At 44.3% G+C, this 288,358-nt stretch overlaps 1 protein-coding gene and 1 long non-coding RNA gene across 3 annotated transcripts in view; one reads left to right on the top strand and one right to left on the bottom strand.

Annotated features, from left to right (window-relative positions):
* Positions 1-20,821, top strand: part of EPAS1 (endothelial PAS domain protein 1) — a 349,065-nt gene extending 328,244 nt beyond the window's left edge. For both annotated transcript variants that reach the window (XM_078649670.1, XM_078649671.1), the window contains 4 exons: positions 6,982-7,105; positions 8,540-8,657; positions 13,463-13,621; positions 17,998-20,821. In XM_078649670.1, coding sequence (XP_078505796.1) covers positions 6,982-7,105; positions 8,540-8,657; positions 13,463-13,621; positions 17,998-18,149 — 553 coding nt within the window. In that variant the 3' untranslated portion in view covers positions 18,150-20,821. The remainder of the gene's footprint in view (positions 1-6,981; positions 7,106-8,539; positions 8,658-13,462; positions 13,622-17,997) is intronic.
* A 70,005-nt stretch (positions 20,822-90,826) lies between these two features.
* On the bottom strand, positions 90,827-282,058 carry LOC144761895 (uncharacterized). Its single transcript, XR_013595937.1, has 3 exons — positions 281,964-282,058; positions 142,711-142,769; positions 90,827-91,137 (listed from the first exon to the last, which is right to left on the bottom strand). It is a non-coding gene; the product is annotated as an uncharacterized LOC144761895 (long non-coding RNA).
* Between the last annotated feature and the right edge of the window lie 6,300 nt (positions 282,059-288,358).

The raw sequence follows: 288,358 nt of genomic DNA, 5'->3' as shown, positions 1-288,358 counted from the left end.
TATAATGTTTGATGTAGTGAAGGGAACTTAGGTGATATAAAATGCATTGCTGCTTGTTTGAAGAGGCATGAACGTTTAGAAAGATTAGGATATTTTTCATATCGGTATAAGTATATAGTCCTACATGGCCATCAAGTATTCTGGAGTCATCATAAGGGGAGAGGTAGAGTGGTTTATAAATGTCTCCAGAACACCAAGATGGAATTACAGGAACATATTCCACTTGTTATACCCTATGTATTGTAGTATTACCTCGCAATATTTCACCTCGGTGGTCATTACATCACAGTTATCACATCACATGAGTTTTTACATCGCAGATCTTTACTTAACAGTACTTTACGCAGGGGGCGCCTTTACTTTGTAGGTGCGTTGATAAGTATACATCTTCACCAATACACGCACGCACATATACATGCACATAAATATATAATTATATATATATATATATATATATGTATATATATATAAATATACATGCATATATATGTACACATAACCATATCTACAAATGTATGTTATATATGTATACATGTATATGTGCATAAATATACATATTTATATTTTACATATATGTATGCACTTATGTGTATATATATTCAGTTATATATTTGATTACAGTTAATAAATATTAAACTAGAATTAATTTAATGTTAAATATGATTTATTATTACTGAGAAATACTTTGTATTATATTTAACTAGAGTTCTCTTTTTAAACATTTTATCATTATAATCATATCCCCGAACCATAAGTCTGTTCTGTCCCCATACACTACCCACCCATGAACCCTTCAAACCTCTTAGAACCCCTATACACTACCCACCCACGAAACCTAAAAAACCCTTTCTTAACAAATTGACTACCTACCCCTGAACCCCCTACTACCTGTATTAACTACCCATCCTCGAATCACTGAAGCATAAGAAACCAAAACTGGTCTTATACACTACCCATCACGGAACCCTAAAACCCCTTACTACCCATATACATGACTACCCCTGAACCATAAGCCCCCTTATTACTACAATACACTATCCACCCCTGAACCTCAAAAAGCCTTACTATCCCTACATTCTATCCATCCTTAAACCCTAAAAACGTCCTGATCCCTAAAAACCCTTTACTACCCCTGTACACTACTCACCCCTGAAGCCTAAAAAACCCTTACTCCCTCATGCACTACCCTACCCATCTTTGAACCCTACCCTTACCACCCACAAAAACAAACCTTAAATATAAAATATAAAATACCTGTATTTTTACTGTCTTTTATAAATGTATTTAAAACATTTTATTAATCTATACTTATAACGAATATCAACCTTTTTAATACACTAATTTGTTAAATTAATATACAATTTTTAAATAAAAAATATTTATTGAATATATTACTTAAATTAATATTTATAATAATTTAAAAATAAATTTAAATCCTCCTTTCCTCATCATTATATATGTATAAATAGTTATGGTACACAACAACATCTGCCTATATCCACACATGTCACGCGCACCCCAATGTATAGAATTTCAATCATGTTTCTTTAATCTTCAACAAAAACACTGTTAACATTTCTGCAGTCAAGCCTGCTTTCTCACAAGTAATTTTAGAATGGAATGGTCAAATAATCCCCAAATCACAAGATTATTTTATACGAATGCATCTGATCAATAATCCCATTTTTACAGTGGGTGTACTATTTATCAGTAAACTAGCCTCTAGAGTGACACATGTCCCTTGCTGATGTATGTGTATGGTAGTGCTTTGTGACAGTTAAATATGTTCATTGATACTTGACTCCACAGTGATGGCTTAGCATAGTTCTGTTTTATGACATACTGACCAGTTTCCTTTGAGGGAGAGGACGAAGTGAGACATCCAGAGCTGTTGACTCGGGGGCCCGAATCCGGGTTTGAGTCTTGGCTTCAGCTCAACATTCTGGGCAAATCACGTAATCTCCCTATGCCCATGGACAGGGCCGGATTCCCTCATGGGTGATAAGCTACGCTATATAAATCTACATATTTAAATTTAATGTAGACAACTCTGTTTTGTGATGAATGACTGTAGTAGTAAATTGAAATAAATTCAACTGTTCACTAAGAGTTTTCTCTAGACAATGGCTCACAGACACATCTCCTGCTCACAACTTTCTCCAGGATGAAGAATAATTTTACTAGTAGGGGACTTAGGTTTACCTAATGTAGACATGACTTTGGTTGGCCAGAGAGGGCTAAAGTGGCATCAATTGCTGCCTTTGGTTGAACGCATTGCGGATTGCCAACATCCAGGCCTTATGATTGTGCACTGTGGTGGCAATGACCTAGGCAAAATTACTGGGTAGGGCTGGAAATCCTAATAAAGGATACATTTGTTAAACTAATGACACTTTTTTCACCCACATACTTCCTTGGTGTTCTTCAAATATTTGCCAAAGACACAAGTGGCAGTGGTCATTCCAATTTTGTCCGCAGATATAGAAAACCAGGAAACATGTCAATAAAGTGGTTTCTACATTTCTCCCGGACCACAGCATGGGTTCTATATACCATAACAATTTACGCTTTGACATGGACGGAATATATTGAAAATACTTAGTCCATTTCACAGGCACAGGCAACAGGCTGTTCCTCAAAAACGTAACCAACTGCATCCTGTTGTATGTGTAGTTATCCTCTATGCACCATAAGCACAAATGCTGTTTTCAGAACCAACCCTTTTCCAAACTACTGGTTCTGTTAGTTTTCAAATTCTTTTTTCTAAATTCTCACTCTGATTCAGGGATCCGCTGCAGATCCTCAACCAAATAAGGGGTCTGCTGGCTATGTTACATGTGGATCCACAACTGATCCGCGTATCCATTCCCAGCCAAAAGCACACATTCAATACAAAACAACAACACATTTAATACTGACATATCCTATTGCAATTCATATAACTGTATCACTGCCTGTGTGTAGGTGTGTAAGTAGATGTGTAAGTAACTGTGGGTGTGTGAGTGTGTGTGTTAGTGGCTATGTGGGTGTGTCACGGCGTGAGAGTGGCTGTGTGGGGGCGTAAGATGGTGTGTCAGTACTTTTGATGTATGGGTGTGTCAATTGGTATGTAAGTGGGTGTGTGAGTCTGTGAATTGGTGTCTCAGTGGCTGTATGAGCGTGTGAATTGGATTGTGAGTGCATATATGGATCTGTGAGTGGGTGTGTGAGTAGTTCTCTGGGTCTGTGAGTGGATGTATCAGTGATGGTATGAGTGTGTGGCAGGGTGTGTGAGTGTGTTTGAGTAATTGTGTGGGGATGTGTGAGTGTGTGTGAGTGGGTGTTTTTTAATTGAGTCTGGATCTGTGTACTTATGGAGTCACATAGGGCGGTAGGGCATGGGTGTGTGAGTGAGTGCATGAGAGTCCATGAAGGTTTGAGAGTGTGTGAGTTATACTCTGAGTGGATGTATCAGTAACAGTATGGGGGTGTGTGTGAGTGACTGTATGGGTGTGTGAGTGGGTGTATGGATGTTTAAGTGTGTGTGAGTGGTTGTGTGGGCCTGTGAGTGGTTCTCTATCTCTGAGTGGATGTATCAGTGACCGTATGGATGTGTGAGTGGGTGTAGTGATGTGTGAGTGGGTGTGTGTGTGAGTGGCTGTGTGAGTAAGTCTGTGTGTGGGTGTATGAGTGCTTCTGTGGGTCTGAGTGGATATTATCAGTGGCTGTATCGGTGTTTGAGAGACTGTATGGGTGTGTGAGTGGTTGTGTGGGGGTGTGAGAGAGTGTGTGAGTGGGTTTGTGAATGGGTGTATGTTTTTATTCAGGTCTGGATCCACGGAAACTGCCGCAGATTCACCCGGGGGCACAGCGGTGGATCCACGGATCCTCGCACGCCCCCCAAATAATACGTTTGCCCAATTTCTTCCCTATGGGGGTCACTCACAGACCCTTCCATCCGTCCCATGTGGTTAGGAATGGGATACCTCTAACCAGACCCATTCTATCAGTTTTAAGTTGAATTTTTCTTACACAGGAACTGAGTCCCGATGCACAAAATGGCAGCTCCAACTTTCCTCTCAGTTTGCAGCCAGCCAATCACGGCATTGCTGTTGACGCGTGGATCTGCTTATCTAGAAATACATAAATCTTTTTTCCTTATTAACTCCAACACTACTGAACAGATTTACAGCAAATTATAAAAAGCACTCTTTCTGGACCAAGATTTCACTTTCTGCGAATTTGGTGTAATTCCGCTCAGTGGGTTCGGGCCATAGTCGTGTCTAAAATCCCTATCAGAAATTGCATGAGGAAAAAGCGTTTGGCACCACTCCCGCCCCCTTTTTCTCAGCCCCCACTTGTTGAATTCATCAAACGGTGCAAAAGTTATTGGCAAAACAAAAAAAGTTTCCGATGGAAACTGCCAATAAGCAATATCCTGTAAACATATACACACATATACATTTACTATATACATACATATACATTTACTATACACATATAAAGATGGTATCAAAAGATGGTGACACATATAAGTTCACAATGCTAACATGCCTGACGCATGCTGCACATTATTGGGCACTCACTTTTTATAGTTGTACTGATTCCATTGTTCTGCTTGGGCAGAAACCTGATTTATAGGAATGCAGGAGATGGGAGTGGTCAGAGAAAGCTTGCACTTGTTTGGTTACACCCCCTTCCATGAATTTGTCAAAAAGCAGCAAGTTTGAGAATCATCTATGCAACTCAAAGGAACCTAACAGAGATGTTGTGGGCAAACCTTTTAGGATTGACACTTTCTGCTCCTGTGAACACTAGTAGATAGAGGTTGATTTGGAACATTGACTATTTCCCAAGAGGTAAATGAAGAAAAGTATGTCATTGGTTTAAAGATAACATGTTTGAGCAGTGTGTGAAATTAACAGCTGTACAATTCTTGTCACAATAGTAGGAAGAGCTGGTTGTGACGGAGCTATGCCTTGTTGTATAATATCAACCAATTAGACAAACAACATAGCCAACCCATTGCCAAGGAACAAGGAAGTAATCATGCAAATTTTGTGGGATTGAATAAAGTACAGAGTTCTTAAAGGACCACAGGCTGTTTCTGTATGTCATCTGAAGTGGTTGAAATAAGTTGTTCCTGGAAGGTTTTCTTATTAGTACAAATGGATATTTAATACTTTCTAGCCTTCCTATGGTGAGCTAGTCTGCCCACAGGCAGTAATGATTACATCTTTTTTTCTAGATTTAGAGTATATTTTCCTATTTGTTCTTATTGTTTGGTGTGTGAATTGAATGAGATCTAAAATGAACTAGTATTGAAGTTTGTGAAATCTTAGATGTGTTCTGGAGACTAAGGCCCCCATTAGGATGGCGTCCGGGCAATGCCCGCCCGCCACCCTTACGGAAAACGTGACCGCCCGCCTTAATGGTGGGGGTCCCGATGTGTGCATTAGGATGCGCCCGCCACAGTGGCGGGCGCATCCCCCATTTTTAACATTGTGGGCGCACCGCCCGCCACAATGTTAAAAATGTATGCGTGCATTTGCATAAACAAAGCGGCAGGCACCGCGCGGTGCCTGCCGCTTTGTTTATGCAAATGCTGGGGGGTACCACAGGTACTCCCCGTGGGCACCCCCCAACCCCTCCTTCACTCTGGGGGCCCACAGAGGGCCCCCAGAGTGAAGACCGCATGCCTTTCTGTGGCGGCATTGCCGCCACGGAAAGGCATCTGAATTGGCCCATCATAATATGGCTGGTGGTGTCTATTTGACACCGCCACCATATTAATCCTTTTCCACCCCGGCCGCAAGGCGACCGGGGCGGAAAAGCGGTGGACGGTCTTTCCGTCCGCCGCGGTCCCCCCGCCATACTAATATGGCGGGGGGCATTTGGGAGTGGATGTCAGGCGGATTGCCCCCACCAGGCCGGCGGTGGCTACCGCCAGCCTGGCGGGGGCAACCTGTCCGACATCCTAATGGGCCCCTAAGTGTTGATGTTAAGGAGTGGAAGGAGCTCCACATATCCAATTACAAGCTTTGTTTCATAATCCTGCAGTGGTCCAAGTTTTCAGCTTGGTAGTGAGGAGATCAGATAATATTACAGTGTTCACCTACATTGTCTGTTCTAGTTTAAAGAGAGGAAATCTTTGACATCGGGGATTTGGTCTGAAGAAAGTAAAATGTAGACCGTGATCTAGATTTTGTGTACAGACTGACACTGATTTAGTTAAATCTTGACAATAGGTATATGGGAAGCAAAATAGATAGAGTAGTTTACGCAAGTGATTAAGTATTAGCAAATTATGAGGTGCTTAACTAAATAAGCAAAAGTGGGGTCAGAACATCTGCCATACCATTAGCACTTGAGGAGACAAGTAAAGGGGATTTCTAAACAACAATTACAGTGGTGAAAGAGGCTGGTGTTAAAGAACATGTCACTGCTAAGGTGCTTGTTATGAGTACGTCTATAAAATAATATGCTAAGAATACTAAGCGTCATTACATCAGCTTTTAAGGGCAATTACAAAGTTGACATCTGGAATAAAGAATAACACTAGGAAACTGGAGTTCCCACATTATTTGTGCATGAATTTACATAATTTCAGCCACTGGTATCCTATACCTTATTATGAAATGGCTCATTTCTACCCAAATCCAAATTAAGAGGCCGCTTGTAATGAGGGCCCAAGACATTGTTTGAGGCCAAAGGTTAATGGGTACGGGCATGAGCCTGTAAACGGGAGGTGTACATCAGAACAAACCTCCCGCCCCCACCCTGGAAGATTGTTGATAGAAAAATAGAGAGAAAATATAGCAAAGGGAAAAGAGTGCAATTGAATAGGTATGCAGCATTAAGTCAATAAACTAGGCTTCCTGTGGGTTCTAGATGTTGAGAAATGTTAAGTGATCCTAAGGTACATAAATGTCAAGGTAAGTGTGTAATGATTTTACCGGACATTACTGATTACTCATGAAGAAATCTTTTTCCCATTGGCAGGTCCTTGGAAAGCTTTGGACAACGAGGCAAAGATGTAAGCCCTGAAATGACTGCCTTTTCTAACAATTTAAAAAGGAAGCGGCAATTGGAATATGGAGATCCACCATTCCAGCAATTCTGTGTGGTAATTATTTTGTCTTTAGTTTCAGTCTCTATTTTCCAAAACAGTGTACCAACCACTACCTTGTCTGTACAAAATAACAATGCATTGCTTGCTCATATGCCCATGTCAGCAATTCTCCCTCCTGCTGCAATATTAGGCTCTCACATGTCATACAAACCAGGAATGGTTCAAATAAAACCGCAAACGTAAAACCCATATTGGAAATCACAAGAATAACCGCAATGTCCATAACTAATAGTGTTATTACGCACAAAGACGTATAAATGTTGCATACATACTGAGCTTAGAAAAGTAAAATGCATTATATCTCGCCTTATTTCTTTGCTAAAGTGTACAGGGACACATAGGGCGTAACTTTGTTTCTTTGAGGATGGGTATGGACATGATTTCTGGCTGTATTTAGCTGGGAGTGAAAGTAGGCATTAGGCCTCTGGTGCTCTACTGCAGCAAGCACCCCGTCGCCTTGCGCTCGTGTTGCAACTCACCACTGGATATGTGAGGGCACCACTGCATGTATACCGGTCACCCCGGGGTGCACTTGGGAGGGTTTGCGAAAAACAGCTGGAATCTGGGTCCTCACACACTAAGAACTTCTGCAACCCAAATCCTTCTGATCCTGGATCTACTCCAGCACTGGTTGAAAATAGCCTTATCATTATTGTTATATTATGGAGAAATATGGCTGTTTGTGTTAAGCACTCAGTGCTAAGCATCTTTATCTTTTGTGGCCTGCACTCCATCTCAGGCTTTCACTTTTCTGAGGCTCCTTGGTAGAGGGCTTAATCGAATTGGATGATGGTAATAATTATTATTTACAACTCTTATAAAGGTATAGTAATTATTAGCAAAATGCTCGTGAAATATACCGGTGCTACTGCTCAACATTTATAGATTTCCTGTGTTAAGATGGGAACACAGAAGGAGGTGTCTAGACATGCTATTCAGTCCTTCACCTTCTTGACCAACTTACATTTTCTTACACTCTGAAACAGTTATCGCAATTATTAAAACTGATTCTTTATTGGGTTTTTAAAAGGATATACAAACAATCACCAGGTAGTTGATTCAATTAGGAAAGCACCATAAGTCGTTCCCACCCACAGATGCATGGCATATATGAACCAATGAAATGTTTGCATGTCGCGCACTGGATGACCTCATAGTAGATATCGTTTGTGGCATTAGATCAAAGCACAATTTGTATTAGCTGTATGACACAACTTTTGGGGGCGGAATTACATCCTTTGTGAGTTCTATTGATAATGTTGCCCTAATAGACAATTTAGAGCCTTGAAGGAGATCTTTCATTTAATAGATAGCTTTCCCACCGCCCCCAGATCTTTACCAAAATTTGTAAAGACAATATCATATAAATTAGACACTGATTAATTAAAACCTAAATGCTTAAATATTGTAACTAAAATTGTTTTCCAGGGAGGCTCATCAGACTGCAGCGCTTCTCAATTATTATGGAAAAGGATGAAGTCTCTGAAACCGGAACAGCCTTCTTTGATGACACAAAGGAAGTCCCTCAGTACAAGTGTCCTTACTGGTGAGCTACTGCAGCAACAGAAATATTTCAAGGATTATATCAGTACCTTGTACAGCAAATACTAACATCAGACTTAATGTATGCAACACAGAGTTTCATTTTACCATCTATAACCAACAATAACCACTAGATTAACCCCTAACCTTGGGTCTTGGAGTAGCGTGCTACTCGCCGTAAGGAGCTTCAACACCTTGTCGGGGTAGTAAGCGCTATATAAATCCAATTCCAAATACAATCTACATTTTTTTTAATCATATGTTGTTTCTTTTTAGGATGTGTTTTCTGTCATGTCAGCAAACCTATAGGAAGAGGGTGGTGATAACGTTTATTTCAAAATAAAATTAAGTGCAATGGGGGCAGTCGTGCAGATCTTCGCATCCTAAAGGAGCTCTACCGAACACAACCTATTTTTATATAAATCAAGTTGCACACGTACACTAGTAGAACATAAGCTCTTAACTACTGACTCGTCTGTGGGACTGTTGTACCCAATATTGCCAGCACCGTTTCTTCCCTGAGGCAAGTTTTCACCAGAGGGGACAGGGACGCCGGTGGCGGGCCAGAGGAAGAGTAGAGTTGCCGCCTCTAGACTTTACCTTACCTGTGACTTGCTGGCTGCCTCAGAGATTCCCTTGTTAAAGCGGGGATGTGCTAGGACTGCCATGAAAACTGCCCTGGCCTGGTAAGCTGCCTCCTCCTACTTGTGTGAGCTACTCTCTGTTCCATGTGGCAGCAGTAACAAAAAAACGATCAGCATCCACTATTTTCAATTAGCTTCAATAATGCATCAAAATTAAAAAAAAGCTATTACAATGCTGATTAAGTCCCAACAGGTATTCCAAATTACATTTGATAAATCGCAATCAAATTCATGGAGACATTTTTGTTAATTCTGAAAGTCTTTATTCTTTTCAAAAATTGATCGTCTAAAAGTAGCCAACACGTTTCGTCCCGTCTTGGGACTTCTTCAGGGCTTATTTTTAGTTGGCTAATTTCCTTAAATCTGATGCATGTTATCTTCTCTATATTTCAAGTTAAAATATGTTGGTCTTAGTAGTATAAATATTAGTCATCGATCCTTGCTTACAATCTGATTAATCAAAAATGTGTTCTGGCCCATGTCGGCCACCACACCGAGTCAGTCTTCACGCGCAGTCCCTTCGGAATGTGGGGACTGCATGTGAAGGCTGACTATGCATGTTTATTAACTAACTATTCGGTGCGGTGGCCGACATAGGCCAGAACACCTTTTTGCACTAATATTCAGAAAAAATGTTAAATAAATGGGCAAACATTTATTTGGAGGTTAAATGACATTATGAAGTAACTACAGTGGTGTCCTGCTGCACTTAACTTTAGTTAACCTGCTAACAAATACTTGCACGTTGATTGAACATTTTTTAGACCTCCTTACACAATCCCTTATCCACCCAAACCCCCTACGCCACCCTGCTGGCATCCGTACAGCCCTTGGTCACACCACGGACCATACTTTGTGGTCCCTGAGCAAATGTTTGCCAGTACCTATGCACTAAGGTAACTACATGGTGCGAAAACACTGGCACAAGTAACCTCTACACTGGGCCTTGGCTGCTGTTTGTTCATAATTTACTTGTGAGTGAAACTCCGTGGGGAATATTGCACCTGTTTTGCAAGCATTAATACTTTTGGCATACTACTTTGCATATACATGCTAATCTCCCACATGAGGGAATCTTCACTCGTCTTCTCGTTTTCACTATTGATTGCAGCCACGTTAAAACCAGCTCCTGAGTCTGAATGACTGTTTGGGGTGTTGCAGGTCCACAAAGCAGCACAATCATTATGTCTGTCTTTTACTGGCTTAAAAGGGATGCAGCAAAGGGAAGGGAGGAAGTTGCAAACATAAATGGCAGCTACCCAAGACTTTCAAAAGATAGTTGTTAGGCAAAGGGAAATTAAATTAAATGTATGATGGCTGCAGGCAGAAAATGCCCAACAGTTTTGCAGTGCATGCACACTTTAACCAGCCTTCACCTTAGCGAGTTATGAGTATTGTGTCATGACTCAGGCCCACACGTTTTGACTTTAACAAGTTTAAGTGTTTACGTTCCTCTCCCCAGGTATGTTGTAAAGTTTATATTTCAATTTTTAGTATACTAAAGACTCCTGTCTCTGATATGCACAGGTTACATGGCAGCATAGAAGGAAAAGGGCTTAGCGATCCCAAAAGTTAATATATTTAACTATGTTTTACTTGTTTGGCGGAACTAATAGCATGTATTGCCATCTCCAATGTATGGCATTATTAATTGGACCAACGTGACTCTAAGCAATCTGTTGCAACTACCAAATGAAGAAGTAAAAATAGCTTGATGAAAAATGGTCTATGTGCGCCATATTAATGTCCTGCAACAATTTGTGTAAGGTCCATGCGGCCTAAAATGATTTATTTTTGATTTTTGGCATCTGTGTATGTTCTGGTCCAGTCCGCTAAGATCACAAAGTAAAGTCGGATATTTACACCAATTGTGAACTTTACATTTATGCTAGAAATTCTGATACATTTTTTAAGACACTACCCTGCAGCCTCTAAAGACTACCGAACTGCTCAAAATGTAGATACACCTAAAGAATTGAGTGTTTAAGTATAGATTCCGAGTCATTTTGAGAGTGTGATACAACCTGCAACATTTTTGAGAATGCCAATAACGTGCAAGCATGTGAGTGTCACCATTTTCTGATCGTGTTCTCGTCATAGAAAGGCTTCTTCCAGACCCTCGTGAGAAAAAAAAAAACACATACACAGTTCTGCCATGGTGAAAGAATATTTGGTGTGAGTAAACCTTTTTATGAGGCCAACCATTTTTTTTATTTTGCCCAAAAAAATGCGGAAGTTACGCTTTTGGTGGACAAATATGTTTCAAAATCTGGCTTATATATCCATTAGTTATGCATAACATAACTGCATTGACTACAATGAAACAAAAAACCTGTGCACACACATAGAATTAAACATATAATATGTCAGTTTGTAAATCAACAAGAAACGAGCAGTTGACGCCTGTTGGTCTCGTTGCTTTAATACTCGTACTAGACAGCGCCAGCCGACACGTGTTTCGTCTGAGTATAATACACTCTGACTCTTCAGGGCTTAATTTAATTAGAAGCAAAAGGATCAATCCCCCTCAACCGGTGATAATTCCAACCCGGTTAGGGTGTCAGTAGATTGTCGCATAGTAGATGAAGAATAAAAGCATCAATCCGCTGTGGCGGTGTGCTTAATGAAAATTCGCCGTAATCAAGTTTGGTACAGACGTAGAAAAAGTATCAGGTGAACGATAATTCAAGCTCTCTTCGCTGCAAAGTATTACAATATTTAAGGCTCCTCGGTAACAGCGTGCCGGTCTACCCGACAATAATTCCGGCGTCCTCGGTGATGGCGGTAGTGTTTGTGCCCTCATACACAGAACCCTTTCCTTTGGCATCAAAAAATACATTGACTACAATGTCTGTCAGTGTTAATGTATTGTAGCTTTGAAATGCGCCATCGACTTGTGAACACACCAATTTAAAGGCCTGGTACAGCGAGGTAGCATTTTCTGTTGCTTATAAAACATTTTGTGTTGAATTTATCCAGTCTCCCAGTATCTAAATAAATAAACTGACCTAGTGTGTCCCAGAGGAAAAGTCTTCATGCAAGAGGACTATCCAAGGACAGCTAATCTGGACTGAGTCACTTTTTAGGTCGAGCCTATCGTTGCAGCGCATGCGTTGCTCGCTCTGCGAGGCTTGCTGTAGTAGAGTATAGTGTAGAAGTGGAGGGGAAGCCCCGCTCATATTTTTCATTGGCTGGTGGCATTGTCCTTGGTGAATGCTGGCTTTGGATTGATAGTGAGGCTTCTTAGTCCCTCCTTGTTACCTCCTTGTCTCCTTTTCTGACTGCTCATCAGGACTGGATCTTTTACTTGCGGCATTGCGGCATTGCACTGCCTCCTTCAATAGTCGGTAGGCACTATTTTTTTTTCATTCGGCTAAACAAGCGGCAGCTTGTTGTGACAGTCACTTGGCTGAAGAAACAATGTCTTGCCGCCTCCCATCGGCCTAGTCCCTCCGGACAACCAACGACCCCGTCCGGCACAAAAAGGGCCCGATCTCACCTCATACGAGCCCCGGCAGAGCTCACAAAGCCCTTCATTATTTCAAAGCCAATGAATGCAACAAAATTACTTAATAATAGCAAAAGTTATTCAAGCGCCTGGAGGCGCCACTTCAGGTGTGCACTACATTTCCATAATGACGGCTGTATGACTAGCCGGCTCATTTTTTGACACACCCTTAAGTTCCCCACCGAGCCTGCATCGTGCAACTAGAGCCGGGTTAATATACAGGAAAGTACCTGCGGATGTGCTGCAAGGAGACGAGGTGGTACATCTGGAGTTCAGTCACAAAACATCATCTCTGAATAGTTTTTGTCGAGCCCCAGGCTTGTCACTAACAGTTTCCAGAAGTAAGGCATGCTCGCCCTTATTTATACCAACTACTTTCTCCTGATTGTCTGCAGTGTATTTAGTTTGCGGGAGTGGGGTTAAGGTAGTAAATGTATCTTGGAATTCTGAAACCTGCATACATATGGGAAGTGTACGCCTTTAAATTATCTGATTCTTCAAAAATCTGAACATTTGAAAAAATTGAAGATGGACTCTACTTTGTAACAATTGTGCCCAGTGCAGTTAATGTTTATATTTGGTTAAAGTTAAATGTAATTACAAGATGATTGCTCTACAAATCCCTTTTTATAATCAAATGTCTTGTTTATATTTTAGATGAGTATGCCTGTGACAGACAGAGAAGACTAGGTCAAATGCAGGAGCAACAGCACACTCCTGGAAATCAAACAAGTTGTCAGAAAGCAGCATTCTCCAATTCACCCTTCAACACAAACTGTCCAGACTTTCACGTTTCACCATCACACAAAATGAATGGTACGTTTTACCCTAAGTTTGGGTCTTTCCAAGAAAAGAATTGCAAAGAAACAACAAAATACAATATTGCGATTTGAAAATATGATCGTTGCTTGGCATTCTTTTTGGATGCAGTGATCATTTTCCTTGTAACCCGCCAACATTGCTGTATCTCCGTTAGCTCCTACCCAGGCACTTTTAAAGTGCATTGCTCTACTGTTTCTGCCATGCTTGGAATTACGGAGGCAATGCAGGTCATTTCAATACAGTTCACTTCAATATGGTAACACTTTGTAGGTAATAGATTTTATTTTTTAAGAGTTTCTAGATCTTCACAAATGTGTTGCATCCGTTTTACATTATGATTAAGAGTGTCTGAGCCTCCGTTGCAGTTGCATTCAGGTAAACGCTCTACTGTCATTTCTGCCTGCACTGGGCTTTCCTACTGCCCGGTATGGGGTTGGTACTCCTTTTTATGCCTTATGAAGTGTGATCTTGTAAGGCAAACTCCTTTTTTTGGATTTCATCATATATGACCTAGTGTACAAGAAAGTATATTGCGTTCTACACTAGATACAAGTAATATTATTAGTAGTCCTCATCTGATTTTGCTTTCCAGTACTTGATCACCAGTTGCCGTTTTTCAGGGTTCTCCACTGCGACTAAATATTCTGCTAGTCCGCTGTAGCGATTTGTTTTACTTTGTGACTATATCATTGTACATTTGTTCATCGTATTCTACTGACAGGGTCAGGAAGTGTGATTCTGGGTTTTACTTGCAGCTGTGGTAATTGTGTGTCTCAGTTATGTGTGTGTGCGTGTGTGTGTGTGTGTGCGCGTGTGTGTGTGTGTGTGTGTGTGTGTGTGTGTGAGAGAGAGAGAGAGAGAGCGAGAAAGGTCATCTCGCTCAGTAAGTGATGTAGTGGACTCATTTTCCAGATTTGTAGGAATTTGAATTGAAAAGAGTTGCTTTTGTGTTACTGGAAAGGTCTTAGGTTATTGACTGTTGGATAATTGTGTTCCTCAGATATTCCTGTGGACTTTCAGTTGCTCTTCACAGAATATACTCCAAAAAATGGTTCACCTGGAATTCATGTTTATGAACTTTGTAGATAGGCAAATAAACATAATCTAAGCATACAATAATGTAATAAAATCACTAATACACTACATCTTTATGTGTGCTTTTAATAAAACCAGAAATGTTCAGTAAAAGTATAGTATAGCAAGCCTAGTAAAAGTAATTTCTAGACCACATAGAAATTGTACTAATGTCACATGGAGAGTGAAATAAGCGGATACGCCCACAAATGAATGCTGTGTCCTAAGTTGAAAAAACTCATGGAAGTGAACAAGTGATACATTTATGTGCAGGCAATAGCTTTAAGTATTTATTTGTACATGCACACATATGCAAATCAATGAAAATGACAAATTCTTCCACGCCAGTGATAATTAGTGTGCTTTGGTGTCAACAGCATTTCGAACTGTATAGAAATGCCAAAACTCTTTCAAAGCTCCCATATGGCTACACATGAGTCTAGAGTGTATTAGTGGGTTTACTGCATTAATTGTATGCTTAGAATGTATTTCTTTGCCTGTCTACAAAGCTTGTATACATGAATTCAAGGTGAACCATTGTTTTGAGTATATACTGAATGCCCAGATTCTGCTGTCTAATGGCTGCTCCTGTCACATATACTTATATTGTTTACAGAATAGCAGTACATAGTTTTTGTCCTGCTGTGTACAGAATTGGCATGTTTGGATATGATGTTGTGAGGCCCTTGTTTTGTTCTATGTTATTTTACATAATTTTGTTTTCCTCGTAGGCCATGGTGGCTCCTATAGTTCTACTGCTCCTTCTTCACGAGTGTAACGACTCTTCTTACTTCTTGTTTACAGCTGATTTCCTTGGGTTGTAACTTCCCGTCTAAGACTGTTAGGTGTCACAACTTATTGTCTCCCAGGACAGGTCTGTTTGTCCTCGACAGATGTTATTTTGTCTGTGTGGTCTGGCTCTGTTGTTGCTATGGATTGCATGCTTCGGGATTTCTGCCAACTTCTCCTTTGTTTGGTGCGTTGTTCAGGCTGTGGTCTGTTCACTTTCCAACAGATAACACAATCCTTCAATGGTTAGCTTTGCACCTCTCCTTATTTTGTGGACCTAGTGAGTTGTTTTTCTTCATTTTTTTATTTGGCATTGTGTTAATTAAAGCGTACCTTAATTCCCTGCCTCACTCCGGAGTGGGACATGCTGTAAGGTCCACTGCATTTAATCCTCTCTTCATATTGTGTTTCCCCTCACATCTTAGCTCTTTTTCAGTTGATGTGTTAAGATTCTAGTTTCCTATTGTTCATTTGCTCTTTAGTGTTTTATGTTTTTCTGCTGTAAGAATAACAGATGCGTAAGGACATTTAGCTGACCAGGGAAGAGAGGTTGGTTAGTACCTTATGCCGAATGTTCAGATGGTCCCTTTCTGCCTTTTTGTGCTGACCGTAAGTGTTACCTAGTGTTTGACTTTTTATTTAAGGAATATAAAAGGCTGTGGTTTTCTTGTTAGTTTTATGTTATTATTGGATTTATAATGCCTTTGTAGATTGACTGCATGGGCATTTCATTTTGGGCTTTAAAGATATCCATTGTGTTTGCAATCAAATTTCCAGAATGGTTTCTCAGCTTGTTGTTTTTTTTTTCCTATGAGGCCCTGATAGCAAGTTGGAGCAAAGGAAGGTGCTATATTTACCATATGTAGTACAACTCATGACCCCAGGTTTGGGTGTTTACCAGTTGTGGTGAAACCGCCATACTCTCTTTTGAACAAGAAAATGAGACCTAACATACAGAATTGTTTTTTAACACACCAAATTCCTTATGTTTTGACTTTTTCCAGGCTTTTTACCCAACCAATTCTGCACAACAGCACACACACAAACTCCTGGCCAAAAGGAAGATAAAACCCTGTGAAAATGCAACTTCTAATCAATGAACAAACACATGCTGTGATGAAATCTGGCTGGATTAAAAAAACACTGAGCGACTTAATAGTGTATCAACATTACATCAGTTATTTCTATGCAAGCACTAAATTTGTCCTTTGGCACAGTGGGCCAGATGTACGTACATTGGATTTGGTAAAAGTAGTCTCAATTTGCACAGTAACTTTAAGCGTATCCAATGGTATTTTACAAACCAACCAATGTACTAGCAGGTCGGTTCACAAAATACTGGATCGCATGGGTCGCAATTCAACCTACCTCATGAATAATAATAAGGGTTGCGAGCCACTACTATTCACTGCCATCAAAGGGATGGTGGCCTACTGAGGTCAGTAGCCCAACATGTCTGTGATTGCTTTTAAATAAAGCACTTTTTAATGAAGCCTGTTTTTCTTAAAGAAAGACAAAATACATTTACAAAAGAAAAAACTGAAAAGTTTGTAAAACAATTTTTAAAGATTTGGCATGATCCCATCAACCACTAACTACTCCTAAGAAATGTTTTAGGACAATTCACAAAGGGAAACAAATCCCCTGGGCACCCTTTCCCCGTTGCAAATGAGTAACCAACTCATTTGAGGTGTCAGTAAAATATTAATATTTTGCAACCTCATTACAGTCACAAAATATTAATATGGAATAAGGAATCACTGTTTGAAAGGGGACACTTTAAACATGGCCCTTTCAATTAGTGATTCCTTATGATTTCCTAAATCATTGTAGCAATTTGGTAACATGTTCCACTTACAATAGTATTAAGGAATGGAATGCCCTTCCGCTCCCTCTCAGGAAGTCCTCCTCCTTGCTTGAGTTCAGGAAACTGCTCAAAACATGGCTTTTTAGAAATTAGTTATTTTGACCCATTTTTCCTTGGAGACCGTGAGCGCCTAGACACCTCCAGGTTGTAGTGCGCATAATAAATTGTTATAATATAACAGAATTGCTAAACAGGTTCAGTACATTGGAAAAATCACATTTTCTAGTTGCTAACCTTGTGATTTACCAAGTTACAGGGTTTGTGACATGAAAATGCGTTAGTACATATATTACTACATGTGTAACATAAGTACATTATCAGAGCTAAATAGCTAGTAATACAATTGCAATTTATAACATTTAATATCAAATTAGGTTCATATTGGGGCCAAACACGTGGCACATAATGCTTGCACAGTATAATATGTACATTACCTGTACTGAAAATAAGACTTTTAAAATGTAATTTTGGTATTTCTTGGCCACAGTGCATTTGCTCTGTAGAATGTTTGTGAAGACGTTTTTGTGTACGTCTTGATGTCTATTGTGAAATGTGTGTGGTAGATTATAATAAAAGTGTTTTATTTCAAAGAGAACCAACATAAAAATGTGTTTTTCATGCTAACTTTTTTTCATTGTAGACGTGACAAGTCGCCTGCTGGGCCCATCTTTTGAACAATTTTTGCTCCCTGAGTTGACCAGATATGACTGTGAGGTTAATGTCCCTGTCCTTGGCAGCTCTACACTTCTGCAAGGAGGAGACTTGCTCAGAGCTCTTGACCAAGCTACCTGAACGTGCCTGCAATAGAGCAACACCTGTTACTGTTCAAACTACACCAAGTTTGAAATATATTTTTGCAAGTAGAAAATGTACTGATACACTTTTTCAAGCTGTACTTACCAGTTGAACGCGTCCACAATACCACATAGTGGCCTTCTGAAATTACTCACTTTATTCATATTGAAAAAAACATATTTGTTTTATCTACTGTATATTTTCTTTATTTTAATAAAAAAAAGCTATTGAGAAAGTTTATATGATTTATGTGCTTGCCCCATTGTTGCTTTTCACATTCTAAAGAAATATTAATATTGATGTCAGCAAAATCTGTGGTGTGTGTGCTTAGGAGGAAGAAGCTGTCTTCATGACTGAAAATACTTGTTTTATAGCCAAAAGTTGAAAAACTAACATTATTGAAAGCTCACCACACATTTTACTGGGCAGCTGCATTCATATACTCAGTATCACTCTTCACCTTTCATGTTTTCATTGTCTTTGATAGGCCCAATATTGTTGATGTATTTTTTGTACCACACTGGCCTCCTCCACTTTGCGCATTTCCTTGCATCTGTTGCAAAAATGTGAATGGTGAACCACAACATATGTGGCCACCTTTGAAAGTTGCACACTGTAGTATTTTCTGTCTTTGTCTGGGCGACTCTTTTGATATAGGAAACATATGGAGCTTTTTCAATTTAGATTTAGGATAGGATATGCACTGATCTTATATTGGTACTTTCTTATATCAAGATCGTGGCATATTGAAGTCCTGGTAACCTGTACTCTTTTAAAGAGCCATTTGTTTACTTCTGATAGTATTTGGTGTGTGTATCCTATATTATAGAGTTCTATTTCCAAAGGCCAGTACTAGCTTTGCTAACTGTCAATGGTGAGGGGGTTTTACTGCATTGTTCCTTAACGTAAACAGCACATTATTCATGAAGCTAAATCGGTGGGGTATTCTCTGTTCAAAAATGCCTGTTCTGTTTTGCACTTTGACAAAAATATGCCAATTAGGTGTATCATAGTTAGCTTGTTCTCAGCTTACTTCCCTCTTGAGGAATGGGAACACATGTATGCAAACCACATATTGAACTCATCATGTAGCTGACATTGCGTTGATAGACTTCACCCTAGGGAAATATCTTTGTACAATTATCAGTTTCCATGTATTTCCTATGTACTCTGTTGTCAATTGGATGTTCCTTGTTAACTTTGTATGTTGCAGCTATTTTGTTGCTAGCTCTTCAGGTGCAAATATATAGCGTATATAATTTATTACAATATTTTAGAAACAAAAACTTAATTTTTAAAACCCAAAAGTAAAATCTATTTAGGATCAGATAGAGTAATGGAAATTATGAAATTATATGGTCAATGTTACTAATTCAGATTGTATTTTTTTTTATTGTATAAGCCTTGAAATGAGGTGGAAAGGTCAGGACAGAAGGATCACTGTCAATAAAGCCTCTCTTGTGAGGACCTAGTACGAAAAAGGTCATGATGTATAATCGAATTCAATGTCCCTTTTTGGAAGGGAGTTTCTGTTTGTGGATGCACCCTTTCTTGTCCTTCTACAGAATCATTACTCTTCTTGGACATACGTCTTGGCGTCCAGTGAGTATGTCTTTGTAATGTATCTAGCGGTCTTGTAGCAGTACATTTTTTTAGGGCTTAATATTCTCTAGGGCTTAAAAGGCATGTTTATGTCTGGAATGTCATTAAGCTTTTCGATGATACCGAGGCTGTGCGGGTGGCCAAAGAATAAGTCCCAGGCTCCTGATTTTTGTAAAGATGAGCTGCCAAACCAATACTTTAAAACTGAAAATGGAGCAGATAAAGATCTAATGACTGATACATTCTCGAAAAGCCTACCAAGATGACATTTACAGCTTGGATTACTAAAAACTCTTCATTGGACAAATTCCAATATCATGCCTGCTACCCTGAACTCCTTTAGGAGGTTCAACATCTCAGCTATAAGCCTTATATCTATTCCATAAATATCATTACCTAGGTTAGATTCTGCCAGGGCATTAGTGATGGAGCGTGCACCATTAAGCAGTGCAGCAAAGAAGATATTGCACTCTGAGATAACACGGCTGGAGGTATTTGTCACCAATCACACCTGATGCCCAGGTTGTGAAAGTAGACTTAGCAATAAGCTATTGTTCAGCTAGTTTGATTCCATTAATATAGAGCTAAAGAACTGCTAATATGCCTGTACTATAAATCCATAGTGCATTCACAATATTGAAGAATTAGAAGTAAATACGCGGTGAACCTTAAGGTATTTTGTACCGAAAAGTGTTCATGTATTTGGAACAGACCCTGGGTAAGTGAAAAAATTGTGTGATGCTTGGTACAACGGCCATAGTAGACTTGGAGTGGTCGATGTTGGCTTGTGCACTTGAAGGGTTAATGACACTAGTTCTCTGACTTCTTTGTTTCTGTTTGTATAGTTTCAGTACTAAGGGTGCTATACCTTTTCGGTTTACTAAACTATCTGAAGATATTCCAATGCTTTGTTTTTTAATTAAGCATAATATCTGGCAAAACTATTTCCTAAACTATCATATGTCTGAATTCTTACTGAATGTATTATAACTGTTTTAAAACTTTCAGTTGATAAGGACATGTATTTTGACACTGATACCTTATTAAAATATACTGATCTTACATTCCATTTGGCTCCTTTGTGATGTCATTAAATGTAAAGCAAATAATATGTATTAAATTATTTGTAGAAAAAATGTTTGCATTGATATTCCATAGTGTGATGTAAAATCATAAATGGCTATGCTAAAGTTCAATTTTGAAGACCGCGTTGTTGCAGACTTGAAAGACAAATGCTTAAAAGGCAAGCATACATTATATAGTTAGTAAGTCATACTGAAGTTAGTTTTGCTAGCACTGTCGATAGTGTATATGTCATTAAACTCTGACATTGGGGAGATAACATCCTTACTGCAGAAGCAAATATACACACTGAAGCTAAAGTATTCCACATAAAGGATGTGAGTCTGAAGCACCAATTTTATGGCTATTTAAATGTTGTTTTAATGCATGCAATCTCTGGCCACCCTCAATGAGGAAATCCTTTCTATTTAGGTATAATATACAAGAGGGTCTAGAGACTGAAGGTAATTAAGGCAGTGTTCTATGGTAGATCTATCAGCCAGTGTTCTATAGTAGATCTTCCAGGAATGAATCAGTCTTCATACATCATCTTGCTAGCCTTTGGAAGACCACTAATTACCTAAACAGATTTCACAAAAGAATGAGTCCTTATACCCAACCAGTGAGGTATCACTTTTGAAGGTCCCTGGAACGTGGCAGTTAATTAATGAAATGATGCACAACCACACTCCAATGACATAATTACCTTCATATAGGTCTGAATGGTCATGTATTTGATGTCCCTCTCGTGGCATTGGCAAGATTTCATAATCTACACTTGCAGTGTGGATAAGTCATAGTGCCTACTCGATGTGAGAGGACAGCCATAACAGCTGAATTCCGGGGCCACATCCTGTAGCTCTGAGACAGGAAATTGGTTTGTGAGTCTACACTGGATAGCAGGAAAGAGTGTAGATCTCCATCTGGAAGACACATTTTGTGGTCAGCTGGACCAGAAGTGTGCTCAGAGGCTTGCCAGTGATCATGTTCAAGCAGAGTGGAGGAAGCCCTGCATTGATAGGCGTGCACACCCCTTGGACTACTACAGTTGTGGCACGAGATTCTCTGGAACAGTCTCAAAAAACCAAACAACAGGGAGAAAGAAGCTTCAGTCAGGTAAAAGTAAGACCAGACCACATACTGGTATGGTTCCAAGTCAGGACTGTGGTGGCACTAAGAGAGACCGAATAGAGTGGCATTGGCTTAATTAGGAGCACTGTGGGTCCTGTTTCATTTTACAGTGTTTTCATGAGCACTTAGGAACATAGATGTATTGGGGCACAGTAAGTAGCTGCTGGGGACCACATTTGATTATATGAATGTGAGCACGTATCTACCCCATTTGGCCTTACAGGGGAGATTCTGCATAAAGAAATCTCAAAACATGGTGAAAATCAGGAGATACATCAACTAGATAAATTGGATACCATTAGGCAAGAAGAAAGCATTGTGAAGAGTTGAGATAAAGTAGGCAACCTTCTTAATAACCCTAAATTATAATAAAAGTGACTAGACAAAAGTCATGTGTGGACATAATGTAGCAGCTGTACCCACTAGAACCCCAATAGAAGCTGCTTATCATTGATACTGTACTTATTAATTATGGAGAACATTGAGCACCAAAGTAGAGGCTTTATTTGTATGAGGACATTAGGTAGTGGAAGAGGCACAAATCAGTCCTGCCTCATCTATCAACTTTAGGTTTTATCCCATGCCGAAGATAATGAGGGCTGAGTTATGAGCGGACATTACTCCCATTCACAATGTGCTTGCCACATGATGTATAGATTGTGGTGGATCATAAACAAAAACTCCTCCTGATTTTGACAACAAGACTTATAATGCTATCCTATCCAAGGCAGAGATTGCACAAGTCGGAAAATCAGTCTAGGCGTGGGTTACCAAATTTACAACTTAATCAATTGCAGATCAGTATTGACATGAACAAATATTGCAAACACAAAGTTAAAAATTTCATTCATTTATTAAAAACTTTTTGTTAAAAACACTAATACATTGTATCATATGTATTCTACAGACAATTCTATGCACATTACTATAAAATGTTTTTCAACTCTATTAAAAACCAATTCCTTAATACTGCTACTAAGCGTTGTTGCATAAATCTCAATATACATCAAATTTCTCAAACATACAGAGCTAACTATCTCATTCCATCACTGTACAACTTGTTTATTACACATAGAGAACAAACTGTCGACGCGGCATTTCGGTGCCTCACACAATCTTGCACCTTCTTCAGGACTTGTTCATTAACATGGTATCCAGGTATATATTTCCTTCCTGGCACTCCCTTGTCACTTTTCGGAGTGGGTTGACTGGGAGCTTACTGTTCACTGCTCTTCTCACACAATTAAATTGTTGGTTAGTGCAAGAACCTGCTTTTAAACTTGAATTCCACCTTCTTATTTCTTTTAAATATGGAAACAAGGGCCACTATATTGCAGTTTTTGCGGATTGCCTGCCAATTGTTTAAAGTAGCTGAATTGCACGGCGTCTTCCTGCTCCACGTGTCTTCTGAGAGATTGTGGTGGAACCATGCATGATATTGCTATTGTGTTCTTTTGAAAAACAAACATCCCTGGTATAACAAGGCCTCCCAGCATGAGCATTAGCAGTAAAACCGGGAACTACTGGAGAGGCTGGGGGAAAACAAATAGGAGGAGTGCATGGGTCCTATGCAAATAAGTCGCCGGGGAATAGTTTAGTGTAACCCCAACTAGCATACAACTACCATATATAGCAAGTGCTGCGGAACTCATATCCTGGATACACTAGAGGCCTGGCTGTGATCTAAAATAACTCATCAGAAAGGCAGTCATGTTGGGTGAAGACAACCCCCCACAGGCACACTGAGGATTTAAAGCAACTATAAATAAGGCATCATACAGTTGAAACAAATAGAGAAAGAATACTAAATAAAATAATGACAAAAGAAAAAACAATATGTCAATAGATAACAAAAATAGGCAAAGTAGGAACATTATGCCCAGCCATCAAAAGAAAAGAACGTGAAGAGAGATGCACATGAGAAAAATGTATTTTTGATACGAAGCAGCAGTTAAAGAAACAAACGTGCAACAGTCAAAGGGCAACTCATTTGTGCTTGGTGCATAAAACAACCACCTTTCTTGATTATCCAGATGGAACTATGTGGTACTACTGTATGAAACAGCAGATAGGGGGATCCTGGAAATGAAGCATGGGGAAAAAGTTGACGAGCAAAAGGAAAAGACGTTAGTGTTGAAAGGAGTGTATTTGTGTAATGGGGAGGTGGTATGTAAAATATGGAGAAGGAAGGAGATCGACATACATCTGAAGAAGGGTGCTAAAAGTTGGGCTGCCTCTGCAATGAACCAACGATGGGAGGATGAAAATGGAAAACAAAAAACATGAATAGGAAGGAGAGTTGATGAGGGAACAGACAAATTACAAACATGAAGCATAAAAGGAAAACACACATAATAGTGTAGTTGAAGTATAAGATATAGACACATATTCACTGAAATAAAAAAAGTTAAAGTAACATTATAGATAGGTGTTATACAATACAGATATCTGTGTTTGTTGAAAGAAAATCTCAGAAATTCACTGAAAAAAATGTCTAAAGTAATGCTATATGTCAGTGACAATATTAACATTTTGAACTAAAAATAAATACAGAAATTCTTCAGTTTTAGTTAGCGGAACTATCTATACTTTGCGCGTCTGCCATGCACTACTTATGACCTCACATATTACATCACTCATGATATGTCACTGCTTATGACCTCACATATTACATCACTCATGATATGTTTTATGACATAAATTATGACATAACTGATGACATCTCAAGTGACATACATGACATCACTGATGACATCAATCTTCTTTCGTACATGTGGCTCTATAATCTAGTGTGGCATTGGAGACCTGAAAGTAAGTACAAAATAGCTCATAATAATATGAAGCATCATTAAAGCCATCACAGATGCAACTCCCTCAGGTGTATCAAGCATGTGTTATGTGCAACATTGACCCTATACCATTTTTAGAAAGTTTCGTGGAGATTCGTCAAACGAGGCCAAAGTTATTGGCAACACAAAAACACTATATATATATATATATATATATATATATATATATATATATATATATATATATATATATATATATATATATATATATAACCTACTGGCGGTCACCAGTAGGTATATATAGTTAGGATTGTTTTCCATAGGGAAATCGCAACATTCTATTGGGAATAACTTTGGCGCCGGTTGAGGGATCTGCCTGTAATTTTCCTTAACTTTGCCTCGCTCCGCTCCTTCCCTGAAAGTTTCGGGGGGATTCGTTAAGCGGGGGCCGAGATAAAATGGTGGTCCCAAAACGTGTTTTCCCCATGTTAATTTCCATAGGGCGGTTGGACTCACTTTTAGCCCGAATGGCTGAATGGTTTCCCACCAAACTTGGCAAAATTGTAGGGACTGGTAGCCCAATGTGCCTTTGCTATGTCTCAAGATATGTGCTCCAGTGGATTTTGAGTAATTTAGGTTAAAAAAAATATATATATCTATAGCAGCTTACCCGTGAGCTTACCCGTACGCTTACGGTACGCTTACCGTACGCGTACCGTATGCGCACCTACGCGTACCTCTAGTGCGTGAGCTGCATTCTGATTGGCTGCCAATGTCTGTCAACACTCCAAAACAGAAACTGTTGGCAGCCATCTTGTGCCTCGGTAGACTGAGGCACAGGAAAGCAGAAATACAAACGTGTAGAACTCAAAAAGGGGGCAGGGTAGAAGCATCCTGACCCCCTAGGCCTGCTTAGGGGGTCCCACAAGGACCCCCAAGGCCCCAAAAAAAAAAAAAAACTATTCGGAAAGTCGCGGGGTACGCTTACGGTGCGCGCACCGTACGCGCACGGTACGCGTACTCGTAAGGTGCGCGTACCTCATATTTTTTAACAGAAGAAAATAAGATTTGTGGCGTTGTAGAAACACCCTGGCCCCCCTAGGGCTGTTCAGGTGGTCCCACAAGGATATTAACATATATAAACATTATCCGCTAATAGAATTAGCATTTAAAAAACCTTGCGAGTTCACTAAAAAAAACAAAGGTTTCAGGCCTTATATAGTTAGGAATTAGCATTTAAAAAACCTTTGAAATTCACTGAAAAAACCATAGGTTTCACACCAGTTATAGTTAGGAATTAGCATTTAAAAAATCTATGAAATTCACTGAAAAAACCATGTGGTTTCACACCAGTTATAGTTAGGAATTAGCATTTTAAAAACCTATTAAATTCACTGAAAAAACCATAGGTTTGACACCAGTTATAGTTAGCTGAACATTTTACTCATACACACACACACCCCCCACACACACACACACACCCACACACACACCCCTCACACACACCCCCCACACATACCTCACACACCCACACCTCCACCCACACCCAAACACCCCACACACCCACACCTTACACACCCACACCCCCACCTACACCCACACACCCCACACACCCCCACCCACACACACCTCACTCCCCCCCCACACACACACACCTCACAGACACACCCCACACATCCCCCACACACACCTCACCCCCCCACACACACACACCTCTGACACACCCCCCCACACACACACACACCACACACACACCTCACACACACACCCACACACCCACACACACACTCCTCACACACACCCACACACACACTCCTCACACCCACACTCCTCACACACACACTCCTCACACACACACCCACACACACCCACACACACACACACCCACACATCCTACACACACACACACCCCACACACATACCCCCCCACACACACATACCCCCCCACACACACACCCCACACCCACCCCTCCACACACACACACCACACACACACACACTCGTTATTTATTTTTATTTTTTTGAGGGGGTGCGCGCTCTGGTACACGTATCGGTACACGTACCGGTATGCGTACCCTGGAGAAAAAAAGAAAGAGAGTTTTTTAAAAATGTAGCATTTTTATATAAATTGGAGGTACCACACGACTTTTTAAAAAAAATATATATTTTTTTTTTGCCTTGGGGGTCCTTGTGGGACCCCCTGAGCAGGCCTAGGTGGTCAGGGTGCTTCTACTCTGGCCCCTTTGTGAGTTTCACACCTTTGTTTCACTGCTTTCTTGTGCCTTGGTTCTAACAAGGCACAAGATGGCTGCCAACACTTCCTGGTTTTGAGTGTTGACAGACAGTGGCAGCCAATCAGCATGCCTTCCCGAGAAAGCTGCATGCTCATTGGCTGTCAACACTTCTAACCAGGAAGTGTTGTCATCCATCTTGGGTCTTAGTAGACTGAGGCACAAGAAAGCAGAAAAATAAACGTGTAGAACACAAAAAGGGGGCAGGGTAGAAACACCCTGACCCCTTAGGGCTGCTCAGGTTGTCCCACTAGGATATTAATATATTTAAACGTTATCCGCTAATAGAATTAGCATTAAAAAAAACTTTGAAATTCACTGAAAAAACCATAGGTTTCAGGCCTTATATAGTTAGGAATTAGCATTTAAAAAACCTTTGAAATTTACTGAAAAACCATAGGTTTCAGGCCTTATATAGTTAGGAATTAGCATTTAAAAAACCTTGCGAATTCACTGAAAAAAACATAGGTTTCAGGCCTTATATAGTTAGGAATTAGCATTTAAAAAACCTTTGAAATTCACTGAAAAAACCATAGGTTTCAGGCCTTATATAGTTAGGAATTAGCATTTAGAAAAACCTTGCAAATTCACTGAAAAAACCATAGGTTTCAGACCTTATATAGTTAGGAATTGGCATTTAAAAAACCTTGCAAATTCACTGAAAAAACCATAGGTTTCAGGCCTTATATAGTTAGGAATTAGCATTTCAAAACCTTTGAATTTCACTGAAAAAACCATAGGTTTCAGGCCTTATATAGTTAGGAATTAGCATTTAAAAAACCTTGCGAATTCACTGAAAAAAACATAGGTTTCAGGCCTTATATAGTTAGGAATAAGCATTTAAAAAACCTTTGAAATTCCCTGAAAAAACCATAGGTTTCAGGCCTTATATAGTTAGGAATTAGCATTTAAAAAAACCTTGCAAATTCACTGAAAAAAAACATAGGTTTCAGGCCTTATATAGTTAGGAATTGGCATTTGAAAAACCTTGCAAATTCACTGAAAAAACCATAGGTTTCAGGAGTTATATAGTTAGGAATTAGCTTTTACAAAACCTTTGAAATTCACTCAAAAAACTATAAGTTTTAGTGGTGCTATAGTTAGCTGGACATTTTACTCATACAAAACCATTGAAATTGCTCCTATATAGTTAGTTGTACTAACTATATTTCGCGCACCCGCAATCCACTGCTGATGATGTCACATATTAGATCATTCATGACATGGTCAGTGACATCACTGATGACATCTCAAATGACATCACTGATGACATCATCCACGTGACAATCACAAACACCTTTTCATACACTATTACAATTTTTCATCACTCTTTGTGAAATACAGAGTATCATATTTAAATCCATGGCGGATAGGGACCTGCAGTACGATGGAGCGGTCAGCATACTACATTGGTTCCCACACACACCCAAAAATAAAATATCGAGCAAATTCATTGACATGGGCCTAATCTTAGCTAAAAGGGAGTTGACCAAGGGATGGAAATCAAAAACGGGACAAACGCACCAGAGATGGCTGAACGAATTTCTAAAATGGGCGGCGGGCGAGAGTACGGTCAGGTACCAACTAGCCCGTTGTAGATTGGATGAGAGAGCCCAGGAGGCAGCGATGGCATGGGAAATGTTTGTGCAGGCACTGCGAGATAGTTCAGTGGAGGAGGAAGGGGAGGTGGAACCTGAGGACCCAACTGGGATTGCCGCGGTGCCGGTACCCTCACCAGACACACACACCCAGTAAACATTAAAATGCTTCTGTCCACCACCACAGGTTCGTGCTACTCAGAGCTAGGCGAAGGCGAAGACACTGAGGGGAGGAGGGGGGAGGGTAAGTTCAGGGGTACAAAACTGATGAAGCTGGAGGAATATTGCTTGGTGATAGAGGGGGATGGGGAGAATAAGTTGAAAAGCAGATAGCAGATTGCCTCATACGAGGACTATATATGGTAGAAAATGTAACATGCACCGAGAACACAATTGACGCCACACGGCCTTCGGAATGTGGGCTGAATGGCTGTGTATACTGAACAGGTGCGGGGATAAGAGGAAGAGAAATCTGCACTGATACGATCCCGTAATGTTAAATGTACTGTGCATCTAGTTCTGCAATAAAAAACGTTTAAAAAAAAATCATATTTAAATCCATTGTCACAGCAATACAAGTATCTAAAAATCCACTCAGTGATTCATAGATGTATACACACATCTAATCACTTACCTATGGATTCACTCATACATGCTGTCAATGAACAATAGAACACTATCAAAAATACTTATACATCTATATCGACATTAAACAACAGCACGCATCCTATTCACATATGAAGTCATCCTACTCACTTATGCAAACAATGGATCATACTTACATATTTACTTAGCAAAACACTTATACAAACACCACTTCTTCTATTCATTTAGATATTAAGTCATACTTAGTGAATTATAAAATCATTATTACAAGTATACAGTTATCCATACAGTCACTCACACAATCATTGTGTCTTACGTATACTTATTTATATACAAAAACTGACACATACACTGCCTTTTATTTTTCTAGTTTGTTGGACCTGTACCTTTGAGAAATATATTTGCTCATCACCACACCCATAAAGAGATTCCCTCACCCAAACTGTTAGAACATGTAGTTTTAACTTCATATATCTACTGAATCAACTATTCACACATCTTTGGACAGTCACACACCCCCCACCGAACCACACACACTTTCACACTCCCATACAAATACTCAGTTAACTAATCAATAACTAATATAGACTTTCACATAGCTAGTAACCAACTGTAGAATCAGTTTACACAACAACTGACAAAGTGATACAGATATTCACACAGTTTAGTCACTATCCACTATATTTAGTGAGACATTATAAATTGGTCAAGTAAACAGTCAATTACACTGCTACTAAATCCTCCATCCAAATATTTATTTATATATATCCACTCATTCTTCAATGCAAATTGCTATATATATAATGCATATTTAAATAACGAAGCAAACCACATTCACTGGATGATGTCATCAGTGATGTCATCAGTGATGTCACTGACCATGTCATGAATGATCTAATATGTGACATCATCAGCAGTGGATTGCGGGTGCGCGAAATATAGTTAGTACAACTAAGTATATAGGAGCAATTTCAATGGTTTTGTATGAGTACAATGTCCAGCTAACTATAACACCACTAAAACTTATAGTTTTTTGAGTGAATTTCAAAGGTTTTGTAAAAGCTAATTCCTTACTATATAACTCCTGAAACCTATGGTTTTTTCAGTGAATATATATATATATATATATATATATATATATATATATATATATATCCACACAAGATTCAAATTGATGGCACTCCACACGGGGAATTTTTCAACAGCATTTATTTAAATGGCTGTGATGACCTACGCGTTTCGAACATTTCGTTCTTGATCACGGTAGCATTCTAAACAGCGAGTCCTTTTTCACTTTTACATTATATACACATTTTTTTAAACAATGCATTGTGGGTCTTGTAGTTAAATTATCAACATTTAACTATATTTCAATCACAATCTTTTAAGTACCTTTTTGAAATGTCAATTATACTGTCAATGTTAGTCATTGGTGTGATTTGTTGTCATAATTTGAGGACTAAGTGCCTTTAAATTACCCTTGCATGTTATGCTAATGTTATTGAGTGGTGTTTGATTGTGAAGCTAAGTTCCAGCACTATGTGGCAAGGCGGTGCACTGTTCATCCTATATGTGTATTTATATTTACAGTGTTCTACCGTGAGTGCTCTCACTATCAATAATATAACTGCTGTAAATCTACTAATCGGATGACACGTCAGTGTTTCTGGGGCTGAGTGCCCTTGCCACCGCTTTGGATTGCCATTCATTAGCTGGGATTGTGTTTGCTATGTAGAGTTTTGTTCATAATTAAATGAGGAAAAAACATAGTTCATTTGAAGAAACATGCATCAGTTGTCGCTTGTCAAGTTTTTACATCAGACCGAATTATAAATGTACATGAAGTTCCGCATCTGAGTTGAGTCCCATTGGTTGTGTAGTTTTGAATTTCATAATTAATTAATTTTGACTCAAGTCTTCTTAGTTGCGATTTCCTATCTCCCCCACGTTCATTGACAGGTCCCGTTGGTGGCACCAGCCTGTGAGCGCTCCCCCTGCGACGAGGCAAGTTGCAAGTTCATTTAAACACACAGGGGAGAGCCCAACGCCAAAACTGACCTTTTGATTCAGCCGAGCCGAGCGACGTGATAGTGCAGGAAAGCGGATGTCAATCCATCGCGAGGTGGCGAAAGCACAGAATCAAAGGCTGCAAACAGAAAGACGAAGAGGAAGAAAAACACCCCTCCGCCCGACTGGTAGAGCGCCGACGTGCTGGGTCGGAGGACACTGACACGGCCGGGAGTCTCCCAGGTAAGATTAATCTTGGGTGAAGGGAACACGTCTGCAAAGGCGTTGTAGCGAGGCGGAAATAAGTGAAATGGTTATTGATAACCTGAACAATACATTTTGAAATCCAGCAGAACGTACTGGGTAAACCCGCCTCACTCGGGGAAACACACAAAGGCTGTGAATGTATGAGGATTTCAAAAGCAAACAAAACATTCCTCTGAATTCTGAACGAACGGACCTAATCACTGTTTAAAAATAAAAGTGAAGCGAGACTTGTGTTGCTATTTGACGTTCGTTGAAACACGTCAATAACAGACAAAATCAACATAAACAATTGAAGACACAAGCATTAATATGGAGGAAAGGAACGCCAAGAGGGCATCAAAAGCTGAAAGCATGTTTAAAAAAGCCCCTCCTGGAACCAAACGTGGGGAAACAGCAACTAAAGCTGCAACAGCAACACCTACAAATGCGAAGCAACTATTTATAAAACTAGAAAAATTACTGCGCAAAGAAATATCGCGCTCATGGGAGATCATCACATTAGAAAATACATTGAGTGTGAAATGGTCCCAAGAGGATTAAGGATTTTTACATTACCCAATCACCCAGACACACGACCGGAAATGCTGGAAGAATGGGGAAAGAACAACATGGCATGCTCCAAGAACATGCTATTCATTATAATAAAATATGCTCGCATTGATGTCAGCGAATTACACGCAGCCATTGCTGATATTGAAAAAGCAATATCAGATTTACAGGAAGACCCAGAAACTGTCAGGAAGATGAGGGCGGATATGGAGAAAAATTTGGACAAGCATGAGGATGAAGTCCAAATGAGGAAACAACGCAAGTTTAGAAGGGATGAAGACGATTATGAATACGGCACAATCTTTACATTTGCCAAGAAGTATGATGTGTACAAAAAACAGTGGAAACAGCCAGCAACAGCAACAGGAACAAACAATAACTCCACCACTGAAGAGGAATCAGACTGGAGCGAGGAAGATCAACGTCGGCGACAACTAAGTGATCACAGGTTTAATTTTTTAGACGAGCTTCAAATGCTCAATATGGAGCAATTAGCACCAAAATCAACATCACAAAGAGGAAGATCCAACCGGACACGAGGAAGAGGGAGAGGATACTTTCCGTCAAGAAAACAAGGCGCAAAACCAGGAGAGGTCGCAAACCAAAGTGGCGGATACCATCTGAGGAACAGAACGATAGTGAAAAAATGAAATCAAAGAACAAGGACCTCAGAAAGAACCAGAAACCGCCCGAGTTGGTAATAAATCTATCAAGATACACCCTTACAAAGAGTGAAAATGATCTACTCAATAAGGGCTTAACCTTTTGCCCGGAAATACATCCAGAAATCACGGACACAAAAATTGACCTGTATAAATATATAAGGAAACTGAAGTTGAAGAAACATTTTAAAAACACCCCAAACCTCCAGCCAATCCACAAGGAAATAAAGAGGGAGATAGTCAAGAACTCTTCCGCATACAGGAAATTCCACAACTCCGCACTGCATATGACCTGGCGAATGAGACCACCAGTACTCAAATTGGAAACACTCAAATTCTGGAGGAAATGTCAGTAACTACAAATAAAGCAGGAAGAACCACCTTCAAACCACCATCCAAATTTTGTCCCATCCTGCACCCGGGAAACAAAATAGACATATATCATGACCTGGTACTAGGGGAGATTGACAAGATGACAAATACAAGCCACAAAGGAATGGAAAATCTTAATAAAAGGAACGACTGGCTATACAATCACTCAAATCAAATAACAGTATTGAAATCAAACCCGCCGACAAAGGGGGAAATATTGTCATCCAAGAGAAAACGGATTACATTAATGAGGCAATGAGACAATTAGAAGACACATCCAAATACACCATGCTGGACAGGAATCCAACAAAAGAACTCATAATCGATCTAAGAAACAAACTGGAAATTTGGAAAAGGGCTGGATTAATTACCGAACATGAAAGAAAATACCTGATGGTAGAAAATCCGATTGTGCCAACCATATACTTTCTCCCAAAAGTAGACAAGACACTTAACAAACCACCAGGGCGGCCAATAATTTCCAGCTGTGGAAGCCTATATGAGAATGTGTCAACATATGTAGACAGCTTCATCGCCCCCATAGTACCCACATTAACATCCTTCATCAAGGACACAGGGGACTTCCTGCGAATCCTATCTAACATAGAATGGCAACCCAATTACTTGTTAATAACAATTGATGTTGTATCGCTATACACCTCCATAGACCATGAAATAGGTCTCAAGGCACTACAGTACTTTTTGCAACAGAGACCAGTCAACCTCTACGAACATTCGAAGATGATTATACAGATGATAACACTCTGTCTGTACAACAACATCTTTATCTTCAACAAGAAACTATATGCACAACGCTGCGGAACTGCTATGGGAGTTTCTTTCTCCCCAAGCTACGCTAATCTCATGATGGGGTGGTGGGAGAGGTGTGTAGCTTGGGGAGAGGAAAACCACCAACACATGGCCAAAGTAGCCATATGGCTCCGTTTCATAGACGACCTCTTCTTACTTGGGAAAGGGACTGAACAAGAATTCAAAAACTTTTTTGAAATTCTAAACACCAATGAAGTGGGCTTAAAATTCACCTACAATATCAGCCCAAGAGAAATTGATTTCTTGGACACCAAAGTCTATGTGAAAAACAACAAACTGGAGACAACAGTTCATCGCAAAAAAACAGCAACTAATAGTCTCCTGCATGGACGAAGCTTTCATCCAACTAGCTTGAAGAAAAGTATCCCGTATGGCGAATTACTAAGGATGAAGAGGAACTGCTCCGAAGTGAGCGAAATGGAGCGCAAATTTGAAGACACGAAAATTCGTTTTCAACAGAGAGGATACAAAAGGATTGATATCAAAAGAGGAGAAATGGCAGCCAGGAGTAAAAACAGACTTGAAATGTTAACACCATGTAACAAAACTACACTTGGAAAAAGGAAACATCCGAATGATGATAAAACAATAAATTCAAGTGAATCAACAGAAGAACAGCCAAGAATGATAATCAAATATACAAAGGAGAGCTTCAAAATAAGAAAAATCATGACAAAGTATTGGCACATACTAGAAAAAGACATAGACATTGGAAATGAAATAGGACATGTACCAATGATCACATACAAAAGAGCACCAAACTTATCAGATCATTTGGTACACAGCCACTTCGAATTACGAAAAGATAAAGACTGGCTAGAATCCAAACAAACAGGATTCACAAAATGTCTAGTATGTAAAGCCTGCAAAATTGGGAAAAATCTAAAAAATCTGCTGGAACCATCAGGGAGAAAATTTGAAATAAAACAACAAATTACCTGTGAAACCTCTTTTGTAGTATATCTTCTCCAATGCCAATGCGGCAAAAGATATATTGGGAGCACCACATGCCCTCTAAAAAAACGTATCCTTGAGCACACAAGGGCAATACAGAAAAAGGACACTACCTATGCGATGGAGTAGCATATGATCAGCCATCCAGGATTCACATGGACAAACATGACATATTCAGGCCTGGCTGCAATACCTGTCAATGAACGTGGGGGAGATAGGAAATCGCAACTAAGAAGACTGGAGTCAAAATTAATTATGAAATTCAAAACTACACAACCAATGGGACTCAACTCAGATGCGGAACTTCATGTACATTTATAATTCGGTCTGATGTAAAAACTTGACCAGCGACAACTGATGCATGTTTCTTCAAATGAACTATGTTTTTTCCTCATTTAATTATGAACAAAACTCTACATAGCAAACACAATCCCAGCTAATGAATGGCAATCCAAAGCGGTGGCAAGGGCACTCAGCCCCAGAAACACTGACGTGTCATCCGATTAGTAGATTTACAGCAGTTATATTATTGATAGTGAGAGCACTCACGGTAGAACACTGTAAATATAAATACACATATAGGATGAACAGTGCACCGCCTTGCCACATAGTGCTGGAACTTAGCTTCACAATCACACACCACTCAATAACATTAGCATAACATGCAAGGGTAATTTAAAGGCACTTAGTCCTCAAATTATGACAACAAATCACACCAATGACTAACATTGACAGTATAATTGACATTTCAAAAAGGTACTTAAAAGATTGTGATTGAAATATAGTTAAATGTTGATAATTTAACTACAAGACCCACAATGCATTGTTTAAAAAAATGTGTATATAATGTAAAAGTGAAAAAGGACTCGCTGTTTAGAATGCTACCGTGATCAAGAACGAAATGTTCGAAACGCGTAGGTCATCACAGCCATTTAAATAAATGCTGTTGAAAAATTCCCCGTGTGGAGTGCCATCAATTTGAATCTTGTGTGGATATTATACGGGACACTGCCTTGGTCCAGTTGGTGGCACCAGCCTGTGAGCGCTTCCCCTGCGACGAGGCAAGTTGCAAGTTCATATATATATAGATATATATATATATATATTACCTACTGGCGGTCGCCAGTAGGTAGTTATAGTTAGGACCTAGTTTCCATAGGAAATCCGCAACATTCTATTGGGAATAACTTTGGCGCCGCTGGATGAATTTTCGCAAATTTCTCAAATTAGATGGCCCGCTCCGCTCCTTTCCTGAAAGTTTGGGGGGGATTCGTTAAGCGGGGGCCGATATAAAAGGGGGGTCCCAAAACATGTTTTCCCCATGTTAATTTCCATAGGGCGTTTGGACTCACTTTTAGCCCGAACGGCTGAATGGATTCCCACGAAACTTGGCAAAATTGTAGGGACTGGTAGCCCGATGTGCCTTTGCTATGTCTCAACCCCTTGCACAATCGAAAGACCGAAAATCTACCCTGTAGACTGTACAAAAATAAGTAGTCCAGGTCTTGATTTTGTATAAATTTAGGTTCTCTGATGTGCACACGCAAACGACTAAGAAATAATGTCTGTGTTTGTCTCTCCTTTGTTTGTTTAAATTGTTTTAAAACTGAATTGATTTTCCTGTACATTACAAATTGTGTTTTGAATTTAACCTGTTTTTGATTTAAATGTAATTATGATGCTCAGAAATGTGTAATATATGTTTTTTTAAATGTGGACACATGGTGTGTCATTGGTTTTAATTCTGTACATGTACTCAAAATTTACACTGTGTTTTATAAGAAAATAAAAATTATACTTTTTTAGTAAACTATCCTTTCATGTGGATGCACTTAAATGTGTAGAATTTAGTAGTCCAGGTCGGGGAACCAGAACACCCCCATTTTTAATTAATGCCAAGGGAAAACCCCTTTTTCTACTGTCAAGATGTGTGCTCCAGAGGATTTTGAGTAATTTAGGTTAAAAAAATATATATATATCTACAAGCGCGCCCCGGTACGCGCACCGGGGAGCGCACCCGGCGCGTAACGCGAGTTCGCGCGCGGAAAGCTGATTGGCTCTCGGGTGTCTGTCAACATTCCAAACAGTCCGGAGCAGCCGCCATCTTGTGTCTCGGTAGGTTGAACAAAGGCATTTAGATCTCGCAGCACAGAGCTTACAGGCGCGCTCGCAGGGCAATTTGCAGCGTTTATCGCGCTTTTTTAAAGAGCATCTTTTTTAATATTTTAAATTTACTTTTCATGTCCCTGACATATAGCGCTTACCGCACATAAAAGGTTACAGGCACGCTGTTGGGAGCGGAACACACTTAGACCCTCAAACACACTCGTTTATTTTCACCGCCATCTTGGGTGAGGCAGGGAGTCATTGCGGCGCCATTTCGGCCAGCGCCCTAGCCTCCCAGCCAGGACTTCACGCCCCTATTTAAGGCGAGTATTCCTGCTCGACCGGCCTTGAACAAAGGCATTTAGATCTCGCAGCACAGAGCTTACAGGCGCGCTCGCAGGGCAATTTGCAGCGTTTATCGCGCTTTTTTAAAGAGCATCTTTTTTAATATTTTAAATTTACTTTTCATGTCCCTGACATATAGCGCTTACCGCACATAAAAGGTTACAGGCACCGCTGTTGGGAGCGGAACACACTTAGACCCTCAAACACACTTGTGTATTTTCACCGCCATCTTGGGTGAGGCAGGGAGTCATTGCGGCGCCATTTCGGCCAGCGCCCTAGCCTCTCAGCCAGGACTTCACGCCCCTATTTAAGGCGAGTATTCCTGCTCGACCGGCCTTGAACAAAGGCATTTAGATCTCGCAGCACAGAGCTTACAGGCGCGCTCGCAGGGCAATTTGCAGCGTTTATCGCGCTTTTTTAAAGAGCATCTTTTTTAATATTTTAAATTTACTTTTCATGTCCCTGACATATAGCGCTTACCGCACATAAAAGGTTACAGGCACCGCTGTTGGGAGCGGAACACACTTAGACCCTCAAACACACTCGTGTATTTTCACCGCCATCTTGGGTGAGGCAGGGAGTCATTGCGGCGCCATTTCAGCCAGCGCCCTAGCCTCTCAGCCAGGACTTCACGCCCCTATTTAAACCTTACTATGACGACGCGCAGCGGAGACGCGCAGCGGAGTCGCCGGACTCACGCCGGAGTCCTGCCCGTCTGGGCTCGTCCGGACTCAGACGGGCCTGGGGCCTGGCATTATGCCTAACATACTTCCACTGCGTTGCACTTACTCTCGGGAGGAGCTACTTGTACTGCGTACCCTGCCCTCTGAAAACCATTCTGTCACCGACAATGGTTTCCTCTCATCATCCCCACGAGGAATGGACGCATCAGCTCCTCCTCAGTCAGGTAAAAACACCCTGCTGTGGGGCCTGCTTAATTGCAGATCACTTCCGCGTCATGCAGTGGAACTTAACTTTCTCATTCAAGACCAGGAACTGGATATCCTGTTTCTGTCAGAAACTTGGATTACTTCCAGTTCTGACACTGACATCGTGCTAGCCCTCCCGCCAGGCTTTCTCATGTTTCATTTGGATAGACCTGAGGGGCGAGGCGGTGGTCTTGCTATCCTTTATAGAGAAAATTATGTATGTAGGGCCTGGAAGGGACTTGTCGCTGACTGTGAGAGTTGCCATTTCTCACTACAGATATCTCCTACCGTGACACTGGCAGGTCTGCTGATCTATCGGCCTCCTGGCGGTGTGGGCAACTTTGTAAGTTCTGTGATGGAAACAGTAACACTGCTGGCCGCATCTACATCTAATTTCATTGTGTTAGGGGATCTGAATTTGCACTTCAATGACATCGCAGACACAAATGCTACAGATCTCAAAGGCGATTTGACTGCATGTGAGCTCCATTTAATCAACACAGGAGCCACCCATGAGAAGGGTCACCTACTGGACCCAGTCTTTTCCAACATCCCCCGGCTCAAGGCCAGACCAGCCTTTCCTCTTCCATGGTCAGACCACTCTTTAGTTTCGGTGGAATGGCAAGTCAAACTGCCTTCAACACCGACACATCAAGCGTTTGTGGTGGACCGAGCCTGGTCCAGACTATCGATCAGTGACTGGTCCCACAAACTGGCAAACTTACGACCTCCATCTGAGTCAGACCCGATTAAAGGAGATGCTGACCTCAACAGATGGCTGAGTGCCTCGCTTGATGCTCTCATCCCTATGAAAACTATACAGAAGAGGGAGAAAAGAATTGGCTCCGCTCCTTGGTTTACGGCTGAGCTCCGCCTGCTTAAAAAGGATGCAAAAAACTTGAGAGGGCTTGGAGGAAGAAATTTGATGCTACTAAGCGGAAGGACTACTGGGTAGCGATGAGATGCTACAAAGCAGCCCTCCGCTTAGCGAAAGCTCAATTTTTTGAGGAACGAATACGACTTGCATCAAACTCGTCCAGGGAAACTTTCAAGGTGGTGCAAGAACTTCTTAAAGTTCCTGAACCGGCAGCCACCCACGATCTTCAGAAGTGCAAGGAGCTGGCCAGCTTCTTCCACACTAAAATTGTGAAGATACCTAATTCCCTACCCCAGGTTACAAGACCTCAAGGGACCCAAGAAGAGTGCTCCTCTATTCGGTTGAAGGAGCGACTCATCTCCCTGGACACGTTTGGCCCAGTTTCAGAAGCTGAAACTCTAAAAGCCATAGTCTCTATAAAAAGTGGCTCCCCTATGGATCCGGTTCCCTTCAAAATTCTAAAGCAAGTAGCAACCTCTATTGTTGGGCCCATTACGGACCTGATGAATGCTTCTTTCTCCCAGGGTCTGGTGCCACCTAGCTGGAAAACAGCTGTGGTTAAGGCACTGTTAAAAAAATCTAATCTTGACACGGCGGAGCTGGCCAACTATAGGCCTATTTCCCTGTTGCCAGGCCTCAGCAAAATTGCTGAGAAGCTTGCAAATCACCAATTGTCCAACTTCTTAGAGTCGAATGGTCTGCTCCGAGACTCGCAGACCGGTTTTCGTCCTGGCCAAGGTACTGATACAGCCCTCCTGGCAGTCGTTGAAGAATCCAGACGCATCTTAGACTCGGGAGGATCAGTGGCAGTGATCCTCCTGGATCTGAGTGCTGCGTTTGACACCGTGAACCATCGGGTGTTGATCCAACGACTGTCAGAGGCGGGTGTGGCAGGGGCCGCCCTGAAGTGGCTTAGTTCATTTCTCGACGGTCGGTCATACCAGGTCTGGGAAGGCAGCAACAAGACTACATCCATCTCTCTCCAGTGGGGTGTGCCACAGGGCTCCTCCCTGAGCCCGACATTATTTAATGTCTACATGGCCCCCCTGGAGGACGTGGTGGCCCCTTATAACATCAAGATCATCAGCTACGCTGATGACACTCAGCTGGTGGTCGCCCTTCCTCAACTTGTAGATAACCCTGATTTGCTGCACTCATGCCTGGTGGACGTCCACACCTGGATGGGCGGTTCAGCTCTTAAGCTGAACGGCTCTAAGACAGAGATCATGTTGCTAGGGAACAAAGCTCCCCCAACATGCTGGCCGAGCTGTATGGGTGATCTCCCCACCATGAAAGAGGAGATTAAGAGCTTGGGAGTCTGGCTGGAACAAGATCTCTCCTTCAGAACTCAAGCCAAAAAAACTGCAGGAGTGTGTTTTGCCCTGCTGCGGGCCGCTCGTAAAATCTTCCCGCTTCTTCCTCTTCCATCGAGGAAGCTGCTGATTCAGGGTCTTATAACATCTCGCCTTGACTATAGTAATGGTCTTTTCCTGGGTGCCCCTGAATCTACCCTTAGCAAATTACAGCAGGTCCAAAATGCGGCGGCCAGATTACTCATGGGCATCCCCAGAACCGAATCAGCTAGACCCGCCCTTAAGGCCCTGCACTGGTTACCGGTGCGGGAGAGAGTAAAGTTCAAGGCACTCTGCATCGCCCACAAAATTCTTCAGGGTAACGGACCATCTATCCTAAGAAATTTGGCAGTGCCTTACAAAGCGAACAGAGCGCTGAGGTCCGATCAGAAATATCTGCTCCGTGTCCCGAGAGTAAAAAGATCACGCACGGGCGGGAGACGATTTTCTGTGCACACAGCAACGCTTTGGAACTCTCTGCCCCTAAAACTTCATGCCGAGACCTGCACTTTGCGCTTTCGAAAAGGTCTGAAAACATACCTGTTTCCTGCGTGAGTTGACCTAACCATCTCATTGTTTTAACTGTCGATGCTCTGTTTAAAGCGCCGGGATGCCCCAGGGTAGCTGTGCGCTATATAAAATTTTAATAATAATAATAATAAGAGGTGGCAAAAACAAAGGGGGAAATGACCATATCGGGCAGGATAGACCCCCCTGACCCCCTAGGTTTGATGTGGGGGCCATAAAAGGGCCCCGCGGGGCAAAAAAATAAATTAAAAAAATCGATTTTCGCGGGGGGAGCGCCCGGTACGCGCACCGGGGAGCGTACCAGGGAGCGTACCAAGGGGAAAAACCCAGTGAAACAGTAAAATAATAATTTAAAGTGCTTAGAGGTAGGGTAGCTTTGCATAGAGTTGTTGTGTTGTGTGGGTGATTTAAGTACCAGCATGTAGGTACCAATACAGAGTCTTAAATTCAATGTACACCGTCTCCTCTGTAGATAATTTGCATGTTGTTACAGAAGTTATTGTGGTATATGGAATCCATACCATAGTCTGTCAGGAAAGTAGAAACAACATGGAGGCAGGAGATGAAAAAGAGATGTCAAATACACATTAGAGATAATATAGTGGGAGAAAGGAAGTAACTATGAGCAAAATTACTATGTAACACAAAAAAGTTGCACAGTATACTATAAGTCTCACTTGGTACTATTTCATGAATTACATATAAAAAATAATAATGTCTCAAACAATTTTTAATTATTAAATAAAAATGTATTGCTGTGATTTTTCAAAACTTAAAAGAACTTCCAACATTATATCGTCAGGAATGTCCTCATTTTGAGTCCAAGATTACATTTGTTCCACACAATTAACTAACTCTTCGTCCAGAGACTGATCCATAAAGTCAGTCTTCCTCAGGATTGTTCTCCAGAACAATTTCGAAAGAAATATGAATTTTGTTTGGTTCTCCTTCAATTTTCTTGCTGTAAATTGCATTAAAAATAAATATATCAGTAGAGTTAGGGCAGTGTTGGGTTTAAGTTTAGACAGGTACTTCTGAGTTTTTAACAGTGAAGTTATCTTTGGGCAGTGTATGGTATCAGGCAGGAAGTAGAAATATCAAAAAAGTGTATGTGAAGAAGCCTAAGTAATTTCATAATTATACCAGAGAAGCCTAACTCAATCTATAACTATAACAGAGAAGCCTATCTCAATCTATAACTATAACAGAGGGACAGTAAAGAACTATCAGAAAAAGTTTTTACAAATTAACTTAAAGTGCCCCTTACAAATTAACAACTTACCTTATTAAAAGGTGATGAAGATAAATGGAGAAAATTCTTTAAAGATGTACCCCAGGTAGTTGTAGTCAAAATGGCCGTGTTTCCCTCTCATTTTTCATTTATATTCATGTACATAACCAATCAAATGTCAGGAAAAAAAAGTAGAAAATGAAAGTAAAATTTTAATTGGTTGTAAATTCTAACACTTCATATGTGTTTTTGTCATGTAATTTACCTCAGGATATTTAGACAGTGCTACAGCTCAAATGGCTCAATGGAATTCCACCTAATTTGGGAAAATGGTAGGGACTGGTATGTAGTAGGGCCTATTCTATATTTGGTGAAAGTCTCTCCAGTGGTTTTTATGTAAATTAACTTTTAAAATTTTTGGGGAGCGCTTACCGGTGCGCGCCCCGGTACGCGTACCGGCAGCGCAACGGGAGTCCTCCATCTTGTGTTTCGGTAGATTTGAGACACAAGATGGAGGACAAACAATGTTGGGAATGGGTAAAAGGGGGCACGGTAGACACCCCCTGACCCCCTAGGTTTTCTGAGGGGGGCTTAGGAGGCCCATATAGGCGGGGAATTTTTTTTATAATTTTTCGCGGGGGAGCGCCCGGTACTCGTACCGGGGAGCATACCGGGGAGCGTACTTTGGTGAAAAACAGTGAAAAAAGTTAAAGTAAAGTAATCATTTTGAGTGATGAGAGGTAGGGTAGCCCTGAAAAGAGCTTTTGGGTTCTGTGGCTGATTTAGGTACCTACAAGTAGGGTCCAATGCACAGTCTTAAATTCAGGAGGAATATTCTATTCCCCTCATCTGAGAAGTGCACACCATCTCCTCTGTAGATATCTTGCATGTTGTAACGCAAGTTATTGTTGTATATTGAACCCATTCCATAGTCTCTCATGTAAGCAGAAACAGATTTATTGTTTATATATATATATATATATATATATAAGTGCCTTCTCTCTTCCTCCTCTTCCTCCTCCTCCTCCTCTTCTTCTTGACCACCAATGTGATGTTCTGGTGGTCCTTGTGGTGGAGGTGGTGGTGGGGCAGATGCTCCAGCTGCTGACAGTACTGTAGCCATATCTGTAAGAAAAAAGCAGGTCTTCCTCACTCAAAGAACAAAGTGAGAATGAGGAAAAAAGGTGGGGGCTTTCATCATTTGGAAAACAAAACTGTTCTGAACCAATGAAAAGTGTTATTTTCAAGTCACATGATCCGGGCTTTCATCATTTGGAAACCAAAACTGATCTGAACCAATGAAAAGTGTTATTTTCAGGTCACATGAGCCGACGCGCTTACGCTACGCGCCCCGGTGCCTTCCCGGGGGCGCGCCCAGTGGCGCTTACGTTGCGCGATCGTATGCGCTCGGGCGCTTCCGGAAGCGCTTATGCCGTGCGTAGTTCGCGGCAATAGCGCTAACGGGACGCTCCCCGGTACGCCACCGTGGTGCGCCAAAACACTGCGCTTACCCGTGCGTTCACCGGTACGCGCACCGGGAGCGCACCAAGGCAAAAAAAAAAAAGGGGGAAAAATATACATTAAAAAAGTATTATATAAATATACAATATAGGATTTATTATAAAAAATATTATATATCATAGCTATAGAAATTAGCTATTAAAAAACCTATGAACTTCACTGAAAAAAACAAAGGTTTGAGGCCCTATATAGAGTTAGGAATTAGCATTTACAAAACCTATGAAATTCACTGAAAAAAACATAGGTTTCACACCAGTTATAGTTAGGAATTAGCATTTAAAAAACCTAAGAAAATTCACTGAAAAAACCATAGGTTTCACACCAGTTATAGTTAGGAATTAGCATTTAAAAAACCTATTAAATTCACTGAAAAAACCATAGGTTTCACACCAGTTATAGTTAGCTGGAAATTTTACTCGCATAAAACCAATGAAATTCCCACGTTATAGTTAGTTGGACTCACTATAACTTGCGCGTGCAATGCACTGCTGATGACGTCACATATTACATCACTCATGACATGGTCAGTGACATCACTCATGACATCACTGATGACACCATCCTTGTGACAGAGTGACAGACCTCCTTTCACTGTAATGTAACCCTTGAAACACATATTCAAAAATAGAAACTAACATTTTCAAAAAAATGAAGATACCCATACCAGTTACAACAACCAATTCAATAATTCCACCATCTATATACACATCCACTCATTGACCAACAGTTCTATATAGTCACTCATACATATACTCACTCATCATATGTAGTGATACACCTATACATCCTGTTACACACCGACAGTCATCCAAAAGATACTCTCACACATACTCACACATGCAAATAAACTATTAAACATCCATTTATTTGCATATACAGCTTTACACACACTACCACTTTACTTCTAAGGAAACTTACACATATGTACTCTCTTAAACAATCACTTATAGAAACACATACTTATTTAAACAGGAACTCTTACAATCTCTTACTCTCACATATACTCACTTATATACATCAATATTCACATATACTAGATTAAAACATAGGTAGTTACTGATAAAGACACTAGTGAGACAGTCATTCACTCACTAACACACACACATACACACTCATTCACCCATACAGTCCTGCACATATGCTGTCTTCAAAACACATACAAACAGAGAGTCAGTGATTCATGCATCTACCACCAAACCATACAGACACTCATACTGATATTAAAAAAACATCTAAAACCCATATACATACACATGTAGCTACTCACCAACCCATGCAGCCACTTATACACAAAGTGAAACACTAATACATATATTTTAATATTTAAACATTACTCACTAATATATGTATTCACTAAGATACACTTAATAAGCCAGTTAACCAATCAATTTTTTTTTTTTAAATCCATGTAAACACTTATTTAAACATTTATTCTTCCATCAACTTTTACATATACATATATAACACATATTTATTTTTCAGAAAGACACACATTCACTGGATGGTGTCATCAGTGATGTCATGAGTGATGTCACTGACCATGTCATGAGTGATGTAATATGTGACGTCATCAGCAGTGCATTGCACGCGCAAGTTATAGTGAGTCCAACTAACTATAACGTGGGAATTTCATTGGTTTTATGCGAGTAAAATTTCCGGCTAACTATAACTGGTGTGAAACCTATGGTTTTTTCAGTGAATTTAATAGGTTTTTTAAATGTTAATTCCTAACTATAACTGGTGTGAAACCTATGGTTTTTCAGTGAATATATATATATATATATATATATATATATATATATATATATATATATATATATATATCTCTCCAGTCCACAGGTAGCCCCAAAGAGAGACGCCATCCAGTGAGTGAAATATGGCATTCATTTATTGCGGGCAGCAACTTGCAGGTAAGGACACTGGCGGTTACATCAAACTTTATGCCAGGCGCGTTTCGGGAACAGCGTTCCCTTCTTTAATGGCGAAGTTTCCTTTGTTGCAAACGCTGTATCCTGCACACTTTAAGGTCCCAAAGACCTGTCCCAGTGGGTGGAGCCAATCCCTTGGCCTTCTGGTCATGGTAGTTATTGTTATTGTTAAGGTTTTTGTAGAGCGCGCAGTAACCCTGGGGCATCCCGGCGCTAGAACCTGGTAGTCATGAGGGAGAAGTAACGGGAGGGGAGGGGGGGATCAGGGGAACAGATGGGTTTTTAATGCTTTCCTGAATTGGAGGAGAATTGGTTCGGTTCTCAGTTTCCGGGGGAGACTGTTCCAGAGTTTTGCCGTGTTCACTGAGAAGCGGCGGCCTCCAGTTCGGGCTTTCTTGACTTTATGGACGGTGATGAGGTTTTCATGGTTTGACCGGAGTGCTCTGGTGGCTTTATAGGGGATGATACAGTCTTTGAGAATGGGGGGTCCTTTATTGTGGAGAGTTTTATGTGCCAGGCAGAGGGCCTTGAACACTACCCTTTCTCTGATTGGTAGCCAGTGGAGCTGTTTCAGGGCTGGCTTGGCCGAGGATCTGGCCGGGGTGTTGGTCAGAAGTCGGGCGGCCACGTTCTGGATTCTCTGAAGGGTGTTGAGTGTGGCTTCCGGTGCTCCCAGATAGATTGCGTTGCTGTAGTCGAGCCGGGATAAAATAAGGCCCTGAATCAGCAGTTTTTGGGAGGTGAAGGGAAGTAAGGGAAGCACCTTCCTGCATGCCCTGAGGAGTCCAAAGCATGTACCGGCCACTTTTTTTGCCTGGACTCTAAAGGAGAGATCTTTTTCAATCCAAACCCCCAGACTTTTGACTTCATCTTTGGGGGTAGGGGGGGTGCCCAGACAGGTGGGCCATAGGTTGGGCGGCAGGGAGGGCCCTTTTTGTCCGAGCAGCAGGATTTCGGTCTTAGACCCATTAAGTTTTAGTGCCGAGGAGTTCATCCAGTCGTGGATTTCCGTGAGACACCCGTGTAGATTGGAGGGTTCTTGGTGCGGGTGTGAGAGGGTCACCACCAACTGGGTGTCATCGGCGTAGTTGATAATCGTCACCCCAAATGGAGTGACCACCTCCTCCAGTGGGGACATGTAAACGTTAACGTAGTGCAGGGGCTGTGACCTTCGGTGAGGAAAGGTTTGCACAAAGTCAATAAAAGAATAAAACCACAGTGGGTCGATGTAAACACAGCGCCTCACAAGCCGTCCCTCTTAGCAGTCGGCTTCACTGCACCCCTGTTGTACTAATGAAACTCACTTGGTTCCATCGTGGGCCGCTTCCCTCACGGTAGGCATCTCTTGCGGCTGGGCTCAGCTGCTCAAAATACAGTCTAAAGGTAGCCCCAAAGAGGGACGCCATCCAGTGCGTGAAATATTGCATTAATTTATTGCTGGCAGCAACTTGCAGGTTAGGACACTGGCGGTTACATCAAACTTTATGCCAGACGCGTTTCGGGTACAGCCTTCCCTTCTTCAATGGCGAAGTCTCCTTTGTTGCAAATACTGTATCCTGCATGCTTAAGTTCCCAAAGACCTGCCCCACTGGGTGGAGCCAATCCCTTGGCCTTCTGGTCATGGTAGTGCAGGGGCTGTGACCTTCTGTGAGGAAAGGTTTGCACAAAGTCAATAAAAGAATAAAACCACAGTGGGTCGATGTAAATGCAGCACCTCACAAACCATCCCTCTTAGCAGTCAGCAGCACCGCACCCCCGTTGTACTGATGAAACTCACTTGGATCCATCATGGGCCCGCTTCCCTCGCGGTGGGCGTCTCTCGTGGCTGGCCTAAGCCGCTCAAAATCCAGTCCAAAGGTAGCCCCAAAGAGAGACACAATCCAGTGCATGAAATATTGCATTCATTTATTGCTGGCAGCAACTTGCAGGTAAGGACACTGGAGGTTACATCAAACTTTATGCAAGACGCGTTTTGGGAACAGCGTTCCCTTCTTCAATGGCGAAGTCTCCTTTGTTGCAAACACTGTATCCTGAACGCTTTAAGTTCCCAAAGACCTGCCCCAGTGGGCAGAGCCACTCCCTTGGCCTTCTGCTCATGGTAGTGCAGGGGCTATATATATATATATATATATATATATATATATATATATATATATATATATATTACCTACTGGCGGTCGCCAGTAGGTATATATAGTTAGGATTTTTTCTCTATGGGATTTTTGAAAATTCTATGTCTAATAACTTTGGCGTTTGTGGACGGAATTGGCTGAAATTTTCAGGAAAATTGCACATTTTGTTTCTGAGCAGCCCTTGAAAATTTGGGGGGGGTTTGTCAAGGGGGGGCCGAGAAAAAAGGGGGGTCCCAAAACGTGTTTTTAACATTGAGTTTTCCATAGGGCGGTTGGCCTCACTTTTAGCCCGAACGGCTGAATGGATTTGCACGAAACTTGGCAAAATTGTAGGGACTGGTAGCCCGATGTGCCTTTTGTAGGTCTCAATATATGTGCTCCAGTGGATTTTGAGAAATTAACGTTTAAAAAAAGATATATATCTGTAACAGCGGACCGGGCAGCGTCCCAGGACGCGTACTTTTCGCGCAACGGAGCTTTGTGAAGCGAAGCTGATTGGTTCTCTGGCGTCTGTCAACATTCCAAAAAGTCCGTAGCGGCCGCCATCTTGTCTCTCGGTAGGATCGAGAGACAAGAGGAGGCCAAAACAAAGGGGGAAATAACCATAAGGGGGCATAGTAGATCCTCGCTGACCCCCTAGGTTTGATGTGGAGGTTTTAAAAGGGCCCCGCGGGGCAAAAAAAAAAATAATAATAATAAAACAGCTGAATGGATTTGCACGAAACTTGGCAAAATATTAGGGACTGGTAGCCCGATGTGCCTTTGCTAGGTCTCAATATATGTGCTCCAGTGGATTTTGAGAAATTAACGTTCAAAAAAAGATATATATCTGTAACAGCGCTCCGCTTCGCGTAACGGAGGTTTGCGAAGCTGATTGGTCATTCTGTCACTGGGCTATAGTTGGGCTACATCTGGCTGATATTTGGGCTACATTTGTTTTTTTGTGTGTCTGGCGGCCATCTTTGGGCTACATTGGGCTACATTGGGCTTCATTGGGCTACATTGGGCTACATTTGGGCTCCAACATATATATAGGCCAATGTAGCCCAATATATATTTTTCAAAGTTAATTTTCGTAAAAACCACTGGAGCATATATCTTGAGACATAGCAAAGGCACATCGGGCTACCAGTCCCTACAATTTTGCCAAGTTTCGTGGAAATCCATTCAGCCGTTCGAGCTAAAAGTGAGTCCAACCGCCCTATGGAAATGAAGGAAATGAATGGGTAATTTGTAATTAGCAAATAGCTAATCGCAAACTAGGAATGGTAAAGAATCGCTATTTATTCCTTAAAGTTCGCTATTTAGGAAATGCAAAAAACTTTGATGATACATATGGCGGTTCATCTCTAACAAGATAAGAAGCATAGGGATACATTTATGATGACTGGCGCATCACCAGGGATGTGTTAGTCATTCTGTGCCGCTGTTCCGTCACCTATGGTGTGCTGCATTTACAATGCGGCGCATCATGGGGCAAAAACAGCACAGATGCGTGATGTATCTGTGCCGTAAAGGTGGCGCATTGCTGGAGTTGTATCGCAAGTGTGATGAAGCTCCAGCAAGGGTCGGGGGTGCCCCTGTCGCAGGGTTTCTGTTCTCACACAGAACTGTGGACAGAGGATTGGAACCTCGGCGAATTAGGGTGTCCCAAAACTCACGTTAGTAATCAAAAACTCCTTAGCAAGCTAGGTACAGTGTCACATTGGATATAACAAACTCTCAATGTTTAGACAATCCAGAATATGAACTTATAGTACCTCAGGATACGTGGAACTCATGAACAGTCGGTCGTTATATATTTCTTAGAAACCAGAACATGGAGTTAAGAAGAACACATGTGTATTTGAAATGTTTATTTACTAATGCCGTCTTCTCAGGCGTAGTATCTTAGATAATACAAGTACACATATTATCAGTAGCAAAATTACCAGCATAGTTACTAGTACATAAAAAGCGAATGGTGATAGTATGTTAACATGCTGTAAATGAATAAGAGTTAGCAACACTTATAAGCAGCCGCGGGCCGTGGAGGGAGTTACGGTGAGGCAGGGAGGCGGGGAGGGGGAGAAGCAGGGTGGAGAATACAAGTACACATATTATCAGTAGCAAAATTACCAGCATAGTTACTAGTACATAAAAAGCGAATGGTGACAGTATGTTAACATGCTGTAAATGAATAAGAGTTAGCAACACTTATAAGCAGCCGCGGGCCGTGGAGGGAGTTACGGTGGGGCAGGGAGGCGGGGAGGGGGAGGGGCAGGGTAGAGAGGGCTCCACCCTGCTTCTCCCCCTCCCTGCCTCACCGTAACTCCCTCCACGGCCCGCGGCTGCTTATATCTCACCCTCCCTAATACACATATTATATTATTTGCTAAGAAGGTCTCTTTGTGTTGGTTTAGGGCGTGCCCATACTTTAGTGTCTTAGATGTGAAGGAATCACATCAGCATACACCAGCTCTCTCTTCATGTGAACCGCATCCACTGTTGTGTATGTGTGTTCGGCAAAGCAATATAAAACCCGCCTCATGCCCAGAATTGGCAGAAGTTGCACTTATGTTATGAGTATGAAGTCGTGGAGATCAGACCTCATAACAATTCTGTATCGTGTTGTTCTTGAAACTTTAGCACTCGCTGTACAGATATAGTTTAACAAGCAAAGCAGATAGTAGAGCAATAACATATTATTCTCATGTAAACCACGATGAACTACTAGGTGGAAAGCTAAAGCAACAACTAAGTGTCGTGTGCAGAAGTTGCAAAAAAGGAAAAATGGCGTTTAAACCGGTAATGAGCCCATGCTAACTTAACACGGTGTAAAGATATCCAGGACCTAGATGACACCTCCCCATGATCCGGAAACGAACTGAATAAGATAATAGAAGTGCCATCTCATGAGAGCAGATTGCAAGTTTATATGTGGACGGTCCGCAAGGTAAAGCATTAAAAACTAGGAAAATTTAATGCTAAAGAAAAATAAAACAGCCAAGTACTTTATCGAGTCTTAAGCCAATAGGCAAGGTAAATAATAAAAACTTGACAAATAAGTCAATGAATTGTCAATGAAATGCTAGTACTCAGCATATCAAACATGAAAAAGGTCTATGACATAACTGTGTATGCAAAATAAGCTGCAACAGCCTCCAATAGGAAGTCACCGTCTTCATCCGAAAACAGTTCAGCCATCCAATTTAAAAGCGGAAAAGAACATACGTGCTCTCCCAGCACCGGATCCTCTATCACCATCAGAGGACAGCTCGGTGGGTTTTCAAGAAAGCTCTGTTCCAAGAAAGACTGTGCTGCCGCCAATAAATTCCAGGGACCAATTAGTCCATGCATCAATGCCACAGCCATAATCCTTTCGCCAGGACAAACCAACTCGTGAGTAATGATAGGAGTCATCAGCTGATTAAAGTCGACGTCAGGAGAAACCGGTCCGCAGAGACACAAATCAATGGCCCAATCGAAATCACAGGTCAGGCAGTGAAATACAGGCTGGACACAGGTGAAGTAGGAGAATCGAAAAGATAATCCATATGCCGTGCTTAATATCGCCAACGGCATTGTGCCATAATATTCTAGCATGCGATTGCGGAACAGTGTCAGCAGCTGCAGGGTGGGAGGTTGCATAGGAGGGACATCCATATTTAAAAATGTAAAAAAGCACAAGAGCGTCCGCTGGTAATGCAAGTAAAAATGCCAATCCACGAAGCAGAGTGGAGAAAATAGAATGAAAGAAAGCAGGGATGACTCCAAAGATGTTCTCAAATGAAGTCACGAGACCACTGGTAACAACTTTAAAAAAGTGCGCCAGGGCCTTTGTGGAGGATGCGTTAAAGATAGTCCGAACCATCTTGCTGAAATTGAAAGGCAAATCTGAATTGAAAAGGGTCTGCACCTCTGTACGGGTGTTCGCTATGTGAAGCACGAAAGTTTCACGGGCCGAACTCAAGGCCACCTCTCTCTGAGACAAAAGAGCTCTTATTCTTGCCATGCCGTTGAAATCTCTCCCAAGGTTGGTATTTGTGGCCAGATTGAAAACTCCCTATGTTCATGTGTGGGAGAAAATAGAACATTTCTGCAGCAAATAACCCGTTCACTTACTGTTACGATAAAAGGAATACTTTTAATTAACTCAGAACAATCTTCATTATTGAGCATCAAATAACTACCATTTTCCAACAACTTGAACGTGGGGATGATAGCAGGAACTGGCGTGCCTTGCAACACGCAAGCCATATTTGGTCGGTGTTTGTTGCATGAACCGTGTAACTGTATGTGCCTACACATTAGTGAATGATCTGGCGTCTCAGTGCATTCCTCTCCATTCAGATAAACTTCTTGATCATCTTTGAAACATCTTTATGTGTATGGAAGCGACCAGACCTCATGAAGAAAAGCACTATCTAAAGGTTCATAACGACCTATTGGTATATATTTCATACAATTTGAAAACTTATATAAAGCAAAAGGCAGCGTTATTAAACCGTGGATAAGGCACGTTGCCAAAAAACCCGCAATCCTCTGCTGATGATGTCACTGAGCATGTCATGAATGATGTAATATGTGACATCATCAGCAGTGGATTACGGGTAATAGTATCTCTAGTTTACTCCCCTATAGCTGTCTTTCTTTTAACATAAGTGTCTGTTTCCTTCCCTTATACTTACTGTTTTTGGTTCGCTTCCGGTTCGCGTACCGGCGAGCGAACTGGGAAGCGAACTAAGAGAAATAGAGGTTGGCACAGTTCCAAATATTGTACCAATTTTTTAATAACGGGGAGGTAGTTCTGAAAAGAACTTTTTTTTATTGTTTTTGTTGTTTTATATTTTTTTTATTATTTTTCAGAACATTTTTTTACTTTTTTGAATTTTTCTGAACAGTTTTATATTTTTTGGGGTTTTTCTTGGAGGGGGCAATGAAAACGATTCATTGTAAAGGGCTCAACAGGAGCAACAAAACAAAAAAAAAGTATTTATTATTTTGGGCGTTTCGTACAAACTTGCATATGATAGTCAATAGCTCTGTTGATCAGAGTGATGCTTCTTTCTCCGTAGCAAATGAATCCATCGCAAAATACGCAGATGTGTTTTACTTCACCAAATCTCATTTGTATATTTGGCACCATCTCCCTGCCCTCTGGTCCCGTTACTTCCGGTACAACAGATCTTCTGGCCATAATAGGGAGATTATCTAGGTCGTTCCGAAACTGTGCAGCACTGTAGTTGTTAGGATGCCACCTAGTCATATGGCGATGCATTGTGTAGTTTCCGAAACTGTATTTTTTGTCGGTCCCTCTGGACAGTCTATCTTGACATATAAGGCAAGTTACGTATCTTGCATTTACTTTTTTCTGACCTTTGGGAATTTTAAAAAATTGCCAAATGAAGTTTTCTTTCCGGTGAGACGTCCTGGGTTCCTCAGGCAAAAACTGCCTCTCTTCCTGCTCTTCCTCGTCTTCCTCTTCTTCCTCTTCTTGCTGAATTATAACTTGAGCAGGTGGTCCACTCTTCCTTGGATGTGGTGGAGGTGGTGGGGAAGCACCAGCTGAAGCTACTAAAGAAGCCATTGCTCAGTGATCACAAAGGGTCTTTCTCTCACAATGATGAAAGTCAGAGTGAGGAAAGAAGGAGGGATTTTCATCATTTAGGAAAAACAAGAGTTCTCAACCAATCAAAAGTGTTCATTTTAGATTATATGACCTAGTCTTACATCATTAGGAAACCAAAAGTGAAATGAACCAATGAAAAGTGTTATTACCAAGTCACATGACTTGCTGTGTTTACTTTAAGCGCTTTGCAGGGCCTCCCGGTTTGCTTCCAGAAACCTGCGCTTTGCGACTCGCTTCGCGTACCAGTTCGCTAACGTAGCACGTCATATGACGTATCACGCGACAACGCGAAACGTCATGCGGACGGGAGGTGTCACGATGTTGTTTTCTAACGCGGCACTTGCGGTAAAGAAACGTTTACCGGCTCGCGGTCTATTTCGCGGCATCAAGGTCAGCTAACGGGAAGCTTCCCGATTCGCGAAGCGGGAACGAAGAAAAAAAAATATTTTAAAAAAAAAAAATTATTCATAAACATATAAAATATATTTTTGGATTTAAAGAAGAATACATTTTACAGCTACAGATATTAGCTGTTAAAAAACCAATGAAATTCACTGAAAAAACCATAGGTTATAGACCATATATAGTTAGGAATTAGCATTTACAAAACCTTGAAAATTCACTGAAAAAACCATAGGTTATAGACCATATATAGTTAGGAATTAGCATTTAGAAAACCTTATTTTACTCACACAAAACCATTGAAATTCCATATATAGTTAGTTGCACTAACTATATATCGCGCACCCGCAATCCACTGCTGATGATGTCACATATTACATCATTCATGACATGGTCAGTGACATCACTGATGACATCACTGATGACATCTCAAATGACATCACTGATGACATCACTGATGACATCTCAAATGACATCACTGATGACATCATGACACACCAATACCAGTTACTACATACGCACTCACTGATTCCTACGTCTACACACACATTCACTCATTCACCCATACAATAACTCATACATACAGTCACTTATTATTACAACACTATCATATGCACTCATACACCTATGCAGACAGTCACACACTGCCACTCATCCATGGAGTTACTCACACACCAAGTCAGTCCTGTAAAGAATCAATCACACTTCCATTTCTTCATCTATACAGTTAAACACAGAACACCATACTTCAGTGACATCACTGATGACATCACTAATGACATCTGAAATGACATCACTGATGACATCATGACACACCAATACCAGTTACTACATACGCACTCACTGATTCGTACGTCTACACACACATTCACTCATTCACCCGTACAATTACTCATACATACAGTCAGTTATTATTAGAACACTATCATATGCACTCATACACCTAGTCAGTCCTGTGAAGAATCAATCACACTTCGATTTCCTCATCTATAGTTAAACACAGAACACCATACTTTTCACACATATACTAACACATACTTACTCTCTTATACAATCACTGATACAAGTACACATTGATATGCACAGTCACACACCTCCCAGCCAGCCACACACACACTCAGTCTTCCATACATCCAGTCATTCTTCAATATGTAAAACGTATTTAAACTTTACAAAAACACACAGACACTAGATGATGTCATCAGTGATGTCATTTGAGATGTCATCAGTGATGTCATCAGTGATGTCACTGACCATGTCATGAATGATGTAATATGTGACATCATCAGCAGTGGATTGCGGGTGCGCGATATATAGTTAGTGCAACTAACTATATATGGAATTTCAATGGTTTTGTGTGAGTAAAATAAGGTTTTCTAAATGCTAATTCCTAACTATATATGGTCTATAACCTATGGTTTTTTCAGTGAATATATATATATTCACTGAAAAAACCATAGGTTAGAGACCATATATAGTTAGGAATTAGCATTTAAAAAACCTTGAAAATTCACTGAAAAAACCATAGGTTATAGACCATATATAGTTAGGAATTAGCATTTAAAAAACCTTATTTTACTCACACAAAACCATTGAAATTCCATATATAGTTAGTTGCACTAACTATATATCGCGCACCCGCAATCCACTGCTGATGATGTCACATATTACATCATTCATGACATGGTCAGTGACATCACTGATGACATCACTGATGACATCTCAAATGACATCACTGATGACAACATCCAGTGACTGTATGTTTCTGTAAAGTTAAAATATGTCTTACATATTGAAGAATGAGTGGATGTATAAGTGTCTGGATGAAGGATTTAGTAGGTGCATGACTGACTGTATAAGTGAGTGATTAAATGTGTCTCACTGAGTGCATGGGTTAGTGACTAAACTGTTTTAAATTGTGCATCATTGTGTCTGTTGTTCTGTAATCTGATGCATGTGTTGATCATTAGCTATATGACTAACTCTATGGGTTATTGATTGCTTGCCCAAGTATTTGTATGGGAGACTGAGTGTGTGTGTGGGTGTCTGGGAGGTGTATGACTCTGTGCATAGATGTGTGAGCAGTTGATTCACTAGATTTATGGGTTCAAAAGTGCATGTGGAAACAGCTGTATGGGCGGTTGACTGTGTGCATGAGTGTATTGGTGAGTGAATGGATATCTCAGTGCTACATGTCAAAGTAAGTACATATGTAAAACACAGTACATGTGAGAGTTGACATATATAAATAACTGTGCATAAGAGCCAGTGAATGTGTGAGTGGCTGTATGGATCATTGTGAACTTGTATCAGGGATTGTATAACAGAGTAAATATGTGTTAGTATATGTTTTAATAAGTAAGGTGTGTATAACTATATAGTTGAGGAAATGGAGGTGTGATTGATTCTTTGCAAGACTGACTAGGTGTGTGAGTAACTCCATGGATGAGTGACAGTCTGTGAATGTCTGTTTACACTGAGTGTATCTAAGGTTATATTAGAGTCTGAAGAGGTTCATCGTATCATCACATGAATGATGTCATCAGTGATGTGATCAGTAATGTCAAATGAGATGTCATCAGTGATGTCATCAGTGATGTCATTTGAGATGTCATCAGTGATGTCATCAGTGATGTCACTGACCATGTCATGAATGATGTAATATGTGACATCATCAGCAGTGGATTGCGGGTGCGCGATATATAGTTAGTGCAACTAACTATATATGGAATTTCAATGGTTTTGTGTGAGTAAAATAAGGTTTTTTAAATGCTAATTCCTAACTATATATGGTCTATAACCTATGGTTTTTTCAGTGAATTTTCAAGGTTTTTTAAATGCTAATTCCTAACTATATATGGTCTCTAACCTATGGTTTTTTCAGTGAATTTCAATGGTTTTTTAATAGCAAATATCATAAGCTGTCGAATGTCAAGTACGTGGTAAGTAAAAACATTTTCGTGTTTATGCACACTGATCTGCTTTGAATGCTGCCCCCCCTCATTTCTATTAGGAGTACTCTCTCTTTGCAGATAGTGAAGGGTAGTTAACGCAGGCCTTTGCCCCCGTTGTAATCCGTCGTGCCTGCTTCTCTCTCCATTTGATTGATTGTTATCCAAGCATTTACTGTTTTAGAATTGGTTCTCTTTGGTTCATTCTCTATTTACAAACAAGCACAGAGTCGCAATACTCTGTTTAGTCTTTGCAGATAGTGAAAAATCGTGTAAAAAAACAAAAGGGATCGAGCAAAATCAGTAGGCCACTAATGGGATCTCTTTTTGACCTCGCTAAAATAGAAACATTAGGAACAACCCCTCATGAGAAATACGAAACTAGTGAGATGAACTGAACTCCACACCATGATGGCTGCAAGACAGCTCGGCTCCGCCACCCACCCCGCCCAAAATAACGATAAACTCTATGCAAATATTACAAATATATACAACACACCAGCAAAGTAACAGGGTAAAACATTTTATTAAATAACTATTTACATAACTATTTTATACTTTTTGTTGCCCGATCCGGATAGCTCAATCGATCGAGCATGAAACTCATGCACTCTGATAGTTCAAAGTTTTGAGGAGTGCTTGTTAGACTGTTTGAAGCTTATTTGCACCTGCTACAGCTTCACTATTCTCAATGTAAGTGGGGGCTGTTTGAGGACGTGACTGCATTTGAAAACAATGTGATGCGGTGCCTCCCTGAAACGCTTGACGGAGGCCCCCGAGGGACGGTGTGATGGCGCGGACTCGGAGGGGGCGCTTGGCTCCGGCCCCCTCCCCAAGTCGTGTTGCCCTGGTGTGGCCTGAGATCGCCCCCGACATAGGTGGCCGGCTCCCGGGGTTAAGCGGAACTTTTTGCCTTTTGGTGACTCTTCCATTCTGGACCTTGTCCCACAATCCGTTTGACCTGAAGACACGCTGTAGTGGGGCGCCCCTTTACCGTTTCAGTTGCCATTCCGCCCGCTTTTGCTACACTGTGCCTCTTCCGCTATTCAGCTGTTTACCGCCCGCTCTTGCGACTACAGTGTTTCGCTCACCATGTAGTTGAGTTGCTCCCGCTCTTGCGGTGCAGCGATAGGCGGCTGCCACAGGACTCTCAAAATGGCGGCCGGCTCTTCAGATTTGGGCGTGGTCCACTAAAATGGCCCTGCGACACCTTGGAACTCGGACGCTTGTCTGCTAGGGCTTGGGCTCCATTCTCGAAAGCATCCCCTCAGCCTTGAAGATTCTACAAAAGTCTTGGGGGCTCCCGACTCCCGCAGGCTTCTGGTGGGGAGCGGCTGCCATGATTGCTCGTGGAATGGCCACGACGGAGCTACGAGATGGTGGTGCTCTCATGCTGACGCCAGCTTCAGTCTGAAACATCCAGAAACACTGTAGACTACCAATTCGATCAGTTTCGGTAGCGCCCCAATGTGACCCGGTAGAGAAGAACTTGCCCTCCCCTCTTTGACTGATGGTTCTTGTTGCCTGTCCCTTCTGTTGTCATTTAACAGAACTATTTAGCCTGCTGAAAGGGGTTGTGTTCCGACCGCTGGTTGGTGGAGACATTTTGACTATATTCTGGACCTTCGTTGTCGCGTAATGCGTCATATGACACGCCGCGTTAGCGCATCCGGAAGTGCTCCGATGCGCGAAGCGCAGCTTCCCGGAAGCGATCCGGGGCGCGGCGCGCAGCGCGTAACGTAAGCATAACAGGTCATGTGACTTGTTAATAAAACTTTTCATTGGTTCATTTTACTTTTCTTATTCTAATGATGAAAGGCTTGGTCATATGACCTAAAAATTACACTTTTTATTACTTTCGAACCTTATTTTTTCTTAAACATATATGTTATAATGTTCCAGGCTAATGTACTTTCCCGGAAAATTTACAACTGTCCTGCAAGTAAAATATATTCCTTTTTCGAGAAAAAGGGCGTTTCTTCGTCCCATGACGGAGCCGTTGAGCAAAAGAGGCTCGCCCTGCTGTCTTAGTCGCCGATACGCCTGAATATCAGATTCTTATCGATCACTTTATGTTGCAGGAGTAGAAAACACAACAGCCCTTGACCATTTATCTTTACTGCGTACCTGCGTATTATACCTTTTACCCTTCATGTAATTGGACTGCTTTATTTCACTTGCCTTTTACTGATTCGAAAACAGTGACTATTATTAAAAACTTTACCAATGTAAATACTACTACCATGTTTTCTTTTAAAAACCTTTATTGTGAAAATGTCAGTATACAAATACGGGCCTATAACCACGTGGGCCGGCCACGGAGCAAACTGTAATCGTATATGATGAGGAGACATTTACACTGTAGAGGAACGTAACGGGCGGGCCATTAGGTTGCAAGAACTAAGGTGTCTAACAGTTGCGGAATCGGTGGACGTACATTTTATAATTAAAAAACGACAGGGCCAGTTACAATAAAATTATCTAGATATACATTTGCGGGCAAGTACCATGGGTGACGTTAATTCGAACTTTCCATAGTACAGTAATCAATAACACATCAGAACTTAATATCAATAGGGATGTCGAAATATTCAATCAATTCTCGTCCCCGCCCGCCATGTGCTTCAAAACTGCATACGTATCTCGTGATATCAAGGTTGTGCAACCAGTACACAACAAGGAGTTACGAGTCCCATTTATTCCGGCGCCATTTTGGGCGAGGACGGGCAGGTCCAGGATATAGTCAAAATGTCTCCACCAACCATCGACTATGATGATGTTCATATGCTGTATTTATTAGAGTAACACTCATCTGTCCACATGAAATTTATTTGCCACAATTACCATAACTATATTTTTTTTCGGTTCCTCTGGAGAGTACATCGTGGCAGATGAGGCAGGTAACGTACCGGGCATTTACCTTTTTTGCATGTAGAGGAAAGGAAATAAAATTCGAGCGTCCGAGTTCTAAGGTGTCCCAGGGCCATTTTAGTGGACCAGGCCCAAATCCAAAGAACAGGCCGCCATTTTGAGAGTCCTGTTGCAGCCGCCTGTCGCTGTAGCAGCAAGAGCGGGCTAAACTCAGCTAGACGGCGCTCCATTGAAGTAACATAGACTTGCTGAGGATCTTTCATATTTTCAACACACACCAGTGCGGCAACTTGCTAGACACCACCTCGGTGCCATCCTGATCTCGGCGCCCCACTGCAGATGAAGTGCCTCCACATGGAGGGAGAGACTCGTTTGCGCCGCCTCCCCCCTGCTTCTCAGAACTCTGAACTATGACACCACCTCGGTGCCATCCGGATCTTGGCGCCTTGTGCTGGTTCCGGCCTATTCACACATCGGTCCGCTACTGACGCCGCCTCATCTTGGGGGCGACGCACAGCATCACATTGCTTTCCAATGCAGTCAGATCCTCAAACAGCCCCCACTGACTGACGCGAACTCACAGGCCAACGGGGCGCCCCACGCCGACTTTCGGCGCAGCATTGTAGGATGGCCACACCAGTGCGGCAACTTGCTGGACACCACCTCGGTGCCATCCGGATCTTTGCGCGTGGTGCTGCCTTCGGCCTATTCGCACATTGGTCCGCTACTGACGCCGCCTCATCTTGGGGGCGACGCACAGCATCACATTGCTTTCCAATGCAGTCAGATCCTCAAACAGCCCTCACTGACTGACGCAAACTCACAGGCCAACGGGGCGCCCCACGCCGACTTTTGGCGCAGCATTGTAGGATGGCCACACCAGTGCGGCAACTTGCTGGACACCACCTCGGTGCCATCCGGATCTTGGCGCGTTGTGCTGCCTTCGGCCTATTCGCACATCGGTCCGCTACTGACGCCGCCTCACGTGCCAACGGATTTTCTACGCTTTTTTTAGCCCTATGCCGCATAACAGGTCATGTGACTTGTTTATAAAACTTTTCATTGGTTCATTTTACTTTTGGTTTCCTAATGATGGAAGGCTTGATCATATGACCTAAAAATACACTTTTCATTGGATTAAAACATTTTTTTTTCCCAAACGATGAAAGCCCCAACTTGTTTCTGGATGTTTCAGACTGAAGCTGGCGTCAGCATGAAAGCACCACCATCTCGTGGCTCCGTCGTGGTCATTCCGCGAGCAATCATGGCAGCCGCTCCCCACCGGAAGCCTGCAGGAGTCGGTGGCCCCCATGACTTTTGTAGAATCTTCAAGGCTGAGGGGACGCTTTCGAGAATGGGGTCCAAGACCTAGTAGACAAGCGTCCGAGTTCCAAAGTGTCCCAGGGCCATTTCAGTGGACCAGGCCCAAAAACGAAAGAGCCTGCCGCCATTTTGAGAGTCCTGTGGCAGCCGCCTATCGCTGCACCGCAAGAGTGGGCGCAACTCAGCTGAATGGCGGATTTTGGCACAGTGTACCAAAAGCGGGCGGAATGGCAACTGAAACGGTAAAGGGGCGCCCCACTACAGCAGACGAGCCTCCACCTGGGGAGGCCCGTTCACGCCGCCTCACCCCCCCCCCGGGGCGCCCCACGCCGTTATTCGGAGCAGCATTGTAGGATACCAAAACCAGTGCGGCAACTTGCTGGACACCACCTCGGTGCCATCCGGATCTTTGCGCGTTGTGCTGCTTTCGGCCTATTCGCACATTGGTCCGCTACTGACGCCGCCTCATCTTGGGGGCGACGCACAGCATCACATTGCTTTCCAATGCAGTCAGATCCTCAAACAGCCCCCACTGACTGACGCAAACTCACAGGCCAACGGGGCGCCCCACGCCGACTTTCGGCGCAGCATTGTAGGATGGCCACACCAGTGCGGCAACTTGCTGGACACCACCTCGGTGCCATCCGGATCTTGGCGCGTTGTGCTGCCTTCGGCCTATTCGCACATCGGTCCGCTACTGACGCCGCCTTATCTTGGGGGCGACGCACAGCATCACATTGCTTTCCAATGCAGTCAGATCCTCAAACAGCCCCCACTGACTGACGCGAACTCACAGGCCAACGGGGCGCCCCACGCCGACTTTCGGCGCAGCATTGTAGGATGGCCACACCAGTGCGGCAACTTGCTGGACACCACCTCGGTGCCATCCGGATCTTGGCGCGTTGTGCTGCCTTCGGCCTATTCGCACATCGGTCCGCTACTGACGCCGCCTCACGTGCCAACGGATTTTCTACGCTTTTTATAGCCCTATGCCGCATAACAGGTCATGTGACTTGTTTATAAAACTTTTCATTGGTTCATTTTACTTTTGGTTTCCTAATGATGGAAGGCTTGATCATATGACCTAAAAATACACTTTTCATTGGATTAAAACATTTTTTTTTCCCAAACGATGAAAGCCCCACCTTGTTTCTGGATGTTTCAGACTGAAGCTGGCGTCAGCATGAAAGCACCACCATCTCGTGGCTCCGTCGTGGTCATTCCGCGAGCAATCATGGCAGCCGCTCCCCACCGGAAGCCTGCAGGAGTCGGTGGCCCCCATGACTTTTGTAGAATCTTCAAGGCTGAGGGGACGCTTTCGAGAATGGGGTCCAAGACCTAGTAGACAAGCGTCCGAGTTCCAAAGTGTCCCAGGGCCATTTCAGTGGACCAGGCCCAAAAAGGAAAGAGCATGCCACCATTTTGAGAGTCCTGTGGCAGCCGCCTATCGCTGCACCGCAAGAGTGGGCGCAACTCAGCTGAATGGCGGATTTTGGCACAGTGTACCAAAAGCGGGCGGAATGGCAACTGAAACGGTAAAGGGGCGCCCCACTACAGCAGACGAGCCTCCACCTGGGGAGGCCCGTTCACGCCGCCTCACCCCCCCCCCCCCCCGGGGCGCCCCACGCCGTTATTCGGAGCAGCATTGTAGGATACCAAAACCAGTGCGGCAACTTACTGGACATCACCTGGGTGCCATCCACATCTCAGCGCGTTCTGCTGCCTTGGGACTATTCGCACAACAGACCGCTACTGACGAGGCCTCCCCCGGGACGCCCCACGGAATGGCAACTGAAACGGTAAAGGGGCGCCCCACTACAGCAGACGAGCCTCCACCTGGGGAGGCCCGTTCACGCCGCCTCACCCCCCCCCGGGGCGCCCCACGCCGTTATTCGGAGCAGCATTGTAGGATACCAAAACCAGTGCGGCAACTTACTGGACATCACCTGGGTGCCATCCACACCTATGCGCGTTCTGCTGCCTTGGGACTATTCGCACAACAGACCGCTACTGACGAGGCCTCCCCCCGCACCCCCGGGGACGCCCCATGCCGTTTTTCGGAGGATACCAAAAACCAGTGCGGCACCCAGGTAACATCACCTGGGTGCCGTCCAGAACTCAGCACGTTGTGCTGCCTTGGGACTATTCGCACAAAACACAGCTACTGACCATTGTTGCTTCTTATTTTTAAAAAATGTTTAAATGTATTTACTGTTTTTGTTGCGTTGTATATATTTATAAGTTATTAAAGTTTTATAATCCTACTACTTTGTTGGAGTGCTATATATTTTTAATGTGACACATAATTGTAAAAACTTTGATGTACAAAGAGGCATCCCTGGAATCTTCCGCTTCAGGCTCGGTCCCCTCCCCAATCACAATACAGGATGGTTTTCAGATAGTAGGAACGCGTGTGGTGTGACGGATCTCATCGGGTGGGGTCCTTGATCTACTGTAACTCCTTTGAAGAGGGGTGATTCTTTACAGCTGGGGCCATAAACTACATCTGCATGGCTAGGTGATAGCCTGGGACCGGCCTGGACAATCGGACACAGAGGAAGAGGAGTGTCAGAGGGTGCGGTAGTGAATAGGGCGAAAGGGAGGTGTCGGGCGGGCACAGGGTGTGATTCTCAAGGAAGAGCAGCGCAGATGGGGGGAGGTTTATTGCCCATGCATAAGACAGAGAGCGGGGGTGACCAGTGCCTGGGGGAGATGCTTGCGAGGGTGGGGACCCATGCTAAGGATCGACAGCGTGCAGAGAGTGGGTCTGGTCAAGGCATCTAAAATGGCTGCCGTGCACGACAAAAGTGTGGCATTTGAAAAAAGGCAAGATGGCGCAGACAATGTTTATCAACACTTCCTGATTTCCTTCGAATTGAACGTTAACAGACGTTATCTCTCCCACACTACCGGTCCCCCTGGGCTTAAACGCCGAGATGGTAGGGACTGCATCCCGTGGAGATAGGCCGAGACGTCACTCAGCAAAAAAAAAAAAAAAAAGTCTATAAACATACAATAAGTTAAAAGTCAATCATTCTTGTTTCCTTGTAGTACGCTCCCCAGTCCGCTTTCCGTTACGCGTACCGGGCGCACCCCACGATAAAAAACGATTTTAAAAAAAAAATAAAATTTTGCCCCGCGTCCACAAACGCCAAAGTTATTAGACATAGAATTTTCAAAAATCCCATAGAGAAAAAATCCTAACTATATATACCTACTGGCGACCGCCAGTAGGTAATATATATATATATATATACATACACACACACACGTATGTCTGTTATTCTTTCAATATGTATGTGTGTGTATATAGCAAACTATCACATATACGCATATATATTTATCATTGTTTTAGTTTGAAACCATAACAATTATGTTTAAATATATTTACATTAAATGTTTAGTAGATATGTAAAGTTTTTTAAATTGATACAAAACATAACTTAATTTAATTTAGTCATTAAGAATTAAATATTAAAATGTCAGTTAGGATTTTTTCAATATGGACAATTTGATTAAAAATAATATTGATACATTAATATATTTTCCTTGTTTAATCACTATATAATTTGATCCGTTTGTATGCGGTTACATTTTATTTTATTTAGGTGTAGGTGAATAATAATTATTTAAAATTAATGTTCATTCTTTATTTTATCTTAAAATATTTGTATTATTTGTTTTAACATTTAATAAACTTCATTATTATTCCCCATAAGTTACCAAAGGGAGCTTTCCAACCCTGTGGTGGTGATGGGCGCCTTTGTGGAAAGTTAGTAATAGTAACATTACACTCGTGAATTCTGTCTTAGATCTCTCCATAGTCTCATTTCAGGGTTGGAGACATAATTATGCATGTAGGTGCAAATTACACTCTGAAATAACAAAATATTGTACACATGCCTAAGCACAAGAGTAGATACATACATGACTAAATCTACATGTACAAATTTTGATTTGTGAATCAGACCATGAGGACTCAGATACCAACAGAAGCAGGCCCCACGTTATATAACTGAGAGAAATCTCACATTGATCAAATACACACATCCACCAACCAAAAGTCAACCAAGAAAAATAGAGCAGATTATCATATGCAAATCTCTGGAATGCACTCAGCTCAGTCTTTAGATCTGAATCCAATCACCTCTGAGTCAGAAAGCCCTAAAACAGAATGATTCGGGTAAGCCTTTTACTACAACTTGCATTTCAGAACATGAATGTGCTTAGAAACAGAGAGAGAACGCTCAGTAATTTAACTGGAAGAAAAAATCCACACTGCCCCTCTTCCTTAGGGAACAGCATGAGGCTCCCAACGTCCTGCTGAGTTAAACTGGCCTGGTCATTTGCAGCTCCCTACTGGAAACTGCATCCATCCAAAAATATAATGCAAGTGTGGACCTACTGAAACCTAAGAAAACAGATTGCAGAGTTGCAGTAAACAAACTACAATCAAATTGCCATCCATACAACCCCACCACCAACCAGCAAATGTACATTTCAAGTGGCCTTGCCACTTACAGCAGCCATTACTCTGACTTCTGAAACTAAGCCACAAGCCATGGAGTAGAGCCCTATCAAATTAAGGTATTAAATGCTGTCTTAAAAAATTGTGCAGCCAGATGCTACTAAGCCTTCGATCAGTTTGAATGGAACTTTGAACTCTGACAGATCAGTACAATACAGACTACTCCAAAAGTAAATAAATGTCCTGCTTATTATTTACCAAATGGGATGCTGTGGCCTGATTCACAGAGAAGTAATAAATTGTGCAGTTTATAATGTACCCCTATGATTTGGAGACTGGTAGTTGCCAAAAATAACATGATGAAAACCACAAGAATGCTACACAACTTGGAAGGCCCCAGGCACCACTGGCATGTGGAATGGTGACACAAGCTATGTGAGGGTAGAACATTTGTGCCAGAAAGTATAAGCATTTTATATTATAATGTATTTTTTAAACCAATACCCCTCAGGTTTCTAAAAGTTAAATTGAATAGACCATTGTCTATCATTATAATTGTAAGGAAGCAGAGTGTCAGGCTATAAGGGTGAGAGAACATAGTCTTGATGCAAAATGGAGCTAACCACCCACAAGGGCAAACCAACCTGACCCTTAAAGATAAGGTGGAGGGTGTCAGAATACTTGACTCATGCTTGGTAGCTCGCTTCAAGCAGCAAGACCTTGAGAAGTAAAAATGTTCCTCTCCCTTGGTAACTCTAAAAGTAGGCTAAACATGCCCTAGGAAAAAAAGAGAAAGCCTTTTTAAAAAAACGGGCAAAAAGAAGCTGGCCAATCATAATTTAGTGACCCCAACTGTTAACTCATTACATCCGACTCCAGGGATACCGTGTTGGGTTACCAATATGGTCGCTGACCTACAGGCATGCTTGGAGCAGACCATTGTCACCCACATCAAACCCCTGGTGTCAAAACTGGATAGATTAGCTTCTATCCTTAATAATAGGGTGGTAGGGACAACAAAGCCTGCAAATCCCCTGGGAAATCCACCACCTTCCGTATGCGTTGGTATACCTAAAAACTTCCCTAGTGCTAGTGCACCTCCAGCAAAAAACCCTGTAATACAGAATAAAAGTCCAGGAACCCTAACAACTATTAATAGCAAGTACATGTTGCGCTCCCCCCCCCCATCAAACTACTAGAATACATTCTCAAACTCACCAGCCAGTGGGGAATCCTACTCTCAACATTGATAAACCTAGACTGATGCACAAGGAGGGGGAAATTGCGGGTAAAACTAGTCCACCAACAACTAGGAGCGCTCCATTCAAAACTGCTCCTCGTCAATTGCCAACTATTAATTTGCCCCCAGAAGCTTTACCATATGTGGTCGCCCTCACAGGAGTTCCGGCTCTAGGTGAGGGGAAAAGAGAAAATGAGACCGATTTAAAAAATAAGTGCATCCAGTGGCTGAACATAAATAGACCCCTACCCCCAAATGTTTCAGGGGAGATATTGGCGGTTAGAAGAATTGAGTGGATTGGGAGGGGCCCAAAAACAGTGTCAGGAGATGTTGTAACAATACATTTTAAGGACACCTCTGCTGTGGACCATATTTGCAACGCTCCCCCTTGTAGACCTAGTTCTCAAATATACCCGCTACACTTGTCTTATTTTTACCCTATTCCCAACCTGAGATCGACCCACCCCAAGAGGGTGTACCACAACAGGGGTCTCTACTCTCCTTCTAACAGAATGCAACACCGGCAGACATTCGGGGAGGGCATATTTCCACACACACCCACATACCCACTGCAAGCTCACTGGCACAGGTTTACTGTGTTGGAGGAGGTAGATTGACTCACATCGAAGGAAAATACCTCACCACATATTAGTAATGGAAAGCCCATGGGAGGTGTATTATCGAATAAAAATGTTCTACCCGCCACCATTAGAGATGACTCAATTCCTAATACTTTGATGATGGAGGGGAACAGAGAAGAGGGGAGCCTGGATCGTTGTCTAGTAAATGGAGTGGGGGACTCACAAGGCCGAGATAAGATAGTGGAAGGATGCTTAAAAATCCTTTCCTGGAATATAGCTGGGATAAAAAATAAGTTGCTCTTGCCGGAGTGATCCTCCTTCATGTCTGCTCACGATATCTGCTTGATGCAGGAAACCTGGGCCCTGGAGGAGTGCGCTAGTCCGGGCTTTGCAACTTATGACATCCCGGCAGTAGTTAGGGGCCGAGGCCGCCCTTCGGGCCGGCTATCAATATGGATAGGCACACACTTGGGTATCCAGGCTACCCAAATGCAAACAAATTCCCTGGATGTCCAATGTGTACTATTAACGCCCCAAAACAAACCCCGAGTAGCCATTATAAACATCTACTCAAGGCCAACTAAGAATGGCCAGGAATCGTGCACAATTAAAGCACTTGATCTTTTCATCCAGACACTTGATCCCACTATTGCGATAATCATTGGTGGTGATTTTAATTGCCAGTTCGAGCCCCTGTGTAGCCCTGAGATGTGCGAAGAGGATGAAGTTGATTCGCTCTGGCGCATCCCCGCCCCTAAGATTACCCCGGTCAGGGCTTGGACTTTGTTGATACTCCAAATAAAATCTTTCTCCCTTGCAACATCTCTGCGGGCGTGCAATGGGAGGTTGGATCCCAACTGTCCAGGGCTATCTACGTATAATCGGACTAACAATTCCTCCATCATTGATTATCTCATGATGGAAGCTAAACACTGGGATAGACTCAAAGAGTTCAGGGTTGTACCAAGGCATGACAGTGACCACAACGCCCTGGTCTTAACCCTAAGCCCGGGTCTTTTGGCTTAACTAACCCTGACCCTAATCCCGCCACGGTGTTTATACCCCTTACAGTAACCAACAATAGGAGAAGGATCAAATGGCCCCATTGTGTAAACTCCCCCACCCTGCTTCCAGATCGCTATCCCGCACATAAGTGAGATGGGTGATTTGATTTCTCACTGGCAGGCTATAGAAATTCATAGGCAGTTAGCTGTGACACTAGGGGATGTATTCTACCCAGTAGGTGGAAACAAACAGCAAAAGTCTAGGACCCACCCCTGGTTTGATCATACCTGCAAGAAAGCAAAGAGGGACCTCCTTGCAGCAATCAAAACCAAAGACACTGTAAAAATCCGGGCATCTAGATTGCAGTATAAGAAGGAACTCACCAGGGGTAAGAGGGAGTGGGAGGAATCGAAGTGGGAAGACCTGAGACATGCGCTTCTCCCAAAGGATGCTAAGACATGCTGGGCCATAGTCACTTCTGGGGTGAAGGAAGGAGGAGAGGCTGTACTACCGAACATTGCACCCTCAGTATGGGAGGCACACTTCAAGGCACTTTACGCAACCCCAGAGTTTGGCGCCCAAGAATCCCAACGTCGGGACAAGATGCCAGAAGTAGACATGGCCCCCCGGATTTCCCCGGTCCTAGACCCCCCCACGAGCATGGACTGGCGGGGGGCTCGGGATACCGGCCGGGTTTGCTGGACGTTCAGGAGACGATTCCTACTGAAAGCCTTGAGAGCATTTCTCTCAAGGAAGTGGAATCTGCTATTCAAAGACTGCTCCCAGGCCTTGACAAGCTCCCAGGCGATCTCTTTCGCTCCCAGCCTAAAATTTGGGCACCTTACCTGGTAGTCCTTTTTAATGCAGTTCTCCGGGGCCCTGTGTTACCGGAGACCTGGCTGGGAGCGGAGATCGTCCCAATTTTTAAGAAGGGTTGCCCGCTAGTTCCATCTAACTACAGGCCCATTAGTCTTCTAGATACCACCCAGAAACTAATGGGCCGGATACTATTGGACAGACTATTGGGTTGGATGGAGGAACACGAAACATTGACCACCCTCCAAGCCGTATTTAGAACGGGCATCTCGACCTTGGACCAAATCTTTCAGCTGCAGGTCCTATTTTGGAAAACTGCAAGAGTAGAGGGTGGCAGTCTCTACCTTGTTTTCGTGGACCTGCGGGCCGCTTTCGATTTGGTGCCTAGGGAGAGATTATGGCTGGTGTTGGAAGAACTAGGTCTCCCGTCCTACCTATTAGATGTCCTAATTAGATTACATACAGGGAACTATGCACAGGTGAGGTGTGGGAGGAACGGAGAACTCTCGGCCCGTTTTCCTGTAACCAGGGGCGTACGCCAGGGCTGCGTCCTGGCCCCTACACTTTTCAGCCTCTACATTAACGGTCTGGTAGAAGCACTTAATGGTGTCAGGGACAGTGATGCCCCCCGGTTGGCCACTGGCCGGGTGCCCGCTCTGATGTTCGCGGATGACACTTTGTTGCTGTCCCGAACGTCAACCGGCATCCAGCGGGTTTTGGACGGGTTTGTAACCTTCTGTGCCTCGAGGGGATTGGAGATAAACTTGGAGAAAACCAAGTTTATGATCTTCAATCCCCCGAGGCACACCCGCCCGAACCCTGTATTGAGTGATATTGCACTCGAACCGGTAAAAACTTTCGTCTACCTAGGGGTTACGCTGACCGAACACTTCGACTGGGGCCACCAAGTATTTAAATCTTCCTTGAGACTCTCGCAGATTTTGGGGGGTATTGGTAAATTTCACAGAACCTCTCAATTTAAACCAGTTGCCCCTGTTGTCGAGATTTACTGTACCCAAGTCAGGTCAGCAGCTATGTATGGTGCAGAACTTTGGGGACATACGAACATACAGAGTCTACTAAAGGTTGAGCAGGCCTTCATGCGTAGTCTGGTGGGCCTACCCCAAAGCACCCCTCTCATACCATTGCGGCTGGATATGGGCCTGGAGTCTATCAAAGAATTGGTGGCCGCACGACCACTGCTCTACTGGAGAAGGCTCTGGTCTGTATCAGAGCTCGCAGCCTATAGAGTAGAATTCGCTGCGGTCTGGAGCCTGATAAAGAATAAAAACATACCCTGGTTATCCCATATTAAAGCTTTCTTCTACCAAGTTGGCTTACCTCAATTATGGGACACCCCCGAGGAAAGTTGCCCGAGGATCCAGAGGTCAGAGTTGTTGGCTTCTGTGAGATATCACAACTTTAAATTACTACATTGTTCGACAACTTTGGGCAGGTTATCCACCAAGTTTTTGTTGATGAAAATTGAATCCAAGAAAGAGGAATTTTTGGATTTAGTTCAGCCCCCACTTGCAAGGAAATTATATACTCAACTGAGACATGGCTCCCTGCCTATCAGGGCACTAACTTCTAAATGGGCCAATTCGAATGAGGGCAGTTGCCCTGCTTGCAACAATGGCAGAGAGGACATTGCGCATTTTATGTTCTTCTGCCCGGCATATAGTAGAATTCGGAAATGTTGGTTGATGCCGTTGTGTAGAAATTTGGGACTTAGACAATGTACACAGGCCTGTAGAGTTTTACCATTTGATACTTCCCCCCTTATTGTTTTTTCTGTTTCCCGTTTCCTGTATGGTATGTGGCGTAGAAGAACTGTTTTTGTTAATAGGAATTAATTGCCCCCTTCTTTTGATAACTCACTGTTTAATAATTTTTTTGAATTGCTTATATTTATGTATTTTATCATTGTGCTTGTACATATTTTATCTGCACTTTTATGGTCAATGACCGAAATAAAGTTATCAAAGTAAAAGTAAAAATGTATATTAGATATAGAGTATATACATAAACAACTTCATAGTTTCAATGCACTGTAACTACAAAGACACACATTTCTGAAGATCAATGTCATATATTGGAATAGAATAAGATTCAGGGAATTAAGTGTAGACAAAAGCAAACACTGCTCCATAGGCAAGCATGGGAAAAAGGTATTCAGTTCTATTCTTTTGAAAATTGAAAGTCTTCTAGTCATATAAGATGATCAAACAGCACAGCAGCCTTGAAAGTCCCCAAAACAATTCTCTGAATCATGGGAAGGTGCCACTGCCTTGCCCTTTTCAACGAGAGATGGTAAGTTACTGTCGACCATCTAGTGAGAGATTTTTAGAACTCCAGATTTCTTCTGTAGTTCTGGTTGGAATGTCATCATGAAGATAAACTCAAATCTGCCTGACTGGATAGAAGTGTTACAAGTTAAACTCACTCACAGTTGTCCCCGTAGGCATGCCCTAGAGGACCCCTCCCAATCTGTCAGCAGCCCTTCATGAGGAGGGCTGGCTCATCAACAAGTATGAGGTGAGTATGACACCAGACAAATGTGTGTGCCATTGGATTGCCCTACTACTCACCTCAGGTAGAATATACTATATATTTCATAACTATCATAAAGGTATTTGGGAATTGGAATCTAATTCGTCGTTTCAGCCCAGAGTGTCTATATGGTGCAACTTTTGTTTTGATTGCATTTTCCAATCACAAGTTACTAATCAAAACTCATGGTAAGTTGTACATAGCAGAGGATACATTCTGCTTCAGCAAATTGCAGAAAAACATGAACTCTAACATCACATGCTATGTTTTAGAAGTAGAATACACAAACACATTCTCCATTACTATTGTTTTAGGTCTTGCTTAGACAGCACTTGCTCTGTCTCTTCGAGACATACTGTATTCAAGTATGGATTTAAAGCTCCTACCACTTCCTGCTGATCTTTTTAGTTGGCTCCAGTCACTGTCCTTTGTAAAAATGTGGCTTTACATTGGTCAATAGACTTACTACTCCCTCCTTAGTACCGCCTAGTCTCATCTTGTAACCTCCCATAAGAACACCCCCTGTTGCATGTGTTGTTACTCAGTAGGCTTTAATTACAGCCTCCGAGCACTATTTTGTTAAATTGTTTTGCTGGCAGGACACACCCTCTCGCACGCTTCAGCTGATATAATGGCGGCCGTGCCTTTGGATTGTTATTTGCAGTGCCGATTGAGGCCATATGTTTTAATTTATTTCCTATTTATTAACTTTTTTTGTTTTGAGGCGCCCCATTTCACACTTTCATTTTAATAGTGGCTGCATCCCTTTCTTTAGATGCGGCCTCTCTAAAGAAAGGTGTGTGGCTGCTGTTAGAGTGAAAGTTCAAAATGGGGAGCTTTTACAAAAAAAAAGGATTTGTTTGTCAACTTGAGATACAAATGCTTTTTTGGGGTAAAAGCACTCCAACCTGCACTTTCACTTTAATGGCGGCCAGACCCCTTTCTTTATACAAGACACGTCTATTGAAAGGGGCGTGCTCTTCTAAAGAAAGGGGCACGGCCACCATTAAAGTGAAAGCGCGGCATGGGGCACTTTTACAAACAAGCATTTGCAATGCAAAAAGGCTCACATTTGACAATGTCTTTTATTAATCTGTTTGGAAAACCAACACATAAATAAAAGGCATTGTTATTCATAATGCCAATAGCTTAAACTCTCGCAAATGTGAGATCTATTGTATTTCAAATGCTTGTCTTATATGTACTCTGTGCAGGGAACTTACAGACAGACACACTTTATCATCATGATTGTTATGGGAATTTAGATTTATATGTGCTCACCAGGCCACACCCTTTATAGTTCTTCCCTGAAAAAGAAAGAACAGGTGAAGTAATCATTATTGATACTTTGGTAAGTCACCTATAATTTTGTACAAACCTTTTTTGCATTTTTACCTTGGAGAACCTATTTATCATGCATTGCCTAATTCTGGGGACATTTCCTTCCCCATTCCCGCCCGCAAAATAATTTACTCTTGCCCTTGACTTAAGTAAACAGCCCATTGTTTCCAGGGTAAGAATGGGTCATAGAATTGTCTGTGAATACCCAAAATCTCTTACGATTTTTGTACCAGATGTTTAATGAAATGCCCAAGCTTCACCCCCGTAATTGAATATTTTCATGGGTAATATTGCACCTTTGTGGGGTTTTGGATTTGCAAGTGCAAGTTCACCTTACTTACATTCCTTGCACTCAGAAATGCAATATTTTGTGCATGTAAATTGTGCTTAACCGTGCAAATCGATATGTGAGTGAGGTCTTAAAGCTTCAACAGAATCCAGTTTGAGAAAAGCAATGCAAATCTTAGATTTCTTTTACCTGTACTGCTTATCTGTGTTCAAAATTAATTGAAGGATAGTTGAAGGGTAACAGCAGAATTTAGCAAAAACAAAGCCATTCACCTTCCTGTCTTACCTCCTGCTGCTCACGTCTCTTCCTCACTTTTCCCACCCAATCTTCCCTGGGGCTGTGTAGGCCAGATGCTGATTGCTGACTTATAAAGCAAGGTCTCACAAAGGACTCAAGAAATGGGAGGGAAACCAAAGCTTTTAAAATCGCATATATTTGTAAATGGCATCCACAGCAGTCCTCTCCGGAGGAGAGTTCCACCTCAGAACAGTGGAGCCAAAGATGAGAAAAAATAGAAGGGTCTTGGAAGTGGATATTTTTTGTAATTCTTTGGAGTCACTGGATGAGTTTTGGATGTGGCTTAGAGAGACAAAAAGATCACTCCAAGTTTATTTTCTGCTGTGGAAGGGAGTGTGGGTAAGCGCTTGTCCAACATCCTCTCTCAGACAAAGGACTCAGCCACTTTAGTGAAAATCCTTGGTTAAGAACGTGCCTGACATACGATTGTGGAGATAATTATATCTCCAGATCTATCCTTAACTCTGCCACTAAAAGGCTTTCATCGGAGCACAAGGAACCAAGTCTTTTATTGACCACCAATGACACAGAAGTTCTGTTCAATCAAATTGAGCTTGATTACCCCATGTAACTTCTATCCTGTGGCTGGACAGTGCAGTAGGTTTGGAGGTAGAGAGAACAATAGGCACTTGGAGAAAGGGGACTTCCTGCAATTGAACATTTGTATTGCTTCTCCTTGTGAACCTATTGTCCAGTGTCTGAAGAATGAAGAAGGCCATGCCAACAAAATGTGTTAGTGTTGGTGCTGCTGCATAGAAACCCTACGAAATATCTGCAACTAGATATTTTTTCTGTGGACCGGAACTGGAGTTGGTGGGTGACTTTGTGTAACTTGAACCCTAAAGTGATATGAAATGAGCCTTTACTGAACGTTTGGGGACATTTGAATTTCTAGCAAAGCAGTTGTATTTATGTATTGTCTGGTCGAGGTGCCATTCCTGGTGGAAAAGAGAGAGCTCTTAGTACATACTTTTTAGTGGTCTTTCTCTTGGATGCTTTTGATGGTGAAGTTCAGGCTATGATGAGCAACAAAAAGAGAGAGGCCCCTTCACAACCAAGGGGCTAGTGTCATAAATACAAGAGAACAATATGAATTACCATAGACCTAAACGTAAAAACCCTTAAAGGATGTAAACTGTGCAAACAATTTCCCACACAAAAGGCCAAATATACAAAATGTTGTTGGGGCCGATTCACAGAACTAATCTGAGATAAAATCCTAAAATTACTACTTTTGGTATTCACTGAAGGCATTTAGTAGTAGTAAAGTAATGACTCCTAACTTTACTCGTACTAAACTGAGATCAAATCCTAAACTTACTACTTTTGGTGTTCACAGAAGGAATTTAGTAGTAGTAAAGACTTTACTACTACTAAATGCCTTTTGTGAATACCGAACGTTGTACAGTTAGGATTTTGTCTCAGTTTAGTAGTAGTAACGTTAGGAGTCCTTACTTTACTACTACTTAATGCCTTCTGTGAATACCAAAAGTAGTAAGTTTAGGATTTTATCTCAGATTAGTTCTGTGAATCAGCCCCAATTTGTTTAGATTTAATAATACATAGTTTTATATATTTGTCCTTCTGTGTGGAAAGTTTTTGCACAGTTTAAATCCATTTGGGTGTTTTAGTATAAGCCTAGGGGAATGCTGGTTGTTCTCTTGTCTTTGTGACCCCGATCTCCTTTGTTTGTGAAGGGATCGCTCTCTTTCTGCTTCTCATTTCAGTGTACAGCCTTTGTTCTATCTTGGACACATTAAAGACTTTTGGATTTAGCGAAGATCAGTTCAATAAGATTATTAATAGGAACTCCAACGTGACAATTATGGTCACTTGGAATTCAGAACGTACTGATCTATATGGATTCATCATTCAATGACGTTTAATAGAGGGTGCCTTTAAATCAAATTACGTTTTATGTATTTGTAATTCTGATGAATTATCTGTGATTGTATGATATATTTTTATTGTACTTGTCATAATTTGTTGTGTTTAGATTTAATAAATTATACATTGTGGTACATTTGTCCTTTTTGTGGGAAGATTTTGAACAGTTTACATCCTTTGGGTTTTTGAAGTTGAGACCTTTGGAAATTCTTGAAGTTCAGACCCTGAAAGGAAAAACCTAGCCCTGTGGAGCCCTTCTCTGTAAAAGCTTCCAGCTATGTCCCAGGTACGATTTCAACCTCCAGAATTGTTCTACATAAAAAGATACATTTTATGACTAGAAAGAACCACCCAATTTCTCCCAACAGAGTTTCATCGTAGATCAGATGTGAAGGGTGTGTAAGCTTTTGTCTCCCTCACCACATAGAATGGCACTGGATTTAACTTTCCAATGATTTTTTTACTTTTTGGATTTTTTTTGCAATAACTTTTAGTCAATACCTATTCTTCATTATTGTATTGTTGCTCTTAGTGATTGTGTCTCTTTTCCACTAACTTGTTTAATATTGTTATTTTTTCCTTTTTTAACTGTATTGCATTTGTGCTGTGCCAGAGGCATCTCCTTCTTAGTAAAGCTTCGCTGCTTGCATTAAGCAAGAACAGAATGGCATGTATTCCTTACAGAATCCAGTTCCCTTTTTAATCAGGTTGTTTTGGTTTTGTGGTAGCTCAGTGATAGCACATATCAAAACAGTGGTTGTTCTCCTGAATACTTAGATTTCAGTTTCCAGCGTTGTTGAGTGTCACTGTGGGTGCAGCATTTGGCAAACCGCAGTAAAGACATAACAGTTTTAAGCACAGTAGGAGTCATATTTGTAATTTATGTTTGAATCACATTTGATTTTTGAGGTGATCAGCTTTTGATATTTGTTGGGATCATTGACATGCTTTTTTTTAGCTATGTAACCAGGTCTGTTACCAGGTATGCCAGCAGTGAGTATAAATGCATTACATCTGGAAATCTGAGCAGGAAACAAAGAAGACAGAGAAGGAGAAATCCCTCAGAGCTTGGGAGGAAACAAGAAAAGCAATGATAACTCAGCTTAAGGAAAAAGTAAAGCAACATAAACCTGAGATTCCATACAGGAACCTGAGGTACCATGCAGGTCCATGAATAAATTGGTCTATTAAGCACCAGAGCAGTAAAATTGTATGTTGTGTTCCAATCGTTAGGTAGAGTTGTAGAGCAGTACAGAGAATTATAAAATGAATGTTATTAACTGTGCTCTCGGTATGTTAGTAGTTGAAACACCATAGGCACAAAATGTATAAGAAACGTCATACCTTTATTTAGTATACTCATTACAACTAGGAAAAATATCCATAATTAAACAATAGCAAACCTGTAAAAATCTATATGCATGCATGCAAAGATGTTGTCTAACTACGTGGAGAGATGGGTGTATTTTCAGTCATATGATGTATGATGTGCCTTTGTCTGCCTAGTGGAAGTGTGTACTCGCTTATCCACTTTGTCAGGGCACTTGAATTGTTAATGAAATTCCTGGTATAAGGGATTGATCATTTCATTTCTGATACAAAGTGAAACTTGGCTCCTGCAAAAGAGAGAGATTGATTGTAAATGGAACTCAGATATGTGTCATTGCATGGTATGACTCAGATGACACAAACACCACACTGTAGCAAACTTAAGCCCAGATTTCTTATGATTTTGTGTTGGAAGTTGCATTACTTTTGTTGCGCTGACATAAAATCATTTAGGGCATTTACTAAGCCGCACAAAACTACTTTAAATGGCTTTGCGTCAGCTAGTAAATGCTAAATACCGCCAGGCAACACATAGGGCTGCCTTGCATTACTTTGGGTTTTCAGGATTTTTTATGGGTGGAGCATGGCAATTCCTTTTATGCACCCATGTATTTTGATATAAATCCTGATTTACAAAGACTTGTACACCTGGGTTTCCAACAAAATGGTGTGCCTCCTCACAGAGGAGCAGCGAGGAGAAATATCTTTATTTCTCCTTGTTACTTTCTCTTTCCATGTATGCTGCATTCTACACCAGGTATGCCTAAAAACGGAAACAAGATTGTATATTGAGGACAATGGCTCAAACTGCCGCTCTAGGCCAAAATGTTTTGTGCCTTACTGTTTAGCCCTTTCGGGTCTGGGGCATTCTTCAGGGTCAAGGATCCTTAAATTTCTCAAATGGCCTAGGCCCCAGAATTGTAGTGCTTACAACTAATAAAGACCCACGTCCGTTCTACCTAAGTGAGGATGTTACTGTCATATTCATTAAAGTATGTGAACTTATATTTTGCTTTTTAATACTCCCTTGTGGGGTAGTTGGACAACGTTCCCAAAATCAAAATGTGGATGTTGACCACTGGCTCTGTGCAACAAATGATGTCCATAATGATGATAACAGAACACATCGACCTAATTAGCAAAATTAAGATATTGATCCTCTGATTCAAAAACAGTATTATACTCTAGTTCAGAAAGCATAGAATTTACAGTGTCAACATCCCAAACATCCAAATGTAACCCTGGTACTATAACCTCACCCACAGAAAATTCGAACACATATGGTATCTGCAGGATCGCCGCAGGGCCGAATATATCGAAAGGTACCTTATCCCAAACACTTTCATCAGTCACTGGAATGGCTGAAATGTTTACAAGGGACAAGTCTCTTTTAAGTTTATGCAATGAAGAATGGGGGCCAGCACCCCGTTGACCAGTTCTGTAGCAGAACATTCCGGGCGGTAATGGCCATTGATTAACAAGAAAAAAGAGTCACAAATTAAATCCACGTGAATAGAAAAACCAAGGAGAGTATGATCCATACATAGATCCAAGGCGGGACCAGATAACTGTGTTTTAACCATAGAATAAAAACACAAATCCATGCTGGAGGTGGGTGAGAAACAGAAGAACTGTTTGAAGAAAAATCATCTTGATCCTTATAGTACTGGGAGGTACTCAGCTGGAAACAGGAGGCTGTGACTGAGCAGTAAGACTCAAAGTATTCAATTTAGAAGGAATCACCAGTGGTGGCTCTATATAAAAGACATCCATTGTTAAGTTGTTAGTGGTGGACTCACCCCCCCCCCCCCAGCCGGGCATTATCCTCATCAGGGGTGCTCATGGGCTGCAAAGGAAAGTCTTGTGAAAAGGTATGGATACTCTGTGGCCTACTATTGAGAATCAACCACATGGTGTAGTTTGACATGTTCAATGGAGTTAAAACCTTTGTCTTTATATCCTGGAAGTGGTGGCAAAATCACAGCGCAGGTACATTTACTGCCAAAGACTAGAACTGGAGCACGGTACGTCCTTTTCGATGGCGGTCTTTCCCCAAACCAGATCTCCAACTTTCAGTGCTGGAAGTTGATCTTCAATACTTGAAGAGAGAGATGGAGGCAACTATCTGTGATATTGAGTGTCACTGAACTTTTGTAGGTCCTGTAAGACAGCACAATGGTTATCAACATCAAAGGATGGGGATGCTGCCACAATGTCTGGACCGTCATGGTCTAGAACATACATCTTGATGCTAAAAAGCTCTTCATATGGAGTGCGCCCACCCAGAGATCCTTTGGGGAGGTTATTTAAGGCTCATCAAACCCCATAGAAATGGTTCAACTAACCCCTCCCTGCATCTAATACCCTCACTGTCAAGGACTCCTTTAAGTCACGGTTCGCTCTTTCCACAACACAATTGCCATCTAGTCTTTATGGTGAAGAATAATTCCCTTGTACACCCATGGACTTCCTTGAATCACGGTATGCTTTGGAAGCATAAGCTGGACCTTGGTCTGAGTGGAATGCACAGCAGGCATAAGTTCCGATGAAGACCTGCAAGTCTTTAATAACAGTGCAAGTGTCAGACGAGTGCTGTGCCCAAACCCAGTGGAATCTAGAGCAAGAATCTACTGCACCCAAAATAAATTTGAATGCAGTATCTGAAATCAGTCGACCACAATGACCCTTATAAATGCAGCCAAAAGGTTTATTAGAAATAAATAGATGTTATTGTGGTGGACGAGACACTGTAGAATTTTAAATCTGTTATCAGATGTCACAACAAAAACATATTTTCTAGTTTGTGGGTATAAACCCTGCCACCAATAACTTCTCTGTTAGAAAAAATAGTGGCAGCAAGTCCAGCATGCGCAGAAGCTACACCTCCATGTGCGGCTACAATCAGATCATGTCTGTGTTGGGTATCGCTTGATCACCAACACCTGGAATAGTGACAAAAGGAACATTCTGGTAATTTAAATAAGAATATTTAGAAGGAAAGCCATTCGGTAAAGAGGTGGCATTTTTAAAAGCATTTATGGCAGCCAAAATATTATTGTCAACGCGTGTTTTAGAGCAAGTTACTGCTGCAATCCTAGCTGTTGTTACTGCAGATTTGGCTGCTTCATCAGCCTGAGAATTCCCTACAGTTTGTGCTCCCACACGTTGATGACTCAATGTATACATGTGTACAACATGAGTTTGTGGCAATCTATCCTTGAGATCTGCCACTTTAACCCAAAGCAGTATATGCTTGATTGGGCTACCTTTGAAATCTTTTAAGTCATTTTGTTGCCAAAAATTTAAATTATCATTAAAGGATTCTACACAATAATACGAATCATACACAATAAGCATGGAGAATCAAGGATTCATACTTTCAAGTGCAAGAAGTAAAGCCGTCAATTCAGCCAACTGCGCAACTTAGTCTCTGATAGACTGTGTGAGAGTCGTTTGGGGGTGAAAACATCATCTGATATAGTGTCAATGACGATGGCTTATGCAGAAGAATACTGCAGTTTAGAACATATGGAAGGCTGAGCTGACCCGTCAGTATAAATGATAAATTAATATTGGTCAAAAAGATGAACCGAAGGCCAAGGATGAACATGTTCATATTGCAAAAATTCTTGTGTTTGAAAAGGAGAGTCAATGACAAAGTCTACATCCAGGGCTGTTAAGGACGTAGCCCATTGTTTCCAACTAGGATAGAGGGCTTTTGTGTTCGGAAGGCTGGCTTTGGTGACAGCCTCTTAGGCTGCCACTGGGAAAACAACAATAATGTGTTTTCCCTGAGCAAGTGGCCATTCTTTAGGGATGGCCATTTGCACAGCAGTCAGAATGTTTTCAGTAGAAGCTAAATGCATTTCTGTAGTGGAATATAAATGTGATTTATATGCTATAGCTACAGTTCACCTTCACTAAAGGTGACATATGTAAATCCAATTGCACCTGGCAAAACGCGGATGACTAAATTTGTGTTATTGACACACGTATGTAAGTGCCGTGTTTCAAGTAAGTCAGATTGTAAAGATATGATGGTGTCAGTGTGTTCTAACGTCCACCAGGAAGCAGAAAATGGTGTATTAAGGCATAAAGTGGTTTAATACGTTATGCATAATCAGGTATGCATGTTCTGCCAAAATTCTAAAAACCCGACAGGGACTGCAATTTCTATAATGTGTTTGGAGGTTGTAATTATGCACATTTCTCCACAATATGAGGGGCAATGCTCTTTCCCTCATTCATTAGTTCATATCCTAAGAAAAAGACACTCAGAAACACTGTTTAATTTATTAAGTTAAACTTGTAGCCAAGTTCAGCAAATCACAATATTATTTTTTTATTTGATATCTTGTAAAGCGCATGAATCACCCCACTGGGGTATCTCCGCGCTGGTGAAAGTGGAAGAGTAAATGTGTGTTTTTTAGAACAGGAAGGTCTTCAGATTCTTTCTAAAGCTAAGGTAGTTGTGATTGAGTCGAAGTGTCTCAGGGAGCTGATTCCACATTTTTGGCCCTATGTGGGAGAAGGCTTTCCCACCCCACTTTGTTTTCTTAAAGCGGGGGATTACCAGCAGGCCTTTACCTTCCGACCGTAGCCTTCGTGCAGGGGCATAGGTGATCAGTTTGTTGGCTAAGTATGTTGGGCCAAGTTGGTGGAGGCCTTTGAAAACAAGGTAGCATATTTTTAAAAGAATTCGCTTGCGAATGGGGAGCCAATGAAGTTTATGCAGGAGGGGAGTGGAAGGGGAACGGCGAGGGGAGTTGGCTACCAGGCGGGCTGCTGTATTTTGGACCAACTGCAGGGACTGTAACGCGGAATCTTTGGCAGAAATGAGGAGGGCATTGCTAAAGTCTAGTCGACTGAGTACTAAAGCCTGTATCAAAGTTTTACGAGTGGAAAGGGGAAGAAAATGGAAGACTTTCCGCTGAAGACTTAGGGCGTGGAAGCAAGCGTGTTTAGTTGATGTTATGTGCTCATCCATGTTTAGCTTGTTATCTACTAATACCCCTAAGTTCTTTACCACTGCTTTGGGGGTTGGCTCTATTCCCAGTTCTTGCGGCCACCAGCTCGGGGACCAGTTGGTACTTGTCTCAGTAAATAGCATGATCTCCGTTTTGCTTGTGTTAAGCTGGAGAAAATTCTGAGTCATCCAGGCCGTGATCTTGAGCATGCCCTCGGAGAAGATTTCTTGGATGTTGGGCGCATCAATATCATAGGCCAGGAGGAGTTGTGTATCGTCTGCGTAGGAGACCAGGATAAACCCGATCTTCCTAAGCAGAGATGCCAGTAGGGCAATATAAATATTGAAAAGGGTGGGGCTGAGCCAGGAGCCAGGTGCGATCCACTCTTGCCAGGTGAGGGTTCACATCATCGTCCATCAGGTAGATGTCATTTACGTAGGACAGAGCCATCAGGGTCAATTTCATGAAGAATCAATCGTGCTGCAAAACCCCCTGGGCTGATTTTATAGCCCATTGGAAGTCGCACATAGTGCTTTGAAAGCCTAGGGCACTAAAGGCGGACAAGTCACGAATCTCAGGAGCCAAATTGTGACCCATTGGAAACGCTCAAAGTGGTTTATATTTTATACAGACTTTGTTATTGATAAGAGCCGTACTGTGGGTGTTTGCACTGCAAATATGAGTGTATGACTATCCAAATGTCTCTAGTCTTAGACAATGAGATAGGAATGATCAGGTTGCAGAACAGGAAAAAGAGGATTATTAATTTGAGATACACAGGGTTTACTTACTCCCTGATACTCCTGTTGGGAAAGCATTTCTTTAACGGGTTCTTTAGCATCCTGTTGATTAGGATAGTGTGGTTGTACGTGAGGTGTGGATCATATAGGAATAACATAAGGGGAATCCTTATCTAAACAAGTATGGTTACAATAAAGAGCAGGAGCTCATTAAGATGCATAAGCCTGCTTGACTTCGTCAGGGATGAGGTGTGAGAAAGAAGGGAGAATGACATCCATCCTCATCCCCGGGGCATGCAAGAACAAAATGTGGGGGCTAATCGATCTCCACCAAGAGAATGTCATAAGGCTTAGTAATTTCTCCCAGAATATTGCTTTAATGGTGCTTTTAACTTCACCTTCAATTTGAACATAAAGTAATAAAGTCTGTCCGGAGTGGTTTTGCGGCTGTCCGCAATTTCAATCGTAATAAATGTATAAGTTGCTTTTGCCACCAGAAATTGGTAGAGATGCTGGCGTACTATGGTAACTTCTGCCATGCTGTTGAGGAGATTCATCGCCCTAGTCCTGTTCAGGCATATGTGGCATATTTTGCAGTTAAATCTGCAACTTTCTTTTTCTGAAAAGTGCGATTATATGGAGGAGGTGGATCCTTTTTCTTTATCTTCCTGTCAGATGAGTGTTGTGTCTCTCTTGTTGGTTTCACATACTCTACTTGTCTGCCGTTAGATCACCCTCCTCTGTCGTACTGTTGGTCAGACGAGTCCTGAAAAGAATGAGGGGGATGGGGATCAGCAATCTGATACCTATCAGGGGTCTTGGTTTTAGTGTGATCATGAAAATCATATTGTCTTTCAGAGGACTCCTGGGGTGGAGAACCTCCACGCTGTTTACCTTTCTGTTATTGTTTAGATTTATCCCATGGTTTCACAGAAAACTCACGGGTAGGTCTGGCATCTTTGTTAGAGCTACGCTTGCCAAGTGGTGGTATGGAAGGTTTTGTTTCCAAACAATTATTGCCAGTAGCAATTATGACAGGCAACTTGCGTCCATGGTTGGCTACTGCCACCGCGGCCCGTCGCTGGAGTAGAGCCAAAGATGCTGCTTCTCTCTTAACTTTGAAATTAATAATTTTGAAGATAAGGCAAAATTACCCTCAAGTTTCATCCCCAAATCTAGGGCAGGTCCTGCCTCATGTTCATTCTGTATTTGTTTGAGGATGTTCAGTAGAACAGCCATCGAGGAAGTGCCATGAAAAAGAATGTAAACAGTGGCAAAAATAGTAATCTGTTAGAGTGTGAACCAATTCAGTGGGTAAGCACATGGTGAGAATTCTGTGCTTGTTTTGTGGTCCCATAAGGGGAAACAGCTTCAGGTTGATCTATTTTTTGGGCTACCGAAATGGAACCAATTCACAATTTGTGGGTCATTGAATTGAATGAACAATTAGAGGGCTAATGGCAGGCGCTGCAGGCAACTGGGCTTGCACTTGCAGACCAATTCAAGCTGGACCAGCTAGCAAAGTATGTGAAATACACTAAGTGAGTCGTCTATATAGGACGACAAGAATATTATACAAAGTACGAGTTTGAACCAAATTCAAACTACCTAAGCCTGGATATGGGGTATAACCTGCTAGTGCCGGCCACGAGGACCCTTCGTTACTATGGGGGCAGTCCAAGTGCATAGGGAAGGGCGCAATTAAATTAAGTCTGGTGTTCCCAAACAGTAAAAGGAATTTCAACAAATGGATTTGGTAGATATGCTGCAGGTGCCTGGGATGTTGTGTATTCATGAAAGGCAATATCATTAGTGTCCACAGCCAGATATGTGACCCAAGAATAAAAACTTCAAAACGGAACACTGCTTTCGCTTCTCCAACGAAAATCACAGGCGGTCCCACTAAGGGGACTCCATGTTGAATCAAATGTTGAGTTACCACTGGATGGCTGTTAACAGCAATAGCAATGGGTTACGCCATAACTAATTAGAAGCACAAACAGGGTGTAAACCGTTTAATATTCAAGCTTGTATTAACCAACAGAACTAGATGTTCCCTTAAAACTGTGGAGGATAAATCCCTAACACCATGGACGTCTCAGATAAAAGGTGCAAGGGTTTTGTAGACAAGCACAAGCACTACTCAGCATTCCTGCAAGTAAGCACCTGTCCAAAACGTTGGCTGAACCATATTTGCAGGGATTCTGCTCACAAACACAACTATGCTTGGGGCCATAGAACATCAGCATGTAGGTACTGAGTCTCTATACTACCTCTGTATCTATGAACCTGAGTCTGACTAGCTATAGTGCCTCACTTGCCTTCCTAACCTTCCAGAGAGACAAGTGAATTGGCTCGCCAGAACACAAGCCTTTCAACCATCTCAGGGATCGCGGTCACAGTACACACACTTTCACTGTCTCACTTATACTCGTCCACAATAAGATAAACAAGAGACATGAAGGAAGTTTAAAATATATATTTAAACTATCATGCTCTAAGATGCAGTATTTGCACCACAGTTAAAAGACAAATGCATAGCAAAAATAACAAACCATATACCATAAAAAGCCCTGTCATGTTATAAGACTGATTGGCCTAAATCCTCACCCCTTCTAGTGAAGCTGAATGATTATATATGAATGATCTCTGGGATTAGTGGCAGACCCCGTATCTTAGCATACATAGATGGACGTCCTACATTTTAGCTGTCATAGCAACCTTGTGTCAGAACCCTCGCTAAGTGTGTTTGCTTAAATTTTTTTTATTTTTTATTTCTTTATTGGAGTTTTATAACATGTTCAGACAGAAAGCATCAGAAATCTTCAAATACATGTCTCCTCAACGGGTGGTAAAAACAATAACCACAAGTTAACGGCTGCAATATATCTTGCATTGTCTGTGAGCAAAGTAAAACATAGAAAGGCAGGTCATGTCACAGTGCATACCGTAGTTGTTCACAGTCATATATGCCGACAACAATACAGTACTGACTCAAGGCCATGCGTCGAGTTCTCAAGCTTGGTCCTGTAGATATTGCCTCAGTGGCTCCCATATATGCTTAGGGCGAGAGGTTACAGGCAATTCCTCAGCATATAATTCTAGGGTTTCTTGACAGTAAACCAAGTCTTTGACCCAGACGTCTGATTTTGGGGTGAGTTTGCTGTCCCATGCAATCGCTACACATCTCTTTGCCATCAACAGAGCTATCCGCACAAATCTGCCATGTACACCCCTCAGCGTGGGCACGTGGTGGAGTAGACATGTAAGTGGTGTGCATGGGAGTAGGGACCCCGTCATGGTGTGTAATTTGCTAAGCACCTCTTCCCAGTATTTGAAAACTATTCTACAGCCCCAAGCAAGAAAGAGGAAATCGGCCTCTCCATATCCACACCTTTTGCACTGTGCTGATTCCCTGAGCCCCATTCTGTGCTGCCTGACAGGGGTGTGATATGCTTGATGAATAAACTTAAAGTGGAGTATCCGCAAGTTACCATTCGGAGGCAACTTGCCAGTCAACATGCATATATGTTCCCGGTCATCTAGCGTGAGATGGGGGTCTATTAATGGAATTCCATCTCTCAAGACTTTTTATCCTCCTTATGTACCATCTCCTCTTGTACTGTTTTGTATAGTTTAGTAATAATTTCTTTTTTTTTTGGAGGGAGCTACTATCAATAGCTGTAGAGATAGAAGAGATGGAGTTTCAGCAGGGAAGGATGGGTAGTGGCTTTTAATGGCCCTCTTTAAGCGATACCCTGTATATAGTAAAAGCGGAGTAGGGTTGGCGGCATATTCCACGTCATCATCATCTAAATATGTACTAGCCGAGAATAAATCCCACATATGTGTTATCCCCACCTCCTGTCGTGTTTTCAGTGGGCCAGGTTCACGTGTAACAGACAGTGCCTCATGCCCCGCTAGCGGCATAGCCTGCACGTTTAGAGGGAGTTTATCTGCTAGCTTGCCAATCGTATGCCACACCACCACTGTGACATCAATGGTGTTTATTTCTGTTTTGGGAGTTCCTCTGTGCGTATGGGTAATGATTCCTGTCAATGGCTTCGGGTGTGCGTCACCATCCTCCACAGCCATATGCGGGCTGAATGCATGAGGTTGAAACCAATAATAGGTGTGTTGACCCTGCACGCATAAATAATAAATGTACAGGTCTGGCGCCCTAAAGCCCCCCTGAGCAAATGGGAGAGTGAGTTTAGCCCAGCTGACCATGGCCTGTTTACCGCCCCATACGACTTAAGAAGTTGTGATTTGAGCATAGAAAAAAAATGTTTGGTCAGGCTGATGGGAATGTTGCAAAATAAATACAAAAAATGGGGAAGAATGACCATCTTAATTACTTCTAAGCTGTCTGCTAGTGATAGAGGAAGACGATTCGATCTCTCCGCCTGGCCCACCAAGGCAGTGTACGCGTTCCCATAGTTTTCCCTTATTGCCGTTGCTGGATTGAGATGCACCCAGATCCCTAGGTATTTAACAGGGTCAGTTGTCCAGATGAGGGGATATTTCAATGAGGGGGGGGGGATGCACAGTGTGAGTGGAAGTATCACAGATTTATCCCAATTTATAGTCAAACCAGAAAACAGGCCGAACCGGATGTATACTCTAAGCACCGAAGAAAGATGAATTAAAAAGGACCATGTCATCTGCATACATGGATATGCTGATGGGTCGCTGATTAAAGTTAAGTGCAATGTGTCTATGCCGCTGATGAATTATACAGGCAAGCGGTTCCATCAAAATGGCGAATAGAAAGGGGGATAAGGGGCAACCCTGACGGATTCCGCACCTTATGCGGAGGGGCTCAGATGTAAATCCACCCACTCGCACCCTCACCGATGTGTCATGATAGAGTACCTGCAGCCACCGCATCAGGAGGTTGGGGAACCCTATTTTGCGTAAAATATGAAACATATAGCTCCATTCAATAGAGTCCAATGCCTTGGCGGCATCAAGCATGACTGCTGCTTCTGGAAGTTCGGGAGTTAGGACATCAAACATGGCGAATAACGTGCGTAGATTGTTAGTCGTTGAGCGATCAGGGACAAAGCCGAATTGATCCGGCCGAACTATGGTGGGCAATAGGTGCTGTAATTTAATGGCAATGATTTTTGCAAGAATCTTGGCATCTAAATTGATAACCGATAATAATAATAATCCACATTTGTAAAGCGCGAACAATCACCCGTAAGTGTCTCTAGGCGCTGGGGGCCGGCGGGAATATTAAGCAAGCTATTGCCCAGAGTCACATGGTGCTGGGCTAACCTGCCGCTGGAGCTGGGGATCGAACCGTGATCCCCAAATTCCAGCGTCAGTCGCCCTGGCTGCAGCGAGGTGGAAGATTTATCTTTTTGGAGTAGAGTGATGATGAGGGCTTGGCGCAGGGAGGGCGGCAAGGCACCCGTATCATGAGCCTCAACATACATCTCATGAAGTAAATTCGGCAACAACTAACTTGTAAGCTAACAAATCTTAAATGCCCCAGGACCCAGGGTTTCTCAGCATATAATGACTCCATCAGTTCTGGCTCACCGGCTGCAAAGGGAAATAACCATCAGTCAGTCAGCCACCTGTAACCAAGATTCAACAAGCCCCCCAATTAGAACTGAGCAGACCACATAGTAGACAACATTATTCATCAACGTCTGATGTGGTACTTGCAGATTGCGTTTGGCGCCGTAAAGTCTTGGCATGCTCCATAGCCAGCTTATGTTTAGCAAAGATCTTCGCCTTGTCATCAACCCCTATCCGCAGGCGGGCGGGATACAGCATCGCATACGGCACCTGTTCCGTTGCCAACATCTTCTTGACTCCTTGAAATTCCTTCCGGGCCGCTTGCATCGCGGCCGTGAAATTTGGGTAGAACGACAGTGTGTTTCCTTGATGCGTGATGGGACCTTTCTGATGTGCAATTCGGAGTACGGTCTCGGAAATTCAGCAATCTGGCAAATATGGGCCTCGGGGGGTACCCTGGGGGGGATGAGCAGCCAGTGATCTGTGGGCACACTCCACCACCAGCATGTCCGAAAGATTGTCTGCCCCACAGACGTCTCGTAGCAATTTTTCAACAAAGTCCTCCAGCCTGCCCACATTGGTTGACTCCGGCAGGCCCAAAATGCGCACGTTATTGCGCCGGGAGCACGCTTCAATGTCTTCATTTTTCTCCTTGATGATCGCCAGTATCTTATCAATGTCCGTGGTCTTTGCTGCAAGTTGTTGTAACCCATCCTCGGCATCGGATATTCTCTGCATCACCCAGACGAAGTGCGTGCATATCTAATTTGGATGACATATGGTCCATTCTAGAATTCAGTGCTTCAATTTTACCATTGATGGATTGAAGGCTGGCTTGTATCGCAGCCAACGTTGTTTCCAGCACTGTTGGTGTTTGAACTGTGGACTCGAGCTCTGAGTCAGATGCAGCCTGTTGCGCTACTTTCCCACCATTACGAAGCTCAAGCGACAGTTTAGGTTGGGTTTTCTCGGGCTTACCCATTTTGCCCGATGTATGGCGGCAGGGGCAGGTGATTATGAAAGGTGATGCACTGCGCGTCGCTTCCCGCTATCCTAGCACAGCGCAAGCGGGTCCTCCAAAGTGCGGTGAATCCAGGCACTCCCAAGGCGCAACGCTCCTCACCTCCCGGCACTGCTATGCAGCAGCGTCTGAGCTGAGACACTCGTGCTGTGCTGTTAGCCACCAAAGAAAGAGTTCAGCACAATGAGCACCGCAGCAGAACCGGCCCGCAGCCACCAGGCCGCTGATGTCCCTGCAGAGTGAGTGTGAAGTGCGCCCGGTGAGGCCCCTTTGTGTCTTCCAGCACTGCTCGACCTGTAGAGCAGCCCCCAGTGAGTGAGCAAAAATCCAGGGCAGGGGGGTGGCAAAGCACGGTGCCCCCGGCCCAGAGGAGACAGCCCTCGGTGATTTTTTATGAGGCCCAGCTCATAGCTCAGAGCCGGGCACTTGTGCAGCTTATTTCAGCCCCAGAGCGGGCCTCGATCTTATCCCGCGCTCGGGGGGGGGGGAGATCCGGCATTGCTAGCCCCAGCAGGGGCCCCGCGGCCGCCATCTTAGGTCCCAGCGTCACCTCTCTGTACAGTTTCCCAAGCACTCCGGCGCCCAGCAACGGCTATTTCTACCTCAAAAGGGTAGCGCATCTTGTCACCTCAGGGATAAGGATTGCGCGTATGGCCACTTTAAATCAGGATAAACAACAGGATGGTAGTGACGGCCCGCGGAGCTGCACTATTGCGCGGCCATCTCGCTGCGTGCCAAGCCAAGCCCCCGTGTTTGCTTAAACTTGTGTGCTCATATAAATGACAAGACATGTATGGTCACAAACAACAGCTGTGTTCTCGTGTTGTGGCTACGTACTAGGGCCTGACCAGAGAGAATAACAAAGGACATTGTTGTTTGACCTAGTCTTTGATGTTCAGACTAAATCCGAGGAAAAATAACAGAACAAGAAAACATATACAGGTTCTTTGTGAAAGTACACTGTGGCACAAAGGCAAATGTGTTTATAGTTTATAGTAATGTGAGTAAAAGATAATGCGGCCTATAACCTGCCAGGCTAGGCTAACATAGGGAAAACTACAATGAGCACGCCACCCCTATTTTGTACTGTACAGGTGTACACTTCTGGAACAAAACCTATGCTAGACATGACGCAAACTCCATTGCTCCATAGTGCAAGGGTGTGTGCGTTGTATCTCGGCATTCAAGTGACAAGAGACCCAGGGGCTTATTTAAAAGCCCCTTGCAACACTTTTGCGCCGCCGTTGCGTCACTTTTTGTGACGCAGCGGCAACGTAAACAATGCACCAGGTTGCGGCCTATTTACATCGCGATGCATCTAGGCAGATAAATCACCTTGTAAATCCCTGCACCACATTATACCTAAGTCAGGTATAATGTATGCAGGGTGGGCGTTCCCAGGCGAAAAAGCCCCATAGAAGTGATGCAGTTAAATCTACAAGATTTCACTGCACCACTTCTAGGACACCACTGCATCAAAACCTTACGATTGTTTATAGCAGGCGTAAAGAGTGACACAGTGTATTAAGTATAGGCTCCACCAACCATTGCTGGAGTTGTGTCATGCTTGTGACACAACTTCGACAAAACAATAGGAGAGCCAGTACTGATAAATGATTGATCCTATTTTCAATAAAGTCACCTAGACCTAAACAGACGTGACCATTTCATTTTTTAGAATTTCAGTTATTTTTTTTTCAAACTTAATTAATCCATAGTTTTATTTAAATGGATTTTTTAACAATCATTTTCATAATTTAAACAGAATAAAGTACATTACACAACAAATCTCACATCCTAACATCCCAGCTAAATAAAACTACAGGCGCACTTTCAGATTCTGATTAATACACATACGCAACAAAGCACTCATTCATCCAATCACACTCAACACCACATTGACAGTTTAAGGTTCAACATAGACCTATTTGTTGGAAAATCACAAAAACCTACAGTGCAAAATTTACATAATTATTGTAGACATCAAAAACACAATTTCAATAATTCAAAACACTCAATAGGTCAAAAAAAGCAGGTTGACGCGTTTCGAACACCATCTGATTATTCGGTGTTCTCCTCAGGAACAAAAAGCTGCAATGACAAGAACAGATCAAAAAATCTCAGTTACTCTCTATATCGTACTGTATGCTCCTATCTCTCTCTGTCTCCTGTTTTCTGATGCAGCGGCAACGTACACAATGCACCAGGTTGCGGCCTATTTGCATCGCGATGCATCTAGGCAGATGAATCACCTTGTAAATCCCTGCACCACATTATACCTGAGTCAAGTATAATGAATGCAGGGTAGGCATTCCCAGGCGAAAAAGCCTCGTAGAAATGATGCAGTTAAATCTACAAGATTTCACTGCACCACTTCTAGGACACCACTGCGTCAAAACCTTACGATTGTTTATAGCAAGCATAAGGAGTGACACAGTGTATGAAGTATAGGCTCCACCAATCATTGCTGGAGTTGTGTCATGCTTGTAACACAACTTCAGCAATGTGTGACTTTTGCACCGACGGATGCGTAAATATTTCTGCCACATCTGTCAATCTTTACACCATGGTTACGACGCATCCATGGTTGCGAAAGGGTTTCTTTGCCCAGCGCAAGGAAACTGACGCATCTCTTCTCTAACACAGAGATGCGTCCATTTCTTGTAAATAAGCCCCCTCCAGAATCTTACCATCAATTTAATATGGGAAGGGTGCTGGAGGTTCTCCGTGCCTCGGTAAACTTTTGGAATATGCTTCGCCTCTTTCTGATGGGCAATATAGCTTTGGTCAAAATGATTATGCTGCCACGCTGCTTGTCCATTTTCCGGGGCACGCAGTATATTAAGTACAATGCTCTACCAAGCATTCCTGGAGTAGCGTAAAGCTTGCGACACAACTCTAGCAATGTGTGGCTTTTGCGCCCATGGGTGCGTAAATATTTCTGTTGCATCTGTAAATCCTTGCGCCACGCTTACGACGCATCCATGGTGGCGAAAGGGCTTCTTTGCCCAGCGCAAAGGAAACTGACGTATCTCTGCTCTAACACAGAGATGCGTCAGTTTCTTGTAAATAAGCCCCCAAGAATCTTTCCATCAATTTAATATGGAAGGGTCTTCGTATCTCGGTAAACTTTTGGAATATTCTTCGCCTCTCTCTGATGGGCAAGATAACTTTAGTCAGAATGATTGTGCTGATACGCTGCTTGTCCAATTTCCGGTGCACGCTGTTTAGTATACCCCAACAGACTTTCAAAGAGCTGGACAAACTCCTAGTGGGAGCCTGGAGGAAACGGGTGGGACTAACCACGCTCAAGTGGACATTGAAGCAAGGGGGGATGTAAGTGCTATGTATGGATCTTTCTTCTCTGATTACCCAACTGCAGCACGCGGTTCGCTGGCTAGATGAGGGAGGCAAGTGGGAGAAGCGTTTGTTGGGAGAGAGGGGTGGGGGAGAGTGAGCAGACCAAGAAACCAAGTAGAGTGTGAAAAAGGCCGCTTTAATGAAACAGGTGCACATTTACATAACATAACCTCGGCAAATGCCTAACAATCTAAACCTTTACCAAATGATTGTATTGTTTTTCCAACCCCCAAAACACCCGCCCCCGCCCCTCACCCTTCGTCAAACCCGCCCCCACCCGTACATACCCCATCACATATTAAAACCATACAACAGCCCCATTAAAACATTATAACTTCAACAGGCCCCAAAACCATCTCTCAAAACCCCACTTACAGCCAAAGCCAGTCCAGATCCCCCAGCCTATGCCTCTAAACCCGAATTCCACCTGAACAACTTTCCCTGACAAAATCCAAATTCCAAACTATCAACTCCCATCATGCCCAAAACTGGCAAATCAAATTAATCCGCAACGCACCTGTTCCAAGCGACAATAAAATGAACAATAAAAGAAAACCCCATGTCCACCTGTTACAACCAGCTGCGCCTAAATAATGAACCACAATAAGATAACAAAACCAAGAAAGATAAAAAAGAAAAGGAAGTAAACAATCCATACAGGGAGGGAGGGAGGGACAAAAACTGACTAAGATACCACCCGGCCACCAGGTCACCTAAGCCTAAAATGGTGGCCGGGGGGAGGAGCCCAAAGCACTTATAGGTTGGGCTCCTCCATAAACTAGAAATAGCCCCAAACCAGCCCAAACGCCAGCCTGCTCCAAAATGGACCCCACCCGCCCCTCCCAAACAGCCCGGGGGTGGGGACCTCCCAGGGGTCGGCTGCCCCCCCCCCCAAGCCCCCCTTGGGAGGGAGGGGTGGGGGAGAGTGAGCAGACCAAGAAACCAAGTAGAGTGTGAAAAAGGCCGCTTTAATGAAACAGGTGCACATTTACATAACATAACCTCGGCAAATGCCTAACAATCTAAACCTTTACCAAATGATTGTATTGTTTTTCCAACCCCCAAAACACCCGCCCCCGCCCCTCACCCTTCGTCAAACCCGCCCCCACCCGTACATACCCCATCACATATTAAAACCATACAACAGCCCCATTAAAACATTATAACTTCAACAGGCCCCAAAACCATCTCTCAAAACCCCACTTACAGCCAAAGCCAGTCCAGATCCCCCAGCCTATGCCTCTAAACCCGAATTCCACCTGAACAACTTCCCCTGACAAAATCCAAATTCCAAACTATCAACTCCCATCATGCCCAAAACTGGCAAATCAAATTAATCCGCCACCCAGAAAGCAGTGGGGGAGGAACCCCGAACCCCACCTTTCTGCCCCCCCAAACCACGCCGTAGCATTGGGGGGTGGGGACTGCAGCCAAAGCAAAACAGGCTGAAGGAAGAAAAACTGCCTAACCCAAGAAACTTTGGACCTTCAAACAGCGGGACAGAACCTCCCGCAGTTCCAAGAGATACAAGTCCATCCCCATCCGGGACAGATGAACCCCGTCACTGTGAAAAAAGGCTACAGCATCATAACGTATGTCACTATGGACGACCCGACCAAACCCCAAATCTCTACAAAACCTGGACACTTCAAGATTAACCTTCCTGCGAGACTTGTCAATAGCTTTAGGTTTAACCGCATTCCGCCAACATCTCCTCGGGATCAACTCCGTCCAAAGGACGTGACACCCAGCCCATTGCTGATGCAACAAAGAAAGATCCTTCTTCATGGACCTAAGAAGAACAACACCTTTAACCGAACACAAATCATTCTCCCCAAGGTGTAAAACCAGAACATCCGGACAAACCCCACCCACCAACCAAGAGTTAAGGGCTGGGATAAGATCCTTCCATAACATACCCCCCTACCCTTCCAAACCACATTGAATAAACGGTCATTGAAGCCAAGCATAGCACCCAAATAACTCAAACGAGCTTGAAGTTGAGCTCTTTTAACGAAGGAGTGTCCCACAATCCATATAGTCAGGAAGGCGGAACGAGGACCAGCCACAGAACCTGCAAGAAAAAGAAGTATCAGATAGGCAAAACAGAAGAAGACGCAGGCGCATCCCCAACCTCACGTCGGACATAGCGCTGAAAGCAGTTTGAAGTCCAGCGCCCTAAACGCATTATGTCCTCCCTCGACCAACCCCTGTTAAAAGCCTCTGTCGCAGCTCCAATTCTAAAAGAATGTGTGCCATAAAGTGACTCATCCAAGCCCAGCTGACGCAGCGCTTTCCGCAACACCATGCGCAATTGATATGTAGTAACCACAGAACCATCCAAGTGTTGAAAAACATTATGTTCCAAAACCCCACCCGAAAACTCCCACCAGCGTCGCGCCCAGCGCAATGGGCAAGTCTCCAATGAAGAAACAGCTTCCAACCAAATACCCTTGCCTTGGTGCCTCTGATCCGTCTTTGAATGAGAAAGCCAGATATGAACTCCTCTACCCGACAAACGAACAGCCCCCCACAAAACTCCTTTGTGAGACCGGGTACCCAACAACTCGGACACCCTAAAAGCTCCAAAAAACATCCAAACCATCAAGGTGGCAAAAAGGCAAGCTTCCGACCTATCCCTGCAAACCACCGGCAAAATCGACACTGCACTTGCCAACTTCTGCCACGACAAAGGAGATCTCACCGCCTGAACACCTCCCCGCTGCCGAGCCCACCCTTCCAACATTCTCTTACCCAACTCCCCCGCAGACGGCGAGTAACCCCAGAACAACTTACCCATAAAGGAAACGCCCGCTAACTTCCCAGCAATAGTAACTCTGGACAAACCCTTATCCATTAAACACAAAATAAACTGAACCACATCCTCTGACCTTTGCCACTGCAGTTCTCTCTTAATAGCTCCAGAAGACAAAAACTCTTTCCAAGCCAACTCATAAGCTGTTCTAGTAGAAGGTGCCAATGAACCTACCACCAGCTGAAAGACCCTGTGTTGCCTACCGTCCATAGATGCTCCGGCATGGGAGTCGGCGTCTCGTCTGCCTCCAAAGCTAGCCCACGGAATCTCTCCCACTGTGAACGAGACAAAGCATCCGCAATGTCATTGTCCACACCAGGAATGTGCAGGGCCCTAAAGCAAATGTCAAATCTAAGGCATCCTAACACAAAGACCCTGAGCAATTTCAGAACTTGCACATCCTTTGCAGATTGTCTATTGATTACCCGCACCACAGCCAGATTATCAATCCTGAAAAGAACCTTCTTGTGAGCCAAATCGCGGCCCCACAACGTAACTGCTACAACAACTGGAAACATTTCCAAAAAGGCAATGCTCCGGCCACCATTCTTCCAAGTCTCAGGCCACTGTTGCGCACACCATTTCCCTTGCCAGTACAAGCCAAAACCCTCGCTACCAGCCGTATCAGAAAAAATCTGCACATCCCAGATCCAAGCAACCTCCCTGTATAGCGGAACACCATTGAAGGAATGCAAAAAGGTGACCCACATACGCAAATCCTCCTTGACTCCCGCAGACAAACGAACCCGGTGATGTGGCAAGTAACGACCAGACAGAGCCCTGCCCAGACGCCTACAGAAAGTCCTGCCCGCCCTGACCACCCAACATGCAAAATTAAGGTGACCCAGCAAGACTTGAACCTCCCGCACCATGACTTTCTCTTTAGGTAATATCTTCTCCACCAACTCCAACATGTTCATTTTCTTGTCAAGGGGTAAACGAGCTTGCATGGACTGAGAGTCAATTTCTATGCCCAAAAAAGACATGGTCGCGCAAGGACCCATGGTCTTCTCCGGAGCCAATGGTACACCCAAATGAACCATAAGTTTTTGAAACGTAACCAAAGCATTCTGGCAGTCCAAAGAATCAGCAGCACCCACAAAAAAGAAATCGTCCAGATAGTGTGTGACCAAAGTGTGACCAGATTTCTGCGTGAAGAACCATTGTAAAAACGTACTGAACGTTTCAAACAATGCACATGACATGGAGCAGCCCATTGGCAATGCTTTGTCCACGTACCACTTCCCAAAGAAATGGATACCCAGAAGAGGCCAATCTTCAGGATGAACTGGAAGCAATCTGAATGCGGATTTAATATCGCATTTTGCCATTAACGCAGAAGGGCCTGCAGCTACCACCAATGACATGGCCACATCAACAGAAGAATAGGAAACAGAAGCCGCTTCGTCATCAATAAAGTCATTCACTGACCCACCCTCTGGCCACGACAAGTGTTGTATGAGCCTAAACTGCCCCGGCTCTTTTTTGGGGACCACACCAATGGGTGAAATTATTAAGTTCTCCAAAGGCCAATCATCAAACGGACCTGCCATTCTGCCTTCACACACTTCCTTATTCAACTTCTCTTGGACGACAGCCTTATGCTCACCTGCTGATTTAAGATTCTTCGACCACCGCCTCAAACGAGGCCCCACATAACCTAGATGAAAACCCTCTCTAAAACCTGACACCAAAAACTCTCGCAACTCAGGTGATCCATAACCTTGTAACGCTTCCGACAAATGAATTACATTAACCGGTGTATGAGCCTTTGGGCCCAGCACCTGATGAAGATTTCCCACCCCTGGGAGCTTGAGGTGGCTGTGGTGTGGCGTGATGTCCCGAACCCTGCTGCGACCACTGTTGCCCACCTGGAGGCCTAAGCCCCCAACATCTGGACAAAGGATGGCTCTTCTTCCCACACTGCGAACATTCATGTCGGAACTTAAAAAACTCTCTATTGCATGTCCCTCGATTGAAATCCCAGCAGGTCCCAACACTAGACTGTGGTGATGTAACGGTCCCCACCCCTCCCCGGGTGGGTCGCGCCTGAAAGGGGCGATAGAGTAAAGGCAAACCGCTGGCCGTAAAGATTGTTTTACCACTAGCTGAAGCACCCATAGTGTGTTGCCAAAGGTCTGTGTCCAATTCCCCCCATTTCGCCTCGGGATCCCAAGCCATACGCGCCCTAAACTCTTCATCATATTGCGCCCATGCAAAGTCATTCCTTGTGATTTGCGCTTTACGAATAACATCCATGTACTTAAACAGTGAAACGCAGCGCTCAGCGAACTTCTCACAGTATACACTGGCATATATCAAAAAGGCCGCTGTCCAATTTTCGATGGTCAATGGGACTTTAGGGCGCTTAGCTAATTCGTACTCCTCCTCTTTGGAACCCTCTTTAGCACGCACCTCCCTATGTAATAACTTTAAGAGTTCCACATACTCACCATTCCATATTTTCTCCTTAGTGCTCAACATTAAATGAGCCCCCAATGGCTTAGTTACGCCCATATAGGGCAACTTTTTAATTTTCAGCTCTTTACTATGTAAAACCTTTCACGTATCCACTCCAACCGTAGAAGTCCCACTGTCAACCTTAGGAGGCACAACCAAATCAACCCCTTCAGTACCCACACTCTGGTCCATAACATAGCGACCCTTGTATAACCTACCCTCAGATCCTTTAGAAACTAAATCCTCCCCAATCCCAACAGACACCATTTTAGCCCGAGGCACCATATTCTCACCTGGACGTAACAAAGGAGGCTGACTCGGCTCCGCTATCCACGCCACATGTGAAACGTCATCTGCCGCCCGAGGAGCCCTCACAGAGGGGCCGAGCTCTCGAGGCCTGGACAACGCCGCTCTAGCATGCACCACCGGTGCCTGTGAAGAACTAAGAGAAACATGAAAATGCCCCCCCCCAGACACAGCGTCACGCACTTCACCCTCTTCAGGGCTATCCTCATCATAGTCCAGAATTAACGATTCATCCAACTGGGGAGGGGCAGGCAACACCACCTCTTTCCGGACCCGTTCCAGGGTCTGCGAACGATCACGGGCCTTACCAACCCTTAACTGTGAGCGAGGCGGGGAAGCCGACTGTACTCGCCGGTACACCCCACCACTATTACCACTCACAACATCCTTCTCCACTGGCAAAAATCGAAGACCTTGCGGAACAAGAGAAGTCGCGCCGGACCTGCTCCTGGAAACTGCGCTGTAATCCCTCGATGGAGCCAGCGAGGTCGCGCTTGACCTACTTACACCGACTGCGCTGACTTCCCTCGTTGGGGCCACCGAGGTCGCACTGAACCTGCTTTCACTGGCCACGACGGGCTCCCTCGTTGTTACGGGACGTGCCGCGCAAGGCTCCACCCTCTTTTCACCTTGGCGCAAATGGGCTGCTTTCCGCCCTACCAAGTCCGCTGCTCCAGACCGCTCCCTATCCTGAAAAGAAAAAGGCCGGACTGATGTGCCGGGACCCTTACTACATAGATAACCAGAAGCTGAAGACACTTCTACTGCCGCCCTACCAAAACTCTGACCGCCCTCCTGAAAATCAACCGAATCAACGGGAACTTTTCCCTTAAGAACAGTGCTCAAACGAAGAGGAGGGGGGGAAGGGGCACAAACTTCCTCATCACTACTGCAGTCTAACATCGCTTGAATTATAGCCGACGCCGGACCCTGCGCCTGAGAACCCAGACCTACACCCTCCTGATGTACACCCGCCAAAGCACCTGACACCCCATTCCGCCCACCAACCTGTAAACCTGGAAAATGCACCACACCCGGCCTCGAAACCGCATCCCCCTGACCCTCACCTGTTTGAAACTGTGTGGCCTCACTCAGCCCTTCAGCCCAAGAGGGAAAAATATCCAGACCCCCCCAAGACCGAACCCTAACCCCCGGGTGAGCCCCACCCAAATGTCCCACCACCGTAGAAGACCCCACCAACCCCTTGTCTGCTGCTCCAGAAAAAGAAGGAACCTGAGAAAAGGCCAATGCCTCATCCCCCATACCTGTCTGCGAAAGGTAAGACCCATCATGCCCCCCTATCTGCGCCCACTCTCCCTCCCCCACAGAACCACTACGTACAGAGACCACCTCACCTCTGGAAGATAAAGGGGGAGAAAACAATAAGGGGCTAAACTGACCCACGGCAGCACCAGTTCCCCCAGTCCCTTCAGACAAAGCAGCAATCTCACGACCTGTAGGAAAAGAAACACTATGCATGCAAATAGGCGTACGTAATAATTCACCCTGTAAATCCCCAGGCGCTGCCACAACATCCTGCTGATGACCACCCTGATGAGAAAACACTTCGGACACAGGAACAACCTGTCCGCCCTGCCCCGGCTGAAAAACCACTGTCTCGCGCTCCAAAAAGGCCTCCGCCCCTCCCCCGACAGTGACGTCACCAACCGTCACCCCAGAGGCCGAGGCAGAGCGTCGCGTGCAACCGCGCTGTCTAGATGCACGACGACCTCGCAATACTGGAGCTGAAGCCGCTCTGTCACCTAAGGCTGCCACCGGTACTTCAACCGGCGCAGCCTGAATCTCTCCCACCATTACAGGCCCGCCCACAGCAAGCCCCACCGCACCCACTGGCTCAACAAGCCCCGAACCACTCCCCCGCCGAGCCCTCACACCCGGAGCCGCTCTCCTGGATCTAGAGCGGCCCCTTTCACTTACCGCCTCTTGGCGCCGCCGTTTAGGGGAAACACAAGCCGCCACGACCGCCGACACCCCTGCTGACGCCAAACGCTGGGGACGCTGTGGCCCGACCTGCTCCCGGTCACCTATGACCGAATCTAAGCGGCCCGCCTCGCTAAGCAGGCGTATCGCTTCAAGCACGCGATAATCCTCGCCAGCCATCACGAACTCTCAATAAACAATCACCTACACCAAATGCTACTAAAAAAGCCTACAAACTTAACTGACACAAAAACTGACTAAGATACCACCCGGCCACCAGGTCACCTAAGCCTAAAATGGTGGCCGGGGGGAGGAGCCCAAAGCACTTATAGGTTGGGCTCCTCCATAAACTAGAAATAGCCCAAAACCAGCCCAAACGCCAGCCTGCTCCAAAATGGACCCCACCCGCCCCTCCCAAACAGCCCGGGGGTGGGGACCTCCCAGGGGTCGGCTGCCCCCCCCCCAAGCCCCCCTTGGCGGGAGCGAAGGGGACCACCTCCCTACCTGAACTACTAATGTTGGGAAATAACAAGTAGCACACGTGCTTAAAACTATGGAATGTATATACAGAGATTGTTTACTTGTAATGCGATTATGACTAAAACGAGAAAAAAAAGTCGGGTCAGTAGACCTGTTCGGGGCAGAATAAATAAGGGTCTGGCTTAGACAAGCACCTGGAACGGACGTTAGGTGTGTCGTTGAGTAACAATATGTCAATAAATGCATTCAATCCCTGTTCCAGGACTGAATAACTGAGACTAATCAGAAGACCGAAGAAGGGGCTCTCAAACTGAATTAAAAATCACTAGAGAGAGCATCCTAATAATATGATTGTAAAAAGGTGATATTTCCTGCTGGTTTGTTCACTCTGTGTCAGTGCTGTAGAATCGATTTTAAAGTTGTTAATGACCTGAAATAGAATTGCACGTTTCTGGGCTTTCTGGCAGTGAATGTGTTTGTTTCATTTATTTTACGCAATTAGATATGTTCGGCAAATCGATGATCCGTATATATCTTTTCAATAAAAAATTACTGAACAAAAAAAAAGCTCCTTGAAAAATGCCAATGCAAAACGAAAAATCCTGAAAATATTATTGAAACCCCAGGATGTTAATTAGTTCTCACATAAATCATGATAAAATGCGCCTCTGACTGGACGTCATGCTGCACTCGCGCGTCACCGCCCACTCCTCGTGGCACTCGGGGGCTCGCGCTTATTACGCAGCAGCAGCGGCAGCGGCCAGAGTGCATTGACCTCCCCTGGGCTTTCGACAAGCTGTGGAGCGCCCATTATTTTCCCACGTTTGATGAGGTTGCACGGCACATTATTGGAATGTAGTGAAACTTTGTAAAATGTGTTACTTGCTTCTCAGTATCTAATTAACCTGAACTGCAAATAGGGAGTCAGTCTCTTTCCCGATGTGATCTTACAAGAAATTGCCTTTAATAAAGTTGTCTGTAATATTTTGGATTTCCGTTTTGGTTGTGTTTCTTCATTATTTTTTGAACAGTTTACAATGGTATCTCATTATTATTTTTATTGTGTTGATTGAATTGCATCTGTATAGCGCTTTTTACCCCTGATAAGGAGCCAAAACGCATGGTAGGCGACTCTCCACCTTGCCTAGCACAGAAGTTTAAAAGTCCCTAGAAAAAAACACAAACTCAAAGAATAAAGAAATACTCACTGCAGAAATTCCAAAAATTCAAGAAATAAATACAAATAAATTCAGCTAGTCCTCTTCGGGTGCTGCACCAAGAATTTTGAGTAATGTTCCTGACGAATTTGGAGCTATGTTCCTGTAGAATATGGTCTGTACTTGGCATTCGCTGGGTACAGGCTGTCATGGCAAAGCTCTAAGTAAACCCTGGAGTGACTCCAGAATTACCTTTAAAAATGAACTCTATACATTAGCCATGTCTAGTGATTCCTTTGGTTTTTCTTAGTGATTCCGAGTGTCCATGAAGCTGTGACTGTGAGCTACCTCCAGGCAGGCAGGGGCGAAATATTGGTTACGGTCCGCCCAGGAGAGACAGAGGGTCGGTGTAGGCATACCCCCCTGATTACAGGCTGCTGGAGAAAAGCTCTAGACTGAGTATCTCCTAGTTAAGGACTGTGGCCAAGCGGGTGGATACAGAGGGTCATGGAAGTGCACCACAGAGTCAATTCAAGAGAGAACAGTGAGAAGCTTGCACTGGTTATTGGCTCTATCGGGTCAACCAGGAGGGAGAAAAGCCATGACAACGCGGGGATTACCCCCCACTGCCATTACAACGCGGGGATTACAACGAAAGTAGTTACAACGTCTTTCGCTGGAGGGCGCTGTTGGATAGGGAATAGTTTAATTTTCTATCCAACACCTTCCCTATTGTCAACGTGGGCTCGAGTTGGAATAGAAAATTAAACTATTCCACTATCCAGCGCCCTCCAGCGAAAGTCGTTGTAACGACTTTCGTTGTAATCCCCGCGTTGTAATGGCATGCGGGGTAAAAGCCCGCGTTGTAATGACATACAACCACCAGGAGTTACAGATGGACTGTCCTCTGCATGTACTCGCTATGGGCAGACACAATGAGGGGTCGAAAGGGACATGTCATAAATGCCATGAAGGATTCACCCAGGAGCAAGGCAGCAGTGACCAAGGGCATCCAATGCACTCAGATCATCATGTTAAGTGATCTAAAAAAAGTTAATGGGAAATAGAAATATACTTAACGCATGCACAAGATGAATGCATCCATTATCAAGGCCCTTCAGAGTTCACCCATAGCCAATGGTGGGGCATTCGGCAGGAAACGCCGCTGATCAATTTTCAGACTTCCACTGTCTAAAGCTACCTAAAATGACTGATTACGTAGCTTTTGCCTGAATCATCTGTTCGTTGGGTTCAAATAGTGTAGTTCTTTAGTTTGTCAAAACAAAGCAGTGGACTTGGTCTGCGTAATTAATTAGGCAAAAGCCAAGTATTTAATTCCTACCTTTATTTCAAATCACTATATATGTTGCTTGGTTTTGGTGGGATGGATTACCACAGTATGCAGCGATCAAGATTCCGATCAATAATCTTCTTCTCGTAGGGGAGGGGTGGGCACCACAGGTGTTATTATAGTGTAAAGCGTTATGTTCTGTGAGTATCTTTGGCCTTTTCCCTAGATGGACACCAAACTATAGTCTTGAATAGACATGTGAACGCTGGGGAGTGCCTTGATGGCTGAACATCTTGCTTTTGGCAGTGAGTGCAGTGCCTGAAAAACTGTTGTGATCTAATCCCATGGGGCGAAGGTGTAGTAGATTTCCTGCTGAAGCATTTTGGATCATGTGTATACAAAGTTATAACAGCCGGACTTCTAGGTAAAGGCCTTTTATATTCTGCAGGTGGCATAACAAGGTTGGTAATGGTCTGTAGTTTCTTCCTACGGATATCCTACACTTGAGAAGATGAATTTGAGGTTTCACATTGTGGAGAATGTGTTTTTGTCACATGGTTCACTTTAGGGATCAAGGAAAGGTCTGAGTCCCTCACTACTTTATGATTTTCTTTCTCTGCTTCAGTGGTGGGGTCTCAAGGTCCTTAGGCCATATTATTTTAGGCTGATAGCAGTTCTATTGTCCACAGGTCAGGAACTCTGTTTTGAATAAGGTGAGTTTAAAATGTTTGGTCTACATGCATTCTTCGACAGTGGCCAAGCCTTAAGCTTTCTAGCGCAATAGGTAATAGGTGTATATGCATAGACTACCTTCTCTCTAAAACACCGGACAAAAAACTCTTTACTGATGCCTTTTTGTTGGAGGGAGGGTGGGCAAGATCAACCTATTGCATTTGTAAATGCTTTTTTGTATCTTGCAGTACAGCGGAACGGGTGGAATACTTTAAGTAAAGTGCACCTCCACCATCAGCCAATCTTTGGTGCACCATTGAGTGGGCCTACCTGAACCTGTCACCTATTTCATCTATATATGATAGAACCATCCAGCGTCTTTTGCACCTGTCTCTTTAGGTGGCTAAAATACCCTCTTTTTAGCTTACAGTGGGGATGATATAGTCTCCCATGTGAGGTGGCGGGTGGAGGGGGGGTGGGTTGAAAACTCTTCCAGATCAAACTCGTCCCATGATTAGCGATGTGATATATTACATTGAGTCTGGAATACAGCTGCTTGACTGCCAGTGTGACGGAGAAGCAAAGAGCAGATTTCCAATGGCCTCTCCTGCCGTCAGTCAGAATTAAATTTAAGATCGTGTGCATGACCCAGAAAGTAGTGCACAGAGTTGTCCCAGGATTATTGCAATATTTCCTTGAGTCCTGTTAATATCCATAAGTCACATTCATCATTCAGGCCTTTATCCTATCATCCCTCCACTTCTGGGGGGATGACATCACAGGGAACGTGACACAGTCAGAAGTACACAATCGTGCTGACAAAGGCTTCCAGACACTGGCAGCAAGCATGACCTTTAACCCCTTCGATGCTGATGACGGCCCCCAGCCGTCATGCATCACGGGGCTCGTGTGCTGATGACGGCTGGGGGCCGTCATGATCCCGCCCACTTCGAAAAACGCCGCACAGGCGCAGAATCGCGGCCGCGCCCAAGGGGTTAATGTCAAGTAACATGAAGGGGTTTCAGAACTCGTTTGGAACCAATCTGTGATTGCAGCTGTCTTGCGCATGGCGCACATCTTAATACCATAGAGCTAAGGTGCATGCCTGAGTCAAGCATAGGTTTTGTACAGGAAGGGTACCCTTCCTGTACAAAATACTATGCATAGACAAGTTCAAACACTTTTCCCACTTTGTATGTGTGCTGCACAGTACAGCACACATGCAAACTAGGAAAAGAAAGGAGAAATGAAAACAGTTCTCCTCTTAACGCATCCTTTCAGATGGCGTTAACTTTCAGCGCTAAACCCTGTTTACAATTGTTTGCAGATAGAGTTTTGCATAAAAAGTTAAGCATGGTGGCATGTACCGTCCATGTAAAGCCCCCATGGCAACAAGTTGTGGAGAGGAGTTTGCCTTACGGTTAGGGCGGCCAACCTCAAATCTGGGGAACTGGGTTTGAGTCTCGGCAATGACGCTGAACATCCTGTGATTTAGGGCAAATCACTTAACCTCCCGTGCCTAACAAAAATGAATGTATCCTCATGTAATGCAACTGGTGCTATGTAAAGCGCTCTGATACCCGATTCGGGTCAAGTTCGCGCTATATAAAACTCTGTAAAGTGAATTGGTAAAAACATTTTGTGCTGGTTAGCGTCTCTTTTGTGATGCTTACTAGGGGTGGGTGGAATTTGCGAAATTGACTTTCACAAATGATCGCAAAAATGCTCAAAATCTCCGCGAGCACGCGGAACTTTCGCAAAGATGCGGAGATTGCTTTTCCCGCCCGTTCGCGGTGTTTTTGCATGTTCGCGGGGAAATTTATCGCTAACTTGCCCATTCAGTCGCTAATGGGCGCAGCCATCTTGCTCGCGATGCTTATTTCCTATCCTGGGTCGAATGACGTGTTTGCAATCGCAAACTCTCGCGGGATAGTGCGACCGGCTCCCAACAATTCAACATCTCGTGGCGCACACAAACGGAGAGGAAAACTCGTCGGCGAATGTAGGGATCCGGTAAGTCACCACCGCGCGCGCAAGAATGCATTTTTAAAGCGCAAACAAGGAAATACTTCTGTTTCGCAGCAGATTGCGAAAGTTTTGACATTTTCGCTCTCTCCACGGAATGTGAAAATGTCAAAATATCGCAAATTCAGCAAGCAGAACGAAATTTACCACCCAGGCCCAGTGCTAAATGTTCGAAAATCTACCACCTAAATGTGGGAGAGAAAAACCATCCCTGGATCCATTGTTCATTTGAAAACTCAAAAGATGTCATTGATAACAACTGTCATGGTGTTCCTATTAGTGACAATAACTTTCGTAATAGCATCACCTACATAGTTGAATCATATTTATATATGTTAAGTCTGAACCAGAACTATGAATATACATTTTAATTAATTATTTTTTTATTTCAAAAGAATTTTATTGTTATAAAGAAGCAAATGAAGATACAAATTATAAGTAAAAGTGATACAATTGATAATAGGTAGGTAGCAATCAAAAGCTGACATTCAATAATGAAGCGTAGCAAATACATCTCAAGAGAGAAGCAGTCTGCCAAAAGCAGAAAACTGAATCAATTAATAGGAATGAAATATATGAGGCAGAGTCCACCACCAAGAGTATCACTATCAGCTGGTATAAGCAGGGGAAGAGAGGAAAGGAAAGAGGTAAGAAGAAAGAATGAGAAAGAAGAGGGAAAGAATGGAAAAAAGAGAGAGAAGACAGAGAAAGAGGAGAAGAAAGAAAAAGAGAAGGATTTCCAACGAACCCACCCAACAAACAAGACACCATTCATCCAGACGAATCGAAGGGATATTGATCAACCAACCCCTTGGATGACAACTCCATATAATTATCCAGAGGATTCCAAACCTCACTAGCAATAGGTGGAGAAAAGTGAGCAAGATCGACCGAGGTATGAGCACTTAGTAAAAAGGAAACCCAAGCCCACCAAGTATGGTAAGAAACAGAGGAAAACGATTTCCATTCCATAAGAATCACTTTCACTGCAATAGTCAGTAGGAGATCCAACAACTGTATTTCCATGGGTTCCAAGGGGAGAGGGACTGGAGCAGCTAATGGACCTAATAGAATTAATGGGAAAGAGAGTGGGAACCTAATACCAAAGATGAGCATGAGGTGTTTGTGAATGAGGTCCCAAAAGGGTTGGAGGAGGGAGCATTCAAAAAACATATGTGGAAAGTCACCTGCTAATATACCGCAGCTCCAACATAGGTTATCATCTTTGAGATTGAGCGAGTGTAAACGAACAGGAGTCCATTGAAGAAGGTTGACGGAAAAAAACTTTAGATTGCATTAACGATGGGGCAATTTTATTGCGAAGAGAAAGTTTACCAATCATCTGCCAAGTGTCTGAAGAAATATGGTCAGTAAGCCCATGCTCAAAATGGTGCAACCATTTTGTTTGAGCAACTGTCTGTGTAGGTAACGAGACAGTTGATAAAAATTTATAGATTTTAGAGGCGACATGACCAGATTTAGTCCATATGTGAAAAAGAGTAATCGTAGGAGAAGTTGGATGAAGACGCACCTTAGCAAGAGCAACTTTGATTTTGAGAAAAGTATAAAAATCCAAATTGGTTAAGGAATGTTGTTGAGCTAAGGAGGAAAAAGGTAATGGTTCATTATTAGAGCCATAAAGATGTTTAACAAGCGAGATCCCCTTAGCAGCCCAATAAGATATTAGAGAAGAATCAATATCAATTTTAATTTTAGAATTCCGCCAAATAGACGACCACCTAGATTTGTGAAGTGGAATCGCCACTTTCTTGTCCACCTTCCGAACCGCAGCAAGAGTATCCAGAATAATGGAACGGGAAAAAGGAATGGACAAGGTAGACGCAGTGCAAAAGGAAGCAGTCGGTAATGGAGAAGCCAATTCCTGCTCTATTAACAACCAAGAAGTAACATGAACAGGGGGAGAAGAAAACCATAGAGCACCTTGAGACGCCAAAAAGGCAGTTTGGTACTTCTCCCAATCAGGAAGATTGCATCCTCCCATATCGTAAGGCTTTCGCAAGAATTTATGGGCAATTCTAGCCCGTTTATCATTCCATAAAAATTTAGAGGTCAGAACATCAATTTCATGAAAGAAGGAATCCGATAACTTTACCGGAAGCATAGAGGAGACAAAGTTAACAATAGGTGTAATCATCATTTTGAGGGTCTGAAGGCGACCCCACAAGGAGATGTGTTTCGGGAACCAAGTGTCCAAAAGACGGCGTACTTTAAGAATAGTCTGGGCTTCATTTTAGGCAGTAGTAGCATATAAGGTAGAACAAAAATAGATACCCAAGTATTTCAATTGTTTAGACTGCCATTTAAAACCAGCAGAACCCATATGCGTAGAGAAACAGTAGGCATTTAAGGGGAACATCTCAGTCTTGTCCTTATTTAAGGTGTACCCTGAAACCTTCGAAAAAAGGGAAATAGTATCCGAAATAGCAGGGATAGCCAAGGCAATATCATCTGAAAAATAAGGACATCATCCGCGTACGCAGCAGTTTTAATACGATGAGGACCAAAAGAAAAACCTTTAATGTCTGGGTGTAGCTCAATCAATCGAAGAAGGGGGTCAATGGATAATAAAAACAAAAGTGGAGATAAGGGACAACCCTGTCTGGTGCCTTGGCGAAGATTAAAAAAGGACGACGTAGCCCCATTAACTCTTATGTTAGCTCTAGGTTGAGAGTATAGGGACATGACCATATTAATAAAGGAATCACCAAGATTATGTGCACACAATACAGCACGAAGAAAAGGCCAAGAGACCTTGTCAAAGGCCTTTTCAGCATCAAGAGCCAAGGCCGCGGCCGGGAGATGAGAACGTTTAGCTGATCCCAGAATATGGCAAAATGTACGTATATTATCACGCGCAAGACGGCCCTTTACGAAACCGGTTTGAGAGGGATGTACCAGCTTAGGAATGAAGGATTCTAATCTCTTGGCTAAGATTTTAGCAAAAATCTTGGCCTCCATGTTAAGAAGGGAAATAGGACGGAAGTTTTTTGGGTCTGAATGATCCTTTCCCTCTTTTGGAATTACTACAATGGTAGCATCAGCCGCCGTACCAGAAACAGACCCATCCTTAACAAAAGCGTCAAAGACAGATTGAAGCTTGGGAACAAGCACAGGAAGAAAAGTCTTATAAAACAAAATAGGGTAACCATCCGGCCCTGGAGCTTTGCCAGAACGAGTGGCTTTAATTGCGGCAATAATTTCTTCAGGAGTAATCGGACCATTTAAAAAATTGCTATCTTCCACGGATATCGACTGCACCGGGACCGATTTCAAGAATTCTTGACACTGCTCAAAAGCGGCCTGATTAGAAGGGGTACATAAATTATTGTAGAAATCACGAAAGACTTCAAGAATTTCCCCAGTCTGAAATTTTTTAGAACCAAGGTGATCATTAATAGAAGAGATTTGAGAAGACTTAAAGGAAGAATCCTGAAATTTTAATGTAGCCGCGAGAATTTTTCCAGCCCGATTTTTCAACAACAGCCTTTTGGATTTCTGAGCCTGAACCCCAATATGGGCTCTTTTGGTAACTATAGTGTTATATTTGTACTTTAATTGCTTGATTGACAGTAGGCAAGAGGTATCCTTAGACTGTCGAAAGGTAGATTCCAATTGTTTTATTTCAATTGCCAGATCTGTAAGTTCTTTTTTAATAGCAGCATTCCTTCTTGACATACAGTTAATAACCTGGCCCCGGAAAGTACATTTAAACGAATCCCAGAGGACAATTGGGGAAGAGACTGAGCCTTCATTCTCAAGGAAGAAGGTTTCGATTGCACTAGAGAACTCATCAACCTGAGCGTTATCATACAAAATTTGTATTTAATCTCCAGGAGCGAGCTCTTGATTTAGGGGCAAAGGACAACAACGTAAAAGTAACCGCGGCATGATCAGAAATCAGAATAGGATGAATAAGCGGAGAGGAGGAAGACGAAACAAGAGAGGAATTAACCAATAAATAATCAATACGAGAAAAGGTAGAATGAGGAGAAGAAAAGAAGGAAAAATCACTACCAGTGGGGTTGTGAAGACGCCATACATCCTGAAGCTGAGTGATGGAACACATGTTAAGCATTTGTTTATGGGATTTTGGAGGGCGAAATTGAAAGGCTGAATTACTATCTAGATTGGGATCTACTGGTAAATTAAAATCCCCACCAACAATAAGATTCCCAGAATGAGGTGTATCATTTAATTTTTTGGTAACCATTTTCCAAAAGGACGGATCATCTTTGTTAGGGGCGTAAATGTTCATAACATAAAGATCCGCATTACCATCAGACAACTTAGTTAATAGCCAACGACCCTCATTATCATGATCAGAAGAGACTATGGATAAACCTGAATTTTTTTAAATTAAAGTAATGACTCCATTTCTTTTGCCACAAGCCTCGGAACATACAACATCAGAAACCCATTCCTTCTTCAGGAATAGCGCCTCTCTGGTAGAGATCTTTGTTTCCTGAAAAAGGACTAGATCTGAAGAGAGAGACTTGCAATAATCTAAGATTTTTGACCTTTTCACTGGATGATTTAAGCCCTTAACATTAAGGGACAACACATTCAAGCCCGGCATAGACAGAAAATGAAAAAAATAGCATAATCCATAGATGGCAAACAAAGAACAATCAGCACGAATACAAGCATCCAGACAACAAACATTAACGTCAAAGAGGGAGAGTCCATGAGGGAAATCCGAGAGAAGAAAAGAGACAAGAGAGGAGAAGAAAGAAGAGAGAGAAGAACCAGCAGGGAAGGTCTGAAAAAGACCAAATTCATACTAGGGGGAACGAGGGAAGGCGAGCAAGAGGACCGTCACGAGGAGTGATGACAATTGATATGAAAAACCCCAAAACAATATATAACTGAGTACACATAAAGAGGAGATAGGAACAACTGCAATATGAACTATTGTCATTAGAGAAGTACAAAAACAATTCATTCCATAACTCTATAAAGGCAATACGCATAAACCAAGTTAATTCACAAGTACCATATAAAGTAGTCCAAAAAAGTGGAATAGGTGGAAGAGAGGGAGAAATCTAGGGGAGTACATGCAAGAGCAAGTCTCAGCTATAATTATACCTTATCATGAAGAAAGAAAGACACCAAGAAAAACATCAGAAAAAGTAAACAAAGAGTAGATAAAATGAAGGTGAAGCAGGCAGCATAAAAAACAGGAAAGAATAAACAGAAGAAAAACATATTTCTTAAGAAGACTACAGGGTGTGGTAGAAATAAAAGAGATGAAATACAATAGAGCAAGGCATCAAAAAGGAGGACAATATATCAAACAATGAAATACCACCCTAGATAAATACAAGGAGCTATAATATAATGAGAATGAATACGAGAAAAGAAAAACATAAGATAAGCAAACAATGAACTGTCCTTAAATATAGAAAACTTGTTATAATAAATCGATACGAAAATGCATACTAAAAAGTGCAATATAAATAGAATAACGTATTATAAAGTATAAAAGAAGTACACAAAATTGCAATGGCCTAGCACCGATATAGGAAGATATTAAATAGTTGAGAAGCAAAACAATCAATGAAACAGCAATGTAAATATATATGAAACCTAAATATACAATAAATGGTCAAAGGTACTTGTAAGCAATGAATTATCATGCATAAGTTAGATAAACCTCGTTATAATTAGCTAAAGAGAACAGGAAGAAACATTAAAAGATAAGAAAGCCAATTATGATATTTAGAGAAACTGGTAATAAAATATAAAAGCGATTCAATAACCGAGACCTAATATAAAAAAAAGGATATAAACATGGTAAAGCAGTCCAAACACTAAAACAGTAACCAAGTAAGCATAAAAATAAATGCAAGGTATAATAATTATAACAGGGTGAGCGCAGCTAAACACAATGATAGAAAACATAAAATAATAAGGCTATGACCAGCACTTGTACCATAAGACGAAACAGTACCAGACAAGTTGAAGTCAAGATGACTAAAGACAAACAAGAAGAATAAGCACAGACGACGGAAAATCCAAGTACAAAACAAATGAGAAACTAGACTACTCAGACGAAATATGAATACACCTTGTACCAACAGAACCAAAAATAGATAGACGCAAAAATGCTAATCGGAAAAAGAACATACAGAAGCACACTGCTAGTACAAAGCAGAACTAGGAAACAGATATGAGATATGTCCAATACAACAAAGAGGAATGAGAGACCGTAGACAACCAGAACAAACCAGAAGGAGGAAGAAAAAAAACACTACCAAAGCGAAAAGACAAAAGCAATGAGAAGGAGAAACGACAAGAAAAGAAAAGGCATCACTACAATAATGAGAAAGAGATAACAAATAGAAAAAACCTAACAGGCCAGAAGACAACAACATACAGACGGAACCACACCGAATACCAGGAAAAAACATCATCGAAAAACTTGACTGACAACATCAGTCACAAAAGAAAGCCACAGACGTATCATCAACCACGGAGCACACAGGTCTAAGAAGATAAACTCAATAGACCCGGAAAAAAGAGAAAAACAAGGAAGACAAAGAATCACATCAAGTGCCAGAAGCGCCATGAACAGACGAAGCCTCCATTTGAAGTTCCATCTGTAGTTCCATCTGATTGTCTAAAAAAGAGGCCAAATCAGCAGGTTCATCGAAGATTCTGGAGCGACCTTTGAAGGTAATGCGAAATTTGGAAGGGCCAGAGAAAGAAAAAGGGATATTCATCTCTGATAGACGTTTCCTAAGATTCAGAAAACCTTTCCTCCTTATCACAGTGTCTCTGGCAAAGTCTTGAGAGATCGAAATACGGTGTCCTTCCCAAGAAACAACTTTAATCTTCCGCATATGAGCTAAAATTTGTTCCGTGTGCTGATGACGCAGCGGCTTAAAAATGACAGCCCTTGGTTGCGTAGCAGATTTAGAACGAAAAGTGGGGACACGATGTGCCCGTTCCAACTCAAAGTCTCTTTGAAAAGAAATTTGCAGAGTAGAAGGCAACCATTGGTATAAGAAGTCAATCATAGATGGAGCACCTTTCTCGGCTTCTTCAGGAAGGCCAAAAATGCGCAGGTTGGATCTACGGTTACGGTCCTCCTGTTCAGTTAGATCTCGCCGCAAAGCCGCCATTGAGCGCTCTAATTGTAAAAGAGATCTAGATTGCTTCTGCATATTATCCTCTGCGCCACTAATGCATGTCTCCGTGGCAGAGACACGAATGGAGAGAGCTTTAAGATCATTTCTGATGGCTGATACCTCCACCTGTAATAGATCTGTATTAGTTTTGGTAGACTGCGCAATGTCATGCACATCATTAAGACGTGTCAGAATAGCCTCCAAAGTGGAATTAGTATCTTTTTGAGAGGATTCAGGTGTAGGAGATATTTGTTTGAGTCTCTTAAGAGAAGCTTTCGACTCCTTAGTATCTTTAGCAGTCGGCGACAAGCCCATATTTGCTGCCATAGAGCTTCCGAAGCAAAGGTAAAAGAGACAACCACTGTAGAAAGTTGAAGAAAATCTCAAAGCCCAAGGACGTTGGTATACTCAGGAGGCAAGAATAAAAGAAAGAAAAGTAGCAAAAATATGCAAGCACACCTCCAACAGGTAACGCAAAGCAATAATTAGTGGTGGGATTACATGCAAAAAGAAAAAAGTCTCATCATCTGAATGAACAGGACCCTGCCAATATGAAGAATACACCGTCAAAAATTAAGAATCCAAAAAGCAGGGTATCAAAGATCAGGAAATATCAGCGGGAAGCACTGGAGGCTCTCAGAGGAAAAGCAAAGTAGAATAAAATGTAAAAAGATTACAGTTTAAAGCCACACCGCATGGAAAACAGAAAAAAAAAAAAAAGCCTTTATAGGCTGGTAGGGGTTAATAATAGTCACCAGCACTTGTGTGCACTCCTTCCGGAGAAATTCGTAGACATGATACCTCCGTTCGTGAGGAGACTCAGAACTGCGTGTGGAGGCGACACAAAATGGCGGCCGTTGATAAAGAAACCGAGGGTCACCTTGTATTGCAAAAATATTAGTCACCAGCAGCTCCAGGGCGCAGGAAGGACGTTCACTCAGCACACGGCACCTTCCGACACATGAGCCTCCGTTTCTGTGTGTGTGGGGTCACTGGAAGCGGAGATGAGCCTCCGACGGCCCTCGCTCGTCTCAGAGCTCAAGCGCGAACCGCCCGGCACCTTCCGACACATGAGCCTCCGTTTCTGTGTGTGTGGGGTCACTGGAAGCGGAGATGAGCCTCCGACGGCCCTCGCTCGTCTCAGAGCTCAAGCGCGAACCGCCTATACATTTTAATTTATAAAAAAAGATTGAAAATATATAAAACAGAAACCGAATGCTATTCATTTTCCAGTACAGTCGCACATGCAGCTTCTAGGCGCTTAAGGAAATGGTCGGGGAATTAAATTTTCTCTTGCTAGTCATGACAGTGGACAGGTGATGAGTCTGAATGTTTTTCAACACATTTTTGAAAACCACGGAGGATCAAAAATTATAGAATTAGGAAAACCTAATTTTTAGGATGAGCTAAAAATTGGGAGTGGGGTCTCAATTTTGTCAGGCTATAAAACCAGTGGCAGTGCTGTGTGTGAGTCGTAAGGGGTGAATATTAAAATGATAGAAAACCATAAATTCGCGAGGAGCATTCACACGGACTATTACCACGTCTCCTCCAGGACATCAAAGACGTCTGTGTGGTTGTGATGACTGATGGGGACCAGAGACTCGTGCGCAAGACTTTGATGTGTGTCTTCCTCGTGGAAAAATACACCGACCTCTGTCTGCAAATTACCAGGCTCTGTGTGCCACGTGGCCCATCTAATGGGCTTTGCTTGTCTCTGCTTCTTTGAATTTGTCCATCAAGCAATTATTTACTTTTTTGTCTGGAAACCGTAGAGAACATTTTCTCCCTTTCTTTTGAAAATAAAGTATGAGCAAAGCACATATCCCTTCGTGCATTTTAAAAAAAGTTTTGTAAGAACAGGAAAGAGGATACCCAATAATTGCATGAAACATTATGTTTTGCTGTGTAAAGGTAGATCTACTAAGATTCCACACCATGTATAGTATCCCTTAGATCAAATGGCAAATTTGCATTCAAACAATTTAGCTGTGCTGGGTTACTTGAAAAGGTACTCAGCAGATCATCTGGCCAGCTTGCAAAATGAGCCATGTGTCCACCTATGTACTGAGGACTATAAATTTCTAGATTAGACCCACAGCAACAACATATAATAACATGTTCCCAAACAAACGCTCTGATGAATATATGCAGGAAGCGTTTACTAAGCAACGCCTGAATTGTCACAAAATGTCAGGGATCTACTGATCTGGGTGGTGTTCATACATGGTGTCCACAGCACCGAAGAGGAAGCTAGTAGGATGCTTCGGGCGCCACTTTGGGTAACTTTAGGGCTACTTTCAAAATCAGGATTTGCACTAGAAAGGAAATGCCAAAACAAAACTTTGAGCCAGTTTGCCTACTTTTGTAATGCGAATAAAACTCAAAGTGTTAATAAATCTCCCCCATAATCCTGTCAAACAGTATAGAAGAAAAACACACAATTAACACCAAAGGCCAGGATCCCATCTCTGCTAATGCCACTTTCAACTGCATCTGAGAAGCGTATTTATAGGAGTTCAAAAAAAAGAAGCAGTGCAACAACCCATTAGGTCTCAATGCTTTGGACTACTTTGTGAGCGCCATTCACCTATAGAGCAAATGAACACTACTTAAGGGTGGGCAACTTCCACATAGGTATGAATGGCTGGTCTTGGTTCTGATGCAAGCAGGCCACTGTGTTAAAGCTGTAGATTTAATCATGAAAGAGCGGCCCTGCCCCCATATAAAAAGAAACCTAGGGGCATATTTACTAGGAAGTGGTAGAGCGTGGCGTTAGCCACCTTGGCTTAACACCATGCCCCGCCACTTCCAAAACACAGGGCTGCACCGTATTTACAAGGATACGGTGCAGCCCCATGTTTCCCCCGGGACTAATTTTAGATGTCTAGAACCAACACAGACACCCTTGCAAAGCAGTGCAAAAGTTTTCAGTGTGCTCGAATCTGCTCTCTCGTTAGGGAGAATGTGACTAAAGTGCCCAATAGCATTTCTCAGTTTATTGGCTTGGTTCCCAAAAGGTGGAACATAAAAAGCTGGATTTTTCAGATAAGGTCAAGAGAATGCTTTGTGAAAAGTCCACGCCAAAAAAGTTAGACTAATTAATTGACATCGTTTTCTGTCTTGCAATTCAGGGAACATTTAATAACTGACAATAAATTGGCCTGCATTTCAGCATGTTATGACTGTTCAAGTCAACTTGAGTGAAATTTCCAGGCATGAACATGATTTTGCGCGGGTGACCCATCTGTTCTCTGATCTTAAGTACCTTCAGAATGTGTCTTTCTGACTCAATGGTTTCTTCTTCGACAGCACACACTTTGAACAGAAGATAGAGATGTGGGGTCATACGTCCTTCACAGCAGTTAGGTGTTAGGTTATCACACTGCCCACAAGTGAAAGACTGTCACACTGCTAGCAAGTATCTACTAGTATGAGCTACTCACACTGCAATCCAGGGCCAGCAATTCACACAGCCCACCAGTGCCAATATTTTGCCTTTCCCAAAAGCACCAGCACCTCATACTGTCCACCAGTGTAAGCAGAAAGGCTGCCACCGAGTAGGATGGGTGGGGAAGATAGAAAAATAAATAATAAAAAAAATTACTAAACCTACCGCTGGACCGCCACCTCGCGACGTCCTCTTCTATTCCTGTTTGAAGCAGGAAATACAAACAGGCTCCCCTAGCCAATCACAACGCTGCAATGCAGCGTTGTCATTGGACTGAGCGCAGTCGTTCAGTGCTCAGACAGGCAGTGGGAGCCTGTGCATGTTCCTCACCAGGCTCTGTATTACAGCCTGGTGGGGAACATGCAAAGATGTGCATGACTGTTTGGCTGACCCAAGTGGTTCAGGTCTTTCCCTGGCTTGAGGATCACTGTGATAATAATGTCTTTCATGGTGTTGGTGGGAGTGCCAGAGGTACTAAAGGAGGTTATATAATCGAGCCAGGATGGGGGCTGAAATATGTGCGAAGAACTTATAAAAGTCAGCAGAGAAGCCATCTTGTCCAGGTGCCTTCTCAGGTTGTAACCGAGTTATGGCCGCTAACACCTCGGCTGGTTGGATATCCCTATCTAAATGCTCAGCATCTCTAACAGGAATTTGTGTTAGAGGAAAGGGGGTAATATCCAACGCGCCTTCCTCCACGTCCAGTGTCTCCACTGTAAATAGTGTGGCATAGAAGTGTTTGAATTCCTGGGCGATCTGTAAGTCTTGGTAAATCTTGTGTTCCTGTGGTGTTATAGTTTTTGATACCTGCTGCTTAAGTGTATGGGCACACAGTTCAAGTGCAAGGAGGTGACCCGCCTTCTTGCTCCCAGTGTAGAACCTTTGCTAAATATGTAGTAAGGCATACTCGCTTTTTCCTTGTCCAAGCTTTAAGTACTGTTAGACCTGACATCATTGGCGTGAGTCTCCCTTCCATTTTTGATGGATTGCCTCCTCTGTTTTGACATATTTTTGCTGGTTGTATGTTTTGGGCCCTGTGCCACTGCTAATCAGTGCCACAGTGCAAGTGCTCCCTATGTTAAATTGATATACTAATTGGTTATTCCATGATTGGCTTATTTGACCTACTGTCAGCCCCTAGTACAGTGCACCATGTGTGCCCAGGGCTTGTAGGGCAAATGCTGCTGGTGGGCTTGTAGCACTGGTTGTGCCACCCACAGAAGCAGCTTGTAAAGTGTGTCTCAGGCCTGCCATTGCAATGCCTGTGTGTAGTCTGTGACTACCATGTTGACTTGGCCAAGTGCACCCACTTGCCAGTCGCTAGACCTTCCCTTTGCTTCATATTAGACATCCTTATGGTAGGCCCAAGGGCAGGGTGCCTTGTAAGTATAAGGTAGGACATGGTCTGATGTGTGTAGCATGTTCTAGTAGTGAATGACAGCCATGTTCGTTTTTCACTATTGAAGGCTACCTGCTCTCATAGACTAGAATGGGCAGGGAAGATTGTTACATCCCTAAAATCCTAACTGACTCAGGGAACATGGTAGAAATTCGAGTTTAGTATGACTGAACTCAGAATAATAAAATACATCTTTTAGTAAAGTTTATTTTAATATTCTGTGTTTGCAAATACCACTTTTGGAAAGTAGGTATTTGCTTGCCTAACTATTTGAGCCCGCCTCTGCTGACTTGTGTATTCCTTGTCTGGGTTTGTGTGTGACAGGGCTGGGGAAATTCCAGGAGACAGTCTGGGACAGCCCAGTGGTGAATAGGGAGATTTACCTCCAGATGGGAGGGGGAGTGTGCACCTGGGACCTGAATAGGGCTGGGCCTTCCCTCCACAATGTTGGCTCCATCCCCTGTGGCTTGTCTGATGTCTCCGCACTGCACAGTGAAAGGAGAAGGGGAATCCTGTCAACAGAGTGCTCCAGAGCTGCATCTTCCCTCCCCTCTGCTGGCTCCACCTCTTGTGGGGCGTCTGATGTTTCTGCCCTGCACGGTGAAACTAAGAGAAGAGTCATGTAAACACAGTGCTCAGGAACTGGTTTGAACTGGGCAAAGGCCTCTCTGCCTTCAGAGAACAAAGGATTTTTTGATATAAATATTGGGACCCAGTCCCACAGACTTTAGATCACTTCTGGAACAAGAAACCTTTCTGCCAAGGAGAAGAACCAAGGAAGCTGCGGGAGTTTGGACTGCCCCTCTGCCAGTGTGCTGTTTACTGGGTTGGCCTGCGGTGGTTGCGTCATTGCCAAGGGAAAGGAGAAGGAACTTTGTAAGGACTTTCATCTACAGAATGTTCTCCATGGGCTTGAACTGTGCTTGCCTCCTGCTGAAGTCTCAGGGCAAAAAGACTTCACCTCCAGCTCCCTCCTGAATTTCCTTGCTGGGAATTCTGACTCCAGTCACTTGCGTGCCGCTGGGAGCTGGAAGCGCGACGCTTCGAGAGAAGCGTGTCGCCGCGGCAGCTGAAATCATCGCAACGCCGGAGAAGCGAGAGTTCGTCGCATCTCCCTGGAAGCGTGTGTTCATCGAAGCTGTCTGCTGTTGCATCACCGGAGAAGCGCGACGCATTGAGAGAGCTGTCATCGCATCACCGGAGAAGTGCATCGCAGGGCCTGTCGCGGCTACAAAGTACAGAGTCGTCGCAAGGCTGCCAGGGCGTCATCGCATCGCCGCACCAAGGGCACCATCTTCTCGCATCGCAACTGGATCATCGCATCGGCATCGTATCCAGGCGCCATCTTGCGCAACGCAACAGGTCGAGAATCTACGCATCACCTCCACACCGGTAAGGCTCACGACGAGTCCCCTACTCTGTGCAAGCATTGAGGAAGGACACAACCGTTCCCCCGGGTCACGGAACCAACACATCTCCCCTTCTGCGAGACTTTTGTTTACTTTGCGTGCCGCATCCAAGAACTTTGTTGAGAACTTTGTCGCATTTACCATCAACTTGAATTAAGAGAATTTTTATCATCTTTTAAGTATTGTGGATTTTTGTTGTTTGTGGTCTTGTGTTTAAGTCTATATAAAGAATACCTATTTTTATAAAAACCTATGTTGTGTCCATCTGTAGTGTTATCACTGTATTGCTGTGTATATTCACAAATGCTTAACACACTGCCTCTGAGATAAGCCTGTCTGCTTGTGCCAAGCTACCAAGGGGGTGAGCAGGGGTTATTAAGGAGAGTAATCCCCTTGTCCTGACTTAGAAGTAAGGGTCCCTATTTGGACAAAGGTGATAACCATTGCCAACTAGAGACCCCCAGATCTAACAAGTACTTTACGCGTAGATGTAAGTTGGTGTCGCACCTGATCGGTGTCTAAGTGTTTATGTTGCTCCTTCAGGTCCCTCACTCTTCCATCTAGTACCTGCCTCTTCATAGTCCTATCTCCATTACTGCGTGCGGGTATGGTGATAAATGTACCCCTTATTACCACTTTCAAAAAGTCCCATAGCAAGGCAATAGGCATATCTGGGGTGTCAATGATGGCTGGGAAATGGAGTGGTGCTGTAGTACTCTCTGAGGTGACCGTAGCATGCTGTGGAAGTCTGGAGTTCCGCCGCAATATGCCAGATTGTGTCAGGTGGTATGGGGTGTGCAGAGTGATAAAAATAGGGGTGTGGTCAGACAGGGCAGCTGTTCCCAGATGAACCCAACCGCCGTGGACAAGTGTGGGGATGTCAGGAAGAGCTCTATACATGCATATGTTTGGTGAACTGCAGAAAAAAGGTGTACGCCATGTCTGTGGGATGCTTAGTCTTCCATATGTCATCAAGTCCCACATCCCTCATCCATCGGATGCCAGCAGCAGTAATGGCTCTGGCTTGACCAACTCTCTAGGCTGACCTACCAATGAGGTTATCAGGCACTAGTTTAAAGTCCCGCCTATCAAAATATCTGTGTCAGGGGACATCAGTACCTTTCCCATAGCATCTAATAAGAACGGGTCTTGGTGCGCCTCAGGCCATACACTGGGATTTATAAATGTGTAGGAATGGAGAGTGAGCCTAAGGGCAAGCATTCAACCAGTGATCTTGGCATATGTCGTATGACCCTACCCGGAAAATAGTTAGACAGGAGGAATGCCATGCCAGCTCGTTTCTGAGACCCTGAGGAGAAGAACTGATGATCGAAACAGTGAGAGTGTAGGCTATGCCAAGTCCCGGAAGGAGACGAGTCACTTGTAGAAGACACACATCACACTTAGTGTCTCTAAGCATAGGGATGACTGCCAGCCTCTTCACTGGGGAGCGGAGGCCCATGTATTCATTCCCAGCCTCAGTTAACACCTGAAGGCCCTTTTTCTTGTATCCATTGCCAATTCCAATGCAGCTCCCTTAGTAGCACGACACCCTGAACAGGTAGCTCATCCCCACCTATCCCTGCCCCCAAAGCAGTCTCCCCCCTCCCACCAGAACCTGGGAAAGAGCCTAACAAATCTATCAAAGGATGGAAGTATGTTTTATGTAATGTGAGATCCCTCCCTAAACATGCTATAGAAATATGGGATTTACTCACCTCAGCAAACCCAGATTTAGGATTTTTGACTGAGACTTGGCTTGAGCCACATTCTACCCCTGCTATCACTCTAGCACTCCCTCCTGGTTATGGACTACTTAGGGTGAACAGACCATCAAAAGTGGATGGTGGCATTGCTTTAATCCACAAAGAAGGCAGTGCAGTCTCAATCCTTGAGCAATGCAGCAACATAAATATAGAAATCATGGGCTTCCGCATTGATTTACACCCCCAGCTTAGCTGGAAAGGGGCTTAGTATATCGGCTCCCCGGTCCGCAGGCAGACTTTTCAATCCAGCTTGCAGAAATAATCGCTCCCTACGTAATTTCGACTAACAAATTCTTGTTGCTGGGTGACTTCAATGTGCATAGTAAATGTGAAGCACTCTCTGACACATCGTTGCTCCTGGCAGACCTAGCTCTCCTTGGCCTCACAAAGCTCAATGATGGCTCAACCCATTCTGCGGGTCACACACTGGCCATCATCTTTTCTAACGCCTCCTGTGTGAACCCCCTCAACCTTTGACATGGTCCGATCACGCGTCCATTGAATTCACTATTCAGAGTCATAGCATGACTACCACCTCTATTGCTAATGTCCCCAGCACCCGCCGTCAATGGCATAAGATCTACCCTGATAGCTTCCAGGCAGCTTTCTTGCCAACCTCGGAAACCAAAGCCAAACCCCCCATGTTGAGGAGGGACTAGCCAGGCTTAACTCGCTGATCACCAGGACCATCGATTTACTGGCGCCCCTCGAATTATTCTCAAACATAACCAGGAGCCCTCAATTAGCATGGTATTCGCAGGAGCTGCATGCTGAAAAACAAAAGTGTAAAAACTTGGAGAGATGTTGGAGAGGGTCCCATGCACTGAGGGACAAAGATATATTCAAGAATGCTTTCTCCTGCTATCATAAAAATATAAAAGGAGTGCAAAAAACGTTTATTGGCCATCCGTTAATAAAGCAGAGAACGCACCGAAAACGTTAGTTCAGATACTGAAATCCTTTACTTGTCCAAAGGCCTGCGAAAATCCTGAGACTGTTTCTCAAGCCCTTTGTGATGACATCGCTCAGTATTTAAAAAAAAATATATAGATCTTATCTATGATAAGATCGCCCCCTTGGGGAGTCAACAACTGATTACATCTGCTCCTTCTATTGATTTTACCACTGCACAACTGCTCGACAGTTTGCCTCCTATGTCAAATGAGGTGACAGCTGCTTTACTTCGTGTGGTCAAATCTGGCTCTCCCCTAGACGTCATCCCAGCAAAAGTTGCCTCCTCCCTTTACAACAAACTATCCACACCAGTAGGCACCATACTAAACCTTTCCATGTTAGAAGGGCATGTTCCACAGGCCTGGAAGGCGGCTCAGGTCATCCCCATTCGAAAAAATACCAAGGCCTCCATGGCAGAACTATCCAATCTCCGCCCCATCTCACTATTACCTCATCTCAGCAAAATCTTGGAAAGATACATTAACCAACATCTCGAAAATAATAGCTGTTTGGACCTCTCTCAATCTGGTTTTACGCCCAATTACAGCACGGAGTTGGCCCGACTTGAGTTCACGGATAACATCAGAATGACCTTAGATAGTGACCACTCTAACATTCTTGTGCTGTTAGATCTCTCTGCAACATTCGACACAGTGTTGCATCTGATTCTGCTGAGGAGACTGAAGGAGATTGGACTTAGTGGAATGGCCTGGCAGTGGATGACCAGCTTCCTGTCCGATCACACTCAGACCGTCAATTTGGGTCCTTTCCGGTCAAAGACAATGGAATTGACCAAGGGTGTCCCCCATGGCTCTTGTCTGAACCCTACATTGTTTAATATCTATATTGCCCCCTTGGCCAACCTTCTTAGGTCCCATGGTTTTTTGACCATTTCTTATGCTGATGACACTCCGCTTTTCTTCTCCTTTGAGAAACCTTCTTCCCTGGCCGCGTCCACCTTTTCGGGAGGAATGGCTGATATTGCAAAATGGATGAAAAGTAATTTTTTACAGCTTAATGCTGGAAACACTGAGATAATGCTCTTTGGAGACGCCTCTCTTCTATGTTCCCCGAATTGGAATGCTCGGCTTGTGCCCTAATCCTAAATCAAAAGTCAAAAACCTGGGCATTTGCCTTGATTGTGCGTTAACATTAAAGGAGTATGTCACTCACACTGCTAGGACTAGCTTTTATGTGTTGGGTTTGTTCCGCCGAGTTTTTCCTCTTCTGCCAGACTACACACGAAAAACCCTCATCCAGACCATGGTCATGAGCCGTCTCGATTATTGTAATGCTCTCCTGGTCTCTGCCAATGAGTCATCCCTTAGCAGGTTACAAGTGGTTCAGAATACTGCTGCGCGACTCGTTACGAACTCTCCACTCAAAACCCCATCCCTCTCCCTACTGCAGAGACTTCATTGGCTTCCAATTCACAAGCGTGTCAAGTTTAAGGTCTGATGCACAGTCTACAAAGCCTTACATAACAAAGGCCCATCCTATACTTCTAGGAAGATTAAGCCATACGTTCCCTCAAGAACTCTTAGGTCAGGAAGCAAATCACTTCTTCACATCCCCAGAATTAGAAAAGCAAGATTAGGTGGTAAATCCTTTTCATACCTCGCCCCCCTCTACTGGAACCAACTGTCCATTCGTTTGAGGCTCTGTCCTGATTACCTTTGCTTTAGAAAACATCTAAAGTCCACTTTGTTTTAATTTCTCTTTTCAGCCTGAGTAGTCTTGTCCTAAGCGCAGAGATACCCCTCAAGGGGTGATTCAGGTGCTCTAAAAATCCATAAATAAATAAATAAAATTCAGACTAAGGAGTCTGAATCATGAGACATGGGAGCCCAAGTCGCCCTGGCTATTGGAAGTGACTACTGAACCACGGAAGAGGTAACAGGCATGTCCCTTATGAGACTGGGTGGTGCTGTTGAGTATTGTAAAAGTGGTTAAGAAAGAGCCATTAAGGAAATTATAGGGGTAGAACAAAGAAAACGAACAACTGTGGTGTTCCCACTACTGGGAGCGATTGATTCCAATGTATTAGGGTTCGTGTACCAGGCAGTCCGCCATCTCTGCAGCGAATCCGGAGTAGGTAGTGATGCCAGCCACATAGTGATGCATTAAATTTCAAGGACAACGATGGCGCCAGCATCCCCTGGGTCACAGAAGCGCTGCTGTTGCATGGGACTGGGTGTATGCACATATCAGGGCGGCTCTAGGCTCCTGGCGGCCCTGAGCAGGTAGCATAGGTAGGGGGCCCCTGGAAGAACACAGGCGCGGAGGCCAGTGAAGAGGGGGTGGTCAGGGTGTTTGGAAGTGGAACAGAGCCGGAGGCCACCAAATCCCTGCCAGGGGCCGCCACGCAAATATGTATCCATCCTCAGAGGATTATTATATTAAGGATATATATTGGCGTGGTGGCCCCTGGGGTTTGGCGGCCCTGTGCAGGTGCACAGCTTGCACATGCCTAAGGCCGCCCCTGCATATATCGTCCACCATGGTCAGTTATGGCTCAGTCATTCTCATTCTCAGATGCACTCCCTCGTCGTTGCAGCTGTCGCAAGAGTGCTGCTCCCTCCTTATGGCTCTCTGAGGCAGAAGGTTTGTGTGCCCAAGCTTTCATGTTGGCTGTCTGTCGTTTCGGTCTTGCAGTGTAGCCGCAGGAGGGTGATTGGGCCTTTGAGAGGTGGCTTTCACCTTCAGAGGTGTGGTTTAGGCCTAATATCGATTGCACCTCCTCAAAAGTTCGAACTGATCGAGTCTCTTTATTCCACACTAAAAGAAGATGGAAAGGGTGGCCTCAGCGAAATCGAACACCCTTCTCTCACAGTAAGGTTGTGGCCAGTAGCAATGTTTTGCGTCGCTGGAGAGTGATTGGAGACAGATCCTGAAAAATGCTAACCTTGGTGTCCTCAAATGTGACGACACATGCAACTCTGACAGCAGCCATGATTAGTTTGTTTTGTTTTAGGAATGAAGGCTTGTAAGGATGTCCTGTGGTAGGCCGGAGGTTTTCGCCAGCCTGCCGGATCTGTGGGTTGGTTTTAGAGGAATCTTTGTCCCCCAGCTCCGGTACTACCTGCAGGAGGAGCCTGACAGGCAGACCTCTGACAGCAACCTTTATTAGTTATTTCTGTTTAAAGGAATGAAGGCAGGTAAGGGTGTCCTGTGGTAGGCCTTGGTTTTCGCCCGCCTGCCCGTTCTGTAGGTACATTCTAGACAAATGTTTTTGTCCATCAGCTATTGTACTACCTGCTGGAAGAGCCTTGTCACATATTCCTCCAATTTTCCTGAGTCTGCTTGTAACAGCACTCCTCTGCTGCATATGTTGGAACAGCGCAACCTGTTTTCAAGGTCCTCCAAGCGGAAGGATAAATCGGTGCAATAATGCCCGCCTGTGTTCATCGACTTCCTTCTCTCGAGGTCTCTGGAAAGCTCCAAGGTGTCTAATCACTGCCCCATTCTCCTAGTTCCTTCTGAATCCCTTTGAGATCAGCGGCCTCCTAGCGCCCGAGGGCTGCCATATCTACCCTCATAGCCCCAAAGAGCTGCTCCGAGAAAGTTCAGGTCATCGATTCTTCATTCGCTGGAGCAGCAGCCTCAGGGGATATGTCCTGGGAGAAGGATCGTGTGGCGTGCCAGGCTTGTGCTCGGGTTTCTTGGCTGAGTGCTTTGTCAGCATATCTTTGATGGTTGCATCTTTCTTGGCGTGATTAGCTGCCACTATGTGATGAGGGGCGCCTCTGGCCTACAGCGGGCGGTTATGGGCCTCAGCATATGTCTGCGAGGCAAGAAGTTAGCACTGTGGGACTCAGGTGTCACATCTGAGCCCCCGCTTTGGGGCCATATTTCCCAGCAGGTAAAAGGTCTTGTGCTCTGGCCACCAGAGTTCAGGTTCACGGCTTAATAGCAGCTGTGCCGGGGTTACAATGAGAGTCCAAGCCCCACTTCACAGTTATTCTTAAGTGTTGGTGGCAGTCTCACCATCCCAGGCTGCAGGCGCTGTGGGCCTGGGAAGCTCAGGCCTCCAATCCCCCAGGTCAAGCAGAACAGCAAAGGGCCATCCAGCCCTAGCAGTTCACTGTGGAGAGTTCAAGCCCCTTCGCGACCACTGGCATTGGGCGGGAGGGAGAATGGAGCAGATGGCTGACCAGGCCTCTTCATTCATCGGCAGAGGGGAGGATCCACTGCATGTGAAGCGAAAGGCAGTTTCCCCTGGCAACTCTCACCTCCCAGCCACTGGATTCCAGATGAGGCCGCTCTCTGCACTCAGCTCCAAGCACACGATTCTGGCACCTATGGTTCTCTGAGTTGCGGGCCCTCACCAGCACCACTCGATCACCGTGGTTGCTCAAACTTGATGGCCACCAACTTGGGGTTTCATCTGGCGGTTCCGGGAAGCTGTCTGCGGCAGCATATGTAGCACTGTGGCACCTCTGGACCTAGAATCTAGTGCTCCAAGCACTCTGTTGTCCTCAGGGCCAAATCTGCTCATTTATCGTCTCAGTTGCAGCACCAATGGCGTCTACGGGCCCACATGAGATGGAGCTCCAAAGAAGACCTGTTATGCCACCACCATCCTTTCCGCGCCCTCTAGGCTATATTTTAAATGTACTGTTGTGACAAAACACGGGGAAAAATGTATTCCCATGCCATCCCAAAAATTTCCTCCTAAGCCCACGGGGAACGGTGCTAATATATAACAAGCATTGGAAATGCAATAGGTCTCGCAGCATTAGAGTTAGTGCATTTAGAATTGTTTATGGGTTTTTTGTTGTAAATCTTTTGCATTTTTATTTTTTGTAGCCAATGCTAAAGAATTACAAATCAAAAAAGCAATAAACATTTGTAAAAGCTTTAACTATCCCTTCCACTCTCACCATTTGTGGGATGTAGCCAGGTCAATTTTTTCCATTGTGCAGTCACACTATTATTTTTGTAGGGTTTTTACAAATTAGTTTACAATTAATATGTGAATGACATAACAAACCAATGTATAAAGAGGGGTGGCTAAAGCCCTTATACGTAAGCACATTACACATATATTTTAAGTAGATTCAAAAGGTCTTGGCTAACGCCACACCTACAAATGACCTTTTTGAAATATATATTTTCGTCAAAAAAAGTTTCTAATGATGTTTCAATTATTAAAACATGGTCAAAGCACAAGAAAAGGAAACATTCCTGAGGCAGCAATAAAACCTCACTTTATCACATTAAATTCCATGGCTGTAGGAGTGGGTACATTTACTTAGTGTCGGCTAGACACTTTAACAGCGCAGCTCGGTTCTACTAAGGTTTCAAATAGGTTGAATTCTCCAAAGGAGAAGGCACCATCATGTCCCCCCACCTCCAACTAAAGAAAGAAATTTTGATATTTACATGCGATTGGCAAACGAGGTAATCTTAAACATCACAAACATATTGTGCAAACATTGCAATAGTTTTTTAGTTTTCCCAATATATTTTTTTTGAGGACATGGCTTGCAAGAAAATTATTGGAAAAGTACAAGACACAGTGTGCACAGTGTCTGTGTGTGAGAAGTGCGTGTGTGTGTGTGAGCAGTGTGTATGTGTGCAATTGGTGCCGGTGTGTATGAACAGCCTGTGTGTGTGTATGTACTGTCTATGTGTGTAAACAGTGCTTTTGTATGAGAACAGTGTCTGTATGTGTGACCATTGTCTATGTATGTGAGCGGTGTCTGCTGCGGCAGCCTTAGGCATTTGTTTTTGGTGGGCGGACTTGAAGACAGTGTTTTTTGAGCTTGTATGTAAGCAGATACCGAATTTACAGAGTTTTTACTTTGTGAAATATATTTCTTTAAACACTGCGAGATTTTGCGCAGTTCAGCGTAAGTGCAGAAGCAGTACGTAGCGTTTGTTGTTTTTGTAATTACAAGTTTTTCAATTTTCTGGCTTTTCAAAATTTGCATTTCAAACTTCAAACAATTTAACTCGCCCTGAGCTTTGCCGCCACATTGGAGACATTCACATGATTACCATTATTTATGTACTGTTAATGGCGGTACTGCCCTGAGCTTCGGCCACAGATTGAAGACATTTACAAAATTAGCATTTTTATGTACTGTTAATGGCGGTACTGCATTGCTTGCGGCAGCAGCCTTAAGCACTTGCTGTTGGTGAGCAGACTGGAAGACGCTGTTTTTGGGCTGGTTTTTGGTAGTGTAGAAGTAGGCTGTGCGAGAACGTGCGCACATTATTTTTTTCCATTGCGGCCACGCCCCAGCATAACTGCCATAGCAGGCAGCTCACTACCAAAGTAAAATCGCAGCAAGTCAGCCTGCCTACCTGATTCGACTCAACGACAATTTAGAATGGTGTTGAGGTAGGCATTGATCAGCCACATCAGTCTATTAGATTAAATTTGTGTGCGGAACCAGTGTCTGTCTGATAGTAATTAATATTGTTAAGCACAAGGTAGACTTTCAGTTAGTAAAAAAAAGACCGTACATGCACATGCAACCAGTATGAATGTGCTCCTCGCTTCATGTATTGCGCTTCTCTTGCATTCTGCTGTTCCAAATGAGTCTCTGTTGTCCGGCTCGCTACAGGTAAGTTAAGTAGTAACTTACTCTGATAGTACTACTGTACTAATAACTGTTACTAGCGTTGACAATATGTTAAGATTGTTTAATTGCTTTGTCCTAGTGGTGACGGCTTTGAAAATGTATACGTGCTCGACCGCTTTAAGGACAGAAGACTGGGCTTACTTTTTGCATGCTTTACTAACATTACTGCGATCTTATTGCCGTTTACCAAAATGTTTATTTGTAGGTAGATATCGGATGCGCTTAAAAGTTAGAGTGACTTATGTTTTGGGGTTGAAGCAAGACTGCTGTTCAGCAGTTCAACTGAGAACAAAAGTAATGGCATGAATGCTTCTAATGGAGAGTCTAAGGGGTATATTTACAAGCTCTTTGCGCTACGTTCGCATAACTTTTAACATGAGTAAAAGTGACACAAAGGGCTTGTAAATTTGCCCCTAGGTGTTTTGTCGTGCTGTTTGCAGTCAGTTTAGTTAGCCACTTGTTAGATGTTTAAGAGTTTTTCTAAGTGAAAGGTGCCTACGCACACTGTATCTAGGATTGCTTTTATCTGTATGGCGAGTTAATATGCGAACAATAACAGAATCAATACGCGGAAGACTTGTCTTGCAGAACAGCTATGTTTGTAGTTGTGGCGCATTTTTGTACGTTACTAAGAAATGTGCCTAATGCGTACGCGAACGCTAATACATTACAATTACAACTATTACTGTATCTAGGATTGCTTTTATCTGTATGGCGAGTTAATATGCGAACAATAACAGAATCAATACGCGGAAGACTTGTCTTGCAGAACAGCTATGTTTGTAGTTGTGGCGCATTTTTGTACGTTACTAAGAAATGTGCCTAATGCGTACGCGAACGCTAATACATTACAATTACAACTATTTCTAAAGCGGCGAACATTTAAAACACGTAAACAAGCTCTCGGCATTGCGTGGCGGGAGGGGGCGGGGGGAACGTCGAGGGCAGGCAGGATGACTCAGGGGAGGGGGCGGAGCGGGGCAGAGCGGCATGTGGGTGTGAAAAGCCGGGCCTTTGAAGTGAAGCTAAGCTTCACTTCAAAGGTGTCGGAGGAATGCGGGCGGCTGTGCACGCGCTTTTAAGCTCAATGCACATGCGCATTGAGCTTAAAAGTCACGGGCACTGCAAGGAATCGCCACGATTCCTTGCAAGTTAGATAAAGTGTGGATGAGCCCCTATAGTCTCGCTTGCTCGATGCGCATGCGCATCGACAGGCGAGACCTAAAAAAAGGCACACTACATAGTGAAGTTAGCATGCCCGCACAGTGGAATAAAACCCAAAAGCAATTTCACTTTGTAGGCCTGGCCTCACCTTTCCCTAGGTGGGAATAAACTCTTTATTTTCACCCTTCTCTTAGGAAAGAGATTTAAAATGTTCCCTACTTAGTTTTCAAAATTCAACTTAATGGTGAAATCAGATTTAAGATAACTTAAGAGGAAAAATAACTTTGTACAAATATACCTTAGGCTGCCTGAGACAAAACTGGCTTAAAACCAGTTGTGCCATTTGTTGGAACTGGCACTTTCTGGTTGGCTGAGGAGATGCCGCAGCAAGGCGGAACCTATCACTCGCATCAGGGGTGGGTGATTCACACTGTAAAGCCTGCACACACCCTTGGGTAGCTTGGCACTGAGCAGGCAGGCTTATCACAGAGGCAATGTATAAAGTATTGGCACAGCACTCACTCACGATAAATACACTGAGTGTCACAAAAGAGACTTCACACGTGATGTACGTAAGTAACGTTTGCATTCAACACACTCAATAATCAACACAACATAAACATCATGTATTTCGAGGCATAAATCACTTGGAATTATTACTAGCCGTACCAAATCCGGTATTTGGAAAGCGCAAATTTATCACCCGTAACTGTCTCAAGGCGGAGAGATTAAGGGCCAGATGTAGGTAGGCTTTTACCGGTCGGTAACGGCCGAAAATACCGAATTTCGGCCGTTACCGACCGGTATTGATCGATCGGTATGTAGGTGATTGAAAATAGGCCGAATCGGTAAATTTACCGAATCGGTAAAATTACCGATCGGTAAAATACCGAATTGGAGAAATTACCGATCGGTAAAGTTACCGATCGGTAAAATACCGAATCGGTAATTAAGAATAGTTAAAATTGAAGTTTGAGATGTAGGGAGGCTCTGAAATACCGATTTTGCCCCAAAATCGGTATTTAAGAGTCGGTATTTACCATGGATTCAAATCAGGTGGTAACCAGGTGCAGCCTATAAAAATGGACCCAAAATGCAATTCAGTTTGCACAATGGCGGCATTTTATGTAATAGCAAGACGGCTACGGCTACGGGAGGAAGGAGAGAGGGAATGGCTGAGACAGGAGCAGGTCTACAGGCAGAGGTTGACCCTGTTCATGCTCAGAGAGAAAGAGATACTTCAAAGGTACAGATTGGCTCCAGACACCATCTTGGAGCTCATCAGGAACCTCAAACCACTGTTGGAGCACCCCACCCCAAGGGCACATGCAATCCCAACACATGTACAAGTGCTGTGCAGCCTCCACCTGCTGGCGTCAGGGAGCTACCAGAGCGTGGTTGCTGTGGCGGGAGGGGTGACCCAGAGCAGCCTCTCAAGGTTTTTTCACAATTTCCTTGACGCCATGTTGCATAGGATGGACCATTACATTTCTTTTCCATCCACCCATGCTGAACTGGTTCAAACCAAATCGGACTTCTACCAGATGGCAAGATTTCCCCATATCATCGGATGCATTGATGGCACACACATCCCCATTTGTCCCCCTGCTGCCACAGAATACATTTACCACAATAGGAAGTCAAGCCACACCATCAACGTGCAGGTGATTTGCAATGCAAAGCACTACATCACAGACCTAGTTGCAAAATTCCCGGGAAGTACCCATGATTCATATATATTTTCAGAACAGTGCACGGCTGACTGCAGGGGAATTTGGTGAAGGCTACCTCCTAGGTAAGACACAGTGTGCAACACCTATTACACCTATTGCAATAAGCAGTACATGTATACATGTGAGTAAATTATTTCCTTTTCATTTTAGGAGACAGTGCATATGCCCTCTGCTCATTCATACTCACCCCATACCTTAACCCCTCAACACCCAGCCAAAGGAGATACAACCGGGCACACAAGCGCACACGCAATGTTGTTGAGAGAACATTTGGTATCTGGAAAAGCAGGTTTAGATGCTTGCACAAGAGCGGAGGTGCAAGGCAGTATACCCCCATCACCTGCTGTAAGATTATTGCTGCCTGTGCTATGTTGCACAATCTGGCTGTTAAGAAGGGGACTGAGGTGGAGTTAACTGACTATGAGGATCACGACGACGACAATGCTGTGTCTGAAAGAGAAGCTGCTGGAGTGTCAACACCAAGTGATGGCAGATTCAGACGTGATGACATAACACGCAACTATTTCTGAGTAAGTGAAGACACTGAGAAATAGTGAAAGCACAAGCTTCTGTTTAATGAGATATTTTATGATATGTTAAAGAACAAAAGTGCAACAGTAAGCATTTGACAGCAATGCTCACAGTGAGCAAACACACTCAGACAGGTCTTGAATTCACCCACCGTAGTTGTACATTGTCACTAGGCAGGTTTAAATGGCACAAATGTGCAAATAAAACTTTATCAACTATGATTCAAATGTCCAATGGCAGTAGGCCATAGTTACAACTGTTCATTTTCGGCCACGCTTTGCACTGGCAGGTGTCTGTGGCTCAGCCTGTTCACTGGGCGTTTGGCCTGTAGCCTCACCCTGTCGCCTGGTGCTCCTCCTTGGCTCTACGCCATGGGGGCTAGCTGTGCTGCTCCTACTGGTGCTAGCTTCACTCTCCGACACGTCAAGAGCAGAACTTCGTGCACTTTGTGCATTGAGTAGGGCCTCCAGCGCACCAGTCATTCCAGCTATGCCCCTTGTCAACTGGTTGCTATTATTAGTCAGGACTTCCTGACTATTGATGCTACGCCTGCATAGCAGGGATGTGGCTGTTGCCAGGCGGTGTATGCATTTCTCTGCTCGCTGCTTGTCCCTGCGCCTTGCAGCAATTTTAGAGTCAAGTTTAGTACACAGTTGCTGTATGCCTGTTGCCATGCACTTGTTGACTTCCACCAGCTCTTTTATGCCCTTGCCAATTTCCTGCATGTTAATGTTCAGGTTTCTCATTTGTCTTTGACAGGCCATGATGCCCTTGCCCTGCATCCTCTGAATCCTGACCATGGATCCCTCCAGGCCTTGGAAGACACTGGTCCCCTCCCCACGTGCACCTAGACCCCTTCCTTGTACTGTGCGCCTTCTATTGGTAGGTGCTACAGGCTCTGTGCTGGGCTGCAGTGTGGCAGTGATGTCAGCTTGAGACAAGTTCTGTGAGTCTTCACCCACCATTTCCTCAGCACCTATCTCCATTTCCAGCAGTGGGGAAACGACATGCCTCCTGCTAGGGTGTGCAACAGGTGTTACTACTTCAAGGGATGCAGGCATTTCTGGTGATGAGACCAATAGTGGTGACTGTGAAGGAATTGGGGAGCCCTGCATTTCCTCAATGATGTCTGTTTCTTGGGAGGGTGGCTGCCCACTCGGAACACCTGTGTCCTGGGATGCACTGGGCCCTGGATCCTGACTGTCATCCCTCTGGGGTGCCGTGCCTTCTGCCTCCTCGGACTGCCTTCTGGATGTGTGACCTGTGGACATATGAGCACATATCAGCTAGGTGCAAATGTGTCACAGCCACTACAATTAAACATGTAACATTGCACTTTGTACATGCTGCCTGACCTTCATTTTGTCTGCAATCATTTAAATTACTTGTTGGTTACAGTGCTGTGTGACATGGTCTTTCACTCACTGACTACGTGTACCATGATGCATTGCTACAGTTTTGCACAGACACCATGGGACTGGGGTAACTTAGCTGGAAGGGGTGAGGGATGGATGGGGATGGGAGGGGGATTGCTATGCATGCATCTTACCTTTTTGGTTTGCAGATTTTGCCGAGCTGTCCACTTCTCCCAGTCCATGGACACTTTCAGCCTCCAGGGTTGTGGCTACCAGTGAGGGGGGGGTGCAGTGTTTTTTCCTCCACCTGTTTTCTGTGACTGTTTGTGGCGATCAGCCAATTTTTTCTTTGTGAGGCTCCTAAGGTCATAAAACCTCTTCTTTAAATCTTCAGTGACTCTGGTGGTCACTCCCACTGCATTGACTTTATCTAAGATGTCCAGCCATATTTTCCTTTTTGTTGCTTCTGACACAGTGAGGGACTGTTTTCCAAAAAGTCTGTGGTGTACCTTAACCACCTCCTCAACAAGGACCTGTAGCTCAGTACTACTGAATTTTAGCTTTCTTTTCCTTTCTGCCTGCTCAGTTTCCCTGCTGCTTTCCATTTTAAAGTTTTGTAAATTCACAAGCTCTGTCTGCTGCTGCTGCTGCTGCTGCTCCCAGTCTCTCTGCTCCAACTGCCTTTCCAGAACCTTCTAATTAGTTGCAGCTGCCTGTGTACACACTTCCTGGCAGGAAGGGGGAGGGTGGTTGCACCTGATTGGCTGTTGTGTTAAGTTTCACTTTTGTTTGCTGGCCGAATCGGAATTTACCGATCGGTATTTACCGATCGGTATTTACCAATCGGTATTTACCGATCGGTATTTTCAATGCATTCCTATGGGAATTTTGGCCCATAGGAATGCATTGGACATACCGATCGGTATATACCGATCGGTAAATACCGAATCGGTATTTTCCGAAATTCAAATACCGATTTTTACCGATTACGATTTTTTATCTACATCTCAATTACCGATTTTTAAATACCGAATCGGTAAAATTCGGTATTTAAGAATCGGTAAAATCTGATTACCTACATCTGGCCCCTAAGTGAGCTATTGCACAGAATCACATGATGATGGGCTGACCTGCCATCGGTGCCCATGATCAAACCTTGAGCCCTGTGCGCTGGAGTCAGCTGCTCTGGTCGCTGCGCCACACCTCTCCGTACTCAATCGTGTTGAAATGACATCAATAATATGCACATTTGGTACATATCCTATACTAAGCCCCCCCCCCGGATCCTTATGCGGTGCAACGAATTGCCAACCCCAGTCCCACCCCATCAATTCTTATAATTCAATTCCACACAGTTGTAGGTGCACCCGGGTAGCAACAATATCAGAAATATGTACATACAAGGAATTATAACACTTTCTAGCAGCATTGAGGATGGAGCCTGAGCAGGTTAAACTATTGTCAACCGTAGTGTTGGCAAAAAATATCAATGTGTAAGGCAACACCGCCGACCAGTGTTGTGAATCACAGGCGGTCAGCAGACTGTCACTCCCACACATGCACTCACTCCGCACCCATACGTGATGCAACAGATATCAAGCAGGTCTGTATGGAAGGGGCTCTCACACATACGGTGCAACTGATATGCAGCGGGTCAATTGAGAGGATGCTGCAGACCCCCTGTCCAAAGCCTTCCCTCAAACCTCCAGCTCACCACAACTGTCCTACGCCCACAGACACACGGCTGAACTCACACTCAGTCAGGGTTCCTGGGAAGCAGGTGGGAGTAAGTATTACGACTAATTAGGAGGCAGTCGTTAAATGGGGGCTCGACAGCCACTAGGGAACTTCACCCACAGGATGCGGAGCATAAGTGTGCTGAGAGCAACAGTCTGTCACTCAAAAGGGTTCAACATGGGCCTTCTGGCACCAGCCCAGTTCTGCGAAGCACAGGACGGTCATGCAGTCTCTTGACCTACTTCCAATCGCTTTTGGAAGTGTTCCTTCAACCCAGTCAGTCGCTCTCACTACCCAAGCCCAAGCCCGGCAATAAACCCTGGCAACACAGGTTTACAGGTAAGTAAACATATAAATAAATAAAATGAATTTAATTGTGCGCACTGCAACGCATTTGGGAATGCAGTGCACGCAACGAAATTCGTTTTTATCTGGTCCGCGGCAGGGCCACAGTGGGCATGTGCTTTGGGGTGCTGACAATGATAAAGAAGCTTCTGAGGCTAATACAACAGTAGTGCTGGCCTTGCTAATGACTTAGCTAGACTACTGTAATGTGCTCTATTTGGGTATTTCTAGTGGCAGTCTTGCGATGCTGCTAAGAGTGAAAACGCTGCAGCCAGATGCTTCTAAGATGTCCGAAATGGTCTTCTATTAGCCACGGTCTGACTGAACTTCACTGGCTCCCAGTTAAACACAGAATCTTATTTAAAGCCCTGTGTTTCATGCATAGGATAATATATCAGAGGGGTCCCAGCTATCTCTTCCCCCTGATCAAGGCCCACATTCCCTGAAGAGCACTTAGATCTAGAGTAGCAGCACTGGCAGTAATCCCCAGAGTAACCCATGCAAGACTGGGGGGCTGCTCTTTTGGGCTGTGTGCAGCCAAGCTATGGAATTCAATGCCAATTTACCTAAGACTTGAATAGTCGAGGGCAAGTTTCTGTAAAAATCTGAAGACCTGGCTATTTAGACAGAGCTAGAAGTCGACTTCCACCTCACTCGCCAGGCCCTGATTCTGCTTAGCATGGAGAAACTCCCTTGGAGTAACCAGGCGCTTTATAAATCTAAAAGTCATTCATTCATTTATGATCTGGCTCTCAGAAGCCAAGTGTCAAAACCCCTTCCTCTAATCTATCCCACCAGACCCTCAAATGGCAGAGGTCTGTCATTCCAGTTGCACCACCAATGTTTTATAGCTGCCTCTGGGGAATGTTCGCATGTGCTCCCCCAGCCCCCAGTGTGGACTGGAGTCAAGCTAAAAGGCACACAAAGAGCAGAGAAAGGCCCACTTTCTATGAGAGGCATTTCTAAGCGAGTAACGACAAAACCACCTTTACCACAGAATGGGGTTTGTTAGTGTGAATCCAATGATTGGAAAAATAATGAGGCTGTCCACTGCAATCCACTATTGCAGCCTGACATAATTTCATCCAATTTCCCATGTTAGACTAGGGGAAGAGCAAACCTCATACGTAGTGAAAACATACATGGATATTCCACACTACCAGGGCAGGGAACACACGTGTACATGCCCGGCCTTTTACCTATAACTCACTTCACCCCTTAAGACGTACCCCTGGGGCGCTCTTTTGGGTTGGCTAGTGATTTAGAAAGCCCAGCCTGAGCATAAATGCAATTGCGCACACACAAACCTGCAATGGCAGATGTACACATGTTTAGAAACCATAGGTGCTAGTGCGCACACTGGCCTGCAATGGCAGTCTGAACACATGTTTGAGCAGTTCATTAGTGCGAGTGAGCAGACCGGCCTGCAATGGCAGGCAGGACACATGTTTTAAAACATCAGGTAAGCACCACTTCCTAACAAGTTTAGGAAGTGCGTCCACACTTTCACATTGCATTTACAGTGGGAAAGTGCCACCTAAGGCAACTACAAGAGAATCAGCAAAACCAGTGGTGGCTGGTGACATTTGAAAGTGGTGAGGCGTTAAATTATTGTCAAACTGCACTACTACTACAGGAAAGCAATACTACATGAAGCGCTCTAGCAGAATGCAATGAATAAATACCTGCAAGGCGTGTAATATAAACTGTGTAATAAATAATGTTCAGGGTTTGCTGCTGTCATACAGTAAATGGTGCCTCGTACTGGGCTGTCCGAGAAACTAAGATGAAAAGAAACTAAGAAAGATGTGCTGATATTTCAAATATACATCGAGCACTTCCAAAAACGCAATATCGGTATTATTACTTTAAGCATTTGAAAATATCTTAACATTTGCATTGTGCCCCATCATATTTTAGTATCTGGGCACATCATGTCCACAGTCCACAAACTTTACCTATAAAAAAAATAAGCAGAAAAAGACTTGAAGTTTGAATACCTGTTCTCCACACATGCTCTCAACTTAAGGCACCGCTGGTTGTGTGGCAACATTAAGCAAGGTTCCTAACTAACTTTGCAAGTTTCCAATCAGTGGCAAATGCATTATTTGTGAATTCAATTCACCTTTTGCATCCCGAGGAACAACAACAAAGGCTAAGCTTTTACGAGCTGGGTAAAATGGGACACTGGTCGTGCAATTACAGTTCAAAGAAAACCTCTTCAAAATTGTATGGAGCATCTCGGCGCTGCCTCCCTAAAACCTAGTATTTGTCAGAATTTACTGGCATAATAGCACACAAGAACTGGACATGAAATAAGTTGACGTAGCATACATAAAATAATACAACAGACTAAAATTATTTCTGTCTATACCTTCTGAACATTACGTACCATTATAATGTCAGAAGAGTGAATAAGATCAGCAATATTTTCCATTGCAGTTTCTTAAAAAAAAGAACCCCAGATAGGTCCAACATTGCCCAACAGCAGAAGCACCAGCGACTCCCTTGCCCCAAGCACAACATCAGTCAAGAAAATGTAATTAACACATGCACACCGAATGTAATTAACAACACATAGACACCGTTGCACATCTTTTCAAATGAATTTATTTCAAAATATAAACTCATTAAACTCATTAGTCCTCATTAAATTAAAAAATAAACGCAATGTTATCGTTTTAAAAACAGAACAAAGAGTGGCCAGTTGGTGTGCCCTCGCGAGGCCATGGCTTTAAGAATGTGCGGTAATTGCTATCCAGTGAAGGACCGTGAAAATGCCATCCCTCGCTGTGTGCTCACTGAAAGAGGCGCTGTGCAGCCTCACCACGGGTTTCAATGTCAGCTGGAGCCGGGCTGTGGTTCCGGTCGGGGTGATGGACCCTCCGAGGCAATGGAACATCAGACCAACAGCACAGAAGATACTTACACAGTGGGGGAAGGGAATTCGCACAACGCCTGTGCGTGCACCAGGGCCCGACAGAGGGGGCATGAGTAACTGCTTCAGATAATCCATAGTTTCCTAATCAGAGCAGAACCATCTCTGGAACACGTGAATCATCCCTGACCACACAGCAGGCGTGAAACGTATCTCAGATATGGCTGTCTCCCATTATATGTGAAATTAGCGCTGCACTGACCCGAGCGGGGACCAGCATGGCCCCTGGGACTGTCGCGGCTGGAATGACGGGAGGGGGTCGTGCGAGGAGCGGGGGAAAACGGGAGGGGGGGTAATTTAAATTTTTTTTATTAAGAAAAACTTACCTTGTCTCGGTAAACGTCGCTTACAACGCGGTGTTTACACCACACGACCTTTACCACGCTGCCATTACAACACAAGTCGTTTCTACGACTTGCGCTGGATGGTGCTGTTGGTTAAGGAATATTGTCATTTTATATTCCAACACCTTCCCTACTGTTACGTGGGCTGGTGTTGGAATAGAAAATTATAATAATCCTCAATCCACGCCCTCCTACGCAAGTTGTTGTAACGACTTGCATTGTAAAATCTGCGATGTAAAGTACCGCGATAAAAATGATCGCGTTGTACTGTCATACATCCCTTGTCTCCGGTGCCGGACTCCTGCGTCTTGCCTCCTGATCTCTGAAAACAGGAAGCAGCCACAGACAGCCTCCCTCTCTTCCCTTAAGCCAATCACAACACTGCAATGGCAACGTTGTGATTGGCTAGGGCACCGTCCTTACAGGCGTCTTCATGCAGGCTGCACAGCAGCCTACATGAAGAAAACGGAGAGGACTATGACTGGTTTGGTCGGCTCTGGGCTGACCAAACAGTCAGCTCCCATAACATTGGGCTAACCACTCCTCCCTGAACTGCCCACCCGCCAGCCCCCAATCAGGCATACCCTTCTTCTGCTTTCTCGCAGTGTGAGAAGCAGAAACATAAAATGGTATTTATACCATTTTACGTTTCTGCTTCTGCAAGCAAGAAACTGCAAGAAAGCAGTGGGGCGACGACCCGATGCCCACGTGGTGGAGCCACCACTGAGCAAAACTCAGGAGGAAAAAGCAAAATGTTTAGGGAAACACTACCTGAAGGGTATGAGGTCTAACACCAAATATCACACTTCCAGAGCTGGAGTAAACATCCTTGGTTGGGAAAGTTAATGATTCAGGGGAACAATGGCTTGTGTCTTGGCCTGAGTAAGGTCAATGGGTGTTAACGGCTGACTACCTAGTAGGAATTAGCTCTCTGGGAGTGAATAGGAACAGTTGATAGAACAAAGAGCATCCTTAGCACTACCGCCTCTGACTTGGAGATTCCAGGGAGGCAGCAGCCGTTCCTCTGCTACTGCGGAGGTGCGCCGCCCCACAGCATTTTGAGCAGGGGCGGTGGGTGACATTTCAAAGTGGTGAGCGCAAAGTGATTAGCATACAGCACCGTAGCCAGCGAGCGCAGTGAGCGAGCCCGAACCCCAAAAGGGAGGGGTTTAGGGGGGTTACCACCCCCAAGAAAATTTAGGAAAAAAAGAAGAAAAATCGTGCATTTTCAAGCAAATTTGAGAAAGCAGGAAGGTTAATAAAGCAATTGTGAAAGTGCAGTTATTACATTAATAGATGGCATAACATAGGTAGCTGCTTAATCAGTATAACCACAGAATGACCATGCACGGTTCTACAGCATATTCTATAGCAGAACAAAACAAGTGGAACTACCCCTCCCTTAAACCACACAAAAGAGGATGAATGAACTAGTCAAATAACAAAAAACAGGGGAGGAATAGGAAACATACATGGGCAAAAAAGCGAAATGACAGAGCAAAATTTAGAGCGTGATAAAGAAACCTGTAAAATTAATAAAATATCAGATACGCATGTAATAGCAACCCAGCAGTAGGCTGCTCTCCCTCCTAGAGAGGGTAGAAGAACTACAATGGCTGGCTACAGAGCCATGAACTCAGTTGGACGGCTCTCCAGAAGAACCAGTGCACAAATCTGGGGGAGACCCTAAGATTATGTGGTTTTAATGCATTCACCGCCATGTATCTGCAGCAGAAATGCTCTGGGTCTGAGAGAAGCACTGGCTTTTGAGAGATTTGTTGCTGCCGTCTCTTGCTCAGGAATGTGTGTGTTCTCTTGCTCTCTCCTCTGTGTGCTGCTTCCCCTTTAGTTTCCCCCACCTCGTCACTTTCATTGTTGCTTCCCTCTACTCGTTCATAGCTTCCTCCGCTCGTCCCCATCCCGCTCAACTTATTATAAAATATTTCACCGTTTCCCCATTAGCCCCTAGCCATTTGTTGCCTGGTACACCTTCCCATGCCTTCTAACCCTCTCCCAACACTCCTCTTCCATTTTTTTCAAACCTTACAGTGCCTTCTGCACTATCTCTGAGTTTTTTTTTGTTTTTATTTCCATTTCGAGGTTGCTGTGTGCGGGTGTGCTTGCACAACCAGGAGCCAGGGGCACTTAGGAATACTTTGGTAATACTTTAGCATATCCCATTAAAAGCGTACATCCATCCATCCCATTAAAAACCACATCCACTTTGGGAACTGATGCTTGTCACACAAGTCCTTTCAGCCAGTGAGAGATCAGTGGTCGTTCAATACTCAAGAGGCAAACTTGAGGCAAAGTTGGCAGGGTATGCTCAGACGTGAGTCCCTTGCTCACTTTGCCACTGGAGTCAAGCAAGCCTGGCTGAAGACGGCTGTAATGCCAGAAACCGGTCCTGGGAAGCTTGATTCCAGTCCAGGGAAGACATGGCTTGGCAGTTCGGGCTGGACTGTTCCCATGAGGCACAGGGTCAGACTGATTTGCATATGGCCATGTCTGAACTGGGGTGGCGGAGTGAGCTAAAAAACGGTGATGGATTAAACCCAGATCAGTTGACTGGGGGTGAGTGTTTGTACTGTCAACCCTCCGTCCATCACCACCTTTGGTTTTTCTTCATAAATGAAGGGAAGCATTTTTTAAATACAAAACACTCACAATTTAATGTTCACATGGAACCTGTGTTGCACAAACTACCTTTAGATGTATGTCCTGTTTTTTCATAACTCACATTACCAGAAAGACATGGGAGGTGTACTTTCTTAAAGAATGTGACTGGGCTGCAAGATGGCTACTAAATTCAAGAGACCTGTAATTTTCAAAATACACATGATTGTGTTTTGCCTCCTTTGGATCGTCTTACTCTCATAAATAGACAACAACTTTCAAAAGCAAGATCAAAGTCCTGAAATACTCTCCTAGACTGCAGTGGTTCTAAAATATCACTTCCAGCTGTGGGCCTCAGAAATATTCTTAAACCTGCTGGTTGATGTTTTATTACTGAGTCACCTGCTTTACTTCCTATGCCCTTATGGGACTCCAACAAGTCCAAGAGGCAGTCTGGCTCTCCACTCAGATCTCAGGCGTATGAAACGTAGAGTTGAGTGATTGCAAGCGGCATCCTGCACAGTTATTGCCTTACACTGACTTTTATCACAAGCAGCTAACATTTTACACACTGAAGTAGTCAGACTTTCAAAAATTAGGCTCCCTTCCAATTTCAGTCTTAGCATTTTTCTCACAAACTGATTAATTCTGGAACTATGTTAGAAAACATGTACAGCTGTCAATGACATCAAAGAGTAATTATTAAATGTATGGATATTCTCTCCAGGGCCACCTCAAAAGAATTTATACATGTTACTAATATGATGTGATCATTCAGTACAGCGAAATTGCAAAGGACTGTTGTGGACGTGGTAAATATCAAGATGTACAGACAACATGTCAACATTAATTGGAGACCCGTGGTTTTGTTTGGCAAAAAATGATGATAGTCTAGATTTTACTGTCTTAAAACGTTCTTCATGTCAGTGAAAGTTAATTTGTAAAAATACATTTCCCATTATCCCATTCTCTAAATTCACAATTCCAGATTCTGGCAAACACTGATCACAGCCTACATTTAGAGATATCAGCTTGCCCCATGTCAGTGAGTAGGCCTTGCCTTGATTTGAGTTTTAGTAGTTGTAACCTTGCACTTATAAATGTAAGATAACTAAAATTACATTCAAGTGTTTCAAAATGCAAAGTGAAGTAAACAGCCTTTCCTTGGTTTTTAATGTGCTCGCAAATCTATTGTGTTGCATTTATCCAGTTCATACCAAAATACCAAATACCAAATACCAAACCTGGGATCCGATTTAGAAACATTGTGGTTCTTGTCTAGCAGCATGTTAATCTAATTCTATTGTAATACAACAAGAATTTGCATAACTTCACATATGATCAGGCAGGTAAGCCAGAACTACATGCTCTACATTTATATTCCATTGCCACCTTCCTATTTTTTCTAACTATAAATCGACAACTCACTGGATATATTTAATAAATTTAACTGTAACAGCTCATTTTTGATTGACAATAATTCGTCTTTATTTCAGTTCTGTGACATTATTTTATATAACTGAAGCAAATTGTGGTTTTGATTTTCAAATGTTTTTTTTCTTCGCACTTTTTAAATGCAAAGCTCTCAGACAGCCTTTGGGCTAACTTTGGCGCTATACAAAAAAATAAATAAAAATGAACTGGTTAATCAGCACCATGGGCACTACTCACCGAGACCTCACGTTGTCACGATTGGTAACAGCAATTTTGTTTTCTTTGCATTCTGACACCTGCAGGAATGTAAAGAAAAAACAACACCGATCTGAAGGAGCTACACAGGCCTGATAAGGGAGAACTTGAGACGGCTGCAGCCTTAAATGCCCAAATCAGATTAACAATGCTAACGGTTTAACAGCGCAGGAATCCGTGATCCGAGGTCTAGCTATTAAATGGGAAAATGACCCACTGAAATGACAGTCATCCGTCACTCACCACAGCAGAACAACACGTGCATTATGCAGTTTTCTATTACAGGAAAGCGGATCAAGGCTTACTGTCAAATTTGGGATGGGGGGGGGGGCTGGGAGTGGAGAGGAAAATAATCCGCATTCATGAGTCTTGTTCCTGACTTTCATTTTAACATTTGCTTCCCAAAAGTGTGCTTCCTCAGGCCACAGCTAGTAATTTATCGGTGGTCTGTTTAAACTTTTTTATTTTTTTTAAGTTAACAAAAAAAAAAGAAAAAAAAAGCAGACAACTAAGAGCAGGAGCCGGTGACATTTGCAGGCCTGCTAACGAGAAGTGCACATGTCCTGAGCGGCTCTCAGCGTGGAGCTGCCGGGCGCCGAGTTCGGCTGGCCCGCAGTAATCACTGCCAGATTCGCGCGGGAGGTCAGGGCCCGGGAGGCGCGCCATGTCAGTTTTATAAACACTGCAGTTTTTCCAGATGGCCGCTGGCTCCAGCCTGAATGTCTGTCCCCACCAATGCTGTGCCCATCTCCCCCCATGTTTTAATGACCCCGGTCCGCATCCATTGTACTGAACAAACAGTGCCCATATCTTTCTGTACCTCTCAATCCCGTGCCTCACCACTCACCCTGTGACCCTCGCCAGACTCTCCATGTTCCAAGGAGCTCTTTGTCTCCTTCCACTCGGTGCGAGCCTGAGTTCCTCAGCATCTTAAGGCCGAAATCTGGAGCACACGACACGAAAGAGAAGTCGACCCCGCCCGCGACAGAGCACTTTCCTTGACTGGATGTCCCCCCCCACGAGCGGCATCCAATGGGATGCTGCGCCGGTGGACCAGCCAATCCTGGCGCTGCATGCAGCACCAGGATTGGCTAGGGGGGCACATTTGCTGCTCGCCCTGTCACCCCTTGTAAACCCGGGCTGAGGCGAACAAGGTCCCGCTGGGGACCTTACAGTGCGGTGAGTGCGCATGCTTGGGCAAGTTGCAAACCAACTTGCACTTGCGCACTACGGTCTGCTGCAGCCTGAGTGTATGGACTGTCTGTCACTCAAGCTGCAGCAGGCCACCCCCATGCGCAATTCCCGGCGGCTGGTATTATGTTTTGTTTATCATGTACAGTCTGTCACAGTAATTTTATGTAGATAGGATTGCGGCCGGCAGCCGCGATGCGGGTCCATGTGGCTGGTGGGGCTACGCCCCTACGCCCCAATGGACGCACCGCGGCTGATTTTGAGCAGGAAAAATGTAATTACAATAGCACTATGTTATTATCATTTTATTTTTCCGTCGTCAGGCAGGTTTATGAATAGGGCAGGGCTTGGCTGTTTTCACAAGCAAAATAGAATCCACTCAGAAGGTGGTAGTGATCCCTAAAGTTATGGGGAGCACACAGTGTTGTTTAAATGCCCCTCACACACCAAAAGGCCCTTGGTGTCATGCTTCATCATCGGGGCCTTCGCATCCCTCTACGGGACGCGGCGTGCTGCGACTCACGAATACGTAGGAGCACTGATAGTGAACTATGTGTGTGTGTGTGTGTGTGAGAGGGAGTGAGTGGTGAGGTGAGAAAGTGAAGGTAAAAAAATACCTGGCTCGTAGGAAAAAATATATTTATTATGTCCTCGGCTGGTATTGTTAAAAGGGGTGCAAGACGAGGTTGTCAGTTATAAGTATTAGGGTATACCAACCGCAAAAAGTGCGTCAACATGTTTCGGAGTCCAGCGACTCCTTCTTCAGGACGAGGATATGCACGACTATCCTCACCTTACTCACATGGGATTGAAATGTAAAAGTGTATTCTACAAAAAAACACTAGGTGAAATGTCCATATAGGTGTTAATCGTATGTATAAGTTCTGTTGCGCCCAATTGGCGTTGAAGATAAGGAACCTGTAGATAAACCAAAAGCATAATGAACATCACAGTTGGACGTCCAGGAGTAGGAAAAAATAATTCCATCCATCGGAGGGTAAAAATGAACCAAAAGTGAGGTTCAAGGACCCTGTGGAACAAAACACGAAAAAGACACACAATAGACAAAGACATACACTAATTGAAAAAACGCCAAATATCTTCCCAAAACATTAGCTGTGGAGGAAGGACAAAGAAGATCTTATAATTTGTGGCTTACTTATGGACCAAGGTTATCTGACCTCATGAGCCTTCGCGTGGTATTGGGGGTTCCTTCCTCACTGCTCAATATAGCAACCTATAAGATGTTAAAGGTAGGTTTTAGGGTCATGAATGAGTGATAAAACTGGATATCTCAGTTGCCCTTCTTTTAACAACAGAACTCACGGTTACTGCACGACCTAGTAGACTGCCATCCCCTCAACGCGGCTCCGACGATGTGTCAAAGCTTGTTGACTCGTCTCTTTTATACTGCCATAAACGCTTCAATTAGATGGTAATTGGAAGCGGAATCATGCCCAAAGAAGGATAGGATCCTTCCATCAGGTCCGGTATTGCGCGCTGAACAGGGGTGTGTCTAGCGGTCGGAACGCGCATGCGTTAGAAGTAAGTGTTTTCTAAAGTGCACATGTGTATGGCTGTTCGCGCCGCTGTCTGGGAGGCTCGACCTATATACGCAATGCGCATGCGTCTTAGTATCAAAATAGGGAGACGCTAGTTAATCGCGCATGCGTGTTATGCACTGGGGAGCGAACGGGGGTTCAACATAATACATATCCTATGTCAAAGCCAATATTGGGCGAAAATGTGTGCTAACGCCCGCGTCTTATGTTTCAGGAAGCTGTTATGAAGTGGCCATAATGTAAAAAAAAAAAAAAAACAGGGGAATCAGGTACACATATCAGGCTTGACAATATAGGAAAAGGGTTATAGTTATGGCCAGAAGACAAGAGGGTTCTATGGCATAACCTAAACGAGGTCTATACATTCAGACCGGCTTTGTTTAAAAAAACATTGAAACCTTAGCTGGTAGCCAGTATAAAGGTGATTGTCAGTTCAGTTTTTTGCATCAGTTGTTTACAGTATCATAATTCAATTGTTAAACTGGTGGGTCAAGATGGATCATCGCAATTGGCTCCAAGGGACGGAGTCGTTTAATCCAGTGGTGTCTGTCCCTAGAAGGAACACCCACCTCTGCTCCTTTTCGAATAAGCCAACATCCGTTGGCAATTGTTCAATCACTGTCCACTGTATTTCGTTCACACAGTGCTGGTGTTCCAGGAAATGGGCTGCCATTTTTGTGTTTGATTTTCTACATCTTATGTTGCTTTTATGTTCATTAATCCTGATTTTGACCGCCCTTGTAGTCATGCCCACATATTCTTTGTTGCAAGGGCATGTGATTAGATACACAACGTTCTTACTATTACAGTTCGTGAACGTGCGTTGTTCCCATCTGGTGCCATTCATGAAAGAAAGGATCTGACTCTTTTTAGTTAGATGACAGCTATTGCAGTTCCCACATGGATGGTGACCGTGTAGCCCCTGTAACCTTGTTTGTTTTTTCGTGGTTGGTGGTCTCGTGTGTACAAGAATGTCTTTTAAATTCTTACCCCGCCTGTGGGCAAACAGAGGTTTTTCCAGATCAAGCGAGCCTCTTGTCAAAATACGCCAGTGTTTATTAACCAGTTTTGAAACATGGTTGGAAACTGAGCTGTACGTTGTGACACAAACTGTTCTACTTGGAGTGTGTTCTCTGGCAGGTTTGTCTTCAAGGAGAGCTTCACGGTTATTGTTTCTCGCTCTTTTCATAGCTTTTTGAATGACCTTATCTGGGTACTTCCTTTGTTTCAGCTTTTCACCCAAATCTCTGGCGTGGGTTTTGTATTTGGCTATATCGCTGCAGTTGCGGCGTAGGCGTAGGAACTGTCCGTATGGTAAATTCTCCCTCAGGTGACGTGGGTGGAAACTGTCGAACCTGAGGAGACAGTTCCTCGCCGTCGGTTTGAAATGAGTCTCAGTTTTTAACAGACCTGCCTCGTGATAGATATTCAAATCTAGGAAGAACATTGAATCGTTGGACATTTGGTGGGTGAATTTTAGAAAAGGGTTTTGGTTATTGAGCCAATGCATGAACTCAGTGATCGATTGGCCATCTCCTTCCCAAATCACCAGAATGTCATCTATATAGCGTCGCCAAGTGCAGATTCTTTCCCTGAAGGGGTTGTCTGGATGGAGAATCCTGGAGGATTCCAGATGGTGAACATACAGTCCCGCCAGACTCGGCGCAAATGTACTCCCCATACTTGTTCCATGACTTTGCCAATATAGAGTGCCCTCATATTAGAAAAAGTTTTTGGTAAGTGCTATCGAGATACACTCCATGACCACTCCACGGGGTGTCTGATATTTCCATCGGTCAGAATGTAGTACTTCTTCAATGATCAGTAGTGTCTCATCATGTGGGAGGCTCGTGTAGAGACTCTCCACATCAAGGCTCAACAGCATCTGTGAGTCTGGGTCAAATGGATAGTTCTGTAGTAACTGCAGAACCGCTTTAGTATCCCTTAGATATGTGTCCGTCGCTTGCACCAGAGGTCTCAAAAAGGCATCGGCAAATTTGGACAATGGTTCCAAAATGGATGAAATGCCGGACACAATTGGGAGGCCCGGAGGGTTCTCTAGGTTTTTGTGGACCTTGGGAATTGTGTAGAAGTAGGGTGTGCGGGGATTTTTCTGAACCAAGAATTCTGATTCTTTTTTGGTGAGCCAATCATGCGCCAAGGCCTCCTCAATCATTGCCTCTATTTGCACACGTAGGGACTCAGTGGGGTCTTCTGCCAGAACCTGATAGTTCCTCCTATCGGAGAGTAATCTTCTGCATTCCTCATCATATGCAGTTGTGGTTTGAATCACAACTGCCCCGCCCTTATCTGCAGGTTTTATGGTGAGTTGTTTGTTCTGTGTGAGTTCTTTTATCGCCTCATTCTCAAGTTTACTCATATTTTGGAAAACATTCTGCTTAATGTTCAATTTACTAAGTTCTAGCATGATGGCCTTTTCGAATGCCAGTACCTCAACGGGATACGTCCCCACTAATAAACCGGACTCTTTCCTTCTGCATAAGGAGATCCAGGGTTTTATTAGAACTATAAAACTAGGGGCCTTCTTTAAAGACAAAGAACCATCCCAAGTTACTTCAAATACGGGTTTAAGACCTAAATCTACTTTCACGCCCCTGGACAATCAGCTTCCCGTTGAGGTACTGGCATTCGAAAAGGCCATCATGCTAGAACTTAGTAACATTGTCCAAATTTGCCGATGCCTTTTTGAGACCTCTGGTGCAAGCGACGGACACATATCTAAGGGATACTAAAGCGGTTCTGCAGTTACTACAGAACTATCCATTTGACCCAGACTCACAGATGCTGTTGAGCCTTGATGTGGAGAGTCTCTACACGAGCCTCCCACATGATGAGACACTACTGATCATTGAAGAAGTACTACATTCTGACCGATGGAAATATCAGACCCCCCGTGGAGTGGTCATGGAGTGTATCTCGATAGCACTTACCAAAAACTTTTTCGAATACGAGGGCACTCTATATTGGCAAAGTCATGGAACAAGTATGAGGAGTACATTTGCGCCGAGTCTGGCGGGACTGTATGTTCACCAACTGGAATCCTCCAGGATTCTCCATCCAGACAACCCCTTCAGGGAAAGAATCCGCACTTGGCGACGCTATATAGATGACATTCTGGTGATTTGGGAAGGAGATGGCCAATCGATCACTGAGTTCATGCATTGGCTCAATAACCAAAACCCTTTTCTAAAATTCACCCACCAAATGTCCAACGATTCAATGGTCTTCCTAGATTTGAATATCTATCACGAGGTAGGTCTGTTAAAAACTGAGACTCATTTCAAACCGACGGCGAGGAACTGTCTCCTCAGGTTCGACAGTTTCCACCCACGTCACCTGAGGGAGAATTTACCATACGGACAGTTCCTACGCCTACGCCGCAACTGCAGCGATATAGCCAAATACAAAACCCAAGCCAGAGATTTGGGTGAAAAGCTGAAACAAAGGAAGTACCCAGATAAGGTCATTCAAAAAGCTATGAAAAGAGCGAGAAACAATAACCGTGAAGCTCTCCTTGAAGTCAAACCTGCCAGAGAAAACACACCAAGTAGAACAGTTTGTGTCACAACGTACAGCTCAGTTTCCAACCAAGTTTCAAAACTGGTTAATAAACACTGGCGTATTTTGACAAGCGGCTCGCTTGATCTGGAAAAACCTCTGTTTGCCCACAGGCGGGGTAAGAATTTAAAAGACATTCTTGTACACACAAGACCACCAACCACGAAAAAACAACAAACAAGGTTACAGGGGCTACACGGTCACCATCCATGTGGGAACTGCAATAGCTGTCATCTAACTAAAAAGAGTCAGATCCTTACTTTCATGAATGGCACCAGAGGGGAACAACGCACGTTCACGAACTGTAATAGTAAGAACGTTGTGTATCTAATCACATGCCCTTGCAACAAAGAATATGTGGGCATGACTACAAGGGCGGTCAAAATCAGGATTAACGAACATAAAAGCAACATAAGATGTAAAAAATCAAACACAAAATGGCAGCCCATTTCCTGGAACACCAGCACTGTGTGAACGAAATACAGTGGACAGTGATTGAACAATTGCCAACGGATGTTGGCTTATTCGAAAAGGAGCAGAGGTGGGTGTTCCGTCTAGGGACAGACACCACTGGATTAAACGACTCCGTCCCTTGGAGCCAATTGCGATGATCCATCTTGACCCACCAGTTTAACAATTGAATTATGATACTGTAAACAACTGATGCAAAAAACTGAACTGACAATCACCTTTATACTGGCTACCAGCTCAGGTTTCAATGTTTTTTTAAACAAAGCCGGTCTGAATGTATAGACCTCGTTTAGGTTATGCCATAGAACCCTCTTGTCTTCTGGCCATAACTATAACCCTTTTCCTATATTGTCAAGCCTGATATGTGTACCTGATACCCCTGTTTTTTTTTTTTTTTTACTTTATGGCCACTTCATAACAGCTTCCTGAAACATAAGACGCGGGCATTAGCACACATTTTCGCCCAATTTTGGCTTTGACATAGGATATGTATTATGTTGAACCCCCGTTCGCTCCCCAGTGCATAACACGCATGCGCGATTAACTAGCGTCTCCCTATTTTGATACTAAGACGCATGCGCATTGCGTATATAGGTCGAGCCTCCCAGACAGCGGCGCGAACGGCCATACACATGTGCACTTTTGAAAACACTTACTTCTAACGCATGCGCGTTCCGACCGCTAGACACACCCCTGTTCAGCGCGCAATACCGGACCTGATGGAAGGATCCTATCCTTCTTTGGGCATGATTCCGCTTCCAATTACCATCTAATTGAAGCATTTATGGCGGTATAAAAGAGACGAGTCAACAAGCCTCGACACATCGTCGGAGCCGCGTTGAGGGGATGGCAGTCTACTAGGTCGTGCAGTAACCGTGAGTTCTGTTGTTAAAAGAAGGGCAACTGAGATATCCAGTTTTATCACTCATTCATGACCCTAAAACCTACCTTTAACATCTTATAGGTTGCTATATTGAGCAGTGAGGAAGGAACCCCCAATACCACGCTAAGGCTCATGAGGTCAGATAACCTTGGTCCATAAGTAAGTCACAAATTATACGATCTTCTTTGTCCTTCCTCCACAGCTAATGTTTTGGGAAGATATTTGGCGTTTTTTCAATTAGTGTATGTCTTTGTCTATTGTGTGTCTTTTTCGTGTTTTGTTCCACAGGGTCCTTGAACCTCACTTTTGGTTCATTTTTACCCTCCGATGGATGGAATTATTTTTTCCTACTCCTGGACGTCCAACTGTGATGTTCATTATGCTTTTGGTTTATCCTACAGGTTCCTTATCTTCAACGCCAATTGGGCGCAACAGAACTTATACATACGATTAACACCTATAGGTACATTTCACCTAGTGTTTTTTTGTAGAATACACTTTTACATTTCAATCCCATGTGAGTAAGGTGAGGATAGTCGTGCATATCCTCGTCCTGAAGAAGGAGTCGCTGGACTCCGAAACATGTTGACGCACTTTTTGAGGTTGGTATACCCTAATACGTATAACTGACAACCTCGTCTTGCACCCCTTTTAACAATACCAGCCGAGGACATAATAAATATATTTTTTCCTACGAGCCAGGTATTTTTTAACCTTCACTTTCTCACCTCACCACTCACTCCCTCTCACACACACACACACATAGTTCACTATCAGTACTCCTACGTATTCGTGAGTCGCAGCACGCCGCGTCCCGTAGAGGGATGCGAAGGCCCCGATGATGAAGCATGACACCAAGGGGCCTTTTGGTGTGTGAGGGGCATTTAAACAACACTGTGTGCTCCCTATAACTTTAGGGATCACTACCACCTTCTGAGTGGATTGTATTTTGTTTAAATGAATTGTTAGGGGAGACTGAATCCACCTCTTCCTCTCCCTCCCTCTTTTGGTTGTATTTATGTCTTCACAAGCAGCCAGGGGAGGAGAGGTGGGCACTTAAGTGTGCATGACTATTTGGCAGGCCATCTTGGGCCGGCTGTAATACACAGTCGGGTGAGGAACATGCACAGGCTCCCACTGCATGCCTGTATTGCATCGTGGTAAATAAGTAAACATTTGTAAAGTGCAACCAATGCTGAGGCATCTTGGCACTAGGGGTTACATGTACTTCATCTAAGAATGAGGGCAATATTTGCATTTACTTGGGAGGGGCAAGTTTTGAACAGCTTTCTGAAAGAGGATCTGTTTGAATGCAATCTAATTGAGATCGGCAGCGCATTCCAGAGTTTGACTGCCCCGTAGGATAGACTTCTACCACCCCACCTAGCCCATCTAATCCTAGGAACAAGAAACCGCCCAGCATTGGCAGACCTTAGGTCCCAACGTGGAACATAACAGGCAAAAGTTGTGATTGGCTTAGGGGAGCCTGGGTGTGCTTCCTGCTTCAAACAGGAACAGAAGAGGACTCAGCAAGGCGCCGGTCCGGCATCAAGGTAAGTCACTTTGTTAATTTCTTTTTCTATACCCTCACCCCCACCCCACCTGTGCTACTTGGTGGCAGTTACCACTGCAAGGAGGGCATCTAGTTTTCATTCCATGACCCTCCTAGACAGCCTAGCCCCAGTCAGAGTAAGGGGAAAAGACAGTTGAGCCAACTATCACACTTATAGAGCAGGAATACACACTGGCGTAACGAAAATTGAGGGGGCCTCCCTGCACGGTACGAAGAGGGGCCCCCTCCAAGCTGAATCAGGAGCTCTCTGGCCAGAGTGCAGTGCTGAGGGGCCCCCTGGGGCTTGGGGCCCTCCCGCACCGGGGGGGGGGGCTGCGGTGGCCTGTGTTACGCCCCTAAGAATACACATCTTTGGTTGTGAGATTTAACAACTCTGACTCAAAGGATAATGGCCTGTCTCAGGGCATACGAAAAGCCAGTGGGTGTTAACTGCTGAACACTTGCCAGGGATTAGCCATGTGGGAGTGGACAGGAACAGTTGGCAGCACAAAGAGCAGCTTTAGCACTATCTCTTGACTTGGAGATGTCAAGGAGGGATTCTTCCATTCCTTCACAGGCCCCTCCTGGACAGTTAGAAAAAGGCACTGCTTAAAGAGGCATTCTGACTCCTGCTGGAGGAAGAGCACTCTCACATTGTCTCGGGGTCCCCTGAATCACGCTTGCACCCAGGTGCTGGAAATGCTTTTCATTGGTCAAGGTGTTGGCCACCTCTTTACCTGGTTAATGGACAAAAAAGGCAAAAGAACTCCTGACTCCAAGAGGTCTCATCTGCCTAAAGAGAGCTAGACCTTACAAAAGACCTGGCTGGAGGGAGATACGGTGCCCAGACCTTGCCCCGAGGAGATAGGGCTGTAGGACTAACAGGATAAGCTTACCCTGCAGTTGTAGACTATGTCAGAAGGTACAACCAAACCCGCTCCTGTGATAGTAGCCTGAAATTGGGCCTAAGTCTTGGCCCCCAACAAATTGTTCTTCCTTTGTGCTTGATTTTTTCTTTGTGCATTTTCCCTTAAACATTTAAACTTTAGTTTCTCTGGCTCTCCTTAACCTATTTTGGGGATTGTAGTGTCATTTTGCTCATTAAATTGTTCTTTAGTTTTCTCAATTAGTTTGGGAATTTTACTATAAAACTGTTGTTATTGCTTGAACTTAGCATGCACCTCTCTAGGGATAGCCTGCTGTTTGTGGTATGGCTACAAGGGCTTGAACAGTGATTCTCTCAGAACTGTGTTTTGACCAGTGCTTAATTTGAGCCACTGGTTTTCGGTGCTCAGCACCGGCACTTAATCCTCAACACTAGTGCTTATAGCGCAAACTTGACCCAAAGGTATTGGAGCACTTTTCATGAGCACCAGTTAAGGACACATTAATTTGTTGTTGGCACAGGGAGATTAAGTTATTTGCCCAGAATCACAGGATGTTGAGTCTATGCAAAGACTCGCACCTGGTTCCCCAGCTCCAAAGTCAGCAGCTCTGGTCGTTATGCCACATCCTCTCCCCACTTGGAGGGGTTTCATGGTTAGTAGATATGTCTGTTATAGGGGGCACTAATAGGAGCAATGGGCTGGTGCAAGCTGCCTCCTGACGACAGGCCGACACTTATTTTCTGACAGATTAACCACTTACTTTGACCTAAAAAAGGGGGTTTATTCAGTTGGTAGGAGTATCCCACATCCACATTAATAACCCCATTTCTGGCAGTAATCTATTCTAATCCACTCCTGCACAATCCTCAAATCCCGTCCTTCAACTTTTAAATCACTTGTAATGAACTGTTATACATAAGTCCTTACAAAAGCATATAATCCACCTGCAAAAATAAGGAATTTCAAAATACGCTTATGATGGACAATTATCAAAGTTGTTTTCTCTTATAAATCCTCATCTCTCTCATGCATTCAACCACTTGGCCTTTGCATACCAGATGTTAGTGAAAATACAATGAGATGAGAGGGACATGGCAGGTTCACAAAGAAAAGACAAAACACCCGGAGCCATATGCGAATCAACCCCAGTTCATCCAATCATGGGCAAACATTGGTAACTCAGGATCGTTATGCTAAATTAGAGCGACTCTGCTTTTAATCTGCTTGTTGAAAACAAAATAGGTTTATACTATAGTTAAGCTTATCAGGTATGAATGGCAGCAGGATACAAGAGGATCAGGTCACAAATGAGGCACTCTGGGGTGGGGCCACAGTACACCATGCAGCGGCGACCCGCAGGTAAACGCGGAGTGGCGGGGTGGGAAGGTGGGAAAGGGGGGATGTTGATGGAATAGGTATAATTAAATAAATAAATAATACCTATTCCATCGTCTGTTGACCAAGCTGTTATTTTAATTTTTTTTATTTCAAGGATTTTTATTGAGAAATGTTATAATACAGTACAGTGGTAATGCAGGGGCGATACAGGTATAATAGTTGATATACCTGGTAGAATGGTTCTGACTATGACTGTTGTTTTTCCTAGCACCGAGTCTTCTATCAGGATGTCTCAGTGAGCAGAACTCTATCTGCTTTAAACTGTGGTGATTGGCAGGTCATGATCCGGAAACCCAACAAGGTCGACTCGGCCTTCCATCCTTCTGTGATCTGAAAACTGGGTAATAGTATTAGCATAACTTTACAGCGCTTAGATATATCAGAAGTGAAACATGAAAAGTTATATACGTTGTGCTTCTTTGGTATTTCTTTAGTGTACAATATGTAATCACTATGTTACTGAAGTGATTTTGTACCCCAGAACCATTCAGGGCCACTATGACCAGGTAGTGCAAATGTGGGTCCCAACTTGATCCAATCATTGCTGAGAATGCAAAATATTTCTGTATTTAAAAGGGACATGGCCTATTCTAATAATGTTCCATCATTTAGATATCTATGACTTTGTGGGGTACTATTTAGCAATATGTTTGGGGGAGCGGAACTGACGCCATGCATCCTCTGAAGCCCGTTGTTGATACAGGGCTGACCCATTGTACCACTCATCAGACATAACAGAGCAGGATTCTGATAGGGAAACAAGCCAGGGTATTTAAAAGTATGATTCCGCAAGTCCTGTGAAGTCCAAGAACGTCACTAAGGTCAAAGTTCTATGACTTGTCAAATCTATGTAGGCATAATAAAAGCTTAGCCCATCCCTGCAACAAGGGGTTTGCAACCCTGCTCACCTTGGGTTCCTGCTGATGTCTTAATGACCTCCTGGGGTTCAGGAATTTAAGGGCAGTGCCAGAAGGTCCACTGGGAAGCCAGAGGTAGAGACAATACCTCATTGGCACTCACGAGTAGTTAAAAGGCAGGGCTCTACCAAAAGGACTCTCTAATATATCTTCTTTTTTAGCTGAAAATAATATAACAAGAAGACTAAATATTTGGTTTTCTGTTTAAGTGAAGTGATAACTAATATGTGCTAGCATTCTTCAATACTGCTTCCTCCTCACCACACAAACAGGTGTCTGTGAGACTGCTTTCTGATATGTGGTACATAATGTGCAAATCCAGACCTAAAAATAGGTTACCCCCAGTGAACAATAGCCAATCAGTACAGAATGGAATACTCGAACCTTTAAAATCTATGCAGTATGTGGGGATGTGATTGGAGGGAGAATTAAGGCTTCATAAACATGTTAACAAGAAAATTACAAAGCTTGTGTGATGCTGGTCCTGGTGGATACTCCCTTCCACTCATCTCAACACTGCACCACTTCACACTGCACCACTCCACAGTGCGCCACTGAACTCTACTCAGCAACACTTCACTCTGCACCTCTTCTCTACACCACTCTACTCTATGGCAACACACTCTACCCCACAATACTTTACAATGCACCACTGTACTCTATGTCAATCCACTCTCAGCCACTCTAATCTACTCTACGACAATGCACTCTATGACACAACACACTACGACACTTCACTCTACTCTGAAACAATGTATCCTGTGCCACTGCACTCTACGCCGTTCTATTCAACTGTGTCATTCCACTCTACGCTACTCCACTCTACGTCACTGCAATCTACCTGGCACCCCTCCACTCTTTCCCACTGCACTCTGCACTGCTGCACCCGAAGTCAATGCACTTTACGTCAATACAGTCTGCACCACTTTACCCACAATTCATACAATGTACACCACTGCACTCTACGCCAATCTACTCTGCAATACTGCCCTGTGTGCCACTATATTCTACTCTGCAACATTTTTCTCTACGCCATTGCATTCTACACGACTGCACTCTACACTAATGTACTCTGCACTTCTCTACTCTACACCACTGTACTCTACAACACTACTATGGAACAGTTCACTCTCAGACACTAAACTCCATGCCACCCTCTATGGCACTGCACCCTGCTCTGCACCACTCTACTCTATGCCACTCTACTTTACACCACTCACTGCACTGTATGCCAATGCACTCTACGTCACTACACTCTACACCTCTCTAATATACTGTGCCCCATGGCACTATATGACACTAAATTCTACGTCACTTCAGTCTATGCCTCTCTACTCTGCACCACTCTGCTCTGTGCCAGTGCACTCTATGCTACTCTACTATGCACCACTGCACTCCACACCTCTGCACTCTACACAACTTTACTCAATGCCACTGAACTCTATGTCACTTTGCTCTACAACTCTGCACTCTACCCTGCACCACTCCACTCTATGCCACTGCACTCCATGCCACTCTGCTCCACTCTACTGTACACCATTGCACCATACATCACTGCAGTCTCCTCTGCACCACTCTACTCTATGTCAGTGCACTTTATGCCAATGGACTCTACACTATTGTACTAAAAACCAATGCACTATACACCAATATACTCTGCACCACTGTAATTTATGCCCTACTCCACTCTACTCCACTCCACGATACTCCACTCTTTGACACTCTGCTCTTTTAAACTCTAATACACCATATGACACTCTACTCCTCTCAATACCAGTCCACTATACAACTTTCTACTACACTATCTGACACTCTACACAGCTCCATCCATGCCACTCCACTCTATTCTACGACGCACTACTCCACTTCACTGCTCCACACCACGCTATGCCACTCCATTCCACTGACACTCTATGCAATTCCATTCTATTCTATTGCCCTCGCTATTCTGTATGAAAAGGGGACAACCTGTATGGACGGCGCTGCAGTATCTGGGGCAATGCTTCTAGACACCTTGCTTCTGTGAGAAACAGGGCATCAGGTTGGATCGATGAAATAATGTTCTAGTTTGTGTTTAGGATGAGAGCAGCAGTTTATGAGAAAGCAGTTAAGAAGATTAGGTGGTTTCGAAGTGGCACAGCAAGTGTTGCATAAAGAAGTGTTGTCATATAAAGAGAAGAAGTTGCAATCCCCATAGGAGAAATAATCATAAAAAGATATAGGTAAGTTAGGGTAGGCCTACCCCAATCCTGTTTCAATGTAGGAAACAGCTGAAGACACAACTCTTTAAGAACACTACATTGTGATGTAGCATCTGCCCCCTTCAGCTCTCAGAACCCAGTTGCCCATCCAATCACACGCAGGCTGTATATTTGCTGTTGATCCTGGGCATCGCCTGACATTCAAAAGGGGCCACACATGATGCTTGATGGGTGGGCATGCTGCCCTATCCACAGGGTGCCCGACTTCACACGTAGCATACAATAGGGGCACATGGTAGCTGCACAGGACCATTCTCTGTTAGACTACAGCTGCGCAGCTCTGCAGTAGGACTGTGTTTCCCAGTTACCAGTAAGGGCATGCAATGGGCCTTGACAATTGAAGGGGAACCTGTATGTTCTTATGGGCGTGGAAGAAGAACTTACATGCACCCTGCACTTATTCTCATGAGAGCCATTAGGCTTCTGTCAATGGCTTAGTGCAAGGGAACTTTTGTGCAGAGCTAGGCTACATGGTCCAGGCTGCACTGTTCCTATCTCACCTTCCCACGAGATGCACCTCGACCCCTCACACCATTATAGCCAAGCATAACCTGTCGTCCGCAAACATCGCTCACTCACACAAGCCTTTGAACGCCACCCTTCTTCAACCAGCACCTCCGAGTAACCCAATTACCTACTCCATTCCAACCATCTCCTCTGTCAGAACCAAGCATCCACCTAGACACTCCCGTGCACCCCCATATAGGTATAATATCCCTATCACCCTTCTTTGCCCAAGTGCCCCCGTCACCAAAACAGTCTCGACAGAACTGCGCTGCATGCTCCACAACTGCAGATCTGCAATAAAACACAAACTCGAAATCTCTGATACCATCACCCTTCACAATATTGACCTGTTCTTCTTAACAGAGACCTGGTTCAACGATACCTCTCATTCCATGTTTGATCTCCTCCTACCCACTGGCTACTCTATTTTCAGGAATGACAGACCTATCAAAGTTGGGGGAGGTGTTGCAGTTATCTTTAGAAACTCCCTTCAACTCAAGGCTTTTCCCATCAGCGCATTCCGCACTTTTGAATGTCTATCTCTTGAGCTTCAACTACACCACCGCTCACCCCTTAGATTCCATGTCATATACCGCCCACCTGGCAGTGGCCCTTCATTTATGGAGGAACTCACTGACTTCATCAGCGACCAACACGCACAAAGTGACAATCAGACCTTCGTGGGTGACTTCAATCTCCACTGGGGCTCCCTGCAAGACTCTTCCGCGAACGGGCTGGCCTCCTTCCTCTCTACAAACGATCTTACCCAACACTGCACAGAATCAACACACTCTAAGGGTTCTATCCTGGACCTTGTTATTTCTAAAGCAGGCATGCTTTCTATCGCTACCCCTATTCACGTAGACTGGTCTGACCACCTCCTCATTCCATTCTCTCTTCTCCTAGCACACTCTATCACTCTTGGCCAACCTAAGAGGGCTACCTCCTGGTTCCGTGACGCTAAGATCATTGACACTGTTTCCCTCTGTGAATCAGCTTTGCTGTCACTTCCAAGGCTAGACCCGAACCTAGATGTTGATGATCTCACCTCACAATGCCTCTCAGTCCTTGCAGTCGAAATCAATAGCGTTGCTCCTCTCCAAAGCAAAAAGAAAAGGCCCATTCCCTCAGCACCCTGGTTCAGCAAATCCCTATATGAAGAAAGGAAGCACCTAAGACGCCTGGAGAAACATTGGAGGCAAGCACCCTCCACCGATAACTTGGCCACGCTTCGTTCAGCAAGATCCGAGTACCACAAGCACATCTTCCTTGGGAAAGCATCACACTTCAGAACCCTCCTTGACTCAGCCAAAAATAGACCCAAAAAACTATTTGATCTCATCAAGACCTCTAACTACTCTCCCCCAACCTCCAAATTGGAGGATTCTACAAAGAAAGCTGCTGATTTCGTTGTATTCTTTGATGAAAAAGTGAAATCACTTGTGGTTCAGGTCGCTCATCCTACCCCTCCAGAGGAGCGCAAATCACTAGCCATCTGGCAGAACTTCGACCCCATCTCTGAAGATGTCCTCCTCAAGTGCATCCTCGAAACAAAGCCCTCCAACCACTCGCTCAACCCCATCCCCAGTGCCATTGCCATTGACTTCTATACCCTTTCTCTTCCCTATTGGACCACTCTGGTCAACCTCTCCCTCTGTCAAGGTTCCCTCGCTGTTCCCTTCAAATCTGGGCAGGTCACCCCTCTGCTTAAAAAACCCACTGCGGATGCGAATGACCTCAACAACTTCCGCCCCATCACTAATCTACCCTTTCTTGCGAAGATCACAGAAAGATGTGTTGCGAAACAACTCTCACGTCATATAAAGGACAATGATCTTCTTGACAATTTTCAGTCCGGCTTCATCCAAAACTGCAGCACTGAAACTGCCCTGCTGCAAGTGATCGATGACACGCTGAGAATACTAGACTCGGGGGGGGGTCTTGTCTTCTAATTCTCCTTGACCTTTCGGCAGCCTTTGACACTGTCAACCACAACACCCTCCTCAACACCCTTCAACAGAGAATGGGCATGGAGGGCACCGTGCTTAAATGGTTTGCTTCTTTCCTTTCTGATAGATCCCAAATGATCAAAATAGCGGACAGTCTTTCACCTCCTTTGGCGGTGGGTCAAAGTGTTCCCCAAGGCTCTATTCTTGCACCCACATTGTTCAATCTCTATTTGGAACTTCTGGTAAATCTCCTAAGTAAATCTGGGGTCAACTATCACCTCTACGCTGACGACACTCAAATCTACCTCAAGGTTGCCTCCACTCACGATCTCTCTGTCCTAAGCTCTACCCTCGACTCCATTCATAACTGGATGTCAACACATCAACTGATCCTGAACCCCTCCAAAACTGAGTTCCTCCTCCTCTCCTCCTCACTTTCTCCTCCCCCGGTGCAATCATGGATGGACCAGATGAATCTGCTGAACACTAATCCCATCATTGTCGACAGCGCAAAATCCCTTGGTGTCATACTCGACACAAAACCCAATCTACTCTCCCACATTAATTCAATTGCAAAGTCTGCCCGATACCAACTGCGCCTTCTTTGGGGGATTCGTCGCTTCTTCCCGGTGCATGACCTCAAAACCCTGGTCCAATCGCTGGTCCTCTCCAGACTGGACTACTGCAATTCTCTTCTGACTGGCCTCCCCAAATCCCACCTATCCCCCCTTAAGTCTGTTCTACATTCAGCAGCTAGTTTCATTTATGGGGCCAAAAGAAGCGACCACATCACTCCCATGTTATCCTCCCTCCGCTGGCTCCCCATCGAGGCTAGAGCTATCTACAAGACTGCCTGCATCACCCATAAAGCCTTGCACTCCTCCTCTCCGCGCTACCTGGCGAATAAACTGAAACTCCCTGGAGGCTCTAGACCATCACGAAATGCGGAAAATCTACTGCTTGAACCTCCCACTTTCAAGAAGGAGAGATTGATGGCCCAATGCTTTTCAGGCAGCGCAGTGAGAATCTGGAACTCACTTCCGCCTCAGCTCCGGACCACCTCCTCCTCCCAAGCCTTCAAATCTGACCTCAAAGTTCTCCTTCTTCAAAGACATTTCCAAATGTAATTCATGCCCTCTCTGCTATCTGAAGGAAGCCCTTCAACTACTGAAAAATCTACTTTATTTGACTATGGAAGTGTCTTCCAAGTGTGTTCTTGTGGTTTGAGAGTCTGCCTCTTATTGCAGTATTGTCCTTCTTCCTGTGTCTGGGACTCGTGGGTGACTTGCACCCGTCACTTTCTCCTGTAACACACTGTTTTCTACCTCCTACATTTGTTTGTTTCGACACCTGCACAAGTGCCACCAGTGGCTATGTAACGTTTGTTCTTGTGCTGGAGTGTCCTCCATATATTGCAATATTATACCTTTATATTTATTTTGTACGCTTTTTGTAACCTGCACACGTCACTTTTTCCTCCTGCAATGCACCGTTTGCTACCTCTTGTATTTTGTTGACTCACGATTGTCACTTTTGTAATGCACCGTTTACTTACTGAAAGACCTCCACTGGCTCCCCGTCAACAAGAGAATAACATTCCGTCTCCTCACCCTCGCACACAAGGCCCTCTACAAGCTAGGGCCCGAATGCCTCAACACTCGACTATCCTTCTACACACCCACCCGCCAATTAAGATCTTCCGATCAAGGCCTCGCCGCAATTCCGCGCATCCAAAGATCCACCATGGGAGGTAGATCCTTCTCCTACTTGGCGGCCAAGACCTGGAACTCACTCCCCACCCACCTCCGCCTTACACAGAACAACATCTCCTTCAGAAAAGAACCTGGCTATTCGATAAATAATGAACCCCATCCCCAAGCGCCTTGAGACCCTCTGGGTGAGTAGTGCGCTATATAAATTCTTGAACTTGAACTTGAACTTGAACTACCTCTTATATTTTGTTGGCGCACAAATGTCATTTTGCTTCATTTAATGTAACGTTTGCTTTTGTATTTTGCTCACTTGTAATGTTCTCATGTATCAGTTCTGTTTCTAGTGTATAGCGCTCTGACACCTTCGGGTAAAGTCCGCGCTATATAAAAATGCATAAATAAATAAAATAAATAAATAAACCTGAGAACCCCAATCTGGCTTTGTGAGGGCCATGACCCAATCTGTGGTATACCTCGGTCAATACTTGCACCTTTCCTTCTGACTTGCCAATCAGGGATGGAAAATTGAGACCCCCCACCAACATTCTCCAACTCCAATGGGAGCTGCAGTGGTCCATCATATTCTACCTAAAGGAAGCATGAAATAGGCAGAGCGCGATCCTTAATTTGTGTGGGTTGCACCATTTTCAAAATCAGGGTTTCATTGAATGTTTAGCCTCAACAGCATCCACACTGCACCACTGTTTTCTCCTAAAAATGTTTTGCCAACATTCACAAAAGGGAAGTAGCGCCTTGTGGACCCCTGCCTGTTTGCAAATAGCTTACCACCTCCACTGAGTTGGTGGCAAAATAGTTATGTTTTGCAACTGGATTTCGGATGCAAAACAAAGAATCGGAGGGTTTGCAGATAGTTAAACCATTTTTACATTAAACGCTTTGGGCCTCATTTATGAAGGCCTTGCACCGTTGATGGGTCACTTTTCAAGGATGCTGCGATGGTGTAAACAATGCGCCAGACTGCACCTTATTATTAATAAAGTGACGCATGTAGGGAGATGCGTCACTTTGTAAAGGCCTGTGCTACATTACACCTGCATCAGGTATAATGTATGCAAGTTGGGCGTTCCCCCGTAAAAAGGCCTCTTAGAAGTGGTGCAGTGAAAGTAAAGAGATTTCACTGCACCACTCCTATGACATATTTCCGGCACAATCCTTACGCCTTCTTCAAGGAGGGATGCAGGGCTTTTCACATGGGAATCACCCATGTGTAATGACACATTGCTGGAGTTGCCTCAGTTATACAACACCCTCCAGCAATGTGTCATTATTGCGCCACCAGATACGTCAGGATTCCTGACTTATCTGTTAAGTCCTTGCACCATGGAGCTCCGTAGTGCAAATACGCGCATCCATGGTGTCGCAAGACGGCGGTTTGAAAAGTGTCACATCACTGTTTTTGCCCTGCAATGCGCCCCTTTTCATAAATGAGGCCTTTTGTGCCTAGTATTCCCTGTGGCTGCATGAAATAAAGCCAAGACATGTCCCCCTCATTTACATTTTCATTAGCAGGGCAACTGATCAGAAACTGACCTGTGCACCTGATCACCTATACTTGAACAGAACAGCTCTGCAAATACAAGAGCTAAGTGGTAAAGCACCAACCCGGAGATTTGTCCTTTGGTTACAAAATCATACTTATTCTCATCAAATTTCCTTGTAAACTTGGTGCCACAGTGCGATCTGAGTGGAGTGTAAGTTCACGTGAAAGGTCATGACCTCTACATGGCCCCTGCTGTTAGAAGCGACACCTCCAACGCGTTGTTTTTGTCCATAGGAACAGTATTATGAAATCACTGCACCCGAACCAAGCCCGCTTCTGGTTTTGAAGGAGCTTGCCTTTGGGTGTGTTATAGACTTAGTGTGTCAGTCTTATGGCTCCAGCTTAATCCTGTCTGAGAGAACTGAGCATCTCCTGCCAAGAGTTTTCACAACAGGTAATCAAGGCAAGGGTTATTCAGAGGCCTTGGCGTAATGCAGAGGTAAGGTGAGGTGATGCCAAACACATGAGCAAATATTGATCAGTCATTGGATATTTTAAGCACATAACCACTGAATACAACAATGACCGAAGAGGGGAGGAAGAAACACACAATTTGTATAACCGTAGGCATGCACAATGCTTGAAACCAGGATCGCCTGCTCAAATAAACGCAGTGCAAGCCGTGCAGAAGAATGTCTATAGAAGTACGTCAACTGATGTACACATCAAGCCTTGGTCAATAGAAGCAGCGGGGCATGGCCTGCCAATAAACACAGTCCTATGTTTGGACTAAGCCTTCACCTGCCGCCCATCAAAGGCTCGCCCCTCCCTCCTGGCACCCAGGGATGGTTTAAGAGTTGTCAATTCCAAATGTCTTCATTGGCACCCATTGGAGACTGCATGCACATTTACGATTGAAAATCAGCTAACTCGGTGGGTAATGGGTCAGTTGCTGGGCACATTTTGTCACAACATATGCTAGCGTATGTATTTATTTAAGGTACTTACATCACTATGACTTCGCTAATGCCTTTTTCAACACCCTTCGTGGCAGGTTGACGAGATTGGTATGGGCAGGGGTTCAGGCACTGGTAAAATGGCAGACACTTACCCAGCTGTATGAGCGGGGTGGGTTCGGGGTTCCGGATTTTTACTAATATTATTTAGTGGCGCAGGTGCATTAGGCATATTATTGGTATCATCCATATGCCCGGTTGTAGTTTCTCAAACCGGAGTTCACCCAGGCTCGTCCCACTCGGGCTCACTAGGACTCCTGCTGAAATTCATACCTTACAAAACAACTAGCTGGCCTTGGGGGCCGAGCATTTGTATACTCCACATTGGCCCCTACTGGACACCCAATGGCTGCCCCCTACTACTGAGATGCTGACGCAGCAGACACCTGCCCACTGCCGCCTTCAGACTACTGGCGACATGTTTGACAAAGGACAAATGTGTTCCATAGCTGCCTTGACGAAAGATAGGGAAAGAAAAGGGGGGCCAATCGGCCCCCACGCACACATGGCGGGGCCCGGCCCCCCCCTCTGGCCGATCCTTGGTTGGTTGCGCGTCCCGCACCCGCCCCGGAAGTGGTTGTTGCGCTTCCGGGTCGGGGGGGCGGGACCGCAGCATGGAAGGGGTTAAGAGCCTGGGGAGCGCGGGAAGCGGCCTCTTTGTGCCCGCGCTTCCCAGGCTCGCTCCTCGCCCCACCGTGGGGCCGTCTAATTTTCTGTTTTATTTTACAGTGTGTCGTCGTGAGGAGAAGCGGCGCAAGTCCGTAGGAGCGGCTGTCGGGGTGTTGCGGAGGACAAAGAAGCAGGCGAACGGGAGCGGAATCCTTGAGAAGCCGGAGCGCGTTGCGGTGACCAGGCTTGCCCGAGGAGAATATTGAAAGGGCGGATTGCGCTTGCGGGAAGCCGTTTGGACCTGAGGTAGTGTGCGGGCTAGGCGGGGCAGAGGTGGACCGAGGAGTCGCCCAACGGAGCGCCAGCGGGACACGAGGTATTGTGCGTGTGGTGGGCGGGGGCTCTGCAGCTGCTCAGGATCTGCCGCTCGAAGTAGGGGCTCGGCGGTATACAGGCCGGTTGTTTTGTGAAGCTAAGCAGGGCCAGCTAGGGCAGTGAGCGGATGGGAGACCAGAGGGTGGTTTAAAGGAAAATCGAGCGCTGAGCAATTTTTTGCGGGTGATAATGTCGTGCTATTGAAAAGGCACACTTTTGTCTGGGGTTGCAATTGGTGTTATTCATTTTGATTAAATGCGTATAAACTTGCAAATTGTATGCTTTTTCCAGTACTGCTGTATTGCTCACAGCAATATCGTTGTGTGGGGTTGCAAGTGGAGTTACAGATTTTGATTATATGTGTATAATCTTGCAAGTATATGTTTTTAGCAGTACCACTGTATTGCTCACACAAGGGGGATAGGCATTTGATGCAAGGTTCAGTGGTTGCTATTTTAACTTAATCTGCTGAGTGTTATTTAGCTGTGCTTCCTTTTATGCTGTCACAACTGGGTGTTCTTGGGGAGTAGCTATTGGTTTTATGTTAAAGTTATGATATGGACATAAGCTTTATGGGTGTTCTTTAATAGTACTTCTATATGCTGACACAAGTGGAATAGCCATTGGGCATGGTTCTTGTGCAGTAGCCTTTGCCGGAATTCCTGTCTTTATTAATTTTCAACAGTTGTGTTGCATTTACATACTGCTGCAATTCGGTTTTAATGAATTTTCTCTCATAGGAGCTAAAGACTAGGATCTCTGCGGGCCGGGTAGCTGCGGAGCTCACGGTGGACGGCGGATCCTGAGGACGTGGGCAGGCCGGCATTTCACTGCTTCTGGCGGGCCGTTGGGCTTGAGTTTACTCGCCTAAGCACTCCAGGCTAGCTGGGGTGTGCGGTCACAGTCGCGTGGTGCAGACGGCCAGCTCATGAGCCTCCAACTTGGGAGGTACGGAGCACGGTGTGCTCATACGTAACCTATTGTATAGTGTAGGGCGAGAGCAATATGTCTGCGAGACGGGGGTCAGGAAATCCGAGCGTTGGACGGATGTTTCAGACAATGATGCGTAGGATGTCAGCAATGGACAAGCGACTGGGGAAGGTTGACAAGTTGGGTAAGACTGTGGCGGAATTGGGAGCGAGGGTGGATGCTCAGGCAGGCCCATCGGGAAGGCCTAAGTGGACGATAGTGCCCCCCAAACCGAGGGATGAGTTTGAATCACCGCCCAAGCGTGCCAGAACCAAGAAAGTGGTGGGTCGCCCCCCGAGGTCCGGGGAGGGTGTGGGGTCCCCGAGTCCAACTCCTAATGGGCTGCCAGTGACACCTAGCTCTCCAACACCTAACCCTCAGCCCCCTGCGGGCGTCCCGGCTCCTGCCCCTCAGCCTCCAGTGGGTGTGCCAGTTGCGCCGGTCATGCCACCCGCCGCCCCGGTCCCCGTGGTAATCCCGCCACCAATTGCGCCTGCGAGTATCCCTGTACCGACTATTGTCCCGCCGGTCTTTCCCGTGCCGGGACCAGTGCCACCAGAATTGGCGGCACAGATAGCGGCAGTACTGCCTTGGTTGGGGATTGGGGGAGTGTTGCCTGCCACAGCAGATCCCACGGCAGAGGCTCAAAAGTTGGTTGCTCAAATATTGATGGCTAGTGGTCAGGGCAGCACGCCGGGTGCACCAATTTCTCCCCAAACAGGTACAGCAAACAATGGGGGAGCAGCCAAGAACGTGGACTCGACACAACCCAACGACAGTGGTAAGGAGGTTGCCCTGCCGGTGCTGGGCGAGGGCGCGATTCCCTCCAGGGGGGAGTGTCTAGCGCAGCATGTATCTCAGAGTGTGAAGGAATTAATTTGGGCAGACAAGTATGTTAATATTTTTTCATTGCTGATTGATAACAGGGAATGGGAATATGCAAAATCACAGAAAGATATGATGTTGCCTAGCGAATGGAGATCAAAACTGCACAAATTTAGGGTAGAGGAGACACTCATCAATTGGCTCAGGGCCTTTTCTGTGTATAGTGCAGTGATTGGAGAATGCTTCCCAGGTATGCAATCAGTTATGGCCTGCTATCAGAGCAGGATTACAATGTACCATGAGAATCATGGGGGGGATGCATGGAAAGAATACAACATTGCTTTCAGGAAATCTAGGGAATTCAACAGGTCTTTGGCATGGGACAAGGTCGATTCTATTTCCTGGCATTCCCAGTTTGAGAAGGGTCAGGCCGCAAGCACTAGCGCTGCCTGGAACAACGGTTATTCCCCCAAGCCCCAACAGCCCTTTCAGCAGCCCTTTCGACCAGCGCAGGGTGGGGAGGTGGGCAATAAAACCAGAGGTAGTGCGGGTGGAAAAGGGGTGTGCTGGGATTTCAACAGGCGGACGTGCAGCAGAGCACCGGGCACTTGCAAATTCAGGCACGCGTGCAACTTATGCGGCCATCCTTCCCACCCAGAGACAACATGCAGTGCAAAGGGCAAAGGGTCTGGCAACAGAGGGAGGAGGAAACCAGAATAGCAAGATACATCCGATTATGACACATTCCCCTATTTTGTTGACGGCTATGATCCCCTGGCTCAATAGGTATCCTAATAACACTTCCGCGAGGAGGTTACAAGAGGGTTTCACGCATGGTTTCCGAATTCCAGCTGGGGGTTATATCGGGACACCGCAGTGCAGGAACCAGTTGTCAGTTCTGACCAACCCCAAGGTGGTGGCGAGTAAAATAGAGAAGGAGCTGCGCCTAGGTAGGGTAGTGGGACCTTTTCATGACATTCCGGCACAGAATTTTGTCTGCTCGCCTTTAGGAGTAGTGCCAAAGAAGGAGAAGGGCGAGTATAGGCTCATACACAATTTGTCGGCACCTAAGGGCCTATCATTGAATGATGCAATAGATGAGTCAATTTGTAGTGTGAAATATGCTTCATTTGATCAGGCAGCGGATATGTTGAGGAGCTTGGGCCCTGGGGCACTGATGGCCAAATCAGATGTTGAGTCAGCCTTTAGAATTCTCCCAGTGCACCCAGCGGATCAGCGCCTGTTGGGTTTCTCCTTTGAAGGTAAATACTACATGGATAAGTGCATGCTCATGGGCTGCTCTATTTCGTGTGCATACTTTGAACAATTCAGCTCTTTTCTCGAGTGGGTCTTCAGACAATCTTCAGGTCACCAGTATGTCATGCACTATCTAGATGATTTTCTTTTCCTGGGTCCGGCGGGATCACGGGAGTGCGCGTCAGCATTGCAGGAGTTTTGCGTGCTCATGCGTACTTTTGGGGTCTCGCTAGCGCAGGGGAAAACGGTACGGCCATCGACGTGCTTAGAATTCTTGGGAATTGAATTGGATTCAGCGGAAGGCTGCTTTAGACTACCCACAGAAAAGATCCAAAAATTCAGGGCAACTCTGGAACTATGCTTGCAGTCAAAGAAAGTCACGTTACAACTGTTACAGCAGACAGTGGGTCAGCTAAACTTTGCATTGAGGGTGATCCCCATGGCGCGCCCGTTTTCCCGCTCAATTGCACAAGCCATGAAGGGTCTGCGGGAGAAACATCATCGTACACGGCTATCTGTTGAGGTTCGCCAGGATATGCGGATATGGATTGCATTCCTGGAGGACTTCAATGGCAGAGTGCTGTGGGGTGCCCCCACGTTGTCCTCAAAGGACTTAGGTTTATGGACTGACGCTGCAGGCAGTGTGGGGTTTGGTGCAATCCTTGGCAGGAAGTGGGTGGCGCAGAAGTGGCCCGCATGGTGGGAGGAGAGCGGGCTGACTATGAACATCGGGTTCCTAGAACTATTCCCAATCTGGGTGGCAGTAAAAGTGTGGCCGGAGGAATTGGCCAACCGCTCTGTGATTTTCTGGTCGGATAACATGACCGTGGTTGAAAGCATCAATCAACAGGCGGCGAGGTGTCCATTCATACTGCGCCTGATGAAAGAGATTGTGCTGTGTTGCATGACATTGAATATACATTTCAGGGCCAAGCATGTCCCAGGGGTTTTAAATAACGCAGCTGATGCCCTTTCTCGCTTTAAGATGCAGGTATTCAGGGATCACATGCCGGAGGCAGAGGCATCCCCGGCCCATTTCCCGGCGACGCTCTGGCAGATTGGTGCCCCCAACTACACGACCTCGTGGCAGCCAGCCTAGCACCAAAGACAAGGACAGCTTACGAAGGGGCGTTCAGGTCTTACTGTAACTTTCTGGGTCAGGGTTGGGAGAGCGAGTGGAAACCTAGAGGTTAGTTTCAACAGGTACATGAGCACATTACACAAGGAAGGGCGCACGGCGGCGACAGCTAGCAGACACAAGGCAGCAGTCTCCTTTTTCGCACGCGCCAAGGGAGTGAGGGACCCAACAAACAGCTTCCAAGTGCAGAAAGCGTTGAAAGGATGGCGGCGCTTGCAGGCTCCTTCCGCTGATGCTAGGAAACCGATAGGTTTTGATCGATTGTCAGCGGTGCTCCTCGCTCTGCCGGACATATGCAGTTCTACAGCCGAAGTGGCTTTATTTAGAGCTGCCTTCTCTTTGGCATTTTATGGGGCTTTGAGGGTAGGCGAACTGGTAGCAGCCAACAAGCTGGATAGTGAAGGCGGCCTTCAGCTGCATGATGTCAACGTAAGGGGCGACACGATGCGGGTTCATATTAGGAAATCCAAGACTGATCAGGAGGCTAGGGGTCAAAGCCTGGTGTTACACCGGGCGCAGAACAACCCGTGCTGCCCGGTGGCACATGTGGAGGTGCTGACTAGGCAGCGAACGGAGGGGTCTAGGGGAGCATTGCTAATGCATAAGGATGGTACCCCTTTGACCAGGTTTCAATTTCAAAGGGTTCTAGCTATGAGCATGGCCAAGGCAGGCTTTAACCACAAGGAATTTGGGACACACTCTTTTCGGATAGGGGCGGCCACGGAAGCCACGGCTCGTGGCTTGAGTACAAATAGTGTTCAAAGCATTGGGAGGTGGTCCTCTAATGCATATAAGCATTACGTGCGGTTGCACATGCTGTAAGGGTCAGCCGCCACCTTTTCTTACGCCTGCTGTTTTTGTCTGGTTTATTTACAGTTTCTCGGGCCTGTGACGCAGGACGGAAACTGCACAAAGATCATCACAACCATCCATCAACATCAAGGAACCGGCAGGATGGCACAAAGAAGACTTTGGTAGAGTGGGTAGTTGGTCATTCATATGTGAAACGTGCTAACCCTATTTTCCTAGCAGGAGCAGGTAGACGGAGGGCGGAGAGCGAGGGTTGTATGGTCTCCTTTCACGGCAGGGGGGGGCTTCGCCTCAGTCAGCTTAGGGATTATATGTCTGGACTACTCAAGAGACATAGCTCACCTCCCTCAGCGGTGATTTTACATCTGGGGGGGAATGATTTAGCGGATCTGGGGAGAAGGGTCCTCATGGAAGAAATCATAGCAGCAGCAGGGTGGCTAGCAAAACTGTTACCAGGTTGCACTATTGTGTGGTCTCAGTTGATACCAAGACTGCAGTGGAGGGGGGGGGGATTCAGTCAGCGCGTTGAATCACTCGGTAAAGAGGGTCAACAATAAGCTGGACAAGCTATTCCGAACTCCGGTCCTACAGACCATACCTCATGGGTGCATCTGGGGAGAGGAGTTCTACGTGCGGGATGGGGTCCATTTAACAGAGTCAGGGAATGCCCTATTCATAAGGAACATCTTAGCATGGGTAGAGGGCTTTGCGAGGAGGATATGACCTTGTGCAGTGTAGTCTTTGGGGGGGCCAGATAGTCGGTCAACTATGCTGGCCTGTGGCGGTAAGGTCATAATCGGTGAGCAGCAATTTAAGGTCCTTAGGGGGGGCGGTCCCATTCACGAAAGGGGCCGCCCAGGGGGAGGGGCCACTGGTCTCTCCCAGAACTTCAGGGGCAAGTATCCATCGCTTAGAAGGGTGCGGGGGAGGGAGTTTACGCTTTCCTCAGGCTGGTAGCCACCCCTCACATACACTATGATGTCATCAAGGTGCGCGAGTGTAAGGGCCCTCCTGTTATGGTTAAATGGAGTTCAGGGAGCGCACGCGGGTAAACGGGCCCGGGTTGCGCATGCGCATCTCGGACGTGAGAGCGTAGCTGGTAAAAAGGATCTGACACCGGTTAGCGACCTTGCCGTAGGACCAAAAAATTATTAGAATGCAAATTTAATTTTTCAGGATGTTAGATTTGGTTAGGAACCACGCTGTATTAGCTACTTGTTAAGGTTAGCCCATCATATCATGTCAAAAATGGATGTAAATCTAATGTTCTGAAATTTGCATTTAATAATCGTGTAAATGTTTTATTTTATTAAAAATTTTAATTTTGTTTCATATTTTAATAAATACGGCCAGGGGGTCTCTGACCCCCTGCCTTCCAAAGAACTATGTGTTGACTTGTTAAATGGGTAATGTAATGTGTGTGTTAAGGCGGGGGGTGGCCGGCAGTCCCAGACAATGAGAAAAGAGGGGGCCTATCGGCCCCCACGCACACATGGCGGGGCCCGCCCCCCCCCCCTCTGGCCGATCCTTGGTTGGTTGCGCGTCCCGCACCCGCCCCGGAAGTGGTTGTTGCGCTTCCGGGTCGGGGGGGCGGGACCGCAGCATGGAAGGGGTTAAGAGCCTGGGGAGCGCGGGAAGTGACCTCTTTGTGCCCGAGCTTCCCAGGCTCGCTCCTCGCCCCACCGTGGGGCCGTCTAATTTTCCCCACCCTCCATCCCCTTTTAGCAGAAGTCTGGTGAGGGCACTGGTAGGTATACGGTGTAACGCTATGCAATGTCATAGGAGTAAATGTTTTCTTTCCTTAGGCTCTTTTCCCCGTTTACAGGCAAATGTAAATATGTAAAATTTTGGGTGTGTTTTGCAGTGGCAGTATCTCCTTTTTCCTTAGGCCCCTTTTTCCCTCTTAGATTAGTAATGTCGTATTTATTATGTGGATCTGGCGGTAAGGTCATAATCGGTGAGCAGCAATTTAAGGTCCTTGGGGGGGGCGGTCCCATTCACAAAAGGGGCCGCCCAGGGGGAGGGGCCACTGGTCTCTCCCAGAACTTCAGGGGCAAGTATCCATCGCTTAGAAGGGTGCGGGGGAGGGAGTTTACGCTTTCCTCAGGCTGGTAGCCACCCCTCACATACACTATGACGTCATCAAGGTGCGCGAGTGTAAGGGCCCTCCTGTTATGGTTAAATGGAGTTCAGGGAGCGCACGCGGGTAAACGGGCCCGGGTTGCGCATGCGCATCTCGGACGTGAGAGCGTAGCTGGTAAAAAGGATCTGACACCGGTTAACGACCTTGCCGTAGGACCAAAAAATTATTAGAATGCAAATTTTATTTTTCAGGATGTTAGATTCGGTTAGGAACCACGCTGTATTAGCTACTTGTTAAGGTTAGCCCATCATATCATGTCAAAAATGGATGTAAATCTAATGTTCTGAAATTTGCATTTAATAATCGTGTAAATGTTTTATTTTATTAAATTTTTTTATTTTGTTTCATATTTTAATAAATAAGGCCAGGGGGTCTCTGACCCCCTGCCTTCCAAAGAACTATGTGTTGACTTGTTAAATGGGTAATGTAATGTGTGTGTTAAGGCGGGGGGTGGCCGGCAGTCCCAGACCATGGTGTCTGCACTGGGCCGATTCCTGATACACAGAACGAGCACCTAGTTAGTCAAGACATTAAGGCACCTGACTTTCAGCCCCTCACCAAGTTAGTTACAACATCTGACAGCACACACCTGGGCGTCACTTTTTGTGGCGGACCAGTAGCTTAAAAAATGTGCCTTGTTGCACCATATTTACAAAGTGATGCATCTAGGTAGATGCGTCACTTTGTAAACCCCTGCGCTACATTATACCTACGCCAGGTATAATGTATGCAGGGGTGGCGTTCTGACGCAAGAAAGGGTCGTAGAAGTGATGCAGTGAAATCTATAAGATTTCACTGCGCCACTTCTAGGACACAAATGTGTCAATTTCTTACGCCTGCCTCACTGCAGGCGTAAGACTGACGCAAGCCCTTTCACATGGGGCTTGCCCCATGTGAAAGGACACATTGCTGGAGTTGTGTCACTTTTGTGACACACTCTAGCAATGCGTCACTTTTGCGCTATACAGATACATCAGAAATACTGACGTATCTGTAACTCCTTGCGCCATGATGCGTCCTACTGTAAATATGACACATCATTGGTGTCGCAAGGAGGGCGCAGTGAAAAATGTCGCATCGCTGTTTTCACTCAGCGATGCGTCACTTTTCATAAATGAGGCCCCTGGTCTTTAGATTGTACCATCTTGCGCAGAAACTACAACCGAGTGTGGGCAGGCGGGCGAGGGCGGCTTGGGAAGGAGATTTGGCACGTACTCTGACGAACAAAATGTGTCTCACTGTTGCAAACAGACTAGATATGTTTTAAATAATTATAAGCATAAGCTGTTGCATTTTAAGTATTTACACAGAATGTACGTTACCCCCATGCTGGTTGCCAGTATGAATAGCGCTAAACCAGATAATTGCCAGAGTTGTGCGATGGAGCACGCCGATTTTATTCATTTAGCGTGGAATTGCCCTGCTGTCTTGACCATCTCGTAGTCGGTCTTTGAACATCTTGGCTTAATGGTTGAAACTACTTTTACTCCCTCGCCTTTGCCGGCATTGCTGGGATTCTTTCTGCCCTTGCAGGTTGGCATCAGACGTTTTACTGCACTTGCACTTCTGTTGGCCAAAAGGCAGGTCTCTCTGCACTGGCGGGGGCTGTCTCCCCACCATTGGTGAAGGCCTCGTTCAGGTTGTGACACTACCAGCGATATCTACACATCCTTGCTTCCCCCTGCCTCCCGGCCCAAAAATATCTGGCAGCCGCTTTGCTCCTACTTGCTGCTCCACCCCGAACTCACTGATTGATGAGTCTCTTTACTATCAACAATTGTGAATATAGCCAGCCAATTGAAATGCAACATATCCTAAGATCTAATATCCATTATAATACAAACCTTTCTTGGTTATGTTGTCTGTTTGTTTGGGAAAAAAAATCTTACTCGATATGCCATATTTGTCAGTGTAAACTTCAATGTCCACCTATATGATGATTTGCAGACATTTGAACAAATATTATGCATATTATGGCTATTGTATCTCGCTTTAAAATCTCAATAAATCAAGATTTAAAAAAAGAAAATAATTGGCTGTCTTTGGTAATTTGCTGGGGGTGGATCACTCCCCATTACAGGTTTTTGGGGGATAACATAGGAATCTGAGTTTCCACCAAAATTTCCAAATATTTTCCAATGGTATATCACCCTGCATTTCACCTGTTTTTCAACAGGTGAAGTGTCTGGGTGAAAAACATTGGACCTGTCAAGTTACGGCTGATCTTGTAATACTGATGGGGTGGTAAAAGTAGGTTAGAGTGAGCCCCTTGCTTATGATTTATTGGCTTTGTTGTCTAGCAGGCTTCCTGGCACTCGATTCCATGCCTTTTCTCACTATTCTTTGGTTTGTCACACACAGAGGCATGTGGGTATCTTATTGTTCTGTATGGTTTAGGTACCCTTCCAGCGGTGGCTGCTTTAGAACGGGTTGGCGGAATTGGATAAAAAAACAAAAATGTACCTTCTTCGCCGCCGCCTCGCATGCCACTCCTCCGTCCTCACTCTGCAGCACCGGAAGCACCCAGCCTCCCAGCCTCTCCCAGCTAATCACGATGCTGCATAAGCAACGTCTTGGTTCAACTGAGTGGCCTGTTTGGTCACTCAGGCAGTGCCTGGGAGCCTGGGCATGTTCAACACAGCATGGTGGAGAACATTCTAAGAGTGCATGATTGTTTGGTCAGCCCAAGAGGGCCGCCCAAACAAAAATCATACGCACTTTGGGAGTGCACAAACCACTCCTCACTGTGCTCAGCCCCACCCCGTCCCAAGGTGGCTCCACTCCCTAGCAGAAAAACAAAATGATAATAACTGCTTGTTACTATAATTTTATTTTTATTTTTTGCACTGCTCAAATAGCGGTGGGCAACGCTTCTCCGTATTAGCGGAGGAGCCACCACTGTATCCCTCCACTTCTGACATCAGACCTTAATTTTGTCACGATTCGCTCCCTGTGCTCTCATGCCCACCACCAGGGGGGCGAATTGTGGGGCTTTCCAGTGTTCTAATATGCCTCCAGACACTCCCCTGTATGCATATCCTGACTTCCAGGCATTTGGACATCATTTAGGAATTGACATCCATTCCAAATCCATGCCGGGTTTTGTGAAAGCCAGCCTGCTCGTGCCTGAAACTCCATTACCCAGAATTCCCTGCTCACTGCTTTGTCTCCACCCCCTGCAGGCCAAGGATGGGTGGAGGGATTCTGCTCACGTGTGGCTGGCTGCTGCTAGCCTGCTCACATCTGATGCATATGATTACTGTGTGCTCTTTTAAGCCCCAGCTCCCTTCAGGCAAAGGTTGGTCATTGTAGTTGTTTACAGGTGAGACCAATCCTTGTTTCCAGAATTCCCTGAGCTTTTGCTATTCTTGTTTCCAATGTTTCCTGAGCTTTAATTATGCCTTGTTCCTGACCTGCTGCTGTTTTCCCTGTTCCTGAATTAGCACTGCCTGCAGTGCAACCCTGACCCCATAGCCTTAGTATTCCTTGTTCCTGAACTGCAGCAGTTTCCCTTCTCCTGAATTAGCACTGCTTGCAGTGCTACCTTGTTTCCTGAGTTCCTGAGCTATAGCTATTCCCTGTACCTGAATTAGCACTGCCTGCAGTGCTACCTTGTTTCCTGAGTTCCTGAGCTATAGTTATTCTTTGTTCCTGGGCTTAGCTATTTCTTGTTCCTGATTTGCACTGCTTGCAGTGTTCTCTTGACTCCTTGTTTCCTGAGCTGTAGCTATGCCCTGTTTCCTTGAACCAGTATTGCCTGCAGTGCTACCTTGACTCCTGAGCTCTAGTAATTTCCCTGTTCCTGAACTAGCACTGCCTGCAGTGCTACCTTGACTCCTGAAGCTTTGGTAGTTCCCTGTTCCTGAACCAGCACTGTCTGCAGTTCCTCCTTGACTCCTGAGCCTTAGCTCACTTCTTGTTCCTGCCCCAGTACTGTCTTCTATGATACTTTGTTTTCTTGAATCCTTAACCTGCACTGTTCTAGTATACCCTTGTAGCCTCCCCTTCTGTATATCCCTTTCCAGTCCCTGCCTTTCTTCCCATTTCCTTGGTTGCGGTTCCTAGTTTGCTGTCTTTCTATTCTGCTGTCTTACTTCTGTTACTTTGTATGTTTGTTACCTGCTTTCTGCCAAGTGTGCCCTATGATTTCCTTCCTTTCCTGTTAAGCACTCCTCCTTGCTAGCTCCTTGTCTATTGTGCTTGTGTTTAGTTCTACCCCCTTGCTGTTACTGCCTTGCGTGTTCCTGTTTGATCGCCAGGATCCGTGGGCACAGCTGACTACCTAGGTGGTGTTTCTTGTTCACTGTGAGTATTGTCTTTGAGTTACATTTATAAAATCACCATAGGTATAAGCTCCACAGACCTTGCCTTTGCATGCATATCCTACACGTGGGTATTTGCAGTCAGTATCTGTAACAGCAATTGTGGGTAAGAAACTTACTGAGCTTCAGTCTTACCGTGTGGAGCTCCTGAGTGCTTTACCCCACACCCCCCTTTATTGTTAATGTTGTTTCACATATATGTCTTGCACATCTTGTTCACTTGTACAGGCTTCCCCTTTGGATCCCTTTTACTCCCTGTATGATCCTGGGCAGCGCTGTACTCCCCTTCCTGTGTAAGTTTTCTACCCAGTTCCTAGTCCTTGCCCAAGTCCCTGACTGTGTTCCCCACATAGTCCCGGACAGTCCCTGATAAATTTGCTGGCTGTACATTCTCCCTCTCCTTGCTCTCTCACCTCCACATCCCCATTTCCCCTCCCAATTCCCAACCTCACAGTGTCCTCTCGCCCCCATCCCTCTTCTGTTTAGTGACACAAGTTGTTATTGGTGTGGGGCATCTTAAAATAGTCGTGTGACCCTTCCAATATGGCCAACTGTACCCTTTGTTAAAATAAAACAAACACATTCAAATATGCCTGCTCAGGGTGGGCATTCATCCACAAATTTGGTCTTTCCATGCTTTTTGTAATATTTAACATAATGGCATTCCAGTATGGCAGCCACAAATGTGCATTTATCCGCGGTGGCTATCTAGGGCAGCATTAGCAAAGCAAACAGCTTTCACAGCTCAGACCTAATGGTGTTGGTAATACTTGTCAATGTTCCACAACCATATGTAGTAAACCAATATCCATTGACCGACATCTTTAGCAATTTTTCTTTCCTCTTGGAAATTTCTTAAGCTTGATTCTAGTGTAATTTAAAATTATTTCATGTTCCAATTACTTATCAGTAGTCCCCATTACAGTATGTGTTTTCTCCCCCGTCACTCTGCTTGTGTCATATTCTTGCCACAGGTGGGAGCAGGGTTGAAAAGTGATATGATAAGGAAAAGAAGATGCACTGTAATAGCTTTAATGCCACCTTTGGGGAAACTAGAAAGGTCACATCCACTGGATATGAGGTAAAAATTCAAAAAGTAAGCAAATAGTTCCGATTGTACCCATCAGGTATATTTGCAGATTAGTGGCATGGACTTCTCCGAATGCTTTTAACAAACAAAATCCTATTCAGGGTGAGGATTCCTTAGCTGCAGATGTTACTGTGGTAGTCTGTAAATCTGTGCCACAGCAATATAGGCCTGTAGTCATCCAGTGTAGCATGGGCATCATAGTCAGGTGATGTCACCTGGCTATTTTATCTATTTTCCAACTGCACATTCGGTAATTGTAGTGCAAAGAAAACATGAAGGAAGGAAGTGATGTTGAGACTACTTTTTGGTAATCCCCATTACACATTCTAAAGAGAGATAATCTGGATTAATAAACATCAATTGCCCCTGAGACCTCAAGGTGATATGAAGTGGAAAAAGGAGCACTACAAACGGGGCCATGCAATCAGGGCAAAATAAAATTGCTGAATAATGTCTGCCTGAGAGAACACTTTTTTTACGGTGTCTTCTCTGTAGGAGATCTCCCCTTGTACACAGTCCCGACACTCGTCTGAGAAGCATGATTGTTGGATACGCCACCTGGATCTTTCCAATTCTCCATTAAGGGCAAAGCCAATCGTCTTGGGCACCCCCTATCTGGGAAACCTCTCATGCACACAGACTCGTAGGTATGGGATACCCCTGAGACCTCACATACATGAGCACCCACGCTCAAAGCAGGATCCAAGAGCCTCATGCTGCTGGTACCTTTTCTCCATCTCCATCTCATGATTCCCACCCTTAGACTGACTTTATATGAAGATTTTCAGAGTATTACAGGAATTCTATAGCTAGAGTTGGAACATAACACAAACCCTGAAGGTTGGCACACTGTACCTTGAAGGAGGTCTGCTTCTGTAGCGCTTCTGTCACCAGTCTCAGCAGACAGCACTTGGAGCACATCCAGGTCAGAAGCGACCACTCTAGTTCCATCTTCGGGGTCTCCTATTTTAAGAGGAGATAAAACAGGCTAAAAGGTCTCCCCACTACAAGATGAGCCTCCCGATTACTCTTCTCTGTGGTTGCAGAGCTCCATCTGGGTCAGTATTCATTTGAGTCCCTGTGTGTGGCAGCCTGGGTTCAAACACTCAAGGCCATAACTGTCAATAGGGTAAAATATTGCTAGGATGTAAACAACTCCCATCCACACAGCTACTCTGCTTAGTGTAACTACGTCATCTCTTAGAAAACCCAATGGGAGATCATGCTCTTCATTGTGGACTTGGACTAATTTACCATAAGGTAATGGTCTGAGAATACTCAAATATACCCATGGATGTGGTACCTCTGAATGGTCTCGGAGATCTCAGAGAATACTCAGAGTTACCCCTCAAGGACCTAAGAGGAGAATCAGTGGTAGGACTCGTATGGTACCTCATAGTATTCTCAAGGACCTTCTGTCAGAACTGTGGCTGAACTACCACTGAAATGTTTATGAGAGGTGGCACAATGAGCAGCTGTGTGCACCCACCTGAATGTATCAAGATGCAGACATGATTCTCTCTGTGGCCATTTCGGTGCACAGGTGGTGCTGTCAAAAGCCTTGGCGTAAATATAGAGGACCACTGATCTCTTGCAAAGGTTAGTAAATTACTCCTGGTCTTTGACCACTGCTATAAATAAGGCCCCGCCCAAGATAACATTGCAGATTTTTCTGGTGGTCCCTGCAATGTGTCGTTGGCTGATGGAGATACAGATTTTGGAGGAGTTTAGATTCGGCGGGATATTCCAACAGCAAGAGAAACATGGCCTTAAGAATCCATGGTTTTGAAATACTATTCTTGTTCTTAGAGTGTAGAAAACAGGGTTCTGGCTCTGGCACCTGACAACAATTCCCACACTTGGATGAAACATAATGTGCAAATCAAGAAAAGAAAAATTGCACCAGCAAATTGCTTTCTAAACTCATTAAGAGATAAAGGTCAAGAAGTACTCCAAGGTTGATACAACAATACTGAAAACAGCAAGAGAAGCGAGAAGTGATGATTTAAACAACGAAAAGTCTCGAACAGGAGTGAAATTTAACTCAGGACTTGGATTTATATGAGTGAATTAATTTCACATGGTGAGTGAAACCTCTTTGATTAAGAGTTAACTGAAGATGTGTAACTGTTAAAAGAATAATTTAGTAATATCAAGATTTGTGTTTTGTTTCTCAAAGGTATTTACTGAACCAAAAATAAGAAGAGTAAGAGTCAATTTAAAATGTTTTTGCTTTAAGCAGGATTTTATGTATAATTTATCTTTAGTAACAAGAGCCAATTGCATAGACATCTTTACACCTGTTATCTCTAATCTTGTTCCAGATCTTCCTCTCCACAATACCCTGGCTAAAAGCCTTCCCCTCATTTATTCGCACTGATGTTCTGCTAAATATTCCTTGCAGAGGCAATGCTGCTGATAGGTGGGTTTTGGGAGGTACTGTTGCTGAGAACGTGCATTCTGACACCTTCCATCAAACTGCAATGCCTACTTCCCATCAACATGAAATTAAGGAGAATTCCCTGCTAACTCTTCAGGCACAATCTAGTTATCCTCATGGACAGGGTACTAGTTAGAGTCTTTGTAAAACAACTGTCATCTTTTCCCATGTGTCCCTATTGACTGCAGTCAAAAGACAACACATTCTCTAAAGTGTAATTCAAACTCCTCCCTTACTCGTGATTTGATGTCCTTCTGAAAACATTTTCTCATTCCCACCTCCACCTTGATATGACTGCTGAGATCCTAATCCAACTTTCCAGTAATCCCCTCCAGCAGTCCTTCTGTAGACCCTTCTGTTAACCCATGGGCCAGCTCTACCCAAGCTCTTTAGTTTCAGTCTGTTCAGAGTGTAGTAAATGTCAGTGTACCTCTGAAAAACACTGACTCAAGATGGTCTCCCCGTTTAAACAAATTTTAAAGGTCATCTTAAACTTAGTAGGATTCACTTGGACATGTGTTGGTTTCAGAGCAGCATCCACCTAGTTCTCCTAGGTTTGCTGAGGTCTTTCTGACTGCCCTTGAATTACCTCAGGTGCTTTCAGATGTCAGCCCAAACCTTCTTAACAGAATCTCTCAGATGCATTTGTAGTGTGTGAGCTGTGCAAGCTCTGGCACTAGGATGGTGCAAGCACAAATATTTCAAAACTACATTACATGATACTTTATCGATTTAGACACAAAATCCTGAATGTGCTCATTGCACAAAATACACTACGTAATACAACAATAGCAACAAGTGAAGTAACAGCACTGTAAAAGCGTGCTTGAAATGGTTAGTAAAGGAGAGAATGCATTACTAAATAGTTATAACACTTATTAATATATTTTCATAACATGATTACTCATGAAATTAATATTTATTATTTATGTACTGATGACAACTAACAAATACAATGATGAGGCCTAATAGTTCTATTGCCTTTCATCACAAATGCCTTATAATCAAATTGTGGTGCAATTATGCAATAAAATTAGCTAGGAAGTTGAAACTTACAGAGGTGATAGTAGAGACCTTAATGATTTTAAAAACATAGAAATGATTCTGGTAAAATGTTTTTTAAGAATAATTTACATGTATGGATGGTGAAAAATTGTGGAAGTAGACCATAGTTAATGTTAATCAATTTCCTGTAATAATACATTTGTGAAACATTTGTTATTATTCTTTTTATGAAATAATGATTTGATGCATTATATTTGATTTTAATTAAGTTTAATTAATTTAAAGCTGATTAATACATTTTGAGCTTTAAATGTGTTCTTTCTTAAGCTGCAATTTTCCCTTAGCAAGCATAATTCATTGACTTTTTTGCAAATATTGCTTTGTGTCTTCTGTGCATTTTTCAGTATTCATACAAAAGACATTCTTTTGAAGTTCATGGTGGAATGTCTTGGTGGGTAAATAAACTCTCATCCAATGCCATACTTACTTTGTATATTTTCTACCATTGGCTAACCTGTAATGCCTGAAAAGCTAAGTCGTTCACATGAAGTGCTTGGGAAAGAACGCAGGAGTAATTAAATCCATTTTGTGATAACATATGTAAACGAATCCCACGATGAACTGACTAGTGAAGTGACACCACGTCATAAGGTGTCATACGGACTAAGAAAGAAGAAACCTGAAAGGAGGGGCAATGCCCTACCGTTTGTCTCTTTGAAAACGCACTGCTAATTTTCTTTCTATAGGATGCAACTTAACACGCTTTTGATTTTATGCTTAAATCGCAACACCGTAATTTTCCATATCTTGAAACTGCCTTTTTGCTGATGCTGCTGCATTCACGCAGTTGATCTGGAATCCTTCTTTGCCAAACTAATTGATTTTTGCTTTATATTTTCTTTCTGCCGTTGCTCATTGACTGGCACTCAGAGTACTTTAAAACTGATTCCTTTACACTTTTGCTTGAAATTGTTAGATGTAGTTATAAAGGACTGAACTATCCTATTGCCTTTAATGGTGGTAGAAGTCTGTAATCTTGTATCTGATGTTTATCTTAACCATCTTCTTTGGATTTCAACTGCTGATTAAATGGGTGATCTAATTCTACATGCTTTAATATTCTTGACTGAGATGCTTAAGACATTACTCATTTGTATCAATTTTGTAACAATAATATAATACCTATCTAAATTGCTTGAGTCTACTATTGTGTCCTGATGTTCTTTGTTTGAAACTGTATTAAATTACTCTCTTAATCAAAATGAGTTGTATGGAAAATTAGCGAATACTTTCAGAATTTAAAGTTCTGCTTCTTCTATTCTGTGGCAAAGTAACAGAGCTTCTAGTTTGTATTATTCTGGTTAGACTTCATTTCTTTAGGAGATTAGGTCTCCCCATTGCAAATCTTTACTTTTACAGTATGGTCCCGAGAATAGTGTATTTGAACCTTATTTCAAACTTGTGAGTTAGTCACCAATTAATGGTGGCTAACATTGTGTTGTTGTGTAGGAATCAAGGACCCTAGTGTAATTTTCCCGATTCATGCCCATATATAGGTATAAATTACCCAATCCTTATATAGGCATAGAAATCATTACTATGTTTAGACTGAGCCTATGCAGCCCAAATACGGCATGGCTACTTCAACTAAGTTCTGAGAATCAACAACGATTTCTTAGAAAAACCCGCCTTCAGCAGCTGGGGACTTCCCCTCGCCCGAATACTAATTTATCTAGGAAAGCATGGAGTTTTCAAAGAACTGAGTCTTTGAGTGACGTTATTATGTCCAATCATATGTCAAACTCGCCAACTTCAAGGTATAAATATGCCTACATTTGCCCAGACAAACACACGGTGGTTTGGAGCAGATCGACTAACTACTTGCCCGACGCCCTGCAGCAGCAAGTGCCGAAGGAAGCCGACCCTCCAGCTGACGCACCGAGAGACGCTGTCTTTTCTCCTGCCGAGAAATCCAGCTCCACTGTTTCCAGGGTACCCTAGCGGGTTGCTGGGAAATCGAGTCCTGAGAGAGAGATACAAGACCTCCTTCATTCTAACACCAAGGTACGGAGCTGATTAGACCCGTAAGAGAAATTCTTGGAATAGATTCTTGGCAAAGAATACTAAACTTAAACTACACCTCATTTACTTCTTCCCTTGTACTAGACTTAGGTTAGGTACACCGGGGTAGGCGTATTTTAGAAGCACCAGTTGAGTACTTTTAGTCATTATTTTATCACTGTATGTATTTTATGTATTTTATGGCTTAGAAACCATATCATGCTTTTACAGTACTACTTTATAATACTTATCGTATTATATGCCTTGTACTTTATAACCAGTATTACAATTGTAGCGGTACATTTCTTATGCTCGAGAAAGAAGACTGTTCAATAAATACTTTTTATTGAAAACGCCCGTCTCTCTATTTTCTCAGCACCTCTGGTGAAACGAAGCATGCACGATTGACTGAGTAAAATAGCTATCTATTGTTTCCGCGACTCTAGAGATTGATTTCTTATTCTTGGGAAACAAAGTTGTCATGTTTATGCGGTTGTCAGAAGCTAATCCCTTCTTGTGAATTCGAGAAAGTTTCTAGTGACCTCTGAGCTAGCTGGCACTCACAATTAAGTTTAATATACTCGGTAGAGACCTAGTCGACCTCAGTCCTACGTCTAAACTACAGGATATATTATTCCAATGCGCAGACCCTATTGGGAATATAGGAACTACACTACAGTGTTTGGACTTCCTAATCCCACCCCTCCTATCGCCAAAGAAAGATACATCAGAGGACCATTTGCCTTTGTGGTGAGGGTAATGATGTAATCCGTCTGACTGTAGGAGGCCCAGTGCAGTTAGAGGAATAAATAAGTAAGTAGTGAAGTGCATGTTAACATTTTAAATATTTATACCGCTTAACTAGATCAAGGGCATCACTTCCCGCTGAATGTAAGCTCTGTGTAATCCCCACCCCACAATGCTGCTCTTTTGTTTCATGAAAACAACTGGCCAACTTAAAGGTTTCAACCCAATAGCCTAGGTCATTACCAACATAAATAGGTGATACTTAATTTAGAAATTTGAGTTTAAGCTCCTCCACCACAGCTGATTCACTGCCTGCTGGTTTGCTGCCACCATAAACATAGGATGCCAGGGGAGGGTGGGAGTCTATCTCCATTCTCTTCATGGAGAATGGCAAGAGCCATTTTCTTTTCTTGAGAGCCACAGCTTCTTCCTTTTCTTGAAATGTTATGGAGGCTTTCAATTGGGGCAACTGAAACTGAAATTTCCTTTCCACTTCCTTGTGGCCATCTCCTTTCTCTTGCCTTCTATTTTCGCTGCCAGTGCCTTCTTAGTATGGCTACCACTAGTTCTGAAGGGCACAGGGAAAGAGGAGCACTTTCTCCTCCGCGAAAGGATTCTTCCTTTCTTGCCTTGCTTCCATCTAGCTTCCAAGGGCTTCCGTTTACTGTGGTTTGAGGTAGACTAAGATATCTGTCTTCAGAGTCCCTTTATGACTGGCTTTGTCATTCCTGCTCAGCAGATCATGTAAATCTCCATGCTCCGAAAAACGAAATTACAAATAACACTGATTCTGATAAGCAACATTAGGTATACAGCGCTAACACTGGTAGTTCCTGAACACACACAACACAACACAACACACACACACACACGCAGGCACACACACACACGTACAATCCACATCAAAACAATGTGGAGATCAGAGGGGATCACTGACAGAATATCAACACCAAAAATGTCGATCTACAATATCGGAACAAAAGTATTGTTGTCCAAAATATCGAAGTCCATCTACAAAATGGTAGGCAAAAAAATATCGAAAAAATGTTGTTGTTAAAAATATCGTTGTTAAAATATTGTTTTTAAAATGTTTAAAAAATAACTTGAAATAAAGTAAATAATATATATATAAATAAATAAAAGATAGAATTATCAGAATTGTTAAAAAATAATACAGAATTAATATAATGTTAAACAAATTAAACATACATAAAAATAAAATATAATATATAAATGTACATAATAATAAATAATTATTTCAATACATTATAAAAAGTTAGAAACATATTAAAAATTATAAACACAGATATAAGTATACATACACAAGTAAAATAAAAACAAAATAAAATGTATATATAGTAATTTAAAATATTACAATATTTGTATTCTTTTACAATTACATTTGACACTACATTAACAACAACATCATCGAAAATATTGGATAGCAGAGGGTATAAAATTACTATTCCCACTCCAGGGAGTACCACAGTAGAGATAGTGTTCGAAAGCGGAGGGGACTAATGTACTAATCCCACTCCAGGAAGTGCAACAGTAGGGAATGTGTTGGATAGCGGCTGGGAATAATTCACTATTCCTACTCCAGCAAGTACAACAGTAGGGAAAGTGCTGGATAGCGGAGAGGAATAATTTACTATTCTCACTCCAGCAGGTACAACAGTCGGAAAAGTCTTGGATAGCAGAGGGGAATAATTTACTATTCCCACTGAAGCAAAATAGTTAAAATGTATTAACAAATAAATAACTAATTAAAACAAGCTTTTACAATGCAATGGTTTCGCCTTTGGAAAAGTTAGAGCTATTGGCATTGCTCATGACTTTTTTTTTTTTTTTACTTATAAATAAATGGCATTGTTATTTACATTGCCAGCAGCTCTGAGAGAGAAACATTGAACATAGGGGGGTGGAAATTTTGTGGGGATCACACTGGGGACAGAAGAAAAGAGCTGATAAACCTATGCACTCTCACGGAGTACAATCCGAGACAAAAAAAGTCATCGAATAAGAAGCAAATAAATGAGATTGACAATAAACACAACCAATGGTAAGCAATGGACAGGTTGTAGGCACACAGTAGGCCGTTTGCAATCAGACAAGTTAAACTACGTGGGCTGGACCACAAAAAGTAATGTGTTCACGCTGCGTCAAAATGTCAGGAAGTTAAGAAACAAGCATGGCCAGTACAAATAAGTATGACCTTAATGGGCTGCACTATCAAAGACACACTCATCACTCTGAACTCACACTAGCACTGTTCATCCCGTGCACTTGTAATTGTGGTTTGGCTGTATGTATGTAGTAGTGTATGGATGGATGGATGGATGGAGTTTATGGGATGGATGGATAGTATGGATGTCTGGATGTAGTGTTATATGTTTGGAATGTAATGTATGGATCGAGTGGCTAAAGGATGTATGCTTTGGGATGTATTGTTGGATGTAGTGGGATGGATGTATGGATGTATGGTGTGGTGTTATGAATGAATGTAGTGTGGTGATGGATATATGGATGGATTAGGGGATGGCTGGCAGAATGGAGTGGATGTTTTGTATGGATGGAATGGAGGGAGGCTATGGATGGATGGAGTGGTGGATGTAAATAGGGATTTAGTGGGATGGATTGTGATGGATGGAGTGTGATGGTTGGATGCAGTGGGGAGATGTATGGATGGAGTTGGGGTATGAATGAATGTAGTGGACTTTGAAGCTGCGGATCCAGGTTCGAGTCTGGTTAGAGGCTCAACATCAGTGTGATTCTGGGCAAACCACTTATTCTACCCGTACCTAAAAAACACATGAATGTGTCCCTCCATAATGCATCTGGCGCTCATGTCAAGCGCTCCGATATCTTGGGGTCGAGTTCAAGCAGTATAAAAACTGCAACAACAAAAAAAGATAATAAGTGGCTGAGGTGGGATTCGAACCCATGCAGCTAGAGTAAAAGGCTCATACAGGTCACTGGCGTGCAAAAATACAAGGGCTGAATATACGGTGCTCAACTACTAGGAGTGGCCCGGCCATGCCTCAAGAGGGTGTGGCTTAATGGCCAGATCGGCCGACTTTGAAGCTGCGGATTCAGGTTCGAGTCTGGCTAGAGGCTCAACATCAGTGTGATTCTGGGCAAACCACTTAATCTACCCGTGCCTAAAAAACACATGAATGTGTCTTTCCATAATGCAACTGGCGCTCATGTAAAGCGCTCCGATATCTTGGGGTCGAGTTCAAGCAGTATAAAAACTGCAACAACAAAAAAAGATAATAAGTGGCTGAGGTGGGATTCGAACCCATGCAGCTAGAGTAAATAGGTCACTGGCGTGCAAAAATACAAGGGCTGAATATACGGAGCTCAACTACTAGGAGTGGCCCGGCTATGCCTCAAGAGGGTGTGGCTTAACGGCCAGATCGGCCGACTTTGAAGCTGCGGATCCAGGTTCGAGTCTGGCTAGAGGCTCAACTTCAGTGTGATTCTGGGCAAACCACGTAATCTACCCGTGCCTAAAAAACACATGAATGTGTCTTTCCATAATGCAACTGGCGCTCATGTAAAGCGCTCCGACATCTTGGGGTCGAGTTCAAGCAGTATAAAAACTGCAACAACAAAAAAAGATAATAAGTGGCTGATGTGGGATTCGAACCCATGAAGCTAGAGTAAAAAGGTCACTGGCGTGCAAAAATACAAGGGCTGAATATACGGTGCTCAACTACTAGGAGTGGCCCGGCTATGCCTCAAGAGGGTGTGGCTTAACGGCCAGATCAGCCGACTTTGAAGCTGCGGATCCAGGTTCGAGTCTGGCTAGAGGCTCAACATCAGTGTGATTCTGGGCAAACCACTTATTCTACCCGTGCCTAAAAAACACATGAATGTGTCCCTCCATAATGCAACTGGCGCTCATGTTAAGCGCTCCGATATCTTGGGGTCGAGTTCAAGCAGTATAAAAACTGCAACAACAAAACAAGTCAGGTCCCGGGCCGGCAGCCAATCACAGTGCGGCCCGGGGAATGACGTCACGGGGGTGTCCCGCCGGCAGATTCGGGGGCGTGTTTTTCGCGCTCTCCCCTTCCCATTGGCTGGAAGGTAAAATTCCAGCCAATGGGAAGAGGAGAGGGCGGGACTTAAAAAAAGACACAGAAACGCCCCCGAATCGCGTTTTCACGGGGAAAGCGTGATTGACAGCTTCTGTCTTCCAATGGCTAGCCTCCATTTATGGAGCTAGCCAATGGGAGGCAGAGGCGGGACCAAAGCCCCATATCTAGGACATAAGATTTCGCCCTGGGCGGAGCAACTGCTACGCAGTTGCAACGGCCAGGGCAAAACCTAAAAAATTACCTCCCACCATAATCCCCTATAAATGACACCATCAATGTTGTAAAACATAACACAATTAACACAATTAATTAATAATGAATGAATTAATTAATGATATTTAACAAACAATTTAAAAACAATCAATAATAAATTAATTCACATAATTAGCACTGTAAAATAACTTAAAACAAATTTTATAATTTTTTTAAATAAATATATTAAAATTAAATTACTTGCCAGCCTACTCCTCTATCAACCCACAACATGCTCTTAACGAAATGACACAAATAACAATTAATAATTATTATTTATTAATAGCCACTTAATTAATAATTAACAATACATTATTTACCACAATTAACAATTTTAAATGTTAAATACATAAATATTCAAAAATAAAAATTAAATAATTATTATTAAATTACTTCCCACCCTACTGCCCTATAAACCCACATCCAACTCCAAAAAGAATAACACAATTAACATGTTTACCAATTACATATTGATAATTAACAAACAATTGATAACTAATTATTAATACATTATTTACCACACTTAACAATATTAATCATAAATACCAAATGATCAATTAATAAAAAATATGAATTCATTAATTATAATTAAATTACTTCCCACCCTATTCCCCTATAGACTCACAACCCGCTCCTTAAAAAAAAAAATATATTTACAAAATAATTATTAATAATTAATAACTAATTAATAACTAATTAATAATAAATTAATTACCACAATTAACAATATAAAATGTTAAATACATAAATATTAATTAACAAAATTGATTAATTAATTATAATGAAATTACTTCCCACCCTGTGCCCCTATAAACCCACAACCCGCTACTGAACAAAAAAAGCAAAATGTAATTAAAACAAATTAATAATTCGTAAAAACTATTAATACATTTTTTACAATTAAATTACTTCACACCCTTTTCCCCTTTAAACCCACAACCCACTACAGAACTAAAACGCAAACATTATTTACAATATTTTTTACTTTTAAAAATGTAACACATATATTAAAAAAGAAATGCAATATTACACACAAAAAAAGGACACATACATGTAAAATGCATACACACTAAAATACATAACACTTAATCAAATTATATTTTTATCAACAATATTTTTGCAAACAATATTTATGACTTCCATAATTTGAAAAACGATATTACTTACTTTCAACTCGATAGTCTTGACAACGATATTCTGACAGTCGATATTTTTGTAGTCCGACATTTTGCACTTGATATTAGTGCAAGTCGATATTTCCAACTCGATATTATGTCTGTTCACCGATCAGAGCATCCAACTATTCTCCATGGAGGCCAAGAAAGCAGACCCATAAGGGTAAACTGGTTTTGTTGAGAAATCTCTTCCCAAGGATCAGTCTTATCAAGTTACAAAGAGATCTTGGTATCAAGGTGAGAAAGGCTAGAGGAATCGAATAAGACAACCATGGCTCAGTGGCGGTAGCGGCCTGTGGAGGGAGTTCCGTGGGGCGGTGTGGCGGGGGAGGTACAGGGTGGGGAGTAGTAAACACCGGAATATGGATGAACAGATGTAAGTAAACATTTAAATAAATAAAATGAATTTCGTTGGGCGCGCTGCATCGCAAAATGCAATGCAGCACGCGCAACAAAATTCAATTTATTTATTGAAATTTTTACTTACCTCCGTTCATCCATATTCCGGTGTTTACTACCCCCACTCTGCCCCTCCCCCGCCCCACTGCCCCATGGAACTCCCTCCACGGGCCGCTACTGCTCAGTGGTGTCCAGTTTGCTAGTGGCAGCAGTCCGAGACCAAGATGGCAATTTTTTTGTGTGCTATGACCTATGTTTCCCAAACAGAGATGCCGACTAGCAACACATACAGGAATGTCTGGGTTAGAACTGGCAGACCATGTGTAAAAGAAGCACATGCAGCAGCAGGTTGCCTGACAACTGTATGTATATTCGTTCATTCCATCGCAGGCCTTTCATATGACACCACGCTTTATTATTTTAATCTTCCCTTTTGAGTTCCTTCCAGTTATCCACAGTTTCTGCCACCTGTGTAAAAATGATGTGTTTGCTGCTCTTTCTCACCTTCTTCACAGCAGTGCTGCCTGCAGTCCGATCTGCGCTCACACTGCGCGTCTAGTCCTTCACCTGCCGTGGTGACTGTAATATTGGGTCAACTGCTAGATGTTCTATATGTATTCACATGACCAAACACTAACATTAATAATATCCAAGTTCGTATTTTCCTACTGCATGGTGGTATTGCCTCTGGGGTGTTGGAGTGATTTTCCCTTTCATACCCCTTCTCCCCTATTTCTCTTGGTTCTGAATTACAGTAATTTTTCATACTACGAAGTGTTCATATTTCTGGTTTCAGGCTCTCTGTAAACTCCAGCCATAAGACGGAATTTCCCCATGGGTCTTTTGTTAATAAACTTCTTCCAGGCAGGCAGCATCTTCTTCTGTTTCAGGACATTCTGTACCTTTCTAGCTACAGCAAAGAAGAACCATTGGGGCAAACAGACTTCTCTGGTGGGACACAGATTCCTTTAACTTCGTGTGTCAGCAGGATACTGGTTGTGGAGGGAAATACAGAAGCAAAAGTCAACACAACAGCTTGAGGCAAATATCCTCAATACATGTTAGGGATTTTGTCAGTGCACCAAAGGAAAGGAAGCCATCTCCACACTTCAGGTCCAAGCGGTGCTAACCTGCTGCCTGTTGCCCTCTTTCTTGGGTGAAAAGGACTGCACCTGCATCTTTTGAACCCATAACCCCAGAATGACTCCAAGGACTAATTGACTGGCTTCTTGATATGAAGCTTCAGGGTCAAACAGGCTTCCAACAACATTGCACCTTCACCTGGACTCTGCCATCCGTGAGTCTATCCTGCCAAGTAGTCCCACCCAAGTCCTGGAACCTTAGTGGGATTAAGGTGCTCTGCCAGCCTCTGTGGTCAAGCAGAACCTATGCATCTCTTCTGCTTTGTGGCACAAACACAGGCAGAACTGATGCATCACCGTTGCTGCATGGATTGGACCCATTGTAAAGACCTGCATCACATCACAGCCCATCAGAACCGTTGCTGCATGACGCAGCCTCGGCGCAGGCCCTCACATCCCTCGTTGATGGCAACTTTAATGATGACAGACTCCACATTGCAGAACCGATGCATCACCTTAACTGAAAGATGCATCCTTGATGCTGGACTTCGCATCACCAGCTCTCGATGATGACGCAGCCCTTTGCACCGCAGCCTTGCTGCATCTCAGAACTGAAGCATTGCTTTGGTTGTGCGACGCATCTTCGACAAGGATACTTGCAATGCCCTGCAAATCAGGATTTAAGGTACTTTGTTTCAGCGGGCCTAATGGAGTCACTGTAGTTAACCCATGCTTCAGTATGGCTGGCTGGAACTTGTGACTTTGTCCTGGTCCAGTGCGACCAGGTATCCAGAAGTGGCACTTTGTGCTTTTTGACACTATTTTCACTAAAACCTTTAAAACAGCATATCTCTGGATCTAATGATTGCATTTTTGTCATTTTAGTCTTGTTTTATTTATTAACAATTACTCAATTTTTCTAGTCTGGTGTGGGATCCATTTTGTGTGGTGTTTGTCACTTTATTACTGTTTGAAGTATTGCACACATACTTTACACATTGACTCTGAATTAAGCCTGACTGCTCTGTTCCAAGCTACCAGAGCATTGATCACGGATTAATTTGGGGTTGGCTTGTGCCTCATCCTGACAAGGATTGTGGTTTCTACTTGACCAGGCTAACATCCCAGTCAACCAACAACCCAATTTCTTACAATGCGCACATAGTTGTTTTTTCATAATGTCGCAAACACAGGGACACATTTATAGTTAACGCAGTACAGCAAGGGAACTTGCTGTGTCACGTGGATGGGAGGGAGCAGAAACACCCTAATTAAAAAAGATATTGAATATTTCTACTCTCACGTTGCACTGGCTCACTGTGCTGCCCTATCCCCAGTGCAGGCACCTTTGCACCACAATGCAAATGGGCCTGATTGTTTTGTGAAGGAATGGACACCTTACTGCACTTAAACAATCTTTTTTATTTTTGACTTTATTTAAGGATTTTAACAGTTACAGACAGCGACAAATCACCTTAAAAAAGAGCAAGACCATCAGCGTAAGACAGAATGTGCATTTGCGTGCCAGTGCTGTAAAACTTAATATGCCTACAAGAGTATACAAAAGTGTCCGGTAAGGCATTCTTTGGGCCATAGAGTCTAACCTCTCTCTCATCAAGTCGTTGCTCAGCATGAGCATGTGCAGTCACCATCTAACAGTAGGGGAACATCGGAGCACCCAGGAAGTAGGAGGAACAAGGGAGGAAAGAAGGGAGACACAGGGGAAACCTCTCTGGCGGATCTAAAAGACTGTTGGAGCACAGACGCGGGTGCCCCCCATCAGGCACACATCACATGCCACTTTGCTTATCCATCCGCCGCAGGGCCTGAGCCTGATCATCTCACTGCGCTTATAAAAATGTTCGTAATGGTTCCCATATATCCAGGGGCCAGCCTCGTGTGGGCATAAGATCTCAGAACTCAGTCAACTGCGTGTGGCAAAATGCTGCGTCCTTCAGCCAGACATCCCTGCGCGGCTTACGTCTGCTGCCCCAGCACATCGCCACCCATCTCTTTGCCAGCAGCAGCATCATTGCAGCAAGTCTTCCAATGCCTTTAGGTAAGTGTTTGACATAGCCCAGCAGGGCGATCAATGTAGTATGCTCAATTCTGTGTTCCGGTACAAAAGGGGGATGGTGATGGACGGAGCATCAGAACCAATAAAACACTCACACCCAGTCAAAAGATCTGGTAGAGTGGGCTAAAGAACGGTGATGGATCAAACCCAGATCTTTTGACTCAGTGTGAGTGTTTGATTGGTTCGGATGCTCCGTCCATCACCACCCCCTTTTGTACCGCTTTTGGCCGCCATGTGGCAGGGTATGCTCAGACGGGAGTCCCTTGCTCACTTTGCCACTGGATTCAAGCAAGCCGGGCTGAAGACGGCTGTAATGCCAGAAACCGGTCCTCGGAAGGTTGTTTCCGGTCCAGGGAAGGCATGGCTTGGCAGTTCGGGCTGGACTGTTTCCATGAGGCACAGGGTCAGACTGATTTGCATATAGCCATGTCTGAACTGGGGTGGCAGAGTGGTCTAAAGAACAGTGATGGATCAAACCCAGATCTTTTGACTGGGTGTGAGTGTTTGATTGGTTCGGATGCTCTGTCCATCACCACCCCCTTTTGTACCAATTCTGTGTTCCAGCATAACATCTAAGTCATCAAACACACGTACCCAAAAGCTTGCAACTTCCCCGCACTCCCATGCGAGGTGCATGAATGAGCCCTCAGGCGCTCCACATCGCACACAACGCGCCTCCACACTTAAACCCGCCCTGCACATCCACACCGGGGTTCTGTAAAGTCTATGGAGAAATTTAAAGTGGCTTAATTTTATAGTTGGGCGACATGTCTCTGGATTACGTGCAGCAATAAGGCTACACACCCTCCTCAAAAGGAGCCCCCAAGCACTCCTCCCAAGCAGTCTGGCCAGGGGCACACACGCAGGATAGTCCTGCTGCATACCGGTGTACAGGTGTGTTATAAGTTTACGGGGCGAGTGGTTTGACAAAAATGCTTCCAGGACATGGAACGTTGGTGGCGCCACTGGAAATGAAGCAAATCGAGCCCGCACGGCTGCCCACAGTTGGTAAAGGTCATCCTGTCCAGGAGTCCCGTGTGCTCATCATCCTAAGCGAAGTCCAGGCTTATGAACACCCCATCTGGAAATGCCCCACCCATCGTATTTATCTGTAGCTTACGCATCCGCTGACAGACTCCCACCTCCGATGTGAAGGCAGCTCCGGGTGTCCAGTCACCGGCACCGAGGGTGCAAACAGGTAGTCCAAACCTGCCCGCTGGCAGAGCATCTGCCACGCTAACACCATACTGCCGACTGTGTCGATCGCAGCCCGCGGGCGGCTCTGGGATCGGAACATCGCCATGTGCAGCGAAGTCGGGTATGCCAGGTGTCTCTCAGGGGCCGCATGCACAAGGAACGGGTTCGGAAAAATCCAGTGAAAAGCGAATTGTGCCTGAGCGCAGGAGTGGTATAGTTCCATATCCGGCGCCCCTAGACCTCCCTGCTCGAACGGGAGCGTAAGAGTTTCCCAAGTGACCCGTTGCTGCCCACCCACTCATGCCAGTGAAACCAGATTAGAACAAAGTAGTTTTTTCTATTCAACCTTGAGAGGAAGTGGGAGATTAACGAAGGTGTACAGGAACTTGGGCAATATCACCATCTTCGCAATGGCAAGACGCCCCGTTAGTGAAAGTGGGAGCGCTCTCCAGCGGGGAAGCCTGCTCTACAACCACTCCATAAGTCTGCCATAGTTGGATCGCCATAGCTCCTCCTGGTCCCTGCTGATCCAGATTCCCAAATATTTCACGGGTGAGTCAGTCCATTTTACTGGGAACTCTGATTGGAATGCTACCGGTGCAGCTGTATGCGGGAAAATTGTAGATTTCCCCAAGTTTATGGTGATGCCCGAGAGCCTGCCAAACCAAATGATCTCCTGTATGAGGGTATCAAGATTGTCCACAGGGTGCTGGTGAGGGTCCGTGGTTTTCGGGACCGGACTCCATTTTGTTTGCGTTGCTCGAGACGCCATTTTATGTTGCCCTCACGTAGGCCGTGGAAGTAAACGAACAAACAAAGTTGCATGGGCTTCGTTGTCCATGTACATATTAACTTGCCCTTTTCGACTTGCGAGTGAACTGTAAGATGCTGACCCCGTCACCTGAAACTGACCCTTCCACAAAGCCAATTTCTTTAACTGATCGTTGTCTGTAATTGCCAATCATTGTTCAGGATATCGTTAACTTTTAGTTTCTTGCACATATCTTATCCTAATCAGCATCTGAATTGTTTCTTTCCTTACGACTTTTCATTATATGGGTAGTGCTTTCAATTATGGGGTTGTCCGACTTGTGGAAATTGAATTTGGGACATTCCTAATAATTAACTCGTGGGTTGGTACGATGTAAAGTGAGCTTCTTGGAATGTAATAATGTATGTAAAATGTATTTCATTGGTCAGAATTTGCCGCAGAGGGTGTGCATTTGTAATGAATTGAAATTGTGAAAATAAGGTGATGTCTTGCTCTACGAAAATTGAGCAGTTTCCTGAGTTGTACACCGTGTTGTATTGCTTGGTTTACTGTTATTAGCTGCAGCTAATAAATGTGATCTCTGACGCCACCTAGAAGTATTCTGTGTCTCTGTTTGCCAAGACAGGAGAACCCGAAGACTTTGGGCGTGTCCCTGGCGCCGCTGGGTTCTAAGAAAACCCGTTTTTTCAGTTGGCGCCCAACGGTGGGGCGACTTCAGCGGTACCGGTCCAAGCCTGAGGATCGTGAGGAGCCACGTGAGGAAATTCTGGAGGAAGGCTGCCACTTCATTGACCCCTGCATGTCGTCGTGGACCGAAGGTCTTTTCTGCAAGGCTTCCCGCTTTCCAACGGCTACAAAGGACTGCTGCCCTGACTGTCGCCCTGTCTTGGACCCTTGATTGATCCTTTGTAAAGCGAGACGATAGACGGTCTTCTGGTGGCGTGACAGATATTTTGGTTAAGTATAAGTCGGTCGCTCCCACGACTTTGTTTTGGTTCTTGGTTTTGATTCGGATGTTGCAATAGCTGAAGCCGAGGGGCTCGTATATTTACGAGTGTATCGATAGTTGATAACCCCTTGAAGTTTGAAGCTAGATTAGTGAGCTATAAGATGCCTGGTCTTAGCAAAATGAGGAAATGGTTTAGTTGTGGTTGTAATAGGGATTCCCGATTGGAGGATTCGTGTCCGATACCTCCGGTTGGAACTCCGACTTATGAGCTCTATTCAAAACACGGAGTGGGTCCTGTTACTCATAATGAAGTATGGGTCCGCTATACTAAAAAAGATGGTGTTTTACGATGGCCCCAACATGGTAGTTTCGAATTAAATATTCTAGATAATTTGGAAGTTGCGCTATTTAAGAAGAAAGCCCGGCCGGCAATGTTTGACTCTTTCCGCCTCTGGCGAAAGGAAGCCAAACAGCGAGAAATTAAGCAAGCAAAGAGAGATAGGAAAGATAAGAATATGTCCGTACTACAAGCTGCTAGGCAGTATATGGATGATGGAGAAGAGCGAGCGAGTGAAGTTTTAGATAGACAGCGTTGCATGGCCATTGATAAATGTTATCCGGCCTTGCCGTCTTCTCCTCCAAAAGTGATTGAAGATCTTGAAAAAGATCCTTTGATCTCTCATTTGTTGAGATTGCCACCTCCTTATGTGCAGAGTGCTACTGCGCCTCCATTACCTCCTGTTGTTCCACCCTTTGTTGTTCAACCTCCTGTTATTGTTTAACCACCCGGTGTCCACAGATGGTTTTGCCTCCTCCTGCGCAACCCGCTCTAGGGTCGCCATCCTTGCTACCAGCCTTGCCTCAAACTCCTTTGCCTTCTACTTCTGCATCTTCGACTCCTACTGTTCTTATCCCTACACCTTCTCTGCCCCAAAATATTTATTCTCCTGTTCTTATGTCTGCTTCTTCTCCTTCTGTTCGAAAACGAATGACAGAGACTGTCTCTAATTTGTTGTCTCCATTGCTTGGGTCATTGAATATGACCCCTGTTTCGGAACGTAAGCAGAGTCGTAGTCAGCTTCCCGGTCCCGAGGAATGGGCAGTGTTGGATTTGTTGGCTCGTAGATGTGTTTCAAATGCCTCTAGGTATAATTTGCAAGCGATTATGGATGTTTTCTTTCAATGGGAACCGCCTAAGCAAAGGTATGTTTTTGATGTAAAGTGTGTGTTTCTGCATCGGGAATGGGAAAATAATGAGTTGGGTTTGATTCCGCAGGAACTACTTGATGTTCAGTCCGAATTTGCTAAAGGGACGATAGCAGAATCTGATGTTACAGATGCCGTGGAGACGATACTTGTTTTTAGATCTCAACTTCCGCCTCAGACATTGTATGAACCTGATTCCTTCGTTAGGAGGAAAGTGAAGCAGTATCCTATGAGAGAGGTTCCTCTTGTATGGAGAGACGCAGTTCAGGCTGATGCCGCTCATAACATTAATGCTGTACCGGCTCATTTTCAGCGAGTATGGGTACATGTCCCTTGGAAGAGAGCAGAGGTCTTGGCTCTTAAGCAGACCTTACCTGACCCTCGTAAGAATCCTGCCGGTTATTACAAGGAGTTGTCTCAGACAGTTGATGCGTGTGTCATGAATTTAGCCGACATTGATATGTTGATGGGTAATGTAGTTCCGCAACCTTTGTGGGTGAAAATTCGCCATGAGAATCATGTTGCAGAATTAGGTGATACTTGGGCGAATATTGTTGCTGCGGATGGTCGACAGGTAGGAGGTACTAAACCTGAACCTTTAGTTGCAGATTTACCTGGTAGAATTATTAATTTAATGAAAACTAAGATGCCTCCTTTACGAGTGAATTGGGACAAGTTAGCAGCATGCAAGCAAAAGAAAGATGAGTGTGTCTGATTTCTTCACTAGGTTTGAAGAAACGTTTATCGATCATAGTGGTCAGGACATGAGTACTGAAGGTGGTCAAAGGTTGTTCGTGGATAAATTTGTCTTTAATTTGCTCCCCGAACTTTCTACTAAGTTAAAGGACTCTGAGAGTTCATGGGCTGTTTCTTCGTCGGTCCAGATATTGGCTACTGCACAATATTACGAGAATAGGGATAAAGATGAGAAGGATAAAGCGGAGAAGAAAACGAAAGATTTAAAGACGAAAGTTCTTCTGCAGCAAGCTTATCCGCCTCGTCAGGATCAGCCTCAGTTTCAGCAACCTCCACAGTTTCAGAGGTTGTTACAGAAGCCTGAGCCTTATGTTCAGCGATTCTTTCCTGGCCCTAATCAGTGTGCTTATTGTAGAGAGGAAGGTCATTACAAAAATAGTTGCCCGGCTTTGTTACAGCGTGCGAATGGTGTGTCTGGTCAGAGAGGTCGTGGTGGCTTCCAGCAAGCCCCTAGTGGTAGGGGACGTGGTGTGATCCCCAGAATGTGCGTTTCTCTCCCCTACAGAATTCTGCAAATTATTTTGACAGACAGAATGTTCCGAGTGGTCAGTCTGCTCAGTACTATGCTGAGGATTACTATGTCGAAGGTGAGAGTTCTGGTTATAATGATAACTAGGACAGCCAAGGACAAAGTGAGGGAGTAGTGTCAGTTCCAGTAGATCAGAGAGGACCTTATGTTGAAGTGATTACATCAGGTGTGGCAGAACCTTTTCTTTTGGATACTGGTGCGACGAAGAGTTCTATTATGCACTCTAAACTTCCTGGCGCACCTTTGTCTGGCTTGACCAATGTTTCCGTAGGATTTTCAGGCGCCCCAGTTCGTAATCCGGTTTCTAGTCCTTTGTCCCTTTCCATTGGTCCTTGTGAATTGGAAGCGCCACTTATTCTAACGACTGGTTGTGGTGAGAATCTGTTGGGTTTGGACTTGCTGAAAAGATTTTATGGGACATTGCATTGTTCTCCTTCGGGAGTACAACTTACCCTTGGTAAGAAAGTGATTTCTCCAATGTATTTGTCTAAAGGTTGTCTGCCATTGGAATTGCGTTCGCTTCCTGATACGCTTTGGGCTACAGGTCCAAATGATGTTGGTCTTTTGCAGATTCCACCGTATGTTGTTACGCTCAAGTCGAATGCTAGACTGCCTCGTATTCCACAATACAAGATTTCGAGCGATGGTGAGAGAGCTCTATTAGCGATTGTCTATGATCTGGTTGAGAAGGGTGTAGTTGAGGAAACGAGAGGTAATGTGTGTAATAGTCCGGTTTTGCCTGTCCTTAAGCGTACTGATGCTTCTCAGCCACCTGTGTACCGGTTTGTGATCGACCTTCAAGAGGTCAACAAGATTGTTGTGCCACAGTTTCCTGTTGTCCCTGATATCACTGCTTTGTTGACTCTGATTCCTGCTTCGGCAGCCTGGTTTTCTGTCATCGACTTGAAGAATGCTTTCTTCAGTATTCCAATTGCCGAGGAAAGTAGAGATATTTTCGGCTTCTCTTCAGGAGGCCGAAGCTTCGGTTTAAGCGAGCTCCTCAAGGTTATTGTGAAAGTCCCTCCATCTATAGTCTAGCGTTGAAAACTCAGCTTGATGGTTTTGTGTTGCCTGTTGGTGCTACTCTTATTCAGTACGTTGATGATTTGTTGATTACTGCTGATGACGAAAAGATTTGTAAAGAGGCTACTCTTTCTCTGTTGCGGTATTTGTCTGACCTTCATCATAAAGTGTCACCTTCAAAGTTACAGTATTGCCGACAAGAAGTAACCTACTTGGGTCATCTCTTGTCGAAGGAGGGAAGAAGGTTGACCCCAGAACGAATTCAAGCGATTGCGCAAATGAGTGTGCCATCCACACAGAGAGAAGTGCGTGCCTTTTTAGGAATCACATCGTATTGTAGACAGTGGATCCCCAATTTCTCATTGTTAGCGAAACCTCTGTTGGCATTGACTCTTAAAGATTCTCCGTATCCTCTTCCCTGGTCTGACGAATGTCAGAAATGTTTTTGTGAATTACGCGATGCACTGTGTTCGGCTCTTGTGTTGGGTACTCCAGACTATAGTAAGCCTTTCACGTTGTACGTGCACGAGAGAGAAGGTTGTGCATTGTCAGTGTTGACACAACCATTCGGGGACAAGCAGCGTCCATGTGCATATTTTTCAGCTACGTTAGACCCAGTTGCTAAGGAGTTACCGAGTTGTTTGAGAGCTACAGCAGCAGCGGCTGTTTCTATCCGACAGTCTGCTGGTTTGGTATTGGATAATACGTTGATTGTGATGGTCCCACATAGAGTGGATACCTTATTGAACAGAACTAAGACACAGCACCTTACTAGTGCATGTCTGTCAGGTTACGAGTTGACACTTTTGGCTAGCCATGTGCACATTAAAAGATATAATGTGTTGAATCCAGCTACGTTGTTGCCGATCTCTACAGAGACGGATGCTAAAGAACAGCATGATTGTTTTCTTTGTACAGAGGAAGAAACGAAAGCTAGAGTTGACTTAAGGGATACTCCCCTTACGGATGTTGATGGTACCTTATGGGTAGATGGTTCATGTTTCAAGCTTCCGAATGGTGAGACGACTGCGGCATATGCTGTCACAACTTTACATACAGTTGTTGAAACAGCACGCATAGCACAGAATTCTGCGCAAGCAGCAGAGTTGATTGCATTGACTAGAGCGTGTGTGTTATCAGAGGGAAAGCGAGTGAATGTCTACACCGATAGCCAGTATGCGTTTGGTGTTGCCCAGAGTTTTGGACATTTGTGGAGAGAAAGAGGATTCCTTACTTCTCATGGTGCAAAAATTCAGCATGGGCAGTTAGTGAATGAACTTTTGGAATCACTTACTCTCCCAAAGCAGATTGCAATTGTGAAGTGTAGTGCGCATAAGAAAGTTGTGGATGATGTAGGTCGAGGGAATGCGTTTGCGGATGAAGTTGCGAAGGAAACGGCGAAAGACATGATGAGCCGTATGTATATTGCAGGCCCTGCTAATTGGGTTATGGCTGGTGGAATGTGTGAAGACACGATAGAAAGTGTGAAGTCAATTCAGGCTGAAGCTACGGAAAAGGAAGTGAGTACGTGGAGAGAAAGTACGGGTATGTTGGATTCAACGGGTTGTTGGGTTGAGTTGTCAGAACACCAGCGATGGTTGTTGCCTGACGCGTATGTGCTCCCAGTGGTTACTATGGCTCATGGAATGGCTCACATTAGTTCGAAAGGAATATGCAAGTTGTTGGCTCCGGTATGGCAGAATGCTGGAATTCCTAAATGTGCTGAGAATTTGGTGAGGCATTGTATGATTTGTTTGATGCATAATCCTGGCAAGGGAACCCCAACTCCAGCTGGTCATTTTTCCCCTCCAACATATCCGTTTGAAGTGATACAGTTAGATTACATTCACATGGAGAGATGCAATAATTTGAAATATGTCCTTGTGGTTGTTTGTGCCTTTTCCAGATGGATAGAGGCCTACCCCCTAAAGGATAACACTGCCTTGTCTACAGCCAAGGTTTTGCTCAAAGAGTATTTCCCCAGATTTGGTTTGCAGAGAATTGTATGGTCGGACAATGGGAGTGAATTCGTGGGTCAAATCATGAAGAAAGTATGCGTTGGTTTGGGCATCAGGCAGAAGTTCCACGCAGCGAATCACCCCCAGTCTGCTGGACTTGTTGAATGTTACAATAGTACCTTGAAGCTGAAATTAGCTAAGGTAGAAGCGAGCACTGGTCTTACATGGCCGGATGCCTTGCCGTTGGCTCTTTTGTCAACAAGGACGACAGTGCATTCTCGTGTGGGACTCAGCCCATACGAAATAGTTTTTGGTCGTCCAGCGAATGTTTGGGGTGTGCCTCGTCCAAAAGAATACAGCAGTATTGAGTACCCTATGTTGGTGGATTACTTACATGACTTGACTGCTAAATTACGTGTTCTCCACCAACAGGTCTATGACAGTTTGCCGACAGCTACTGCTGATCCAGGCCATACGATTCATTCTGGAAACTATATTCTGACCAAGAATTTTCAGCGCACCAAGAATTTGGAACCAAGATGGACTGGTCCCTACTTAGTTCTTCTGGTCACTAGAACTGCTGTTAGAGTAGCTGGCAAAAAGAACTGGGTGCATGCCACCCACTGTAAAAAAGTTCCTTTGCCCTTACTGTATGATCAGTGGGTGAGGGATGGAATAGCTGACTTAGATTGTGAGAGAGTTCCTAGATTTGTGCCTTTTAGTGATGCTCATTTGACATGGACACGATCAGAGCGCGAGGATGATGATGTTCTGCCAGCTGCTGTGCCTCCTCATCTAAAGATCGACACCACCAATCCGGAACTTTTATTTAAGGATCCAACTGTACCTGGTAAAGAACGCTACGATTTGAGGCCAAGAAAGCCTATTGCTATGGACAAATAAAGATTGGAATTTTTTTATGCAGTGAATTACACCTTGGCAGATCGAGAGACTTTTTTGCTTTTTGCTTTTTCGAGTCACCATCCGGACTCAGCTGCAGAGTCGCGGTACAGCCTTAAGGGGTGAGCCGCGTATTGACATAAGGTCTGTGGTTCAGGGTCGTTAGTGCGATCTTGGCGCACACTTAAGTGAAGAAGGTAATAGCCGTGAGCAGCACGTTAGAGGATGGAGTCTTTTGAGTCCAACAAGGGTGTTAAGAGAGTTAATTTTAGAGCGAAAATGTGTACATTGATCCGTAACAAATGTTTTTTAATAATGTGTTTTCTAATGTTTTTGAATATTACGATAGCCTGTGTGGGTTGGATTTTCTATGTCACTCAACAGACGCTTGCATCTACCTCCCAACCTACTCTTTCTTTTTCTACTGTTTCTCCACATGAGTTTCATACATTACCTGAACATGAACAGACACGAAGATCAGAATTTGTGAACAATTCGTTTATACAGATGTTGCATCAGCATCAGCTAGTCGTAAATACCACGAATTGTTGTGTTTGTGGTCTTATGCCATATACGACAGATAAGGGAATGCCATATTTGGTTTTGCCTTTTTCGCCCAATGGGTCAGTTTGGGCACTCCAATCAATGTTTATCTATGCGAATGAAGCCTCTTCTGTACATTCCGTTAAAGACAATGCGAGTAATAATGCCTTGATACGGGGAATAGTTGATATGATTAGAGATATCGATGCGTACAACGCTATCCCTAAAGATGAGGTACGAGCATATGTCGGTTGGAATAAGACGACATATAGTGTTAGCTTGACGGAGAAAGAGAGACAGCGAAGGTGTCCTCCTATTTGGATTGTACCCCACCAAGGTCATCTTTGTCTGCAAGGTAATGGTCAGAATCCGAGAGCTCAGCTTGGTAAGAGTGTGTGTGTTCACACATATGTCTATACGTCCTAGAAATCGCCACCGTTCGTGCCAGCTAAAGGCACATATTTTGTTTGTTATGACAGAGCATATACATGGTTGCCTTCTGATTTTTCAGGCACATGTTATGTAGCGTTTTTGCTTCCCCCTACGTACACAGCTGCTTTCAATTACCATAAGACAAGATATGGTAGAGGTGTTATCGATGCGAAAGATACTGTCGCACAAGAAGTTGGAGACTTCTTTAAGGGTTTTCTGCCCTTTTGGGGTCCTATGGCTAATGGTAGAAATATTCGCCAGCTTACGAGAGTGGTCGAGGCCACTATCAATGAGACTGCAGGTGCTCTAAGCAATATTACAGCTGAGCTTCAAGCGGATCGCCTTATGACATTACAGAACCGCTTTGTTTTAGATATTATACTTGCAGATAGAGGTGGGGTATGTAAATTGATCGGATCTAGTTGCTGTGTTTTCATACCAGATAACGCCCGACAGTGTACCAAGACATTTTGAGGTTATATAAGTGCGCTGAGTCTATACATGTAGACGAAGGGAACTGGTCGTTGATGGAATGGTTTTGGGAACTGCTGTCCAAATGGGGATGGAAGATTCTGATGTTTCTTGGTATGGCTTTAGCAATCCTTTTCTCGTGTTGCTTATGCATCCAGTGTGGTCCCGCAATTTGTAGTCTTTGTGCTACGATCTGTGTGAGAAGACCCGTCCCGAGAGAAGCGAAGGATAATAAGATGATGTTACAGCAACACCTTGATGACCTGATGAGAATAGATATAGACCAGGATTCAGATTGACGTGAGTTTAGGTTATTGCCTACGTAATGGCAAAAGGAGGGTCTGAGGTTCCGTGGTTTTCGGGACCGGACTCCATTTTGTTTGCGTTGCTCGAGACGCCATTTTATGTTGCCCTCACGTAGGCCGTGGAAGTAAACGAACAAACAAAGTTGCATGGGCTTCGTTGTCCATGTACATATTAACTTGCCCTTTTCGACTTGCGAGTGAACTGTAAGATGCTGACCCCGTCACCTGAAACTGACCCTTCCACGAAGCCAATTTCTTTAACTGATCGTTGTCGTTAACTTTTAGTTTCTTGCACATATCTTATCCTAATCAGCATCTGAATTGTTTCTTTCCTTACGACTTTTCATTATATGGGTAGTGCTTTCAATTATGGGTTTGTCCGACTTGTGGAAATTGAATTTGGGACATTCCTAGTAATTAACTCGTGGGTTGGTACGATGTAAAGTGAGCTTCTTGGAATGTAATAATGTATGTAAAATGTATCTCATTGGTCAGAATTTGCTGCAGAGGGTGTGCATTTGTAATGAATTGAAATTGTGAATATAAGGTGATGTCTTGCATTACGAAAATTGAGCAGTTTCCTGAGTTGTACACCTTGTTGTATTGCTTGGTTTACTGCTACTAGCTGCAGCTAAAAAATTTGATCTCTGACGCCACCTAGAAGTATTCCGTGTCTCTGTTTGCCAAGACAGGAGAACCCGAAGACTTTGGGCGTGTCCCTGGCGCCGCTGGGTTCTAAGAAAACCCAGTTCTTCACTGGACGTAAAGAGTCACGTCGTCTGCATACATGGTTTTAAGAACTGCCCAGGGCGTGAAATCAAGACCTCTCCATGCGTGGTGCTAAGCAACCGGGCCGCCAGCGGCTCCATCGTGACAGCAAAAAGGAGGGGTAACAGCGTGCACCCCTGTCTAGTACCCCAGGTGATTTTAATCATGGGGGAACAACTCCATGTATCCGCAGCCTGGCGGAGGGGGAGGTATAGAGCAAAGCTATCTTTTTGAGGAATGGTGGACTGAGGCCGATACTGGCGAGCAATGAGAATAGATAGGGCCACTCCAGCGTATCAAACGCTTTGGTTGCTTTGAGGAATATCGCTTCCGCAGGGAGGGAGGGATCCACCCCCTGCAGCACCGTGAAGAGGGTGTAGAGATTATGAGCAGTGCTACGACCCGGGACGAAACCGCATTCATCTGGCCTGAGGATCGTGGGAGAAGACATGGCTTGGCAGTTCGGGCTGGACTGTTACCATGAGGCACAGGGTCAGATTGATTTGCATATGGCCATGTCTGAATTGGGGTGGTGGAGTGAGCTAAAGAATGATGATGGATTAAACCCAGATCAGTTGACTGGGGGTGAGTGTTTGATTTGCTCAAACGCTCCGTCCATCATCCCCTTTGCTATCGCTTTGTTCGCCCTAAGTTGGCAGGGAAAGCCCAGACGTGGGTCCAATGCTCACTTTGCCAATGGATTCAAGATAGCCTGGCTGATGAGGGTTATGAACCCAAAAGAGGTCCCAGGATGCTTGTTTCCAGTCCAGGGAAGATATGACCAGGCAGTTCGGGCTGGTCTGTTCCCATGAGGCACAGGGTCAGACTGATTTGCATATGACCATGTCTGAACTGGGGTGATGGAGTGAGCTAAAGAATGAGGATGGATTAAACCCAGATCAGTTGACTTGGGGTGAGTGTTTGATTTGCTCAAACGCTCCGTCTATCATCCTCTTTGGTATCGCTTTGTTCGCCCTAAATTGGCAGGGTATGCCCAGACGTGGGTCCCTTGCTCACTTTGCCACTGGATTCAAGATAGCCTGGCTGATGAGGGTTATGAACCCGTAACCGGTCCCAGGATGCCATGTCTGAACTGGGGTGGTGGAGTGAGTTAAAGAATGATGATGGATTAAACCAGATCAGTTGACTGGGGTGAGTGTTTGATTTGCTCCATCATCCCCTTTGGTGTCGCTGAGGATCGTGGAGAGCAGACATGAGGTGGGACGTTTAGCAATAATTTTATTATCACTATTTATCATTGATAAAGGTCGGTACAAGTCGCACATTAACGGATCCCTATCTGGCTTTGAGTATGGTCACAATAAGAGCCTCGCTGAGGGAGGGTGGACACCCTGTTCTAAGGAGTCCTCATACATATTAACCGCATGCGTGCGGGCGGAATTCCGCTCGTACGCTGAGATTTTTAAAAGCGCATGTTACGTGACGAGCTGGGCTCGTCATCAGCGTGCGAGGAGGCTACGCCATGACGAGCCCAGCTCGTCTTCAGCGTGGAAGGGGTTAAGAAGATGGGGCGCGAGCAGCGGCGCAAACTCCTTATAGAAGGCTGAGGTGAGCCCATCCAACCCCGGAGTTTTATCGCCGGGCATAGCCTGAATGACAGCGATCAATTCCTCTACAGAGAATGGTTTATCAAAGTACCTGTTGTGAGCATCACTGAGCCAGACCAGCTCGATCGAATCAAAGAAGGAAAGCAGATCTGAAGGAATAAAACTCCATCATTTCGGGCTGGACCACTTCCTGCCCGACCACTAACTCGTCCTTGCCTGTGGGTACCTCACAGATGTACTCATTTGCCCAAGGGCTTCCAAAGCAGTCCAGCAAGGGTCTTTCCAGCTCTTTCACCATCACCATATTGACGAGCCCTCGCCTCCTTCCCCAAGTAATGGGACTCCTTGAGCGCAGCCTCCTCGATTTCTACCATCTTTGACTTGAGCTGCTCAAGATTTGGGAGTCTATTAGTTTCAAAGTATTCTTGCTCAAGCGACCGTATCTCGCTTTCAAGTTGCCTCAAGTCCCACCGGGGAGAGTGAAGGATGCCGGCCTGTTCAGCGATGCACTTACCCCTAATAATTGTTTTAAATGCCTCCTATAAAGTGGATGGGGATTCCACAGAGTCCTCATTCAGCTCGAAATATTCCACTATGGCAACTTCGATGTCCTCCCGGAAGACATCGTCGCATTGGGGCTCCGGCAGGGAGTCTCCAGCTAAAGGACCTGCTTGGCGCATCTGGTATTGCAATTCCAGCAGCACTGGAGCGTGGTCCGAAAGGGAGAGGGTGAGATGAGCACAGTGTCTAACCCAGGTGTTAAAATCTGGGGAGATGAACCAATAATCTATTCTGGACCACGTAGGGCCCGCTGTAGAGACACATGTACCCTCATGGCCAAGAGAATAGGTCTGACGCCAGACATCAATCATGCCGTAGCCTTCCATCAACACCTGCAGTTGCGCCGCACTTAAACAATGTTTAGATGCATATTCCTCTTTCCATGTGTGCTGCAAAAATGCAGCACACATTGAAAGAATAAGTAACAAGGAGAAATAAAGATATTTCTCCTCATTATACCAGCCTCGGGTACGCACACCATTTTGACGCAAACCCAACTTTACAAATCTTTGTAAATCTGGATTTGCGCCAAAATACATAGGGGGTGCATGGGAATGCCCCTCTCTCCGTGTACTGCCTACCAGACACAAAGTAATGTAAGGCTGCGGTGTGCGTTACTTTGTATTGTGTTACTTTGTATTGTGTTACTTTGTATTTATTAAACCACACAAAGCGTCTTTGCATAGCTTAGTCAATACCAAGAAAGATCTTGCTTTGGGGCTGCTCCACAAAAGTGATACAACCCCAACACAAAATGATAGTAAATGTGGGTAAAACTTTTCACTGCAGGCATTCTGTCTTACATGTATACTCGCAGTTCTTTTCATGAACAGTCTGAAAAACAAGACCTGTCTATTAAAAAAAAGGTTTGCTAACTGCAAAATAGTTTAAGTAGCCCGTGGTCTAGTTGGAGAGTTCAATTCCAAGTTAGAGAACAATCTGTAGGACAAAAGCACAAGATGCACATGACCTTGGACTGCTGACGAAGAAAGGGCAGAACACATCCTAGATAGGTGACATATGCAGGTATTAAATACATTTCCTCAGGACTTAAACAAATAATTGAGGATTCTATTAAGGTGTTTTTATGTTAGGTATGTTGCTTGCAATCAGTTTATGATTCACCATTAATACACTAATATTAAATGCAATAATTGCTTGTTCATTTTTATATTCCAGTGGCCCTATAGGGCGCACTTTTCCGCACCGGGTGCAAACAGGGAAAGTTCACCCTATTAGGAAGAAAGCGCTGCCCTCAGGGCAGCTGGGAGTTGCGCTGCCCCGAGGGCTGAGAATTCAAGAGAAATACTTTTAAACTGCTGCTCAGTGTTTCTCTGTGCAGGCGGGTTGCCGCCTGCTCTTTCAAGAGGGGAGAGAAATCTCCTAGCAGACTGATGCAGTGACTGGCTGCACCCGCCTACAAGGGGATGTTTGGGGTATCCATGGAACCGCTTTCTCCCCTCCAGATGGCTGCCTTTCGGAGGCACACATTCAGTGTGCCACTTTTTTGTGGCGCACATTCAGTGTACCTCCTAAAGGCATACTTGCCTCTGCATCCACGTCGGTAATACGCACGTACGCAGAGTCAAAGTGATTCCCTCATTTAAGGCAATGCCCTCTCCTAGAGTGCTGGTGCTGCATGTGCGCCAGCACTATTTGTATTACAGAAGGGGACCCATAAGCGTCTGCGGCCCCTTCTGTAACACCAAAGTGCCCCAGGGGCACACAAAGTGGGTGCAAACACACAGTGCGCCCCCGGGTACTTTTGTAATACTGGCCCAGTTTGCCAACTTACAGAAGTTAAAGAATTGTAGATGCTCTATTGTTGTGTTCCTTGATTGCTCAGAGCCAAGCAGGGGGCCCCACCTAAGAAAAAACCTGCAAGAGAATATGAGAGGTCTGGTGCAGTCTCCACACCATATCATCTCAGTGAAATAGGTCATGGGTGTGCCAGTGAAATCCCAGACTGTTTTTCTAGCTATGTGGGCCCACAGGCTACCACCAAGGGTACAAGGGCCACAGGAAATCTACAAACTATTTTTTGCGTATGGATAAGAGGAAAATAAGTGCTAGTGCACAACATTATTTGTGTTTTAGCATGTAAAAAGTTTACTACATGTACAATTTTATAGGGTCAGATGCACTTGGACAAACAAAAAAGGATTCGCAGAAGGTTTCTTGAAGAATGTCTCGGAATCTGCAACTGGTGCAGCTTTCCATGCATTCATATGGAAAACTTTGTGAATACCCAAAAGTCTCAGGATTGGGTCCCAGACACCCAGAGCAAAAAATGGGAGGCACTCTACAACAATATCAATTTCTTCAAACATTAAAATGTTGTGCTTGATACATAAAATTCTGACTACTTTTACTGGAGTTTTTGTTGTTGTTCACATGTCCAACCACTGTATGACTGTACGATTTTCAAGGAGCTCCTAATAGTAATGGAGTCTGCAGGCAGCTTTGAAAAACTGATGTGCATTTTAGACTCCCTCAGTGACTATGTTCCTATGGCAGTGGCGGCTCCTCCGCTAAGGCAGAGGAGCGCCGTCCTACTGTAAAAAGGAAAACAAAAATGATAATTACTAATATTATCATTTTTGTTTTCCTTCCTTCTTGGGTGCGGCGAGGGGCAGGTGGCGCTGGGCAGTGCAGGGGGCAGGGAAGGAGTGTTAAGCACACTCCCTAAGTGTGTATAAATGCTTGGTTGGCCCTCATGGGCCGGGAAAACTGTCCTCCGCACTTTGCATCTTCCCCAACAGGATGCATTACACAGCCTGGTGAGGAACATGCAAAGCATCCAAGCCCCTGTCTGAGTGCCTATCCACAGTGCTCACACCAATCAAAATGCTGCCTTAGCAGGGTTGTGATTGGACAGGTGCTTCTGGGAGGTTCCTGTTGGGCGCAGAGGAGACGGAGCAGAAGCCGCAGCGCCCGGCTGCATTCAGGTAAGTCCCTTTAATTTATTATTTTTAGTTACCAACTGTGGAAGTCCTGCATGCAACTATAACAGTGAAAGGATACACTTAGGTTGCATCTCCGCCTATCCAACTCTCTGTGTTTTGACATGCAGTTTGTTATTTCTGAAACTAATGCACACAAGAGCTAAATGTCTTATTTATATGTTCCTCTTCATTTTCGCTCAAATGTTTATAACTACCTCAAGTTTTAGAACTTTGGGCACTCTCCTGAAGATTAGCTCAGGAACCCCTTGACTTTTTTGTGCCACTGAAAAGGTAATTAATAGTTATTAATGTTCTACGGTTTCTAAAAAGCATGTATAATTGTTAGGAACTCCAGCTTTTGCATAATCCCATATATCTCTCAGGTGTACCCTAGATTGACATTAAAATCCTTCCTTTTCAATCACAAGAATAAATCGTAAGATCCAAATGAAACAATCATTAAATAAAGGCCAAAGTCAAAAAAGAAACAGGTCAAATGTCAATTTCTCTGCACTAATTGATTTTTTTTCACAATTGTTCTTCGTAAGCCCAATGTTTTCCAACAACCATCAAGGAAAGTGATGCTCTCAAACAACATATAAGGTAAGCTATTGTACTTTCCAACAGAAACTGGGGATTTAAAAGGTTCTCGCACCTCCCGCTTGGCGGGAGACAAATCGAGTTCGGAGTTGATGGCAGGAGCCAGCGGGGGCTAAACAAACAGCGAACTCACCGCCCCAGGAGCCTGCAGGGCACACAGCGGCCATCCAGCCCCACCCACCTGACACCGGGGATTTAAAAGCTTCTAGGCCTCCCGCTTCGCGGGAGACACATCGAGTTCGGAGTTGCTGGCAGGAACCAGCGGGGGCTAAACAACAGCGGACTCACTGCCCCAGGGGCCTGCAGGGCACACAGCGGCCATCCAGCCCTGCCCACCTGACACTCGGCGGTATTTATCCAATAAGCCTTTTCCGCCCCGTCAGGGGCTGGCAGAGGCTGGGCTGGGCCCCCCCCCTAAGAACTTCCGAACGAACAGTGGCGCAAGCTCAGGAACCATTATTGGGTTTGTGAAAAGGGTGGCTTTGTATGTGACTAAACAAATAGGGGGGGTTGTTCCAGATTGTTTGTGGGCCTGTGACTAGGGGGTGTTGTAGGCTTGTGGTGTTTGGCTAACCGGGGAGGTTTTGACTGGTTTTTACAGAGGGTTTTGTACCTTATTCGAGTATGTAAGTCAGCTCAGTAGCAACTGTTGTAAGTCTGCACACTCATAGACTTCACACATAATGACCAGCACAGTGCAAACAAGGTCATCCAAGCACTCTCTGCTTACACCTCCAGACTCCCGCCCGGCTGGCAAACTAAAGGGAATTATCCCCCCACACTCGATAAACCAACTGCAATTGACAGAATGTTGCGCAAAGCCATTGGGGCGGTCGCCAATGAAATAGAGCGTACAGAGAGGCGTCTCTCATTAACCCCGCAAATTGATCTCACACACTCGTTACATGACCTTGAGATAGAAGCTTCTTTAACCCCACTAAACACTCTGCCAGACTCTAACTAACTGACAAACCTTGTGCCCAGTTGGTGATCACTATCGACCCAGAGATACATATAACGGGGGAGATGGGAAAAACTGGCAAAAAAAAAGAAGAGTAGCACGAAGAAACCAAGGCAGAAGAGGGGTAAATCCAGCGAGGCTCCGACTGAAAAACCAAATACAGCGGTAGGGGTACACAGAGGGAGCGAGCCACAGACACAAATTCCCCCGACGTGGGTAGCCCAAATTGTTAGTGACCTGCAGTCTAAATTTGAGCAGCTTAATAACACTCAAATGAAATTAATTCTTAGCAGGCTAGACAAGGTAGTAACCCTGGCAAAAACAAAGGGGTTGGGGAGTGGTATCACATTGCCCCCACCAACCAATACCACAGTAGAGGAGGTTATTACCACAAACCCGGCCGCGGTACTACCTAGTAATTCCCCAAAAGGACAAATTACCACTGCCATACACCCTTCACAGCCCCCAGGTCCCCAGCGGGCATACACTAGCCAGGCTCCTAATGGCCACACTACAAGCTCAGGTGAGGTCATCCTTGGTGCAACGCAAGGTACTCATCAAGCCATGGTACATAGGCAGCCTTCACCTGAACCCCCACCTCGGCACCAAGCAGAAGGGCCACCTCCTAGGGCAATCATAAATCCTTTACCCTGTATAAATGTACTCCCTGAGGCGGCACCATACGTAATCGTATTAACGGGGGTCCCAGAGCTGAAGCCAGATCAAACAGAGGCCTATGACGAGCTGTAGAATAAAACCATGTTCTGGCTGAATAAGCATTGGCCGCTAGCAGGAAATGAACAGGGGGAAATTTTGTTGGTCCGTAGGGTAAGTTGGTTGGGGAACAGGCCCAAGGATATCATTGGGGATTGCGTGGTGGTAAACTTCAGGAACCACCGCGTGGTCGACCAAATATTAAGGTGGGAACTGACTGGCTATTCTAGCAACATCAGATCTATGCCCTTAAGTTCTTTTTATTTAAGGGGTACCCACAGCCCGGGCTTAGATCCCGCTTGGCAAAGTAGAAGTGACAGCAACTTGGTTAGGTTTTGTCGCCCACTCCCATATGCGTCCCTAATGAACCAAGGAGCACTGAACCTGAAGAATAGATTCGACCACCTAATGTCCTTGGAGGAGTTGGATTGACTATTGAATGATAGAGCCTCCCCTACGAGACACTGTGGGAAAAAAGTTTCCTCCCCCCAAATTGCCCAGACACTATCTACACCCTATTACCCCTCACTGACTGATTCACCAGGCACAGTCTTAGAGTCGACGGGTGGGTCTAGTGATGGATCACTGGTTAGGCCCCCAGTTAGTACGGAAACAACGGGGTTGGACCTTATCCCCTTATGCCCTCAGCAACTGGTGAAATTTCACAACCCCCCTAGACCAAAGGCAGTCCCGAATAGCGATGGGATAAACAACTATAACCCAGCCACACTGCCGATAAGAGTGATACAAACGCAGGAGGGGGTTAAGTTGCTATCATGGAATATAGCAGGACTAGCAGCGAAATTTGATACTCAGGATTGGAAGCAATATATCACCAGGTTTCAGGTAATTTGTTTGCAGGAAACCAGGGAGATTGACTGCAACCCTTTTTATCTAGCGGGGTATAAGTGTTTTTCGGTGCCCGCACAGAAGTCACCCTCGGGGAGAGCCATGGGATATTTGATCACATACGTGGACCTACAGGTGGAAGGAGTGTGGACAAATCTAAATTGGACATCACATAATATCCAGGCCCTTGGGTTACACATAAATGGGTTAAACATCATCCTGATCAACTTGTATAAGGCAGTGGGAGCCAATGGCAAGGGATCCACAATAAGAGAATTGGACACCTGTCTAAATGTTGAGACTGCCTCAAGGAAGAGCGCGGTGGCGCCGCTTGTCGTGTTAGCAAGCAAATGTAATTGTCATCTGTGCCCTACCCTGAGACCTGTCAATGAGGATTGGTCCCGTTGCACGGTGGAGGATGACCTGCACTTCTTGCATTCCCTTGAGGGGATGGAATTGGATATGGTCTTGAAAAGCTATGCCCTTGTTCACTCTATCGCTCTTGTAGCATTGTGAAGTGGAGATGAGATCAATCCCACGTTTAAGGGGAGCCAATGGCAAGGGATCCACAATAAGAGAATTGGACACCTGTCTAAATGTTGAGACTGCCTCAAGGAAGAGCGCGGTGGCGCCGCTTGTCGTGTTAGCAAGCAAATGTAATTGTCATCTGTGCCCTACCCTGAGACCTGTCAATGAGGATTGGTCCCGTTGCACGGTGGAGGATGACCTGCACTTCTTGCATTCCCTTGAGGGGATGGAATTGGATATGGTCTTGAAAAGCTATGCCCTTGTTCACTCTATCGCTCTTGTAGCATTGTGAAGTGGAGATGAGATCAATCCCACGTTTAAGGGTAAAGGATGTCGTTCCGTCATTGACTATATTGTGGTCTCCAGCCTACTTAAATCCTGGATTAAAGGCGCAGAAATTGAATGGAGTATATTCAGTGAACACAACTCCCTAGTGTTGGAGTTAAAAGGCCTGTCTCCCAGACGTGTTAGTAGAGGTGTAGGGGTAGATAGTCTAGAGAGCGCAACGGATCAGGGGAGAAGACTTAGATGGTCCAAAGTGGATGGGGACATTTTCTATAAATCTTTAATGGAGAAAGGTATAGACTAATTTAAGGTGTGTCTCGACCTCTCCGTGGAGGGTGTTGCTGTTGTTAAAGCATTTGAGGAATTGACGGACTAGTAAGGACCACTAAGAAAATGAGAGTAATCACCACTCCCAGATGGTTCGATAAGGACTGCTCTCGGGCACACAAAGAGCTGATATGCAGCCTGAAAACTCTACTCCAGGACAGGTCATGTATCACACATTGTAGGCTGGCATACAAAAAGGCACTAAAATGTAGGAAATACTCCCTTCAATCTCAAGCCTGGGAGGACTTAAGGGAGGCAGCAGACAGAAGGGATCTTACAAAGTTCTGGAAAATTATAAATAACCCATGTTTCCAGGACACTAATGCCCCAGAAATTGGCAACACTATTCTCCCAGAACAATGGCAGAACCACTTTAAAACCACACTGCCGATAATAACGAGGATGATGGGTTGGGCCCTCGGTGGGTAGCCAGGATTGAGTTTACACTGGAGGAAATAGTAGAGGCCATTCAGGGCTTAACCAAAAATAAAGCGCCAGGCCCAGATGGCATACCCTCTGACCTTTATTTAAGCAGGGTGGAGCTGTGGGCCCCTATCCTCACGAGGGTTCTAAACGCGGCGGTGCATCTGGCCTCCCACGCTCCTGGTCGACAGCAATAATAGTCCCCATTTTTAAAAAAGGGAATAGAGACAATCCCCAATGTTACCGACCGAAATCCCTGATCAATGTAACAGTGAAAGTGTTGGGCCGTGTGGTCCTCAATCGCCTCACGGAGTGGGCTGATGCACACCAAATTATTACCGACACGCAATACGGGTTCAGGGAGGGGAGGTCAACAATGGACCAATGCCTGAATCTCTATCTCCTGGTCGCTAAATACACCCTAGCTAGTAATGAGGCAGTATACCTAGGGTTCATGGATCTTTCTGCTGCTTTCGAGCATGTGAATAGAGAGAAGCTGTGGGCCCTGCTGATTAGATTAGGATTTGAACAGGACTTAGTCAATATATTGAAAGCACTGCACTGGAATACCTCTGCTAAAGTGCGTTTCAATTCGGAAGGGGGCATCACATCACCTTTCCCATGTAACAGTGGGGTTAGGCAGGGTTGCATTTTAGCCCCATTTCTGTTCTCCATATATATTAATAACTTAGAGATGGAACTACACAAACTAGGAGTAGATTCCCCACAAGTAGGTTCCCGCCCTGTCCCGGTCCTGTTATACGCGGATGACGCAGTGCTTTTAGCCCGTACTCCTAAGGGACTCCAGAGTTTGATTGATGGGTTTGTCAGCTTTATGAATACATTAGACTTATCTGCAAATCTGGTTAAGTCCTACGTCATGCTGACAGGGACCAAACCCTGCAGGAAGTTTTCTTATAAGATAGGCACTCACAGACTAGGGCAGGTGCAGTCCTTTTCCTATCTAGGCCTGTTATTTGATGGGTTTTTAAACTTCAAACTTCTAGTGTAAGAACGATGCTCAAAACTGGTGACCTCGACCGGGGCGATAATGAACTACAGACGTAGGCTGGGAAGGTGGTCGCCCGAACAAGTAATGAACCTATATAGATCAATGTTTTGCTGTAAAGTGGCATATGGGTCTGAAGTTTGGGGTTTTGCAAATACCCAGCAGTTACAGGCAGAGGAAAAAAAAATATTTAAGAAAGTTACTCAAAACCCCGCAAAGTATCCCTGCTTGTATCATTCACGAGGAACTGGGAGGGGCATATATGGAGGATCTAATAAAGGTTAGACCTCTTATAGCCTGGCTGAAGATCTGAACTAACAACGAAGCAGCTCTAAGCAGACAAATTATTACAGACTGCCTGAAAAGGGATAAAGGAATGTGTATTCCCTGGTTAAAATATGTGAAGGGCACATTCGAGGGAATTGGTTGCAAGAACCTTTTTACTAACCACAATGAAATTACCCACCATGACAAACAGAGTCAAAAAAAATGTTGGGAAATGGGCAGCTTCACGCCGGGCCGCTGTAGAAGAACGTAAATCCACAGTTGGTGCCTATAGAGTAATGAAAACAGAGGAAGGAATGGAACCTTATCTTGCCCTCATGCACAATGCACAGGACGGATTTTTAATGACCCATTTTAGGCTCAACCTTTTACATCACAAACTGGCTGATCCACCAGGTTTTACTTCAACGGTTGAGCAGAAGGGTACCTGCGGCTGCGACAATAGGTCTCCGCAGGATACCCTTCATTTTGTACTTTTATGTTCATTTTACACTTTACCGAGGCGTAGTTTTTTAGTAGGAATTTTAAAACAGTCAAAGTTTAAACACGCCAAGGTTGCTTTACTGTTTCTGCAAAGGGCTAATGATCCTCACACTTTGTTTTGTATTATGAATTTTATCAAGGTTTCTATAAGGCTACGGAACTCAAGAGGGCGGTGTTGAATGTTGAATCTCTTTTGTCTATTGTTTAATTACTGGCACATGAATTGTATTTTATGGATTTTAACAGTTTATCATGTACTTTTATGGTATTTTTTGAATACCGAATAAAGATCTATTGACTTGATTTGACTCCAAGGGCCAGACGGCTGACCTCTTGTTTGAGATATGGGGTCACAATAAGCTTCCAGAGGCCTTCCCTGCAAACTGACCAGCACCAACAAAACCTGCCTGGACCCTGTTGCTGCCCTCTGCTAGAGTGAGTCCTGACCTCCAAGAGGTACATGGATCCTTGGCTGGTGTCAGTGTGTAATACCCCAGCCTCCAAACTCCAAGACCAGGACTCCAGGTGACAATCCAGAGGTTCTAGGCTCCTCCGGTCAAAAATGAACTGTCCTGATCGCCTTATAAACACAAGCAGAGATCACCAAGGCCAATGCAGAGGCTGATCCGATGGGCGATGTAACCTTCCCAGATACAGACTCTGGTTTTCATTTGAACAGTGCTCATGTCGACAACAACCGTCATGCATTTCCCGCCAACTCAAAGCTCCAACTGGTGACCAACTCTTCACGATGATCTCCTCACAGGCAAGATCTGACTGGTGACCAGCTCATTGCGTAAACAACTGTCTCCTCGCTGTCCCCCACCAACGGGAATCTCTGACTGAGGCTCCTTGCTTGGAACTAGACTAAGTTTGAATGTAAAAATTCCGGTATGAACATGGTCCCTGCATCTGGCTCGTGCTCCATCACGGTCAGCTTGAACTGATTTTGTCCCTGTGCAGCGCAACCAGATAAGCGCTATTGGCACTTTATGTGTCTTGGCGCTACCTTTACCGTAAACTTAAAAAATGCATAACTCTAGTTCTACCTATTGGATTTTTGTCATTTTTATGTTTTATTTATTAATATTTACTCTATTTTTCAAAAATGGTTAGGGACTTTTCTTGCATTGTGTTTTCACTTTTTTACTGTTTAAGTGCTGCATACATACTTCTACATATTGATTCTTGGTTAAGTCTGACTGCTTCTGTGCCAAGCTACTGGAGGGTTGAATACAGGTTTATTTAGTGACTTTTTTGGTTTCCCCTGACAAATATTGTGTTTATTACTTGAGTGGGGCTCTCCAGCCTCTCAAATAATAACCTAATTTCTTACACTCTATTAGAGTGAATTCAGAGCATAATAATCCATTCAAAGTAAGCCAATAGTACCATTCACCTTATTATTTGCAGAGTTGCCACAGCCTCACAAGCTGTGATCCAACAGGGCTGATATCTCACCTACCGAAGCATGGAAGTTGTCATTCTACACTGTCTCAGAACATTCACATAGCATTGTGGATTTTGGAACAATGAGCTATCATGCCATTTGGGAGGAGTATATGCAGAAGAATTAAAGAGTGGACATGAGCTCTCAGCCTGCTTAAGACAGGACATGATCTCTCTGCGATGTGACTACTGTCAACACAAAACAAAGTAATGTTGTGTCTTGTAAAAACAGTCACAAAGGACAGAACAAATTAGTAATATTAATAAGAGTTAGGACGAAAGTCATATACATTTTTGAACAATACATTAATTTCGGAAATGGGACTGACATCAACTTAGGAGTGACACGAAGGGCAGAGTAATTAACTTGACTTCACACAGCAAGAATCAGTTACTAGCAAGAGGAGGGTGCTTAAATGAATAGCCTTGTGTTTATAGAGCTTACTGTTCCTGCAATTCCTCACTTCCTCTGGCTAAAGGGAGGGTGAGAAGAATGTCCTCCTTTTGCCAGACAGGCTCTGGCACACTGTCTCTATAGCCAATAGGAATGTCACTTACTTACTTACTTACTTATGTCTACTACCCCTTCTGGGGTATAGGCCATCAAAGAGGACTATCCAGTCATCTGTGGCCTGGGCTTATCTGTCTCCAGGTGTAACCGATCTCCTTGCAGTCATCCTCGAGACCTCAATGCCAGGTGTTTCTTGGCCTTCTTCTTTTCCATTTTTCTTGAGGGTTCCAGGTGAATGCTTGCCTGGTGGTGTTTGATACAGGCTTGCGAAGGGTGTGACCTATCCAGCCCCAGTGTTTTTTCATGATTTCTTCATGAGCAGATAGTTGGAAAGTCTGCTGTAATAGGTTGATGTTGCTGATGGTGTTTGGCCAGTGGATTTGGAAGATTTTCCTTAGACAGGTGCTTATGAAGGTTCAGGAATTTCTTCGTGGTGGTCACTGATGTCCTCCAAGTTTCTGCTCCATATATCGAAGGATAGATTTTACATTGGTATTAAAAAGCCTGATCTTGGTTTGAAGTGCTAGGCCCTTAGAGCTCCAGATCTTTATTTGAATGAAGACAACCCTACCTTTGCCAATTTTTGCCTTGGCGTCGGTGTCTGTGCCACCCTGTTTGTCTATGAATCTGCCCAAGTGTGTGAAAGCCTCAACCTCTTCCAGTGCATCACCTGCAAGAGTGACTGTAGTTGTGCTGGCAGTGTCAGCCTTCAGGATCTTGGATTTTCGCCTCTGGATGTTGAGACCAAGTTGTGCTCATGTGGCTGCCACTTTGTCGGTCTTCTCTTGCATCTGCAGATGGGTATGAGAGACCAGGGCCAGGTTGTCTGCAAAGTCTAGGTCAATGAGTTGCATCCAAGTTGTCCACTAGATCCCATTTCTTGTCATTGCAGCTTCCTGGGCTTCTGTGGCAAGACCATCAATGAATCTTCACCGGACTGTTCTTGAACTTCTCCTTGCTTCCTTGTTGGTTTTGATGTATTTGCCTTGAGTTTTCTCTTTTTCTGCTCTCGTTTGGCTGGAGTTGACTGCAGCTTTCTTTTCCTTTCTCGCTTGGATTTTGTAGAGAGTCTCGGTGGAGATCCATTCTTAATGCTGGTGTTTCTTGAAACCCAGTACCTATTGGCAGGTTGATGTGGAAAATTAGTGCGTTTTGGTGAACATTATCTGCGCCATCTTGCCTCTTCCCCTGATGCCACACTTTTGTCGTGCGCGCCCGCCATTTTAAGATGCCCCGATCAGAACGAACCCTTTTGCATGCCGCTGGCCCCTGACATAGCCCTTTGCCTTCACTAAGCCTGCACGCTGACCACCCCCTGCTTGCACCTGCCTTGAGTCATAAACCCCTCTTCGGCGCTGCTCTGCCCCAGGCCCTCATCCTGTTCCCAGCGCGACACCTCCCTGCTTTCCTTTCATGATCTCCGGCCCTTAGATGCAAACCCCCTTTTCCCCGTGTGCCCGTTTTGTCCCCCCCGTTCCCAAGCCGACACCCAGCTCTGCCGATACCATCCTTGCCCCTCCCCGTACAATAGAAAGCTTCCCCCATCAAAGAATCCCTGGGTTGATCAAAGCCCCCACCCCATGAGATCCGATCAAACTCCCCACATTCCGTGAATCGGCGGATTATCCAGCTGCGCGATGCTCATCACCTGTTGTGACTAGGGTGGGAACTTCAACTGTAAATGTGTGTGGGAACGGGCCCAAAGGGGAGTTCCGAGAATGTCTTTTCCGTACATCAAAGCTTTAAACATGTATGTGTAATCTACAATAAAGTCATAAATGTGGGTATAAGAGGCCAGGCCTCAGAAATACAGTTAGAGCACCTCAGAACGATACCTTCTGTCCGTTTCGTTGTGTTCTCCTCCGGAGAGAATAAAAAAACCTTGTTTCCTGCTTTCCAGTCTCCAGCGCCTGCCTCTTCATTGATTTGAATAACTAGAGGGTCACAGAGGCAATACCGCCGGGCAAATATCGATTGTCCCCGACCCGATTGAACTTTTTACAATTGGCGTCCCAAGCGTGGGGCCCATCAGCGACTCGTGGATCCAGTGGGAGAGGTCCCGACGACAGAGTGAACGACTGCAACGATCGGGAGAGCTCTTGCCCAATAGACCCTCGTCTGGCAGCCGATCATCCGAACTTCACTAGTTCCGAACAGACCTCTCTCGAGTGATCTACGGTCCTGACTGGGAACCATCAGGAGTGCCGTGAGAAATACGAGAAAAAGAGGACGATCGGGCGCTGGATTCGGAAGACAAGAAACTGTCCACATGGTCCGGGTAAGGTCGTGTTGCCACGACAAGTTGCGAAAAAAATTTGTTTTGATTGCTTGATTGTTCAAAATACTAGTATTGCTCTGATTATTTTTATTTGGAGATTCACTGTCTGCAAACGGAGAAACAACAGGCTCTCTCTCCCTTTGCAAGCAGTGGAGGATAGGTAGGGTAGCAGCCGTGCTTGTTCTTTTTCTCCCCCACTCAATAATTGCTTGAAACTGAACTGTTGTTCACAAAACTATTGTTTCCTGGAGATTCCCTGTCTGCAAGCAGGGAAGAGACCACCCTTTTTTGCAGATAGTGAAAAGGGTAGGTAACGCAGATCTTTGCGGACCTACTCATTCTCCCCATTGTTATTTATTGGTCGTTTGGTTTTATATTTTTTTTTGATCCATGAGGTATTCACTACCTGCAAACAACGTAGAATAGAAATATTCTGTCTAGTCTTTGCACCTAGTGATAAGATAGGCAGTGCTGACTTTTTAGTCCCTCGTTACGAGCCGTCATGTCTGTCTTCTCCCCACTGATAAATAGCCTGTTTAGCCCGGACCGGGTGTTAGAGGTGGACCATATAGCTCCACTAGAAGGCACCCCTAATAAGGACATGTTCATAAACTATGGGTTAGTCACCATAGCTTATAATAAATTATGGCACAGGTATACCGAAGATAGCCAAGACAAACAGTGGCCACTGGCAGGATCCTTTGACCTTGATAAAATAGAAACGTTAGAAATAGCCCTTCGAAATAATAAGACGACGCCAATCATGCTCGACAGTCTCGGTATGTGGCGCAGAGAGGCTACGAAACGACAGAGAAAAGACGAGGATAAACCAAGTAGGGAAATATACCGACAGGACAACCCCAGGACACCGCCACCCACAACTTATCCCCCGACACTATGCAAAGGACGACCAGACTTAGGGTCAGACCAATGCGCTTTTTGTAGGTATGTCGGACACTGGAAAGCCCAATGCCCGTCTCTACTGAGCGTGAGTAAAGGCAAAGGGCCGACAAGAACGACAGACCGACAGTACGAGAAAAGGCGCGAGACAGAGAAGAACCCGACTTACATAGACAGACCAGACAGAACCACCACGTTTGATTATGCCCGATGGCACAGATTTCGCCAGGAAAATCTCAGCGGCATGATCAAGTTCTCCTAGGTCGGGCAATGTCAAGACGGGAACCCAGCCTCGTTTAAAATTCACAGACGGAAAGAGATAATTATGACCAATAACTGTGTTTATATTTGTCTTGGGTCTTTGTATGTCGTACTTGTACTGTCCCCCGTCTGAGTTTGTGTGTATGTAATGTACAAATCTGCGTCATCCCTCTACACGTGTTTCCGTGTTACTCGACCTCTGTTAGCAGAAACTTAGCATAAAAGCAACCTGGAAAGAAAGAAATGGTAAAACAAAATCCGTAGACCATTAATAAACTTGAACTTTTAATTTAACACAACAAACAAGGAATAATAACGATAAACTGTAGAAAATGAAAGTCAAACAGAACATTCGCCCCCCCCCCCATTCTGGAACCTTCCAAAGTGGGGCAGGGTTACGGCTACGCCCAACCAACGGCAACCCATATAAGGCAAGCCCCGCCGCCAACTCTTGGTCAGGAAATCTTAACGTATGGGGGAGCCGGAGGAGAGGCAGGAGCCCGCAGCCTGGGCATTTGCAGGTAGTCCCGCCACATGTCTCCTTGGCCGGCCGCAACGGGCCTGGAAAGACTAAGGTAGTCCCGCCACATGTCCAAGAGGAGAACGAGGCACCTCTTCCTTTTCTCTTCCGTCACAGCCGCAGCAGTCCTGGACGGCGGGATGTCCTGCACGTACCTCCACAACAATTTGTCCAAGTTGGGCTGGGAGGGAGAGGCGACGCGGACGAGCCTCTCCCACCTCCACCGGTAGGAGGTTTCCCAGCCCCCAGCCCGACGCCGAACATCCCCAGTCAGGCGATGGTGCCCATACTTCCACAGCACCGAACACACCATGGTGGCACCCCAGTACTTGCGCAGCACCGAACGTACAATGGTGGCACCCCAGTATTTGCGCAGCACCGAACGTACAATGGTGGCACTTGTGGAACACCGGATGTGGAGAGGCCTTCATGCGGGGCGATGAAAAGGAGCGGCATGGAGTGCACCGGGAGAAGGAGACGATGTGAACGAGTCTCCCTCGCCCCCCCCCAGGTGGGGGCATCACAGCTGCACCCCAGCTGAACGTCCCGCTCTCACAAAACAGGGACCTCTTCCTTTCACTCCGAAGGGTCTCTTCCATTCTTGCAAACTCGACGAGAGTGGCCCCTGTAGGGCCTCAAAATGGCGTCTGGATCCGCTGGAAGGCGGGCCCCGGCCACTAGAGTAACTTTGGCCAGCCGTATAACTCGAACATTTGTCCCATGGAGCACGAGCCCCCATCTCCGACAGCATCTCCGCAGCCTTGAAGATCATACAAAGGTCCCCGGCGGAACCTTCGGCCTTTGCAGGTTTCCGGTAAGGGACGGCTGCCTCGATCGCCAACGAAACAAACATGACATTGCCACACCTTCTGTTAGCGTGAATTCTAGAACTGCCGAAAAGGACTCTGGTCCAAACTGCCAGTAATGGAAACATTTCCCCCTGATGCTGCTTCCGGACTGTGCCGGCCCCGCCCAAAATGGCGCTGGTATCAATCGGAACTTACGAACACCTCGTGGTGTTCCTTCGCACTAATATAAACTTGATGTTCTGAGATTCTATATGATCCTTTGTACACTTGGCTAGAAAAGACGAGGAGAACTCACTCGACGAAAAGTGTGAAAAGATCCCCGTTACAAATGTTGATTACGAATGTACAATGTATTATATTTTTTATAACTGATGTAAACCCCATTTACGACGCACACGTACGGTATGCATATAGGAAATCTGATTACAACTGTTATGATTATGCTTCTAAATTATGAAAATATATGCCCCCGAACCCCCAGCCGATTAATAGACGTTTTAGTCTCTTACAAATGAATGAGTAAAACTTTCCGATGTTTTTATTGCTGCAAACGACACCCCCCACTGTACGCACTTTAGCCATTGCCACGACCGACCAAATACGACCGCACCCTCATAATCCATATGCTGAAATGATTTTGCAAAATAAAGTCTTTGAAACTATGGACGGGTATTGCATGCTTTATTTTAAAACAATATGGGATGGGTGGGAAAGTTCTTTTCTGTGCACCCTACTCTGCTCTCTCTTTAAGGTTAAAAGAAGATGGTTGCCCAGCCCTGGAGGACGGATCGGATCGACGACACGACACTCCGCCTTCAAAGTACGCGACTGACTCATGAACTCTCGCGTAGAGGAAGACCTTGACTTCCAAGGATGGGTAAAACGAATGGTGTAAATGAGGGAATGTAAAAGGAGGGTGAAATGAAATAATGTAAATATTATAAAGTACAACGTTCCAAAGTAGCAGGGACCCAAGAACCGAAGAACTTTAGAACGCCACGGCGTTGAAAGAGGTTTAAGGATCCCGATAGTGAGATATATCCTTTGACTAGATACCTCGCACTAGGCACCTCTGGTTTCCTTTTTATGTTTCCCCGCACACGCCCTACATGAACACACTACCCCCCCTCGACTCCGGAAACCATATCCCCGGGGACCCTGCCCCAAGGAGGAAAAGACGAGTAAGAGGTAAGTAAAGGACTTATGAATCCATGTATTTGAATGCGCGCGAATGCTGTCTCCCCCACCCCCCCCCCCTTTTTTTCCTCCTTCTGCAGGTTACATCAGAGATTACAGCTGAGGTGTGGCGAAGATCTGAGACCTTGCCATGTCTAAATACACGAAACGGACTAGCGCCGCAGGGTGGTGTCTAAGCACGCCTGCAAACTACTCACATATCGAACAAACCCGAAAAATTAGCACAACCTGATAAAAAGTGATCACCCTTAAACCAGACCGGACGAATGAACCCATGTCACGTATGATGTGAAACTATGAGGGAATGTGTGTGTGTGTGACTGAGGCGTTGGCCCAACTGGTCGAAGGACCGAGAATGCGAGAAAGTGCGACAACATGGTACCTCCTTTTTCTTTCCTTTTTCTCGAGGCACGTCCCCTCTACCCTGTCTAATGCTCAAACTGCATGATTACAAGATTCTAACGCAGACTCGTGAATGCCCTTTACTGTGTAATGCACTAAATAGCCTTTCTTGAATACACTGCCACCCTCTCTGTTGCACGTGTACTATTTAGCCTGCCGTTGCACTCTCTCTCTCTCTCTCTCTCTCTCTCTCTCTCTCTCTCTCTCTCTCTCTCTCTCTCTCTCTCACTCTCTCTCTCTCTCTCTTTTTTTCACTACCACTCTTCCGAGTGGTTATCCCCGAAATTGGCAGATTGCCACCCCTAGCACACCACCCAATTGGCTTCAAATACCGTCAGTATTTGCACAAACGCTTGTCTTTAATACAATCACCCTGAAGCCGCGTCATTACCTCTCCTTTTCCGCTAGAAGTCAATGAACCCAGGTTGGGCCGTAAGGGAAAGGACAGGTAAGACGACAGAGGTTCCCTAATCTGACCCGAAATAAGGGAACTACATGTCAAACGGCTCCTATAGTATAAGACAAGGACCTCAGAATACGCGACCCTCCCCTCCCCGAATTGTCGCAATACCCAAACCGGAAAAGTGACCACCCCCGTTACCTCCCCTGTCTATGTCCCTGGTTGTTTCCCATAAAACCCCTGTCCTTCCTAGTTAAGTAACCGGGCTGTAAAAGGTTACGTAGGACCCAGAATGATGTTTTACAAGGTTAACAGACTAGACCAAGGTAAAGAAATCATCAAAATGAACCCCGCAGTAGGTGAAAAAAAAAACAGGATGCACCGATAGAAAGGAAATGTTTAGCCATGTTCGTCTCTCAGCAAAATACCTGTGTAGTACCATGTTGACGACTCACTGTACCCTTTTGTAAATGTGAAACTCTAGAGAACGGCATATCTTTGCCAGATTTGTCTCCCGAAGGTGGGTTACCATCAGATGAACTGTCATGCCTGTAATAAATAATTATGAAGGAAAGTCATAGTAAATCCAACAGGTCCGCCACCGGTCATTCATATGCCAGTTGTGAACATTAAATATAACGGACATTTTCATTCTTTGCCTGGAGCTGGGAGAGAAATAGACTTTTTTGATTATCTCCATCTGCAAATTTTCTAAAGACTGTCTTTTCAAACTTGTTTAAGGGTACTGCTGTTGGAGGAGAGAAGGACCGGATGTGGGAGCACGAGGCCCGACTGCAGACTAAGGAACACCTGCGACATTAGCCAAGGCGAGACCACGACTGAAAAGAGCTGCAGGACGAGGCACTGTTTTCGACAGCATGAAAAGAAAGGGTCGACCTGATGCCCCTGCTCGACGTCCAGTGCCTGTCGACAAGTCCCCGCTCTCTGAATTCCGTCACACGCCCGCCTATTTGAAGTCTCTCGTTCCCCTAGTTTGTTCCCAATTTGGCCTTGCTCCATCCCCCTTTTTCCTCTGACCTACCCTATGGACTGTTTTGAACGCTCTTCTTCCATCGGAACTTTCTGACAATCACCTCAAAGGACACAGGGCGAAAAGGACCTTTCCGACCAGAAACGCGAGGAAAGGGTCGTGCCCTGCAACGCAGAACTTAGAACAGAGCTGGACTTGTAGCTCCACCGCCGGTGCTCAACAGCGCCAACGAAAGACCACAAAGAACAATGAGAACTCATAAAACTTCGAACATTTGACATCCTCAATCACCGTTTTTTTATGCCTCATTTCTCTCCCAGCCGCCATTGTATTGATCCTGCTCCAATCCGAATCTGAAATATGTATTAACCTGCCAGTTCACGTTATGATATGTACTTGCTGCTCGCCGTTTTTGTATTTCATTCCTATGACTTTCCTGCTGAACAAATTTATCAAAATTTATCAAATAGGTGCACCTCCTAAAAACTAGAAACCTCAAAATGTATTGTTTACAACTCTTTTTCATCTAGGGTTCCTACCGTTTTCTTTCTCATGCTCACCACAGTAGAACCGAATAGAAAATGAACCAGCAAGATGTCTTGAATATGTTAAAGGGAGGACTGTGGAAAATTAGTGCGTTTTGGTGAACATTATCTGCGCCATCTTGCCTCTTCCCCTGATGCCACACTTTTGTCGTGCGCGCCCGCCATTTTAAGATGCCCCGATCAGAACGAACCCTTTTGCATGCCGCTGGCCCCTGACATAGCCCTTTGCCTTCACTAAGCCTGCACGCTGACCACCCCCTGCTTGCACCTGCCTTGAGTCATAAACCCCTCTTCGGCGCTGCTCTGCCCCAGGCCCTCATCCTGTTCCCAGCGCGACACCTCCCTGCTTTCCTTTCATGATCTCCGGCCCTTAGATGCAAACCCCCTTTTCCCCGTGTGCCCGTTTTGTCCCCCCCGTTCCCAAGCCGACACCCAGCTCTGCCGATACCATCCTTGCCCCTCCCCGTACAATAGAAAGCTTCCCCCATCAAAGAATCCCCGGGTTGATCAAAGCCCCCACCCCATGAGATCCGATCAAACTCCCCACATTCCGTGAATCGGCGGATTATCCAGCTGCGCGATGCTCATCACCTGTTGTGACTAGGGTGGGAACTTCAACTGTAAATGTGTGTGGGAACGGGCCCAAAGGGGAGTTCCGAGAATGTCTTTTCCGTACATCAAAGCTTTAAACATGTATGTGTAATCTACAATAAAGTCATAAATGTGGGTATAAGAGGCCAGGCCTCAGAAATACAGTTAGAGCACCTCAGAACGATACCTTCTGTCCGTTTCGTTGTGTTCTCCTCCGGAGAGAATAAAAAAACCTTGTTTCCTGCTTTCCAGTCTCCAGCGCCTGCCTCTTCATTGATTTGAATAACTAGAGGGTCACAGAGGCAATACCGCCGGGCAAATATCGATTGTCCCCGACCCGATTGAACTTTTTACATTGATGTCACTATTTATTTGTTCTTCTCCCACTGGCTTTCTACTGGTAATCTATCATCCTCTAGTTCTTTCAGGACTTGAAACTTGTTACTGAGGATGACTCAGTATTGACTCCATTTCTGTGCATCTTTGAGGAGGGGGTCTAATATCACTGGCGTTGGTCAGTCGGTTTTGGCTTTAGTGTTAGCGTAGCCCTGACACGATGATGGTCTGACACCACGCCCACTCCTCTCATCACTCTCACATACTGCAGGGACCGCTGGAACTTCTTGCCAATGCAGATATGTTCAATCTGATTCTCTTTTGAATGGTCCGGTGACACCCACGTTGCTTTGTGTATTGTTTTGTGTGGGAATACACTACCGCCTATCTCCAGACTGTTGAAGGCACAGAAATGTGCAAGCCTCTCCACGTTCTCATTCATGTTGGTGAGGCCATGGTTGCCGATTACTTCTTTATACCCAGTGTTGTCACTTCCAATCTTAGCATTGAGGTCCCCCATCAGTATGGTGATGTCTCTCTCAAGGCATTACTCCAGGGTGGACTGGAGTCTGTAAAACTGTTCTTTTTCTTCTTCTTTGCTGTCATTTGTAGGTGCATAGCTTGTGTGGATGGTCGCTCTAATGATTCTGGGACCAAGTGCTTCCCATCCAATCAGAGCTCTGTTGGCTGCATGCGTTAGCGTCAATGCTGCTCACTGAGTAAGTGGGGCATTCTCTTCCTGGTTTCCAGATTTCAGCAGCAGTCCTCCTGGAGCCAGACTTTTCAACTGGAACTGTGTTCATCTGGTTTCAGTGATACCAAGCAGGGCAATGGTATATTATTGCTGCCACTTGGAAATGTCAAAGACCATGTAAAATCATTGGAGATTCCATGGGTTACTTTTTGTCTAGCAGCATGTGGTACAGCCTAGGACAATTTTATTGTTTATATAACCAAGAAGCTAGCCTATGGCAATCTTCATGCTTTACAATTAGTCATATGTAACATACAAGTGCTGATAACATCACGTAGTTGCAGAGAGTGTATGCAACATGCAGGTCAAAGGTCTGAATTGCTGCAGATTGACTTGATCTTCTATTTTTATTGGGTATTTAGACCACTAAGTTGGGTTTAGTTGTTGTTCCCTGATGCACCCTGAAGGCCTTGACTATATATTAAAGCATTGTCTGTGGAAAATCAGAAGCAACACTTTCCTGGCAGATCATTCAGCACTCGTAGTAATCAACATGTTCCCATTTTATACAACTTGTTTTGTGAATGAACTTCATGCTTGAAAAGTGCCAGGTTGGCAGCGCTGGAACCAACTGCCATACATTGATGCCAAAGTGTGAATCACCAAGAAGATGTTTTTCTACCCACCTAAGAGCCTTATGAGTCAGAGAATGAACACTTATGCTTTGTTCTCACCTTGATGATTTATGTTTGCTACTGTCAGGATGCCATATCTCCTTATTTTGACACATCTGTGCCAGTTTTTTCCAAAAGGTGCAAAAATCACTCAAATATACGACAGGTTGTTTTCTCCAAAGCTGTACAAGAAGCCGCTTCTTTCTCAAAGGGCCTGTAAAGCTGCCAAGTCAGTTTTCTATCACGTACGCATTAATCACAAAGAAATGTTTTGGGACACTTCCAGACGTTGGAAGACATTATATTGATACCAACATTTGCCCAAGGCATTTCCAATGCTGGGGATAGAAGAAAATAAGGAATCTGTAGCCTGAGATGAACTTGGCTAATGGAAAGGTACAGTCACATCTGTATATGGAATGAGCACCCAATCCACTGCATTTCTTTCGCTTCCTCCTCCCACCAGAGCTAGTTTTTAGATAGCTAAGCAGTGCAGTGACGCCTAGCTAGAAATAGGACATTGGGAAGCTAAGGATATAAAAATTGGCTTTATACTGCATTGGCAACTGACCTTCATTACATATAATGCTGCTATCTGTGTGACTTGTAAGCTACTTTTAGCAGAAATATTCTCTACTTTTTCACATTTGGCATTGTCATTACTGAGGCGAAGCCATGCATAATGCCATATTCTAAGAATAAGGGATGGTTTCACAAAATTAGTCATGATCCTTCAGCACAAGATTCAATATGCATACAATTTAGCACATGATTTTGTCTGATCTTTTCTTTCCTCAGTGTTTACTTAGGCTTGTTGTTGTAAGGAAGTGGGCTGGATGTATTGCTTACCACGTGGACTGAAGCTACGCATGCAAAGAACGTGGTAAGTGGCAGCATTTTGTCAAATAACTGCAGTTCCCAGCAGGCAATGAATTCTCACATTTTGAGAGACGGTGGCCATTTTGTATATCTGTGTATAGCTTCACTCGTAGCCCCTGGGGTCTTTGCTAGGCAATCATGATACAATGTTGCCTCAACCAAGACCTTGCTATGCAGATCGCAGATTTCTTTGCCAAGAACCATTTGCTTTCCTAAGGATTTGTATTGAAGGACATTTGTAATACTGAAAAGTATTCAAAGAGGTGTGTTGTTGATGATGAAACTATTTTTTGAACATTTATAGAATCTCTTTAATGAATGTGAGTTGTTACATTTCCTAAGGTCATCCTTTGATAGAACTAGAAGGATTTGTAGATTGGAGTACTTTGCTCATGTGCTTTACGGATGCCAACTATAAGCCATTAGAGTTCTAGTGTGTACATCTCACCTGCCAGAAACAGGAACAACAGTACATTAACTTTAATGGTTACCTTGGAGTGCTAAAAGAATTATAACTCACCTTCCACAGGGAGTGCATAGTGATGAATACTGAGTTAGTTATTAAAGTCATACCGAGAAGAGTTACTGAACATATATCTGACATACTAATTACTGTGCACTTAATTTTCAGGAATTAAAAGATACACTTCAAAGTACAGAGAGTAGGTAACACAGAAGTAATTACGGGGACTAGGTTTCTCAGAAATATATTTTCACTGCCTTTATAGATCTTTAGGTAACAGCTGCAACTAATGCCAATTTAGTGGTACAAATACCTAATATTAATTGAATACCAAGTGAAACTAAAGGGATTCAAACCTGTGATCTGCATATTGCATAGATATCTCTGCTATTACCAGTTGCTAAGGTATATACATTCACTTATACAATTAAGCATAGAACCTTTGATGGCAAGTTACTTAAGGTATCTCCTTGCTGTGAAGACATATGCTACATTCTGCAAAGATTCTTAATCAACACAAATGATGGGTCAGAGCAGTGGAGTTCAGACTCTTTTTTTCTCTCCTATCTGATTCTCCTTCCTTGTTTTTACCACTGGTCTTCATTTTCCTGTATATGTGGACACTGTTGTAAGCAGCGAGAGACAGAGAATCAGCCTACTCTTCTCGTTGGATACCAACCACAAGGTTAGTGCATCCTGACAGTTGTTCATCTACTTTTTGAATTGATTGCCTTTCATTTCAAGTGCTATGTAGAGCAGGAAGGAGGTAACGGTGTATTTTACAACACATATTACAAATTAGTTTGCTTAAAAAGCCATTTTAGGTGTATGTTTTTTTAATTTTGAATACTGCATGCAACCACAATACCATTGCTTCAGAACATGCTATAGCCAAAGAGATAAACAACTGTTGGAATGCTAAGGTATTGTTAGGGAGCATATTCTATTGGAAAAGTTGGGTTGGTCTTTCATAGGCTTTTTCAAGGATGATTATTCTACCCCTGCCTCTCATGGGTTTATGGTTAATGGGATGAAAGGAAGATCCACTAGATTTGGAGTGCCAATTTGGGTAGCAGTGATGAGCTGATGCGCAGTGGATTGATCCAGGTTCCCTTGTAGTTGGTGAAAAGAGTCTTCAATTTTTTCTGAGGAGGTGCTAACAGCTAACAGAGGCATTTCAATGTTGGATATTTGAAGTCATGGATTCCATCAGTCTGTGATTTTCTAATCTGTGAAATTGGGGTGAAGTGAAACGTGCATTAATCTTGTTCCACTGGGACGTAATAATACACAAACAAAGTGCCTATAATCACCCTAAACCATGGGCTATTCAAATGTTATATCACGTACCTAAGAGCATCAATTATCAAGCTAAAAAGTAGCCTTTTTCTTACAATGTTAACAACTAGTCTTAAGGCGGGTGGCCGGTTATTCCACAAATAGAGACAAATGGCTTGTATTTCTTTGCTCATCACTGTATAAACTTAAAGGAGGCCACTCACTCTATAGCTTAATGAGAAAGAGGTAGTGTTTAGTCAGGTTAAGGTAAAAGTTAAAGATCTTGAAAATCTGACAGATTTGGCTACCAAAGGTAACTCCCGATACCATTCCTGGTTGACTGAAATGGGACCAGTAGATCCCACAGAATAACAAACCACATAAAAAAGATGGGAGATGTTGGGGATGATCCCATTATTACAATTTCCGTCTTGTCTTTGTTTTAAGGCTAATAAGCTGAATTAAATCCATGCTTGGATAGCAGAGAGGCAGTCAATCCACAACCGGCAGAGTGTCATTAGTATGTTACTTAGAAATTGAAGTGCAATGTCCTAACGGTAGCTGAAAAAGGACCTATGTAAATGCAGAAAATTGAGGAAGAAAAGTACAGACTTGAGGAACATAGTAAGAGAAGGTACAGTTGATGAACAATAACAAATTAATTTAAAATTTTTACGAGCACTTGGAGGGGAAGAAAATGAAACTGTTTATGGATTTTATCAGTGATTATAGCGTACACACCCAGATACTCTAGAAAACCCTGCTGACGTTGAATGATAACAATCAGTACTATAGGACCAGGAGTGAGGAGGAACTTTCATTTAACCCCCTCTGGAAGCACTGCTAAACATCTGAAAAGGGTGTTGCTGTCACAGGACTATGGTATATAACAGATTTATTGAACAATGAGATTGTCAAACTCTTACTTTTGTATGAGCTGGATTTCAATAATTCTATCCATTGTGACACTAGGATGGAAAAAAATTGAATACAGTGAGGACATTAGAAGAGACTGCCTAGGGGAGGTAGGCCATTTTTAGAAGAGCCATAATTACTGCATATTTTAAGGCATCTGAGCAAACAATCTAGGAAGCAATCTGGTAATGATGGAGATCATGGGTTTGAAGAGCTTTAGAGAAATCTCTGCAGGTAAGAGATGTAGCAAAGATAAAGAATTACCTGCATTTATGATAGATTTGAAGCGCTGTGATTGTTAGCAGGACTTTGAGAATGGCTGTTGATTGTGACTGACTGGGTGACTGACATGTCACTGCTAAGACAGAAAGTACTTTGGAGAATGTAACTTTGGTACAAAGTGGATTCAGAAAATCTTTCGTCAGACCCTTTCTTGAAAACTTGAAGAGAATTGTAATGACATTACCAGCTCTCTTCATAAGTTGTTATGTGTAGCCTTTCTTGGCTCTGAAGATTGTTTTACAGAATCCTCACTGGATCCTCTTTAAGCCATTCCCTAGCTAACCTCTCCAAATCATTATAAAACTGTCATTTACTTAGTTAAAATGCAGTAATCAATATCATATATTTTATGCAAATTAAGTGGGAATTCAAATAAGATATTACAGCTTAAAACTCAGTAAAGATTATATCAAGTTATGTACAGGTATTCTCATAGCTAAATATTTGAAACAAATAGAGTAAAAACAAACGCTGACAAATTCATAATTGTCCAACTGTTGTTTTTAAAATTATTTGAATCATGTAAAATGTCAGATGATTACCTGCGTTCCCTACCCACATTTAATGTTATTCAGATTTCTCACTAAAATGTTCTAGCATGCCATATGGGAAGAACTGATTCAATTCATACACAAGAGCTTTATCATGGGTGGTTCATGAACTCATGGTTCACAGGGCAATATCCCATAACATGCATTATGACAAACAAATTTCTATTTATTGACTATCGAATGGTCCCAGAAAATGCTAAAGGTCTTGTATCATTGGCGTGCAGTAAGCTAAGGCAAGCGCTTGCAACTTCTCAAAGGTAGCAGCTTAGTTTTGAGGTACATAAATGGTAAAGTGCTGTAAGCTACATTATGTCTACATTCATCAATTCTTTTAGAAATATGTTACATTATTCTTGCCCTGCCAGGTCAGTTGTTGGATCAGACAATAGTCTAACCAGGCCAATATTATACAATACCATTTTTATGTATCTACTCCTTGGAAGACATCTCCAAGCCAGCCCTTATAAGGAGATTCTTCAGAACTGCTCAGAATAGTTTACCATTTTAATTGGTCCATAATCTTTACAAGTAAAGGATCCGATGTCGAGCAACCTCCTGCACTATACCCCGTTCACCCATCTCAAAGAGCCAGATGAATGTTGAGGTTGCTTGTGACATGCAATCCAAAAATCACAAAAATATTTTACCCAGCTTTCACCTAAATAAAGAAATAAGGCAAAGACAAAGGAGTGATTTCAGATATATGTAATACTGTAATCTCTCACCTCTTCTCTAACTTCAGGAAAGAGTAAGAAGGCTGCACTAGCAAAAACAACTACTGTTCGATAACACCAAAGATGACAGGATCACTTTATTAGATGAACATGATACAAAAATGAAGCAGGCTTGGCTTAAATGTGCCTATTTTTTGCCTAACTGGTACCGGACACCTATAGGCTATGTAAAGCAAGGTTAAAAATAGATGCCTTTATATGTATTGCGGTAGCCAGTAGGTAGTTATAGTTAGGACCTACTTTCCATAGGAAAAGTGTTATTTGACTTGCCTATATCTTTGGTGCCGGTTGACGAATCGTCACAGAATTTTCCTTAACTAGCGTGCTGGTGGGTCTTATTGTGCATATAAAGTTTCAGCGCAATTCGTCAATTGGATCCTGGGGAAAAGGGATGGGTCAAAAAAGTGCGTTTCCCATGGAGATATTGACATAAATACAGCTCAAACTGCTGAACGGAATTACACAAAATTTGGCAGATAGCTGCATCTTGGTCCAGAAAAAGTGCTTTTTGTGATTTGGTGTAAATCCGTTCAGTAGCTTTTGAGATATTAAAAGAAAACCAAATTTGTATATATAGAGACGCGAACCCTCAGCGAATTTTGCCGATCTGATGCAGAGATCTGATTGGGTGCCAGCACTTCAACCAGGAAGTGTTGTCAGTCATTTTGGGAATTGGCCTCAGCCTAGTCCCCCCAAAAATGTAAAAATACAGAAATGGGGGCAGAGTAGGAATACTGTGACCCCGTTTCCCTGGTGCTGGGGTCCCCAGGGCAAAAAACATTATTTTTATTAAATTGCAGCAAAATCACAAGTATTTGTGAATTCATGGCAAAAATACAAAAAATAAGCGTGTTCTCCTGTGCTTGTTTAATGCTTAGCCCCCGGGTGGGCCAGGTCCTGAGGTCCTCTTTATTTTTTTATTTTTTTTTATTTGTTTATTGGGATTTAGCATTTCATGTTACACGTTGATATAATACAGTTATAATATATTGACATGCGTCTGCAGGAAGTTGAAAAATTACTGTAGATAATAGAATTTACAGCATTGCTGCCTATCAAACATATTAGACACGGCACCGTAAAATATTCTGAGGTCTTCTTTACATATATATATATATAAAATAGGGAAGGGGCACACGCTGCCCTTTTTCCCATAGTCAATCTTGGCCCGGGGACTGCCACCTCTCCGGGGCAGTCAGATATAGTTTTTAAGTGGAGGAGTCTGTGCGGCCCCCCCTCCTGTGGCTATTAGAAGCCCCGGGGACCACCACCTCCCTGAAGCTTTAGAAAACAAATTGGAGGGGGGGCACCGTGGACCTCTCTCCTTGTGCCTTTAAGGCCCTATGAACTCCCAACTCCCCGGGCCACAAATTAAATTTATCACTGATGTCATTTGAGATGTCATCAGTGATGTCACTGACCATGTCAGGAGTGATGTAATATGTGACATCAAAAGCAGTGCATTGCAGGACATAGGTTATAGTTAGCTCAGGAAACTATACTGCAGAATTTCACAGGTTTTGTATGAGTGGAATCTGAGCCTAACTAGAAATTTGCTGTAACCTTTGTTTTGTATATATATATATATTTATATACACATACACATATATGTGTGTGTGTTTGTATGTACATATTTCATTAAATGTCTTTTATTTATTTCTAATATAACATTTACAATAATAGAATCAAGAGCAAATAAAATCATTTTGATTATTAATGTAACATTTTTAAAAATATTAATATTTGTAATAGTAGAATATGAAAGTGAAAAAACATATATATGTATAAAACATATGTACAATTTAATAAAAGATAAAATACATACAAAAAATAAAACATACACCAAAAATTACTACATATTTATAGTGATAAATAACTCAAACATTAAAGAAAAACTTAACAATCATTAACAATTCAAACTAAACAATAGTAGAAAAAGTGTTTGAAGGGGTTATATTTACTATTCCAAATCCAACATAAGCAAAAGCAGGGAAAGTGTTGAACTTTGGATGGTTTTGATTTACTATTCATATTCCAATCTTAGCTTCAGCAGGGAAAGTGTTGGACTTTGGAGGAGTCACATTCAATATTCCCTCACCAACATAAATGAAAACAGGGAAGGTTTTGAAGGAGTTTAGTTTTTATTCCCACTCCAATCTGAACAACAGTAAAGAAAGTGTTGGATTGTGGGCGGGTTTGATGTACTGTTAACACTCCAGTATAAACAGAGCAGCAAGGAAAGTGTTGGTCTTTTGAGGGGTTATATTTACTATTTTGTTACATCAATCTGAGCAATAGTAGAGAAATTGTTGAATTTTGGAGAGGTTAAATCTACTATTCCTATTCCAGTTTGAGCAATAGTATGGAAAGTGTTCGACTCTGCAGTGGCTTGATATACTATTCCCCATCCAAAATAAGAGAGAGCAGGGAATGGGTTGAACTTTAGAGTAGTCAGACTTCCACTACAATTTTAACAACAGTAGGGACAGTATTGGATTTTGGAGGGGTCAAATTTAAAATTCCCACCCCAACATAAACACAAACAGGGAACATGTTGAACTTTGAAAGGGCAAGCCATTCCCAGCAGCAGTAGGGAAAGTCTTGGACTTTGAAGGGATTAGATTTACTATCCCTACTCCAATCAGACAACAATAGGGAATAGGTTGCACATTGTAAAGGATTGATTTAATATTGCCACACCTACGTAGAAAAAATGTTAGGCCTTATTTATGAAGGCCTGCGTCACATTTACGCCACCATTTCATCACTTTTAGTGATGCTGCAGGGGTCTAGATAATGCGCCATGTTGTACCATATTTATGAAGTGACGCATCTAGGCAGATGCGTCCCTTCATAAACCCCTGTGCTACATTATACCTGTGTCAGGTATAATATATGCAAGGTGGGTGTTCTCCCGCAAGAAAGGGCCATAGGAGTGGTGCAGTGAAAACTTTAAGATTTCACTGCGCCACTTCTAGGATGCCAATACGTCAAAACCTTACGCCTGTCGCATGGCAGGCGTAAGGGTGACGCAGACCCATGCCCCATGTGAAAGGACACATTGCTGGAGTTGCTTCTGTTTTCAGACACATCCCAGCAGTGCGCCACTTTTGACCCGACAGATATGTCAGTAATACTGACGTATCTGTCATTCCTTGCGACACAATGCATCATACAGTAAATATGGCGCATCCACCATGTTGCAAGGAGGGCACACTGAGAAGTGTTGCATCACTTCTTTAATGCAGTGATCGAACACTTCTCATATTTGACGCCCATTGGGTTTTAGAGGGTTTACATTTACTATTTCCACTATAATGTGAAGAACAGTAGGGAAAGTGTTTAAATTTAGAGGGGTTACATTTACTTTTCCAACCCTTAAACATACAAACACATTTATATCTAAAACCAAATATTTAAATTCCACATTAACAATTACAAACTATAGTAAAATAATTAAAATAAGATCTACTCAATTAAAAGAGTTACAAAAATAATTATCTATTAATAATTTAACATAAAAATAACTAAATATTTTTTTTAAATACATTTAAAATAAGATCCACTCTAGTCCCCTACTGACCCAACACTCAGCTGCTAAATTACAATTTACTAATCAAACTTCAAATTAAAAATGACAAACTATAGTAAAATAAAATAAGAAGAACAAATATAAACATAATGCAAATGCTCATAATTATAAAATAGCTACTGTATAAAAAAAATACTTAAATACAGTATTTGATATAACTATATTAAGGAAAACAATACTATATATAGAGATATTTAGTCAAACAATATTATGTGCTTAAATAACAATATTCTTAACTTCTATATTCAGTCCCACAATGCTTTTGAGTTGACAGTAGTTTTGAGATAATATTCTTGTATCGCAATATTTGTTCTTTAAATAAATTCTGAATACCGGTGCAAGGCCTCAGATATGCCCTAGTGCACATTATGTGTTTCTACTCGAGTCTGGCACACTATTGTCAGTAGCCTGTCAGCCAAACTAGCTCTATTTCGCAAAACGTTAGACCTGAAAAACATCAACTCACACTGGCTGACAGGATCGACCCAGCACTGTACAGGAACCCACAGTAAATCCCACACCTTTCTAAACCCTTACATCAGGTTCGAGATATCACAACTCTGTTTTAGTCCTCATTAGTGCAATATTATTAGTAAGGAGTTGTCGGGGCCCCAAACTCTCTTTGGTTTTTAGCCTTCACCAGTGCTTTAAATGGAAAAAAATAAGTGCAGGTACTCACCAAAAGGAGCAGTGGGCGGAGTTTAGGGTGGGCACAAGGGCGGTGCTAAGGCAGAACAAGGGGCGTGGTTAGCTTTTTGATCGTGCCAAGATCGTATGCAAGAAATCTGCATATATTGTTAGAATGTGGGATGTATCTGTCCATTAGTTTTTTTAATGATATGACACTGTGAACGCTGGCCACATCACAGCACTTTTTTAACCTTCCCCACCCTCATCCATCTTGTTTCTTCTCCCCTCCACCTCTCCCCATCCTGTTTCTTCTACCCCCAACCACTACCATTCCTTCCATTTTTGCTTCTGGCTGCTTCATAAACTTCTTTAGAACTATCCCATTACAAGACCTATTGGCTTTGCCAATGCTGGTTTTACTTCTTATTCCCAATTCAGTTTATTTGTTTTGATGCCAACACAATAACCTATTTATCTTCGCTGTTAAACTGTTGCACACTCTAATTTCCTTCAGGGTGGTAGGCAGATTTACCCACTTCTGCACTGTTAGGAGGTTTCAGCTTTAAGTTGCCTCCACTGTCACTTACTATGACTTTTGATAAACCATCCTTTCGGAAAACAGCATCCACAAAGTCCACTTCAGCAAATATTTCCCATTTGCTTCGATTTCGTATTCTGTACATAAAAGTAGAACTTTTTAAAGGGAACCACTCGCACTTCCAAACGGTTTAAAATAAAGTTCGTAATGTGAAGCTTTCCAAAGAAATTAGGACAGTTTATGTATCAAGCCTCAAGGTCTGAATACTAATGAGGTCATTGCATGACGGGTTTTTTGATAATCTAACTAAAACGCATTCATTTTATCTACCGCCTAAGGATGACATGCTGCTTCAGCCTGCCTTAAATCGAACTTGTGCCCTCCAGTACACGAGTCTCTCCTGGAACATTTGCGTTAGGGCTAGAGCTGACGTCTGCACTGGGGAACCAGGCACCAATCTCCACATTTTTCATTGGACTGTCCAAGGTTGATAAAATAGGAATCAGCGAGTTTGGTAACAGGATCCATTCTTATTTACACATGCAAGTAGGCAATTCAAATGCGTGGCGATGGTTAAAGCATTAGCAAACGTTCTTTTGTTTTGTCCTGAACTGTCCGTCCCACCCCACCCATTTGATTGTACAGAGGCCCACTGTGAAAGATCAATGGAAGCGCTAAACACTCTGTCACCCCTGCCCTGATTACTTCTATAGCAGCTCACGCTGTGTCCTGGTGACAAGAGCTCCTATGATTTATTCGGAATTCTGTGCAGTGCTTGTTATAAGTGCTGCTGTGGTATCACTTGAGGGATAAAAGGAGCGCTGCCTGGGTTAAAGTCAAGTCCCCATGAGTACCGGTACTCTCTTTCTTCTAGAAAAAAGTGCCGGTACTCAAGGGGAGAAAATGAAGAAGTGCTGGTACTCAGTACCGGTGAGTACCGGCCCATTTAAAGCACTGGCCTTCACTGTCATATAACCGAGTATGTATATCTAGACAGTTCCCCTGAAACGTTTGAAAGAGAGGAGGATTCCCTTATTTCCATTACTTTGTAGAAGGATTTAGTGCGAGGGGGGAGCTAGCCATTTTGGCTACTCAAACAGGCCTTGTTCCTGATTTTCCATTGCTTACACATAATCATTGGACTTTTGTATAGGTCTCTCTGAGCCGTATCAGCCTTAGGAGCAATATCAATTCAAATACAAGAACTGTCCACCAAACAATTTAGCTAAAGCTAAGCTGGTAATTTTCCCAGATGTCCCAGAACTTAAGTTTTTTACTTGGGGCTTTTCTTTTATCAAGTTTGTATATTCTTAGAATTGATGTTAACCAATCACTGTGGGATGGAGGGACCGGGCTTACCCATTTCACACAAATTTCTCTCCTTGCCAGCAGTATTAACATGAAAAGTAAATTTTCCTGTGCTATAGAAAGTTTTTCTGGAACATTTGGATTCCTTACCCCAAAGATAATTAAGTCAATACTTACATTTAGATGTCTTCCTAGGACCCCCTCAAGTGTCTTACCCACATCATTGCAGAAGCCGTCGAGAAGGGGGCACTGCCGAAACATATGTAAGTCGTTGGCCCTTTCCAATCCACATTTTGGGCAGACTTTCACTACCGTCCCAGCAAATTTCGACAGGGGAAAGGAGGATATAGACCGACCCTGGACTCTGGCTTCTTGTCACTGCTTTCACTCTCAAGCCAATAGTCTGCCTCAATTGTCTCTAATACTCATACTAAAAACAATCAACAGTGGGATTAATCAGCAAAACACATGTAATTCCAAAAACAGCAAGTACAGTTTCCCTTACTCGTCTTTGTGGGTGAGAATGTGGTAACAAATGTTCAGGAAGACTTAGACCCACGCAAGATTTGCGAAGACTGAATGCAGGAGCAAATGGTAAGTATCTACTCTAAGGCAAGAGGTGAAATGGAAGCATAAACAAAGCAAATGTGTGGGATTGAGAGGCAGGATGCAACTAGAGCAAAATGTGGACAAGCCATAACAACCTCGATATGTTGCTAGGCACTGATTTTCTGTACTGATTGCTACTTATACTCTCTCTATTTGCCTTAACCCAGAAGTGGCCAACCATCACCTGGGAGTGTAATGCTGAAACCTGGCTCACTGCCATTCCTGCTATGTACATAACCCCCCCCGGCATCACCGACCAGTGTTCCAAAGCTTCGCTAACCTATGGAGGTTTGTAATGCGTCACTGTAGGGTACACCTTCATCCTTTAGCGCAATGTAATTTTAGATGTGATCATGATCGGTGACCTGAATGCCTGATACAGGTAAAAATGGATGGTCCTCCCACTATCAACATCAAATTTATGTAGTATTAGACATTAGACTGATCCAGTGCCTTCAGAACGTCTCAAGCTGTCTTCATATGAGCACACTTTATTCCAACCGGACTGGTATACCCTCCCCCTATTCCTCCCATATTATTCCCACACACACAACTATATTCAAAATGTACATGTATTCCCCTACCAGATTTGTTTTACCACCTCGACTTCTGTTTTTCAAACAGGGAAGATCCATGCATACCATCTTCGTTTCTTTTTTAATTTGTATTTGATTTGAGCCCCGAGGGAGAAAAAAACAGTTTGCTATCACAATGATTACAAGACCTTCACTGTCATAATCCTTATTTCTAACCCATAGGTCTTAAATTCATGCGGGTCATCTAGACCTTTCAAGTACTACTTATGGGCAAGATTTATGTAGAGCATAATCTTGGTCAGATCTTCAGATGTTACCTCAACATTTGTGGATTACAATCTGAAATCAGAGTCCTTTTTCTATAATGATAATCTTCATTTAGTCCCTTCAGTGTTTTATACCAATGATGTTGAGTATTTTCTTGGGTTTGAGGGCAATTATCTCTAAGCAGATGATGCAGATGTCTGTCCATTTTACCAGCTGCACATAGGGGGTGGTGAAGTAAATGTTGGAAGTCAAGACCCAGTCAAGAGGGTGATCAAACTCCTGTATTAATTCCATAATAGGCTGATTGAAGGTTATGTTTTCAGAAGATATTTTTGTCTTAACTGTGTGTTTATTGTGTTTGTCCTATCTCCAGATAATGATGTCTCCAAGAATAAAAGTATTCCTAGTAAGATAGATTACGTCTTTCAAGAAAGCATTGGGTTGGGTGAAGGATACAGACAGCACTGAGTGAGAACAAGGAGATCATTTGAGAGATTCCTGACAGAATTGAGGTTCCGTGGTTTACGGGACCAGACTCCATTTTGTTTGCATTGTTCAAGACGCCATTTTGTGTTGCCCTCACGTAGGCCGTGGAGGTAAACGAACGAACAAAGTTGCATGGGCTTTGTTGTTCATGTACATATTAACTTGCCCTTTTCGACTTGCGAGTGAATTGTAAGATGCTGACCCCGTCACCTGAAACTGACCCTTCCACGAAGCCAATTTCTTTAACTGATCGTTGTCTGAATTCCCAATCAATTTTCAGGATATCGTTAACTTTTAGTTGCCTTGCACATATCTTATCCTACTCAACATCTGAATTGTTTCTTTCCTTACGACTTTTCATTACATGGGTAGTGCTTTTCAATTATGGGTTTGTCCGGCTTGTGGTAATCGAATTTGGGACAGTCCTAATATTTAACTTATGGGTTGGTACGATGTAAAGTGAGCTTTTTGGAATATAATAATGTATGTGAAATATGTTCTATTGGTCAGAATTTGCCGCAGTGGGTGTGCATTTGTAATTAATTGAAATTGTTCATAAAAAGTGATGTCTTGCTCTACGAAAGTTGAGCAGTTTCCTGAGTCGTACACCGTGTTGTATTGCTTGGTTTACTGTTACTAGCTGCAGCTAATAAATTTGATCTCTGACGCCACCTAGAAGTATTCTGTGTCTCTGTATACCAAGACAGGTGAATCCGAAGACTTCGGGTGTGTCCCTGGCACCGCTGGGTTCTAAGAAAACCCGGTTCTTCAGAATCATAGATGAACAGGAATCCAAAATTAAGCTGAAGTAGGATGCTTTGGGAAACTGAAAATGACAATGATTCCACTTCTCCCCACTGCTGCAATCAAAGTTTCAGGTAAGCTAATGTAATAATCGAATATTTTAAAGTCTGCCACAATATTTAGGAAAATGATTCTTGTGTTGCGCCCAAAAAAAAAAATATTCATCAGGAAACTGTGTGCACTGTAAAAACGCTAAACATGCATTAAACCTCTGTTTATTCCACGGGGCAAATAGTGCTTGATGTACACAAAATGCCCATCATAAACAGTGTCTCTAGAAAAAAAAAACAGTTCTGCATCAGGAGCCACAAAGGCAATCACTATCATATCACAATCAGAATTGCTGTCATTATGTGCTAGACAGATGACATACTATGTCGCTGGCCTAACAATTGTTAGCTGGGTGCTACTCAAATAATGCAGGGTGGTGACAGTAATATGACGGTGCTGCTAAAGTATGCCAAAAAACTGTTCTATTATGAAAATGGAATAATAAAAGGAACAGTCATATGAACCAACCATACCCTCAATCACAAAATCAGTTGCACGTAGAGGTTGAACCTGGGTAGACGTACAATTCAAGATTCACTGATGAAATTCAGTCAGAAAGGTAGTTAGCCATGCTCATTCTGTTTCCTCTATTTCCTCGGTGTGATGTGATATATTCTATGGGTGATTCCTCTACCCGAGTTTTGTCGAGTGGGCATTTCAGGGCAGTGATGTCCTGAAAAGCTTATGCATAACTACAAACACATGAGTTTTTAGCTTATGCTTAACTGTAAATACATGAGCTTTTAGCTATCCACATGTATGATGTGCACATGGTATTTCTATTGCACAAACCTAGCCAAAAGGCAGTGGACCACTGTACAGGGACAATGGCAAGCAAAAAGTCAATCAGTGGTGGGAGGGGTGGCTGGTTAATGCACTGTGATGTAACGCTTTTTAAAGATGTCAACTCTATCCTAAATTGGAGCAGCACTGGGGCTGTCCTTAGGGATACAGGATTGTTGATCCAGATCTTAGGTGCACTGATGGAAAATGTCGCTGCCTTGTTTTTTCTTTTTTACACTCTTCCCAGTCTGCAGTGTAATAGTGTCCTGACTGCCACTTTACCGGGAACCACAAAAGCTGGTGAGTCTGTCGGAAAGATTAGAGAGGATGATGGCCATGATGACTTTGTAAATGATCCGGCTGGTTTTGAAGATGATGCGAGCCGGCAAGAGGAGCCTTTGTAGTTCAATTAGAATAGAGGTGATGTGATCAGAAAGACAGTGCCAAACCAGGAGCCAAGACATCACCTGACTGGAGATGAAGAAATTTAAGAAAGAAAAAAATAGAAAGAACGTCTTCTCCATAAGCACCCAAGTTCTAGAACTATGAGCTCCATCAACAGCAGAATGCCTCCAACCCACCCACAAATTAGAAAAGAAATGAAGACGTATCTCTTCAGAGAGCATTATCCCATTTGTAAATAATCAAGGAATGCATCCTAGAGCCCATGCCTAAAGTTCAACACTACTGGTGCTATACAGCTAAGTCTCCACTTTATAAGTACCATTACATACATATCTGCAGTTTGTTGATATTCACAAACTTCTCCATAACCCATTCCTTGGAGCAGTCAGAGGTTTACTTTTGTCAAGGGTGGGAGTAAATCTATTTCCACAATGAGAATAGGCAGAAGACTGCTCCAAAACTGGTATGGAGATAGTGGAAGGAGTTTCTCCATGGGTAAAATATTTAATTTATACAGAAAAGAAAAGATAATTAAAGGTGCACTTACGCTTATGCAAAGGCATTTTCTCATGCACAATTGAACTATGTACATTGATGCATGTTGAACTGCCTTTGCATGCCCATAAGTAGGAATCCTCAAAAGATGTGCACGATGTTCAATATTGTAGGAATTGGAACGTTCTGGTCGGCCGCGTCCCACTAACGGAACTACAGTCACTCCCCCGGACGTGTCGTCAGGCAGGCGTGTGCGTTGAGGCAGGTGGGCGGCGCTCAGCAGAGCCGTGCAGCAGGATTGTGGTAGCCGCGGTGCCGCGGTGCGGTCGGGGGACCGAGCGGGTTTCAGCTCTCTGTGGCTCTCCTGGTCTGATCCGGGAGTACGGGAGCCCGGGAGCCAGGAGCCTGGAAAAGGGTTTTCTGCGGCAGCTTCTGGCACATCGGTAAGTTGGCAGGTGTGTGTGGGTGAGTTCCGGAGAGAGTGCGGGTGTGGAGAGGCGTGAGGCGTGTCTCCTGTGCTCTGGGGGGTAGTGGGAAGCACCCTGTTGGCAAGACCGTGCCTCCTTGTCTGCCACCCCCTCCTCGAACCACGCATTGCCGCCCGGTCCCTCAGCATCCTTGTTCACTCTTGGTTCCCCCCGTGTTTGCCCTCTGAGCCCCCGTGCGCCGGTCTCCGTTTTGCGCTCCTGCGCTGCCTCGCTCGCCCGTCCAGCCGGTCGGTCGCACGGGTGTCACGGCTGTTTTTTCCAGCTCTGGGGCTGCTCCCCCCGCCTCCCACCCCCGGGTCCATTAGCGACAGCCAGCCCTGCTTCCTGCCTAGGGCCATTGATTGGGTAGCGGCTGAGTCGTTGAGTCAGCTCTATCCTCTATCCTCCCACTCGCCCCCACAAGCCAACGTAGCGGTGGGTTATCGACTCCGACTCACAGCCAGTCCCCAGCCAGGTCTGAGTGGTGCGAGGCATCGGCTGCCGCATGGACCGGGGTCGGTCAACAAAAGAGCGGGGGGTGCCACCATAAGACCGCACTGCAGCGACAAAGCGACGAAGAGCCGCGAGTGTTGCAGAACAATTGTCCGAAGTGTCATAAACCAGCACAACAGCATCGGTCAACCAGTCGTCTAGCCGGGACTCAGGAGTGGCAAAATATTACGATCTACCTGAACCAGAGCCTCGGAGTCGCAAGCCAGCGCAGGCCATCGCAACCCTCTCCAGACTTTCAACAGCTCCGGTTGTGTTATACCAGCGCCACCCCAGCTACCCCAGCTGATCCAGCAGCACAAGCCTCAGCCAATCAGTCAACGCTGTGTGTATCAGCGTTACCCCAGGCATTTCAGTCAGCCCGGCTGTTAGCCCGGCAGCATCAGCCATAGCTAATTGGCCAACGCTAGTCAAACGCTATGAGATCTGGGAAAGTAAGAAAAACGGCGGTGGCAACAAAATGGAGGAAATCAAAACAGCTAGTACCCGGCGGGGAGTCTCACCCGGGTACCCATAAGCCTACCGGGGCCAGCCAGGAAATATCGACTGCGGGCATATTCTCCCCTAACGTCTTTAGTAATTCTAGCCAAAAAAATCCAAAGGGCAAGATTACGGGCTCGGACATGACAACCGCCTTAAAAACAGCGAACCTGTTGGATTATTTTAAAAACACTCCAACAATGACTAATACTTCTTTACAGTCCCAGCGCCAGCCCCAACTCCAATCCCACCCCCAGGAGGCATTCAAGTGCGGAGCTCTGACCAGGCTCCCGGTCACCAACACACTTCTTCCCCAGCCTTTATCCCCACAACAGTGACCGACCGAATCCAAAAAGATAGCCAAACCAGTGGGAGTATACATCTTTGGCTCAGTACTCAACGACTCCACACTGGCATGGCAGGAGGATGCAAGTTCCAAACCGTACCCTTTTATCCATCACCCCGACCCTCCACAGGACCAGCAACTAGGACAGCGAGTCTCACCAACAGCAGCGGACAAGCAAGGAATAAGCCCGCCGCAGTTAGCTCCATCAAGTTCATGGGATAGCCCGAGTTCCATCACAGGTCAAACCCAGAAATTGGGCACATCGGTTACACCCTCCCGACAAGTCTCTGACGCAGCGAAGGCAGTCACAATGACCCCACACCGTCAGTCAACTCTTGCTCAAATTCATGTGCAAAGCTCCCCTTCGAGTAACAACATCTCTCAATTGCTCCACCTGTCTCAAACTGTGAGCACACCCAAGGAGTCACTGACTGTGTTAAGTCCAAAGGACATCGCATTCTCATCGATTTTGGAAAAGGGGGGTGGTGATGGACAGAGTTTCTGAATGATGCAGAATACTCTTACCAAGTCAATAGATCATGGTTTTAATCCATCACCGTTTTTTAGCTCACTGCACCATCCCAGCTCAGAACCTGGCTATATGCAAATTAGTCTGTTCCTGTCCCAGTGCATGATGGGAACAGGGCAAACCAAACTACCAAGCCAATTCTTATACTGGGAAGGAAACAAGCTTCCGGGGACCGGTTTCTGGCATCACAGCCTTCTTCGGCCCGGCTTGCTTGAATCCTGATGGTGCAATGAGCAAGGGACTCACGTCTGAGTATACCCTCCCACACATAGTGTGGATAAAAACGATTTTGGAAAAGGGGGGTGGTGATGGACAGAGTTTCTGAATGATGCAGAATACTCTTACCAAGTCAATAGATCATGGTTTTAATCCATCACCGTTTTTTAGCTCACTGCACCATCCCAGCTCAGAACCTGGCTATATGCAAATTAGTCTGTTCCTGTCCCAGTGCATGATGGGAACAGGGCAAACCAAACTACCAAGCCAATTCTTATACTGGGAAGGAAACAAGCTTCCGGGGACCGGTTTCTGGCATCACAGCCTTCTTCGGCCCGGCTTGCTTGAATCCTGATGGTGCAATGAGCAAGGGACTCACGTCTGAGTATACCCTCCCACACATAGTGTGGATAAAAACGATTTTGGAAAAGGGGGGTGGTGATGGACAGAGTTTCTGAATGATGCAGAATACTCTTACCAAGTCAATAGATCATGGTTTTAATCCATCACCGTTTTTTAGCTCACTGCACCATCCCAGCTCAGAACCTGGCTATATGCAAATTAGTCTGTTCCTGTCCCAGTGCAGGATGGGAACAGGGCAAACCAAACTACCAAGCCAATTCTTATACTGGGAAGGAAACAAGCTTCCGGGGACCGGTTTCTGGCATCACAGCCTTCTTCGGCCCGGCTTGCTTGAATCCTGATGGTGCAATGAGCAAGGGACTCACGTCTGAGTATACCCTCCCACACATAGTGTGGATAAAAACGATTTTGGAAAAGGGGGGTGGTGATGGACAGAGTTTCTGAATGATGCAGAATACTCTTACCAAGTCAATAGATCATGGTTTTAATCCATCGCCGTTTTTTAGCTCACTGCACCATCCCAGCTCAGAACCTGGCTATATGCAAATTAGTCTGTTCCTGTCCCAGTGCATGATGGGAACAGGGCAAACCAAACTACCAAGCCAATTCTTATACTGGGAAGGAAACAAGCTTCCGGGGACCGGTTTCTGGCATCACAGCCTTCTTCGGCCCGGCTTGCTTGAATCCTGATGGTGCAATGAGCAAGGGACTCACGTCTGAGTATACCCTCCCACACATAGTGTGGATAAAAACGATTTTGGAAAAGGGGGGTGGTGATGGACAGAGTTTCTGAATGATGCAGAATACTCTTACCAAGTCAATAGATCATGGTTTTAATCCATCACCGTTTTTTAGCTCACTGCACCATCCCAGCTCAGAACCTGGCTATATGCAAATTAGTCTGTTCCTGTCCCAGTGCATGATGGGAACAGGGCAAACCAAACTACCAAGCCAATTCTTATACTGGGAAGGAAACAAGCTTCCGGGGACCGGTTTCTGGCATCACAGCCTTCTTCGGCCCGGCTTGCTTGAATCCTGATGGTGCAATGAGCAAGGGACTCACGTCTGAGTATACCCTCCCACACATAGTGTGGATAAAAACGATTTTGGAAAAGGGGGGTGGTGATGGACAGAGTTTCTGAATGATGCAGAATACTCTTACCAAGTCACTAGATCATGGTTTTAATCCATCACCGTTTTTTAGCTCACTGCACCATCCCAGCTCAGAACCTGGCTATATGCAAATTAGTCTGTTCCTGTCCCAGTGCAGTATGGGAACAGGGCAAACCAAACTACCAAGCCAATTCTTATACTGGGAAGGAAACAAGCTTCCGGGGACCGGTTTCTGGCATCACAGCCTTCTTCGGCCCGGCTTGCTTGAATCCTGATGGTGCAATGAGCAAGGGACTCACGTCTGAGTATACCCTCCCACACATAGTGTGGATAAAAACGATTTTGGAAAAGGGGGGTGGTGATGGACAGAGTTTCTGAATGATGCAGAATACTCTTACCAAGTCAATAGATCATGGTTTTAATCCATCGCCGTTTTTTAGCTCACTGCACCATCCCAGCTCAGAACCTGGCTATATGCAAATTAGTCTGTTCCTGTCCCAGTGCATGATGGGAACAGGGCAAACCAAACTACCAAGCCAATTCTTATACTGGGAAGGAAACAAGCTTCCGGGGACCGGTTTCTGGCATCACAGCCTTCTTCGGCCCGGCTTGCTTGAATCCTGATGGTGCAATGAGCAAGGGACTCACGTCTGAGTATACCCTCCCACACATAGTGTGGATAAAAACGATTTTGGAAAAGGGGGGTGGTGATGGACAGAGTTTCTGAATGATGCAGAATACTCTTACCAAGTCAATAGATCATGGTTTTAATCCATCACCGTTTTTTAGCTCACTGCACCATCCCAGCTCAGAACCTGGCTATATGCAAATTAGTCTGTTCCTGTCCCAGTGCATGATGGGAACAGGGCAAACCAAACTACCAAGCCAATTCTTATACTGGGAAGGAAACAAGCTTCCGGGGACCGGTTTCTGGCATCACAGCCTTCTTCGGCCCGGCTTGCTTGAATCCTGATGGTGCAATGAGCAAGGGACTCACGTCTGAGTATACCCTCCCACACATAGTGTGGATAAAAACGATTTTGGAAAAGGGGGGTGGTGATGGACAGAGTTTCTGAATGATGCAGAATACTCTTACCAAGTCACTAGATCATGGTTTTAATCCATCACCGTTTTTTAGCTCACTGCACCATCCCAGCTCAGAACCTGGCTATATGCAAATTAGTCTGTTCCTGTCCCAGTGCAGTATGGGAACAGGGCAAACCAAACTACCAAGCCAATTCTTATACTGGGAAGGAAACAAGCTTCCGGGGACCGGTTTCTGGCATCACCAGCAATGACATCGCCTCAAAACTCGCCCAAAAAAGCCGATGCAAATGATCAGCTTTTAGCGGACCAGTCTTTTTTCTTTAAAAATACTCAAAATCCCATCAAACATACGTTAAACACCACACCTAATCAAGAAGACCCTACAGCAACCAGCGTTTGGCCACAACTTCTCCAAACATTCCAGCAGACAGTCAACGCACTAAACTATCACTCGGACAAGCTGGATGTGCAGGTTGATCTTTTAAATACTCTAGCGTTGTTCACTGCAGGAATTGACAACAAACTCGATAAACGGAATAATCTAATACTCGGAGTGCAAGCCTCGGCAAAGCTTGTACAGTCGGTTTGTTGCTGTTCCCCAATAATTGATTCACTCTCTTCGCTTCCAGACTTCTTAACTAGCGTTATAAACGAAGTAAAGATGCTGAAAGGAGGTAACTCATATACAACCCCTCGCTCGCAACTACAAAATTCGTCTGGGATGACTCAAGCTCCAGCCAACTTGAGACCCATCGCAAACAACAGCGCAAAACCAATCGGGGGTCCAGCTCCCTGTCAAAATCAGCAGAGCAAGCAGCCAAAATCCGGTCAGTTACAACCGGACCCGGCCAAAGCAATAACTGAAAATGCCGGGAGTCCAAGCAGGTGTATCACCCGCATGGATCATTCAGCAATGGGGTCTACGGCCAGCCCAGTGATCCTGGCCTCTCCTAACCAGGAAGTGTTGCCGGCTCCAGAATTCCACCTTAGCAAGAGAGAGCGAAAATGCCAGCGCAAGCACAGAAACAAAGCTAGGGCAAAAACAATAGCTGTCCATCCGGAATACTATCCCCTCTTTGCAACGGCAGCCAACAAACAGCCTTTGAGCAAGGTAGCCGCACCTTCTCCCTTAGGAACCCCCAGCGTGATCAATCCAAAAGGGGACATACCTGCAAATGTCATTCAACTAACTGCGGAGAGATCACAAGAGGTAAACAAGCCAGCAGTGCGATCAGTAGTAGACGAGCTCAGCACTGCCTCAGTTAAGCCAAGTACGAACATCAAGGATCTAAGGGCATTGAGGCCAAAAGAGACCCAAGCAAAACTAAAAGCAGTGCCAGTTTCAACGAGGGGTCTCTTCAATAACAGGATTGATCCCAACAAAAACAATCTACAACTTTTTCCATAAATCGCCAGTGCTCGGGGGAAGCCCGTCAATGCCAGACACAAGTGGAGCAGGAATCGGAGGGTGGTCCGTTAAATAGCAAATTGAACGAGATGGCTCCAAGCCCAAAACACATGGAGACTAATAAGGAACCATCATCCCTTCACATCTTACTGGCACCTGAATATACATCAAAAGGTCGCCAGGATATTCTCAACAGAGCAAATATATTAAAACTAGTAGAAGGCATCCCGGGGTTCGCAGGTTTGGTTTCGGACGATATAGAATCTATCGAATTCCTTCCACCAAGAGGTGCCCAACACTGGTGACCCTCAAGTCGGCCAGCTGGGTAGGCGTGTTTTTGGACCAAAAGGCCACACTGAGGGAATGGGGCATTCGAGTGTACCAATACTCCATGCCAGGCTACCTAACCGCACTACTAAACCAGCCAACAACACCTCAAAAAGCTGGAACTGTAAGATGGAAAGTCCACCTGAAACCGTATTCGACACTAAAAAACGCGTCAGGACCGGAAAAGATCACAAAACCTCGCCAAAAGCAGTCCCTAATGAAGACTTATGCCAATCATGGAGATGGCTCCCAACCATCCTGTCAACTACAAGCAAAGAATGACCTCTTGAATCAGAGTCTGTGGGCCATAACAACAAACGCCCGAGCAAGCCGATCCTTCCAGCAGCTGCATTAACAACTGTATCTAATCCACTAGCGGATCCCATTTTCCAAATGTGTTCTTGGAACATTAGCGGCCTCCATCAAAAAATTACTAATCCCGACACTTTAGCTTTCATGTGTGACCACGCAGTAATAGCTCTGCAGGAAACTTGGGCCACACAAGGATGTCCAGTTACTGGCTTCATAGAGTTATGGAAACCAGCACTTAGGGACAGCTGCTTCGGTCATTCCAAAGGTGGGCTGTCAATATACATATCAGACACCATAAAAGGACCAACTTCACGAATACCCCTTGAGGAAGACTGGCTACTTGGGGTAAAAATCAACTCATGGCAGAAACACCGCCCACTTTTTATCCTAAACGTGTACATTAATCCTAGTACACGTACAAAAAAAGACCATCTGGCACGTTTAACGGAAATCATGAACGAGTTAGTCTCCGAACACCCCAACTCAGATTGTATCGTTACGGGGGACTTTAACACCAATTTATTCCAAGGGGATCCAGCAGACCTTGATGGGCCTTTCTTATTTCCTATCACTGAGTTCATGACTCAAACTAATCTGCCTAACCAAGCTCAATGCGGGCTGGGCGAACTCTGTGCGATGAGATTCTACAGCGCAGGATATCTTGTTATTAACGGTAGGTCGGCAGATGACACCCCACCAAACTGGACCTGGACAAATGGCAGCAAGCAATCCTACTTGGATTATTCCATCTGTAACGCCACTCTGCTCCAATGTTTAGCTAACTTCCGCATTTGTCCACGAACTGAAAGTGACCATAGGCCCCAGGTCATATCCTTCAATATAAGTCCAGTTAATCACAAATCCGCCCCCAACCTGCCGGGGAATATACATGGAAAACCTAACGCACCTCAAGTGGAGCGAAGCCATCAGCCCAAACATCCTGCATGTAAGCATGGACATTATAAGTGATGGAATCAAGCAAGAGGCTTCTCCAACTGTAACATGGTTGACGCTCTGTTCCCACCTGACCAACCTTTTCCCTGCAAAACCACAGCCCCAAAGGGCAATCCAGGCTCGTCAGTTTACAATTTCACCTCTGACTAAGTCACTCAAGAAACATAGAAACAACGCCTTGCGGGTACTGGCAAAATCCCCAGGGAACAGTGATCGTTTAATGCTCTATCAAACCGCCCAAAAATCGTTTAAATTGGCTATAAGAAAAGACAAACGATCACACGATAACCAATTCTGGTGTACGCTGGTGTGGGAGAGTAAGAGCAGAAACTCCAGAACATTTTTTGCCCTAATCAATCGGTCAAATGGTAGTCCATCGATGTTGGGATCTGCAAATATCCAGGAATCAGACTGGGTCTCATTTGTAACGGACCACTTTAAGTCTCCAGAATATCCAGTGCTCACTGGAAGCAGTACCCCAATAGGTACTGATACGGGCCCTTGTATCAAGCGGAGTACACCAACCGAGTGCACACACCCCGCCTATGAGGACCTTGAGGTGAGACAAGAAGGGGTTGCCAACCCCCCGCCCTTCTTGTCTAGAATTGTTGGAGAACATGCCGGCCGTCGGCTAGGACGAGTCGCACGCTCCAAGCAGCTCTCCGGAAAGTCCACTCTGCTGCCGAAATCATGCCACAGAATAGCGTGTTTTGAGACGCGCTGATTGAGGGAAAGTGACGGAAAGTGACGGACGAGGTCGCAGCAAAGACGGGGGTTTGTCTGTTCTGGCCATAGCTTCTTGGTTTTGTTTGTCTCACCGACGCTACTTTCCTGGATGTGCCTGCCTGCCGCGTCCCGCCCTCTCCCCTCCGCCTTTCTGCTGTATTGGGGACGGGCAGCCTTGGAGCTCACGCGTGGCCGTGCGGCGGCTGCCCGGGTGCTCCTCGGAGCAATTGCGATTGCGGGCGGTGGGAGAAGAGGAGGGTCAGTGATTTGCCCGGTCTCACCCGTGTCTTTGCCTCCTTGCTCAGATCCTGGAACCACGGTGTTAGAGGCTTCACATAGCCGGGAAGTGGATGCGCCTGGATCAGCTGGCTCAGACGACTCCCTGCCAAACAGAAGTAAGGTGGCTGGACAGGTTGGAGGCAGAATAAGTTCGGCTGGTAGAGGTAAAGGTAAAGGCTTTGGTAAAGATGTGCCTTTAAGGTGTACAAGAAGCACAACTAGAAAGCAGAATAAAGGACACAAGTTGGCGAAAAAACTACAATTTCCAGGGTGCACCACAGGGCGGGCTCAGAACGTAGACAGAAGTGTCGCTGGGGGCCTAGAGTAGAATTTAGATTTAGAGGGAAGTGAGGCGAAGAGTGCTAATATAAACAAAAATACCAAAGGCAAAAATACAAAGCAAAAACATAAAGGAACTGGCAAGAAACATTTGAAGAGCTCTAGTGGTGTAACACCATCCCTACGCTCCTTCTTTAAAGTTATACCCCAGGTATTAGACATCTCATCGGGTATGGCAGCTTCCGTAGAGGCAGCTTCGCAGGCAGTCCTGTCTGTCTCCGTTCCTGTCCTGGTCTCAGTCCCGGTCCCAGCCACTGTTCCTGTTTCTGTTTCTGTCTCTGCGCCCGGGTTCGTTTCGGGTCCAATTTCTGAGCCTACAGTGCCTGCATTAACTTCTGTAGTGGTATCTACCCCCACACTTCCCTTTTGTGCCTCTTCACTGATTGCTTCACATTCTGTACCACCTAATGAACCTGGTGCACATGACCCCTCTGAGTCTGTTAATGTGAGAAAGACATCTATCTCCCATGATGGGCAGGCTGAGGAAAGAGACCAAGGGGCGCAATTAACAGAGAAAGAGACAGTGGATGGAAGCAGATGTGGGGATTTGGGGGTAGGTCAAACGCTTGAGGCCTTAGTTCAATCAATCACTGCAATGAGGGAGGAATTCAGGAGTGATTTTGCAGTCTCCAAAGCTAATCAAAACGATATTAGAGCATCCTGTGAGGTACTTGACAAGAAGGTGGATGGTCCGTATGAAAGGACGGAGATATTAGAAAGTTCGGTGGGCCTACTAACATGTAACCTTGAGACCGCTAGGTCAAAAAATTCAAACACTGTAAAAGGATGGGGAGAGTATGCGGGAGCTGATTGAAGTGCTGGAAAATTATTCGACGGAAAAACATTCGGCTTTTGAAGATTCCGGAAGGAAAGGAAGGTACAGACCTTAAAAGCTACGTTACTAAGTTATTAAAAGACTCTCTTAATCTTGAAGAAACAGTCGAGGATCTGGATAAAGATATCCAGCGAATACATAGGGATCCATTCCGCCTTAATCCTGGAAGAAATAAACCTAGAAAGGCTTTGATAAACTTCCTGACATACTCCCTCAAGGAAAAGATTCTGAACCTCGCGCTGAAAGCCAGAACTCTACAAGGTCCGGACTTCTCTTTTGAAGTACGGTCAGATCTATCAAAGACCACTCTTGATAGACAGTGGGAGTTGGGGCAGCGCATGGATAAGTTTAGGTCATTGGGCGCCACTGTCCAGATGAGGTTCCCGGCCTTTCTACGCATTATGTACAATAACAAAATGCACAATATTCGTTCTCCACTAGATGCTGATGAACTATTGGAGAGTATTAGAGATCATCTCCAGGCTCAAGGCGGTAGTTGACCTACGCACCTCGTGGCCTGTATCTACAATCATCTAAACTCCCTGTCAAACCCCTAATTTGGTTTACCTCAGTTATTTTTAGGTGTGTTGACAAATGGGCAATACTAAATTGAATTGAAGGGTCTAAGGATCTAAGGAAACAAAGGGAATTGTAGGATGTAAGACGAAATAAACAATTAAATAAAAAAAAACAATGGTAAATAGAAGTAGACTATGATATAATTGGGTAAGCAAAAGGGGAAGAACATTTTTTTTCACTTTGGGGTGTAGTAAGGAACTTGCAAAAAAGGGAAAAAAATTGTAGAATGCACTACATTTCAAGAGTCCCCCCCCCTTGCACCTTAGTCAATTTTCCCCCTAATGTATTCACCTTAGCAAGAGTTGCAGGTGTAGGTGTAGTTCGCCTGCGGAGAGAAGCAGCAGGGTGGGGTTGAGGGCGGAGGGCTGTTGGAGGGCGTAAATCTGGCTAGACATCAGGCCAGAGTAAGTAGGGGTGGGTTCTCTGGGGGGAGGGGGGGAGGGATGTGGGGGGGGGAAATAGTAAAAATTCCTCATTAGTCTGCCTTTTTTTTTCCATTTCCCAGTATGTATTTCTTTGACATCTTCTCAAGGTCAGAATTTTAAAATGCTAAGGCTAGGTTCCCGCAAGAGGAGGTTAAGAGCAGCGGGGCGGCTAGATGTGACTCTATGACGTTTATTCAATACATGTCCTGGAATGTCAATGGTCTGCGCTTGAGAAGTAGGCGGGATCGCATCCTACAATACTTGAGAGATTCTCCCGCGCAGATCATCGTCATCCAGGAGTCACATCTATTGAAAGCAGAGGCCACAGTAATACTTAAAAAACAGAGATGGATAGACAAATTCTGCAGTACAGACCACAATGCGAACATCAGGGGGGTATTATTTATCTTTAAAAAATCCGCCAAAGCCCAAATTTTAGATCATAAAGAGGACCAGTCAGGGAGATGGCTGATAGTAAGAGTCTCGTTGGAGGGTCAAATTTATACTTTGGTGGGATACTATGGCCCTAACTCTGATGATCCATTTTATTTCGATACTATCAGAAACCATCTGGTAACATCTCATGATCCGGTGATCTGGATGGGGGATTTTAACATCAAGCTTAATCCTCGTCTAGACAAATCGGTAAAATCTAGAGCCCGTGACTCTGTTAAGTCTAGGCAAACCCTCACTGCGATCATGAAACAGCTTGGGTTGGCAGATTTATGGAGGGAAAGAGCTGGGGATAAATTGGGGGTCTCCTTCCGGAACAGTCGATTTAAACACAAATCTAGAATCGACTATGCTCTTTTCAGCTACAGTTTGAAAGACACCCTAACAGAGATAGACTATCTTCCTTCTCATATGTCAGATCATTCAGCTCTTATATTTACTGTAAAAAACGATAATAAGTTAAATCATTCATCTTGGTCGTTTGACCGGACAATCCTACTGGAGGATGAAGAAGTTAACTTTTTGGTGGCAGAGACCATTTCATACTTTGAGTTAAACCTTGACTCTGCCTGCCTAGCTGTGGTTTGGGAGGCATTCAAGGCCTTTTTAAGAGGCCGCATTACTAGCAGAGCCTCCTATAGGCGGAAGCAATACAGACTTTTGACATCCAGCTTGGAACAAGAAGTGAAACAAATAGAGTTAAATCTTGGCCTATCTTTAGGATCTTTAGAAGAGCAGACAAGACTCGCCGAATTAAAATCACAATTGGAAATCATACTGCAAGAGAGGGTCAGTAAAAGGTGGGAGGCGAGCAAAATCTTCCTGTCTGAATTTGGTGAGGCCGCAGGTAGGGTCCTGGCATGGAAGACAAAGTCTGATCAAGCTCTGAAGTACATTAAAGAAATCAAGGTAGAAGGGGAGGCTGTAGTAAGATCGTCGAACTCAGAGATTGGCAATGCCTTTTTTGAATTTTTCCAGGCAATTTATACGGAGGACCTTCCCAATGACCAGGTGGCAAGAGCAAGAGACACTTGGCTAGAGGGAATCATGCTCCCAACTCTTTCAACAGCACAGCGGAACAGCCTAGAGATGAAAATAAACGAGGCCGAGGTAAGGGCAGCCATAGGGAAAATAAAAAAAAGGAAAATCGTCGGGCCCTGACGGTCTCCCTGGAGAGATGTATCGAGCACTGGGAGAGTCCATCATCCCAGTGCTGACGGCTCTCTTTAATGGCATTTTAAGTGAAGGGGATCCACCGCCAAAATCATGGGGGGAGGCCACGATTGTTCTTATCCCTAAACCAGGGAAAGTATTATCGGAATGTGGGTCTTATAGACCGATATCATTGTTGAATAGTGACTATAAAATCTTCACTACGATCATGTCGGCGCGATTGGGCAGTGTAATTGGCACCATCATCCATCAAGACCAGAAAGGCTTTATTAAGGGACGCCAATTATCTGACCTAACGCACGACTTGATAGGTGCAATAGATATCGCCTCAGCTTTTTCCCTACCATTGGCCACCCTTACACTAGACGCAGCCAAGGCCTTTGATAGGGTTAATTGGCCCTATCTGAATGATGTACTAAAGAAGTTCAACTTTGGGGAGTATTTTTGTAGGACCATCGCCCTGCTGTATGGGTCTCCTACAGCTAGGCTGCTAATCAACGGGGCTCTGACAGATGCCTTTAATATCACAAGAGGCACAAGGCAGGGCTGCACGCTTTCCCCCCTCCTCTTCAATTTATATATTGAGCCATTTGCTCAGGTTTTGCGGGAGGAGGTAAATATTCCATCGTTTAAATTTAAGGAGTGGGAAAGGCGGGTAGCACTGTATGCGGACGATATTTGGGTCCTTACCTCAGACCCAGCTCTTGCTTTCCCTGCTGTTATTATGCGGGCTGAGGAGTTTGGGCGTATCTCGGGGTATAATATTAACTCGAGCAAAACTGAAATTATGGCATGGAACATACCGGATCTGCGATTGGAAGTAAACATTGCGACTTCCATGCGTTATCTCGAGATACGCATTACGCAAGATCTGGGTAATATTGGACCCACCAATTTGGACCGAATATCAAAGGAATGTAAAGCCCAATTAAAATCTTGGACTCACCTGCCCCTTTCCATACTGGGTAGGGTGAATTTGGTTAAAATGTCTATCCTCCCCAAATTTACGTTTGTTTTCAATGCCATCCCCTTAGCATTTGACATTAAATCGATAGACAAGTGCCAGCGAGAAATTAATTCCTTCATTTGGAACTATAAATCCACCAGACTCGCATGGAAGAAGCTGAGGAGGAGAAGGGAAAAGGGAGGTCTTGCTCTGCCTGACCTATTATATTATGCATGGGCCTTCCAGTTGTCACACTCTAGGATGCTTTTAAAAATACCATCTAATCTTCCTAGCGGGTCGATATATAGAGCTATGCTAACAGGGGCAAATCTACCAGTTGACGGGTTTCTCTTTAAATTTGGGAGCCAGATGTTTTTCAAAAAAATAAACTTAAAATTCTACAGTCATGGGCCAATGATTGGTTTTTCATTAGGAAAAAATTGGGGCTGTCCTACTATTCCAACTTTGCCCCAATATGGGACTCCCCGGGTCAACCTTTGTGTTTAAGGGATAGCCTGTCCTCTTCGTTGGAGGAGGCCGGGGTCACAAGATGGGGAGAGCTATTGGTGGAAGGATCAATAATAGCCTGGGATGAACTACGTGAGCATATAGGCTCAGGGCTCTCCAGATTTAAGTTTATCCAACTTGATAGTTGGGTCAGGGCCCAGTGTGGTAAAGGGTTACAACTAGGTAAGGCCAGTAACTTGGAGCAGATGTTGGTGGAACGATCTAGTGGCGGTAAAGAAGTTGTCCTATGGTATTGGCAGTTGATGGAAGAAATTGATGGGGAGTTTGTTCTCCCAGATGAACTTAGGGGGAGATGACTGGCTTTCAGTACGAGGAGATATGGTCAGAATCTTTCGCCCTCCTTTATAAAATTGTAAAACCATCATGGTTAAGACGTAACCACCTGTTCACAGTTCATCGGGCAGATATTACTCCGTTGAGACTCTCCAAGTTTCTCCCAGACAAGAAATGCAACAAATGTAATTTAATGGAAGCATCGGATATTCATATGTTCATGGAGTGCCCTAACATTGCCCAGTTCTGGGAGGAAGTGAGATCTACTCTAAGCTCCATTTTAAATACATCACTGTCAATCACTCTGCCACTTATGATCTTCGGGTGGGAAGACAGTATTATTGGCAAGGCGAGATCCTTTTTGTTCTATGCCATTTTACTGGCCAGAAGACAAATCTGTATTCATTGGGTAGATAAACTGCTCCATTAAACTCTGGCTGGCTTACATCCCTATATGAAACATCGAAAATGGATTTGAGTAGACCATGCAACAAAAGTAGTCTTTCTTTTTGGGACCTGTTGACCCAGTGGAGATAGTAATCCAGGTTTTTTTTTGTTTTTTTTTTTATCCCCGGGTCCTATGATTATGCCCTTAACACTCCTTGGTCTGGGTCTGGCCGCGTCACGATGGTAGTCCTACAGGTTGAAATATACCTTGATGGAGTCAGCGTAAGCTCCCAAAGTCTCTCTTCCTCCTGGGATCTTTCTGCCACCATTCTATTACACTCGCGTTCTGGAGCTGGAGTCGGGTAAAGGTCATCTTCTGGCCTGACTCTCAGAGGAGGACACGCATGGTGGTTGGTATTTCCCAAATTGAGGGCAAGGCAAATGAGGACCAAAAAAAAGAAGGTGTTGCCAAAGCAATAACAAAAGCAAGAGCCAATGGCGCGCCAGGCACTAATGGATTGCCACAGAGCCTGTTTAAATCGGACATTGCCTTCTGGTCTGGAACGCTAACAAATCTCTTCTTCAACTACGCTCTGCAAACAGCTACAATCCCGGATTCATGGCGGGGAGCTATTATCCACCCAATTTACAAATCAGGTCCACGCGACTCACCCAACAACTACAGACTCATCGCTCTTTTGGACATCGAGGCCAAGCACTACCCAGGCCTACTTTTGGCGGACCTGAGGCTATGGGTAAAAGACCACAACCTGATGCCGATGAATCAAACAGGGTTTACTGCTAACTCAGGGACTAGGATTAATTTGTTAGCAGTATCAACCATTGTCGACAAAGCTTTTTTAACATCCAGGTCAGTGTTCTGCTGCTTTGTCGACTTCAAATCAGCATTTGATAGCGTCCCCAGGGCGGCCTTATGGGTAAAACTAAGGAAGTGGGGGATACCAGAGTCTTTGTTGGAGGCCATTATCCAACTACACTCCCGTACCTGGGTCCGGGTGAAGTTGGGGTCCGGCACACATCTCTCGCGGAAAATTATGACAACTAGGGGCGTGAAGCAGGGATGTGTGCTGGCCCCCCTCCTCTTCAACCTGTTCATAGCAGATCTCCCGACGACCTTGGATGATACAAATAGCCATCCCCCAAAGGTGGGAGGCCTAGCACTAAGCAATCTATTGTATGCTGACGACCTGGTTTTCTTTAGCCTTACGAGGGTTGGGCTACAAAGGCTCCTGGACAAACTGCTCAGCTATACGAACTTGAATTAGCTAGAGGTAAATTTAAAGAAAACGCAAGTTGTCCCCTTTGGTAAGAAACGTTAAACTGGCGGTGGGTGGTCATTTAACAGTGTACGCCTCGTCACTGGCCAATCGTACAAATACCTAGGTGTCCATCTGGATTCTAGACGCAACCTTTTAAAACAGCGTCAAGAGATCACAGTCAAAGCCACGACCCTAGCGCTGTCACTAGGCAAGCTCTCTAAAAAACTCTCAGGTCCAACTCTAATGCCTCTTTTAGAAGTAATGAGAGCTAAAAGTGGCCCCACTTTATCATACGGCATGGAGACATTCAGGGGTAAATTGAACACCGCTTTGAATAGGCACACGACTAAAATTTATAAAAGGTTCTCCAGTTACCAAAGTCTGCATCTGCTGCACAGATAAGACTAGAGTTGGGGCTACTAAACTATGAGGCCTCAGACATCGGGGTATACCTGAACCTCTGCCACAAACTGAGGCAGGCGGACCCTGGCACGCTGGAATCCTTAGTCTGGTTAGAAATCTCCCAGAAAAATTCAGATGGAACGTTTGGTCGCCTCTTCAAGGACGCAATTCAGCAAATCTCAGCGAGTGAATTATGGGCCCTTAACCCCAGTCAGACAGCTTTTAAAATGGGGATTAAAAAATGTGCGAGAATGAAATCTCTTATCATGGACAAAGCACACTTTTCAAAACGCAGCCAAGCTTGGGCTCTTTTAAACTCATACAGCCGGTTAGTCCCTGCCTCTTACTTGGCCTGCACATACACATTGTATCTTAAACGTAGTTTTACCGCTATCAGAATGGGTGATTGGCGATTTCTGCAAGATCTACCCTCATGGCGACGCATGGCAGAGGACGTAACTTGCAGAGGATGTGGCAAAGCAGCTGAAACTCTGATGCATGTGGTCTGCCTCTGCCCAGCCTTTAACTCCGAACGTAGGTCCAAACTTAAAGTTGAATGGAACAACCAGGGCGTCCGATCCTGTAGGCAAGCGATTATGGTGGCTTTGAACCCCGAAAACACCGTTTTAAATATAAAACTCACAAAATTCATTCAGCTGGCATACCACAACCTTAACCAAATTGGGTCCTGCTAACGCACCCCCCCCCCCCCCAATACTTTTTAATTTTGATGTTCCCCACAACAGTTTTTTAATTTTGAGGGGGGACAAAACGAAATCTTAACATAGAGATTTAGGACTGTTGGCGGTCTTGCACATGTACGGCATCATGGACAACGGGTAATTTACAAAAGGGTTGATGGAAAAAGTATCTCGCACAACACGTTTTAACCTATTCTTTTTCTCATCATTATTGCCCTGTGTTTTTGTTTTTATTTTTATTTTAACCCGTTATGGATTAAGGAGGTCCAAGAGCGGATAACCTCTTTTTTCATTACTGCTGGCTAATTAACTGTTACATGTTTTCTTCTTGTTTTTAACAGTAGCTACACAATGTGAACTTTGTAACTTCTTTTAAAGATATATGTTTATATCTAAATAAAGATATATTTGATTTTTGATTTTATGTGCACGAGTGCTCTTGAAGACCTGCGACTTTTACCCGTTTTTTGTCTACTCTAGGAAATCTTTATCAAATCTTTGTGAAGTCAAAACAAATCTTTTGCAGCAGATTTACATTTACTGTAAGAACCAGTCCATCAATGTCCTTCAGTGTTCTGCCCCAGGTCAGCAATGTTTTGTCAGGATAATAATATGGCTGCAATTTAGACAGGAATTAAGTATTTGTTAGTGAACCTAAAATTAATATATAATAAAACTCATCTCTAATACTTCAATAGTCACATTCACCTCAAATGATCGAGCAATCATCAGGCCATCAAGAACTAAATCTGAGAAATAGGTTACAGAGATAGTGACCAAAAAGCATTTTAATGTGGTAGGAAACAATGGGAGTGGCATTTAATCTACATTAATATATTATGGCCTTTTGGTTTGTGAGATAATGCTTTAAATACAATGCATATATGCATCACAAGAGTTGTTTCAAAGAGCGCTCCCATTTATGGGCAAAGTGTGGCACTGACAGAAGTCATTTCCCCCTGGAGTAGGAGTGAAGTATCTCCTGAATAGCTCAGTAAAATAATTTTGAATGCACTGCAGCCCTCTCCGTTTTGGACTTTATGTGGCAGGTTGTTGAAGAGTTTTGCCCCTAGCAAGTCAGGGTAGTAGTTTTAGGATTGAGTCACTGGACCTTAGTGACTTTTCTAGGCTCTACCTCATGGAGCCAAGGATAGAAGCGAGTAGATAGGATTTTTGATTGGCTAGCAAAACAGAGAATTTTGATTTCTATTTTCCTGTACAACTACAGTCTCATTCTATTATAAATATTGTGTTTTTTCACCTCCAGAGATCCCCTTTTTAGGTTACATATGTTTATTGTTTTAAGTATGAATGTTAAATATAAAGGGCTTATTTGTTTCATAGTACTGATAGTGATACTGAAGTATATAGAGCTTCAGTGTAAGGATTTTCAAAGCCCTAGACAAAATGGCATTTTGCCTTTCAGACGCCATATATGAGGACACTTGTTGCAGTCTGGTTCCAGTTTCTGGTGGCTTCGAAGACCAGCTGCCTACAGTGGCTTTAAGGTAGCATGGGAATCATTTTTATTGAAACCTTTGTCACAACTTCGCAATAATTATTTTAGAACAGAGAATGCAGCTCAGATTACATACTTTGAATACATTTAAGCAGACTAGATTATAGCAATAATCTGGGAAAAAGCCTGAGATACACTCAACCACTATTTACAAGAAGCCTTTGATTCTCCACTGCATCGGGTGCCGTCCAGATTTGCTGCCTCCGAGAAGGGGTCTATTGCTGCAAGCTAATTGATAACAAGACTACTCAGCTTTTCCCCAGCCTCTGCCTCTCAGTAGGGCCTTGTCGAATCTTTTATAGCCTTACAGCATTAAAGGCCCGAACGGAAGGAGAGGGCCTTTAACAAGGGAGCGGGCCTTTAATGACCGGTAGAGCCCGCTACTGGAGGGCAGAATTTTCTAATTTGTAAAACAAAGGCCTCACGGAGGCCGAAGGGGTTGAAATCACCTCGGGCTCCGTGAGGCCTTTGTTCACAACTGTTGCTGTGATCAAACATTGGAATGCTAATGCTCTGGGCTTCTACCTGCCATTAGAAGCACAGAGCACTCCATTGTTTTCAAATAAGTGCTCAACATTCCAAGGTTCTAATATCTGTATACCTCATGCCAAGGGTATTAGCAACTCACCTGGATGTGTTTTACAAGAGACATTTAGATCTACTTAGAAAGGTTTCTAGCAGCACCTGTAGACTCTGAGTGATCACTGGGCCACAGATGCCTTCTCTGTTGGGTTAGCCCTATGTGCCTGGTTCTGTTCATTTGGTTCACAGATGTGTACAGTACCGTGTGTTGTCTTCACATTCAGGAATCTGATGACTTACTGTGTCACAGCTTTTGTGTGTAACCCTGACCAAACTCCCCAATGGTCACTTCTCTTCCTTGAACTGCACTACAGTGGCCTTATGACTCCCTGTGCCAAAGCCATCCCGTGGACAGTGGTGTGGCAGAGGGTCCTACTTTCCCCTGGGTGCAGTGCCCATGCTACCTTAAAGCCACTGTAGGCAGTTGCTCTTCGAAACCACCAGAAACTGGAACCAGACTGTAACAAATGTCCTCATAAATGGCGGCTGAAAGGCAAATTGTCACTTTGTCTAGGGCTTTGAAAATCCTTACACTGAAGCTCTATAGACTTCAGTATGGTCTGCTAACCTAATATAAGACTCCCAAATATTTGTCATTTGATGTTTGCAAATGTTACAGAACAAACCCGGGCAGTGCTTAATTTGAGACGGTGGTTGCCGATGGGGGCACTGGCACTTATTTTTCGGGACCGGCACTTATTTTATGCAACAAAGAGCAAGAGACAGTAAACAAACCAAGTGGAAAGAAGGAGGAAGAGAAATGCGGAAAGCCCCTCATAAAGGGAGAAAGCAGGAGGCTGTAAGAATTAGATAAAGAGGCAAGGAGTTGCTGGAAGTGGATTAAAGAGTTTAAGGTGAATTCAAGACTATGCAGCCTTGGTATTCAGTGGCTCGACATTTAATTGCACCAGTGGGGTGGGGGGGGGGGGGGGGGTTTAGAGCAGAGAACTTTGGGCACCGGGACTCATTCCATTACAAATTAAGCACTGCCTTTACTTCACTATCTCGGTCTGTGTATTTTTTATTGTTACTACGTGAACAGAGAACGAGTTTGCTGTCCTTGTAGCTGCAGTCATTGTTCCCACCGCTGCAAATGAGGAACATTGTCTGATTGGGCAAAAATGGATTAATTTTCAACTTCTCGTGCTCATGTTCAGTCTTCTTGCACGCGACGGGGCAGCACTATCCCTCAGATAGGTGAGTGACCCTTTCTTAGCTGCGCAATCGATGTGACCTATCTGTAACCCCGGCTCTTTGGTTATTTGGTTTCCGACATCCATCGCGCGCCGACTCAAATCTGCCTCTTTGCGCACTGATGAAGCAATGGCCCCCTCCGCGCGGCCGCGGCCTCGGTTTCATTTGCCACCACTACTGCTATGAATTGCCAGCGCCAGCTTCCTCAAAAGACCACAAAACGAAAGGTTCTCGTGGGAAAAAGGCATGTACGTATTTTTATCCACTAGTGAAATGCTGATTAAAATTATTGTATCTATGGAGTCATGTAAACGATGCTAGTAAACAAACGGAAGAAAACCGGATCGCGTGGGCCAAGTGGCGTGCTGTGGTGACCTGCAAACGCTGCCCGTGTGCTACAAAAGGCACAACTGGTGCTGAGTGCGGGGTTTTGTGAATGCCAAGCGTGAGTGGATGACAGCCAGCGCATGCATAGAAAACACACTCGTCTGGAAATAAGGCATTCTCACTCACTCAAGGTCGAGTGGAACTGGGGCTACTATGTTTTGATTAAATACGCCAAGGTGTCACGCGGCTCCACGTCACGTGGGATACCTTGTGCTTGCCCTGACGTTTTCTAGACATCATCACTTTGCATGCGTGAGTTTTTAACTATAATAGGTAAATGTGAGATTACCATATCCAGAATGCCTGGGCTGTTGGCTAAAACATCAGGAGTGGCTAGCTGGCATGGGGGAGGGTCACCTAACAGCTGTGTATGGCAGGGAGCAGTTGTTGTTGGAATGGAGTGTCTCGTGCCTGGCATCTGTGCCCTGTGTAGGTTTCCTGGAGTTCCTGTTGTTTTCCCCCCTGGACTCGACGTGAGCTCAGTGGTGGTTCTCAGTGTTTCCTGATCTGAAACTCCAGGGGCCATATTGCAGAAAGTGTCCAGGGGGCACACGTGAATGCGCAACAGCTTTGTGCGCTCCTGCGGCACTTTGGTATTACAGAAGGGGGCCCATATGGTTGTGCGACCCCTGATAGTGCTGGCGGCTTACACCATACTATGGATGTGGACGCAGAGGCAAGCATGCCTTTAGGAGGCGCACTGAAAGTGCAGCACAAAAGGGTGGCACACTTTAACGGCACCTCCTACAGGCAGCCCTTTGAAGGGGAGAAAGGGGGCTCCATGGACCCTCCAGACATCCCCTTGCAGGCGGGTGCAGTCACTTATTGCATCTACATGCAAGGGGATCTCTAATCCCTCTTGAAAGTGCAGACGGGTGCTGCCTGCACTTTGAAACTCAACGCAGCTTTGATGCAGTCGCTCTGTATTTCACTTGAATGCGCTGCCCTTGAGTTTGCAGCTGCCCAGAGGGCAGTGCATTCACCTTAATAGGGCGTACTTTCCCTGTTTGCGCTGTGACGCAACAGGGAAAGTGCTCCCTTATCATAATATGGGACCAGGACTGTGCTTTGTGTTGAATTGGCACCCAAAATGCATCTATTTGGTACCTGCCCTCTCCACCCAGGCTTCGTGAGACTGGCAGTGACGGCATAGTGATATATAGTGAAATGGCTGGCCTTTTTCCTTTGCCCTTAAGGGGGATATGTCTACTTGCTTTTTCCATATGAAGGGGAGAGGCTGATAGGCTCCTTCATTTCCATGTAGTGTGGGACTTGATTGTTGGATAAATGTGCAAACCTGTCTGTGTTGGTGGTTGTATGTATAATTTAGTGCATGGTGCAGTCTCTTTGACTCCAGGGGCTGTATTATACATTGGGACCCCGGTGGTGTAGCGGGTATGACCGTCTGCTTTGTGCGTCCCCGGGGCACAATGGTATTACAAATGGGTACATAGGTGCTTGTGTGTCCCCTTCTGTAATACTGATAGCAGTGACGCACATGTTGTGAAAAGGCTATCATGAGACAGCACTCTGGGAGGGGTGAAAGGTGGTGCTATGGAACCCCCCCAGCCATCCCCCTGCAGGTGGGTGCAGTCACTCACTGCATCCAGCTGCAAGGGTTTCCCTTTCCCCTCTTGATATTGATTTTGATATTGCAGACAGCATGCTGCCTGCAATGTGAAACACGTAGAGCGCCAAGAGACCTGTTTGGTGAATGTGCGCTCTACAAATTTTCAATAACATAACATAACAGAGACTTTGAAGCAGCTGCTCCATATTTCACTTAAGTTTCACGGCTGCCCTGGGGGGTATCACATTCTGGAAAACAGGCTGCAATTTCCCTATTTGCACCAGATGCACCTTTTGAAAGGTGTGTGTGGCATATGTATAATATGGCCCCTGGTGTGTGTAGGAACTGAGAATGGTTTCAGACCCTGTCCAAGGCTGCCCAGGTCTCTGCTGACCTGGAGCATGCACAGTTACATGCTCCTTTCCCTCTTGTCCTAGTAAAGTTGTTCATGTGGATAGGAGCCTCAGGCCATTTGCCACTGTAGTTCCTACAAGGCCATTACCAGAGAGTTCCCTACTCCACCCCCTCTTCCTTCCTCAGTCTTCATTCCTGTCTGTCACTGCCTTCTGTCTGGGTCCAGTAAACACTTATTATGTGGGACGGTTTGACCAATCCTAGCAGAGGGTCCTTTTGCTGCAGCAGATGCTGAGCATGCAGCGTCCATGACTGCTGTGATTAAAGGAGCCTAACCGAATTCAAGGATGCCAGCCAAGCCGATTGGTCAGCTCTTTATTTGCTGTTCATTTTGACCAGTACAGAGTTCCAGGAATCTCAACTTCCAAGGCTGAAGCGCCAACAAGTGCAGCTGAGGAAACAGCCAAGCAGATGTAGCACTCCAAGGGTGACTACCTTCCTTTCAAGCTGGGTAAAATCACGTGACTGTGCCAACTTCAGTATAGAAAGTGTCCTCCACTGGTTGCGTTCTTCATTGAATCATCATCTGCACTGTTTGGGCCCAAGGGAAAAACTCTTGGCGTTCCCATCTGTGGATAAATGTCCTACATTTGTTACCTGTCCGTGGTGTAGGGAAGCCTGTGCATGCATTGCGTTTCTTCCCTCAGAATTTCCATTACTTTACAGTTTCAGAGACATAGCAAGAGGACGTTACTGTGAGTCGGTTCGGTGTATCTCTTTAGGATGTGCAGTTCTGGAAATATTTGCATTTAATTTTAGACTCCTAGTGCTTTGACTCACCTTATTCTTGCTGTGTCAGTGGCCAGAGTCATGCCTGTCCCAAGACGGTGGGCACCCTTACCACCATCATTTCTCTACCACTACTGCCAGTTTCCCCAGACATAGGGGCTTGAACGATACTGATCATCAATGCAGGGATTCTGGCCTGCTGGCACCAGACCAAGTGTAATCCTTGGACTGGCTCATGAGCTTGTGGACTCCAGCTCACTGTGCCTAGATGTCGGGCACTGGGCAATGGGTGTTGCACAACAAGCGACTGCTGGTGTTTGCTAGGCTTTGGTAGGTACTTCATGCTTTTTTGGATAGGGTTTCCATGCGTCGCTTTGGGCCCAAGAAGTTTTGTGGTAGGTGCCATGAAACCGTGGAACCATGCCAGTACTAGTAAATGAAACCCCAAGCTCTTAAGCTTCACTTGTAGCAAGTGCAGGGCTGATACTTGTGTTATTGCTCTTTTAGTTCCTGGTGTTCTGAGTTTGGTAGACTTTGCACCATTAGATACAATTGGCCCTAGGCCATCATGTAAAATATTTTATATTCCTTTGTGCTTAGCACTGTATTATCACTGAGGCCAGGAAGGAAAGATAGTTCTGGTTTACTTTGCTTATCAATATTTCATGCCCAGGCATATGTGCATTAAAGTGTGTTTCTTTTTATAAATAAAGGCACTGACTGAAGCAGTATTACTGTGTTAACCCCTTGGTTGCTCATGACGGGGTCAGCTCGTCATGAGCTACGGCGCTCCGGTGCTCATGACGAGCTGAGCTCGTCATGACCGCGCCCGTTCCGTGGAACGCTCGCACGCTGGGCTGATTCCTCTGCTGTGCTGAACGTTCCATGGGACCGGGTGTGACCATGACGAGCTCAGCTCGTCATGAGCACCGTAGCGCCGTAGCTCATGACGAGCTGACCTCGTCATGAGCACCGGGGTGCTGTACGTGCCCCCCGCCCCCCAGCACAGCAGGGGAAACAGCCACGCACGGAAGGGGTTAACTGTGCTCTTACACCCACAACATCTCCTTGAGTAAGGCTTTGGCTGCAGAGTCTCACTATCCTGAGGGAGTCAAGCACTAAAGAGGGGTACTTGGTTATCTACTTTGGGTTTCAATTGTACTGTGGTCCTGGGAGGATAGTATTAAATGACTGAGATAGTAACATTTGGAGCCCAGTCCTCTGACTGCCCTGGGACCCCAGGAAACATGACTCACGCTTGTTAAATCTCTAGAGGACAGTCTTTCGCCAAGATTGGAAAACATTACTAGAAAATGTACAGCTCTGCCACATAACCCAGAATGGTGCAAATTTGCCTTGAAATTCCTAAATGGATGTTCTAATACTGTTGCTGCATATTAACAGTGTAGACCTTGTTTCAGCAGATGAAGCAGCACTGCTGCAAATAAACTAATGCCCTCTTTCTGCCCCTCGACCCACCAAACAAGGCTGGGCTACTTACTTATGGTCACAATAGGCAAGACACTGGAAAAATCAGTACATTATTATATAGTATCATACATGTTTGCATAGTGCCTCATACTTCTCACAAGGCCCCAAAGCACTTCATGTGAACAAGTAAGAAGCTACTGCTTTTGTAGTGTCTATTTGGTGAAGTCTGTTTTTAACGTGTGATTTTTATGGGAAGAATGGTGTTGTGTGTGATGTTTAGAGACTGCACTATATGTGTTGTGGGGTGCTGAAACAAGCAGTGGAGAGAGATATGAGATACAAATTTACCATTCTTACCATGGTCATGCTGGTGGAAAACAAGGTATCTCAATGACTGTGCTTGATTGATGTGATGATCTTAGACAATAGACTTGGATGCCATCAGTACATAACTTGTAAAAAACATAAATACCGGGGCCCTCATCAAGAGGCCACCGCAGTTACACCACACATTGCCACTGTACTTACACAACTACTAACCATCACACTGCTACAAGTGTGACAATTCAAACTGTTTGAGGCCCCCAAAGGTTTAAGAATGGCTTGGGTGGCAGGTATTAGTTGTTTTTTAATGTATATTGAATTAACAAACAACAGTTTTTCTGCTCATCTTTAAATTGCAGGATTTGTCATAAGTGCAGGTGATGGCAATTAAGTGCCAGGGCCGAGCACCGGAAACTACCGGCTCAAATTAAGCACTTGATGTCATTCTTGAAATCTCCTAATTTTCTAAGTGGTCCACCCGGGAGCAGAAGATCAACATAGGAGTAGACATAGTTTGCCAACCCCAACAAGAGTAATATGGGTCTGTTGGGTCCCCCCTCAGGTGGCACAGGTCTATCCATGCCAACCCCCCTCGAGGGCAAATGGGAGTAAACTTCGATCTGGCCTCTGCAGGGGGCCTTCAGGGTCCAGGCCCTTAGAAAAATACTCCCCTTGATGTGGGTCCATGAGTGGTTATTGTCTGGTGGTGCTTGTGAGTGGGAGCCAGTGGGTCGGTGTGCTTTGGTATCTGCTGGTCTTGCGGTCCATTTAAGTCGGTGTCTACAAATGTGAATGTCTGTAGATGTGCCGCTCTGTCAGCAAATGTGCATGTTTTTTGTGATATACCTCGATATGTGCCTGTTTGTTTGTCTGTGTGCATGCACTATAACAAATCCAAATATATTGGCTTTGTCGAAGCTTTTATCACTTGCCCTTGCAATTATGTATAATATGCCGCCCCACATTTTGGTTCTTTTGCATCTCCTGTCCTATTAGGAGTCGAGTCTATGATTCCAATTCTTGGCATTGGAGTAAGTTCATAAAAGCTACGTTCACAAAGATGATTGTAAATCATGGCAATTAATATTCCTAAAACTGCCCATGTACTAAGACTTAACCCATCTCTCCCCGTGTGTACATTAAAAACGCCGGTTATATTGACTTGAAACACTGGATGCCTTGAGAAAGTTTCCTTCTGGAAAGGATGATGTGTGATATGAAATGTTAAAAGACTGGAGGCATCTCCTTACAGATATGCTACACGCTTAACAGTAACGTTTCTAGTGAGAACATGACGACTGCCAGGTGGTAGCGGTGAAGTAACTGATGCAGTCAGTGGTGCATAACTAACACAAGTGTGGTAAACTGACATGAGTCATTTATTACATCACTCCACATTTTGACACACACCGACACGTTAATGAATACATGTAATGGAATACAAGTACACACACACACACACACGCACACATATTTATACACATAGATACACATGTCTACCTCTATGAGAAAGACTCCAGAGAGGAGTCGTAATGAGTCAGATCTGCTCTTTTTTCACCACCAATAAAGAGACGATAACTGAACTATGCCTCATTTGGGAATTACTTCTTATGTCGCAGAGGTGTGACTCCTCAAGAATAATGTGGGTGTCCTCACCCCCTGAAAGGACTCGGCCTCTTTGGGCTGAGACCGCCACACTTTCCTTTGCAACAGTATATTTTTTAATTTCCCTATATACTTTGACCCTGTGTGCGGATATGCACAAACATTTGCAAACACTTTAATTCAGCTGAGGTCCCAAATGCACATTTTCACGAATATCCATGCAGGGTTTCAGGGGTGGAGGGTGTCAAAAACGTTTTCCCATGTTTTTTTATTATATTTTTATTTAACAGAGTTTTATATAGCACAAACTTGACCCGAATCAGGTATCAGAGTGCTTTACATAGCACCGGTTGCATTACATGAGGACACATTCATTTTTGTTAGGCACGGGGAGATAAAGTGATTTGCCCAGAATCACAGGATGTTCGGCGTGGGGAACAGCCTTTACGACGCGGCTGTTACACCGCGTGCCGTTACAATGCGGTTTTTTCAACGCAAGTCGTTACTACGACTTGCGCTGGAGGGCGCTGCAGGACAAGGATTTTTTTAATTTACTATCCAACACCTTCCCTACTGTACATAGGCTGGTGTTAGAATAGTAAATTTAAAAATTCCTAAGTCCGCACCCCTCCAACGCAAGTCATGGTAACGACTTGCGTTGAAAAAAACGCGTTGTAACGGCACGCGGTGTAAAAGCACGCGTTGTAAAGCCGTACAACCGTTCGGCGTCATTGCCGAGACTCAAACCCGGTTCCTCAGATTCAAGGTTGACCGCCCTAGCCGTTAGGTCAACTCCTCTCTCTCTTACTTTCACAAACATTTCAACACTTCCGACAAACGTGCTATACGGATTGGTTCTTTTGCAGGACACAAAGCAGTAAGTCTGATAACAGAATTTACAGTCACTACAACATTCCTAAGTCCATCTATTCTGCTATATCTATCCTGCTGACTTTCACATTTTTAGCCACGGAGCAATAAGAATCATACCGTCTTTGAATATGATAGTACAGTTCAAGAGATCAGACTAGCTACTGAACCCCTCTTCCGCAATAAATGCTAAGCATAATAAACAACGTAATAAACACAACAATTGCCAGTGCTGGGGAATTTCTTTAGAACAAACTATTCAACCTTATGGCGTGCATCACAAAGGACATACACACCTGCTTTAGGAATTGCAGTGATTATTTATTTCTTTTGTTATCTGATTTTTAAATCTGCATCATTTTTTGATTTTATGCATGGGAACAACAAACACTTTCTATATACATTTATATACAAACAAAACTAAATAAACAAGTGATTCGGTATGTACAATGAATAAACAACTTCCATACAACTCATTCATGGCCTTCCATTCATACAAAACATACACTCTGGTCCCAGTGTCAAATAAAATGTTAAATTCAACCAATGTACAGTCTATTCTTGATCTACTTTAAGTTAAATTTTAACTTTTCAGACAAAAAAGGAAAAACAAAACAATTTTTTTCTCGTGTTCCCCTAAGGGGTTCCTTTAAGGTAGACTCTAGATGATGACCTGGGACCTGGTCGGTCGACGCGTTTCGAGCCCTGTAATTGTCAGGGTTCTCTTCAGGACCAAACATTTACTCTAATGTGGGTCATAACTCCAACACGGTGTTCCGTGATGCAGAAAAGAGGAAAGGCTGTTCTGTGGGTTTTCAGTTCGGCAGGTGGAGTCCGTTGCGGAGTGTAACTCCGCGTTGCTAAGGTAGTCGGCTCTCGCTCCAGTCAGAGACTGTAAAATCGGTAGTGTTATGTAGTCAATACATGCCCATTAGTTTGAATGCCGTATAGAGTATGTGCCGCGCTGGTTCTCACTCCTTCCTCTTTATGAGTGAGAACCAGCGCGGCACATACTCTATACGGCATTCAAACTAATGGGCATGTATTGACTACATAACACTACCGATTTTACAGTCTCTGACTGGAGCGAGAGCCGACTACCTTAGCAACGCGGAGTTACACTCCGCAACGGATTCCACCTGCCGAACTGAAAACCCACAGAACAGCCTTTCCTCTTTTCTGCATCACGGAACACCGTGTTGGAGTTATGACCCACATTAGAGTAAATGTTTGGTCCTGAAGAGAACCCTGACAATTACAGGGCTCGAAACGCGTCGACCGACCAGGTCCCAGGTCATCATCTAGAGTCTACCTTAAAGGAACCCCTTAGGGGAACACGAGAAAAAAATTGTTTTGTTTTTCCTTTTTTGTCTGAAAAGTTAAAATTTAACTTAAAGTAGATCAAGAATAGACTGTACATTGGTTGAATTTAACATTTTATTTGACACTGGGACCAGAGTGTATGTTTTGTATGAATGGAAGGCCATGAATGAGTTGTATGGAAGTTGTTTATTCATTGTACATACCGAATCACTTGTTTATTTAGTTTTGTTTGTATATAAATGTATATAGAAAGTGTTTGTTGTTCCCATGCATAAAATCAAAAAATGATGCAGATTTAAAAATCAGATAACAAAAGAAATAAATAATCACTGCAATTCCTAAAGCAGGTGTGTATGTCCTTTGTGATGCACGCCATAAGGTTGAATAGTTTGTTCTAAAGAAATTCCCCAGCACTGGCAATTGTTGTGTTTATTACGTAGTATATTGGTTCAGCCTTGCTGTAGTTAGGAGCCAAGACCCGTTCGGTTTCCTAAGCATAATAAACAGACATTTATGGGTCTATTAGAATGGCGGGCGGAAAGCCTCCCTAACCGCCATGGTAGAGGGAAAAGACCGCCGCAAGGACCGCGGCATGATTGCCGGTCCAATTAGGATGATCCGCAGTCAAAATTCAACTGCGGCGGTCGGATTCTGGCGATTAACATTGCGACGGTCGCTGCTGCCAGCAGCACCGCTGCGATGTTAAAAGGAGCATCCCTGCATCTCCTTGCGCTGCGTGACAGGCACTGCACAGTGCCTGCCACCTGGTACAGGGACATGTAGGCAGGTACCATGGGTACTCCCCCAGTGCACCCACACACCCCCCCAACACATTTCAGATAATGTCCATTCACGCACATCTCGCATCCATGCTAATACCTCAGGGGCCCACGTCCGGATCAACACACAATAACGATTCTGCACCGGGCTAGTATTAATAATAATTGCTGAAGGCTGGATGCTATCTTGCCCTGCTTTTTGGGTTCCGTATTAACCCCAGTAAGCAGTGGACAGGTGTCAACTGTAATCGCTTACTCACGCCGCCTCTGATCCGCTCCACCCCCTCTATTCAGAAGCATCTAACCTCAGGATATTCCCAAGCCAGATGCAGAAAATAAGCCCCCTCCCTACGACACCGAGGGCATAGGATGGGCCTTTTGAGGGACAGCGTTGTAGTCTAACTGGGGTGATATATGTGCCATGCATGACTGTAGTGGATGAACAGGAGACCGAGTGTGTAAGTGCACCCATGGCCCTCCAGTCCTTGTCCTCCAAAGGTACCTCAAGGTAGGCGTTCCAAGTAGCAAACACCCCGGGTGGAGGGGCACTGGCGCCCTCCCCCATAGCCCTATACAATAGTGATATGAGACGACTACCCGCACCGCAAGTGAGTAGAATATCTAGTGTCTGCATAAGCTGTGGGATCGCTGGGGACATGGGCCATACTTCTTTAAATATGTTAGCTAGGGCTACGTATTGTATATATTGTCCCTGCCCCAAGTCAAAGTCATCAAAAGCTTGTTCAAATGTAATAAAGTTTTCGCCTGGGTACAAATCCGCTAAAACACAGCAATCCCCCTCCCGCCAGGCCCGGAATATCATGTTGGACATCACCCTTTAAACAGGAGCAATGTCCCAGACAGATAGCTCCCAATGGAACGGAGCACGTTTTAAGTTACGCACCGCAAAGATTTGCCAGATGCACACAGTCTGTCTGACCACATATGGTACAGCGCCCCATACGAAATTTTGATTGCAGTCTTCATATTGTGCACAACAATAAAGGCACCATTTTCTGCTTGACATCGTGAATTTCATTAAAATCAAGATTTGTCACTTAAAAAAAATATATATATTTTTTTTTTCATGGGAAAACAATAGGAGAAAAACCTGCCCACACAGCTAAAGAACATGTCTAGCAAAGTTTGGCTGCCTGCATTGACAACTAGTGGTGGGATGACACCCAACTACAGATTTGTGGCATGGCCTGGCTGTTTAACAACTCCCAAAGAAAGTGCGCACCAGGGGTTATGAGCTGACAGCTTGGCCTGGAGCTGCGGTCAAACCTTGTTGTGCATGGCCAAAGGCAATGCTTAGCAGAAGTTGACAACCCATTGTGGGTTGGTCACAGGGACTAGCTGCTCCCTCTGTGGATGGCCTTGTGGCCAGTCCTGGCTGAGCACCACCAAAGAAAGGCCTTCCACAGCAGGAATTTAAATTATTTACAATTTAAATGTGTAGTACTTGTATAGCGCACAAATCACCCATGAGGCATCTCGGCACATACCGCTGTGGAACACTTCCTGGCTTTTCCCTGTGAAGTGCCCACTCCTGGGCCAGGCATCCTAGCGTTGTTGGGGCCGTTGTGGAGAGTAAGCAAGCTATTGCCCAGAGTTGGACCCATGATTAGAATAGGCACCGAGGAGAGAATTATCAGGTCCGAGGAAATTGAGCCCGAGACCACCGAGGCGGGAATTGAACCCTGGTCCCGGGCTAGATCTCTGCATCAGGGTCTGCCGCTCTAACCATTGAGCCACACTTCTCCACAGAATGAAACAGTTGAAACTGAGTTATGACTCTTTCTCCAGCATGCAAACCTAATGAAATTATAGTTATCGATGCTCACGATGAACAACATAACTCACGTCGTAGCCCTTGTGGAATCAATCACTTTGGCAGTGACACAAGAACACAAGTCAGACTATCTAGATAAAAACACGGTGGGTGTCATGAGTAACGGCGGGAGCCGTGTTTCCGCTGCTAATCAGAACTAGTGAATTTCTGTGGTTTTTCATGTACAGATTATAATTGTTTTTTTATGTAGAAAAAAATTGGATAAACATCAAAGGTTCAAATTCAATACATGAACACACTTAGAGTATGCTGAGATTAAGTAACTTCATACTCTGCACATGACCCTCACGTTTAGGGACATGATTGTGGAGACAGTGGTTGCCTGCCAACCAGCAGTGAGAATAACACGTCAATACTTGCACTGCAGGACAAACAGTGCTTGTTGATCAAATCGCATTTCCTGGAGTAGCTGATTTGTGCAGCAAAGCAAACTGTGCCTAAGCCCCTTGATGAGCACAATGCACTGACCAGGAAATCAAACAATGCCATGTTGAAGCAAACCCGCCTAATTAAAAAGCTGGCAACAGCATTTCATAGAACATCCTGTCATGGCCCCCGCCCAGCTGAGGAATGTGCTGGCCTCCTTGCCAACATCCTATTGTTAGAGGCCATCCCAGACCCTTGCAGACTCAGTCCTCATGGCTTCAGTCAGGAAGCTGATGCTGGAGACCGCCACGTCACCAAGTAGCAGGATGTGCCCACCTTCAAGTATGCCAGACACAGCCGAGGTGGCATATTTCCAGCAATTAACCAGCCTCGATTCAAAATGTGATGTTTTGGAGCAAATCACTTGCTCATTGTTCTTTTCATGTTTTTTTTAATTGCAACAAAGATGTCTCTAAATGGATGGCCATAACAGTGATACTTTCATGTGCAACTATGAAGCCCAGATATTTGCTCACTGTATCTTACAGGAGCACCATGAGTATAAAAGGTGTGGCAGACATATCCACATGTGCTCTGCACTGGTAATGCCAAGCAGCACATGGTATTTAATATGTGGTGCACAAAATTTGTTTTGCGCTGGAGAGGTGGCCTTTACGCAGCACAAAAAAAACGCTTTACCTTGCTCTGCGTCACTTTGTGTCGAGGGTGCTTTACTGAGGCAGATCAGCACAAACAGCCTCAGGTTTTGAAACAAAGCAGGCCCGGACTGGCCGTTGCGGGCACTGGGCAATCCCCCGGTGCGCCGCAAGGGTGGGGGCCGGTTTTGGGCCCCTGGGGGCTGGTTTTGTTACAGGGCCGTTTATGCAGCATAGCTGCAAAATCGGCCCTGCAACAAAATCGGCCGAAAACCGGCCCCGGCAAAGAGCTCAGACCTCCCCCCGGGGGCCGGCCGGGCACTTTGCCGGGCCGGTTTTGGTTCCCAGTCTGGCCCTGAAGCAAAGCTAAATCTACTAAAATAGCCAGACTAGGCGTTGCATCAGAAACTAACACATCCTCAGGAGCGGCTTATGTCAGTGAAAAGAGGCGGGGGAGACGGAAGCAGGAGAAGTATTAACAAAATAAAACAGAACTTACCTGCTGCCCACCAGGATTGCGCTTTTCTGCTCCTTTCCTCTCCACTGCAGGCAGGGACAGACTCCCAGACTGCCTTGTGGCCAAACCTGAAGCTGCTCTCCAATCCTGAAGCTGCTCTCATACATGAGAGCAGCTTCAGGATTGAGCGCCAATGATTTGCGCTCCAAGTCACACTGGGAGCCAGTGCCTGCGCTCTCCAACCCAGCAATGCAGCTGGGGTTGTAGAGAGCTTCATTACCCATGTGGGTTTGGCTGGCCTCAGATGTCAAGCAAAACCCACATGCTCAGTGAAGGCAGTGCCCACCACTCCCTCTCCAGCCTGACCCCACTCCCAAGACCTGGCACAAGAAAAATAAAATAATAATAAAACGGGTTTTAAACCTGTTTTATTATCAATTTATTTTTAATGTTTTTGAGAGTACCGAAGGGAGGGGGGACGCTTCCGCCATTGCTGAGGTGTTGCCGCTGCACATCCCAACAGCCAGCGTAAACAAGGTGAAATGTGTTTATTTCTCAAAAAAGATGCAAGCGCTGTGTTGGGATTTATGTTGCAACACAAAGCATTATTTTCATTGGAAAGTTGACTAAAGTAATGAAAAATAGCAATATGCACTACTTTGTGCTTATTTACACCAAGTGGGCATTCCATGGGTGGTACATAGGTGCTCCAATGCATGGGTTTTAATGCAGATCCCTATCTACTAACATTTGCAGATAGGAATTTACGCCAAAATTGTATGCCTCCTTGGTGGAACAAGTTTTAAATCTCTCCACATTTTTCCAACTGTTTACATGTGCTGTGCTGTACTGCACACCACCCATACGGAGAAGTGTGGCTCACTGGTTAGAGCAGGCAGACCCTGAAGCAGAGGTCGGACCCGGGACCAGGGTTCAATTCCCGACGCGGCAGGGTCTCGAGCTCAAATGTCCACGGACTCATAATTCTCGCTTCGGTGCCAGACCTAATCATGGGTTCACACTCTGCAACTCTGGGCATTAAGCTTGCTTAATCTCCACAACGGCCCCCCCGCGGCGGGATGCCTGGCTTTCACCTTGGGGATGCCCTGTAGGGGCTATCTCACAGGGAAAAGCCAGGACGGGTTCCCAAGGCAAAGCGCTTAGAGACCCCCGGGTTATAAGCGCTATATACATACATACATACATACGGAGTGGGAAAAGAATTAAAGCATAGTGTTTGGAATGGAAGGGTGCACTTTCAGTTCAAAACTTATGCTTGTTAGAACGACTACACCCTTACACTAGGGTGCATGAGTGTTTACACTGGTGCATGATAAGATAAAGTGCACCATTGCTGGGGAAGAGAAAGCCATTACCATATCTTAGTCGATATGGCGCTGTTCTTCTCTCACCCATTTTTGCAATGCAACGCAGTGCAGCAAGTTTGGTTGCTGTGCTTTGCCAAAACTTAGTTGATGGATTCCCGAATCCATGGGATCCTTCTGAGTTTGGCTGTGTATAGGATTTTGTCCTGGAAGGGAATGCCAGCAGGACAATTTCTATCCTAGACAGTGGATGCTCAGCTGTGCACCATGGTGAGAGGCTGTGAGTTGTGCAAGCCAGCCTTGTTAGAATGGCAGTGCAGGGATGACAGCAGCAGCAGGCCGATCTGAGTATATATGGCTCTATGATGTATTTCCCCACTTGGTTGCTGTACTGCATTGCATGGAAAATTAGTAAATCTGAGCCTCAGTTTCCTATCTTATATCAACATTGACATCATCAGTGACATCACTGAAACTACTCACCTGCCCAGCAACCAAGAGGTCACTGGGCTTGGCCTTCTGGCATGACAACTTGTGCAGTTTCTTGAAAGGGGTAATTATAGTGGGGTCAAAATATTATGCACCCTTTAAAACTCCAGATGTTTTGCCAAAAGATAGCTTAAACCAGCTGGACAGGATGGCTCCAAATTTAGCATGCAGGCAAAGGCCATAAGTTTGTATATGCTATTCGTATTTTAAGTAAATCCACCTATGGATTTTGAAATATTGACATATGAAAATGTATAGTCATATGAGTTGAATTTTCAGCTTTGGACGAGTTCTTGAGCTCCGGAGGTTCTCAAGCCGTATCAACGACCAACAAATTTCTTGAAGTCTGATCATCTGGCAAAAAGTGAATTTTGGCGATCCATGCACCACCAAACATTGTGGGTGGCTTGGGAGCACCACTTTCATTGAAAATAATGACAGGAAACCATATACGGATGATATACAGACTAAAAAGGCTTTTCCGCACGTGCAATGGCTATTGTTAGTCAAGCGAGTCCACGCCGGGCAGTATGTAAAAGTTTTCGTTCAAAGCCAAGTTATGTGGGAATGAATTAGCCCCCTATGTCCTGAACCTCCTTATCCCTTCAGTGCTGAGCTATTTTTTGGGGCCTTTGGGTCAGCTCACGCTGAAGCCTTCTTCGCCTTTTTCCAGATACGATATCCGAGCTACCTTTGCTTCCTTATCTTCCCACATAGTAAACATGCAATGGTACCCAGGGTTTGGGATTTAGTTGGAAGAGGCATACAAGAACAGCCAGCCAAGGCAATGGTTCTGATTTAGAGCGAAGGGTGAAGGATATAGGTCTGGATTTATGATTAAGTATTATGGGTATAGGATTAAGGGTTTGGGGTATAGTAATGGCGTTAACTCCATGATTGCATTTGTTTAGTGCTACAGTTGGAAATGTGATTAATTGACCTTATACTGATAAGTGTAGGAGTCATTTTTAGACTGTGAATAAATATGAAGTGTCACTTTCACAGTGCTCCACTTAATACATTTGAATGGTGCACGCTTCTACTACAAAATGATGCACTCAGAAGAGTTAAAGACGAACTGGTGCTTTTTCTCTGTTAAAATCTTACATTACCGAGGTGCAGCCCTATCCCACAGGTTAGCAGGGCCCACAGCCTCTGGATTTACTCAGCAGGCCTAATTGTCATGTCACAAAAGTTATAGGTTCGTACCTCACACTGAGTCTTAATACACAACCTCTCTCACACCCTATGTATTTCTTTTTTAGCAACCTTTTCTCCTCACCCCTCTACGAAAAAAAGGCTGACATTCTTTCAGAGCTCTCCACGTCATATTCTGTTACAGTGACGTAATGAATAATGGGAGGATGGTTCTACGTCAAGTGAAGAATACCAGTAATGATGGTGCTAGAATGACCAGTACCATGAAAAAGCATGCCTTTGGGCCCCTGGCATCTGCCCATCTCCAAGACAACCACTGCAGCAGTGGCTTTCAGCTGCAATATGTCCCTCTTTGCTGTTGCTTATAAGTGGCATTGTCAGCAAGCTGCCTTACCTCGCCTTATCAGCATGACAGACATGTATTTGAATGTGAACAAAAGAGCAATGATAAATAGCTGAGAGGAGAAGGTGGAAGATATTCTGGACACCAACCCTACTTTGAAACTTCAACACTATCCCTCAGCCTAGGTGCAGTCTTCTTTTCCCAAAGCACTTGAAATCAACCATTTCCTATAAGGCCAATTGTGCAATATGTGATTTGTGTAAGTGTGTCTTTTAATTAGTGAGGACTCAAACTAATGGACTTTTACATCTTTATGGATGGCATTATTGAAGAGTTTGTGGTCCAAAGTCTTGACATGAAAGTGGAGGAAAAAAGATAGCGACTCTCCAAAAGAGAAAGGAATCCAACCTCTTCCCAGAAACAGGCACTGCCTTCCCATATGCCACCATCAAAATCAACTGCTTCTTTTTGGTACACTTTAGAATATATTTAAGTACAGGCAAATACCTAAAGAAACATATCACTCGAACAGCCAAGATATATGTCAACCATTCTATAAAAGTGTGCACCAATTCTTCTACTATAATATACACATCATTTTGCCTTACAAAAATGCAAGATTAAAATTATACATGTCATAGAACACATGGCCACATCATGCTAGAGATGAACATGTTTATTGTACCTTGCCATATTATTTGTTCAGCATCAATGCTTTGAAGAGGTTGCTCGTTCATATCACCAGTTGTACAAGTGAGCCTGACATCCTGTAGTCCCCCCTGTAAAAAGCGAAATATAAAAAAGACAACTGATCGACAGACATAGACAGGCACATAATCCCAAAATCTTTTGTGTGTTTGATGTAACACTCCACGAGGTAAAGGGTATGTGGGTCCTGTGCTCACTGTGCCACTGGAATCAAACTACACCCGAATGAAGAGCCCTAACCAGGGCGACACCAGTCTTGGGTTACTAGTGTTCCATTTCAAGGAGGACCTGGCCTGGCAGTTCATGCTGGATCGAACCTGAGCCCCATTAAGAGAGAGGCATTGGGTCATATGTATCATCAACCTGATTTGCGATTCTCAAATAGCGATTTTTAAGAAATCGCTATTTGAGAATCGCAAATAGGTATGTATGTACAAGATCGCATTTTTTTTAGATTTCTTAAAATTCCTTAATTGCGATTTGCAAATTGCGAATCGCAATTAAGGAATACTTTCCCATTCATTTCTATGGGCCTTGAGGCCCATAGAAATGAATGGGAAGTTATTCTCAATTTGCGATTCGCAATTTGCTAATCGCAAATTGAGAATAATTTCAAGGGTGCAGGGGTGTCCAAAGGATACCCTGTTGCAACCCTGAAATATGCATGGGTGCACATGTGGCGCACATACATTCCCTTAGGGCATGTATGTGCGTCACATGGCACTTTAAAAAATGCTGAAATTTGCATTTTTCAAGGAATTTGCAACTTACCACCAACTAGAAGTTGGTGGTAATTTGCGATTCCTTAAGGGCATTTTGCAATTTTTTTTTGCTTCATACATTGCATTTAAGGAATCGCAAAATTTGCGATTCCTTCAATGCAATTGCAAAATAAGGAATCGCAAATTTTGCGATTCCTTATTTTGCACCAGATTTTTCTTTATACATACCATTTTGCAAAATTGCGAATTTCGGCCTTTGCGAATGCGAATTTGCTTCATACATATGGCCCTAAGTCTGCTTCATACTTGGGCCTTGATGGCAAGTCTCCTGGAATAATCATTATTTCCCTCACCCTGAATTTACCTTTACTACACGTCTCAGTAAATCCAGAGACTGGTGGGGAAATGATTAGCCCTGGGTAAAAGATTAAATATGCTGGAATAATCTGAGTAATTTCAGTAATTAGGCATTATTCTTGTGGTGGGAAATTACCGAAATTATATGTGCTTACTCCAGGCTTAAGTAATTAAGAGTAATTTAGGGGAGAAATCCTACCGCAGGAGCACAGGAACAATCAACGAAGAGAGAGAGCGGCTGCTGACGACTGCTGTTTATGTCCTGTATCATTTAGTGCTATTTTCTTAGCATAAAAGACATCCATCAGCACATTTAGGACGAAAGAGTGCATTGTGCAGTAAGAAAAGAGCACTAAATACTGGATTACGTGTCTCACACAATTAGGCATTATTACACATTTTTATTAAACGATTAATTTTTAGATTACGATTTTTGCAGTAATTACGAGTTATTACACTAGAGAGAATTACATCAATTATGCCCACCTCTAGTAATAAAGAGGATTACAAGTCATTTGAGAAAATGATGCAGAAATCTGTTTTTCCATGATGCTTCCAACATGATTTTTCACTGTGTTTCACACTGTTGTTACGGGTTGCAACATGCCAATCATAATCAAGACCTTGGTGTTAACAGTGCAGGGCCTGATTTCACCCTCTTCCTGGTCTTGTCTCTCATTGATGTAGCAAGGTTATCACTGGCCCTAATAGAAGCAAGGAGTCCACCTCATTCGTCCCTCGTTTTAACAATAAAAAGGAGTCATTATTAAGGTGCTGTGGGGGCCGCTCACAACCCAAACCAATGCAAGTGCTACATTAATGGTAGCTGGACCCTGGTGACTATCCTCTCCTGTGTCTGTCTCCTACCTCTGCATATCTTTCTTTAAACCTTTTCAATATCACCTGTCACCTGAGCCTCTGTCACCTATTACCAGTGGCAGCTCCTCCATTAGGGCAGAGCAGTGCTGCCCCCCCCCCCTGCCACCATCCTCAAATAAAACATGTTCATTATCATTTTATTTTAATCCCCTGAACCTGCCCCCAGGACTTGGGGGTGGGTCCAGCGGATGACACTACTGGTGGGGGAGTGGTAGTACACTCCCTTCACTGCGCATGAGGGTTTGGCTGGCAGTCTCAGGCCACCCAAACCCTCATGCGCAGGGAAGCTCTCTCCAGCCTCAGCTGCTTTGCTGGGGCTGGAGAGAGCATGCACATGCTTCCAGTCTTCATGGGAGCGCAAGTTGCCAGAGCTCAGGCCAATCCTGACACTGCTTTCATACAGCGTCAGGATTGGATGCAGTGCAGTCTGGGAGCCTGTGCCCAGAGGCAGGAAGACAGCGATGCGCGGGCGATGGCGGCGTTCAGGTACTTTTTTTTGTTTTTGGTTTTTTTGTCCTTGATGTTCTCATTTTTCTCTTTAGAACCTATCTCTCATCTCTGCTGTAGTTCCTTCTTCTTCTTTCTTATTCTCAGCCGCGGCGGTCAGTGGGAGTAAATGCAGGGCGGTGACGTGTGGAGGGGGAGGGGCAGGGTGGGGGGTAGTAATGTATGGATTACGGAGTTTTACAGGTAAGTAAACATTTAAATAAATAAAACGAATTTTGTTGAGTACACTGCATCCCAAATGAGATGCAGTGCGCGCAACGAAATTCGTTTTATTTATTTAACTGTTTACTTACCTGTAAAACTCCGTAATCCATACATTACTACCCCCCACCCTGCCCCTCCCCCTCCCCACGTCACCGCCCTGCATTTACTCCCACTGCCGGCTGTGGCTGCCTATTTTATCTCGCTCACACACACCCATGCCCACAGCTCTCTTTCTCACCTGTCTTTTTCTAACTTGTCATTCTCATTTCTGCTGTAGTTCCTTCTCATTCTCTCTCTCTCTCTCACACGCATGCACACAGACCAGCTCTCTCTCCCCTTTCTCCTTATAACCTGTCTCTTTGAAGTTGACTTTTCCTTGCCATTTCACCTTCTCCCTCAATCCTCTCCTGGTTGCCTCTCCACTCTCTTGTCTCGTCTCGTTCTTTCTCTAGCCAATTTCACAGAAAGAAACTCACAAGCAGCAAGCACAGCAAGCAACAACATAAGGTATAATTTGCAACTTTGTTTTTTCTGCTAGGGAATGTCACCATGCTGGCACTTGTCAAGCAGCAGGCTGTAGCTAGATAGAAGCTCATGTTCATTGTTGACCTACCATGCAATTATATCAGGGGGACATACTACAGAGCGTGTTGCCACCAAGCATTACTGGCAATCACTACCCCTTCTCTCCGGTTGTGTGATGCTAACAACGCATGCCTGAACCATGCGGTCCCAACCACGACCACGTCTTTACCATGCATGCCTTTACCATGCAATTTCATGGCAAAGCCATGATTGGTAAAGGGATACGAGTGGTTAAGATCACACCCCTGCCACTCTGCCCTGAGCCCTAAAACTTGGCCCTCCTGCGGTATATTCTACCTGCCCCAGCCCTATACACTTCCTGACCCCCTATCCTGAGCCTGAAAACCCAACCCCCTAGCCCAAAACACTACTCTAACCCCAGCACCCTCCCCCTGAGCCCTTAAAACTGCCCCAGCCCAGAAAACTGCCCCTTTCCTGCCCCCTCAATACCTAAAAAGTGCCCCCTAGGCCTGAAAACTGCCCCATTACTGCCCCCTGCCCTGAATCCTAAAACTCAGTCCCCTAAAAACATCTCCAAACCCAGCACTCCTCACTGAACCCCAAAACAAGCCTCTATCCCTTAAAACCTAACCCCACCTTCCCCTGGCCCCAACCCAACTGCTCCATTGACATAGAAACTGCCCCTTTCCTGCCCTGAGTCCTAAAACTCATCCCCCTAAAAAGACTCCGGCCCCAGCCCCCCTCCCTGAGCTTTAAAACCAGCCCCACCCCCTAAAACCTACACCATACCTCCGCCTGGCCCCACCCCAACTTACCCAGGCATGTCCCGGTCCGTCCTTCCTGCCGGATACCTTCTGGTTTCTCTCCAATCTGCTGAGACAGCTAGAACGTTGATTGCCTTAACTACGCCTATGTGCGGGTAAGGCATTACGTGGTTGAGGCAAGCGTTGTTCAACTTGCGGGGAAAAGTTAAACGTGTTTAAGGCTGTGTTGTTAAGGCTGTTTCCCCTCCTCTCCACAAGACTGACGAGTATTCTGGGGCATGTGTTATATAGGCAAATCCAATGGATTATAACAATTGTGCTAGCCTCCATATTACCAGATATAAAATGATAAAAACAGTATATCACAAGTATGTCAGGCCCTATCAAATGGAACAACAAAGTTCCAAAAACTCAACCATGTGGATAAGATACACTTTAGTGATGTAGAGCAGTAGCAGCCAGCCTGGGTTGGCTGGTATATAAGAAAACTTCAAAAACAACAGTTGATGGACAGACTTCAGAACAATGTCATACATTCACCCCAGTACAGAGATCTGGGCCTAAATCCATCGTTTTTTCCCACTCCATACCACCCCAGTTCAGACATGGCCATATGCAAATCAGTCTTGACCCTGTGCCTCATGGGAACAGTCCAGCCCGAACTGCCAAGCCATGTCTTTCCTGGACCGGACTCAAGCATCCTAGGACCGGTTTCTGGCTATCAGCCGTCTTCAGCCAGGATAGCTTGACTCCAGTGGTGTGGAGAGCATGGGACTCACGTCTGAGCATACCCATCCCACTCGGGGTGACAAATGCAAAAACAACAGTTGATGGACAGAATGCAGAACAATGTCATACATTCACCCCAGTACAGAGATCCGGGCCTAAATCCATCGTTTTTTTGCACTCCACACCACCCCAGTTCAGACATGGCCATATGCAAATCAGCCTTGACCCTGTGCCTCATGGGAACAGTCCAGCCCGAACTGCCAAGCCATGTTTTTCCTGGACCGGAATCAAGCATCCTTACCAATCCCAGACATTTCTGAAAACTAGAGATATGGAGGAGCCAATGGTAGTGTGGCTTGGATGAATCCCATCATTTTTCTTACCCAGAATGCCTTGACAACATCAAACTTTGGCCAAAAAACACATAATTTCCTCATAGTTCTGGGATGCTGCAGGTTGTAAAACAGTGCAAAAATATGTCCACATTTTCTGGGACGATCAACAATTTACTAACAGTTTAAAATAAAGGCAATGTGTAATTTTACGTCCCCACAAAAAATAGACTTCATTGGCAACCTACTACCACACAGAAATAAACCTCAGCTCTTTACTTGCACAGACATAGCCATTTGTACCAAAACAACAGGCCAGCAAAACGTTATAGAGAATTTTGCCGTTCCATAATGTTTATAAATATAACAATCAATGCATATCAGGTGGAGATACCTAATGTGGGGATACAGGAAATTCCCAGAAAGAATAAGAAAAGAAAAATACAATACGTCAAAGTTGAGGATAGTGATTCAGGGGCTTATTTGTGAGCCCTTGCGTCCCTTTTGCACTGCGGTTGCGTCACTTTTTGTGACGCAGCAGCGTAAAAAAAGCGTCACTTTACGCCCTATTTACAAAGTGACGCATCTAAGCAGATGCTTCACTTTCTAAAGCCCTGCGCTACATTATACCTGCATCAGGTATAATGTATGCAGGGTGGGCGTTCACCTGCAAAAAGCCTTGTAGAAGTGGTGCAGTGAAATCTACGAGATTGTGCCTCATGGGTGCAGTGAAATCTACGAGATTTCACTGCGCTACTTCTAGGACGCTTCCGCATCAATATCTTACGCCTGCCTCACAGCAGGCGTAAGACTGATGCAGGTTCTTTCACATGGGGCTTGCCGCATGTGAAAGGACATATTGCTGGAGTTGTGTCGGATTTCAGACACACCCCAGCAATGCATCATTTTTGTGCTGACAGATACGTCAGTAATGCGGACGTATCCGTAATTCCTTGCGACATGTTGGGTCATACAGTAAATATGACGCATCCATCATGTCGTAAGGAAGGTCCAGTGAAAACTGTTGTATCGCTGTTTTCACGCAGCGATTCGACAGTTTTCATAAATAAGGCCCTGAATGTTAAAAAAATATCTAAGGAGCATCCTTGCTCTTATGCAACCATTGATGGAGGTGCTGTAAAAAGATCTCGAAAAGCCCATCCTGTAAAGGGGCTAAGAGGAATAGAGGATACTGTAATGAGCAGGTATTGGAAATAAAACAAACACACTGACCAGTCCAGAATGCGTGTTCTCCCTTATTCCGGTTTGGTCTACCTCTGTCTGTGACACAAAAATTAGCACTCATATATTTTTTTATCTCAAAACCATTTT

The sequence above is a fragment of the Lissotriton helveticus genome, chromosome 6 (assembly GCF_964261635.1).
Source record: "Lissotriton helveticus chromosome 6, aLisHel1.1, whole genome shotgun sequence".
Classification (NCBI taxonomy): Eukaryota; Metazoa; Chordata; class Amphibia; order Caudata; family Salamandridae; genus Lissotriton; species Lissotriton helveticus.
The sequence above is the reverse complement of the archived record's forward strand: the minus strand, read 5'-3'. Positions and strand labels throughout refer to the sequence as shown.